General features: G+C 42.8%; 3 protein-coding genes and 1 pseudogene across 3 annotated transcripts; 2 read left to right on the forward strand and 2 right to left on the reverse strand.

Annotated features, from left to right (window-relative positions):
• Nucleotides 1–14,800: 14,800 nt before the first annotated feature.
• RNF17 (ring finger protein 17) lies at nucleotides 14,801–101,367 on the forward strand. Its single transcript, XM_066621242.1, has 34 exons — nucleotides 14,801–15,304; nucleotides 21,009–21,089; nucleotides 23,920–24,020; nucleotides 27,796–27,967; nucleotides 32,100–32,176; nucleotides 35,523–35,597; nucleotides 36,710–36,978; nucleotides 40,678–40,746; nucleotides 41,603–41,758; nucleotides 43,210–43,399; nucleotides 49,021–49,207; nucleotides 50,038–50,222; nucleotides 53,880–54,018; nucleotides 57,960–58,119; nucleotides 60,306–60,421; nucleotides 60,906–61,026; nucleotides 62,310–62,430; nucleotides 62,521–62,742; nucleotides 63,179–63,329; nucleotides 64,011–64,129; nucleotides 64,281–64,371; nucleotides 66,743–66,849; nucleotides 70,775–71,082; nucleotides 76,488–76,651; nucleotides 79,241–79,360; nucleotides 80,521–80,601; nucleotides 84,144–84,272; nucleotides 85,619–85,675; nucleotides 88,936–89,052; nucleotides 90,236–90,395; nucleotides 91,805–91,940; nucleotides 98,540–98,729; nucleotides 100,209–100,309; nucleotides 101,288–101,367. The coding sequence occupies exons 1-33, from the start codon at nucleotides 14,801–14,803 to the stop codon at nucleotides 100,299–100,301; spliced, it is 4,968 nt and encodes a 1,655-aa protein (XP_066477339.1). The 3' UTR covers nucleotides 100,302–100,309; nucleotides 101,288–101,367.
• On the reverse strand, nucleotides 88,614–88,733 carry LOC136646593 (5S ribosomal RNA; annotated as a pseudogene).
• A 4,772-nt stretch (nucleotides 101,368–106,139) lies between the features above and the next one.
• CENPJ (centromere protein J) lies at nucleotides 106,140–133,315 on the reverse strand. The gene is made up of 16 exons (XM_066621125.1): nucleotides 133,283–133,315; nucleotides 129,749–130,256; nucleotides 127,460–127,583; nucleotides 125,199–125,310; nucleotides 124,910–125,015; nucleotides 122,381–123,974; nucleotides 117,986–118,115; nucleotides 115,677–115,842; nucleotides 114,394–114,636; nucleotides 111,380–111,479; nucleotides 108,707–108,807; nucleotides 107,864–107,968; nucleotides 107,255–107,395; nucleotides 107,093–107,177; nucleotides 106,841–106,961; nucleotides 106,140–106,332 (listed from the first exon to the last, which is right to left on the reverse strand). The coding sequence occupies exons 2-16, from the start codon at nucleotides 130,169–130,171 to the stop codon at nucleotides 106,140–106,142; spliced, it is 3,744 nt and encodes a 1,247-aa protein (XP_066477222.1). The 5' UTR covers nucleotides 130,172–130,256; nucleotides 133,283–133,315.
• Nucleotides 133,316–134,832: 1,517 nt separating this feature from the next.
• Nucleotides 134,833–207,627, forward strand: PARP4 (poly(ADP-ribose) polymerase family member 4). Its single transcript, XM_066620892.1, has 44 exons — nucleotides 134,833–134,880; nucleotides 137,301–137,433; nucleotides 139,769–139,973; nucleotides 140,553–140,652; nucleotides 142,740–142,818; nucleotides 144,321–144,428; nucleotides 146,094–146,243; nucleotides 147,207–147,344; nucleotides 148,141–148,314; nucleotides 148,880–149,040; nucleotides 154,985–155,122; nucleotides 156,044–156,142; nucleotides 157,622–157,808; nucleotides 159,189–159,342; nucleotides 161,844–161,968; nucleotides 163,379–163,510; nucleotides 164,454–164,540; nucleotides 165,260–165,424; nucleotides 165,654–165,700; nucleotides 167,112–167,193; nucleotides 167,696–167,833; nucleotides 170,916–171,108; nucleotides 172,487–172,557; nucleotides 173,334–173,521; nucleotides 174,014–174,113; nucleotides 174,800–174,970; nucleotides 176,509–176,589; nucleotides 179,414–179,494; nucleotides 181,262–181,357; nucleotides 181,842–181,955; nucleotides 184,924–185,058; nucleotides 186,978–187,355; nucleotides 189,013–189,153; nucleotides 189,589–189,699; nucleotides 190,187–190,297; nucleotides 190,680–190,805; nucleotides 191,489–191,617; nucleotides 192,689–192,832; nucleotides 193,538–193,666; nucleotides 194,959–195,069; nucleotides 195,771–195,866; nucleotides 196,850–196,952; nucleotides 203,946–204,072; nucleotides 205,954–207,627. The coding sequence occupies exons 2-44, from the start codon at nucleotides 137,302–137,304 to the stop codon at nucleotides 206,150–206,152; spliced, it is 5,736 nt and encodes a 1,911-aa protein (XP_066476989.1). The 5' UTR covers nucleotides 134,833–134,880; nucleotide 137,301; the 3' UTR covers nucleotides 206,153–207,627.
• The last annotated feature ends 8,634 nt before the right edge of the window (nucleotides 207,628–216,261 follow it).

Consider the following 216,261-nt stretch of genomic DNA (forward strand, 5'->3'; position numbering starts at 1 on the left):
CTGCAAGAAGAGAAAGAGCAGACAAAAGGAGCAGGGAAATAACAAGTAAGAGCAGTCATAGCTACCAATTCTGTGTACTGAGGTATTTAAAAATGAATACATATTCTTAGAGTTTCAAACTAGCAATTCTAGGAGATAGACTATAATGCCTGGTGTGAGAAGTGCAGTGAGTTTTCAGGCTTAAGAGTATCACTAAAACCTCCATTCTTTGACCTCCACAAAAGCTTCAGAGAATCAGTACAGGTGTCCCCTTGTATCCACAGATCCGGTATCCACAGATTCTGTTCGTCCCTGTGCCCCCTGTGTGCCCATTTGTGCTGTCAGAGGTTTGCTGCAGAGCTGCTGCCACATCAGTGGGCCATGAGATAAAATGGCAGATTCTAAGATTCGCAAACCCATCCTGCGCATAGGATTGGACATAAGAAGAGTATAGGAAATTGACAAGATCCATTCAGAAAAATATTATTGAAAGCATCAGTATCAATCTCTATTCATTCCTGAGGTGCTAAAGGTGAGATCATCCTCATTACACAAAGGTCACAGGCTATATTAACATTTTCAATACAACACATTTCATATTGATCAAGATTCCGTCTTAGTTGTTATATCTTGTTATTAAACAAGATTTAATAAAGACAAGTTAGTCTCACTACAGTTTTCTTTACTGGAAAATCATGAATTGAGAATGAGAGAAGCAACACAACTTGTAACATACAAATTCCCTTAATGGACAGGACAAAGGCCCTTTAGTTCTGCATTCCTGCCCCCCCCCCTCACATGGTGGCCCAGTGAGATAGTCCTGAGTCATGGAGACACTCCATGGTCTTCCCAGCGAGATACTCCTGGGAACCTCACAAGCATAAATGCTGAGCACTATACAAATCTTTTCTAAATTCAGTCAAAATCAGTGGTGTAGCTAAGGGGGTGCAGGGGTAGCAATTGCACCAGGCAACAAGCTTTAGAGGGCAACAAGCTGAGCCTGATGCTAGTAGCCAAAATTGTGAAAACCTTGGTATGTTCAAATAATACCATCATGATATATATCATGCAATAAAAAAACTGCGCTGGAATATCTGTATTCTATCAAAAGTCATGGCAAATTAACCAGAAAACTTTTTATTTATTTACTTCCAAAAGTGGCATCATTTTTGGGGCATCATTTTGCACTCAGAGCCAGGCTACACTTTCATTAGCCACACCACTGGTGAAATCCCTTCATTTTGTTTATCTGTAAATATTTTCTTGGTGAAATGTCCAGCTATACTTGAGTGATATTCAGGTATACACAGTAAGGAAGAAACACATGGTGGCATACTTGGTCACAAGGTTGGATTAATTTCAGTGCCAGGTGAAAATCTCTTTATTTCCCAGAATTTCAAGTATACAGTTGGACCTTGGTGTCCATGGGGGATCTGTTCTCAGATCACCTGCAGATATCAAAACTCACAGATACACAAATTTACAAGTTGAGTCCATAGGACCTCCAAACATGACCAGAGATGTTCTCCGGTCAACGTCCAGAGGTGTTCTGAGGCCTAAAGAGGCCTCTATGAGCCTAAGAAAGGTCTCCAGAAGTTTTTGTTTTCATCAAAACTTTTTTTGATTTTTGTACAAACCAGAACTGCCTTTCTAGCACCTCTGGAGGCCTTTCTGAGACTCACAGAGGCCACATGCAGCCTCTGCTGGCCTCGGAAATGCTCCCGGACATGACCGGAGAACATCTCCAGGTGCTACTGGTTGCTCAGGTTTGGCCTCTACCATGCATTCGGAACCCACAGTTAGTTAAAACTGTGGGTCTATACTATGTTTTATTGGCTCTTGCACAAGGCTGCAGAATCTGCTTTTAATGTGATTTTTTTAATTGCCTTCTTTTTCGTTTTTATGTGGTTTTATTTATTGTCATTGTTTATTTTGACATGGTCAGCCCCCCTAAGTTTTGCTTGAAGGATGGGGTGAAGATTCTATAAATAAATGAAATAAACAAAACATTGAATCAGATCGGACAGGATGCCTCAGAATGCAGCAGAGATCACTTGTAAGTTTGCGTGATTTTCAAAAGGTGATTTTTAAACCATTCAAATTAATAAATTATCATTACAATTGTTATAATATTGTGTTTTATTGAATCATTGTACCTTTTGGGGGAAGATATGTACTCAATCTATTAAACGCTAAAGCACAACTCTCTGAAATACTGATTTTAAAAATATGCTTCATAATATCCACAGAAAGTGTGTCCATCACTGGAATCACTTAGAGTGTCCCTGTGACTTTACCCAGAAACAAAACATGGGTGCTGTTTTTCAAGCACATTAGAAAAACGTTGTTAAGTGATGAATGAAGGGTAAGAGCTTGACAGGTCCTTTTACAGTTGACAGATCTTTGCAGTCAAGGATGTTGACATTCAGATCTTGATAATAAGCACGACATTTTCAGAGTGATGCTGGCATCTTGAAATGTCAGAACAGAGTACCAGTCACAACACATCACAGCAAAACAGCTGGTAGACATGGGGAGGCAGGGGGAGGGGCTGATCTGCTGCTCCACTCTACATCTGCCCTTTGCCTGTGTGACCACCTTGTGCTTCATGGAACTTGAGTGAAATTGAACTAGCAGAACAAACAACTAGAGAAATGGGTTCAGGGTGATTAAAGTGAATTCCTTTAGGTCAGGGATGCCCAAACTACAGTCCATGGGCCACATCCAGTCAACTAACACATTAACAGCCCAATCCTATCCAATTTTCCTGTGCCAGTGCTGCTGTGCCTATGGGGTATGCACTGCTTCCTGTGTTGGGGGTGCAGTCACAGAGGCCTCCTTAAGGTTTGGGAACATTTGTTCCCTTACCCTGGGGTTGCACTGTGGTTGCACTGGTGTTGGAAAGTTGGACAGGATTGGGCTGTTAGACTGGCCTGCTAAGCCCAGTGGCATTATATGTGCCCCTCCTCTCCCCACACACATACCCACCACTACATATCTTCCTTCTGCAGGACAAAATGACTTCTAGACTGGGTCACTCTTGCTGATAGAGAAAGAGGGATAGCAAGCAGTCTCCCAGTGGCAAATATTGCAAATGTTTTTCTCTTATTGTGAAAATTCTTAGAGTTTTGTATAAAATGCACATATCATCTTCTGATGATAAGAACTAGACTGAAAGATGTAGCCCTGGCACATGAAAACTTGGGGACCATTATTAGAGGTGAAACTCTTTCAAGTAATGATAATTGTAGATTACAATCAATTTGTCAGAAAATCAAAATGCCTTCAACTGAACTGTCCTATAACATTTTTTGACAGTGTGCCTGGGGCAAGGTTCAGATTTTAAGCGAATCGGGACTGTTTTCCCTGGTGCTTGGTACTTTTATTCATAAACATCTCAAATGGACTTGTAAAGAGACAATATTAATGTGACAAAGTTATATCAAAGTAAGGTGTCAAAGTAATAAGAAAAGACTAATGTGTGAATGGCATGGAGTTCCACTGGCCTCAGCCCATTTCTGCCCAGCGTTGCATATATGCATCACAGGGATCAAATGTATACATCCGTGGCTGGGCAGAAATGGGTTAAATACAGTAATATTTGAGAGTGAATTTACAGAAGACCAACTAGATGAGAAAACTGATTTTTTTTTTACTTTTTCTCACTAATTAGCACTCATTCCATCTATCACAAGCCTAGTTTCTGTTATATTGAAAATCTCTCACTTCTTAGAATGAAACTGTTTCCCAAGGTCGAGTATCTGAGCATCAGGGAAAACAAAAATATAAAAAAATTGTGTTGTTGGATTGGGCTGCAGGTCACAGAACCCAGCATTCTCTCCACAGTGACCAACCAGATGTCTCTGAAAACTTACATGCAGATGGTATTAAAAATATTTACATATCGCTTTTAGCCAAAAAAAAGTTCACAAAGCCGTCTACAGACAAAATCAAACACGATGAGGTATATGGTTGCTGAAGATGGAGACTCTATGTAGCTACAGTGTCTTACAGCCATCGCTGTTACATCTGACTTATGACTATCTCAGGAGTCAGTTTTCCTTTTGGAGCAAATTTTGTAAATAACCCCAGATGTCCCTTGATTAAAAGTTTGGGGTTCAAAATGCATTGCGATTGAGATTGGTGATGCTGGGTCAATAAACTGATATCTGGTCCAAGCAGAATTTTTGTTTTCATTTTTCTCTCTGTATATTTAGCCTATAGTAAGGAGTGCATGGGAAGTGATGGATAATTTTCAAATGCTGGCAAGTGCTAAACACAAACTCCCCCATCCCCCACCTTGATTCCAATCCTGATCCTCTTGAGCTACTATTTCTATTTGAAAAACCACACATAGAAAAACTAGTGATATAATTAACATCATGTTTAGTTTGGCCCTAAATATGTATAGATTTGGTTTGGCTAAGACGTCAGTTTAGTATTCCCCTAAATTATACATCTTGGGAGCAAGCCAACAGAAATCATTCCCCACGATGTTGAATTATGAAACTGAAAATCAGTTAACTTTCCACTAGTAGGTACTAACAGCTAAATCCTGTGTATATTTACTCAAAAGTAAGTCCCAATGTATTCAATTGTGCCCTAAGTCTTTTTAAAGGTCTAAAGACCGAATGGTCATCAAATAAGGCTGATTGCTACCAATGCATTGATTGTGAATACCTTTGATTCTTTTACTGTTTGTTTATTTTAATGCACTGAATTGTCTACTGATTTAGGGTCCAATCCTATGTAACTTCTGGAATTGCAGAAAATAAATTGCAACTATCCTGAAATAGACTGCTTTGCACATTTTCTCATAGAAGAAATCTAACAGTGCAATCCTGTACGTGTTTACCATTCACTGGGGCTTAATCCCAGGTGATGATGATCTCTTTGCAGCACTTTAGGACTTCAGCAGGGATGCTGTCTGTGGTAGCTGTTTTACCGATGCGTTTGTTTAGCTCGGTATCGAGAGAAAGAGTGTCGGAGATCGTTGAGCCAAGGTACACAAAGTCATGGACAACCTCCAGTTCATGCGCAGAGATTGTAATGCAGGGAGGTGAGTCCACATCCTGAACCATGACCTGTGTTTTCTTCAGGCTGATTGTCAGTCCAAAATCTTGGCAGGCCTTGCTAAAACGATCCATGAGCTGCTGAAGATCTTTGGCAGAGTGGGTAGTGATAGCTGCATCGTCGGCAAAGAGGAAGTCACGCAGACATTTCAGCTGGACTTTGGACTTTGCTCTCAGTCTGGAGAGGTTGAAGAGCTTTCCGTCTGATCTGGTCCGGAGATAGATGCCTTCTGTTGTAGTTCCAAAGGCCTGCTTCAGCAGGACAGCGAAGAAGATCCCAAACAAGGTTGGTGCAAGAACACAGCCCTGCTTCACGCCGCTTCGGATGTCAATGGGGTCTGATGTGGAGCCATCGAAGACAACAGTGCCCTTCATGTCCTTGTGGAAGGATCTGATGATGCTGAGGAGCCTGGGTGGACATCCAATCTTGGGGAGAATCTTGAAGAGGCCATCCCTGCTGACCAGGTCGAAAGCCTTCGTGAGATCTATGAAGGCTATAAAGAGTGGCTGTCGTTGTTCCCTGCATTTCTCCTGCAGTTGTCTAAGGGAGAATACCATATCAGTGGTGGACCTGTTGGCTCGGAATCCACACTGTGATTCTGGATAAACGCTCTCTGCAAGTACCTGGAGCCTCTTTAGTGCAACTCAGGCAAACAACTTTCCTACAACGCTAAGGAGAGAGATGCCATGGTAGTTGTTGCAGTCACCCCTGTCACCTTTGTTCTTGTACAGCGTGATGATGTTTGCATTCCTCATGTCTTGAGGTACTCCACCTTCTCTCCAGCAGAGACAAAGGACCTTGGCTCAACGATCTCCGACACTCTTTCTCTCGATACCGAGCTAAACAAACGCATCGGTAAAGCAGCTACCACGTTTTCCAGACTCACAAAGAGAGTCTGGTCCAACAAGAAGCTGACAGAACATACCAAGATCCAGGTCTACAGAGCTTGCATCCTGAGTACACTTCTGTACTGCAGCGAGTCATGGACTCTTCACTCACAACAGGAGAGGAAACTGAATGCTTTCCACATGTGCTGCCTCCGACGTATTCTCGGCATCAGCTGGCAGGACAAAGTTCCAAACAACACAGTCCTGGAACGTGCTGGAATCCCTAGCATGTATGCACTACTGAAACAGAGACGCCTGCGTTGGCTCGGTCATGTCGTGAGAATGGATGATGGCCGGATCCCAAAGGATCTCCTCTATGGAGAACTCATGCAAGGAAAGCGCCCTACAGGTAGACCACAGCTGCGATACAAGGACATCTGCAAGAGGGATCTGAAGGCCTTAGGAGTGCACCTCAACAAGTGGGAAACCCTGGCCTCTGAGCGGCCCGCTTGGAGGCAGGCTGTGCAACATGGCCTTTCCCAGTTTGAAGAGACACTTGGCCAACAGTCTGAGGCAAAGAGGCAAAGAAGGAAGGCCCATAGCCAGGGAGACAGTCCAGGGACAGACTGCACTTGCTCCCAGTGTTGAAGGGATTGTCACTCCCGAATCGGCCTTTTCAGCCACACTAGACGCTGTTCCAGAACCACCTTTCAGAGCGCGATACCATAGTCTTTCGAGACTGAAGGTTGCCAACTAGGTAATCCCAGGTAAATGTGTACAAGAGCTGAACCCAACCTAAGATCGTGACCCATTGTTGCAATATGGAAATCATGAAAATCTGAAATAAAACCCTTGAATCAGAAACTGATATTCCTTGCCTAGTTTGAGTTACTGAAGAGCCACATTACCAACACTTTTCTCATATTACTGAAACAATCTACACACTATTGGAGGCTGCCTGAACTCTACATTTCAATCTGGTTTACATTGAGCAAATTCTAATTTCAAGGGAGAAAAACTGATAGCTCTTATGAGAGGCACAAGTATTGACCTCCAAAAGTTGTAGATGTTTAGGAAACTTTTCACCTTCCAATGCAGAATATAAGATGCTCCATTTGGAATTAATTTATTTCTGCTGATTCTATTAGTTAATGTTTTCTATGTACTGTTAACAAGGGTTTCAACTGACGATCCATTTATTATTCTTTCTTTTCCTCAGTGCTGTGTTGGTTTTTTTGGACCACAAATTAAACAATTACATATGAATTGTGTAAGATGACAGGAGATAACATGGAAAATAATATAGGGGATGTTTTGATACAACAGACAAATCCGATTTGTATGTTACATAAAAAATATGTCTTTTCCCCCGTTTCAAGACAGCTTAAAAATAATATACAATTGTTTATTTTTCCACAATGCTTTCTTAGGATAAGATTCAATCTTTGGAGTTTGTAACATTTCCTTTTAAACATTAAAATTATGGACCTCATTGTCTAAATCAGGTGTAGACTGACATAAATTACTTCTTTTGGGTACCATGAACTCTTTATCACGGTTTGATGAGGCCTGGGGAATAGCTTTAATAATAACTATTGTTCTGTTTCAGTCCACATAAACAGCTGACTCTTTAAGTATGGACAGAATCAGGGCCTCTGAGAGGAATTTTATCAGGGGGTACAAAGTTTCTTTGGGCCCTTTTGCAAAGGGGGAGGGGTAAAACAGACCAGGGGAGGGTGATGAATGGGTGAGCAAAATGGGAGCAGGGAGGGGCAAAAAGGGTGAGGGGAGGGTGGAGACAGCCAGAAAAGTCTTTGGAGCCCAGGTCTACCCATCCATGTGGCATTGGCAGCTAGATACAGTAATACAGAAAACCAAACACACTCCTAAATCACTCTAAAATCTTTAAATATAGAAAATCATGCAGAAAATTAGTATCATATTTAGGCTCATACTAGAATAGAAAGTGTCCTTGCGTACCAAAACTTGCTTCTGCATCAGTGGTAGTCTTGCAGCTGTGTCCCTGAGCTCCTATACCTCATGGTAAGCACATCCATAAGCTAAAGAGCTACTGTAGCAGGCCAGTTTCCTCCCAGATTTGACACTGTGTTAAGGAGTGTCATGTATGCATTCTTCTGCCCAGTGCATATATGGCTTGCCAGTAGCTGCAGCTGCATGCTCATGGTAGTGTTCCCAGCATCCCATGCGGGCAATAAGTCTGAGTAGATAGGAAAATGTAAGATCCCTGGAAATTTCTGGGCCCTCTTCTTTGGCTCCTGGGCCTCCTTTTTGACCCTGGGCCCAGGTACAAATTACCCCCTTTACTCCCCTCTCCTAGACCCTGGACAGAATAACTGGATTACATGGCATTGATGTGCCACTTAAATATCTGAGGGAAAAAAACCACTGATATTCTGTGACAGCTTTTTGCTTGCCCTGAGTGAGTGACTACTGATGACTGGTTCATCAAGGACATCACATTACTTATGGTGGACATCACAAGATAAATGACCTGGCTGTTCCTTGAATGAGAACCAGGTCTCCCTCTGGGGGCTGTACACTTAGCTGCTGTGACTGCTGTGGTCAATGTAGCCTGTTTTCTTGGCACTGCAACAATGGAAGTGATAGTGGCCACACATACAGTCCCCATATGGAATTGAACGCTTGGGAAGGGGACACTTAATTTGAAAAATGGCTCAAGGGGACTTTCCTCAGTGCCACAGCACCAATCCAAATAGGGATTGCTTGCTTGATTTGTTCCCTCCTCCCCAAAAGCATGATCTCCAGCATCATGTCTACATGTTCAGTCCCGAGACCTCATTTGATCCAGCATTTGGGGATTCGATTTAAATTAATAAGGGATGGTTTTCACTAATTAAAATTTGCATTTGTTTTTACTTGTATGTAAACTTGTTTTTACAGTATGTAAAAACTGAGGACTATATAACCCCTTAAGGATACTGCTGAATACTAATTGTAGCTATCTGATTAATCAGAAAACTCTTTGTCAGAAATGATACTTCAGTGGAAGATTTTAAAAGTTGGTTATAAAAGAGATCTTAATAGTAAGCTAGGTGAAATTATGTGTGAGAGAAGTAGACTTTCTAAGAAGTGAGAACTCAAGGCCAGAAAACAGGAATTACAGAATCTGAGTGCAATTAATGCACTTATTGTCACCAGTCATTTCACAGGCCAGTATTCAGCAACCTCTGTATGGAGCCTGGACTATTCAGCAACCTCTCTATGGAGAGGAGATCTTTCCCAGATGATCCCCCCCCACCTGGTTTCTCCAGTCTGGATAGAAGCAGAGAATATCCACCCCCCTGCCCCCCACTTTGACCACTGCTCTGGTAAGTCAGTGAAGAACAGAAAGGAGTGTGATGAGGGCTAACTACTAGATGCTACTCCTCTTGTTCAGCCTCTGGCTTCCTGAGCAGGAATGTATACCAGGGAATCTGAAACTAGACTGAATCTCAAGAAAGTACAATGAAGGAACAACTATTGCCCACTGGTCTCTTTCTATCTCACCCCTCCTCCACTTACTTTTTGTTACTTGGCTGATGCTCAGGGTCTTCATCCCATAAGGTCTTACTACTTTAATTTCACCTAGTGAGGAAATATCAACACAGAACTTTAAATTCTCTTGATAGAATAACATGGTCTGTGAATTTCTTTGCACTGAGAGGTGCTATGGAGAAACCACTCTTTCTTACTGCTTAATATGTGAAGTGTTTCACAAGAGGATAAGCACATCCTAACTTGATTTTAAAACATTATGGTCAGTAGTTTAGCAGAGGATATTACCAGCAGCAGCCTTGGCCAAGAGTTGTTAAATCCCTTTGTTTACCATAGCAATGGAATTGTGTAATATTGCTATCCTTCCTGAAGTATGTCTGCCAGTGATCTAAAATGAATGTAATGTAATATCATAAATGTTTTCATCATGTGTGATTACTCATTTTCATGCCATTCAGAAATCCTTGGCAGATTGCCATCTTGATGATAACGCTTTTCCCCCACAACATATTCATAGACAAGAGACTGAGGCCTTAAAAGGATCAGAAATCGAACTGTTTATGAAAACCGCTACTTGAACTATCTGGAGGAGGGGACTCATTTGCAATCTAGAAGCAAAAACCAATTTGGCTGGCTGAGCTTGTCTGTTATGTTTGCAGCAGGCTTTTGTTCTGTTAAATGCAGCTATATAATTGCTAAAAAAAAATCAAACAAAACTTAACAATGTAAGCCAAAGCCTCATTGACAGAGCTGATTTGTAGTGCCACAAGACCCGGCATTAATAGGCATCATTCTGACAGTCTTGTAGCAAAATTTCTGTAGATAATAAATTAACATACTATATCACAAGTGTACAGTACTACAAATTAACACGGAATCTAAACTACTGAACATAAGTAAAAATATGTTTGTTGTTTTTCTTTTGCACAGCCTGCCAGATGTGGGTAGCTGGATTTGGCCTGTTGAATATCTGGTCCTTCCCAAGGACCTAGGGTATTCACACATATTTTCGTAATATGTGTGCTGTTCCAAGTATTGCTGCCTCCTATAGCTGGTGTTTACTGAATGTCATTTGCACCTAAGATGTTCAGATGTTTTTCCAAAGTCTTTTAGTATTGTGCTTAGACTGCTGACAAGAATTGGTACAATTTTAGTCTTTCTGCAATAGACGTTCAACTTAAATATGAAAATTTTTATATTTCATGATCTTTTCCTTTTCCTTCTCTTCAGTTTTAGCATTTCCAGGTATCACCACATCCGGTATCCAGACCTGCTTCTTTTCAACAATTGTCAGATCTTGGGTGTTGTGGGCAAGGTGTTTTTTTGAATATGAAAATCCCACAACATTTTCACTCGTACATTTTCAATAACTTTTTTGGCTTTGAGGTTCCACCAATTTTTGGACACTGGAATATAATATTTTTTGCAGAGTTTCCAATGCTGTATTGCTACAACTTTATTATGTCTTTCCAAACTATCTGATCTTCTTACAGTTACATATCACATGATCCACTGTTTCCTCTGCTTCTTTGCACAATTGACACTTGCTGTCATCATCATCATCATCATGAGTATTTATAATTTAAAAGTATAGAGTGATAAACTTAACCCATGAAATGAAGATTGTCAACTCAGAGATTCCAACCCATATTTTTTAAAAGAGCATGTTTCGAAGTTTCAATTACATGGTAGTATCTCTTTAATCTCTTTGATTGCTTCATTCAGTAATAGTTCTTGTCAAATTGCTTCATACCTTGTTAGTACAAAAATATAGAGACATCCTGTTCCTTTTCGTAAAATACTCAGAACAGCTTCCATTATAAAGAATTAATGTTATAAAGAAATAAATTCTGCTTCCAGGGATCAGCCTGTATTGGGCTACAGGGATGTGGTTCTGTTCTGTGGTTCCTAAGTAGGGTGCCACTGTCAAAATTACATGCAAAAGAAATTACATCAGAGCCAGAAAGAATGTGTTGTGACACTGAGGACAGACAGTTCACTGTCAGGAGCTAATGGAAAATAAGGACTCTAGTCTTTCCTGACATTTATAAAATGTTTCTTAGTGATCTGCACAATCCTTCTGAAACTGAAATCCTATGCATACTTAGGGCCCAATCCTATCCAACCATACTTACAAGGGAAGCACACTTACAAGGGAACAAGTCCCAGTGAACTAAATGGGAGTAAACATGTTTATAATTGTTCCACCATGGCCTTTCATTGGGTTTTAATTATCACACTATAATTTTTAGTTTTTCATTGTCTTAAGCTTTATTTAGTGACTATACACAGTATTATGATTATACAGAATTTTGCCTCTAAGACAATTGTTTGGGTGACTTGCTGGTCTTTGATTCACACTACCTTTGGCTAGACACCAGAAAACCTAGACAATGTTGGCAGTAAACCATAGCAGTAGGGATTAACTATGCACTCTCCAATATTCATGTACTTTAAGAAAACAAAGGCTATAATTTTGCATGGCTAATCCCAAACTGTAATATATAACCAAAATTCAGATTACAGAGATCTATTGTATTTACCGTGTATGTACCATGATGTAGCTACTTGTGTTGTGTTGTTCAGAAGGCTATTGCTGTTTGACCTAGCAAAATTTTCAGAATAAATCAGGAAAAAGAACATAATAGAAACTCAATTGCTCTGATGAGACCATTTTTCTTTCTTAACATCTAATTATATTTGTGCTAATGAGAACAATAGAAGCATCCCAAATCTAGAGAACAAGATATGAGGTGTTAGCATTTCCAAGCTTAATCTAACATCATGCACGTCTATGCAATCTGATTGAAATACAAGAAGAGAATCTGATATGGTATGTTTACTAATATGCCCTCAGAGATTTAAATCCTCTTTCCACGAATCCTCCCGATCTGCCCTCCCGCCAGATACAGCACACCTGTTTTTGATGCAGCTGTACTGGCAGGGGAGAGAAAGGATGATAGGATTGAGCTCTTAAATTGTTTAGGGTTTTAACAAATTCTGCAGATGATAAAATGAGACAATAAATGTTCACATTTTTGCATCCAGAGGAGGCATTCCAAAAACAATGTCCAAGCACTACAAAATGAATCATATCTAACACTGCCCTGACAACATAGTCTGTAGTACTGTATAGGCAAAACCAACATAATTGTGACATTCATATTGGTAAACCTTAATATGTTTTGGCTACTTCACAGCAAATCTGACTAGCGCTAAACCATGCTGCCATCTTGTGTCTAAAGTGTGCAATAGCCTTCATATTCTAGTATCCTAGGTAGGCTTACCAGATGCAGTTTTTTAAACCAGGAGTGTCAAACTTGTTTCCTACAGAGGGCCAAAGTTAGCATGGTGCCTGCTGAGGACCGGCTGTGACATCATTAAGAAGAAAGTGACATCATTAAGCAAATGATGGCTAGAAATAAGCATTTTGTTCCCACATGGAAAATCATTAGCTGCACATGACAGAAGAGAATATGTGCAAAATAACAAAGGGCTCAATCCTATGCAGTGTGCGCTGGCTCACTGCCAGTGCACACTGTTGCAAACGTGCTGTAAGGCCCTCAGTGCAGGTGGAGCACTGGTGCTCGCTCAGCGCTGGCCAACACTTGGCTAGTGCTGGTGGAGCACAGTGGTTACGCAGGAGCACAGTGGTTACGCAGACCACTGGGCAGTGGAGAGGTATGGGGCATTTGGTGGGCCACTGTGAGATACAAGAAGCTGGACTAGATGGGCTTTTGTCCTGATCCAGCAGAACTCTTCTTATGTTCTAAGTTGGGGGAGGCAGGGAGGAGATGTTCTGGGGCAGGAGGAGGGAGGGCCAGGGGACGGCGGGGAGGAGGTGTGCCAGGGGAGGGAGCAGGGTGTGAGGGAGGTGGCATGCTCCACCGGATTCTGAGTCTCCCTGTTGGGCTGGCCGCCTGCCCTACATGGAGGCTCTTAATTCTACACTGATGTTCAGGTTGCGGTAGAATTGAGTAGACCTATTGCAGGGTTACTCTCATTACTTGAGGAAAGGAGAGGAAAGTCCCAAAGTGGCAGCGTCTGCCTGGGGTTTGCTGGATGCAGTGGCAGCCATTTTCTGCACCACTGCAGCCATGCACCCTGGGCAGCACAGGATTAGGCTGTAAGGGTCCAATCCTATTCAATTTTCCAGTGCCGGTGCAGCTGTGCCAAAGGGGCATGCACTGAATCCTGTGGTAGGGAAACAGTCACAGAGTCCTCCTTAAAGCAGGGTGTCAAACTCATTTCCTATGGATGGCCACATCACATTCATGATGCATGCTGAGGGCCAGAAGTGATGTCATTAGGCAAGAATTGATGTAATTGAACAGGTCAAAACCAAACATAAACACTTTTCTCAGGAACTCATTAGCTGCAAATAACAAAAGAGAAACTATAGGAATCTTGATCATATTTCAAGATATGGGAGGGCCCAATTTTCATGTGGGCTGCCCTTTCAGCAGTAACACCTCAGCACTGCTCAGCAGCTGAAACCCTGAAAGCTTCTGCAGGTCACATCTGACCCCGGGCCTTATGTTTGACACCCCTGCCTTAAAGTATCCGTATATTTGTTACCTCAGAGCTGCATTGCAGTAGCACTAATGCTGGAAAGTTGGATAGGATTGTGCTCACAGCCCAAACCACAATCACAATCCCAACCACACTTAACCTGGGAGTAAGCCATATTGACTAATGGTGCTTACTTCTGAGTAGACATAAGAACATAAGACATGCATGTCTTATGTTCTTATGTCTACTCAGAAGTAAGCACCATTAGTCAATATGGCTTACTCCCAGGTTAAGTGTGGTTGGGATTGCAGCCTCAGAGCCCATGCCTAGGTATGTCAGAAGTAAACGCAATTATAGTCAATGGGGCTTACGCCCAGGAAAGTGTGGATAGGATGGCAGCCTCAGAGTCCAAGGCTAGGTATGTCTACTCAGAAGTAAGCCCCATTATAGTCAGTGGGGCTTACTCCCAGAAAAGTGTGGATGTGCACAGAGCTGCAGCCTCAGAGCCCAAGCCTATGCATGTCTACTCTAGAGGAAGTCCCACTGCGCCCATAATCTCTTCCTCCCCTGTAACAAGAGCCTTCGCTATGTATAGTAAAGACTCCCCCTAGACCACACAAGGTGAAAGAGCACAGGTTGCAGCAGCTACGGCTGCAGGACAGAACAGCGCAGGTCGTGCGCTGATTGGTGGAGACGCACGTGCCGCAGGACTGGGCAGCGCAGCTCGCGCGCTCATTGGTGGAGGCGCACGTGCTGAGAGCGCGCGCGGGACGAGAAAAGCGAGCAAGAGTCGCTCGCGCGCCACCTAGTCGACACCCATCTAACGGTCAGACGACCTGGTGCGTGTGGTTGGGGAAGAGAGTGAAGCGAGAAGGAGGCGGCCGCACCTCATAATGGCGTCGGCCGCGGGTACTCTGCGCCACAGGCGAAGCCGTCCTCACTGGGGCAGCGGGTTTGAGGAAGGCCGTCGACACGGAGCGCCCGTTCGAAGGCCGCCCGCAGACGCCTCCTCGGGGGACAGCGGTGAGTGGAGGGGCGACCAGCGGGGGAGGAGGGAGCCGCATGTGTCTCGCCGCCTCCACGCGACGGCGCGGTCCTCGCTGTGCCCGCCCGCAGGAGGAAGCCCCGCTGAGCGCCGCGCAGGAAGCGTGCTGGGCACCGTGGGCTGGCCGTGGCTCCTTCGCGGGTTTCTCCCATGGAAGTGTCTGGGGCCCCCCACGCCGCCCAGTGCCAGGCGCTCAGAAGGAAGAGCCGTTCCGTCCACCTGCCGAGCTAGCGGCGCAGAGACGCCTGGCCCGAAGCTGCGCTCCTGGTACGCTTGCTCGGGAGTGGGACCCTCTCCTAGGTATCGCTACTCGGAAGTAAGGCCCATTATGCTCATTGGGGCTTACACCCAGGTAGGTGTGGATACGATTGTGGCATAAGAACCCAATCCTATGCATGCCTACTTGGAAGTCCCACAGAAGTCAGTGAGGCTTATTCCTAGGTAGGCATGGATAGGATTGCAGCCTATGTCTCTTTGAAGCGACCGCTGCGGCCTGAGCCACCCTGCTTAGGACCACAGGGATGCATAGCCTTCACTGCACAGTGAGCTCCTCCTGAATGTGCCTTCCCAGAATCCTGGTAGGGGACTCAGCTGTGACTGGCCCTTTGCTCCCATCCCATCTCCGGAGACATGCCTCCCATTACTCTTGTGGTGAAGTGCCCCTCCTGAGTGGGTTGGGGAACAGGGGCAGCTGTTGAGGGTGGCACTGCCTGGAGCTTGGTCAGGCATTTTGCATCCTGAAGCCTGCTTCCAAATCAGCGGATAATTGGTGTTAAGAGTTGAAATCCAGACACACCCTCCCCGTTGGACAAGTAATTTGGTTTTCTCATCCTTTGGACCTCTGGGCTTTCCTTTGTTTTGGGTCCTTTTCTGTCTCTGAGGTAACTCTTTTTCAGATGTTAAAACAACACAAATAGCAGCCTGATGCAGGCTGTTAGATTGTTATGCAGGATCTTACTAGCTATTTACAGCACTTGCTTAAATGTAGAACTTCAGGAGTTTGTTTAAATGTCTTGAATTACAGAACTTCCTTTTGGTGGCATGTGAGTGGGGCTTCATCTCCCAGTCTGCATGCGATCTTAAGCCATTTCTGTCCAACATTGTGTATACCAAATGTGTACCAAATGTGAGGGACCAAATGTGTACACCTGTGGGCATGGCAAAAGTGGGTTAAGCATATCACTATGCATATAATGGCTTATACTGTATTGCAAGTTTACAGTCCTGTCCTTTTCGTGATTACTCAGTTACACTGATTTCCAGTGATAATTATTCCTGAATTAAATGTGATTAGGATTGTTTTGGTATTCTTGAGAATCCTGTGTGAGCCAAAAGACACTTTGCAAAACCAAGCCCAGTGTGGTAAGGGAAAGTTTTTGAAAGATCCAAATGCCTTCCCCCCATACCTGTTCCATTAGAAAAGTCCTGCTGGATCACCCCAAAATCCCACTTAAATCCAGCAAAACTGTGAAATGTGGTGAAGCAAATTGCATTAGCAGCAGATTGCAAGGGAGCAGCAGATGTGATGGTATGTTTCACTATGAGTGTGCTTCTATTTCTCCCTCCCCCCACCTGACACAAGCTACAATTATCTGCTTGCCCAATTGAGAAGCTTGTGCTTCTCCTTGCCTTGTTCCTAGTGCAGGAACATTTGGCAACAAATGTCACAAACTATTATGTGCTGTGTGAAGAAGGAAATCCTTTTTTCTCAGAAATATCTCTGGGGTATTCAGAAACTTGACGCCTGCGTTGGCTCGGTCATGTTGTGAGAATGGATGATGGCCGGATCCCAAAGGATCTCCTCTATGGAGAACTTGTGCAAGGAAAGCGCCCTACAGGTAGACCACAGCTGCGATACAAGGACATCTGCAAGAGGGATCTGAAGGCCTTAGGAGTGGACCTCAACAAGTGGGAAACCCTGGCCTCTGAGCGACCCGCTTGGAGGCAGGCTGTGCAGCATGGCCTTTCCCAGTTTGAAGAGACACTTGGCCAACAGTCTGAGGCAAAGAGGCAAAGAAGGAAGGCCCATAGCCAGGGAGACAGACCAGGGACAGACTGCACTTGCTCCCAGTGTGGAAGGGATTGTCACTCCCGAATTGGCCCTTTCAGCCACACTAGACGCTGTTCCAGAACCACCTTTCAGAGCGCGATACCATAGTCTTTCGAGACTGAAGGTTGCCAACTAATCATTAACTGATGAATAATTGAAATTATTTCAAAATTCAGTAAATTCTTAATGTGTGCTGCTTTATTTTTACATAACAAATCAATGAGTTTGCTAACTGGTTTTTGCTTGTTGCTTTTTTTAGGTTTCCAAGTTTGGAATTTCGGGAACAGTAGTGAAAATGGCAACTGTGCTTCAAAAGTAATTGAATGTTTCTGTAGGGTCAAATGGGTTGTACAAAGCAATCAGGCTTGTAGCTGAATGTTCTGTGGTAGAGATGATTAATAGTTACATAGGTAGGGCATTGCTAGTGCAAAAAGCATAGTCTTTAAATAGAAGTAGTTTGATATATTTAGTTTTACATAAAATGATTAAAGAATATAAATAAGACATAATGTATTTTTAATAACACTTGAAAATAAGTGCCATAAGTCAGGCAGCACTCATTGGCCACAATATTGGGAAGTGGGAGTACGTTTTTTATGTAGCAGTAAGGTGAAATACCATGCTGTATGTTTTTCTTTCACCTCTGTCAATTAAAAGAGCTAGAACGGGTGTCATACAAGGCCTGGGGACCAGATGCAGCCCGCGGAAGCTTTTAATCCAGCCCTTGGGCTCTCATCTGCTAAGCTGTCTCTGCTGAAAGGGTGGGCTGCATAATAATTGGGCTGTCCCATATTTTGAAATATGATTAAGATTTGTGTATTTTCTCTTGTCATTTTTAGCTAATGTTCCTAAATGAGGAAAGGGTGCTTATTTCTGGTTATCACCTGTTTAATGACATCGCTACCAGCCCTCCTATGATACAAGTTTGACACCCCTGGGCTAGAACCTTTTTCTTTTGAGAGCTAAAAATTTCTGGATGTCTTATCCCTTTCCAGCTTTTGTGGAATTGGCTCTGCTGTGATGTGTTAAGCTGTAAAATTTGATTCTTTTATCTTGTGCAATGAACCTTAGTTGCTCATCTTTTAAATAATTTATTTGAAAGAAGACTGCAGTAGGGAAAGCACAAGAAGCCTGTTTTGGAAACATGAGGACACAGGATCACAGAAATAATCATTGAGTAATGATACCAATGGGGGTGGTCCTCAATCTGTTTAGCACAATGGGGGGAGAAGTGGTTAAGCCTATTCACCTTTTCATGCATTCTGAACCAAAATAGTATTTAATCAATAGTTGTTGTCATTCCAATGAATACTGTTGAGCTGTAGTACTAATCAAAATAAAATATTAACTAGTCTGATTTAAAAATATTGAATTAGCTCCACAATAAATTTCTCTCTTTAGTTGACTTTAGATTTTGAACAAAAAGTTCGTCTTAGGAGTTTGCAAAAATTTAAAGGGTAAGTTTTTTTTTCTTCTGAAAATTATGGCTGGAGGGATGGAATAATATGTGAGCCTGGGACATGTTAATTATTACTGCATAGTTCTTCGTGTACAAAGTGCACTATGAATTCTCATTTTATTGTGCTGCTTTTAAAGAGTTACTGTTTTTGTGGGAACCTGTTAATTTCAAGTTTGTACTGAACATAATCTGAAAGAAAGCACCTGTTATATTTAATCCTACCTGATTCTTTGTGCTACAAAATGGAGAATCTTCAGGCTGTTGCTGCATAATGGTTTATGAGTGGAAACATTATCTATTGATCTTTTGTAAAAACACAGGCAAGTCTATTGTGCTTTTATGCAAGACATAGTTTGTATCATAATTTGATATTCTATCTCTAGACATTTGATAGGAAATATTGAGTTTGGTAGAATAGAAAGTTTGAGATGACAGTGGATGATGTCAGGAGAGGCTTGAGAAAATTCATAAAAGATATTTGGGTTTTTTTCAAAAAGAATAATTTGATGATTTGATTATAGTTACTCATCCTGCAAAGGAAGGAGTAAGCAGCTTTGTTGTCCTGATTGGTCTCACGTTCGCCAACTAATTTTGGACACTTCTACAGAAGATATGGTATGTAAATTAGTTGCTTTGGCTTTGTGCTTGTTACAGAAACACTTGTGCTAAATAGTGGTGATAAAATATTTGGAACTTCTGTGATATGAATGTCGTAATTCTATGAATATTTGTTCAGAAATAAAGTTACTGTAAGTGCTTTTGAATTCAATTGGTCAAACAAGTAAATATTCCCAGGTTTGTTGTCCAAGTTGATGTTGCCTTTAAAAATGAACATAAAACAAGGATTCAGAACACATAGAGGAGTAATTAAAACTGAGGTCCCTGTAATTTTGAAAATTAGAGAGAAATTAAATGGGTTGAACAGCAATATCAGTCTTACCAATATTCCAATTCTTAAAAGTGCCCAACGAAAATTATCCCCCTGGCAGTTGTTGAAAATTATTGTACAGGGGTCCCCATATCCACAAATCATATCCACTTATCCACAAATCATGTTTGGCCCCTCTGCTTGCAGAGTGAGCTCATCTGTCCCCAGCTTCTGCTGAACTAAAGCAGGAAAAAAGCGACTTCCTATTTCATGGAGAAATCGGAAGTGACGTTTTTAATGCCTTATGAGGCATTTGGAGGCCCAGGGAAGTTTGTGGGGATAGTCATTTGCCTATGTCTGCGTTTTTGGGTATCCATGGCAGTTCCAGAATGCGGATAAGAGTGCACACCTTTTTTTAAAGCTATGAATGTGAGTTGCTTGTTGTCCAGATGCCTTTTATGTTGTAGATTATTTCAATGGGGTTTTTTTGGGGGGGGGGGGGTTCGTTTGTCTTATCCAAAAAAAAATGTAGATTTTATTCACGTGTTGTGAATGGATCATGGATAGTTTTTCTAAACTTTGATTGTAGGGAGATAGCAGTTTACTTTTTCCCCAATTTTCTTGAATGTTAATTCCAGAATTGGAGTGGCATAACCTACCAAGAGTTTAATAAAAATAAATATGTTAAAGCTTAATGGTTGAGAGATACCTGCAAGGAAATCAGGTGGCCTTGCTAGCTGAAAAATCCCAGAGTAGCAAGTGGTACAGGGTTTGGTGTTTAACCACTAAGCTAGCCTGAGTGCTGAGAAAATGCAGTTTACTCAATGTATAAAGGGCTTCCATGGTGGCTGGTAAACTACTGAATTAAAAAAAATTGTCTAAAAAGGTTTATATGTTGCTGAATAAACACTGACTCTTTGAAAATGATGGATACTTGTGACTTCACTACATAAAAATTAATCACGGGCAGCCCAATCCTGAGCTGCCTGGGGCGCATGGCTGCAGTGGCACCAAGAATGGCTCCTGCTGCATCCTGCGTGCCTCAACCTGCTGTGGGCGGTGCCTCGTAAGGGAAGCAGCCCCACATTGGGGCTCACTTTACTTTAAAGTACTCACTTTACCTTATGGTAAAGGTGTTCGTGTAGGGCGCCGAACCCCACACAAATGCCTTGGATCCAGTGGAGCGGAGCTCTATGGGACCTGCCTCCCTCCCTCCCCTGGCATGACTCCTGCCCGCCCTTTCTCTGCCTCCTGCCTCCGTGTCATGCCTCCACGCAGCCCTCTCTGCCCACCTCCCCCTTCCGTGGAATGCCTCCTCCCCACCCCTGCTTACTGTGCTGTGGCTTGGTGATCCACTGCCAAGCAGTGGACAATGGGCGCTGGCCTGGGCTTGTATAGGTGTTGGCCAGGCAGTAAGCTTTGCAGATGTGCCTTACGGCATGCTTGCGACAGTGCGCTCCGGTGGAAAACCGGAGTGCCGAGCTCAGGATTGGGCTCTTAGTCTTAAAAGGTATGGATGGTTTTGTTTTCTCTTGGACAGATCTTCCTGGTTTTGTTGGGCGTTAATTCAACAGTCCCATTACTTGCTGAAATTTAATATCCTATTTGAAATTGAAATAATATTGAAATTCTGAGCTTGAAAAAAGCAGTCTAAGTTTCCTAATCTTTGTTTCTCTTAGGACAACCAAACTCTACAAGAAATTGAAAACGCTTTAGAAGTAGCTAAAAGCAATCTTGAAAGTTTAAAGATGACTGAAGAGGTAGGCCAAAGAGATCCTGTGAATTGGTAGGAAATATTTTCAGTTTTTACATTGAAGAAAGTTCCCTGAAACCACCCCTTTGGATTCTGGATTTGTGGGTGGTCGTGCTGATGTGCTAGATACCTGTAAGCCAGGTGTCAGTTGTGCCAATCACTAAAGATGGCAACTTATTTTTGGCTGATCTAGCATTTAGTAGCAGCAGTATTGGGCTTAACTGCCATGCACTTAAGTTGTTGCCCTGGTCACCAGTGGCCAGAGGGCTGGGGGATGGGCTAGAAAGGATTGTCTGACTAATCCACTTTGCACCTGGAGCTGCCAACTTTACCCCCACTACCATATATTTCATAACCCTTCATCCTAATGATGGCACCATCTTCTTCCCTGAGCCCTCCCAATATCAGACACATCACTCCCCAGTGAAGCCCAGCCCCTAAGTCATCAGCCATTTTCACAACAATAATCACTGCTACCCAACCCCCCATCCACAATACTCACTAATAAGCCTTCTCAGTACACCAGCAACAGTAGTAAAATCATTCTGGCAGCAACCCTCAACCACTTCCTTAGGAGGGGGAAAGGAAATCAGAAAGTATAACCCAGTTCTGCATCAGTCCCAATTCTTATTTGTCAAGAGGCCCCTATCCCAACACCCACCCACTTGTATAGCCCTTGCCCCTTCTCACTGAGGTTCTAGACTTAGCAGAGAATAGGAGGAGCCCTGGCCTCAGGTACTCCTTAGTGTTGCCTGCTCTGGTAGTTAATGAGGGAGAATATCTCCACCCTCAATTGATTGAAACAAGGGAGTGGAACTTCCTCACTAGGTTGGATTCCTGTTTTTGAATTGCAAGATTGTCATGCTGAGAAAGAGCACTTATGAGATGATGTTCCCCTCACTGCCTTCTGCATGCTGTTTGGGCTGCAGGGCAAAGATTTGATTGGTTGCTCTGTTGTACTAATTAGGGATTTGGAATTCTAAAGTGTGATTGTTTACATCTCATTAACTCTCTTCTTGCTCTAACTAAAAGGCAGTGCCTTTTAGTTAGAGCAGGAAGAGAGTTGTGAGCAGGGAGAAGGCAGTGAAGACCAGCCAGAATTCCTGGCAACATGCCTGGGGCAGATATCCATATTTCTGACCTTGTATCTGGTTTGTAGGATTCTCTTAACTCCAGTGTTGCCACAATGAAAAGTCCTTCATTTTTGCAACACTATGAGTTTGAATAGTTGATATTGATTTTCTGCTATTAGTTTTTATTTCTTAATGCAGATGTAATGAAATTTGCAAGAGACCTTTAAAATTAAGCAATTTATTTAAAAATATCTTGTTAGGTATTAAGGGCACTATAATTGGTATAGGATTTATTTTTTTAAAAGAGAACTGATGAGACTATAGTATTAGTGAGTGTAGATCCTAGATTTAAAAGGGAGGATATAAGGAACCTGTGTTTCCGTTATGTAAAGTAATATGTATGTTGATGGCATTATATAAACAATCAATGTCTATTCTGGCATGGTCAATGTTGGTTATGTATGTGTCTTAAAGAATCTTCAGATTCTGTTGGAGCATTGTTCATTAAGTATTAATATATTAAGAGCTGATCAAATTTAATACCCAAACACAAGAATTTAGATCATTCTTTCATTCTTTCCCAAGCTGTGGGTTGAAACCCACTGGTGGATTGTGACCTGATTTTTGGTGGATAGTCAAAGGGTGAAAGAGATTTATTTATTTACTGTATTTCTGTCCCGCCTTTCTCCCTGAAGGAACCCAAGGTGGCTTACAACATACCTAGAAATACAGAAAATCACAATTAAATCACAAATTAAAACCATCACAATTAAGTTAACAGCATTTTAAAAACAGCAGTCAGACATTAATACAGTTTAAAAAAGTGCATCAGCAGCAATTGTATAAAACCCAAGCCTGTAAAAAAAACAAACATAAGATGTTAAAAGATGTTAGAAAGATGTTTAAAAGGCTGAGAACTCAGAAGGCCTGTCTAAAAAGAAATGACTTCAGGCCTCCCCGAAAAGTTTCCAGGGAGGGAGCAGTTTGTAAATCAAGGGGGAGAGAATTTCATAACATTGGTACCACTACTGGGATGGCCCTCATCCTTACTGCTGCCCTATGTACCTCCCTGGGTGGCAGCACTCATAAGAGGGTAGATAACTAATTGCCTCAGCCTGAGGTCATTCCAAAGTCAGATATTGTACCTCAGCAATTTTCAACTACTGTGCTGTGGCATTGTGCCACAAATGGCCCACAAGTGTGCCACAGGAGTTCGGGGAGGGTCATTTATTAATAGGGCAATTGGGGTATTTGAGCTCGCTACCAGCAGCATGGTATGCCTTGTCGCTGGTCAAAAAACGGACGGTATGCCTTGATAATTTTAGCACCTTGTCAGTGTGCTGTGAGATGGAAAAGTTGAAAATCACTGCTGTAGCTGCTAATTACCCTGCAGAGAGTTCAGCTCCTGCAGTTTTCAAGCATGTGTAAACATAGGGAGATAAATGTTTGAGAATCTTTTTTGGTTATTACTTATGAATAAATAAATATATTGTTTTTTCTTAAGTCTTCTTTTTAAAAAGTCTGATAAACCTAGATGGGTTCTGATAGTGTCATTTTAAAAAAGTGGGTTCTGGTGCTAAAACGTTTGGGAACCACTGATTTAGGTTATCTTTTTTCCTCCCTGTTACCAGGAAATGAAAATTTTTGTGCTGCTTTTATTACTGATTGTTGATGAACAAAACTTGTAACTCTACTTTCACTATGTAGAAAGTGTTTGCACAGCTTTAGATCTGATTTTAATTCATTTCTTAAAAAATGAAATAGATCCTTGGACACTTGGTCACTGAAATAAAGCAAGAAGAAGAAAATATTGCAGATGTTATTAATAAAAAGTTTGAGGATATTGCTGCTTCTCTGAATTCAAGGTAACCTGGTTTAAAAGTTGGGGTGGTGGTGACTTTAAGAGATGTCTCTGGAAATTACAGCCGAAATACACATTTTTGCATGGCTTTGCTTCTCTGAGTGCAAATAATTCATTGTAACACTAGTGAAATGCCTGCCTTTATGATGGTCCCACTCTCTCCTCCTGTGTCTGAGATCCAATAGAGATAGTATTGAATCTTTTGTGTGCACAGATGCATTGGATTCACCATAATTGTTGGTCAAGGCTTTACCATCATGTCAGTAGAAAGATTTTTGTTCTTCTCATATGAGTGAAATTGTAGTTGCTGTTAAAGCCAGTATATTACAAAACATGTATCTTCTAGTTTTTTCTTTCCTTCCCTTGTGATTTTTGTAAATGACTTTTTAATTCTGCCAGTCAATCGTTAGGTTAGATTAGCTGTAGTGGGTGAAATTAGCCACTGTCTTACATTTAAGCATCTTGATAAAGGCGTTGGAGTCAAACTGCATATCTAATTAAACATTTACTATACCTCTGTATACTTGTTTTTTCTTTGCAAAATAGTCCATGTTTGGGGATATGTGACCCAGACTGGAATTGGAGCAGACAAGAAAGGTTAACGGCTTCTTTGCCCTATCTACACACCTATCCACTTCAGTTTCTGAAGCATTCTTTGAGTAATGTGTAGTTTTACTATTAGCCTACATATCCTTCCTTTTTTCTCTGGTCTTCAGTAAAGTTTGTACTCATTTGCTTTGCCAAAGTATGTACCATGAAGAGCAAATAGTGCAGGAGTACTCCTGTAATGGGTGGTTGGTAACTGCAGTAGAAGACATTGAATAGTCCAGGGGTGTAAAACATAAAGCCTGCAGACCTGATTAGACCTGTGGAAGCTGCTTATCCTGACCAGCCTAGTAATTGGAATCTCTCAGTTATTGGGTTGTTACCTTCTTTGAGTTGATGAGTTGCAAATGTTCAGTGGTTCTTATGGGGTCTTACCTCTTTCTGCTCTTCTCTAATGCTGGAAAGCCAGGCAATGTGTACAGATCACTGATAGAAGTGTTGCAGGCATGTGTACTATGTAGATAGAAGTGTGCTTTGGTTCACATCTCCTAAAGCAAGGGAGTCAAATGTAAGGCCTGGGGCTGAATGTGGCCCACATAAGCTTTTTATCTGGCCCTCAGGCTCTTGGCTGCTGAGCAGTGCTGAGGTGTTCATGCTGAAAGGGCGGCCTGCAGGATAATTGGACTCTGCTGCAACTTGAAATATATCAAGATTTGCACATTTTCTTTTCCGTAGCTAATGTGTTTTTAAGTGAGAAAAAAGTGTTTATTTCTGGTTATGGCCTGTTTAATGACATCACTTCTTGCCTAATGTCATCACTTCTGGCCCTCAGCAGGCATCATAAATGCTATTTGGACCACTGAATGAAATGAGTTTGACACTCCTTTCCTAAAGTATATTGTGGGAAAAGATACGAAGAAGCCTGTATCTTGTACAGAGTTGCAAAGAAGGGCTACCAAAATGATCAGGGGCTTTTTAGCTTGGGAGGAAAAAGGAGCAGGGAGTATGTGTAGGTTTATGAAATTAGACATGGTTTGGACTGGAGGCAGAAAGAGGACCTCAAAGTCACAATATAGTAATATCTTTATTAGTATGACCCAGAAAGACACAACATCTTAAGGAAGTTTAAAAAGGATAAGGTCTCACTCCCAGCTCAAATCTTTGGCATGCCCAGCTGGAATTCTGGTAACAGACCCTGATTTAGAGTCTAAGGCTGCAGTACTATAAACACTTTAATAGGAGTTTGCCTTTGAACACAATGGGAATTTTGAATAGGCTTGTGCTGCAAATCTGTGTTTTCAGAGGGTCTGTAACCATTTTAGCAGAATACTTAGCATTCAATAGATGGAGGATTTATTTTGCCAGTTTGGAATAGTGGAGCCAAATGGTTTTGAAATACTGAAGTGTATGAATGATGCTATATAAACATGCTACTTGACTGCTGTAGTTGTGATGCATGAGCAGTGCGCCACTTATTGCCTAGAGATCAGATTGGCCGTTATCTATTTTAAGATGACAGTGGTTAGTGCTCAGGTCATTAACTGTTCCACACAGTAAGGAAAATGTTAAAGGGAACACGGCTCTGCTGAAGTAATGTTACTGAAAGAGCAGCTGCATGATACTTGGTTCTCCCATACCTTGAAAACATGATCAAGATGTTTTTCTCGTCCATCATTTGCAGCTAATGAGTTCCTATTTGAGAACAAAGTGCACAAATCACAGTATTTGTGATTATCACCTGCTTAATGGCATAACTTCTGGCCCTCAGCAGGTACCATGAATGCTAACTTTGGACTGCTGTATGAAACAAGTTTGACATTCCTGGTATAGACACTGTTTCAGTTGCTTGTTTTGAGGACAGTTAGGTATTGTCATATGATGAACTTATTCTGTGATTCTCTCCCTCCCAAGTGGGCAAAGAGGCACCTATTAAAGCAATGACCTCTTATATTTAGCAGGGGGAGAGCATCTGTCCCTTCTCATCCTGTGAGGTGTCACTTCTAGCAGCTGTTGTTGGTGTCTCTTTATCTTTTTTAGATTGTGAGCCTTTTGGGGACAGTGAACCATTTCTTGATTTTGCCACGTAAACTGCTTTGAACTACTTTTGTTGAAAAAGTAGTATATGCATATACAGTATAGGTTGAGACTAATTATTCTGGTGGGTTCATTCCAAGTACTCACATGGATGGCAAAAAACACACAATAGCAAATCAATTTAAAAAACAAAGTTTCTTTACTCCAGTGATTTAAAAACAGCCTTGCTGACCTTTGTGATGTAAAATAAGAGTCATTAAGAAGAAAATTCATCAATCAGTCATCCTCTAAGAGTCTTCAGGAGTTACAAAGGCGCTTCACTCAGCCCCTCCCTTCACCAATGCAAATTGATCACCTTTCTTTCACATGCTCAGGGGGAAGGGAGGGGTCTGCTGGAGAGAGAAGGATTGATGGATTGTCTACCAGCTGCTCCCTCTCTCTCTCATTAAGGAGGCTATTGTTAAAGGACTGTTCAGACAGTTCAGTGAGGTGGCCCACCTTACCCCAGCACTGTCTGTTCTAGTGGCTGTCTGCTGGTATTCATTTGCATTTTTTAGATTGTGAGCCCTTTTGGGACAGGGAGCCATTTAGTTATTTGATTTTTCTCTGTAAACTGCTTTGTGAACGTTTAGTTGAAAAGTGGTATATAAATACTGTTAATAATAATAATAAACTGATTTTAAAGGGATGCATTTTTCCTTTCTCTAGGGATCAGCACATTCCTTCTCATTTGCAGGGGCCATTTGTGTTGAGTCAAATCCGTGTATTAAAAATCCATTTATAAATAGGCTGGACCTGTATATACTGTACATACGTACTCTTACGAGATAGATGAGCCTCGTCAGCCTGGAAAGGCAGCTCATCTAAGAGAAGGAAAACTCTGATCCCAAACCTCCACTGCCTTGTGGCTACATCCAGTTGTGGAAAAGGCTTCAGGAGTCAACTCTTACCAATAATAGAATGTACTTGCTTGTTTTTATTTATTCAAGGTATTTATGCCCTGCTTGCCCCCCCAGCTGCAGTGGGGTACACAAAGATTAATTATCTTATGGTACCCAATATTTTCAAGAATATTGCTTATTTACAAAATGGAAATGTTTTGGTTTTTTTGTGTAATGTGCTTTTAGTGGTCAAACTTCTATTTTGTAGAATATCACCAGGTTCTTTTGAGGTCTGTCTTTTGTTTTGTTTCCATTTAGGAAAAGGAAACTACAGGCAGAGCTGGAAACAAACACCTGGAACTATATAACTGATGTACGTAAAGTTCAGGTGTGCGTTACACAGAAGAGAAGGAACTTGGATGCAGCCATAAAGATGGCAAGAGAGTTGAAGGCAAAGCACTCTTTAAAGACTTGCTATAATTTAAGCCAGGTAATTTGAATTTTAAATAATTTTGTTCCTTGGTTTTTGTTCTGAGGTGTTCCACTTCTTGGTAATTATCGTTTGTGGAAGAGACTTATCTTCTAGAAGTGAATCACTGCAGATGATGATGATTTATATACTACTCTTTAACAACTGTTACCTTCAGCACCAATAAATAGGTTTCCTGAGGTAGTGCAAAAATCAGTTAAAAATGGAGGCAAAAACACAGAATTAAGATAATCTGTTTTTATTACATTAAACAAATCATTAAGTAAAATAAAAAATTGAGGTCCATTTTGCAGCATTCTCCTACCTGCATTCTTTTTATTGGAATAAAGCTGAAATTGAAAGCCAATGGAAGCTTTTTGCCATTCAGACCTGTGCATGGGGTGGGGGTGATTAGAATCAGAACCATGACGGGGTGAACTATCAAAGCCCCCTGCATTCCCTGATATATTGTTGGCCAGTTTTGTTCCTCATGCTGCTTCCTAAAATAAAATAACTGGAAGGCTTACTGGCATTTTTGTAGTCATGTGACACATCTAGATTTTCCCTTAGGCTACAATTATGCTAATGCAATGACCTCCTAAGACTGTTCGACATGAAAGTGAAAGAGAAATAGCACAAGGCCAGACAATATTACCCTGGCACTTCCTCTGTCCATAAAAACATAACCTGTTGTCCATGGAGAGGCAGTCTGGATATCTGAGCAGCGCCTGTCTGATGTCCAAGGAGCCAATCACTGCCCCTCCAGTTCCAATGCCAGCAACCAGCGACTCACCAGCAGGGTAAACTACAGCTGGTGCAGGGCTAATGAGCAGCTGCTCCTGGGGTAATAACCTACCAGGCCCTAGGATTGAGCAATACAGTAACAGTCATCCTGCCAAATGTGGAGAGCTCCCCCTGGCATCATGTATGCACATACCAAAAGGTTGCCACAGCACCCTAGTCCCTATAGGAGCTACTATGGCACAAGGAACAAAAGAACTGAGAAGCTGAGAAATCATAAGAACGACAGCACGCATGTCCTTTTGCCATTAGTACAAACATGCATCCAAGTAATACCTTTTTGATCACAGCAGAGCAAGAATAGAAATATAGCTCTTTTGAAAGAGGGGAGCCAGGTGAACAAATACTAGCTCCATGCTCTGTGCATAACTGATTCAGAGTCTCTAATTTCAGATGAAGTGGTTTCACTTGTGCTTCAGCACTGGAAGCAATATTCATTGCTTATCAGAAGTCATAAGAACATCCCTGCTGGATCAGGCCATAGGCCCATCTAGTCCAGCTTCCTGTATCTCACAGTGGCCCACCAGATGACTCAGGGAGCACACAAGACAACAAGAGACCTGCATCCTGGTGCCCTCCCTTGCATTCGGCATTCTGACATAGCCCATCTCTAAAATCAGGTTTCACATACCCATTATGGCTTGTAACCCATAATGAATTTTTTCTCCAGAAACTTCTACAATTCCCTTTTAAAGGCATCTAGGCCAGATGCCATCACCACATGCTGTGGCAAGGAGTTTGGCAGACCAACTACACGCTGATTAAAGAAATTTTCTTTTGTCTGTCCTAACTCTCCCAACACTCAATTTTAGTGAATGTCCCCTGGTTCTGGTGTTGTGTGAGAGGGAAAAGAGCATCTCTCTATCCACTCTATCCATTCCCTGCATAATTTTGTATGTCTCAATCATGTTCCCCCTCAGGCGCCTCTTTTCTAGACTGAAGAGGACCAAACGCTGTAGCCTTTTTCATAAGGATGGTGCCCCAACCCAGTAATCATCTTAGTTGCTCTTTTGCACCTTTTCCGTTTCCACTATGTACTTTTTGAAATGTGGTGACCAGAACTGGACACAGTACTCAGGTGTGGCCTTACCATCGATTTGTACAATGGCATTATAATATTAGCCGTTTTGTTCTCAATACCTTTCCTAATGATCCCAAGCATAGAATTGGCCTTCTTTACTGTCTCTGCACATTGGGGTGACACTTCCATCAAACTGTTCACCACCACCCCAAGATCCCTCTCCTGATCTGTCACAGACAGCTCAGAACCCATTAGCCTATATGTGAAGTGTTGATTCTTTGCCCCAAGGTGCATGACTTTACACTTACTGACATTGAAATGCATCTGCCATTTTGCTACCCATTCTGCCACCTTGGAGAGATCCTTCTGGAGCTCCTCACAATTTCTTCTGGTCTTCACCACTTGGAAAAGCTTGGTGTTGTCTGCAGACTTAGCCACCTTGCTGCTCAACCCTATCTCCAGGTCATTTATGAAGAGGTTGGAAAGCACCGGTCCCAGGACAGATCCTTGGGGCACACCGCTTTTCACCTCTCTCCATTGTGAGAATTGCCCATTGACACCCACTCTCTGTTTTCTGGTCTTCAACCAGGTCTCAATCCATGAGAGGACCTGCCCTCTAGTTCCTTGACTGTGGAGTTTTCTCAGTAGCCTTTGGTGAGGGTCTGTGTTGAATGCCTTCTGAAAGTCCAGATATATAATGTCCATGGGTTATCGCGCATCCACATGCCTGTTGATCTTCTCAAAGAATTCTAAAAGGCTTGTGAGACAAGACTTACCCTTACAGAAGCCATGCTGAGTCTCCCTCAGCAAGGCCTGTTCATCTATGTGTTTTGAGATTCTATCTTTGATGAGGCATTCCACCATCTTGCCCAGAATTGGCTGACCGGACTATAGTTTCCCGGGTCCCCTCTCCTTCCCTTTTAAAGATCAGCGTGACATTTGCTATTCTCCCATCCTCTGGCACCTTGGCTGACTTTTGGGATAAGTTGCATATTTTAGTCAAGAGATCAGCAACTTCATTCTTAGTTCTTTAATAACTCTTGGGTGGATGCCATCAGAGCCTGGTGACTTACCGTGTTTCCCCGATAATAAGACACTGTCTTATTATTTTTTTTGGACAGAAAAACACCAGAAGGCTTATTTTCAGGGGAGGGCTTAATTTAATGAACATTGACAGCAATTTTAATAAACAGGTAAATGTGAACAAATCATGCCCCCTGAGTTCTTCTTTTATCCTCCGTCATGCCCCCTGAGTGCTTCTTTTATCCTCCATCATGCCCCCTGAGTGCTTCTTTTATCCTCCATCATGCCCCCTGAGTGCTTATTTTATCCTCCATCATGCCCCCTGAGTGCTTCTTTTATCCTCCATCATGCCTCCTGAGTTCTTCTTTTATCCTCCATCATGCCCCCTCACTCCTGCTTACATACCGGGTTTTTATGTTGTCCTGCCTCAGCTCTCCTCCGCGGCACTGCTCTCAATGGCGCCAGCAAGCAAATCACTGGGGAAGAACAGGATGACGCGCTCACTGCTGCAGCTCTGATTGGATGCAGCTCGGAGCGCGGCGTGCGTTTCACCCGGGGGGGGGGGGACGGTGCATACAGAGGGTACCGTAATGTAGCGTGTAGCGCAGGGGATCACCTTCACTACAGTAGCAATCTCAATAGGGCTTATTTTCGGGGAGGGCTTATTTTAGAGGAATCTTACACAGTAAGGGGAGGGCTTATTTTCGGGATAGGTCTTATTATCGGGGAAACACGGTATTGATCTTTAATTTATCAATTAGGCCTGAAACATCTTCTCTTTTAACCTCTATCTGACATAATTCTTTGGTCAGGAGGGGCCGTTAGGGCAGCGGTATCTGCCTGAGGTCTTCTGCTGTGAAGACAGATGCAAAGAATTCATTTAATTTCTCTGCCATCTCTAAATCTCATCTCCCCTTTCCCTCCCTGACCATCCAGAGGGCCAACCACTTCTCTGGCGGGTTTCCTGCTTCTAACATATTCGTAGAAGCTTTTCTTATTCCCCTGAATGTTGCTGGCCATGTGTTCCTCATAGTCTCTCTTGACCTACCGTATCACCTTCTTACGTTTTTTTGCCACACTTTATGTTCCTTTTTATTCTCCTCATTAAGGCAAGATTTTCGTTTATGGAAGGAAGCTTCCTTGCCCTTTATGGCCTCTCTGACTTGGCTTGTTAGCCATGCGGGCACCCTCCTGGACTTAGCTGAGTCCTTCTTCCTTTGCAGTATACACTTCTGCTGGGCTTCTATTACTGTTTAAATCACTATACAATATTGTACCACAAATTAAATTAGGACTTTATTATTCTAGGTTCTCAGCAATTTAAGAATTACAATTGAGGATGAAGTCTTAAAAGTAGATAATCTGAAAAAAAGAACACTTCCAAGGTAAGTTCTCAGAGCACTAACTATACCAGAATGACTAATACTGGCCTAATAATGGCTAAAGTAATAAAATTACTGTTCTTAAAACTTGCTGATTTTTTTTAAGCTTGTGATATCCATAAAGGAAATATACCACTTGCTAATTGGGTAAGAGGCATTTTTTGAGTGGGTACTCTTATTTAGCGGGGGGGGGGGGGGAGGAGAGAGTAACTGGCCCTCCTCACCCTAGCAGTGTCTTTCCTAGCGGCTGTCTGCTGGTGTTCTTTTTGCATCTTTTTAGATTGTGAGACCTTTTGGGACAGGGAGCCATTAGTTGTTTGTCTCTGTAATGACTTTGTGAACTTTTCGTTGAAAAGCAGTATATAAATATTGTTAATAATAATAAAATTATTATGAAAGAACTGTTTCAAGAAATTGTTTTCAGGCAGCTTAGAATTTTGTGTACTGGCTGTTAGGGGAGAATGGGGTAATAACTTACACCATATGATCAAAGATGATTAGTTTGGTTGCCAGAATAAAGTTTAAATTAAACCTATTGCGTACTGCATTCTGGTTGGACAGTGTAGGAATGTTGCAAAATTCATATTTTTTATTTTGTTTGTAGATGGCTTGGTTGGATACAGTCTAATTTGGGAAAAGCTATAATTGCATAGACTAGTAATCTCTGGTTTTTAAATGATAGCAGAGATTCTCTATGATAATATGTAGATTTCATATCAGACCATGCACAAGCAGCACTGATTTTACTTAGAGAAGCAGTAGTTAGCTTTAGACTTGAGTGTCGCTCTCTTTCCCTCTTCTCCTTGTTCTGTGTTCGTGCGATAGAGAGAACCACAGTTTGCCTACAAATCAACAGTATTATCTTTTCAGAGGTGTGTTCTGAGAACTAGAATCATATCTTTAAAGGATAAAACACTGAGGGGGCATTCCAGACTGGAATTTGAGCTGGCGCAGGCCCCCTCACTGGCTTCTGAGTGTTGCAAATGTGCCTTACTCGGGAGTTGGCTGGGCTGGTGCAGGTTAGGATTGGGCTGTTAATGTATTGAAAATCTAGAAATTCATTGCAGTGGCGTGAATTGGCGTGGTGTGAATGGACCTAGCCCATCTGTCACCTGGGGCAAACTAACATTTTGGTGCCCCCATGATTTAATTAATTAAATTTATTATTATTACTGTATTATAGAAGATGGCGATGTAAAAATGGTAGATGAAATAATTTTAGCTTACAAAAACTTGTGCCACATTACTTTGTTAGGGCACAGTCCTAAGCAAGTCTACTCAGAAGTAAGTTCTATTGTGTTCAATTGGTCCTACTCCCAGGAAAGTGAGGTTAGGGTTGCAGTCTTAGGGCCCAGTCCTATCCAACTTTCCAGCACCAGTGCAGCTGCAGTGCAGTCCCAAAGTAAAGGAACAAGTGTTCCCATACCTTGAGGAGGCCTCTGCCTCCACACCACAGGATGAAGTGCATACCCCACTGGCATAGCTGCACCAGTACTGGAAAATTGGATAGGATTGGGCCCTAAGTTGTCACAGGGTCATAAGAACATAAGAACAGCCCCACTGGACCAGGCCATAGGCCCGTCTAGTCCAGCTTCCTGTATCTCACAGCAGCCCACCAAATGCCCTAGGGAGCACACCAGATAACTGGGCATCCTGGTGCCCTCCCTTGCATCTGGCATTCTGACAGCCCATTTCTAAAATCAGGAGGTTGCACATACACATCATGGCTTGTAACCCGTAATGGATTTTTCTTCCAGAAACTTGTCCAATCCCCCTTTAAGGGCGTCCAGGTCGTGAATATTTTACAATCTTGGCACACCTCCCACACATACAGTTCTGTCTTAAGTAGCATTATGAACTCTGAAAATATCTGATCAAAAGCATTCTCTCAGAGACAACTGCATCCTAATGTGTTCTGTCTCTTTAAAATGCAGTGTAAGAAGTTGCCCATAAATCATAAACTTGAGCACTTTTATTTGGAAACACTGAAATAAATTAAATTTACTTACAAGGTAAAGTTGTTTGGGTCGATAGAGTTAGGTATACCATTTATCATTTTAATATGAAATCCGTAATGCTCGGAATGGTGCATTTCCACAGAATATTTTTCAGGGACTAATATCAGTGCATCTAATCCTGCAAGCCTGTCATAAAACACAAGCTTCTTTTCTGGGGCATAGTTCCCTATGTTTCTAGTTTTGCATTTGACATAAACAGAGATCTCTCCTAAGCAAATATGCCCAGAAAATGACTGTGCCCTCGTATGATATTTAAATCAGACACTTCTCAAAAAGTCACCTTTCCCTGGGGTGGGCTCCTTTCCAGACAGGCCCTCCTTCCAGAGGATGCACACTTCTAGTGGAAAGAAAAAGTTCTTAATGGAAGGAGCTGACTTTCAGGCTGCAATCCTCTATGTCAGTGGTTCTCGAACTTTTCTGGCCCGCGGCTCCCCTGATCCTTGTGGCCATTGGCCACGGCTCCCCATTACAACACAACACCTCACAAAATGGGGGTGAAAGTGTTATAATTATACACTAGAAATAAAAAAAAACAGCTGCAGCACTTTGAGGCTGCAATGCTAACCACACCTACCTGAAAGTAAGCCCCATTGAACAAAATAGGACTTACTTCTGAGTAGACCTAAAAAGAAAGGGGGCATGTGTGGACTTGCTACTCCCTTCCTTGATTATTCAGAGATAATTGTGTTAACTGAGCTATTATCCAAAGAAGCAACGTTATCCATGCACTTTCTCTTTCTGACTCTAATTAAGAGAAGATGTCATCAGTGTTCCATTTTAAGGGACGTGGTTTCTAAAAATGAACAGACTGGACCATTTTTAGGAATGATGCCCACTCTGTAGTATAGTCTTCCTAGAAAGGCTTGTCACTACTATCAGAAAATAAACCGATTCCCTTTTAATGTGTTTAAAGATGTCCCTTGTTTTAATGTAATTATGAATATTTTGAGAACTCATTGTACCTGTGATGTTTGCTTTTACACATTTCTAAATCCATTACGGGTTACAAGCCATGATGTATATGTGCAACCTCCTGATTTTAGAAATGGGCTATGTCAGAATGCCAGATGCAAGGGAGGGCACCAGAATGAGGTCTCTTGTTATCTGGTGTGCTCCCTGGGGCATTTGGTGGGCCGCTATGAGATACAGGAAGCTGGACTAGATGGGCCTATGGCCTGATCCAGTGGGGCTGTTCTTATGTTAAATTTCATGTATTTGTGACTTAAGTTAAATGTCATTGTATGGTACCTTGAACCTTTTATGCGAAGTTGTCTTAGGAATATATTGTATTTGTAGCAATTCATAAAATTGCTTGACCTTTATCTGCACAGGTTTTACATGGAATGTGAGGAAATTACCTCAGTGCATGAAAATATAGGAAAATTCTCCTTAGACTTACCTAATGTGTAAGTAATCTCTTTGGTTGTTGTGTTATTCTTCTGTATTAGAAAAGTGGTGACTGACATGTTTCTTCCCATTTTACTCTTTCATCAGTTTGATCATGTTATGTTTAAATGATGCAGTTATGCATTTTGTTCAGGCTATGCTTCAACTGTGACTAAGCAAAATGAGGGGAGTACAGAAATAAGCAGTAAACTATTTCACAATCCAGGACAATTGTGAGACTTTATTTGTAATTAGGACTTGTAATGTCAGAGGTACGATAATTGAAAGTAATGTGTATACTTTTAAAAACCTTTATCACTGTCATCCATTTGATTTAAAAAATGCTAAATTACGAAGCATAACACAAATATCATTAAACACTGAGAGTTGCTTGAATGGTTTCAGTTAAGGGAAAAGTTCTGTTAAGATAAGGAAAATTTGAACTTTTGATTAGGTGCTTCAATCCCAATCATCAATTTAGGAATTAATCATACTTTCTATTGGCAACACTTTTTGGTGTTATTTTACTGCTTACAGTTACGCAATTTCGACAGAGTGCAACACTCTGCTGAGACCTAACCATATAATTTATAACATTAAATATCTTAAATTCAGAGTAGCTACAGATAGCATGTTTTGTATGTGCAATTGTTTGTATGCAGACGTCTTTTGCCTGGTGGTGTTATGGAGTTTATTAAGCTTAAAGGAGGCATAGACTTGCATCCTCCCTCTTCTTTCATATGCAAGGAAGAGACTGAAAACTACTTTAGAATGAACTGCCGTTCTGTGTTCAGTACAAACTCAGAGGAACTATGGTTGTTAAACCACAGTTTGGTATTGGTTTATTCTGATTATAGTTAATTCCCAAACCATAGTTCCTAGTTCATATGTATTTCCGAACTGTCATCTATGTTAGCCTGCACTGTTAGTGCTCCCTTAGGCTCATTCAGGTTGTGCGACACCATTACGCATCTGAATGAGTCCCTCGCGTATTACCTTATGTTATGTCCATTAATTGAAAGCATGTCACTTTAAAGCCCATGAACACTTTATTAATCATACAGCTTGTTTAAATTTCCTTGTGAAAGTGATAGTTACTCTTTGATGTTTTCAGAACAAATTCTCAATTTAGGAGCCACTTTGGAGATTGCCCTCTACAGACTAGCAGTGTGGAAGATAAATTCAAACCTGCTTCACCTAGAATGTGCAGAAAACATAAACAGTTCGTTGGAGGCATTGATTCAGTAGTTCTTGGGCAAGAATCTGAGTGTCTCCAAGGAAACGATACCCAATGCCAAGAAATGAATCTATTGTTCACTCAGAAATGTAATGCTGGTGTACTTTGGGCAGATTCTACTCCAGATGTCATCATTGAAGAAATAATTGAAGATAACCAAGAAAGTAAGTGGCACTTCTGGGTAGTGTGGCTAACATACTTTCTGTTTTTAAGTGTTTCTTTTTTCTTATGTATGTTAGTAAGCAGTAACTTTCCATGCTTGTGGTCTGTTTTGCTGTATAATCCATATACCTTTATTGCTTAGTAAGAGGAATACATTGCAATATATTCTAGGGCTTGAGGATTCAGTTTTCCAGAAATTGGTATCTGCGGGGGGTTCCAGGAACAGATACCCTGCAGATACAGAGGCCCACTGTTTATGCAGCCTTGGATACTGAAAGCCATAGTATATGCAGCTGTTACTGGGCAATGGGTAGGGTATAAATAATAAATGCAGGAGGGATGTTTTGTACCCCATTGCTTTGTGCCATTCTCTTGGTCTAAATTTCTTCCCTTCCTAAGTTGCTTTTTTATTCTGTGAGCAAAGAAATGGCCATGTAGCAAGTAGCAACTGTGGTGCATGTGGTGCATGTGATATAGAACGGGTGGGCAAATCCTGGCCTGGGGACCATTTGCAGCCCTATGGGACCCCAATCTGGCACTCGGGGAGTTCCCAGTCTCCAATGAGCCTCTGGCCCATGGACACTGGTTGCAACCACCAGATGTGAGCTGTGTGCCAAGTTAGAGCAAGGCCTTTTATAGTCTCCATGTGTTTTTGGCTTTTTCCTGGGCATTATTTTAACCCCCATTGCCTCTGAACAACAAGTCTCCATGTGTGTCTGGCTTGGTCTGTAGGTTTTCACTGCAACAAACAGTTCATGGTTCTCATGTGGATCTACAGCCTGTATTATAGTTCCCCTGTGTATTATAAATAAGCCTAGTAAAATTCATTAATTCATGTACGTTCTGTCTCTGATTATTATCATTATTATCAGTATTCATTTATGTAAATTTATTCAAATTTGAAAAATTTTTCTCCTGGCCCTGACACAGTGTCAGAGAGATGAAGTGGGTGGCTCTCCTGCCGAAAGTTTGCCCACCCCGATATAGATGAAGAAAATGACACAAAGGAAAGTATTAAATACCTTCTGTGCCACTTCTGCAATTTGTACCTCTCCCACCCCCATCTATACTTGAGTTTTTAAAATCAGGAAATCAGTCACAGCTCTTATCTTAATGAGTTGTTCGGTTCTTAGTACCTTGCGGCCACTGTTTCAGATAATGATTTACCTTGGCCAGCAGCTTGAGCTTCCAGCACAAAAGTTTCCATGTATTTAAATTTAATATCGTACCATTTAAAACATGGAGTCAATGTGAAACTGTTCACTAGACATCCTGAATTAAGTGTTTTTGATTTTTGAACTCAAAATCATAAGGAAAAGCTCCTCTGTTCAGAGTTTAATTAATTATGCAGTTTGTCTCATGTAGGGGCTTGCTTTGCTGCTGAATGCCTGTGTTGTGTGTGAATGGAGTTTTTTCTACTCCTGCTAGTGATGGCTTGTCCCTGGGTAATTGACTTGCCAAGAGAACCCTTGCCAAATGAGCAGAGTCCTTCCCCTTGATCTAGATCAGGGGTGTCCAAAGTTTTTGTCAGGAGGGCCACATCATCTCTCTGACACTGTTGGGGGCTGGGGAAAAAAGAATTAATTTACATTTAAAATTTGAATAAATTTACATACGTTTACATAAATGTATATATTAAAGATGAACTTATATGAATGAATGAAGGTCTTGTAATAGCTCAAGGCCTATAAAAGGCCTTGCGCAAAGCAAGGCTGGCCTTACCTTTGCTGCCGCTACTGCATCACAGATGTGAAATAGCAAGCAGTGGAGGGAGCCCTTGTCCCACAGCTCATGCAAGAGGTCAAGCAGTTACCCTCATGCTGAGAGCAGTTGCGTCGGGCCATTGTGTGCTCCAGCAAATCTCTAGACGGCCAGAGGCTCATTGGAGACTGGGGGCTCCCTGAGGGCCGCATTGGGAGTCCTTGAGGGCCGCAAGTGGCCCCAGGGCCGGAGTTTGGGCACCCCTGATCAAGATGGATAGTGGGTGCCCAGGTAAGATGCCTGCTCCCTTGGGCTCTGCCAGCCCCGGTCGTGTCCCCAGTGCTTTTCTGCAAGAGAGAAGGGACAGGGGTTTAACAGTACCCAGTTCTGGTTCCTGCTCTTCCTCTTCAGGGCACTCTTCTTGAATGATGACTTGGAAGACTTCTTCCAAGTCATGGTAGAGCCTAAGCTGTGCATCTTGCACTGTTCCATGCCCCAGTCTGTCTCAACTCCAGGAATGGCTGTTGAGACAGATGGGGGTTATAAAGCTCCTTGGATCATGCAGGTATGTTTGGCTCCACCTCCCTCTCTGCTCAGATTCTGGGCCTGCTATCCCAAGTGCCCTGACAACTCAGAGACTCTAGAGCAGGGGTGCTCACACTTTTTTGGCTGGAGAGCTACTTTGAAACCCAGCAAGGCCCAGAGATCTACCAGAGTTTTTTTACAATGTTCGCGCCATAACATATAACATTTATGTGTACAATGTATGTTGGTGTACCTTGCATAACCGCATGAGCCAATATTGCACAACACAACATAATTAACTATAAACATTTTTTGTAATTACTTGAATTTACTTTGATGACTTGCACTGAAGTGAATCAGCCAAGGATGCATAGTCCGGACAGTAGCTGCTGACAGCCAGCCTCAAGCACACTTCCAAATGTTCATCAGTCATGGTGGAACTTGGACTTAATGATCTTCATGTAGGAAAAGGCTGATTCACATAAATAAGTGGAGCCCTTCCTGCCTCAGGTGCTCTTCTATCCCTGAGGGCCCTGTTGCCTTCAAGTGGCTGCAGCTGTGCAGCACACTCTGCTGGATGCCCAGGCCTTACCCTTAAAGGGGCCACTGCTGACATCACATCTACCTCCTCACCAGATCTTCCTCGATTCCAATACAAGGGGGGGGGGAGCAGATCTCTATACAGACCAGTGCAAAAACAGGGGAAAGGTGTGGGGGAGGGAAGATCTCTGTATAGACATCACAGCAAGACCAGTGCAAAACCCCTTGCACACAGAACCAACAGATGGAAGTGGGGGGGGGGCAGATCTCCATACATACCAGTGCAAAAACAGGGGAAAGGTAAGTCAGCCCCAGTAGAGTCAATGGGGCTCACTCCCAGGGATACGTGGACGGGAGAAAAGCCTGCCAGAGGCTCCTCTCCCAGGGAGGAGCCTGCTAGGTGCTCACTCCGTAGGCTCCCTGGACTCGCTCCCTGGGCTCACAAGCCTGCCAGGGGCTCACTCCTAGGAATGCGTGGACGGGAGAGAAGCCTGCGATCGACTCATTTCACCTGGAGATTGACTGGTAGCTCGCGATCGACATAATGAGCACCCCTGCTCTAGAGATAGAGTTTTTCAGGGCATCTTAAAGGTAGCTTAAAGGTACCTCTTTGGTACTAGACCTGGAGAAAGCAAGAACCAGGGATTGCATCTAGGATGCAAAGGGGTCTTGGAAGGTCACTGCCAGATATCCTGTTGGTCTGTGATAGAGCTGTGCTTTCCTGTTTGCTAACTCTATTTACTAAGCATAAGTTTTTTAACTGTTTAATTTAATGCATGTGGCCTCTATTTTGTTGTCGTTGCTGTTGGGGTGTGTGTGTATGAGGTTCTTTCAAAGTCAGTAGTTAAGCCAGTTGACTTGATTGTATGAGAATGACTTTGTGCAAGTTTGGAGTTGATTAAATAGAACCTTTTGTTTGAAAGTGTGTTCTACAGAATATTCTGAAGAGACTTGTCAGAAAAAAGGCGTTAAAAAAAGACTGGCGCCATTTGGACCAAAAGCAGGTGTGTAATTCAGAGCTGGTAGACATTCTTGGGGTTAAACTGTGAATGCCGGAAGTTTGAGGAACAGTGTTTTATTTTCAGTATGTTGACCGTAATATTGTGAAAGGTTTTTGTCTTAGCTTCCAGAGGTACTGTTTGCTCACAGAGCATATTTTAATTTTAATAAAATATTCTTTTTTAGATCTTCAAGGTGGCTCACAATTACCATTAAAAAAAAACTAGGAGCATAGAATGGAAGGAAACATTCTGAAGCACTCAGTAGAGCTGTTGGATCAAGCTAAGCACTCTCTTGAAGAGCCATGTTTAGCCCCTTGTTAGCAGTAAGGTAGATGACTAGGTCTCTTTGGAGGAGAACATTCCACAGTCTAGGTTCTATGCTTGGAAAAAAGCTCCTCCTCAGTGCTACTGAAGGTAACAAACAGGCAGATATCTAACTAAGGCCCAAATCCTAACCAACTTTCCTGCACTGACACAGCTGTGCCAGTGGGACATGTGCTGCATCTAGCAATTGGGTGGCAGTCATGGAGGCCTCCTCAAGGTAAGGAAATGTTTGTTCCCTTACGGTAGAGCTGCATTGCCCTTATGCGGTGCTGGAAAGTTTGTTAAGATTGCACCCTAATAATACTTAGTGGTGTAGCTTTTTCTAATCAGAATTTTGACATAATTTTGTTAACTTCTGTTGAAATCATTGTTCAGAAGGAGCAGGACATTTTATGTGTGTATGGTGCTTCCTTTTTGTGATAATTTAAATATGGTCATAATTTGTGGTGTTTAAAAAATAGTATTTTAATATTGTATATAAAGCTTTCCTAAATTTGTTTTCACTTTTTTATATGATGTGTTCTAACCCCCACAGACTCTCTGCAATTAGTTTTTGTCAGCTGTGTAATAAATCCTTCCCACTTCTATGTCCAGACACTTTTACAAAAGAAAACAGCAGTTTATTTGGAAAAAACTCTCAGGCAATTCTGTAGAAGCAAGAATTCATCACCTGGAGATGTTTTGGAACTAGGTATCAGGAGTCTTCAAAATTTCTGAATAGTGTTGTCTTGATTTTGAAGTTTAGTTTTATTTTAATAGTAATGTATTAAACTACAGTATTAGGGCTCATAGTTTAATTTCTATAGTAAAAAACGGTTGATCACTTTTTTGCATAAATTACATCATGTGCCAGACCTTTACTGATTCTTGCTGAAATTAACAGTTGGCTCTCAGTATCCATTGGACACCTGCTCCTGGACTCCCTGTGGGTACTGAAACCCATAAATAATGGAATCCTTGGGTAGGGTCCATCAGAGGACCTCAGGATGCAACCAGAAGCTCCTTCAGGTCGTGTCCAGCAGCTTTCTGAGACCTGGAGAAACCTCAACAGTTGGGCTGGATCTGGCATCAGCAGAAAGCCTTTCCTGTTGTGAGTCGAGCTTTCCATTTCATGCTGCCCCATCTTATCTTGCCAGTCAGTCTTCTCACAAAGTTGTGCTGGGCAGCTGCTTCTGCTGCCAGTTACCCCAGCTGGCTTTGTGCCTGAACTTTCAGGCAGAAGTGGCTGCCTGGAGTGACTTTGTGAGAAGATCAGCTGGCAAGATAAGATGGGGTAGTGTGGAACAGTAAACTCTGCTCACAGCAGGAAAGGCTTTTTCTTTACTTGGTGGTCTGCAGTTTGGGTACTGCTGCTGTAAACATTGTCTCTTTTTCTCAAGCATTCCGGCTGCCTGCAGCTTTTAACTATGTATGTTTCTGTGTAAGCTTTGTATGCTTATTGCAACTTGTAAAAGGGACAACATTTTCACAGTGCTAAGGATGTAAACAATGTTTAATGGGTAAGGGAGGGGTGGATTCGTGGTTAGTTGAATCAGTGGATACTGGAGATGCCTGTACTGTGATTTTAGTTCTTAAAGAGATAGTACATATTGGATTTAAGGGAACTTTAACTGCAATTTTGGCTTTACCTGCCAACATCAGAATGTGACACTTGCATATAATGCAGGCTGGCTGTGCATATTCAGATTGTTGTTCACTCGTTGCTTGCTTGAAATAAAGCATGATTTTTTTAATGGTTCTAATTCAGATAAACTAACAGTAGTAGCATAAATACAAATTGTGGTTCTGCTTGACATTTGGACCCACCCATGATTTCAGTGACATTTAATCATGACTAATTTTCTTAGGAGGCAGCACTTGGACAGCTGATTTTGCTAGCTGCATCCTTTTATAATCCAGTGCTTTGGAAGTCTTGTATCTTCTTAGAGTCACTGTGATACATAGTTGCTGCTTAGAGCCTAATTTCCTCTTCCTCAATTTCAGAAAGAAGCCCTGCTGCAACTGTCAATTGCCCTGCTGAAGAGGTGATAGGAAGGGCACTCTAATCATACTCACAGAGAGGATGATAACCTACTGAGTCACCATCTTCGATTTATTCTGGTGATTCCATATCTGAAAATAACATTGCTTTATTTTTTGCAGGTACAATAGTTTTTGTTAGAAGCAAAGAACATGGAATATGGTGTCGTGCACAAATAATTGAACTGATTCCAGTGCAGAATGTAAATGAGGGGAAGCCCTGTGGTCCAACAAAATACAGAATTTGTGATATTGCAAAGATGCAAGTTTTCCTTATAGACTTTGGGCATTCTGAAGTCTTGGTTGTTTCAGGGTATGAGTCATTTTATTGCTCATGTTTTGTTGTGTTTAAAGTTAATAGTTTTTTGCACAAGAAATAATGTAACCAATTATATTGCTTATATTAACTCAGTTTTTGCATTAAGCTCAGTATTATCCACACTATCAGTGGGTCTCCAGAATATCATTCAGGGTCTTTCCTAGTGCTGGCTAGAGATGGAGGTACCATGGATGGAATCAGGAACAGGATGTATTATACCACCAAACTATAGCATGTTCCTCCGGAAGTAGTCTCTACTCATGCAATCAATCCTTCCTTGCAGAATGGATTTGTGTGGTCTGGGTCAAACCCGTCCTGGTTCATGTTATCTACTAAAATATTTGTATCTTACCTTTCCATCTACCATAGAAGGTCTTCTAACTGAGATCTTCAAAATGAGTAACAAAGTCAAAATAAATAAAGCTTAAAATAATTTCAGTAAGAATGGTTGGTAGCACTGACATAGCTGCTCCCTTGGGACCCAGGGCCATGATGCTCAACATTAACCACCCCAAAGTGCCTGATGCAGAAGTAATTGTGGTTATGACATCTCTATGAATAACTTGCAGGTCACACATTTGGAGTGATGGTGTGCTGCTCTGAGCAGTGGACTTCTTTTTGTGGGGGATATAGTGGTCAGTCACTCATGGTGGCTCTCAACCGCTTCAAGTGCCTGCAGGCTGGGTGAGTGCAGGAGAACATACCATGACACCCTTTAAGGCATGGTAACCAGGGCCCTGTACCTTCTGCCTCCTGAGCAATAGCACTGGTTGGCAGTGTATAATTCAATGTATCTCAAACAGCAGGAACTTTAAACAAAGTGTGCTTAGTCCAGGGGCTCTCTGGTTAGCAACTACTGAAATGAGAGCAGTGATAGGGCAGGTGGGCATGCTTGGAAAAGCATTCCACGAGTCTCTCAATTCAGTGCTATTGGGGTCTTATTGTGTAGGGTCTTGTGATCCACCAGTCTAAGTTCTGGTGCAAACAGGTGGAGGTCCCATGCATGCACACACCAATGGCTCATTCAAGCTGTGCTGGAGGAAGTAAGATGGTAATGAGGGCAGTTCAGGGAAGGAGCAGGGCAGATTCAAGGGGTGGATTTCAGCAGCAGCTGTGCATGCCAGGATCTCATTTTCCCAGCTTGATAATGCCCCCTGAGGGTCCTTGGATTTACTCCAGCTAAATAGCTGGTGTAGGTTCAGAGAGACCCATTAGCGGCTTATGGGAAGGTAAGTTGAAACATGTTTTTCTCTCCTGACCCATCTGATTCTCCCCCCAGCATAGGATGCAGTGAGCTCTGTTGGTCCCACTGCAACATGTATGCTGGTGGGGGATAGATAAAGTTGGGGCATCAGTTATTGAAAAGGCCCTATCTGTAGTGACTGCCTGTCATACTCCAGATGATGGAGCAGAGAACCTTGCTATCTTGATGTTGAACTGAGCGCTTGAATGATTTTGTACAAGTAGTGCTTAAGATAGCCTGGTCCCAGACCTTTACATCTTTAAAGATCAAAATCAGAACCTGAAACTGGACTTGGAAGCAAACTGGTAACTAATGAGTATGGATCAGAGTAATGTGCTCCATACAAATGAGTCCTCTTTAACATGCTAGTAGCTTTTCTAGGACAGGTAGAATGTTCTGAACAGTTGTATGTTCTTGTATGTTCTGAACAGTTTTCAGAGATAGCTCTGCATGAGAGTGCTTTGTGGCAATTTAACCTGGATGCTTGTAAGACATGAATGACAGTGGTCAGGTCCACCTTTCCCAGGAGAGAGTGTACCTGGCATATCAGCCCACTGGGCAAAACTGTTCTTGATTATCATTGTTACTTGGGCATCTAGGAATACTACCAGATTAGGGAGCAGTCCCAAATTACAAATGTAGGCTTTTTGTAACTAAAAAAAAAAAACCCTATCTGGCTTGACCTGGTTTGTGTGCCATGTCTTAAAAGTATATATTTTTAAAAAAAATCATTGTAAACAGATTTACTGGAAAAGTAGTAAGATTTAAAAGTAAGACATGATGGGCAATATCAATTATAAACAAAATTGGGACAGAAGAACTGGTTTGGGAAGTCCTTCCCAAATGAGGAGAATAAAAAGGAACACAAACTCTGGGGGGGGGGGATGTAAGAAGGTGGTACAGGAGACCAAGAAGGACTTTGAGGAATTCATGGCCAGGAACATAAAGGGGAATAACAAAAGCTTCTTCAAATGTTAGAAGCAGGAAACCTGCCAGAGAGGTGGTTCGCCACCTAGACGGTGAGGGAGGAAAAGGAGAGATAGCAGAGAAATGAGTTTTTTGCATCTGTCTTCAAGGCAGAAGACCTTGGGTAGATACTGCTATACAAATGGTCTCTCCTGGCTAAGGAATGAATTTGGAGGTTAAAATAGTAGATGCTTTAGACCTAAGTTTTAGATTAATAAATCACCAGGCCCCGATGGCATCCACCCAAGAGTTAAGGAACTGAAGAATGAAGTTGCTGATCTTTTAACTATAATTTGTAACTTGTCCCTTAAAACAGCCATGGTGCTAGAGCAGGGGTGCCCAACCCTGGCTCTGGGGTTGCATGCGGCCCTCGAGGCCTCTCAATACGGCCCTCAGGGAGCCCCCAGTCTCCAATGAGCCTCTGGCCCTCCAGAGATTTGTTGGAGCCTGCACTGGTCTGACACAACTGCTCTCAGTGTGGGGGCGACTGCTTGACCTCTCGCGTGAGCTGGGGGATGAGGGCTTCCTCCGCTGCTTGCTGTTTCACCTCTGTGATGCTTTGTGCAAGGCCTTTCATAGGCCTTGAGCTATTGCAAGACCTTCATTCATTCATATAAATTCCACCTCCAATATATTCATTTATGTAAACGTATTCAAATTTTAAATGTAAATTCTTTTTTCCCTGGCCCCCAACACAGTGTCAGAGAGATGATGTGGCCCTCCTGCCATAAACTTTGGACACCCCTGTGCTAGAGGGTTGGAAGGTGGCTAATGTCTTGTCAATATTTAAAAAAAAAGAGAGGGGAACCAGGAAACTATAGGCTAGTCAGCCTAAAGCCTGTCCTGGGTAAGATGGCAGAAAGTCTCATTAAAGTAAAATCTTAAAACATAGAACAAGCCTTGCTGAGAGAGAATCAGCACGGCTTCTGTAAGGGTATGTCTTGCCTCACAAACCTTTTAGAAATCTTTGAAAAGGGGAATGGGGATGTGGGAAAAACCATGGATATTATATATCTGGACTTTCAGAAGGCATTTGTCATGGTCCCTCACCAAAGGCTGCTGGGAAAATTTCATAGTTGGGGAATTAGAGGGCAGGTCCTCATGGATTAAGAATTGGTTGAAGTCTAGGAAACATAGTGAGTGTCAATGGGCAATTTTTCACAATGGAGAGAGGTGAAAAGTGGTGTGCCCCCAGGGATCTGTCCTGAGACCAGTGCTTTTCAACTTGTTCATAAATGGCCTGGAGATAGGGCTAAGCAGTGAGGTGGCCAAGTTTGTGGATGACACTAAACTTTTCAGAGTGGTGAAGAGCAGAAGAGATTGTGCTCTAGAAGGATCTCTCCAAACCGGGAGAATGGGCAGCAATATGGCAGATGTGTTTCAGTGTAAGTGTAAAGTAATGCACACTGGGGCAAAAAATCAAAACATCATATATAGGCTAATGGAGTCTGAGCTGTCTATGACTGCTCAGAAGATTGATCATGGGGTATTGGTGGACAGCTCAATGAAAGTATTGACTCATTGTGCAGTGGCAAGCAAAGGGCAGTTCCATACTAGGGATCATTAAAACAGAGAATAAAACAGCAAATATTTATAATGCCGTTGTACAAATTGATGATATGGCAACACCTAGAACAGGGGTGTCAAACTCATTTCATATGGAGGGCCATATAGCATTCATGATGCCTGCTGAGGGCCAGAAGTGATGTCATTAGGCAAGAAGTGATGTCTTTAAACAGGTCTTAACCAAAAATAAAATTTTTTCTCACTTAGGAGCTCATTAGCTGCAAATAACAAGAGAAAATATATTAATCTTGATCATATTTCAAGATATGGGAGAGCCCAATTTTCATGTGGGCTGCCCTTTCAGCAGTAACACCTCAGCACTACCCAGCAGCTGAAAGCCTGAGGGCTGCATGAAAAGCTTCTGTGGGCGGCATCCAGCCACTGGGCCTTATGTTTGTACACCCCTGACCTAGAGTAGTGTTCAGTTCTGGTCCCTACAGCTTGAAAAAAGGGCATAGTGGAACTAGAAAAGGTGCAGAAGAGAGCAACCAAAATGATGATTGGTCTGGGGTTCCTCCCTTATGAGGAAAGTGTTTGGGCCTTTTCAGTCAAGAAAAGAGGTACCTGAGGGGGAACATGATTGAGACGCACAAAATTATGCAGGGAGTGGATAGGAGTTTTTTCTCTCATGCAACTCCAGAACCAGGGGACTTCCACTAAAATTGAGTGTTGGGCGAGTTAGAACAGACACAAGAAAATATTTCTTTACCTAGCGTGTAATTTGTCTTTGGAACTCATTGCCACAGGATGTAATAATGGCATTCAGCCTAGATGCCTTTAAAAGGGGATTGGACAGATTTCTGGAGGAATACTCACCACAGGTTATAAGCCATGATGGGTATGTACAGTTTGAGATTAGCTGGTTGCTCATAAGGACTGGGTAGGAAATTTTTTCTGTCATCTGAATTGGCCATGGATGGCAGTTTTTTTTGTCTGCCCCAGACTGGCAAGGGAGGGAAGGTGTATTCAGTAGGTTTCATGCATTAAAAATTGGTTTCAAATTAAAATTGTTAAAGTAGCACAAGTTAAATCCAATTGCAATCTGGTGTCTTCGCTGAGGGGTGTGAGCTTAAATAGAATGCTGGATGCAGGGAGGTGGCAGTGAGATGCCAGTTTGTTGTGGGTCTTATGTGTTCTTCCTGAGACATCTGGTGGGCTGCTGTGAGATACAGGAAGCTGGACTAGATTGGCCCTGGGCCTGATCCAGCAGGCTTCTTATGTTCTTATATTTGTCTTCATATTCCAAGAGATCATTTCAAAATGACCATATGTGGTTTTTGAGTTTCTATTGAAATGTATATTGATTAAAGGGTAGTGGGTAAAAGTAATTCCGTCTTACAAGGCCCTTTGAGAGTCTCAGTTGCTGAGTACTTTTTCTAGCAGTGCTGTCCAGCAGACTATAGCATACAAAGAGTCAATAGAAGTCAGTGTTGACTTCTAGTGAAGAGAGATTGATATGTGCAGCCACAAAAAAGGCAATCAGATCTGTATGAAGTAATTACTGGTAAACCATTAGAATAATTCCAACAAGAGATGCTCCTTACTCCTCATAGAATGTGTGTGTGTGATTACAATAGCCCGTGTTTAGGAATGTCAAGAAGTGGTATTCTACCCTAGAATGGGTAGTGTTTGAAGTGATGTGTACACTGTCTGCTTTAGGCAGAGGGGGTTGGAACCAATGTCTTTGAACCTGTTTCATGGTGAGATCTGTGAACAGTTTGTTTTATACAAGTCAACAATACAAAATTCTAGGCAAGTTAAAAGAACTGTACTTTTTTATTTCCCAAAAATGCCTCTTGAGCATATGTAACTCCTTGTCTCTTTTTTTTGCTGCCATCAGGGTTGCTGATGATGTGAAAGCAAATCCAGAGCCTATCAGTCTAGAATACGTAGTGACAAAAGACTTGTGCTTGGTTGTAAAAAAACCTGATTTACATATAGAGGCACAACTTAGAGGTATAAATAAATTAGCACTACAATGCTCCCTAAAGGATATTGTTCCCAAACATTCAGTAAGTAAGAATTTAGTGACTGGGTTTCTTTGATTTAATTTTAAGAAAAGGCAATGTAGAATTTGTGCTTTTCCCTAGCAGAGGAAGGGCATTCCTAACATCTAGACTATAGCTTGCCCTGTTGGTATTTGGAAGCTTAGAAACATAGTTTGGGGTTTAAACTATGCTTTGATATGTCAGAATTGAAGCCATTTTCTTTTTAATTTGCTTTAAAATGTTTTTTGGATAACTTTATCTCCAGTTGTTGGCCAGCTGTGTTTTGGTCTTGGTAGTCTCAGTGATAATGCAAATATTGCATGAGCATCATGCTATGATTTGAAATTGTCTTTTCCTTTGTGTGGCAGGCTCTTTTCTGCAGTTGATCTTTTTATGGGAATTCTGTATTTATATTTTGAATGGTATCAATATTTTTAGATGACTGACAATTTACAAGTCCCTTAAAATTCCTTATTTCTAAATTAATGACTCACAATCTCGAATGTCAAGAGATTTTCTGCCCTCGTTTATGTAGCCTTGAACTGTTGTGATTAATATTAACACTGATAAATCTTGGGGCTTATTGGGTGAATTTTCCTAAAGACGTGTCTACCTTGGATGCTCCAATGATGGTGTTTTTATTGGTTAGCTTGATAGTCGCTCATATATAGCATGAACGTATACTTTCAAGAAAACAATGTGGTTTTTGTAACTGTTGCTCAAGACAGATCCATAATCAGTTACTTTCCCACCTCTTTTTTAGTCTGTTGATATGTCTTGTTAAATGTTTTAGATACTCCTAAGCTTCATAAATTTATCTGATAAAATTCTAAACTGAAGTACAATTTTTTTGTTTTTCTGCTTACCAGAGTTGGAATGGAGCAGCCAGAACAGAATTTTTGAGAATGATAAATAACAAAGCTGTCCTAATGAAAGTGTTCAGAGAGGAGAATGGTGTGCTTATTGTAGATCTGATGAAACCTCCAGCAAACAAAATAAGTAGTGACATGCCAGTATCTCTCCGAGATGCTTTAGTTTTCTTGGATTTAGCAAGGTATGTCTTAAAACCAGGGTCTCAGAGAGGAATTTTATCAGGGGGTATAAAGCTTTGTTTGAGCCTCTTCCTAAATGGGGAGGGGATGAAACAGTGGGGAAGGGAGGTTACAAGGGTGGGTCAGAACACAGGTGGGGAGGGGGCAAAACAGGGCAGGGAGAGGGTGGTGGCAGCCAGAAAAGTCTCTAGAGCCCAGGGTTTCCCAGTGCAAAGCCCAGGTCTACCTTCCCGTACAACAGTGGTTGTTACACATTTAGCACCAGGACCCACTTTTTAGGATGAGAATCTATCAGGACTCACCGGAAGTGATGTACTGACCAGAAATGGTATCAAACAGGAAAATTTTTAACAATCTAGGCTGCAATCCTACCCACACTTACCCAGGAGTAAGTCCCATTGACTGTCATTGTTAAAAGAATATACATAGTGGCTTGTTAAAAGTACAGGTCTGTAACATTTCCCCAGATGCAGTCACATACCATGGTAGCATCAAGTCTAATATATTAAAAATCAAATACTGAAATGAATGGGGACCCACCTGAAATTGACTCACAACCCACTTAGAGGGTCCCAACCTAGTTTGACAAACACTGCCGTACAGTTGGTAGCTAGAAACAGTAATATGGAAAATCAAATGCCCCCTAAAATCTTTTAAATATAGAAAATCTTTGCAGAAAATTAGCATCACCATATTTAGGCTCACATTACAACAGAAAGTGTCCGGTTTGCACCAAAACTTCCTTAAGAACATAACATAAGAACAGTCCTACTGGATCAGGCCATAGGCCCATCTAGTCCAGCTTCCTGTATCTCACAGCAGCCCACCAAACGCCCCAAGGAGCACACCAGATAACAAGAGACCTCATTCTGGTGCCCTCTCTTGCATCTGGCATTCTGACATAGCCCATTTCTAAAATCAGGAGGCTGCACATACACATCATGGCTTGTAATCCGTAATGGACTTCTCCTCCAGAAACTTGTCCAATCCCCTTTTAAAGGCGTCCAGGCCAGACACTATCACCACATCCTGTGGCAGGGAGTACCACAGACCAACCACAAGCTGAGTAAAGAAATATTTTCTTATGTGTTCTAACCCTCCCAACACTCAATTTTAGTGGATGTGCCCTGGCTCTGGTGTTATGTGAGAGTGTAAAGAGCATCTCTCTATCCACTCTGTCCATCCCCTACATATTTTTGTATGTCTCAATCATGTCCCCCCTCAGGCGCCTCTTTTCTAAGCTGAAGAGGCCCAAATGCCATAGCCTTTCCTCATAAGCGTTTCCTTCTGCAGCAGCTGTAGCCCCAGCTGTGTCCCTGGGCTCCTGTACACTCCTTCATGGTTAGTGAATCCACAAGCCAAAGACCTACTGTAGCAGGCCAGTTTCCTCTCAGATTTGACACTGCTGATACTAAGCACAGTGTCAAATCTGAGAGGAAACTGGCATTCCTTGGCCCAGAGCATATGGCATTTGGTAGCAGCAGCAGCCATGTACCCAGCATCCCATGGGGACAGCAAGTCCAGGTGAGATAGGAAAATATAAGATCCCAGGAAATTTCTGGACACTCTTCTTTGGCTCCTGGCCCCCCTCCGGATCCTGGGCCTGGGTAAAAATTGCCCCCTTTACCCCCCTCTCCTAGGCCCTGCTTAAAACTTGCAGGATTTAAGATGCCTTCAAGACTGTTACTCTAAATACACTTAGAACTACATATTATAAAAATTGAGAAATGATAATGTCAAGTGAATATGATTAAGGTGAGGACAGGACGTTGCTTCAGTGTTTTTATAGGTGCTGTCTTTTTGTGTTGCTGGCAAGCGTGACTAGCTATGACCTTACAACTAAAATTCAGGTGTTCATCCTCCGAATGGACTTAAAATCACTGTTTTTCACATTCAGCTTTTATCCCTTGCCTCTTAGTAAATGTCATTGTGCAAAATCAAAATGAATAGATTTGTTTAAAAGTGTAATAAAAATTTCCAAATTGTAAGGCACTATAATAGGTTGCAGTCTAAAATAGTTCTAGTTTTTCATGGATTAGAGAACTGAAAGTGATGATATAGCAGTGTTATGTTTTTATACCAAATTAATACTTCAAAGCATTTTTGTCAAGTGTAATCACTGTGATATAGGTGGTATATATGTATTTTATTACTCTGGCTATGTCTGCCACAAGAATAAAATAGGCCTAAAACATATCACTCACATGCACTCCCGAAGTGCACAGTTACGAAATCAACTACTTGAATTAAACTTACAGAAGCCGTTTAGGATTTGCATGCTACTTGTATGAACAACTACAATGAACCTAATGCTGCTAAGCACAAATGAATTAAAACATTGTCAAATTAAAACATTTGAGAAGATAGCAACTTGAACCAACAGAATGGAACTTAGCATTGAATTGTTATGGAAACAAACTGGTTTTAAAGTGCAGGAGAAACACACCAACATAGTAAGGAACCATTAAACATTTGTTTACTCATGAGCAAACATGACCTTGTAGCTCAGTTTTACTTATAATTAGAGTTCATACTTAGAGTTCAATACATTTATCAACTTGGAGTAGGGAACTTCCTTCTCAAGTGTTTTTGGAATCTGCCTGCATTCATCGGATCAGGACAGTTCTGGTGGCATTGCATTCTGCTTGACCTGCTCTTTCCAATGGACCAAGGCATGCTTGCCTACTTAAACGTAAATGTGCACTATGGCTCAGTTTCACTTTCTGTAGGGCTCCATGCATTTTGCTTGGCAGCTTCTGTGCATGCTCAGAAGACACTACAGCCAGTTAAAGCAACAGAACGCAGAAGGAGTTAGGGGCTTAGAAACAGTCAGAAGCACTCGGGATGATCCGCAGCCACTTCAGGTACACGTCAGGCTTCCCTGCGCCTCCCAGGGCCTTATAAGGCATTAAAAATGTCACTTCTGGTTTCTCTGTGAAACTGGAAGCCATGTGTTTTTAGCTACCAAGCTCAGTCTGAGTTTGCCTCCGGGAGGAGCACAAGTGGGGCAGCCAGGCCAACCCAATCCGCAGATACAGGATCTACAGATACAGGCCCCCCCCCAAGTAAAACCCTATTAAGTTTGAGCAGAAAGTGGATTGGATACTTACAAACCTTCCTTTATCAGAGCCTATACCCATTCCATACCTCTGCCCCATCCTTCCATTTATCACTGAATCCCTGTCTGTATAGCCAAAATCCATACTGCCTGGGAGAGGTAGGTAAGAATCTTTTTTCTACTTTTCCTTCCCAGAGGCTACTTGGCCCTCCAATGGGCACTTTCTGACTAATGCCAGCTGAGCCTTGGTGTTGGTTCAGGAAAAGGGGATAGGATCTAAGCACATGTGGCTGCTGCCAAGTTCTGCTCCATTCTGCCCATGATTCTATCCCAAATGGCCCTCGCTGCCAACCTATCGTTCTGGTGGGGCTGGGTGAGCCATTGGCATGCACTAGGGGCCTCTGGCCATTTGTGCTTGTGGTTACTGAAATGCTGTCAGAGCATTACTGTGGTTTCTGAAATGCTGTCAGAGCAGATTTCATTGGAATGTGAACTGTCACTAAACCCACTGAAGGATTGGGCCATAAGATTAACAAATACTAATGCAAGTCTACTATTTTTCACTATTTGTTTGAGCATTTTGTTCTGGATTCCTTACTAGCTTTTGCACTGAGCTTCCTTGTCAGTCTGAAAGCACTGTGCCACTGCAGTACTGTCCGCCTGTGATGCCTCAAGAAAATACAGAAGTCTCTGTTGTTGTTAGTTACATTAATAGTCCTGGTGACTTTTACCTTCAGCTGGTAAGTACTCATTCAGCATATTTAATGTTAATGTTAGCATTCTTGTTAAATATTTTCTGAAATGCTTCTGTTATTTTGAATTTAAAAGTAATCTTTGTAAACTACACTGATAAGGGTCTTTTTGTCCTTTGTTTTGTGTATAGGAAGATAAAAATATTCTGTTATTGGCCTCCCAGTTTTTCTTCCACTTTCCATTGTTTGCTTTCACCATAGTATAGAATTACCATTAAGAGGACATACATGCACCTGTCCTGTGTATACTCTTCTCCAATTCAAAATCTTCCTGTTTTTTTCCTTTCATTGCTAATATTGTACAGTGGTGCCTTGCATAACGAAATTAATCTGTTCCGCGAGTCCTTTCGTTATGCGAGTTTTTCGTTTTGCGAATCGCGTTTTCCCATAGGAATGCATTGAAATTTAATTAATGCGTTCCTATGGGCAAGAAAAGTCAGAACAAAGTCAAATTTGGTTTACAAAGTGTTTATTAAGTGCTCTTTAAAGGCATACATACTGTACAGAGGATTTCAAAAACGGGGGATGCTGAGTGGGGAGTCTGAAGGCTGTAATCCTGTGCACACTTTCCTGGGAGCAAGCACAATGGGATTTACTTACATAAACTGACATGAAGATCCTGCCCTTACTAGGGTGGATGGGATCATAAAGTGACATGAAGATCCGCCCCTTACTAGGGTGAACGGGATCATAAACAGACATGAAGATCCCCCCCTTAAGACAAACCAAAACAAACCAAAACAAATTCGTTATGCGAAGCATAAGTCATAAAAATTCGTTGTGCGAGTTACCAAACTTCGCACACAGCTTTCGTTCTGCGAGTTTTTCGCTGCACGGGGCATTCGTTATGTGAGGCACCACTGTATTACCATTTGGCCCCAGGTCTCTACTAATCATAGTGGTGGGACAAATGAGGAAGAAAAGTGTTTAAATCGGAATTAGAAACTTTATTTGAAAGTGGGTTTCATCTCACTAATGAGGCTTTGTATTCAGCTTGAGGCAGATGCAATATGTGTTAGAACAGGGTAAAAGGTTATCTGCCAGAGTTGCTCTTCTATCCAGGCAGCTTGCAAACCAAGGCACACACACACAAAAAAAAATACTTAGGCCAAAAGTTAAGATTGAAAGGAAGTTTACTTACAGTCTGATGTAAGCTCATACAGACACTTAACCACATCAAGGTTCTCAACACTGAAAAACTAGGAGCGCTAAGTAGCTGCTCCTGGATGCATGCAGGTATAATAAAAGCAGTAACTAAAACCAGAGACTAGGAAACACATCTGTAGTACCACAAAAGTCATCAAAAAGGAAGCTTGCTCTTTACAATGACGTTAAAGGGGCCAGACAGATGGGAAGCCTAGGCCTCTGAGCGTCGTGCTTGGAGGCAGGCTGTGCAACATGGCCTCTCCCAGTTTGAAGAGGCACTTGCCCAACAGACTGAGGCAAAGAGGCAAAGAAGGAAGGCCCACAGCCAGGGAGACGCACCGGGGCAGACTACATTTGCTCCTAGAGTGGAAGGGATTGTCACTCCCTAATTGGCCTCTTCAGCCACACTAGACGCTGTTCCAGAACCACTTTTCAGAGCACGATACCATAGTCTCATGAGACTGAAGGATGCCAATGATAAATGGGCCAGATACAATGTTATTTCAAAAAACTAGATGCTCCCTCTACTTGTGATTGTTAAGGTTAAGGTTTTTTGTATAAATTGAGAGGATTGGTGTAGGTTCCCAGTCTTGTCCCAATGTGAGCAGATTGCAAGAAAACACATCAAATGCAGCAGAGTACTTTCGGCAGTTGTATTGAGCAAGGGATATCACATTCAGAGTAGTCAGTTAACAGTCTAAGAGTCAGCACGGAGAGCAGTCAGTTCCAGTATAACAAATCCAAATCAGTTCCAATAATACACAGTCAAAGGTTCAGTCCATAAGTCAGTAATATCATATACATACAGTATCCAGCCTCCTCAGTCACTGGCAGCAGTATCACAGTTATCTCCAACTCCCCAACTGCTGCAGTGGAAGCACCATCAGACTAACCTTATATAGTCAGCTCAGCCAATCAGTACTGGCTTGGTCACACCCAGGGTATGTCTGTCCCAGGTGCTTGCTGATTCTGCTGAATCATCCCTCTACACCTGCTCCCTGAACCAACATGTAAGTTGTGGTTCTGCTTTACTCAGAACTCAAACTGACAGTGATTACTACTGCGTGTTGCTATTCCCCAACAGTATGAAGCATAGGTAGTGCCGAAAAAGAAAAAGGGTGGAAAGAATATGCAAGTCAGAGGGTTTGCACACAATGAGATGTGCTCTCAATCCTTTGTCCATCAATGAGATATTAGAAAATATTTGTTCAATGAACCTTTGAAGCCACAGTTTAAAATAATCAATCTGGTTAGTGCAGGTGCCCACATTCTCATTTGCCTTGGTGATTGTCACTCTGCTAGCTGTCAGATGTTATGGCACCCAGACTCTTCTAATCCTGGAACTGCAGTTGGTGGTGAGAATCATTCCCACAAATATATGGTTGACCCTTGCTCCTTCCCCTGCTCAAAGTCTGGATGAACTCTGGGTATTGCTTGATTGCTGTATTCCTGATATTCTTAAAGCAGTGGTTCCCAAACTGTGGGTTGGGACCTGATTTTTGGTGGGTTGACAAAGGGTGATAGAAAGATCGGATACCTAATTGCCTCAAGTTGAATAAAATCAGTTACTGATTGAATAAAATCAGATACTGTAGCTAATTACTGTGCAAAGAGCTCAACTCCTGCAGTTTGCAAAATAGCTGCTAACTGCCCTGGAAGGACCTGAGCTCCTGCAGTTTGCAAGCATGTGTAAATATAGAGAAAGTTTGAGGGTGCTTTTACTTATTACTTATAAATAAATATTTCTTTCTGGGTCTTCTTTATCTAAAGTCATGTAAACCTAGGTGGGTCCCAATAAAGTGTTGTTTAAAAGTGGGCCCTGATGCTAAAAATTTTGGGAACGACTGTCTTAGAATATCTTGACAGGGAAAGGTCAAGCTGATATTCTCTCTCCCTCCTCCTCCAAAGGTGGAATTGGGAGGGAGAAGGTGATTGTCACTGACTTTGTGTGCATACAAGAATTGAGCAAGGTCACTGGTGATCAGTCTTTAGATTGGCTGTAAAGAAGAACAAAAAATTCAGACTGCTGTGTTTGAAGAGCGACTCATTAGAGATACTCATTAGTTCCAATAACAGAAAATATGCAAATATTGATCATAAGTTTAATATGAGACAATCCAATTATTATGCATGCTGCCCTTTCAGCTGTGCCACTTCTGCCAGGGTGTTACTTGACAGCTCATCAACTGAGAGGTTCTCTAAAGCGATACTTCAGCAGAAGTGATGCTGCTGAAAGGGCAGCCCACATGATGATTGGGCTCTCCCAGAGCCTCAACAGCACCTTCCTTATCCCTCTTGGTCTGCCCCTTGCCTTCTGAAGCCTCCTTCTGTCTCTTCTTCCTAGAGCTTTTGCAAAAGCAGTTCTGCTAAAAGGGCAGTGCTGAGGGAGCCCACTTAACAGCATGGGCTGGATAAAGAACTTCTTGGGCTGCATGTTTTGCACCCCTGTGCTAAGTGGTCTGATAGTCATGCCGGGGTATTCATGCCTTCAGACAACATTCTTTTTGCTTTGAAAAACCATTTTGATTTTGTTGAAGTACTTCTGCAAAGCTTCCTTTTATGAAAAACTTTTTCTTAGCAGACCATATTCACCTGACTTGGTTTCAGTATTCCAGCCCTTCTGTTTCTCTTTGCTGCTTTCCCCATTTTCTTTGTCAATGAATATGAAGTAGTTCTTTAGTCCAAGGAGTGCATGTGTTTGTTCTGTTCTACTAGATCAGTAGCACTAAATTAATCTTAATAGTAACACATTCATAGGAATTAATAGTTTCCCTTTATGATAGCTAGAACAAGGTCCTGAATTTGCAGTTTTTCTGAAAAAAGTCAAAGAGGTATATTCGAATGAAGGTGGAGACAACTTGGAAATCGTCTATCCAATTCAGGGGCAACCTTGCATAGCAAGATTTGAAGATGATGGAGAGTGGTACAGAGCACAAGTTATTGGTAGGTTACTGGAAAAATAAGAATTTGGATGGTTACATATTAGCATTCTCTAGCTAGTTTCATTTTTACTCATCAGTCACTTTTTGTTGTCCCAACTATAAACCAGTGTTTGTGACAATAATTTCAGTTTGCACATTAATATAATGCTTGCCTATGGTAAATGAGACTGTTAAAGGAAGCTTACAATGGTTTTTTTCTTTCTAGGCTACATATAACTGACATAGGTTATGGCAGGTGGACTATTAAAACAATTCTGTGCTAGTAATTTCTGTGAACTTAATTGCATGGTTGCAATAATGAGTTCGTTCACATTGTCAGAACCAAAAATGTAGACATAATCCAAAGGCAGGTGATCTGACTTCCTGCTTCACAGCTAAAAGTTGTATTATGTTAATGTCTGAATTGTCAAGATATTCTTGGGCTTTCTGTCAAAACCACACTTTTGAGCAAGTTTCCAGTTCTGGTTTGTAGGGCATGTCCAAGCCAGAGTTTCAGTCCGAATGTAAAATTTAACTATGGTTTACCTGATATTGGATGTTGGAGGAAGAATTGGAGAAGTATGCAAGCCTGAGATGCAATTGTGTGATGCCATACCATGTTACAGAGTTAGTTGGAATGCAATAAAACCTGAAAGATACTTACTTTATATTTAGAACATGTTTTCTAGGTTCCTGTAAATCAGGAGTCTCAACTTTTCAGCACGAGGGCCGCATCATAATATCCCAGTGTCGAGGGCTGGAAAATAATGAACGCATTAGAGATGGAAGGGGGGGATGGACTTTGAAACAAAGTTGGGGGGGCAGAGGGAAAAATAAATTCACACTGGTAAAGGGGGGGAATGGATTTTGAAAAGGAAAATTAATTTTTGAAAAAGAATAAGGATAATGGTAGAAAATCAGTATTTTTGGAAAACATTTTTGAGGGGGGAATTATTTGGAGGGATCAGGGAAGGAATGTGTGGGAGGGATAAGATTTGGGTATCAATTGAGTAATAAGTAAAGTTGGGAGAAATCTGAAAAATTTGTGCTTTCAATATGTGTTGAATAGATGGGATTGATGATCAGCAGTCTGATTAGGGTATTGAATGCATCTGGAACTCTTTCTCTCAGGTTTCCAAAGTGTGTGTTATGGGGAGTTAAGACTCAGGCAGAAATTATTCTTGCTTGCCTCCCCCCCCCCCCCACATACACACACAAGCTCTCTCTTCAAGCAGGGAATCCCTGCTTGAAGGTGTAGAACCTTCTGCGGCAATCTTCAGAGGAGCCTCTTTGGTGGAACCCTCTCTCTGCACCAGGCTCTGCTTTCCTGGTCTGTCAGCAGGTTGCTGCAGGCCAGAATGATCATGCTTCCCCACCAAGTGCCATGGGCCAGATCAAGTCCTCTTGTGGGCTGGGTAAGGCCCCTGGCCCAGGGTTTGGAGAACCTTGTTGTAAATCTATTTCCATGTATATTTCGCTTGCATTGTCTTGTCCTCCTTGACTATATTTTTTACCCATTCCCATATTTTCTACTTTCCTCTCAGTATAGCTTAAATATAAAAATATGTCTGGTTCCATCTTAAGTAATTTACCAGCTCACACAAGTGAATGTCCTTTTGAGTGGAAGCTTTAACCTAACTTTGTTTGGAACTAAATGCAATTGAAATAAGTTGTACTAAGACAAAGCATAACTGAGATCAGACTGTAAGCCTGAAGATGCTGGTGACTAGATGTAATATGACCTTTTTAAAAAAGATTCACAAGTTCATGATTTTGGAACACTCAGACATTCGGAGTATTTCTCTTGATAAATTTTGAATTCCTACTCAAATGCACTTTACAATAAATGCATAAAGATTGATTCTTGGAAATAGTGAAAACTTTTCTTATAAATCATAATGAAACTAGATGTCCTCAAGTGCTCTGCATCTTGTAGAGACATCTTGTGTTTTTCACTTTGATATTTTGTTTCACATTGTTCTTTTCTGGAGGTGACTCAAATTTTTGTATATTTTATATGTATTTGTAAGATGGATAAGTGCTGCTTGAAAATTGAAAGAAATAGACATCAGAATCTTGACCTGTATTGTTTGGTTTTATTATGAAACAATTGCTGTGCTTATAGTACATTTCAGGTATAGACAAATGTTGACCATAATTCTGTAATGTTTATATTTTTATTTTTCCTAACTATAATGTTTTCTGAAGGCTTGCTTGACCATCAAGAAGTTGAGGTTAAATATGTGGACTTTGGCAATATTTCCAAAATAAATGTGAAAGACATGCGTAAAATAAAAGATGACTTCTTAGCTTCGCCAGCAAAGGTAAGTTAGATCTACTATCAATAGAAATACTTGACATTGTATAGTTCTAGATTTTTCTGACAAAACAGCTTTTTCACAGATTGCTGTTTAGCTCTGATGCCTGTGGGACTTTTCTATTTTATGCATGTTTTAGTCTTTACTAAAATACGTTTCTGTATGCACTGCATACTTAGATTTATGATACAACATTATGACACAGTTATCAGTAGTTTTCTCTAAGATGCCTTCTCTGTTAATGCCAGAATGGATTGTGCCAATGCTGTATTCTAGTCTTGGAGCAAACTGCTTTAAGCAGGGAGTACACAAATGTGGGGTTCAGTGATGAGGACTGGAAGCATTTAATGTTATACAAAGTGAAGCTTAGGCGTGAATCAGATCCTTGTTTACTTTGGAGACCACTGGAAGCCCCAATAAGCAGCTCTGTGGTTTCTTAAAGGTGGCATATAAGCTAATGAACAAACACCAATTCAGATTTCTAATTTAGGCCATCAGGTGTAAATTGGCCTATATTGAACCATGTAAAGGATCAGAGGAATGGAGTAGTGAATCGAAAGACAGATTTGAAGAACTGACCCGAGACAAATGTATGTTCTGCTTTGTTGCTGGTAAGTTGTTGCCTGTTTGTAGATTGGTCCTCAAAGATCTGAAGCTAAAGAAGAATTCTCTGCTCAAAAACTAACAGCCTGATCCTGTGATACCTTAGCATTGGGGGTCACAAATATGCTGTAAAGCATGTTTATTATACATGTAAGGCATGTTTATTATACACTGCCCTTATTGGAACATCAGGACCTTAGGCTGGATAACAAGATGGTGTAATGCAGAGAAATATGCTTTTGCTTGAAGAAGAGACTGAAGAAAGATAATAAAGATTATGGTTTTATTTACAAAAGTACAAAGGTAAAAATAATGCACGTGGAGAGATGATATGGGTATGTTTCTTGGTCCTCCTAATAATTAAATACAGTGTACCTAATTTTTGTGGTGGTTGCATGTGAAGTGTATTTGGTGCATCTGAAGAAATCAGAAAAAGGAAGGGGTTCGTAGAGTTTTTAGGGGACCATGTCCTTTTACCCCAGCCTCTAGCCACTAAAGACAAAGAATGGGAAGGGGTGTGTGTGGGGGGGGGGGAATAGAAAAGAGTTTGGAGCACAGAATAGCAACCTGTGTAGCAGTGATTTTCCAGAAAATCTTGCGGGCAGAGGATACAAGCCTGTTGGAGGGAGGAGAGTGGAAGACCTCTCTTAAAAGGACTGGGAGATAGTGCCTATGTGCTGAGCTGGAAGGTAGCTTGATTGCTGGCTAATGACTGGGTGCTTACTGCTTTCATAAGTGTCCTTGAAGTCTGAATAGGGATCAGGCTGTAGGTGTCAGTTATCAGCAAAAGTCAATAGGGGTGGATGATTGGCTTCCTAGAAAGGGGAATCCTTTCTGTAGTACCTACAAAATGTAGGTGCTATAAATCAATACAGACATTTCAACACCAAAATACAAGGAGTTCCTGGAAAGCAGTTCAAGTTTGCATACATAATGTAGGAGATGCTTAAACTGTGATTAAGACACAAGTGGGTCCCTTTCAGGGAGAAGGGCGGGATACAAATAAAGTTTATTATTATTATTAAGTAAGGATTTCTCCCAGAATGTGTGCTGGGGGGGCGGGGCTTGTAAACCAACAGTAAGCTTGTGGCTTGACCAGAGTCCTGGAAATGTGGCCTGTATGCTGGGAGAACAGTTTAGCTTGCATTATATTCGAGTCCATAATAGAGTATAACCAGGTATAGAAAGAGAAAGTCAAAGCTGAAAGACAAAGGGTGTTCAGTTCAGTTACTGAACTGAACTGACAAAGGGTGGATTAACAACTTCAGTATAAAACTGCATTTCTTTGTAGAGAAATCACAAGACAATATACTGACTGTTGAGCTCTATGAAAGTGGGCATGCATTACCAGATCAGTCTTGGAGTGTTAACAGTCTCTTGGTTAAAGAAGACCTAGCATCTTATGTTATAAGGCAAGTATGCTGTTCTGTTAACTCATCACAGAAACTGTACTTTAGAGTGACAGTGGATACAATAAATTTTAACTGTTATATGTTATGCAGCAACCCCAAATCTACTGATATTCCTCACTGTGAAGTATGGGATCCTACACTGGAAGAAACATTCAGAACTGAGGGAGATGTTTTAAAACCTGGGAATGTAGACCTGTCTCAAATCGATTTGAAATTAGAGTGTAACAAAGAACTGCAAGTGAGAATTAGTCATGTTGTATCCCCAAGCAAGATTTTTGTACAGTTGCTTTCATCAGAAAAATATCTGCAAAGGTGAGGGGGAAACATTAGGACTAAGTTATTAATACGAACCTGACCTAGAATATGAACTTAATCAATTACTTTGTCATGTTTCAGGCAGTCTCGAGAGGAAACTATTCATTTCAGAGTACATGCAGCAAGAAGTTAGGAAAACTTTCTGTTCCTATTCAGATATAATGGGCTGCATAAATGGCCTGACAGTCTTTACCTGTTGTGGGTGTTACAGGAAAAATGTATCTTTTAAATAGTTAGCCACATTAGAATGTGGCTGAAATCTCTAAAATAGAAGAGTGCATTATTTTGAGGAATTGAAGTAGGTCATTTTCACAATAACAGGATAAATATTGACAGAACTACACAGATCTTTTGTCTCTGGAGAAGCAAATTTTTTTTAGAGCATTACTGAAGGTGCAAATTTAATGGTGTATTTGGTTTTTGGAAATATTAGTATACAGGAAAAGATGACTGCTACTTGTTATGAGTCTGAAAATGAAACAATCCAATGGAAAATAGATATGAATTGTGCTGCTTATGTGCAAGATCTGAATGAGTGGCGGAGAGGCCAGATTCACAGGATTGTTTCGGAAAACAACATGGAGGTAAATATCTTTCAAAAACCAATTTTTGTTATATTACACTTCATGACATTCAGTGTAACTACACACACTCAGCATTGATATAAAACAAAGGAAGCAGAACAACTTACAGTTTATCTATGTAGAAATTTCAGTGATGTCTACACAGATCTGAACCTTACTGCAGTCCTTAACTGTTTTATATGTAGTTGGTCAGTTTGTGTTTGTCTCACACGCATATGTAAAATAGAGTACCATCTATCTGAAAGGTTGCAATGACCAAAATACCTGCTCTGTAACTTGTGAGTGGTTGGTGTTTGTGGTGCATTGAACTTTGTTGTGGAGTTAGAACTCTGAGAAGTGTACTGTTGACAAACACTTGACAAACACTTCTGGTTGTGTCACAGAGCCATTGTGTGAAGTCATCTTCTTTAGTGATGAGCAGGAAAGTGGATTTGTTCTTAAATCCAAGTCTTGACCTTGTGCTCTAAATTTGTAAGGCTCACTGCTTTACCATTTCTGCCCAATGTTGCGTATACACAACAGGGATCAAATGTGTATGCCTGTGGACTGGGCAGAAATGGGTTAATGTTCATTATAGTCTTACTGAATGTGTGTATTGGAGAACACAGTGCTTAGAAAAAGTATATATCCAGTAAAGGCTTTAGAAAAACATGGTCTATATTTTTCTTGTGAACTTTGCAGGTATTCCTCCTTGATTATGGTGAAATCAAAACTATGAATACTGTGTCTCTAAGAAAACTTGACGAGGATTTGAACACAGTCAGGCCTCTTGCAGTGGAATGCTCCCTAGCAGACATAAGGTAACCTGTCAACTTCAATACAGTTCAGAAACAGTATCACCTCCAGGGTCTACGTTTCTCAACTGAATAGGGATATAAATTCAGTGTTAATTTTTTTTTTAAAAAAGCCTGTCACCTGAGTTGTAACTGTTTCACCCAACTTCATTTGTAGACCTGCTGGTGGAACTGATGAGTGGACAGCAACAGCATGTGATCGCCTTGTACAGTACTTAACTGGAACTATAGTAAACATAATTGTGCAGGTTTGTTGGTGTTGGTATTTCAGGAAGAGTGATTTCTCTGTATAGTAACACAAAGTTCTTAATTGTATACTGCTGCACATAGCAATCTGTTCAGCTATTGTTTAGCCCTCAAAGTTCTACCCCAGTTGTTGTTAGGCACAGACTGGGCATGCCTTCCTTTCACTGCAGAGAGAGAAATAACAAAATAGGCCCTTTTATTCACATGTAGGAATTCTCTCCTTGATGCAGGGAGAGCACAAGCTGAAAACTTCCTAGTTTCACCTCTGGTAGAAGCCTAGGAACCAAGTCCTGATGGAACGGGCCTTCAGTTTAGGTAGTTTTATTTTGTAGATTACTACAGTATCTGTCCTGAGGAAAACTGGTGTCAGTTTCTACACATGCACTGGCTGTGTAGAAAAATCAAAGTTCTCTGTTATGTCTTCCATCTTTCCTTGGCATAAAGTCTGCAATGAATAAAAAAATCTAGATTAGTGAAAACTTGCCAATATTGGTTTTCTCCACTGGCAAACAATCTTAGGCAAATGCTGGTTTGCTAGTAAGCATTTGGCATAAAATCCTGTTGGTGTGCATCCTAGGTACCAATACCTAAGAAGAGTCCTGATAGAGCAGACCAGATGTTCTTGTCCAGTGTCCTGCTTCTTGCAGTGGCCACTCAGATGCCCCTGGGAAACCCACAAGCAGAGTCTGAAGGCATCAACCCACTTCTGCTTTTTCCTTACATGTCAGCCAATGATCATAATTGCTTTGTGGCAATGAATTCCATGAATTAAACAGTCATCTTGTAGGGAAGTCCTGAATATGTCCAAATATCTGAGAGAGTATTAATACTGAAATCGGTACAGGTTGATTACCCCTTATCTGGAACATTTGGGACTAAAAGTATTTCAGATTTTTCTGGATTCTGGAATAAAACTGCTGACTTGCTCCCCATACTGCATTGCTTCCCTATACTGAAGGGGGAAAAGGTGAGATTTCTTTGAAGGGAAGAATGTCCCCTTTCCTACTACCTCTTTGGTTAGCTTTGCGGACAGCCTTAACCACTGGGCACTTCTCTTGCTTCTAGCCTCCCTAAAGCAGCTATTAATGCTTGTGGGGGGGCCAGCAAATTGCAATTTTTCATTCTCTTGCAGAGGCGACAGACTTTGCTCTGTGCTTGTTGGATTCTCATTGTGCATTTCCCCACACAGGCAGCTGTTGTGCCGCTGGTAATGATGGCCCACTTGCTCCCCTGCTCTCAGTCCCCTAGGTCCTTGCTTCCTTACCTTTGCACTCTGCTAGGAGTGCCTGACTGACAGGGTTTTGCAAGTCACAATAACTCTTGCTGCTGGACCTCCTTCTTTCAGATTTCCTTGCTGGGTGAGTCAGGCATGGGGAAAAATTACAGCTGCCCAAATGTCCAGATTTTGGGTGTCCAGATAAGGGATAAGTAAGCTATAGCTGATGTCTAGTAGTGGGTAATATTGAGAAGTATTGTTTAGCTCACTGCAAAATACATTGTGATTTCCCCATATACTCATTTGAGAGTGCAAATTATTATTCCTAAGGATAGATGGATTGATTGATGATGAATAAACTTTGTAATACAGGTTCCATTATAGGGAATTTAAGAGTTCTGTCTCCATACTTACTCAGGATAGATTACCTTTTGCCAAGTGGTGAAGGGGACACATTTTTAAGATAAAGCATCCTCTATAAATTTTCTGCTTTATCATTTGAGCACTTAACACTAAAAAAACACCAGTTTTTCCCTACTTATTTTCCCAACTTGCTAATCCAGTACTTATCTCATCTAGTCTTAGCAAACAGTGAAACCTGCTTTCAAATCCATATTTAACCATTTGTGTTTAAGTACAATTATGCACAATCTGTTACCAATAGATACAGAAAAAAAGAGCCATGAACCTACGACTAATACAGCTGTCTGCAGGGGATATGTTCCCACTTCCCCCCATGGATACCGGAAACCATGGACCAAAGGGAATCCTATATCCGCGTATGCTTTATCTTCGTTACTGTTGTGCCAAGCAAGAATATCTCTTGCTTTTTCAGATGCTATAAGCATGGAAGCTTATAGAAAGGCAGACAGGCAGCCTGAATGCTAGAGGGACATGGGACAGAATATTAACAGGAAGCTTTGGTGTGATGGTAGCTAAGGTAATGTGTGCAGATGAGCAGATATGGGGGCGATTCCTGTATTTTGATTTTGTCATGCTTCTGAACTGAATGTTGAGGGACACTACAGGCAACTTTCGATAAAGTTGATGGTATGACTAGTTGCTACATAAAAAAGAACTTGGTTTTGCTTTATAGTCATAATGCAGAGAACAGCGTTAGCAAAATTGTCTAACAACAAATCTCATTTTTCTCTCAGGAAAGTAATTCTTCACCCTTACCTGTAAAAATATTTAGTAAAGATGGAGGAGTGAATACCGATATTTCAGAACAGATTATTGAAGAAGGTTTGGCATTTAGGAGAAGGTACACATTTTTCAAATTAATATAGTCGGTTACTGTTAATCTCTGGAATGTTTTATGATAGAAATGCTTAGAGCAGAATGAGAACAAGTTAAACAAAATTATGCATAAATATGAGAATCAGTGGTATGGCAGGTTGTCAACCACTGGGTTGAGGAGGGGATTGTCAGTGGTGACACCAGCCCTGTGGAGTACCCTTCTGTTTTGAGTCTCATGAGACTCCGCCACGCTCTGCTCTTCCAGTGCATTGTGGCAAAATAAGTGTGGCTTTTTAGTTGTGCATTCAGAAGGACCTGAGATTACTCTGGTGTTACTGTAGAGTTTTGAGGTAATTGATTCTGAGGTTTCTGTTCTTTGTTCCCTGATGGAGGAGGGGCATTCCAAACAGATAGGTTAGCCCCTTGTGCCATCATGAGGCAGAGCCAGCTGGAAATTCGAAAATCCTCACGAGCTGGGCTTCCAGTTCCCAGACTGGGGATTGCCTATCATCTGGCCTGTGATACATAGCTGTTATTATTGCAGTGTGCACAAAGAGCTTTGGATACTTGAAATGCATCTAATATAAGAAGAGCCCTGCTGAATCAGGCCAAAGGCCCATCTAGTTCAGCTTTCTGTATCTCACAGTGGTCCACCAAATGCCTTAAGACAAGGGAACAAGACACAACCTGCATCCTGGTGGCCCTTGCATGTGGCAATCTGAGGTAACCTGCCTCTGTAACCAGGAGCTTGCACATACCTATCATGACTTGTAACCCATGATGAACTTTTCCTCCAGAAATTTGTCCAATCCCCTCTTAATGGCATCTAGGCAAGATGCCATCACTACTTCCTGTGGCAAGGAGTTCCACAGACTAATTATACTCTGGGTAGAGAAATGTTTTCTTTTGTTTGTCCTAACTCTCCCAACACTCAATTTTAGTGGCTGTCATCTGGTTCTGGTGTTATGTGAGAGGGAAAAGAGCATCTCTCTATCACCTACATAATTTTGTATGTCTCAATCATATCCCCCCTCAGGTGCCTCTTTTCTAGACTGAATAGCCTCAAATGCTGTAGCCTTTTCTCATAAGGGAGTTGCCCCAGCCTAGTTGGTTGCTCTTTTCTGCACCTTTTCCACATTCATTATATCCTTTTTGAGATGTGGTGACCAGAACTGGACACAATATTCCAGTGTGGTGATACCATCGATTTGTACAGTGGCATTGTAATAGCTGTCATTCTCAATTCCTTTTCTAATGATCCCAAGCATACAGTTTCTTCACCACCACTGCACATTGGGTTGACACTTTCATTGAGCAGTCCACCAGTCCCCAAGATCTCCAAGTTGAGCATTGAGCAGTCCACCAGTCCCCAAGATCTCTCCTGATCTGTCACAGACAGCTCAGAATCCATTATCCTATATGTAAAGTTTTGATTCCTTGCCCCAATGTGCATGACTTGCATTGAAATGCATCTGCCATTTTGCTGCCCATTCTCCCAGTTTCTTGACCCAGGAGAAAGCCTATGCCATTGTGGATGGACTGCAGAAGGAGGAGGAAAGCCCCTGAAGTAATTCACAGCAAGCTCCAGCTGGCTTACTAACTTTCAGCTAATATATTTCTACCCCTACATCAAAATGAACTGAGAGGCTGCATCTGCTTTCAGAGACTTTTGTGGTTTGGGTCCAGGTTATCTGAGGGACTGCCTTCTTATACATTCCGGCGTGCACTCTCAGGTCATCTGAGGTGGCTGTCCTTCAAGTGCCACCTTTATCCCAACTTGGAGGAATGGAGGCGGGGGGAGCCTTCGCTTTAGTGGTGCCACAACTATGGAATTCCCTACTGGGGGAACTAAGAACTTCTCCCTCCTTCATGGTATTTCGGCGAGAGCTCAAAACATTTTTATTCTGTCTTGCATTGGTGGGATGTATCATTTGTCTGCCCCTGAGCCTCTGTAGTAGTCCTTCAGTTATAAATAGTTGCCTTCCTCCAGTTGGTTGTGTTTGTTGATTATGATTTTATTTATTTTTATATAGTGTTAATTTTAATCTGAATTGTAAGCTGCTTTGAGCATTTGCTATGGCGCATAGGAAAGGCGGGATATAAATCTTTTAAATAAATAAATCTGCTGATGCCATGGCTGCTGAGCAGTTTGTGGACATTCTGAAGGCTATCATGGAGAAGGGAGGCTGCTCTGCAAAGCAGATCTTCAGTATGGAAGAAACAGCTCTGATTTGGAAAATGCCAGCACGAACATATGTTTCTTAGGAAAAGAAAATGGCACCAAGCTTAAAGACCTCTAAGATTTGCTACACTCTGCTGTTTGGTGGCAGTGCTACAAGGGATTGCAAGTTGAAGTCAGTTCTTGTCTATCACTCTGCAAACCCTGGCTCTCAAAGGCTATACTAAAATATTTTACTCGTTCATTTCTACGTAAAACCGCAAGAGGTGTGTTGCCGGTCATATTTTCTGAAACTATCTTGTGTCAGAGCTGAAAGATGTGTTGCATTGATATGGCAAAGGTAAGAATCTTTCCTTTGAGATCTTACTGGACAATACCCTCAGCCATCCCAGCTCCATTCAAGATGTTTGCAAAAACGTTCCTTGCCTTCCTTCCACCTCCTTCATCTAGCCAGTGGATGAGGGTGTGATTAGCACATTTAAAGTTTAGTACCTCAAAAAAACTTTTGATTCTATGACAAAGGCTACTGATGATGGGAGAATTTGTGTGAAAGAGTTCTGGAAGTCATTCTGGTTTACCTCTAGGATGGAGGAATGACCAAAGCCCTGGATGAGATTGCACCTGAGCTTCTCTGCTCAGCCGCAGAGTAAGACCAGCTCTTGGTTTTCCAGGGAGCTGCAGGCAATGAAGCAGCAGGGCAAACATCTAGAGTGACAGTGATGAAAGACATATGCTGAGTCTGACCGTGCCTGTTCTAAAGGTTACTCTAGAGCAGGGGTGCTCACACGTTTTTGGCTCGAGAGCTACTTTGAAACCCAGCAAGGCCCGGAGATCTACCAGAGGTTTTTTTACAATGTTCGCGTCATCATAACATATAACATTTATGTGTACAATGTATGTTGGTGTACCTTGAGCCCCACTAAGTATAGCAGGACTTACTCTGAGTAGACATGCCTAGGATTAGGCTGTGAGGCTGCAGTCCTAGCCACACTTACCTGGGAGTAAGCCCCATTGAGTACAATGGGCCTTACTCCCGGCATTTCCTCCCAGAGGCACCTGAAGGGGGGGGTCAGCACTCTGCGATCTACTCATTTTGCCTCGCAATCTACCGGTAGATTGTGATCCACCTATTGAACACCCCTGCTCTAGAGGCTATTCTGTGTTAGTGGTGGCAGCCAAGAGAGCATACTTCCACCATTGCATCTGTGGGGAATCATCTGGCTGAGCTCTTCTTATGGTCTGTAGCCTAGTCTATCTACCCCCTCCACTGGTGGGGAGGAACACATGGAGGCTTGCTGTGATGAGTTTGCAAAGCACTTTTATAAACATTTGATTTCCCAGGAATATAACCCCCAGATAAATTGAGAGCTGCCTGTAATTTAGCATGCTTCAGAAGTCTTTTAAATCCAGATATAGTCTGTAGTTTACAAAAATCACTAAAACCTTTAACTCTTGCATTGAAAATCCTCTTGTAATTGTTTACTTCCAGTATCTATTTTGCTAATTTGTCAAATTGTAGTTGGGCTAAAGAATGCTAATTCATACAGCTTTACATACATTTATTCTGTGAGCTTTTTGGTATTCTATGGGGCTTTTTTACAGGCCTTATTAAAACTTACTCTGAGAAATGGAGCAAAGAACTCTGGGAGTTTTGTGGGATATTTTGGTCAGTTATAGTCAAAACATTAGGCCAGAAGAGCCTTCAGGTTACAGAAAGTTTGACATATTTATTTTCTATATCTAGCATATTTTTTGTTGCATCTTCTCTTAGACCATGGAAAACTGATTTAAATACACAAACTCCTCCTGAGAATCCATATGGAATGAACTTCCAGCAAGAGAACGTAGATATAAGCAACTCATCTGTAGAAATAGAAGGTATACCAGGGTCTCCTGTGCCAGAGGAGAAACCTGATATTTGTATTACTGAACGTGAAGAACAAGCATTGAACTTTGTGGCTCATCAGAGAATGGCTGAATCCTACAAACCACCAGTTGTCCCTGGCACCGACCACTTCAGTGCTACAGTCAGCTGTGTTGCAGATAATGGAACTATTTATGTGATACCAAAGTCACAAGGTAAAACAGAAAATGCAGCAGTATAATAATGTACAATTATAATGCTAAAACATACTTCATTGGAGGACATGCCATCTTTTGGATGTAATAAAAGTCAGGGTGCCCTTGATTTACAGTATGTATCAAAGAACATTTCTGAGGAGCAATTCAGGTGACATTCAATGGCACCTGCATAGGATTGAGGTCTTGTAGCCTAATCCTTAGCTGCCCGGGTCGCCCAGCTTAGGCGACTGAGAACGACTGCCGCTGGATCCTGCGCGCCTTGGGAGAGGGGGACTTTCATCCCCTTCTCCTGGGTAAAGGAAGCAGCCCCGCAGTGGTCAGTGGTAAGGTAAAGCCGTTCGTGTAGGATGCCGAGCCCTGTATAAAGGGACTGGACCCACCTCCCTGCCTCCTTGCTCCCTGCCCTGGCATGCCCCCCCGCCCTCTCTTCTCTCCCTGCTGGCCTACCCGGAACACCTCCTCCCTGCCCCTGCTTACTGTGCTGCAGCTCAGCGGTCCATGAGACCACCCAGCGGTGAAGGCTGGGTGCCCACCCCACGCTAGCCAGGTGCTAGCCCAGCGCTGGCCAGCACTGGGCTAGCACAGGTAGTACCCCAGTGGTAAGTGTTGCAGATGTGCCTTATGGCACATTTACAACAGTGCGTGGTGGCACGAAGCCCCAGTGTCGAGCTCAGGATTGGGCTTTTACTTGGTTCTGGAGGCACCTATTCGTTATCTTTAAGAAACAGTTGCTTAAATATTTGTATTTATATAAAGCTCTATGAATACTTAATTCCATTTCTGTTTTTCACATCATAATCAGAATTTACACATAGTCACTATGATTACCTTGAATTTAATTTTGGCAGTTAAACTCGGGGTGCAGAGTAGAAGCCACAGTATTTTGCCTCTGTTTTCACTTCTGTTCTCCCTGCATCAGACTAGCCTTTGTATTGTGCCAGAAATGCTACTTTGTACTGCACTATCCTCTGACAGAGTATGGTGTGTGGCAGTACAATTTTGTTTTTAAAATAGCCCCTTGAAAAATTGAACCAACCTCTTATTTTCTACACCCACAAGTGTCCAGGTTTCCTTGTTATTCTCTATCCAGTTAGTCTCTTCAATGCTTCTACATCTCCCCTGAGCCCTAATGGTCTCATTTACCTGTATATCTGCAGTCAAGAGAATTTTAGTAAAAAGCAAGCTTATGAGGCTCTGATGTACTGTAGATACTCGCCTATAAGGTGAAATATTTGTGCCTCCAAATCCCCCATGAATCACCCCCTCACCCTGTCTCCGCAGTCACCCAGGCAGATGGAGAGAGCGAGGGGGCTATCTGCACCTGGGTGGAGGGGAGAACTTTATAGGAGGAGGCAGCGGTGCCTCCTCCGGGCAGGGGTGGAGTTCCCAGTAGCCAAACCTGCTCACCTGCACCCAGCTGGTCCCCCCATCACTCTGGGAGCCATAGGAGGCAGGGTGTGCTGGGGCAGCCTGCCAGTTGGCACTTACCCATGCCTTCTCAGAGCCTCCCGCACACACTCTCCACCATAGTCCTACCACCTGTGAGGACTACGAGCACAGGTCACTCCCCACAGGCTTCCTTCCTCCGTTAGTCTGGCAGCAGGAGTTGCCAGGAGGCAACTGCCGCTGCTAGACTAATGGAGGGAGGAAGCGCATGGGGAGTGCCCTGTGCTACCCTCTCCCCAGCGTGCAGCTGTGGCAGACTGAGAAGGAGGTATGCTGCCCCCATGCTGGGGGGAGCAAATGGCAGGGAGTGGGCAGCTCAGGACCCTCCCTGTGCTCTCCCTGCCCTCCATTGGTCTGGTGCCAGCAGCCAGGACATCCCCACTCTGCTCTCTGCCCCCACAGGCAGCAGGACTGCGATGGGGAGTGTGGTGGGCTACGATAAGGTGCAGGGGAGCGCCGGCCTGCAGGCTACCCCCCCCCCCACTACCCTGCCTCCTCAAGGGCTCCTCTGTTCCTGGTGCAATAGGGGGACTTGCTGGGTGCAGGCAGGAGGTGCTGCTGTCAGTCGTCCTGCAAGATTGTACTGGCTAAATCAGGTTGCAGCTATGTGCAGTGGCACTTGGTCACAGCCATTTGCTATTGCTTGTCTCTGCTGTACATTGAATTGCGCACTCCCAGTTATGTGTTATAAGATGTTCTATGTAGTGTGTGTTCTATGTAGAGCCTCTGGATTAAGGCACCATGCACTTTAAAGGAGGATTGGATTAATGATTATACTGGTATTCTGTTTCCAGTGCACTTAGAGCCCAATCCTAGGCTTGTCTACTCAGAAGTAAATCCAAATAAAGTCAGTGGTGCTTACTCTCAGGAAAGTGTGGATGGGATTGTGGCCTTACTCAGATAGTGTTTACAAAAAGGTTGTGAAGAATAGATTTTTATTCACTAGGTTTTAAAATTGTATCTTATGATCCATGAGAGAAATGAATTAGAGACTGTTTTTAATACTGTTTTTGCTGTGCTATGTACACATACTATGTATGTATACTGTGTTCTTAGTACTTACTATTTTCTTTAATAAATTAGACTGTACAGTTCTTAGGTAACAATTACTGATACGTTATTTTTCAGAATCTGGCCTTGGGTAAAATCAGACAAAATTAGTCGGACACCCCTCTAAGTTTAACTGCTGACTTATAAGAGGGTCATAGAAAATTCCATGATTTTTGACTCAAAACCTTCCCTCGGCTTATAAGCGAGTGTCTGCAGTGAATAAGATTTGTGGGGCAGGGCAATAATTGGCCCATCCGCCTATTGAGGTCCCAACATGGTTCACACCTTGGGGCTTACTCTTTCCCTAAGAAGGAATCTCCCATTGGTGTCCAAGGAAAATGTCAACTGTCAGGGGTGCAGGGAGTCTAGGTCAGGACTATGGGGGGAGGGGGTGGAGAAGCTTAATTATCACCTTTCCTATACCACAATTCCAGTCCAAATTGATGCTTCCCATGTCTTGCTGTTTATGCTCACATGCAAGTGCAGATGTGGTAGACACAGACAAAGCTGGTCTTTTTCTTTATTCCACCACTTTTTATTTCTTTAAATAAACATGTTATTTCCATTCTGTCTTTCAACGGCCCAACTCTAGGCTGATTTTTAAAAAATCTTTCCATTATGAATGCCTGAAGTGTACTAAATTTATAGTCTGAAAAAATATGTTCATTGGTCTTGTGTCCTGGGAAAAATCAAGCTGTAAGTGGGGGGGGGGGATGTGTGTGTGCAAGAAATGGACAATGCATGTGGCAAGGGTTTGAGGAAAAACATTTCTGTGGAATGGCGCTGAAAGGATTGGTACGGAAAAAACTAGGACAGAATTTCTGGGGAAGGAAGTCTGATTATTTAAAATGTCGGCAAGGAAAATTTGTTCAGGGCTTTCTTTCTGAAAAAGACTCAAGTCTGTATGGGAGGTTTATCATGTATCCTGTAATCTCTGTTTTGTCCTGTAGTCTGTTTTGCATTTCATTGTGGGGAGGGAATAAGTTGATATTGCTCAGTGGTAAAGGTACAGTGCAGATGCCAAGGTAAGTTGAGAAGCTGCTTTGAATGCCCTCTTGGGAGATAAAGCAGAATATATATTTGTAAATAAATATTTTCTGGCTACTAGTAATAAATGGCTGATTGCAAAGCCATAATTAAAGGACATAAAGCACATATTGTCATTTTTTTCTTTATGAATATAACTACTTGCTTGTTCTTTATTTGTTACAATAGAAGGAAAATAACACTTGCATTCTTCAATTCATTGTCTTGATAACTTTTGCTAGACAATGTTCCTTCAGAGGACAAGGACTCAAAGATCTAGATGCATCTCTGGATGCTGCTTAACACGAACTGTTTAAGCTAAAATGTGCATATATAGCTTAGAAAGAAACATTCTTCAGGGTTGCTCAATCTTGGCACCTGGAAATCCCCTCCTTCCTAGGCAGGCAGGGTCAGATGTATGCATCTTCCCGAGGGGAGGGACTCCTGTGGTTTCCCAGATTGACCCCACCTTGCAGACAGGAACTAGGTCTGCTCTTTGCTCCTCAAAGAGCGAGTCATCTTCAACCAACAAAATGGAGTTTAGCACTGTCCCTTAAACCAGTAACTGCCCCCTTTGGCACCCCAAGCTCCCAAGCAGCAGCCAATAAGAAGCGGATATAGTTAGCAATCCCCAGTAGTAGCCGAATTGTTGGGCTGGCTGTCTTACGCATGAGAGGCACAAGTGCCATGTTGAATTAAATCCTCCCACACACAGTAATGCATGGCAGGAAAGAATGCCCTGGGAGGACAGCAACCAGCTGAGACTGGGTGTCCAGTGACAGCAGCACTTAGCAGAGACACAGTGATGAGATCCCGGCTGCCATCCTGTCTGGCACATTGTGAGAAGGAAGGAGCACCAGTGCAGGCAGGCAGTGTGATGAGGCCTTGTTCCACCCCCTATCAAGGAGGAGACAAGTAAACAGACACTTTTGCAAGTGATCTCTTATATTTACCGGAAGAATAACTGTTGTTGTTCACCCCAGCACAGTGTCTTTTTCAGTGGCTGTTGGCTAGTGTTCTTCTACATCTTTTTTAGATTGTGAGCCCCTTTGGAAAATGGAGCCATTTAGTTATTTGATTTTGTCTGTAAACTGCTTTGTGAACTTTTTTTGTTGAAAAGTGGTACATAAATATTCTTTATCATCAGAGCTAATACTAGTTGTGCAGGTGTCATCAAGTTGGCCACTGGTTTTTTGTACGTTACTGATTTGTTGGGTGACCTGTGCCCCTCCCCCACTTTTGGGGGGGTAAAGATGAAAAAAGCAATCAGCTACTCAGAGTGGTGCACAAGCACATCATAACCCAGAAGTAATTGGTGTTGACATCGTCACATCACTGCAATAGCATCTTGATTTTTTCATATGGGGATGTAAAAATATTTGTGTTTCTGGGTGCCAGATGCTTTAGCTACGCCATTAAGGATACATATGGAGACAGCCAAGCATTCATTGCTGATGTAGAAGTCTCCATGCAGGGTGATATGGGAAGGGACCCAAGCCTTTCCTCAGTTTGGCAACCATAGGGAGTCACCAGGGAGACTTGAATCATCTGGCCCAGCCTGCTCAGGAGGGTGGGGCTTCCCAGATTCCAAGTTGGAACCATCTGGGAACCTCTGAGAAGGGGTTCACAGGTAAGCCCCTTTTATTCAGAGAGGTAGAATATTATGTTTGTCATAACACAATTTCAGTGTATCACTTTAAAGTTTGGTAATGGTGACCTCCCAAACTGCTTTACGATAGAGGAAATCATAATTTTTAAAATATAAATAGTCATACTTTATGTTTCTCTAAATTATTTGGTAAACCACTGTCTGAATACATAAAAATTCAATTGAAATGATTTTCTGTATTTCACTCTCCTTGTCTTTACTCTTCTTCTAGAACCAATACTAAACAAATTGATGAATGATATGCAGAATAACTTCAAATGTCTCGGTCTTCTGAAACCATACTGTTGGAAAAAGGGAGAGGCGTGTGTTGTAAGAGCAGCAGACACAATGTGGTATCGAGGTCAAGTTATAGAAATTGGTGGTGGCATTATCAAGGTAAACCTGATCACAGAAAAACAGACTTTTAATCCTTAATCTGTCAAAAAACTCAGAATTACTTAACTTGTCTTTGGGGTGTTTTACTACCCCAATACAATTTTCCCATAGAAATTAAGGTGATGTTTATCCCCAAAACCCAAACTGGTTGGTTTGGTTAAAAGCTTGACCCTGAGATTTATGTATGGAAGATAAGTTTAGGGTAAAGTTTCACCATTATTAACAAAGGTGAGAGCAAATGTAAGCACGTACAAGTGAGAACAAATTAAGTATGTACCCATGAATGTGATAGTGTTCCTCTGCAACATTTTTTATTTTCATTTTTAAAAGTCTTAAGTATAATTAGGCTGTTTTTCCTAGGAGTAAGCCCCATTGAACAAATTGGGAATTACCATATATACTCACCTATAAGTTGGAAAATTTATACCTAAAAATAGAGCCTGAAGCCCTGGGTCAACTTATACCTGGGTCAATACAGTGAATGAGGCAGAATCCTCTGGGAGCTTCTGGGAAGCTTATGGAAGCTTATCAGCTGTCTGGTCTCCAGACCTGGGGGGGGGGTGGAATTGGGCTGAGAAGCAGGGGTGGAGAAAAAGGAGAATTTTTACCAGTAATTACGGTATTCAGAGGCAGCCATATTAGCCTCTTCTCCAGACAGGAAGAGAAGTGAAGGTGCTTCTGGGAATTGTAGTCTACGAGAGGACTGCTGCTATGGAATTGCAGCAGATACTCCTTAGAAAGCCTCCTCACAATTCCCACAAGCCCTTTTGTCTCCCTTCCAGTTTGGAGAAGGGAAAATGCCTCCTTTTTTCTTTCTTCTACTGTCTCAGAAAGTTCCTGGCAAGTCATTTGCAAAGAATTTCACACACCCCCAAGTTTAGGGGGTCAGGTTTTTAAAATGCCAGGATGTGATCCTCATTTCTCTCTGAAACAATGTCCCAGACTGTAGTTCAGTGCACCATTTCTTAAGAATAACACCCATGGAAAGCAGTGGATCTGCTTCTTAGTAAATAGGGTTGCAACTGCGCGCAGCTGCGCTTGCTCACGCTCAGTCCTTGTTGCTTGTCTCCCTGCTGTGAACTGAATTGCACAAACCAATTACATGTTTTATGTTGCATGTTATATGCTGAGCTTCCGGCTTAACATACCAGGCACCTTAAAGAAGAATTTGACTAATGCGTCTACTTGTATGCCTCTACTTGTATGTAACTATCAGCACTTACTCTGATAGTGTTTACACAAATGTTGTAAATTTCATACCAGAATTTCAAAAGTTAATGAACAAAAATGCATCCTATGAAGCAGGTGTCTGTTAAGAACTCTTGAAGTTAAAAAAATGCAGGTTGTTTGCCTTTGGTTAATCATTTCCTGGCAGGACAGTTCTTTTGCAGTGGTTAAGGGGATCCTGGACTACATTGCATCTCCCACCAGCTCCAGAAGACAATGGTTCCCCAGCCTTTCACCCAATTCACCAGCTTGGCACCTTGAGGCCGCTGAGTTTAATATTGGGCTGCTGAGTTTTATGGCTCTTGTGCACTGTCTGCTCCTCCTGGGGATGGCTTTTGTGGTTACCTTGCCAGTCTGGCAGTGCACACTTCTAATCCTCCCTTTCCAAGACTCTTCCTTGGGAGTTCAAAGAGCCCTCCCCCCTGCTGTTAGTGGCTTGGCTCAGTTGAGCTTTGTAGCTCTTCATTCTGTCCCTTCTCACCAACGTTCTCTAACTCTTAGTAAGTAGAGGAAAATCAAAAACTTATGGAAACAATATTTTGACAGAGGTCTTTCAAAAAGACTTGTTTTGTGGCAAGACAGGACCATAATTGGGGTGTAGTGGCATCCTGAGAAGTCATTCCCTTTTTGGACATGTCTTTTGAAAAGCATAGGAGGTGCAACCTGTTGCAGTCTCCGCTGCAGAAAATGAAGTTATTGGATAAGTCCAACATTCCCTTCTGTGGTTAATTGAGTATGGGCACAGTCCTAACCCACTTTTCAGCACTGACATAAGGGCAATGCAGCTACTAGGTAACAAACATTTTCTTACTTTGAGGAGACCTCTGTGAGTGCCCCCCCAACTGTAGGAGGCAGCACATGTCCCATTGGCACAGCTCTGCCATTGCTGGCAAGTGGATTAGGAATTGGGCCTATGTTATGCACTCCTTGAATGTGTTATGAGATGACCTAGGAATTCTATAGAGTGTATATAAAGGGGTTGGGGGACATACAGAGTTATTCATGAACATACATAAATGTCCTAATATACTAATCTACTAATATCAGCAATCTCTGAGAACACTTGATTTCTTAAAATTGATTTACTTCAGTCTTCTTTTTTGACAAAGACAGATTTTTTCCCTTCAAAAAGCTGTTTTCTTAGGGTAGCTTTGGGACATGGCCATAGAACAAAGGAAATGGTAGGTGGGTGCTGCCTTGCCGCAGACTGACATGCTTTTTAGTGGGTAAATAACACAATAGCAAATTACAGAAAGAAAAACAGCAATTTTAAACCCAGTTTCTTTCAGACTTAAGTTTGGAATATTTTTTTATTGCCAGTTGTGTGGGGATTGTTTGTGTGCTTTTTGCTTGTTTTAACAGGTGCAGTACATTGACTATGGATATATTGAGAAGATACCTCAGTGTCATCTTTATCCAACTGTGTTGTATGCAGACATACCTCCATTTTCCATACCGTGTCAGCTCTATAAAACTGTGCCTGTGAGTAGACACTACATTTTGAAAAGAAGTAGTCACTTATAAAGTGCAAATAAATAATTACTGGTGTTACACTTGCTCTTGGTGACTGTTCATGCAAATGTTTAGAACTTTTTAGAGCTCAACCTTTTGGGAAAATAGTTCAGGAGAAGAACAGGGTTGCACCAAGGCACCTTGCACAAAAATTTTTTTAAATTGGGAAGGTGTTTACCCATGTTGCACAACACAGCTGTATCATGTGTGGATACAGTAGTACTTGCTGGAAAATGTGCTGTGTGCATTCTGTTGGCATGCAGTATAATCCAAAGTTAGACTTTGTCATGACTAATTCTGTTGGCAAATACATACCTGAAACTGCAGAATCTGCTTGTGATTATGATGGGGAGAATGGGGGTCCTACTTGCCGGGTCCTCCAAGCTTGCATTGTATTTCATGCCTAGGATGCAATATGGAAATAAAAATCTACGAGTGCAGGTCCAGTGCATCTGGTCCCCCAACAAAATTGTTGATTAAAGATTGTGTATAACTTTTGTTATCTTTCTTCTCTTTAGCACTTAGGGAAGTCAGGGAAGCTGGGTATTTTTCTGAGTGAAAACTTGTCAAAGTCAGGAATGAAGATGTTGACCTTTCAGGACTGGAATCAGTAAATTGATAGGCAGTGTCCAGGCCAAGATGGCTTGGTGTCTGAGAGGTGGAAAAAGCAAATATTATTTGCTTTTCTTATGTTCTATTATTATTATTATTATTATTATTATTATTATTATTATTATTATTATTATTAACAGTATTTATATATCGCTTTTCAACTAAAAGTTCACAAAGTGGTTTACAGAGAAAAATCAAATAACTAAATGGCTCCCTGTCCCAAAAGGGCTCACAATCTAAAAAGATGCAAAAGAATACCATAAGACAGCCACCAGAACAGACACTGCTGGGGTGAGATGGGCCAGTTACTCTCCCCCTGCTAAAAAAAAGAGCACCCACTTGAAAAAGTGCCTCTTACCCAATTAGCAGGGGATATTCCCTCTCTGACTTAAAAATAACTTAATTTGTAACATTTTAATGGTGTGTAAATGGCCTCTTCAGGCCTTCTCTGAGGGAAGAGGTTCTTATACTTTTTTCCACAATTTGATGGTTATGTATTTTGCCTCTTTCATGTACAGGTGGGAAGTATTTGGCAGCAAGATGCAGTTGAACTCTTTCAAGAACTGCTTACCAAAAGACCTGTTGAAATCCACATTATGGTAAGCATAAGGAAACCACATAGGTGCGCTGACTGCAAGAGGACTACTTTGTACATGTTTGCACATGCATAGGATTGAACATTAAGAGCAACTGAAAGTTGTGTCCAGACTCTTTCCAGCAGCTTGCTTGCCAGTGCATTTTGTCAGATGAGAGGTATGGATGTTGATCATTTGATGGACAAATTTAAAGTAGTTCCCTTGTTACAACAGGTTAGGACACCCAGTAAAATGTTCTGCCCTCAGAACAATGGATTCAGATGCAGATTCTGGACTGTTTTCCAGACTTTCTGGCTGCTGTGGGTAGTGGTTGTGTTGATCCCCTGGCTGATCTCTGGGATGGAGAAATGTTCCAGGTGTTTGACTCAATTGCTCCTAAACATCCTTTTCCTCAGTGGACTATCCTTAGTCCAAGCCTCTTGGTTCTTTGGGGTGCTACAGCAGTAAAGCAGTTGAAAGACAGTCAGACCCATAGTAGAGGAAGACTCATGACATGTGTGGTCTAAAATAAGCTAGAGCTTACTTCAAGAGCCTATTTTATAGTGTATTTCATAGTGGCATGATGGTGACAGACTTTCCAGACCTCTTCATCACAGAAGACTTGTTTAATCTCATTGGTGGCCACGGTCAGCAGAGGCCTGACCTGGTTTATATCGCAGGACCAGCCTTGCAATTAACAGAACACCTGCAGGGAGGGGGCAGTTCCCAAGTCACAGGGAGGAAGTTCCATAGTGGGGCTGGGAGGCTTTCACTCTACTATTGACTAGTAGGGTCTTGCAGAACTCCAGCTTGTCCCCCCATGCTATTTTTAACATGCATATCAAATAAGTGGGCAAAGTGTAGTCTCATTGTATGCTGATGATACTCAGCTCTACTTTGTAGTTTCATCTGGTGGTAGGGAAGTTGTGGAGATTCTGAATTTGCTGCCGTGAAGGATAGGAAATAAGTTGAGACTTAATTGGGGCAGCACAGAAGGGCTGTTTATAGGAAAACTGATTGTGGAATGGGTTTATAAGCTGTTCTCAATGCTCTTAACCTTGAAGGATCAGATTTGCAGCCTAGGAGGAGTGCTCTTGGATGAGCAGGTAATTACTGTGATCAGAAGCACGTTTGCCCAGCTTCACCTCATGCGCCAGCTGCAGTCTTTCTTGTGTAAAGCAGATCTAGCTATAGTACTCAATGCCTTGCTTGCATCTTGTTTTGACTACTGTAATGTGCTCTGTTTGAACTTGCCCTTGAATACTTTCCAGAAACTTCAAGTCGGACATGGCAACTTGAGTGCTTTCAGGCATTCATCAGTTTGAGCATATCATACCTCCAAGCTGTGCTGGTTTCTAGTATGTTTCAATTCACAATATGTTTAGAGCATAGTCCTGTACCTAGCACTATGTAGTCCTATATGACTTGAGATTTGGATACCCAAAGAACTGCTGTTCTCCATGTGAGCCTAACTTATACTGCATTCATCGAAGGCTCTGCTTCACATTACAATTCCTGTTGTGAAGTGTAGGTAGTGGGAATGTGGAATGGAGTGTCTCCAGTAGTGGTGCTTTGACAACACCTATGGATTTTGTTTTATTTCATTTTTCTTCGTATATTCTGCTGCAGAATGCATCCTAGGCATTCTGCTGCATTTTGCTCATGCAGTTTGGTGGTATCTGTTTGTATCCCAGCCCTGTTGGCATATAAAGGAGCCATAGGTGAGAGCTCAACTTCCTCTCCCATGCTATATCATTCAAGCAGTTTTTTCCTCAACCCAGTTCATTCTGCTATGAAAGGACTATGAGAAAAATGCTGAGGCAAAATAGCATGATGAGATGGAAAGGGAGTGTTCAGCTCTCCTTTTCTGCACATCCCCTCTCATGTTGAAATAAAGACATGCATCTGTCTTTTGTATGTAAATGAGACAGATAGGTAAACTTGACTGTTAACCAACATATCTAATTTTATCCACTGAGACCAGTATGTAAATGTTGATAAGAACTAGTCTAGTTCAGAATATAAAGGGAGTACCACAAGCTTGTAGTCATAATGGTAGAATTGTCCAGTTTGGCTAACAAATAAAAATTTTCTGGTGTCATGGTCAGTGTTCCCTCTCATTCTTTGCATTGCTGCTCAAACCCCTTCTGTGTCTCCCCATTAGTGCCTCTGCAGTGAAGTTGTCACTGACATCAACTTCCTGGAAGCTGAGCTCAAAGCTATGTGGTCCTTGGTTTAGAGCCACACAGCTTAACAGGAACAATCGTCAAGGCCTAGAAAGTCTTGCCATACCTCATACTCCAGTTTCTTACTGCTTAGTGATCGAATGTGTCCATTCAGTGCTACATTAGCTCCTGATTTACGACAGCATTGGCACTTGTGTGCAAGCGTAGTAAAACTTTGTGGTGCTTCTGTGCATGTGCGATACAGGCCCATTTGCACTTGTGTATAAGTCTATCTCAGGGGTGCCCAAACCCCAGCCTTGGGGCCACTTGAGGCCCACCAGGACTCCCAATGCGGCCCTCAGGGAGCCCCCAGTCTCCAGTGAGCCTATGGCCCTCCAGAAACTTGCTGGAGCCTGCACTGGCCCGATGCAACTGCTCTCAGTTTGAGGGCGACTGTTTGACCTCTCGCGTGAGCTGTGGGATGAGGGCTCCCTCCACTGCTTGCTGTTTCACGTCTGTGATGCAGCAGAGGAAAGGTTTGCCTTGCTTTGTGCAAGGCCTTTTATAGGCCTTGAAGCTATTGCAAGACCTTCATTCATTTATATAAGTTCCATCAATGTATTCCTTTATGTAGATTTATTCAAATTTGAAATATAAATTATTTCTCCCCCCCCCCAGCCCTGACACATTGTCAGAGAGATGATGTGGCCCTCTTGCCAAAAACTTTGGACATCCCTGGTCTATCTCATGAATAGGTTGAGGGCATGTTTTAAGCTGAAATCATAGAATTTTCTGTGATCTGTGGATAAGTCGATAAAACTGAGGGGTGTGTGATGTTCTTTGTAAACTACTACTCATATCTATTGCTGGTAGGTTAAATGGTCTTTTTTTTTTTTTTACCCATCCTTGTTTCTTGCTTCTCAGTCTGGTCTCCCCCCTCAGCAACACTGAGGCCTCACCATACAGCTATTCTTAGAAGCTTTTTTGACTGTATTGACTCATGTATAATTTGACCCATGTTTTCAGGGTCAATTTTAAGGCATAAATTTTTGACTTGGGCATGAGTATATATGATATGGTCTAACTTGTGTACAGAACAAAACCAGGATGCACATAGGGAACTTATTATATTCATCCCCTGCAACTCAACTCAACAGAGCTTGACCTCTGTCCTGCCCCCGTTTACAGAGTTTATACTGTACCACATAATTTCTGGGCTTTTATTTAATGCACATGACAAAGGGCCACATGCCTCCTTTCTGTCTGTCAAGTTCTTGATGTGCCTGCCTGCTTTATCCTTTAGGGCTGTGTGTTTGTGGTCTGTACAGATATTAAAATTCTGTAGTAGCTAAATGTAAATAACTGAAATGATACAGTAATAGTCTTGCCTATCTTTCACAGGAACAATTAGATGATCCATCGGGGAAAGTGTCTGTTAAACTTTATTTCTCTGGAATATCACTTTCTTCCTTCATGGCCTGGCATAAGCATTGCATAAGTGAAGAGGATGATGGGAATATACCAACATTGGTAACTCTTTTTTGATTTTCATCAACTTGAGCAATGAGATATTGCTGTGGCCATTTTCTTGTGTAACAGTTCTACCCATCATGTTTTCTTTGTGTGGTTAATGTCTTTTGTAACAGTTGGTAAATCAAAAGGTAGAATACCTTATTGAACCCAAAATCATATATTCAAGAAAAAGGAGCAAACTCAACAGTGCTGTTGTATCCATATGCGATGAAATTTGCATGTGTGGGGGTAGCAGCCCTTACCAGCATGTTGCCCCAGCTGTTTTGCATTTGAAAGGAAGGTACTTTGTGAGATACAGGAAGCTAGGCAAGTAAGGCTCTTATGTTCTAAAATATCATGATGAGTAGGTGCTGTGGAGAGCCATTTTGAAGAAACAGAAATAATGTGCATATCAGGATCAAACTAGGTGAGAGGTTTACTTTGTGGATTGCATTTGTTTAATCTTTTTTTCTAAGTAGCAGCTAGATTTTTTTTGTGGGAGGAGTGGCACAGATCTGGACTTGTGACATCATGATGGGTTATGGAGGAGGCTGTAGCCCTTTGCCCCTGCATCCACTTGCAGCTATTGGCTTCAAATGGAAGCTTCCATTGGTACCCCATGTTGTGGTCTTAATCTGAAAGGGACTCAATTCAGTTGCTATTTAGAGAAGAAAATATGAAATGTAGTTGCGTAATAAGCACTTAATTTGAGCCTTAGGAAGCAGTTAAGATGACGCACAAAATGCACCAGTTGTAGTACGTTTTGGGTTTGTGATAAGCAGTTGGTGCATCCTTATGCTGTGGAACAAAAGTCCAATTGAAAGTGATGTTGGAAGGATAAACTTAGTTGGAGTCAAGCCAGAACTTGAACACTTGTTAATTAAGTGGTGCTCTGTTCAGCTGGAAGAGTTATTGTTCTTGTGTGGGTGAGTATACCTCCCTCCATATCTTTGGGACAAAGAGAGCTTCCAACAGCATCATGCAAAAGGAACTTGCTTTGCCTGGGATGCAACTTCAATTTCGAGTAGTCTGAGATTTGAAAAACGTTGCATGAAAGGCAGACCATACCACATCAAAAAAAGTAAGCCATTGCCTCCACCATATGGATTAGAAAAGGAATGAAATCTCCAGTTATTCTGAAGTAGTTATTTTTGTACCTCAGACAAATTCTAACTCCTTAGCATAAATTTAGAGATGTTCTCAGACTGCTACAGTGCACATCACAAGGTGCATTACATCAAAAGGTGCATTATTGAAGTGAACTGATCTGTCTTGGATATAGCTTGAATATGGGCTAATATACTTTTAGAAACTTAAATTATCAGTAAGATCTGCTTTAAATGAGTTTTCCTTTTATGTTTTAGGACCTAGTAAACTACAGTGATGATCGTTTGGAGGAAAATTGTGAAATAACTTATGAGGTAAAATTAATATTCAGAAGTCTGCTCTTTAAACTATATGCTAGTCAACATTGTCAGTTCTATTGATCCCTGGTGGTGGTGTGGAGTGAACTAGGCTGCAAACTGTGGTGGAGGAAGCATAGAGAGTTCTTCATAGCCATTGTGCATTCCCACCAATAGAATTCTCAGAGAAAAGTAATCAATCACAAGGTCAGAGAGGAACAGAAACTAAGGCTGCAATCCTAACCACACTTTCCTGAGAGTAAGCCCCATTCAACAAAATAGGACTTGCTTCTGAGTAGATGTGGTTAGGATTGTGCCCTAAGGATTTGTACTGTAGATAGCTTTCTAAAGCTGTTCGTGCTGTGGCTAGAAAATAACTTAGTGAGAAGGTATTAGGCAGGGAACCCAGACCCCTCCCCCCTGGTCAATTAAGTAGGATGGATGTCAGGTTTTGTGGGTTTTTTATACTAGAGTAGGGGGTTTCTAAACTTTTTGGCCGAAGGCCCGCATCAAATCGCTGGTACAGTGTCGAGGGCCAGAAAAAAAATTAGTAAAATTTAACTAAATACATTAGAGATGGAACTTAGATGAATGAATGGGCTCAAATGCCCAGGATTTCTCCAAGCACTGACGCAGCCCAAAATAAAGCACACACTTAAATGGACTGTCATTCCCCCACCCCGTATGCACAACTCCAGTTGTGTTTGGTCAACTAGGCCAGAGGCTCCCAAGGAATCAGAGGCTGGCCACGGACTGGATAGAGGCAGGCTGTGGGCTGCATCTGGCCCCTGGGCTGGGACTTGAAGACCCCTGTACTAGAGTGTTGCTGCTTCCCCAGTTATGTTGGGGAAAGAGCTGAATTTGCAAGGGCCTCTGTTCTGGAGCAAGTGGGGAGGTGCAACCTGCTTGAGGATATTCTCTTTCACTGTAGAAAATGAACTTGTATTGGAGACTCCTTTCAGGTAATGTGGTTGTTTTTTAAGGGGGTGTTGTATAGTGATGGTGGAGTTATATAAATGTTGGTAATTACGTGGAATCCAAAGATTATTTTGGGTAGAATCCAGACATGGAGTAATGCATCTTGTTGGCAGTGAAACCACATTTCCCCAGCATTTAGAACTGTTTCCCTACTAGGCAGTAGCATATCAACTCTAGTTCCAATAATGTGTTACCAGTAGTACTTTTTAAAACGTGCAAAATGCACACATAGGAAAAAAAACAGTATAATGTGGGAGTAAAATTGAGACATGGGTTAAGGTGCACAAAATGTGTACTAAAATGCTTGAAAACAAAAAAGGGAGTTACTGGGCCAAGCTAAATTAGCTTGTGCATGTTTAATCAAGCTGTTGGGGGGGGGGGTCTTCTGCAGTTAACTTTCACAACACTGAAGAGAAAGCAGTGAAATCGAAGAGAGACAGGAAGAGAAAAGGGAGAATACCTTAGAACAGTGCTTCTCAAACTTTTAGCCCATTTTTTTAGAATGACCCACTTTTTTTAGAATGAGAATCTGTCAGGAACCCACCAGAAGTGATGTCATGACCAGAAGTGACATCATCAAGCAGGAAAACTTAACAATCCTTGGTTGCAATCCTACCCATACTTACCCAGGAGTAAGTCCCATGTACTATCATTGTTGAAAGCATATACATAGTGACATGTTAAAAGTCCAAGTACAAATCTGTAACATTTCCCCAAATGCAGTCACATGCCAGAGACAAAGGAGTGACTGGATGTTGAAGGTCTAATGTATTAAATAGTCTAATATATTAAAAAATAATATATTGAAATGTTGAAAAATATTGAAATGAGTGGGGAACCAACTGTAATTGGCTAGCAGCCCACAGTTTGAGAAACACTGCCTTAGCAGGAGAGTAAAGAGGGGAATCGAAGGAGAGGTTTTGGAGTGCCAGGAAAAAGTGAAAACAAAAGGAGAGAAAATTAATGGACAGAGTTGAACAGGTCTCTGCAGAAGGTTGCAGTTGGGACAGCTTTGTGTAATCTGAACTGAGATTAGCCTAGAAATGGGTGATGAAGGCACTTTACCCACTTGCAGTCAGGGGAGATAGTCTTTCCCACTGAGCAAGTGCTCTTGGCCAGTGCTCCTAGTCTCCAAAGGAGATCACCACTGGTAAATGAGATTCTCCTTATTCTGGGACTTGCTGGATTGGTCAGGGAAGTGTTTTGGGAAAGAAGACCTGAGGCGGATTTCAGGCATCCCCCCAAAACGTTAAGAAACTAGGAAAAGTTTTTGTACACTCACAACCACACAGCATTCATGGGAAGAAGATACAGACACAGTAAGCATGCAGTCAGTTTGACTTCACAGAAGACAAAGAAAATGAAAATAGTGGTGAGTTGGTGGGTCCTTGGCAGGGCTGTGCTATGCATCAAGGTTACTGTGCACCAAGGTTACTTATCCTGTTTCTCAGAGGCTTGAGTATGTTGAGTTGCAGAGGCTATGGTGGCAAGTTGTTGACCACGCAGATCTTCCTGTTCAAAGAGGGGTTTCAAAGTTGGAAAGAGGGCTTTAAAGCAGGCCCTTGGCATACAAGAAGGGAATAACCTGAAAGGCAACTGAGCTACTTTTTCTGGAAAGGAAGATGCTAGGGTGCTTGGAGAGGAAGAGAAGTGCCCATGAGGATAGCTGACTGGCCTGCCCTGGCTCAACAGTTAACTTTCTAACTGTGGCATTCAGAAAGGCAGAAGGAGAAAAGGCCAGGAAGGAAAGTGGGTGTTGATGTGCTGGCTGGCATGTTTGGTTCTTGGATGGAGACTGGAATGAGGATGAGTTGACACAGAAGCAGCTGGTGATTACTCCACAGACTAGCAGCAAGGCAGAATAACAGGCAAAGAATAAAGAACACACAAGACTCTAGTGCTCAGTTTTCATAGGTTTTTGCCCCACCAAATCCTATGTCATGGTTGGCAACCTTCAGTCTCGAAAGACTATGGTATAAGCCTACAGCACCTGGTATTTCCGGGCGGTCTCCCATCCAAGTACTAACCAGGCCTGACCCTGCTTAGCTTCCGAGATCAGATGCGATTGGGCATGTACAGGGTAACAGTTACTGCATGGGATTCCTAAATCAAGGGATTCTCTCTTGCCAGTTGAAGACCCCTGCTGGGTTCTGCTTTTGTTTTTCAACCCAGGTGAGGGTATGGTAAATAATTGGAAGGCAGTTTCTAGACCAGAACTCAGTCATGGGGTTGGTTGAAAGCCATGGGAGGTTTGAAACCTTTCCTTTGTTTTACAAACATTGTTTCCTAATTTGTTCTAGGAATTGATGCTATCTGAGGCAGACACGCCCCTTTTGCCACCATATATTTTGCCAACACTGCCTGTTCTTGGAGCACTCTTTCCAGTTAAAGTAACACACATTGTGTTGCCTAATAAGGTAATCTTTGTTGTTGCATGCATTTAATATAATTATCTTAGGTCAGACAACCCACCTTGTCCATAAAGACTTGATCAAGTCAAATGCAACGTGACCCAGAACACCCAACTTGCTGCTTTGGCTTGCCTTGTTTTTGTTTGGTTAAATAGGTGGAGGAGGGCAGTTATGGTGGGAAGTAGAGGGGTAGGAAAGTGTTATAACTTTGTAAGATGAATATTCAAGGCTCTTAGTAGAAAATAAATTTCAAGTATCACATTTTTCTTATCGGTATAACTTTTGGAATATATTCCAAGGAGTGCAAGCAACGTTTCTTTTCAATCATTTTTCAAAGTGGCTTTTAAGGCTGTATTAAAAATAACAGCCATTGGGTTGGGCTCAATAGGCTCATAAAGCTGCACTGTAATATACCCCACATAGTGGATGTGGCTGATAATGGCTCTGAAAGCATGTGGTCTTACTTTTAGAGCCAAAGTATATAGCTCTGTAAAGTATATGTACTATTAAGCCTGTCATTGACCTGTGCCTGCTTGATTTTTGCCTGCTTTCTCTTTCCTGTCTGGTTCTTTTAATTACTCTAGTTTTTGTTTTTCTTAGTTGTAAACCACTTGGTTAGTTTTGTTTTTTGCAAAGCAATGTAAAATATATTAAAATACTACATGAAACAGGTATTTGTTGCCTGAATAGGCACATTGCAGCAGGATTGATGTGTGAGGAAAGAGGGGATTTAACCAGATCATGACCACCACTAGGATCCCCCATGGCTCTTTGCCCTGGGAGGGAAGCCCCCTTTGAAGTCCAACACCCCCAATGGCTGGTATTTAGGAAATAAAAGCAAGCATACAAGAAGCAATGACATGTTTACCATAATTTGTCATGTGGTCCTAAAAGGGTACGGTATGTTCATTGGCTTTAGATGATCTCTCATAATCTAATGAATACACAGTTATTCTCACATTATCTAATGAACACATGTGTGTGCGGGGGGGGGGTTAATGAGTATTTAAGTGGTTTACTGACTCTTGTGGCCATTCTGTTTCTGATTTTCTTTAATACTGTTCATTGTATTTATAGTTATTTTGTTAACCACTTTAAGCTGTTGAGATGGAAATGGGACAAAGCTGCCCTTTCTGCTAACACATCTCCAAACTGCTAGAATTTTGATAAGGACACTTTTTTGTCCCAGGTGTACATTGCCTTTGATCAGTCAGACAATCCCAGTCAGGATGATGATATAGGAGTCAGTGGAATGAGGTGGAATTCAGACTCTGAAGCTCTAGATGAAGCCTTGAATGAATGTAATGAGAACATACAGTCTTACTGTCCTTTAACAGATTTTCGAACAGGTAGGCTAATATGTTCAGAGGGTGTATCCTGATGTTTATTTTGTCCTGTGGAAGTGAGTCTTCCACCTGCCGAAGGACTCTGGAGTAAGGAGGCCTCCTCCAGATGACGACCTCCTGAAGAAGGAAGGAAAGTTAGGAAACCCAGAATGCCTAAATGCAAATTATATAGCTAAAAGCAAAAAATCTCAAACTATTAAAAAACAGAACTTATCTCACACTCTTGCTTGCATTGGCGACCAGTAGGAAACACACAACCTACTGAAAACTGTTTATCAGTATTTGCTATAAAAGCATTGAAAAAACTAAGTTTCCTCCACAGATTGAATTATGTAGTGGTTAATCTTGGTAACTGTGGGTGAAGCAGTTCTATTCTGAAAGCATGTAATACGTACTCCACCAAATTTGTATAGTGTTGTATTTTAGATTGTTTTTAATCTGATTCATAGTGCTTAATATATTCAAACATGTTAAATCACATCTTCATTAAAATGCAACACATGGGCGGGGGACAATGCTTCTGAAAACAGATGTATGATGAATAGCTGCACAGTGTTAATCACTTACCTTCAACATCCAGTCACTCCTTTGTCTCCTCTGTCTCTTTCAGTCTGCTGCCTAATAGTAGGAAAGGAAGAATTCACATTGGTTTGTTCTTTATAACAAAGTGAAAATTTGTGTGTTCCTCTCCAAGATGCCTGGTGCACAAGGAATGTTGAACTGTTGCCCCAAAAATAAGACACTGCCTTATATTTTTTTGTTCAAAAAAACACACTAGGTCTTATTTTCGGGTTAGGCCTTATTTTTTTAATGTACAACAATCCAGTCATTCATGTACAAAAATATACCTTACAAAAATATCCCCTCAGCACCCACAAGGATGCCTACCTTACTCAGAAGTCAGTCCCTTTATAGTTAATGGGACCTACTCCCTGGAAAGTGTGGAGAGCCTCAGCGCCTGGTAGGCAGGGTTGCCTCGCTTGCTGCTTCCTGCCTCAGCTCCCTCTGCCCAAGGCAGCACAGCAGGTGCTTTCTAGGTGGTGGGCACGGAGTGCAGTGTTCCCAGTCAAGTTATCCACCCGCCCCCCCACCCGAGGACTCTGTCCACCCCGCTTAAATATTACCTTGCCTGTTAGGCAGAGACACCTTTTGAAGTGGCAGTTGTCTGATATTTAGCAGGAAAAGAACAACAGTTTCTATTTATCCTGGCATATCATGTCTTTCAGTGGTTGTTCTAAGTCTTTGATTTGGATTGTGAACTGCTTGGGATATAGAATGATTTTTTTCATTTATTTTGCTGTGTAACTTGTAACTTTTTGCTGAAAAGTGCTTTAAGTATTTAAGAGTCAGCAACATAGCAAAAGTTCATAGAGTTTAGGTGCTGAATTAAATGTCCTTTCTTTTCCTTGTAGGTATGCCGTGCCTTGCCCAATATATTGATGGCTTGTGGTATCGGGGAAAACTCCTGTCTATTTTGGAATTCAATCCTCTGACCATTTTGGTGGAGTTCGTAGATTATGGAGGATCAGAAAAGTTGACCACTGACAGGTAAGCCGCTAAGTTGCTTGACCTTTGTTTTGCAAACTGCCATTCCTGTAACTAATATGAACGTTAGTATGATACCATAGATACTCACCTATAAGGCAAGAAATTTGTGCCAAAAAAACAAAAGGAAATTGTCCCCTTGTCTTATCTGGTTGCAGTCACCCAGGCAGATAGAGAGGGCGAGGGGTCTCTCTGCACTTGGCCCAGGTCAGGGAGGAGACTCTGCAGCAAGGTAGGAAGTGGTACCTCCTCCGGGCTTTGTGTGGAGTTCCTGGCAGCTGTGCCTTCTGCCTACGCCTGACTGGTCCCCCCCATAGCACTGGGAGCTGGAGAAACCCCGTAGGAGGTGGGGCAGGAGTGGCCTGCTGACCCAGTGCCCTCTTCGGCCTCTCGGAAGCCACCGTGCACACTCTCACCAGTCCTGCTACCCACGGGGGGGGGAGCAGAGCAAAGCAGGGGTGTCCTGGCTGCTGCCACTACTGCTGCTGAACCTACAGAGGGCAGGGAATGCATGGGGAGCGCCCTGTGCTGCCCACTCTCTGCCAGGGGCTCTCTGGCATGCGGGCAGTGCATCCCCTGCCTGCCACAGCTGTGAGTGGGCAGTGCAGGATGCGTCCGGCATGCTCTCTGTTTTCCAGTGGTGGCAGCCTCCAGGCTGCACTGCTCCACTCCCTCCCTCTGTGGGCAGCAGGATTGCAGCAGGAAGTGTACGTGGTGGCCTCCAAAAGGGTGCAGGGGAGTACTGGACTGAGCACACCACTGAGTCTTGGGCTTCTTCAGCTCCTGGTGCGATGGGGGGACTGGCTAGGCACAGGGGGAAGGGAGGCTCATCTGTCAGGAATCCCCCCCAGGTCTGGAGGAGGTGCTGCTGTCCGTCTTGCTGCAGCGGGTTTACTTCTGAGTAAATAGGGTTGAAGCTATGTGCAGCTGCATATGCTCACAGTAATTCCTTGTTTGTTTTTCTGCTGTGAATTGAATTGCACACTCCTAGTTATGTGATCTGTACGTTATATGTAGAGCCTCTGGCTTAACACATCAGGCCCCTTAAGGAAGGATTTGATTAATTATTCTACTAGTATTCTGTTTACAGTGCACTTAGAGCCTAATCCTGAGGTATTCAATCTGTGCGTCCCGCCTCCCTAGTGAGGCTTGGCTAGCCTCCAGGGGCATCTCCAGGAGAGATGCTGCATGTTCTGCCTCCTGACTTGCTGTTTTTCTGCAGCTGTGAATGAGGTGGGTGGGGCAGTGTGAGGTTGGGAGGGCATGTGAAACATGGTGGGGGGAGGTGGGAGAGAAGGCTGGCTGGGCAGGCAGAGGTGTCGCATCTCATGTGCAACCTTGCCCCAAGGACTACATTTCTCAGTGTGCCCCTTGCCCTGGGCATCCTGGGATTGGTCAAGGCTGCTTGGGAAGGAAGGAGCCAGCCTGCTTCTGGGGGAGGGGGGTGTCCAAATGCCCCAGCTTGCATCCCTCCATCTTGCCTGGGGGGAACAGGGGTGGCATCTGCATGTTGGGTGTATGTGTGTGAGCAGCCCCCATCTACTTTGGGGTTGAGTTGTAATCTTGCTGTGGCTGCAATCCTTTCCACATTTTCCTGGGAGTAAGCCCCATTGACTCAAATGGGGCTTACTTCTGAGTAGACCTACATAGGCTTGAGGTCTGTCAGCTTAACCAAGGATCCTCACCTTTCTCTTTTTCCTCCCCCTTCAAAAAAAAAAAAGCCACTCTTGATGGCTTTGTCTCCAAAAATCGATTAAAAATAATCCCCATTCCCTTTTTTCCTCCTGCCTCCTTTTGGGAAGGGGGGTGTCTCTGTTGGCTGCTATTGTAAGAAAAAGGCACAATCCTAGCTAGGTCTACTCAGAAGTAAGTCCCATTGTGTTCAATGGGACTTACTCCCAAGAAAGTGGGGTTAGGATTCCAGCCAAAAAGTCTCTAGGTCTCAGTTTGCAATTAGCAGATACACACAAAACAAAGTCTTCCCCTCCTGCAAATTCATCACTTCCCCCTCCCTTTCCCAAACCCTCCAGGTGTGCTGCTAACAAACTCAGGGCACAATCCTAACCAGGTCTACTCAGAAGTAAGTCCTATTTTGTTCAATGGGGCTTAATCTCAGGTAAGTGTGGTTAGGATTGCAGCCTCAGAGTGCTGGCAGCCTTGTTTCTAGTGTATAATTATAACACCTTCATCCCCATTTTGGGGGTAACTGAGGTGAGGTATTGTAATGGGGAGCTGTGGCCAAAAGGCTACAAGGATCAGGGGAGGCGTGAGCAGGAAAAGTTCGAGAACCACTGGCCTAATCCTACAGTTGTCTACTCAGAAGTAAGTACTATTAAACTCAGTGGTGCTTACTCCCAGGAAAATGTGGATGGGATTGTGGCCTTACTCTAATAGTGTTTATAGAAAGGTTGTGAATAATACCGTTTTAAAAGTGAATGAAAAAAATGTATCATGATCTACAGTGGTTGTCAAACTTTTAGCACCAGGATCCACTTTTGAGAATGAGAATCTGTAAGGACCCACCAGAAGTGATGTCATGACAGGAAGTGACATCATTGAGCAGGACATTGTTTAGCAATCCTTGCCTGCAATTCTATGCACACTTGCCCAAGAGTAAGTCCCATTGACTATCATTATTAAAAGCATATACATAGTACATACATTGATGGTTCATTCTCATTGGCAATCTTTCCAATGTAGCCCACACTCGCTCCATGTTTTTTGGTCTAGTGCGACTGTTGTCCAGTGCAGCAGGCCCTGTTGTTTAAATGACCTGGAAAAGATATCTGACCAGCAAGTAGCCGGTCGGCCCCGGGTTCTTTTGACATGGTATGGGATCCAGTGCGTGGTTCTGGTGCTCCATCGGTCGTCTGCTTGGCGGATGACATGTCCTGCCCATCTGTGCTTTGCAGAAGCCATGTACTTGAGCGGGCCACGGATCTTGGATTCTTGCTGGAGGTCTTGACTTCTGAAACCATGTTGCCATTGCTTTCAGCAGTTCATCCCAAGGAGGCATCTTTCAAGTGCCTGGTGGGTGGTTTGCATGGCAGCAGCCACACGCTTGCAGAAGACCATCATCAACAAGGCCTGCTGCATTGCTGTTAGAGTCCATTGCTGAGTACCAGAAGAAACTCCTCTCAACTGCTGCTCAGCGAGGTAGTCTGAAATGCAGTCAAAGAGACCTTACTGACCGACTTGTTACCACCTGCCTTAAGGTTCGCACCAGAAGGCCGAGAACCGCAAGAGCAGACATAGAACACATTGCAGCGAACTTCTACACAGAGCTATACCGATCCACTGTGCCTGTCCCAAGGTGTCCAACAGATGAGAAGCCATGGCCCATCCTCACCTGTGAAGTCGAGAATGCCAATCAGTCGCTGAAGAAGGGAACAGCACCGGGACCTGACGGAATCTCTGTGGACCTCCTCAGAGCAGGAGGTGAAAGCATCTACAAACTGCTGGCCTTTCACTTTAACTCCTACCTTGAGATTGGGAATATCCCTGACCAATGGAAAAATCCAATGGTCCTGATCCACAAGAAGGGTGACAAAGACATCGGTAACTACCGACCAATCACTTTGCTATCAATTCCCTAGATCATCCTGAACTGACTGGAGTCGACATCGGACACATACCAGCCAGTGGAACAAGCTGGCTTCTGAAAGGGCTTCTGCTGCATGGATCATATCCACACCATTATCCAGCTGATCGAGCGATGCCGAGAATACACGATGCTGCTTATACTGACGTTCGTGGACTACAGAAAGGCCTTCAACTCAGTAGATGTCAATGCTGTCCTCAGCTCACTTCTGCACGCCGAAGTGGACACATTGTACATCAACAGCCTAGAACAATGCAATACTAGGACATCAACAACCATCCAATTGTTTGACCACAAGCTGCGCATCCCTATTGAAAAAGGAGTCTGACATGGTGACACCATCTCCCTGAAGCTCTTCACCTCAGCCTTTCAGCATGCCATGAGCCAACTTGATTGGGACCATAAGGGTCTGTTGATCAATGGAAAGAAGCTCTCAAACCTGCGATTCGCAGGTGACATTGTGCTTATCAGCAACAATACAGTGGAGATGAACAAGATGCTGAATGAGCTGAATAAAGTAGGCAAAGCTATCATCTTGGAGATGAATATGAAGAAAACTCAGAGGATGACCAACCAATGGTGAGACAATGACAACATGCAATTCTGTGGTGCCACCCTGGATAAAGTTGACAGCTACATCTACTTGGGATGTGAAGTGAACATGGCCAAAGATCTAAGGATTGAGATCAGGAGACAAAGGAAAACTGTGTGGGCTGCCATGGGATCAACCCGAGAAGTCACCAATCAGATCCAGGATCCGCAGCTGAGAGACCACCTGTTTGACTCCATAGTACTTCCGGGTTTTTGCTATGCCACAGAAACATGGGCCAATATACAGTACATAGCAGTCAAAGTACAGATCTGTACCATTTCCCCAAATGCAGTCCCATACCATTGTAGCATCAAGTCTAATACTAAAAATATTGAAATGAATGGGGCCCACCTGGTATTGGCTTGCAACCCATCTAGTAGGTCTCGACCCACAGTTTTGAGAAGCACTGATCTGAGAGAGATCATAGTTTTTAATAAATTAGAGACTGTTAATATTTTTTTGTATTTTATATATACTACTTTTAATACTATGTTTTTACAATGCTATCTCAATATTTTTGTTTTTCATAATTAACTACTGCAGACACTCGCCTATAAGTCGATCTCACAGACAAGTCAAGGGTAGGTTTTGAGGCAAGAATCTTAGAGTTTTCTATGACCCTCAAATAAGTCGGGGTCATAAACTTGGGGGTGTGTGTGTCTGATTATAGTTTTGTCTGATTTTAGCCTAAGCCAGATCCTGAAAAATAACCTACCAGTAATTGTTACCTAAGAACTGACAGTCTCTAATTTATTAAAAATATAGTAAAAGATCATAAGATTCATTTTTATTCATAAACTTTTAAATTGTGGTCTTCACCATTTTTTTTTGTAAACACTATCAAAGAGTAACTGCACTGTAAACAACATACTAACAGTGGTTCCTAACCTGGGGTTCATGTACCCCCAGGGGCACTCAACAGGACCTTTGGGGGTACTTGAAAGAGAATGGAATAATGGCGGTGCTCCAGAATGCCTTGCAGGGCCAGCAAGGCAGGAATGGAGGTAGCTAGTTGACTGTGAAAGCCCCACCAATAGGTAATTTTTGGTGATCAATTCATGTATGAACCAGTGATTGAAGACCATTGAAGATTTACTCAGAAGCAGACCCATTGCTTTCCCTGGGTGTTATTTCTAAGTAATAGTGCTCTGAATTGTAGTTTGTGAGACATTTGATGGGAGTGTTTCCACTTTCAAGGAAGGTGCATCCTGCGGCTGCAACGAGCCCATGCTCACCTGGTCTGAGGGCTGTTTCCTCCTCTTGATTTACAGCAGGATCAAGGTTGTCAGGGGGCTTCCTCTTCAGTTTCCCTGGCTGCATGGCTTGTAAATAAGGGACAGAGAAAGAGGGACAGTGGGGAAGGGAGAAGAGAAGGGAGAGAAAACAGTACAACAGAGTGAAGGCTGGTGGAGGGAAGAGAGGGGCTGGGGCTGAAGGGCAGAGAGAAGCAGGCAGTGCAGGAGTGGGGGCGGGAGGGAGGGAGGCTGTGTGTGGGGCTCCCCTCCTCCCTCTTGCTCGGAAGAAGCAGATGCAGAGCTGTAGACTCTGCATGAAGAAGCAGCTCTCCCGTTTCTCTTCCCATTTTCAAGCTACAATCTTTTCCTGGGAGTAAGCCCCATTGACAATAATGGAACTTACTTCTGAGTAGACATGCACAGGCTTAGGCTCAAAGGCTGCCATCCTATGTGCTCTTTCCTGGGAGAAAGCCCCACTGACCACATGCATGGGACGCGCTCCAGCCTCCTGCTCCCCTTTCCTGTCCTTGCGAAGATGAGCAGGTATGGAGGAGGAGGTCAGAACCAAGGAGACCGGGCTCGGGGAGCCTGAGAGGGCAGGACTGCAATGCCCAGGAGCAGCAACGAGAAGGGAGGCAGGTGAGTGGAACAGCTCCATCAGGCTCCCTGCTCCAGGTGGGAAGGGGGGAGCAGCAGGCGAGCTGAGCAGCTCTGTCAGGCTCCCTCCGCACAATGAGGGAGCAGGTAGCGTGTCAGCACCACAGCTGCTCTGCAGTGTGCCTGAAACAGCCCTGACCCCAGTGGCCCCACAGATAAGGCAAAGGGTAGATTCAGGAGCCATCTGTTGGGTCAAATTTATCGCCCTATAGGCGAGTATCTATGGTATATTTTTAATTATAGACTGTTAAGTTCTTGGGTAACAATTACTTAGGTTATTTTTCAGGATTTGGCCTCAGGTGAAATCAGACAAAATTAGTCAGACTCGGACACACCCCTAAGTTTAACCCCTGACTTATCCTAAGTTCATAGAAAACTTCATAATTTTGAGTTCAAAACCTTATCTGTGAGATCGCCTTGTGGTTGGATGCCTCTGGTGATCTTGGTTGCAGTTGGTGAATAACTTGTGAATTACTTGCAGAGCTATTTATCTTAATCTGTTTTAATTTTGTCTCAGATTACGTCAGATTCCTTCCCATCTTATGCAATATCCTGTTCAAGCATTCAAAGTTCTGCTGGCTGGATTTAAACCTGCTCTATGTGATTCACGAGCTGATAGAATTCCTTATTGTCCTGAATGGAGCCTAGATGCATTGTGGGCCATGATGGAATGCCTCCAAGGAAAACGTCTTTCTGCTTCTTCACTGGTAACTTCTTCTCATTTTACATCTTACTTTTATATTTGTTCCATTTCCCACACATAAAAATCTTAACTAGCATTAGATAAGCAGTAATTAAAGAAAGGTCCGAACTATATACTGTGTTGAATGCTTAAGGTAACCATGTGTATGTTTAAGTAACATGATGGGGGGACTCTTAGCATTTGTCCCTGCTAAGGTTTCAGTTGCACCACCCTCCAGTGTTTTCATTGCAGTAGTGTGGATAGTGGTGGAAACATGTGCATTGAAAATGCATGTTATGAACAGTCGGGTCATTAAATGTGCCAACAGGGCAAAATGTGACCTCCAAGGAGCCTGGTGACCACAATATAGTCATGACTATCTACTCACATCATTTTAGTTGATGCTTAATGATGGGCTAGGAAACAGAACATCAGTGCCGGATGTTCATTATAGCCCCTAACTAGCAATTTCCATTTTCAAAATAGAGAATGGGCAAAATAATATCTACTGTAGATACTTGCTTATAAGTTGATCTCACAGATAAGTCAAGGGCAGGTTTTGAGCCAAAAATCATGAAACTTTCTATGACCCTCAGATAAGTTGGGGGGTGGTGGTTAAGCTTGGGAGTGTCTGACTATATATTTGTCTGGTTTTACCTGAGGCCAGATCCTGAAAAATAACCTACCAATAATTGTTACCCAAGAACTGTACAGTTTCTAACTTTTTAAAAATATAGTAAAATATGATACATTTTTATTCATTTTTAAAATTCTGGCCATCAGTCTTTTTGTAAACACTATCAGAGTTAGCGCACTTAACACTATCATTATCAAGAGTAAGTGCACTGTAAACAACATACTGTAGAACCATTAATTGAAATCTTCTTTAAGATGCCCGGTATATGAAGCCAGAGGCTCAACCTATAACATATAACTGGGAGTGTGCAATCCAATTCACAGTGGAGAGAAGCAACAAGGAATGAACATGAGCAAGTGCAGCTACATATAGTTGCAACCTTATTTACTTGGCTGTAGACCCATTGCTTTCCATGGGTCTTATTCTTAAGTAATGGTGCACTGAATTGTAGCCTAGCACTTTGTTTCAGGTGGAAATGAGGATTACATCCTTGTGTTTAAAAAACCAGACCTCTGCCAAACATTTGCAAAATGGAATGAGGCTCCAGAGAGGTTTGCTAAAGAGAACTAGGCTTGCTTAATTGGAAGCCTTGAGCCTTGGCTTCCTTTCTTTTTCTCAAGAGAATAAAAAGTTAACTTTTAAGGCAGGTGGTTTAAAAAAACAAAACCGCATGTGGTGTTGTCAATCCAGGCATATGTCATGCCTTTATAATAAGGTGACTTTCCTGATAAGCAGAGAAGATTTGGAAGACCAAGCAGATTGGGTGTATCTAACTGGTGCTACACATAATAATTGGAAAACCCTGCCTCTATTCTGAATTGGGTTGTGTGTTTTGTCTTTTGACATTGCTGTTAAACTTGATTTCAGATGCACTCACCAGAACATACTGTGTTTTTATATGGAGATGGACACCTGGTTCACATGGAGCTGGTAGAAATGGGATTTGCAGAGTTGAATTAGTCACACAAGTAAGTGCTTCAGAATAGAAGCATCGGACATTTTGTGCCATCAGTAGTTAAAATAGACTATTCTTACTGTGAAGTTTGCAGATCCTGAAGTAGCTTTGCCTGAGCAAGCAACACTTAATTCAGTTGAGTTGAGAGAATTCCAACATTGGTGAACCTTTCCAGAAAGCAGTGAGCAAACCCTTGTGGTTACAGTGAAAACTAGACATAACATGATTTATATATCTGTATTAGTAACTTGCAGTTATTAACTAGGATGCAAAATTTAATAGAGAATATTAAGCCTTGTAATAAGTCTCTTGTTCAAGTCTGAGTCATTGTGCAACTACATGACCAGGAGCCATCTGGGAGGGAGATAGATATGAATGATCCAACAAAGGACCCAAAGGATCTCTTGCTGTTCTTGTTGGTCTCTTGACTTACCCTGCTGTCTTCTAGGTAGTACCTTCTTTGAAGCCATAGCCTCTAGCTCAGGAGCCTTTTCTCCAGTGAGTAATTGCTGAGCTTGATTGCTCAATGGTAATGCAGAGGCATTCTGCATGTGCACAGCCATTCTTTCTGTTGCTGCTGCACATCTTTTGAGTAGAACCTTGGCATTATTTCTGGCATTCTGCCTTAATTTGTGGTTCAAATTAAATCACTGATTTCAGGGAAGCTATTGGAGAGGATTGGGGTAAGTGGGGGGGTGAACAGAATAGGGAAATTAAAAAGTGCAGGGAGGGGACAGTACTGGAAAAGGCGGCATTGAGTTGCCAGTAAACTTGAGTTGAGAATTAAGGCCAGGTGTTAACACAGAAAAGTGACAGGGAGAGGAGCTGGGCCTGGTATAATAACTGAAGATTGATGGGGTAGGACCAGTGGCCTAGGGGTGCTGCTGATTGCATCACTTGGCTCTTGCTATGGGAGCACATATCTTTTGGTTCTATTGCTATGAATCGAGGGGAAAGGAACTAATTTTTAATCATCTTGTTCTGGTTGCAGACCTAATGATGAAAAAAAAGCTTTGCTTGGATAGAGAAGAAGCTTTGTCATATTTGAATTTGCTGGAAGTTCTTGCGATTTTTCTGAAGATAATAAGTAAACCTCAGTAAAATGTTTAATAAAATTTTTTGTTCCACTGTTCTTTAAATACTGAAAGATGTTAAATAAAACAGCAATTCTTGCTTGTGTTAATTCATGTTGCACCCTATAGAGTTGTCCAAGTGTATCCAGAAAGTAATTTACAATGATGGGGGGGGCAGCGAGACGGACTTTGTCACTTTACTGATCTGTAATGTGCTGACTTAGGAAGGTTAGAGCACTTCCTTTCCTGTAGCCTTGAGGCCTAATTTCATTCATCAGGGAAACTAGTTAAATAGACAGTCTTTGAAATTGACTTGCATATCCACAGAGAGCAACACCCTCCCACATCTAGCAAAAGGAAATTCACATGTAGTGGCAAACAGCCTTTTTGCATTTCACACTGAAACAGATAGATCTGGATCAGAGAGGCTATCCAATGCCCGTATTTCATACATAGGCTGAGTTCATTGCTGTTAGCCTTTAGTATCTGACTCAAAAGGAAGTACTTCCAATTTTCTGTGTTGACACTACACTATGAAGATGCTACCAGTGAAAATTCTTGTATGAACTCCTGTGTAGTTTCTTATGTGTAGGGTTCACTTGATTTCTAATGGTTAAGTTCTAGTGAACTACATAAATGGGCTGCAGTCTACAACACAATAGAAGCGCCAAGATCTGCTATTCACTTAGTCATACAGGTTACCAAGGTAGGGTTTAGATCAGGAGCCTCCAAACTGGCCTATGGTGCATCAGGTTACTAAACTTGGTGGTGGTGTCAAAGCCTTACTGTTCCATTCATGTCCAATCTGCAGAAATGTGTGCTGGGCAGCAGTTTCTGCTAGCGCCCCCCCCCCCCAGTCTCAGGGGAAGTGGCTTCCTGGCCCAGGTTTCTGCAAAGATTGGGCTTAGAGATAAGAGGCTGCTTCATGGAAGGATAACGCTTTGTCACTGCCACCCAGTGCCCAAGATTATTATGCTGCTCACTGCTTCCGGCCTGTGAATCAGGGTTTAAAGAACATAAGAACAGCCCCACTGGATCAGGCCATAGGCCCATCTAGTCCAGCTTTCTGTAAATCACAGCAGCCCACCAAATGCCCCAAGGAGCACACCAGGTAACAACAGACCTGCATCTTTTCTAGGCTGAAGAGGCCCAAATGCTGTAGCCTTTCCTCATAAGGAAGGTGCCCCAGCCCCATAATCATCTTAGTAGCTCTCTTTTGCACCTTTTCAATTTCCACTATGTCTTTTTTGAGATACAGCAACCAGAACTGGACACAATACTCCAGGTGTGGCCTTACCATCGATTTGTACAATGGCATTATATTAGCCGTTTTGTTCTCAATACCTTTCCTAACGATCCCAAGCATAGAATTGGCCTTCTTCACTGCTGCCGCACATTGGGTCGACACTTTCATCGACTTGCCCACCACCACCCCAAGATCTCTCTCCTGATCTGTCACAGACAGCTCAGAACCCATCAGCCTATATCTAAAGTTTTGATTTTTTGCCCCAGTGTGCATGACTTTACACTTACTGACATTGAAGTGCGTCTGTCATTTTGTTGCCCATTCTGCCAGTCTGGAGAGATCCTTCTGGAGTTCCTCACAATCACGTCTGGTCTTCACCACTCGGAAAAGTTTGGTGTTGTCTGCAAACTTTGCAACCTCATTGCTCAACCCTGTCTCCAGGTCATTTATGAAGAGGTTGAAAAGCACCGGTCCCAGGACAGATCCTTGGGGCACACCGCTTTTCACTTCTCTCCATTGTGAAAATTGCCCATTGACACCCACTTTGTTTCCTGGCCTGTAACCAGTTCATGAGAGGACCTGTCCTCTAATTCCCTGACTGTGGAGTTTTTTCAGTAGCCTTTGGTGAGGGACCGTGTCAAACGCCTTCTGAAAGTCCAGATATGTAATGTCCACGGGTTCTCCCACATCCACATGCCTGTTGACCTTTTCAAAGAATTCTATAAGGTTCGTGAGGCAAGACTTACCCTTACAGAAGCCATGCTGACTCTCCCTCAGCAAGGCCTGTTCATCTATGTGTTGGAGACCCATGACCTAAATCAATAGCTGCAAAACTATAGAGTGCGGGCCAGATCTGGTATGCTGGTAAAGCCCTCTGGGCATGTCACTTTCTGTTCTGCACTGTAGCCTCCTATCTTTCCTGCCAGTCAAACCCAGGCTCGATAGTCACTTCAGCAGGCTCTGCACCCAGATTTCTGGGCAGAGGTTTCCAGAAGATCAACTGGAAAAAAAGTAGTGTATCTGGACAGATAGACTGCTGCATGCTGGAAAAGCAATGGTTTGGTGACTGCTGATCTACATTTTGCCCATACCTCAATTATGTTTTGAGTGGACTATCAACCTTTTCCCCATAGAAATTAAATGCTGTGAATAAAATAAAAACCAGCAGGGCATCTTGACAACCCTACTAGTAAGGAGCAGGGCTGCAACCCTAAGTATTGTAAGAAAAAGGCTCTGCCTCTGGTTGCCATATTTGCATTTGAGCTTTGAAGTATTTTTCACATTTTTATACCACACTTACTCTAATGAGGTCAAGGTTCCTCCCCTCCTTTGTCATTGCAAGAACCCTCTGAGGTTGATGAGGCAAAGAGTTGGTAATTGGCCCAAGGTCACCCAGTAAGCTTCATGAATGAACAGGAATTAGAACTTGGATCTTCTGACTCCGTCAAACTCCCAAGCTAGTGTACCATCCTAGATCTTCAGTGCATGGGTTGTATGAAAAGTGGACTAGTAGAAATTGGAACTATCATGCTAATACATAATGTGACTATATGTCAAGTTTAGGGGAGATTTTTACATGCTCGCTTGCAACTTCACTCATCTCTTTATAGTATTCAGCTTAAGGTATTTCATATTCCTCCCATATATATCCTGTTTGTTCCAAAATACCTGTTGCTGTTTCCCTAAACAGCATTAGAACATTCACAATGTTAATATTTAAAGTAGCATGCTGCCTTTTTAACATACTTTCAGCAGGAATATAGCACTGTCTTCCCAAAAATCTACTGGTTTTCACACAAGCTGTACACTATCTTACCCAACAGTAGTAATCCAGTAGGTTCTGGGGAATGTTAAGCTATGGGTGGTACTGCTCTGTAGCTCTTGATAGAATTGCTCTAGATTTAGAGTATTAAGTATTGCTTATCTAAGTACAAAAGCAGCACAAGACAGTAGGCTCTATGAAGGAAGCTACAGCTTAAGGAAACACTAATAGGTTCTGCTTTGGCTACTGAGATTATCCAATCATGCTTGTCTAACTGCATTCTCTCCCTAAATATGCCATGTCAGACAGGCATGCCCTGATATCTGTGCGGGTTATGTTCCAGGCCCCCCCCCCATTCAAACTTATCAGCAGAAAGGGGCAAAATTCTTCTTTAAAGTAGATTGCTACAAGTTTAGCAGCTCCCAGCAAACTTTAGGTTGTCTCATCTCTTCTAAACAACCAGCCACAGGAAGTGGACCTTAACTGCTCCCTCAACTTCCAGCAAGTTTCCCCTTAAAAGGACCTTCCTTCAAGGAAGTTTTAGGCTGGGGTAAGAGCTTAAACTACCTAATGGGTGTGGGTGTGTGCAGAACCCCTGCTCTCCCCCCCCCCAGCCTATTGGGTCCTTTAGGAACTTAACCCAGCCTAAAACTTCCTTGAAGAAGGCTGTCTCAGCATCCTGGCCCTTTAAGGGAAAAAAGCTAGCTGGAGGTTAAGAGAGCAAACTAGTTTAAACAAGAATTTCACCCCTGGTGGGGTCCCCCTCCCTCTGTGGATAAATGAAACCATAGATAGAGGATCCACAGTTACCAGGGCATACCTCGACTCACATTCAAAATGAGCTTTAGAAAATTGTATGATGGTTCAATGCAGTCAGTCCACATGTTATACAAGGTCAGCATAAAGCCAAAACCGCATAATAGGAATTCCCTTAATGCATTTGTCTAAGAGGGCCATTTTCAACTGGTGTGCCACAGGAATTTGGGGGAAGGTCGTTTATTAGTAGGGCCAATAGGGGATAGGAGCCCCCACTGGCTGCATGGTGTGCCTTGTTAATTGTGACAAACCTGATGGTGTGCCTTGACAATTTGAGTGCCTTGTCAGTGTGCTGTGAGATCAAAAAGGTTGAAAATCGCTCATCTAAGACCTAAAAGCTCAGAACAAGAGACATGCAGAGACTGAGGGAACAGCAGCTTCATACTGCTGTTTCAGGTTTGCTCTGCTAATGAATGGGAAGTGGCATTGTAGGCAGAATTACCTGCACTACTTAGACTATTTTTCCCTGTTGGGGAAGGGGGTACCCTTTTATAGCCTTGAGTTCAGGCAGGTCAGTCACACATAAGATGCAGGCTAGTTGTATAATGTGCAATTGTCTCTGGTTTACAAGTATAGAAGGTTCAGTTAGTGCCATCATCCATCCTCTTATTAAACAGTCAAGTAACTATGGCAAGCAATATGACTACTAAACAGAGGGATTATTTCCTGATACAGCAACAGGGCACTAAGCAGTTAGGGGTCCAGAGCCACTGCTGTATGACTTCAGAAATATATGGTTATAGTACACAGCTTTTACCCACTGGACTTGTGTGTATACATTCTAATCTTAGCCTCAGCTGTGTACTGAATTCAAGACATCTTTGACAAAACAATGTAATTTTTACTTTATATATAAATGCAACGTTTAGACACTTTGTATAAATCAGAAGTGTTTAATGAATGATATAAAGACATAAATAACAGTTAAGACAAATATGAAAATAGTTTAAGGGAGAGTATCTATTATAACACTACCATCTTTATCTTTAACTCTTATTCGACCAGAGGCATATTTTGTTTCTTGGCGTCCATTGGCATATACAGTCTTGATGCTACCATCAGGATACTCGCGTCTCTTAAAATGGGCCGTATGCAGTTCTTGCTGACCATTGTTGAACTCGATAATCTTACTTCTATCCCTTAAAATACAGAGAATCCCTTAAAATACAGTGAATTCCAAAGCACATCTTACTTTAGAGCTACATTCTACTTAGTGCAAGAATCTGGAAATGGAAGAGCAGAAGGTGACTCATCACCATTTTGGTCCAACTAGCGTACATACTACAGGACAGTTTACCACAGTTTGCATATAGGGTCTTATGTCTATAGCCCATAGTTGCCCATTCTTAAGAGTATGGGTATGTATATTGTATTACAGAGAATACCACCAAGTCTGATGGCCTTAGAAAATGTGCAGTTGCTTTACCCAATTGACCTACCCTCACCAAGGATGTGATCTCTAAGCTTTGCCTTTAACACCTGGGCAGACTGGGGAAAAAAAATCAAATGGAAGGACAGCACAGATAAAGCTTAGCATGAAGGGGCTGTATCTGGCAGCACCCAAGTCTTAATTCCTCAGATATATTAAGAAAGTAGTAAAATTCAGAAGGGGATGTAACCAGATATAAACCAAACTCAAAGCCTTACTGTTGAATACGAACAATGGTGCCATCAGGATGAATAGTTTCTTCTCGCCCATCTGGAAACACATTCATAATGGTTTGATCAGGAAATGCAACCTCTTTCCTTCCATCTGGAAAATGTTTTTCTGCAACAACGATCATGTGGTATGTCAGAATATTTATATACCTTTTTGTATAACTGATTCTATACTACAAATGTGTTAACATGACTCTGTAAAATGCCAGGTACATAAGCAAGGTAGAACTCTCAGTTTACCTATCTGTCCATTTGAGAAATGCAGGACCTCTAAACTGTTGGGGTAGGTGGTATGGGTAGTCTTGGCATCTGCATAGTAGTATATCTACAGAGAAAAATTCATATTTGCATAAGCATATACAACTACACATAAAAAGTGCATTCCACATGCAGGATACATACCACTCTCTGATCTTCCAGAACTTGTTTTATGTCCCCATTAAAGAAAGTTACAGTTGTGGTTTTCCCATCACAACTCACTTCTTTCCGTGTGCCATTAGGGAAGATAATAAGCTGGCTACCACCTTTTAAGATCTTTTCAACCTTAAAAAATGAAAAATGCAAGCAGAAGCAGAATTCTTAATATAGCAGTAATGGGTGCCCAACACTTTCCACCAACATAATCTAACACAAAAGCTGGAAATCACTTTCCACCAATATAATCTAAGTCCAACATAAAAGCTTAGTGAAACATGAAAAGCTATCCTTAATCACGTGTGTATAGGTTAAGCCAAAGGCAAATCTAGACCGAGAAGGTTTATCACACAGATTTGTATTCTTTGTTCTAAAATTATGAAGACGAGGCAATACAGTATAGACTTTTAGCACAGGTCCATAAAGGCCTCTAAGCACAAGAGAGGCACAATACTTTATAGGGGAATAGGTACAGTACTGGCTATCAGCAGTTCCAAGTGATTCCCCCAAGGTGAGGAAAGGCACAAATTTCCATTGTACAACACTGGTCCAGCGTATTGCTTTCTGGAATAAATTTAGAGAAAAGCCTGCTCTTACCCTTCCATCTGGATGAGTGATTTCTCTCTCTGTTTCTTCTTCACTGTCTATAGCGTCAGGGGCCATGGAAGTTGATGGTTCAGCAGGTCCATTACCAGGCAAATTCTGAACGAGGAAGAACAATCCCTCTTCATATCTTATAAAGCAAAACAATATTCCTTTGTATAATAAGTCACTATAATACAGGGAGAACTTTCGGACAAGCCTCATTCAAGCAAATAAAACTGGGGCAAGAGCATATACTCTGCTGCAGTTTGCAAAAATGCTACTTTTCACATGCCTACTACAAAACCAATATATTGCAGAAAGTTCTGGAACATTTTTAAGGTGTACTGTCAGTCTGTGCAGACCACTGGACAGGCCTTAGTGTGGTCCTATGCAACCCAAGTGCACTTGAATATATTCAGTACTCCTATGTGGTTAAGACATTACAAGGAAAGATTGAGAGTGATCAGAAAACTGTATTTCAGAAAACTTTGTCCACGTTACTGATTATTTCATGGAGGAACTCCAGGATTCCCCAGAACACTTTTGGAAATGCTTTCCTGCATCACCAGCTGGTGTGCCCATTTCCCAGAACTTGATTTGCTGCTAGACTTTTGCTCACTGAAGATTTACAGAAAATAAAAAGTATTATTAAATAGGAGGGAGTAGTTCAGTGCTTTGTACTAATACAAATGTTACCTCTGTGTCAAAAATGTGGTTCCTTTAGGGTGGCACAGGTCCCTTGTGCCAGCCAATGAGCATTGTGAAAGTGCTGTAGTTTTGCTTATCAACTACATATCTTAAGAGTGTGTGTTATCAAAAGACAAAAGCCAGGAAAAAGTATCCTACTTTACTTACTGCCATAAACCTCTTAGAAGAATCTTCAAGTGTCATTGCCATATTGTCCAAGTAATTCTCATCACGTGCAGATGCTAAAATAGGTCTTGCAAAATGTTTTCCTATTTCAAGTAAGAATTAAAAAGATAGGACATATAAAATGTACAAACACAGGCCCAAGATCATATATCCTGCTTTCTTTTTGTACCATAGTATCTGAATTATAAAAACTGACTTTACGTATTTGTGGGTTCAAATTACAGTTATGTGTATGAACTGTATGAAACAGTTAACTGTATAAAACAGACAACTAAAAGATATATACATACCCCAGTATTAGTTACTAGAAATAAGTTACTTTCAAACAGGACAACTACAACTTTCTAGAGCTATGAAATGAGGGAGGAAATCATGGTATGCAGTGGGAGAAAGGAGTGTGAGAACCCAAGGTCCTCAAAGTCCTGTTCACATAGTATCAAATTATGGTTTTGATTTTTTTTTAACCACTGTTTGTCAGATCCAAAATGCCACCATTTTTTGACTGACATAGCCAGATTCCATTTTACTATGTCATTTAATGAAGTATTACTCAAACTGTGGGGTCGGGACCCACTAGGTGGGTTGTGAGCCAATTTCAGGTGGGTCCCCATTCATTTCAATGTTTTTTAAATTTATTAGACTTGATGCTACCATGGTATCTGACTGCATTTGGGGAAATGTTACACATCTGTACTTTGAACAGGCTACAGTGTCTATGCTTTTAACAATGATAGTCAATTGGACTTACTCCTGAGTAAGTGCGGGTCGGATTGCAGCCTAGGATTGTTAAAAATTTTCCTGCTTGATGATGTCACTTCTGGTCATGACATCACTTCTGGTGGGTCCTGACAGATTCTTATTCTAAAAAGTGGGTCCTGGTGCTAAAAGTTTGAGAACCACTGATTTAATGCCAAGCAATTTAGGATGCTTTGCTATGATTATTATATTGTATTTAGTGAGTCAAAAGATTTGTCTTCTCATATCCCCCCTTCCTTTAGAATGTGACTAATTAGATCGTTAAAGGGAGTGAAAGTCTGGTCAACTGGGTGAATAAAGAACAAATGCTGAGAAACAGCAACTAAAGGAAGATAAAGCAGGGCTTTTGAACCAAAGGGCCTCTGAAGACACAGGAGAGAACAGTCTCAATCATTCAACTAAAGGCTATGTGAAGGGAGTAGCAAGGTAGTAGCATGGACAGAGTTCAGAGGACCCCCTCCTCCACAAGAAATGGAATCTCCATCCAAAGAGACAGAGGAGCAATCCCAGAAGGCAAACTCCTTCAGGGGGAATCACCCCAAGGTATTAAAAGAAAGGACACTGTGAAACCCAACAGCTCCCTCTCATTCTCCTTGTCTCAGTTGTGTCATCATCAGAGCTGAAACTATAACTATCTAGCCCAATGGTTCTCAAACCAGTGGTTCTCAGACCAGTGGGTCATGACCCAAACATCTGTGATTCGTGAAACTGACTGGGCAGATATGCTATGGATAGAAGAAACTACCCATTGCTAGACCAATGGTCCCTCTAGCTTCAACAAAGGTCAAGTCAATTGAATGCGTGTAAGAGGCTATGTGCATTAAGTGTTAAACAAACTGCTACTTGGTGGGGAGCACTATTGCCCTATCACCATTATAGCCACACTCCTTGGCATTTATAAATCAGGTAGTAGCCTCTAGGGCTCTGAAAAGTTTGAGAACCAGTCCTCTAGCCAGCTTGGTAAGAATGGCTGCATGATTGTGCAGTGAATCTATGGGTGTTGGGGACTTCACTTGCTTTTGAAGCAAATCCATAAAAATTGCTTTTTATCCACTATAACTGGTTTTAGTAAAGACCTTGGCCTGATGCCCTTTACAGTTAGTTAATTTCCTTGTTCATATCTATATTAAATAACGCTTGTCTAAACACTACCTTGGAGTGGCTCCATCCAGATAAAAGAACCTATTTGTCTAGTGAGGGCAGACTGAATTGGGACAGAAATTTTGCTTCTAGCATATATTCATTTAAGCTGACCTTGTTGGAAGCTAGAGGGTCCATTGGACTAACTACCAATGGGTAGTTCCTTATATCTGTAACATTATAATGCAACTTAATCAGCAATTTCTGATCAAGTTTAGGGGCTCTAGATCTATTTAGTTAAAAGTAAACGCACATATCACTAATTACAGTCTCTTGTTTTTTTCAGCTCCCAAGATCTCAGGAAGTGATGCTTATATTGGCAAGCACATTCATGGAGAAATTCCTAATAAGGAACAAGAATCTCAGGAGCTCCAAGCTGAAATCTTAGCTCTTAAAACCTTGAGGATAGGATTGTGATATTCAGCTCTACTTTACTAAAATTCATAAACGAGAATTAGATTCCAACATCATATATACACAGGTGCAGATCAAGGATTTTGCTACAATGCGAGAATATGCAGACTATAAGCTCCACTGCATACAATGGCTATTCACTTACATTAGCCACATACACATGGATAGACTTCAACAGATCTTAAGAGCATCTTTTCAACTTTATCATGTTAATACAATGATTGAAACCATAGGCAAGGACTAGTCTTACACCCACATGAAAAGTTGCAATTCAAAGGAGATGTAACAAGATCCAATAACGTGTTGGTTATTAGAAATGGTACCATTTCCCTAAAGTATATATACCTTCATTTGGACAGTCGCTTTTGCCATTGGTCCTGCTGCTCTTCTCTTCTTGAGGAACTGAATATAGTGTCTGACTTTTTTGCAGCACAGCTGGCAGTTGCTGAAACGTTACAGAAGCAGCCCATTTAGAATTTGTACATGTGCTATGGTAGTATCCAAGAGTGTGCACTATTTGCCCTGAAAGTAAAGGGCACTGACAACTAATCAGATCTTTAGAGGTGTCTACTGGCTGACAACAAAGCTTGCATTCAACATGCAGAATTTCTTCCTTTGACTTCTTAATTATCATCAAGAATGTAAGACACAGACACACAACCACTCTTCTAGGACTGCGAAGGGAGGCACTGCATCCTTGAATTATTGCAGGGTTAGTTTGTTTGGGTGTATAAACCACCACCGAATGTTGTTGGCATCCTTCAGTCTCGGAAGACTATGGTATCGCACTCTGAATGGTGGTTCTGGAACAGAGTGTCCTCTCCAGTGCGCAAAGCCTGGGTAAAGTAGATATGGAGGATAGACTGTTTCCCATGCAACAATTCCCCCCTCTCCACATCGCTGAAATGGTCCAATGGAAAGGCAGAAGCCAATACAGTTGGTTCCAGCAGTGTCGCAGGAGTTGCCAGAACATGGCTGCCTCAGGGACTCCGGCTCCGGATTTTGCCTCAAGGTTGACTCCTGAAGCCTTTTCCATAATTGAATGTAGCCACAAGGCAGTGGAGGTTTGGGATCAAAGTTTTCCTTCTCTCAGATGAGCTGCCTTCCCAGGCTAACAAGTCCCATCTACCCAGTGGCTGTTTAGTTGCCTCTTATGACAGGTACAGCCAAACTGAGGGCCTATTCTTATCTCCAGCCCCCAGGGGAAAGCCACCACCAGGGGAAGGAGAAAAAAAAAAAAGATGTAGGAAATTCTGAAGAAGAGCCTGAACTACCTTATCCAGGGATGAGGAACTTGTATTGGTCATGGATCTATTCTGCAATTTAAAACAGGCCACTGAACAGCATTAAACACTCGAATATTCAACACTCTCACACACCAATCTCACACTCGGGCAGTGTCCTACTAGCCCAGCTTTATACATTATTTCAAACTCAAGGCACCCAGCCACACCCATTACCCCACACCATCACACTCTTGGAGCAACTTAATAATTAACAGTAATTACAACATCCAAAATAAGAATTATCAACAAAAGAAACAAAACACACCAGAACAAGAAAGCCCTTCTAAAGAGCTCAATCTTTGCCAATTTCCTGAATGCCAGGACTGAAGAGGTCATGTGAGCTTTTTTTAACAGGAAGTTCTATAAGAACATTTCCACTGCAGAAAAGATCCTAGACCTGGAGGGCTTTCACTACGACTGTGCCTTTCACTATCTCTGACTGTGGGAGAACCTTTCAGGCCGTCATAGGGAACTTAGTTAAAAGTATGCAAGTGAAATCACAAGAAGAAAAATTGTGATTAAGCAATGGAAGGAATGAGGCAGTCTTCCCCAAAAGAAACAGGATACACTCTCGTCTCACTTACATAACCCAACTCACGTTGGCAGGCTTGTGGATTCTGGACCAGAACTATAGCAGCGTAGAACAGAATGTTTCTTTGCTATTAAAATGTATCCCTTACCTCTCAAAGATTCCAGAGGGGACAAAACAAATACAGGTGGTGCCTTGGTATCTGCAGTGGATCTGTTCCCAGACCCCCTCTAATACCCAAAAAAGTGGATAAAAATCTGCAGTGTGGCACCCTTTATGGCTTCTGAAGACCTCGAGCCTCTTCTGAGGCCACTGGAGGCTGCAGAGGCCTCTTGGAGGCCTTAGCAGGTCACTTCCTGTTTTTGTGCAGAACCAGAAGGGACATTTTAAGGCCTTATAAACCTTTTGGAGGGCTGGGGAAGTGACCTTCTGAGGCCTGCGGAGGCCGTGTGTGGGCTTTACAGGAGTCAGAAAAGACTCCAGAGGTTACCAGAACACAGCTCTGGAGGCTTCAGGTTGGGTCTAATCTGGCTCAACATAGGTCCAGGGGACGGACCTGTGTTGAGCCAGATCAAGGGACATCTATCTGAGGGGCACGGTGTAGTTCAGAAGAGGCTCCAGAAGCCTTCAGAAGCCTTAAAGGGTGCCAAACTGTGGATGTTTATCGACCTTTTGGGGGTATCCACTGGGGTACGGTATAGTTCAATGGCAGAGCACATGTTTTGCATGCAGGAAGTCCCAGATTCAGTCCCTAGCATTTCCAGGTAAGACTGGGAAAGCCTCTGACTGAAACCCTGGTGAGTCACTTCCAATCAGCATAAAGCAGCACTGAGCTAGAGACAGGGCACCACAATGAAAAAGACCCCACTCCTTGTTGCTATTTTCCACCTCACAAAAGATACGTAGGCTCAAGGAAGGGCTTTGAAGGACAAAACACATGTCCACTTCTAACTTAATTTATAAAAACTCTCCAATAAGTTAATCTACACCCAATATTTTGCTTGAAATGTCAAAGTTCAGTTCTTAGTGAAAAGTGACTCTTCCTCCTATGGATATATGAGGCATATATGAAGAGACTGGTAAGCAACTCTGAACACAATCCCTGCATCCTGGTGCCCTCCCTTGCATCTGGCATTCTGACATAGCCCATTTCTAAAATCAGGAGGTTGCACACACTCATTATGGGTTGTAACCCGTAATGGATTTTTCCTCCAGAAACTTGTCCAATTCCCTTTTAAGGCATCTAGCCCAGATGCCATCACCACATGCTGTGGCAAGGTGTTCCACAGACCAACCACATGCTGAAAGAGAGAATTGTATGGTAATATACAATCACAATAACTTTAGCAATGGATGTAACTTGTCAACTTTGGCACTGAAAGACCTGCCCTCCTTGCTTAGCCCTCCCATTTTGACCACAGCAGACCTAAGACTGCCTGTGTGGAACTAAAGAATGTTTTCATTTCAAGTTCTCAGTGAACTTTAACAAGCTGGAATATTTTTTTCAAGTCATAATCACTCACAGGGAAAAAAGAAAAACTTACTGAAGACTCTGTTCTCTGAGAATAAATACCACAACCATCAATCTTCCTCTTGTTTGAAGATGCTTCTTTTCTCTTCCATGCTTCCAAACGAAATCTCTCCATAATTTTAATTTCTTCCCGCAGTTGTGTGTTCTCTTTGGTTAAAGTCTCTATTTGATCTCTAAGACGAGCGTGAGTTGTGAACCATTTTGCTTCTCTTCTCTTTAAGTCTTCTTGCAAGGTTGCCAACTGCTGTTTCAATGCCTTAAGAAAATATTGTATACATCAGTCATTTTCTGATAGACTCTCACAAACTGCAGAAAAATAAAAATGTCTTTCCACAGCAGGAATAAATTTGGCATCCCAATTAAGATCATCTCTGTACTGTGTTGATACACAAGTATTACCTTTTTACCACAAAGTGCGAGCACTTTGTAAGAATGCCCACTTTCCACAGCAAAGAAGTCACAGCACAGAAAGCAAGCATGGTCAGACACTGCAGCACAAGGAAGCCAGTTTCCATTCTCTAGTTGTAGCCCAGTGACTCAGGGAAGGCAGGGAAATACTCAGAAGTCTGCTTGTCCCTCTCTACAACAAAGCTATGGTACTGACAGCCGAACTGATCACGAAAAGACAGGCCAACTTTCAGATGAAGAATGCAGACCTGTAACAACATTTACACCTTTTCTTCATGTTACCAATGTGAATATTTAACCATTTTGGGTTTAGAGAAGAACAAATCTATTCTCTGCCTTAGATGCACTAGATCAGTGTTTCTCAAACTGTGGTTGAGACCTGATTTCTGGTGGGTCCCACAGAGCCTCCAATGAAAACTCAGGTGATAGAAAGATCAGATAACTATGATTGCCTCAAGTCCTGAGGTTATTCAAAAATTAGATAGCTGCTAACTGCCCTGCAAAGAGCTGAGCTCCTGCAGTATGCAAGCTTGTGTATATATAGGAAGATAAATACTTGAGCATCTTTTCTGATGTGTTTCCCCCCCCCCCCCAAGTCCATCAGTGACAGGTGAAGGCTGGGTCACATAACTGAAGCCTTGAGGCTATTCATTAGGACTGCCTCATTATGAGATCAAGTCTTTTGCAGATAAACTATTATTTTACATCAATAAAAATATTTCTTTCTAGATCACCTTTTTAAAGTCTTGTAAAGGTAGGTAGGTTCCGATAAAGGGTCATTTTAAAAGAGAACCACTGCTGCACTAAATGTATTTTGGGAGGGGAAGGGTTGTTCTTGTGATGATTTCTCAATAAAGGTAACCACAGAGACATCTTTGGTTATCATACCTGAATCTCATCGCGTTCCCTTTTATCAGGAATAGCTCTAGCTGCCAGTGTATACTTCTCAAAAACTTTACGTTCTTTTTGCAGTTTTCTTGTTTCTTCCTTTTTAAATTCTTCTATTCGAGTCAGTTCTTTTGTTTTCTGCTGTTCAAAGTCAGCAATTTCTTTCCTAAAATTTGACATAACATTATCCTACCTCAGGACAGCTTTCAGTTCAAGAAGTTCAGTTCCCACCCACCCTCCCACCCCCACAAATCAGACATATTTTGCTCTTAATTCAAGGCTACTACTGTCAGCCATCCACCCACCATTTTCAAAAGAAAACCTACTGTTTGTAAAAAAAAAAAAAATCAATCTGCTAGATGCTGTTGCTGTGAAGCTTCTGCTTTTCTTCAAAGGGTCATGGGGCATCCTTTGAATTGCTATATAATAAAGTCTCTGTAAAATTACAATAAATCACAAGTAGGCCAGGAATATCTTCAGAAATTTTCCCTATTAGATGTAAGTTGCAGTATTTGCTCATTCTAATCCTTAACAGTGAAAGGTTAACCACTCCAGAAAGTCTCCTAGGAATGAAATACTGTATTCACAGGACAACTTTGAAATTAATACCTTTGTTTCCCATCTCCCTGTGGTTTAAATTTTTACATATGAGAATAAGAGCCAAATCCTATCCAATTTTCTAATGCTGGTGCAGCAGTGCCAACAAGGCACATGCTTCATTCTGCAGTAGGGGAGCAGTCGTGGAGGCCTCCTTTAAGTAAGGGAACATTTGTTCCCTTTTCTCAAGGCTCCATTGCAGCTGCGCTGACACTGGAAAGTTGCATAGGATTGTGTCCTGAGTCAGTAGACAAAAGGGAGGATTTGGGGAACACTATGTGAAACAATCCACATGCAGCATGCTAGATATTTTGAAATATCAGTATGAATCGGGTTGTTATAATTATGGCTAATAAAGTCAGATGAACACCAAAATATATGTTATGTCCATAGCAGCAAAGACTGACTTCAGGAATTGCAGCCGGAAGGCAAACACATACACTGGATCCATTTTCAGGTATGATTACCCGGACATTACAAATGCATCACCAATAGAATCTCTTTGTTGTTTAGAAGCTATGATTAAATCAGAAGTTCTCAAACTAGTGGTTCATGACCCACCAGGGAACCAGAAGGTCATTTCTCCTTAAGAGAAATGGCCAAGAAACCAGCAGCAAAGTAATCACCATGATTGTGCTGCTGCCAAGTAGGAAAGGAGTTTTGTTTTTTTTAAACTTAAACTGGGGATCACTATGGCTCTCTGGAGGGTCAGGTGAGTCTGCAATCCCCTCTTGCAGCTCCAAAGTACTGTAAAAAGAAAAGAAAAAAAACCACTTCTGGCTTTGTCACGGAACCAGAAGTGTTTTTTTTCCCCCAGTGTTTTTTTTTTACTGCTCTTTAAACAGTACTTTGGAGGTGCTGGGAGGGCTCACAGGCTCCCCTGACCCTCCAGAGAGCATAGCAACTCCCAGGTAAGTAAAAAGAACCCTTTCCTACCCAGTAGCTGCATGATCATGGTGATCCTGTTGCTGCCCCGTCCCCCACAAACACCAGTTCTCAAACTCTCCTCAGAGAGTTTGAGAACCATTGGATTAAATTACAGTGCAACCCTATCAATGTTATCGAGTTCAGTGGGACTTACTCCCTGATAAGCACATGTAGGATTGCACCCTTAGGGCCCAATCCTATCCAAATTTCCAGCATTGATGCAGCCATGTCAGCGGAGTGTGCACTGCATCTTGCAATGAGAGAGCAGTCACAGAGGCCTCCTCAAGGTAAGGAATGTTTGTTCCTTTACCTGGAGGCTGTACCGCTGCCACATTGGCGCTGGAAAGTTGAATAGATTGGGCTCTTTTTTGATGCATTTCCCCAGCATCAACTGGCAACTTGAGTGTAGATTTGCATTGCCCCTAGACATCTGGGTATGAACATTTAAAAAAATGTTTGATATCACAACACATACATTTCTTGGGACAAACTTATACATGTATTTATTCGGCAGTTAATTAAAATCCCTTTCCTTCCAACAGTCATTGTTGGCCCACCATTCCAAATGCAAGCCTTCCCCTTAGGTACTGTGGACCTACCAGTCATCAGACAATCCACCCACTCCCACTTTTGCACTTTCAAGTAAGTAATAGAAACGAAGAGTTTATATGGTCCTTGGCAGGGTTGCCATATATGGTGGATACATTATAAATTGGGAGGACTCTCCTAAATGACATCAGCATTAAGATAGAAAAGACAGACAGAAAGACATTAAAGAAAGTCACCTGAGGTTTTCCAAAGCAATTTCTCGTTCCTCTCGAAGTTTTGTGAGGGATGCATTTTCTACCTTGAATCTTTCAATTTCCAGTTCTAACTCAACAAGTTTTTCTCTCAAGAGCTGGGATCGAGCACTGTCTAACAGGAAGAAGCAGTGTTTGATACATAAATACAAATAATCTGTACCATACTGACATGCAGCAACATTCTACCAGTTATTTTATTAATTTATACCCCACATTTCCAGTTAAAAACTCTACCAATTGACAATGTTTGAGATATATTTTATAGCTATGACTCCACTGACTTCAGATATACTTTTTATTTGGCTACTGCCATTCCAACATGCACAAAGAACACCGTAAAACCAGGAAGAGATTCAAGTAAGTGATGTTCAGCCATGAGTGGTTTGATGCGAGTAAGTCATTAAATGCTTGCAAAATATATTCAAAGCATAGCCATCACAGAAATGTAATAAATAGGACTCTGTGAAATGCAAAATAGCTTCAATAAACTGTATAATTTAGCACTTCAGAAGCTGAAATTTCTTCAGAATCTAGAATCACAGCATATAAGTACTTAAACAATTTCTAGGCCATCTTTTAGTCTTATCTAAGAGAACACCAAGACAGCTTACAAAACAATACTATTGAAAGATATTCCAAAACAAACAATTTTTCCATCAAAAAACCAAGCAAAACAGCATAAAGCAACAAACACAGTAGTTCCACTAAAACTCAGGAGAAAGCAAAGACAAAATTATTTCAGTCTGTTTAAAAGTAGAGGCAGCATAGGAGTAAGCTGGGCCTCTTGAGGAAGGGAATCCTACAGCCGGAAGGTCACCAGTTTAAAGACGCAATCTGTTGCACCAGACAAACTTCTGATAGCAACAGGACCTAGAGCAGAACTCCCAATGATAAACAAATAGTGCAGGCAGGTTCACATTGGGAGAAGACAGTCTTTCAGATACCCTGACCCCAAGTTACAATTAAGCCATTTCTGCCCAATGTTGCATATACACAACAGTGATTAAATGTGTTCACTGTGGGCTAGGCAGAAATGGGTTAAAACAGTTGAATCTTACTCTGAATCAGCTCTTCAATAATTCCAATATATAGCTAGAAATCATGAGAATTACTTGCTTCCTTGCTTTTGGATAAGCCCAGTGGTTTCCAAACTGTGAGCTCTGGCTTCCTGGGAAGCTGTGGAAACCAGACGAGGGAGCTGCGGAATCCTCACAAAAAACCTGCCGCTCTATACACTGTATAGGATTGTAGCCGAAATGGGGAGCCATGGCCAATGGCTCAGTAGGGTCAAGGGAACCATCAGTAGAAAGAGTTTGGGAACCATAGAATCAGTGGTATGTTTTCTGCAAGGCTCGGTTCTACAGGTATGAAGGACAGAAACCTGCATTTAAAATATATATTTGTTACAATACGTACAATACACTCATGTCTACTCAGTGGTGTCAAACTCATAAGAACATAAGAACAGCCCCACTGGATCAGACCATAGGCCCATCTAGTCCAGCTTCCTGTATCTCACAGCGGCCCACCAAATGCCCCAGGGAGCACACCAGATAACAAGAGACCTCATCCTGGTGCCCTCCCTTGCATCTGGCATTCTGACATAACCCATTTCTAAAATCAGGAGGTTGCGCATACACATCATGGCTTGTACCCCATAATGGATTTTTCCTCCAGAAACTTGTCCAATCCCCTTTTAAAGGTGTCCAGGCTAGACGCCATCACCACATCCTGTGGCAAGGAGTTCCACAGACCGACCACACGCTGAGTAAAGAAATATTTTCTTTTGTCTGTCCTAACCCACCCAACACTCAATTTTAGTGGATGTCCCCTGGTTCTGGTATTATGTGAGAGTGTAAAGAGCATCTCCCTATCCACTCTGTCCATCCCCTGCATAATTTTGTATGTCTCAATCATGTCCCCCCTCTCTTTTCTAGGCTGAAGAGGCCCAAACGCCGTAGCCTTTCCTCATAAGGAAGGTGCCCCAGCCCCGTAATCAGCTTAGTCGCTCTCTTTTGCACCTTTTCCATTTCCACTATGTCTTTTTTGAGATGCGGCGACCAGAACTGGACACAATACTCCAGGTGTGGCCTTACCATCGATTTGTACAACGGCATAATAATACTAGCCGTTTTGTTCTCAATACCCTTCCTAATGGTCCCAAGCATAGAATTGGCCTTCTTCACTGCCGCCGCACATTGGGTCGACACTTTCATCGGCCTGTCCACCACCACCCCAAGATCTCTCTCCTGATCTGTCACAGACAGCTCAGAACCCATCAGCCTATATCTAAAGTTTTGATTTTTTGCCCCAATGTGCATGACTTTACACTTACTGACATTGAAGTGCATCTGCCATTTTGCTGCCCATTCTGCCAGTCTGGAGAGATCCTTCTGGAGCTCCTCACAATCACTTCTGGTCTTTACCACTCAGAAAAGTTTGGTGTCGTCTGCAAACTTAGCCACTTCACTGCTCAACCCTGTCTCCAGGTCATTTATGAAGAGGTTGAAAAGCACCGGTCCCAGGACAGATCCTTGGGGCACACCGCTTTTCACCTCTCTCCATTGTGAAAATTGCCCATTGACACCCACTCTCTGCTTCCTGGCCTCCAACCAGTTCTCAATCCACGAGAGGACCTGTCCTCTAATTCCCTGACTGTGGAGTTTTTTCAGTAGCCTTTGGTGAGGGACCGTGTCAAACGCCTTCTGAAAGTCCAGATATATAATGTCCACAGGTTCTCCCGCATCCACATGCCTGTTGACCTTTTCAAAGAATTCTATAAGGTTCGTGAGGGAAGACTTACCCTTACAGAAGCCATGCTGACTCTCCCTCAGCAAGGCCTGTTCGTCTATGTGTTTTGAGATCCTATCTTTGATGAGGCATTCCACCATCTTACCCGGTATGGATGTTAGGCTTACCGGCCTATAGTTTCCCGGGTCCCCCCTCTTTCCCTTTTTAAAAATAGGCGTGACATTTGCTATCCTCCAATCTTCTGGCACCGTGGCCGTTTTGAGGGACAAGTTGCATACCTTAGTCAAGAGATCTGCAACTTCATTCTTCAATTCCTTAATAACCCTTGGGTGTATGCCATCAGGGCCTGGTGACTTATTGATCTTTAATTTATCAATGAGGTCTGAAACATCTTCTCTTTTAACCTCTATCTGACTTAACTCCTCGGTTAGGAGGGGCCGTTCGGGCAGCGGTATCTGCCCGAGGTCTTCTGCCGTGAAGACAGATGCAAAGAACTCATTTAATTTCTCTGCCATCTCTAAGTCTCCTTTTATCTCCCCTTTCCCTCCCTCACCATCCAGAGGGCCAACCGCTTCTCTGGCGGGTGAAACCACAGACAACATCAACCTCCACCCCAAGGCAGACTTCAACCAGTGATCTCTGCGACCTGGCTCACTTGATCCTTCCCACAACTCCTGGTGAATACAAATCCATGTGTGGCTCTGACAAAGTATACTACTAAAACATCCTGTTTTGAATCTAAAGATGAGGTGACAACTGACAGCCCAATCCTATCCACACTTTCCTGGGAGTAAACCCCATTGACTCTAATGGGACTTACTTCTGAGTAGACATGCATAGGATTGGGTTGTAACTATTTCTGTTCTTTCCATTAGCCTTGCTTCCATCAGTTTTTCCCCTTCCCCAATGAAATTTAGATCATAAGCTCCTCAGGTCTGGTAATGTCATTCAGTAGAAAATACTATGTAAACTGATGGTGCTCCCTCTTATCTAACGGTTTACAAAAGTCACTTTTAGGCCCGAATTGTGACATTTCTATGTAGTTGAGCACATACACAAGGTTAGTTTGAGAAGCATGCCGCCTGATAGGATTGGCCCTCCTAGAAAAATATTTATTCCTGTGTCTGGCAGTTAACCATAACAGATAATATATATTAATTATACCATATTATATATGATATCATTCTTTAATTTTCTCTTAATTTTCAGATCTCCTTTTTAAAGCATAAGCTACTTTGTACTATAGATGGGATAAAAATCTGCTAGTTAAGTAAATAATAATAATAGCATCCATTCAGCATATGGCAAGACAGTGTTGATGATGGGCAGGATAGAAAAGACGCCAAACATTTTCTTGCATGAACATTGTCTCCCATGCATGTCAAAGGGGAAAGAAGAGGATTTTCAGTAATTCCTCCTTCCACCTCCAGCCCCCTACATACCAAAAAATATACTAGTAAGAGATGGAGACCTCAGGAATAAGATGGTATGGTAGATGGGGGGAGCTGAAGAGGGAAACGGCCAAAAATTGCACACACACCCCTGCATGAGCAGGCGAAAGCACATGCACAAGAGAGAGTGCGGCTGCAACCCAGTTATGCTCAATGCATTCTCTGTTTTCCTTACCTCCTGGTTCTTCCTGGCCCATGATGGGTTTTGCATCATGCCTTGGTTGCATGTCTACCTTCTTGGGCTTCAGAGAAGGAAAAAGCTTCAGCATCAGTTCAGTTGTGGGAGGAGGAGTCATCTCACTCTCTGTTACACTTTGCTTGGGCATAATGTCCCCTTTTTTCACTACGGCAATCTTCCTTTTTATTACTTTATCTGGGAGAAATGCCTCACTCCTAGCAGAACAGTCAGTGGAGAGAGGCACTTTGCTGATCATGTCACTTTTGGGTTCTTGGATACTATTACTCCCATTCTTTTCAAAGTCAGACCATGATCTTTCATCGTCAAACTCAACTGTATTCCTATTTGCACAGAACATGCTCTGGGTCTCCACAGCTTCATTTGTAATTACCTCATTAGAGTGGTCACCAATCAAATCTTTTTCCAATAAATCAAGTCTATTTTCGACAATTACAGGTTTCACTAATCCTCTGCCCTCCGATAATTTAGAACTGTCACCACCATTACTCAAAGGAAGCATTTTAGCTTCCTCACTTGCAGGTTTTATGGTAATCTCAAATTCTTCCTCAGACTCACTAGTCATATCACTGCTTCCATCAGATTCAGATTCTTCCCATTCAGTATTTTTAAAACCTTGAAATTCAACATTAGAAAAAGCCTGACACATTTCACTGTTATGTTGATGATCCTTCAGTGTTGCAGGTGCCTGGGAATTTGTTTGCCTGCCCCCCTCATTGTTGGTTTGTGGGGAAAAGAACATTTCCCCATTCCTATTATTCATAGCTGTAACATCTAACCCGTTCATCTGCTGCTGCCCTGATTTAATTGGAGTAGAAGACATCCTATGACCTTTTGAAATCTGGTGGCCTTGATCCAATATCTTTATTATAACTGAAGAATTGCTAGCAAAAGATATTTCATCAGCAGCCTGCTCTAGAAACAAAAATTCATCCAGTTCAATTTGTTCTTGTTGTATATCAGTATCCCAGTTTTCCAACTTCTTCTGGAAAGAAAGCTCAAAAGAGAGTTCAGGATCTTTTTCAAAACAATTTGTAAGGCACTTGGAATGAGAAACAGCCTTAGTCAACTGTCCTGGTTGCTTATGTTTTTCTCCCAGTAACTTCCTGTCAGTTTCATTCAATCTTGCAAGCTCCAATATGCTTTCTTTATTTTCGTCTCTTTCACCATTTGTTTCTGGCCTTATTGAATCTTTCAGTTGTCCAAGTTTATTTTCATTGGGGTTTGATCTTGTAGATGGAAGGATACTTTTTCCAGTACAATTCCTAAGCACTGCTGTTTTCCGAGCAGGAAGAGCAAAACCTTTCTTTGATTTAGCAAGTTGATTACCACTTTTAGACACAAAGTTGTCAGACGATTGTTCTTTACTTTTAGCAACAATTTTTCGATGAAGCTGTGGCTTGTCTGCTTTAACTGTGTTTTTGATTTCTGAAGTATTAGGATGAAGAGGTACTTTGCTTTCTTTTTGTTTAGCTACTTTAGATTTGGCATTGGTAAATCTAGTTAAGCCTTCACCTCGTTTCAAAAAAGGTCGTTTTGTAACTGGTTTCTGGGAGGTAGATCTTCCAATATCCTATAGTAAAATAAAATTAAGCTATTGAATGTCTGATATTCATATGCTTTATGAAGATCTTGGAATTGCTTACCACCAAAGTGCTTAAGGAATTCCAGACTTGTTAAGAAGCTTTATGTAGTAAAACTCCAATAAACTGGCATCCAATGATGTGGCACTCCTGATAATCCAGCTTCAAAACAGATTTCAAATTACCACCAGAGCAACAGGTCCCATTTTGCTTAACTATGTCATTTTTTTTTTAGAACTGTGGTTATTATGAGGGAAAGCACAATAAAGATCATAACTGCAAATTTAAAAATACCACATAAAACCTTTAAAAAAGTCCAGGTGGCCAGGGCTGATAATCAATCTGCTTTGCTCTGGCCACCTGAGCAAAATTGACACTGCCCTGGCCCAGCACAGGCCTCTGCCTCCTTCATGTCCCTCTTGACCTGTCTCTGTTGGAAGAGACAAAAGTAACCACTCACATTCACCACTAAGGGCTGCCCCAACCCTGAAATTGCACAGCAGGCTCCTTCCCAATCTCTCAGTGCTGCCAGTTTATAGCCGCTCCTGAGAGTCCTGCAAGTCCAATAATCTGGAACCACCTATATGTTGGAAGTGAAGAGAGGTGCAACAATGCTGCACAAGCATCCTGGATCTGAAGAGGACAATATAGTGAGCTATATTGTGAGCTAGTGAAATGTGACAATATAAAGCTAGTCACAATGTAGTGAGCTAGTGAGATGGGAAGTGAGAGCTCCCCCTCTGATCCTTCCAGTAAAACACTCTTTGGCATGCAGATTACTACTGTCAGGCTATCCATTTCTCCTCCTCCCCCCCCCCAGAATTCCTTTTCCAGCAAGCGTGCAGGACCTCTCTCTCTTCTCCCCCCTCCTCTCCAGAATTCTCAAAAACTCATAAATTAAGAAGGCATGTATCTAATAGTTAACCTTTAGATTTCCTTTCTGACTCAGCCGCTGTTCTTCTAGCCGTATCTGTTCTTCCAGGAATTCTTCAAATGTCTGTTTCCTCTCTTGAATACTAGCAGGAATAGGCCTGTACCAAAAGATTCAAGTTTCATTGTCAAACCTTATTGTGAAATATATTAAAATAAATTGAATGCCTTCTTTCTTCCTGCATTCTCTCTATGAACTTTCAACTTTGTTAATTTATCATTCACTACAATTTACCTTAGTTGCTTATACACGAGACCCTTCTGCAAGCAAATAACTGACTCACCTTTCTTCTGCATTAAGAGCTTCAAAGCACTTTTCTTCAGCCAGATTTTCAGACGCATTTTCATTTTCTGTGCCTTCACAACCAGTGTCACCATCTGAACTTCCCATCAGATCTGTGAAATAAACAGAAAGTTAACATTTTCCTGTGGTAGAATGAAGCCCCAAGAAACAGTAAAGACCTTTCAGCATAGCTGCCTGCCTGGTCAGGATCTATTTAGTTTTTATCTAGGATACGCATTTCCTCTTATAAATCTGGCATACCTTGCAGAATCCCTTGTTGACCAAAAATCAGAATTCCTCTACATTTAAGTTAGGAAGCCCCTGCTTCTAACTGCACCTCAGTCATGAATTCACATGGTAGCCTATACACACCTAGGAGTAAGTCCCATCAACTCAATGAGGCTTACTTCTGAGTAGCCACACATAGGACTGTGCTGTTAAATAAATTGCTTATTACAAATGTTTGGTATTTTTCCCTTCAGTGTGAAAACTTTCAGAGCACTATACAGTGAAAATACAATAAACCAGCAGAGCACTCAAAAAAATCTCTGCAAAAGCAGAGAAAAAACAGAAAGTCACTATGCTCTTAGCTTTAGTTTCCTTGTATCACCCATACAGAAAAAATAATTTGGCCCACATCATATGGTTGTTGGAATATTTCTAAGTCAATATATGCCCAGTGCTTTAAATGCCTCAAACACACTATTTAAAAGTGCTGTGATCACCACTGGGTTCAATAGAGTCCCATTTGCCTCCCATCATGTCCACCAGGGATTCAACAGATATACTAAAGAGCTCACTTTCCTCCTTACATCCTATTGCCCTGCCTATATACCAATTCAGTACATATGGTGATCCAGGTGATCCTTGTAGTTATATTATCTCAGAAATCTTCATAGAAGTGTGAGCCAGTGTGGCATAACAGTGAGAATGTTGGACTTGACCAAGACAACCAGGGTTCAAAACTCAACTCAACAGTGAAGCTTACTGGGTGACCTTGAGCCTAACCTACCTACCTGACAGGAGGGTGCTTGTGCACGTTGTTCAATTTGCTTCCCACATCCCCCCCCCCCCCCGGAGATTCCAACCAGATTCCCAGAGCAAGAGAGAAGTAGGTGGCACTTTTTTCTCTTTAGACAAGAAAATGGCACCTCTAACACAATCCTATCCATGCCTACTCAAAGTAAAACTGGTGCTTCTGTTTGGCTTCTCCTTCCATCCACCTTGATCTCTTTGTCATGCCATGAACTTGAGTGTGTGTCTGTCTGGGCACACATGCTTTGCTCTCCATATAAACACATAAGAATGTTTGGAAATGAAACCTCTTGTCTGCTTATCTGAGTGAGGGTGTGAAGAGCAGGTGCTTGGGTGAGTATACCTACATGCCTGCTTTAACAATCCTATGCAAAACCTGCTGTCACTGAAAAGGGAAGGTTTGGTGTACTCAGAATGGCAAATACTCCTTTCAGCTGGCAAAGGCTGCAGGGTATATAAGCAGACACAAGAAGTCTGCCAGAGGATGCTTGGCAGCACAGAGGGACTAGTGTGACTTTTGCCATGAAGAAAGCCCTGGATTGCATGCTACGTATGGTTGCAAATCCCACACGATGCTATGTATGGTTGCAAATCCCACATGAATGACTCAAGGATGTATTTTCCCACAGAATAGCTGCATGTTTGGTCCGGGCCTTAGTACGGTACAACTATCAGGGTGTCATGACAAGCTCCTGTACTTCAACATTTACCACTACAGTATAGATCACAACTATTTACTTCACTCATGGCACTATAAGCTTCTCAAAATAAGTATGCCACGCTGTTTCCTGGTAGTCAAGCTCAGGACCATGCTCACAATTTTTTAGGCCTGCACAAGTTGTGACCCACTGAACACAGCTCAGTGCCTTAAACAATGGCTTATGAGGGATTTCATAAGCCTCCATTTCTGCATGCCTGGTTCTGCAAAAAGCAGGGGAATTGTCAAGTCCCCGGCAACCCACAATGCATTGTCAGAGCTAATTACATGTAAGCAACATCAAAATACATTTGTGTTTTAAAGTCCTAGGAGTAACTTGCAAGAACAATCGCATCTTGGGAAGCAACTCTTGCCTATAGAATCTGCATTTAATGCAAATATTTTTGAAAATACTTGATCTACATGGATTTTAGTCCTCTCAACAAACATAAAGTATTTAATAACATCATTTTCTATTTTTACTACAATGATTTTTTAAAAAAAAGCTTTTAATCTTTATCTCCACTCACCAGTATGCCCTTGCTGATCAGAAGCCTTGGACAGTATTTTCTGTTGCTGTTCCACTAACCTTTGAATTTCCTCCACTTGTTGCCTTTTCCGTTGTTCTTGCTTGTGCTGTTGTAATCCTTTGAGCTTTGTATGCATAAAATCCAAATATACTTTTAGAATTTATACATCTGAGCAATGAGCATAGCACACCATTTGTAGCAAACAGTTTTACAGAAAATTACAGAACACACTTAGTTTCACAGCTGAACTGTGCAACAGCAATATTAGAGTACAGTATGGCTCAGATTAGGCAAAACATCAGTGACAAGACACTGGTCTAGTTAGCAAGCAAATTTGCAGAATGATAACCAATGTTCATTCCACTTGCATATTTAATTTCAAGTCTAAACACAGCAACAAAGGCTGCAATCCTAAACACACTTACTTGAGACTAATCATCACTGAATACAGTTGAATTTACTTCCGAGTAAACATGCTTAGCATTGCACTGAAAGCTTAGGACTTTGCTAGTCTCAAGTAGAACCAAGGCTGCAATCCTGTCAGCTTCTCCGGGGGCTACATTGGCTGCCCATTCGTTTCCGGGCCCAATTCAAGGTGCTGGTTTTGACCTTTAAAGCCCTATACTGCTCTGGGCCGGGTTATCTTAGAGATCGCCTACTCCCGTACAATCCGGCTCGTCCTCTCAGGTCATCAGAGAAGGCCTTTTTACAAGTGCCGCCGCCTAAGGAGGTACGTGGGGCGGCGGCAAGAAATAGGGCCTTCTCAGTAGTGGCACCAACGTTGTGGAACTCCCTTCCCCTTGACTTGAGAATGGCTCCCTCTCTTGGAGTCCTTTCGGCGAGGCCTGAAGACCTTGTTGTTTAACCAAGCCTTCTGACGTTCTGGCCTTTTTAACATCTTTTATATATCTTTTAGTTGCTTTTTTACAGGCCCGATTCCTCTAAGAACTGCTGTTTTATGCTCTTTTATTCTGACTCTTCTGACTACTGTTTTTATGGGTTCTGCTAATGTGTTTTTTAATATGTTTTTATCTGTGAAATTATGTTTTAATTTGTTTTATATGTTGTTAGCCGCCCTGGGTCCCTTTTTGGGAGAAGGGCGGGATAAAAATAAAGTTTTATTATTATTATTATTATTATTATTATTATTATTATTATTATTATTAATCCTATACTCACTTACCTAGGAGTAAGCTCCACTGAACATAGTGGGGCTTACTTTTGGGTAAACATATACAATTGTGTTCCAAGTTGCTTGACAGAGAGCAAAGTATGAACTCATAGAATGCTAAGCTAGCATGATAATTTGGTAGCTCAGCTGCAGCTACCGTAGTTCCACTGGATGAGTCTTCAAGAAAACTTTGAAGAACATAAAAATTGCATTGGCATTCGTTTCATTTTGACATACTTTCTCAAAACTACTAATAAAGCAAAATGACTGAAAAGAGTCTTTCAGTCTAAACATAGTGACACACAACTTGAGATACTGGTCATTATGCACATTCCCATCTTCCTTGTAAAGCATATGTGCACCCAAACAAGACACAATGTAGTATGAATGAGCTCTAAACAGGATGCCCCACATATAGAAGTACAGATACATGTCCAGGCTCAGTTTTCCCAATGCAGCACAAGAATTGTGTGTGCAAGAACAGCTTCCATATGCAGCCACCTTCTGACAAATTGGGGTAATTATTTGAATAAAACAATTTAAAAATAGCAGAAGAGTGGGTATATCTGAAAAATCAGATAAGAGTTTGTCATAACAAAATCCATAATTTGATATTCAATAATGTCTATACAGATAACAGAAGCTTCATAATGCAGTGTTTCAACCTGCTACAACTGCAAGTATACTTTGGCAATACCCCCATTTGTCACAGCAGATCAACACATACCAATTTATGAACACAACACATACAGTGAGCACTGTGAATTATACTCATCTTTCCTTGTCATGAGATTACGTGTATGCAGTTTGTTCTGGTGTTTTGAAGGCAAGAGAATCTTTACAACAGTTAATGTAGTCTGAGTCCCATTAACAGGACTGCACAACTTCTGACCCACCAAACCAAGCGAAGCTCACTAGTTACATAACATGACAAAAGTTCAAACACAATAAAAAAACACCCAATTTTTACAACTAAGGTCAAACATCATCATTTCTCAAACCCCTGGTTTGCCACTATATATAGTTGGTGGCCAGCATTCTGTTTGTTGAGCCACAGATTATGCCAACCTCCAGGGTTTCTCCCTTAGAAGAAATAATAATACTGGTGAAGTATTTACCTGCTCAAGCTTGTGTAGAAGTTGATCACCATAATATTCTTCATCCAGACCACCCAACTGATCATGTTTAAAATCAGTTTGTGGGGCTTCCCAGCAGGCTGGGGCATCTTCAACCATGAGCATTTGCTCCGTCTTAGCCAGTGAAATTGGAAAAAGTGTTTTAGCAGTGTCCAACTTTTCCTCACAAGGACTGCAAGATTCTAAAGCTTGTTCTCTGTATAGAGAGTCTTCACTCAGAGATGTATTGTTTGAACTGTTCAGTACATTGACTGCAAGCCTTTTTGAGGCATTGTCAGTATTAATTGGTCTAGTAGTTTTCAAACTAGGGAAAGCAGAATTTAGTATAACTCCAGCACGGGAAACATCAGACATCCACCGTGCTATCAAGTTTTCTTCCCAATTCAGATCTGCAGAGGTGGCCATCTGCAAAATCTGACCGCAATCTAATCTCTTAGGTAAACTGTACTGTTGGCAATGCTCCAATAATCTGGTGTGTGACTTTCAGAACCTGCAGAATAAAAAGGTATTACATTAAAAGAAAGAGTTCTCTCTTAAATCTAGCTGAAGGGTACACTGTACACATCATTCACCATTCTTTGTACACTTAAAAGACACTTCAACTCTCTTAAAGTTCACAACCGTTTTGTGAAATGTTTTTGTTGAAAAGTGGTATATAAATACTGTTAATAATAATAAAGTTGATGCTGCTACAACTGACCTAGAGCCCAATCCTGAGCTAGGCGCGCCGGCACACACGGTCACAAACATGCCGTAAGGCACATTTGTGAGTCTTACTGCCGGGCGAGTGCCCTTGCTAGCCCAGCACTGGCCTGAGCTGGGTTAGTGCCAGGCGGGTGCCCGACCACCACCGCTCAGCAGTCGCACGAACCGCCGAGCTGTGGCACAGTAAGCCCGGGCAGGAAGGAGGCATTCTGGGTAGGGGGGAGACAGGCAGAGGGCAGAGAGAGGGCCGGGAGAAGGTAAGACAGAGAGGCAGGAGGTGGGGAGAGGGCAGGCGGGAGGCGTGCCGGGGGGGAGGGAGGGAGGCAGGTCCGGTTGAGTTCTGCTCCACTGGAACCTGTGCATTCATATGGGGCTTGGCGCCCTACACGAACGCCTTTACCCTACCGCCGACCTTTGCGGGGCTACTTCCCTTACCCGGGAGAAGGGCACAAAAGTCCCCTTCTCCCGAGATGCCACCTGTGGTAGCCCGTGGCACACAGGATCCGGCGGCAGCAGTTTTCAGTGCTGCCAAAGCTGCGTGCCATGGGAGCTCAGGATTGGGCTGCCAGTCCTTTAACCATTGTACCAAAATTAGTTAGTGCTAAAGGTGTACCAACACTAATGGTAATAGCATTTAAGGTTAACTGGATTTCCTGATTTATTTTACTATGTAAACCACTTTGTGAACTAATCCTGTTGAAAAGAGGTATATAAATATTCTTAACAATAATATTAATAATAATTTTCTGCCTAAGAAGAAATACATATCAGCTTCCAGTAGGAAGAGATCACACCCATTACATTTGTACCAACCCTTAAAATTTTCTAGAAATCAAACAGATCCTATGGCATAAGAATGAAAGTTATCAAACACAGGACCACCAGAGTGGCCTTCCTTCCAGAAGGAGGTTCCCAAGCCTGGAACCGCTGCTGAGAAGGGCCTCGCTTTCAATCTCCATCAACATGTAATTTGACAGAGGGCACTAAGACCTGCTCCTGCCAGGCTTACTCCATTTTAGAACAGTGTTCTTCAACCTTGGGGTAAGGACCCCAATGGGGTCGCAAAGCCGCAGTTGTGGGATTGTGGTAACTTACAGAAATGAAAAAGGTCAAAAACCAGTAGATTAGAGCAGGGGTGCCCAAACCCCGGCCCTGGGGCCACTTGCGGCCCTTAAGGACTCCCAATGCGGCCCTCAGGGAGCCTCCAGTCTTCAATGAGCCTCTGGCCCTCCAAAGACTTGCTGGAGCCCTCACTGGCCCAACGCAACTGCTCTCAGCATAAGGGCGACTGTTTGACTTCGCACATGAGCTGTGGGATGAGGGCTCCCTCCACTGCTTGCTGTTTCACATCTGTGATGCAGTAGCGGCAGCAAAGGAAAGGCCAGCCTTGCTTTGTGCAAGGCCTTTTATAGGACTTCAGCTATTGCAAGACCTTCATTCATTCATATAAGTTCATCTTCAATATATTCATTTATGTAAACTTATGTAAATTTATTCAAATTTTAAATGTAAATTAATTCTTTTTTTTCCGACACAGTGTCAGAGAGATGAAGTGGCCCTCCTGCCAAAAACTTTGGACACCCCTGGGCTAGAGCACCACCAAGTAAAGGGGGAGGCTCAGGTGCCAGGAGATTGTGTCCCAGTCCTGCTCAGGTTCTTAGCAATTGTGCTAATAGCTTTCACTATTAGTTTTCTTGGTAACTTTTTCTGCTCCCTCTAATACAGTGATTCTCAACTAGTGGTACAGGTACCACCAGTGGTACTTGAGGAGGTGTCTGGTGGTACTCACAGGACCCCTGGGCACCTGCTGCCCGGCAGCAAGACCAGGAACATGACACAACAAACAGCAGTAGGAGGCTTGGATACTAAATTTTTTGTGCTCAGAAAAGCCCTCCCATTCACTCTGAGCCTCTTACTGGTGTTTGTCACATCATATCTGGCCTACTAACCTCAATCATACTTCAAATAGATGGATCATGTGAAGTAGTACACTGGGGCACAAACGTTTAGAAACACTGCTCTAATAAGAATATTTGGTTACAATTAACAGCACTGGGAGGGCATCACAGGTGCGGTGAGTGGATGGTGACAGGGTAGGGGTGGACAGTTAGGGTCTGGGTGGGGGGGGGTGGATTGACAGTAGGTTGCCAGTCTCATAATTTGGGTGGATGCATGAAAAAGGTTGAAGACCACTGCTTTAGGAAGAGGAGAAAGTGAGAGAAAATGTCTCTTTCTCCTCTTGCTACATGTACCTAAAATATTACTCACAGGTTATATGTTGACAGTTGGAACAAAAGATGAGGTGTGCGTCTGAGGAAAGTTAACACCACAGACCACTGCATCCCATCAGTTTCCACCCACAAATGGGTGTGTGGTGGAGGGGAGACAGGTGAGGCAGAGCCTCCCCATAGGAATCCTTCAAAAAGCGCTGTTGCCATGTGAGGTGTGCAAGCACACACAACCCATGCATACAGTGGCGGTACTTTTCAAAGGACTCTGGTGGGGAGGCTCTGCCTCACCTGCCTACCCAGTGCATGGCTGTGAGAGCTTGCACAGCTCCCATGGCTGTGGTGTTTCAAAGGACTCTGGTGGGGAGGCTCTGCCTCACCTGCCTCCCCAGCACATGGCTGTGAGGCTTGCACACCTCAGAGGGAGGTGGTGCTTTTCAAAGGATTCCAGTGGGGAGGCTGTGCCTCACCTGCCTCCCCACCCACCCAAGCAGCCTCCCTGAACCTCCCCACAGGGGGTTCAAGGCACAAGCAAGGCCTCCACCTCTCAACATCCCCAATCCCCCCTCCCCCTTCCACTCACCCACTTCGCTTCCAAGTTCTTCGGGAATCCACAGCCGCCCCTGTCACTTTACAAACCTGCCGCCATCCTCCAAGATCCCAGCGCCACAGGCTGAACAATACTCGCCGCGACGCATGCTGGGATTTGTAGTTCCAGGAGCGCCTCTCTCCCAGAAGGTGACCAATCTTGGACTACAATTACCAGAAAGCACTTGGGTGAAAGAAGAGGTCGGTGACGTCAGCGCCCTTGGTCAATATTGGTTTGGTCGTTGCAAAGCTGTGGCAGTTAAAGGGCGGGGCTGAGTCTCTCTGGAGCCCGAGAGGGACGGACTCAGCTGAGGGGACAGGCCTGTGGAAGCCTACTCAGAAGTCACTCCCATTGTATTCATTGGGGCTTACTCCCAGGAAAGTGTGGATAGAATTGCAGCCTGAGTCAAGCTGCAGTGTGAACCCATGTCTTGTTCCTGATGTATCTCTCTCTAGTCTTGTATTGATTGAACACACACTTCCAGAGTTTGATTGAGACACACAAAATCATTTAGGGGGTGAATAGAGGGACATTCTTTTCCCTCTCACACAACACCAGAACCAGGGGACATCCACTGAAATTGAGAGTTGGGACAGACAAAAGGAAATATTTCTTTACCCAGCGTGTGATTAGTCTGTGGAACTCCCTGCCACAGGATGTGGAGATGGCATCTGGCCCGGATGTCTTTAAAAGAGAATTTAAAAGTGTGTCCCTCTCAGTCAACACCAGAACCAGGGGACATTTACTAAAACTGAATGTTAGGAGAGTTAGGGCAGACAAAAGAAACTATTTCTTTACTCAGCGTGTGATTAGACTGTGGGACTCCTTGCCACAGGATGTGGTGATGGCACCCGGCCTAGATGCCTTTAAAAGGGGACTGGTCAAATTTCTGGAGGAAAACACCACCACAGCTTACAAGCCATGATGGGGATGTGCAACCTCTTGGTTCTAAAAATAGGTTACCTCAGAATGCCAGGTGCGAGAGAGGGCACCAGGGTACAGGTCTCTTGTTGTCCTGTATGCTCCTTGGGTATCTAGTGGGCCACTGTGAGATGCAGGAAGCTGGACTAGATGGGCCTTTGGCCTGATCCAATGGGGCTGCTCCTAGTCTGTGGAACTCCTTGCCACTGGATATGGTGTCGGCATCTGGCCTAGATGCCTTTAAAAGGGGATAGGACAGATTTCTGGAGGAAAAGTCCATCACAGGTTACGATCCATGATGGGTGTGTGCAGCCTCCTGATTTTGCAAGGAGGCTCCCTCAGAATGCTAGGTGCAAGGGAGGGCACCAGGATGCAGGTGCCTTGTGTGCTCCTGGAGGCATCTGGTGGGTCACTGTGAGATCCAGGAAGCTAGCCCAGAAGGAATCCTTTCTTGAGGCACAGAAGAGGCGCCCACACCCTTATCAGGACAGATGACAGCTTGGTTTGCACCCTTTGCTGTTTTCCACACACACCTGCTGCAGCTCTGATTTGTTGACAACACAGCGGCCCCTCCTGGAGTGCTGCGCAACCTCCGTTGTGCATGTGCCTCGCCTTGGCTAGAGAACCAGGAAGTCCCCTCCGGGCTGGAATTTCCTTACAAGCAGCAGCGGGTAAGGGGCTCCTTTACTTAATGTCTCGTCCTCCTTTTATTTGCAAATACTGCACCCCAGATAGGTTACGGTTGTTTTCAATGCAGTTGTGCGCTGCCAACTTTTCCCTTTGGCTGGGCTCTTGTGCTTTTAACACCACTGCGTGGAAGAAGCACTTTCAGGTTTCCCCATTGCGGTTGGTGGGGAAGGGAAGGCAATTCTCTTAAATGCATGCCAATTCCACGGATGTCAAACGGGCAGAGCTCATGTGGGACCACAGCTGACACAGATCCGATGCTAGCATGCACAATGACAGAGATCCAGGGCGTAGGTGCTTATGATTTTCACATGAAAGCCTCCCCCCCCTTCCTCTGGTGCTGGAGAAGTGAGTGGGGTTATCCTCTGGCTCTGCCATTAGCAAAGACTTAAGGGACCCTGGGAAGTTGTAAACCCTGTCTTCCAAGATGAACACCATGGCAAGGGAAAGTTCTGCCTGACCCCCGTTAATGGCAATAGAATGGAGAAGTTGCAAGTAGCTTGTTTCCCCCCTTTCATAAGCAAGCCCTCCCTTCCCCAATGCTGGATCCATGATTTTTATGACACAGATCACAAACCCAGTTGTGGTATGTCATTTGATAGTGGAATTGGAATTGGGAATTCCTTGTGGAATTCATATGAATTTAAGTGGATCCAGACCCTTGTTAAATTATTATTATTATTATTAACTTTATTTTTATCCCGCCTTTCTCCCTGGAGGGACTCAAGGCAGTTTACAAACAAGGTTAAAACAAATTAAAAGACATAATTTAAAAACAGATAAAAACACAACATAAAACATAAATGTACAGGTGTGCTGTGATCTTGTTACTACAGCTTGTTAGTTTACGTCTTTATGTTCCTACGCCTGTAAGATTAACATTTCTGCCCAACATTGCATATACGCCACATGGATCAAATGTGTACACCTGTGGGCTTGGGTAGAAATGGTTAAAAAAGTATTTAATGCAGGTAGAGTTTGCTGAAAATCAGCAGTTGACAATTTCACATTGTTTATAATAGGAAGTATATACGTATGTCTTATGTCCTTGTAGGTTGATATTGTATGTTATTTTGTTTTATAATTACTTCCTTTATTTCTAGTCTTTCAGTAAATGTATTTATTGACTAATTCCAGGCCCACTGCAGTATCCAAAATCTTTAAAAAAGTTTTGCACTGATTTTATTGGTTTTGATGCATTTTGTATTTGAACCTAGTTCACTACCTTGGGGTCTCTAGACAAAAGGCAGCTTAGAAATGTTTAAAAAAAGCTTAGGATGAATAGTAGAGCCTCATCTCTTTAAACACACATGCAAAACCAGTTTTAGACTATAATCCTAAACTGCCTTATTACAGAGCAAGCCCTACTTGGTACATAAAAACATAAGAACAGTCTTGCTGGATCAGGCCAAAGGCAGATTTGTTGCAGCCCTCCAGAGATTTGTTACAGCCCACACTGGCCCGAGGCAACTGCTCTCAGTGTGAAGACAACCTGAAAAGGTTTGACCTTTTCCCTTGAGCTGTGGGATGAGGGCTTCCTCCACTGCTTGCTGGTTCATGTCTGTGAGGCAGTAGTGGCAGCAAAGGAAAGGCCAGCCTTGCTTTGTGCAAGGCCTTTTATAGGCCTTGAGCTATTGCAAGACCTTCATTCATTCATATAAGTTAATCTTTAATATATTCATTTATGTCAACTTAGGTAAATTTATTCAAATTTTAAATGTAAATTAATTCTTTCTTTCCCTGCCCCCCCCCCACACTGTGTCAGAGAGATGATGTGGCCCTCCTTCCAAAAACTTTGGACACCCCTGCTCTAGCCCTAGCTTCCTAGTTAGTGGTTGTAGGAAAGATAAAGCTGGATCAGATATACCCTTGATCTGATCCAGCAATACTTTTCTGATCTTGATAATGTTTGAAAGATGTCCAGCTAATATATCCTGAGGTGAGAAAAATGGGCCGGGGGGGGGGGGGGGGAAGATAATGCATTTGGTATATTTCCTGGGTACTGTTCTAACCTTGGTATTCTTCACCTGAGTGCAAGCTGAGGAATACTTATTCTAAAATTCTCCAGATATACAGGAGCAAATCCCCACTATTTTTTAAGGCCTGAATTGTGAGAGTGCGCTTTGGAGAGATGGTCTTTGTTTGAGCCTTTCAAGATGTAGGTTAGCAGCAGAGTGGAAGTTGTTTGTCCTAATGGCATGCCTGTGATAAAGATGTCATGGATCAAAAATGTTTCAGAAATAGAATGGGAACTGTGAAAGAAATAATGAGGAAATGTCAAGCCAACTATGAGAATGGTAGTGAATATAATATTGGGAGGTATTTGACAACTTAAGGTAACTTAAACTCTCTTGTGTATATAAAGAACTTGGAACCATTCTGAGTAAGAAATTTGCTTTTGCAGGATGACGGTATCAGTTTTTGCTACCTGTGTGTTCTTCCTGCGAGTGAAGAGGTTAACCATTTTAGAGAAGAACAGGCTGAAGAACTGCATTAAACAAAATGGTGGACAAATTGCATTTGTGTTGAACCATGAGGTAAGTTTCATGCTGATTTCTGAACAGGGAAAAGGCAGTCTTGTGTGTATACTGTGAGTGTGTATACTGAGTATGAGTCCCTCATACTTGAGATGCTGCTCCCTTCCCTTGTGTACTGTAGTCCTGGACTTTTGATTCTTGTTTGTGGCAAACCATAGTTCACTTGTGTGATTTGCTTGCAGGCAGTGTGGTGTGGTGATTAGATTGTTGTAGTAGGACTGGGGATACCCAGATTCAAATCTCTTCTCAACCATGAAGTTCACTGGGTGATCTTTGGCCAATTTCTTGCAGCCTAACCTACCACACAGGGTTGTTGTGAAGATAAAAGGAGGGAGAGATGTCATGTACGTCACTCTGAGTTTTTTGAAGGAAAGTCATGTGAGAAATCAGCTTTCTTTAGTGCTGTGATCAACCAACATGGTTAACCATGGTTTGGTGCAAACAGAACTTAGTTGTCTGCAATTGTAGTGCTCAAGGGAATAACATGGTATGTGAGCACAAGATTTTTCAAGGTCATTCTCGTAAACATCTGTCTCGTAGTAACTTGATTTTTGGGGTCTGCTGCTGCAATGTTATTTGATTTTTCTCTGTAAACCACTTTGTGAACTTTTAGTTGAAAAGAGGTATATAAATACTGTTGTTGTTGTTGTTTTATTATAATCATCATCATCATCATCATCATTCTTTATTTACAGTCACAGACCCAACATTCATAAAAACATTTAAAACATTCATAAAAACATCTTAAACAAAACTTTTATAAAAAAGAAGCAAGAATCTTCTTACGTGTTCTTTGTGCTGAAAAAAGAAACTTGGCTACTGATTCTGTTATGGACTTATTCTTATCAGCTAAGATATATTTTGAATACCACGTAAAAGTCCTACCTGGAAAATTGCACATAATAGGGTTAATATATCTTATACGCTCATCATTTATATGCTCATTTATATGCCCTGTAAAAATTACATACAAAAAGAACATGTTCCAAGGTCTCTTATTTCCATATTATTACAGGGGCATAATCTATTTTCATATAACACAATATTATAGCGTCTTTCCAAGACTGCAGGTGGAAGACAATTAAATCTAACTCTTGTAAAAATTTGCTGCTATTTTGGTATAGTTAAAGTGTCTAGATATCTAGCACTTTGATTAAAGTCAAAATTGAAACCAAAGTGCAGTGCCGAGCAAGTCTTGTGGGCGCTTGACATAGCATGCTGAAAATCAATCTCTTTAATCCGTTCTTCTTCATCTTCATCATCTTCTTCTTCATAATAATAATAATGATGATGATGATGTTAGGGGTCTGCTGAAATTGCTAAATAGGATTTTTCTTCTGGAGAAATGGGGGTTCTGCTTCAATCTCTTATGTATCATGTATTGATACAGGAAAGCATGCAATTTTAAACCAATTACTGTATTTGCACAGCTTTTGATGGATGTATGCATCAGCTGCATACAAATTATGCTTTATACAATATTAGCGTCCCTATAAGAACATATTCTTAACAGTTTGGTCCTATTCACATGTGCTCGGAACGAAGTTTCATCTTGGTCAATGAGTCACTCACAGATAAGTGAATATTGGGAAGAACTTATTAAGAGCAGTTTGATAACTGAATCGATTGCCAAGGTAAGTGATGGGTTCCCCTGCACAGAAGGTCTCAGAGCACAGGTTTGACAGATATCTTTAGGAGATGCTCTAGAGAGGGTTTTCCTGCTTCTAGCAGGGAGTTAGGCTAGATTGCCTAGAAGTCCCTTTCCAACTCTGTGATCTGAAGTACGTTTAGAGCTACACTCTAAATTCTGTAAAGGACAGACTAGAATTAAAAAATGACAGAGAATAAACTTACCTGATCATTCCCTAGATTTATGAAGCATGTGTGGGGTGTCTTGCCTAATTGGGAGTGCATGAGATAGAGGATCATAAAAACCAACAGCCTGCCCAATTCCAAAAATGGTTATTGGCCAATGTTTGTATATGGAATGTCTCTGACAGAAGAGAATAGCATGCAGACATTAGCTCTTATCTATCCAGTTTGGTTGACTGAGGAGAATCCAGTGACCCAAAGTGGGGGCAGGATTGGGTTCAGAGGAAACGAGTCCTATAGCATGCATCCTTTGAGCTCAGTGCCCCCCCCCATCCATTTGGCAGTGATTGGGAAAAATGGGGAACTGGAACTCTGACTCAAAGTTTCCACAATTTTCCTCCAAGAATCTCAGCTTGTTCATATTATTGATGAAAAGCAAAACAATATCCAGTGCAGCGATTTAAAAAGCATTTCCATATGATCATTTGTTCATTTTATACATCTAGTCTTACTTTAATTTTAGTGCACTCATGTTGTCAGTGATGATGCTGGTGCACTCAGCTCCATTCATCTGAAAGTCATCAAGAAGTATCAGCTGTCCATTGTAGGTCCTGATTTCATATGGAACTCAGTTGAAGAAGGGAGACTTCTACAGGCTGACAAACTTCCTCAAACCTTGGACAATATAACTGGAAAGGAAAATTCTGGCGGACTAGTGACTGAAAAAGGTATTTAAATTTACACTTAAGCTAAAAATACTAATGAGCAAAGTGATAGCTGGGCACAAACAAGAATGAGGCAGATGCTGACAGCTGATCAGTATGTCCCTGCCGTGGTAAGAAATGCAGTTTTTAATAATAATTAAATAATAATAATAATAATAATAATAATAATTTTATATCAATTAAAGGGACCACATTTTTAAAATGTGCAGTGAGGCCCTCCACCGTGGGTTCAGAACCATCGATGAGTCAAATCTGCAGGTTCTGAACCCATGAATCTAATGAGTCAGATTTGCAGATTCTGAAAGAGGGTCCACCTGTAATGCTAACTTAAGTAAATATATGTCAATTTCCCAAATGTATTTCCATTGCAAAACAAGATTTCTGGTTACAGAATTTATATGTTAACAAAATTGGAACTGTAACTAATTATTTAAGCTCTTAGTTTCATGAACACAAAGGTTGGTTTTCAAATTCTGAATATATTTCTTGATTTTGAAATAAAGTAGTAGAATTCATATATGAAATGTAGATAGCATATAAGGGAGCTGGCAGGTTTAAAGAAAATTACAATTGTTGTGATAGATGCGAAGACAATTGCGATTTGTGAAGACTACAGTTGGAAGGAAAAGGACTCCCCTGAGAAGAATAAGTCTGATGATGACAGTAACATAGATGAATTAAGGTAATTCTTTTAAATTATCCAGCATTCAAGAGCCAGTTCTTCACCAAGCACATTGGTTGATGTTCGAATTGGTACATTATTAAATTTTGGTTTCCTACAATCTTTAAGGCAGAATTCACCAATGCAGAGTGTGCCATCATTCTTTCCCAACCTCATTTATTTTATGGTGATTGTGAGGATGAAAAGAGAAAATTCCATGTAGGATGAAAAGAGAAAATTCCATTTAGAGGTGTGCCCTCCATCCATGGGGGATCTATTCCAGGGGACACCCCCCCAAGGATACGGAAACTGTGGATATGGGGATCCCTGTATTAATAGCAGCCCCTCCCCCAGTGCCCCCTGTGTGCCCATTAACTTTCTTTAAAGGCTTATCAGAAAGTGTTTCTTGCTTTAAACAGGTCACTATAAGCATTCAAGCTTATAGTGTGAAGAGAGCAGGCTGCCAGCAGCCTGAATACCTGACAAAACTAGACAATGCTAAACAGGAAGTGGAAGTTAACTATTTAAAGCAGGGGTGCCCATACTTTTTGGCAGGAGGGCCACATCATCTCTCTGTCACTGTGTCTGGGGTCAGGGGAAAAAAGAATTTACATTTTTTTGTGTGTGCAAAGTTTATTTGTTTATTACAGATACAGGTAAGGAAAATGGGTTAAACTTAGGGCTGGGACTACATAGGTTACACGAGGGTATTGGCCATAGATTACAACATGTCTTAATAAAAAAAAAATCAACAACGACTGAAAAGAAAAATAGTCGTAAAAGAAAAATAGTCATAAAGAAAAATAGTCGCAACATTTCAAATTTGAATAAATTTACATAATGAATATATTAGAGGTGGAACTTATATGAATGAAGGTCTTCAAGGGCTATAAAAGGCCTTGCACATAGCAAGGCTGGACTTTCCTTTGCTGCCACTAACATTTACGGGTAAGCCTTTAAAGAATGTTAATGGGTGTGGGGGAATGCTCTCTGTATCTGTGAACAATTGAAACAGCAGATACTGGATCAGTGGATACAGGGGATTGCCTGTATGTCACAATGAGCTCCACTGGTGATCAAATACTTGGAAGGAAGTCCTGTTCAGGTCAGTGGTCCTCCAAGTCCATTGGATCAGGGTGCCAAACCACCAATATTTTGCTCTGAAGTTTTAATACCAGTGTTGATTTTGCTGTTGTTCCTCCAAGCATTTGCTAATTGTTAGGTCTTCTCAGTGATAACAAAACTAATCACGATTCAAGTCTTGGACTGTGGTCCTAAACCACTTCTTTAAAAGCAGGGTCTTTAAAGACAAGGTTAGCTGCATTCCCATTTCTAATGTGAGCTCTCTCCTGGGACATGGACATGCCTTTCTCATTCTGTGTAATGCAACTTGCACATAGATGGTTCTGCATCAATTATATGACAAATGTGTTTAGGAACATGACTTCCACATACTGCCATCCACCAACTTAAGTGTATTTTATTTTAGAAATCACAGTAGTCTTAGAGAGTCTGCTTCCGTACAGGCAACCATGAAATTACAGAAAGGTAGTTTGATTGTGTAAGGCAGTTAATGACTTATGCCATTGCAACTGAAGCATGATTGTGTGTTTAAAGTGCTAGGCAAAGTGTGCTGTCCACTTTGTCTCTTCCTCTATTATTAGAAGCAGCAGCAAATAGGCTTGTAACTCCTACCAGCCAACAGGAAAGGATTTCAATTATAATTGGTTTGTAAAGTATATGTTTTTTTCAGAATCCAAAGGCCTATGTATTAATGTCTTTCATGTCTTTTTTTTCTACTTGCCGAATATTTTGGAGACACAAATTTAATTCCTCAAAAATATATATTGCTTCCTCTCCTAAATAGGTAAATATTTCAGGTTGTACCTACCTGCATCTAGTTCTTCTTGCAGTTGTCCTAATGAAATTAATGGAATCTAATTACAAGTCAAATGCAACCTTTCCTCTTTCTAAACTAGTGGAAGATTTACCATTGACTGGGAAAGAGCTCAGTGTTTTTATATTTTCGGTTTGCTGATTTGTATTCAGGGGGTTCAACTGCATTCAGTAGCAATGATAAGAAATCTGAATTTTTTAATTTGTTTCAGATGGTTTTCAAAGAATGATAAAAATATTCCTTACTTTCCTGAGGATTTTGAGGTTGCAAAATATGATGTCCTTGAGAAGGTATGAACTTTTGTACTGTGTTCATATGAAATTCTAGAGTTGTACCTTTAACCACATTAGACCTACTTTAGCTTTATTTACCATTGTCATTATTCTAGAAAGCTGTTGACATTATCACCAGAATTAGCAAATTGAAGTGGTAAAGCTTATTCTGGACTTTACCACTTCAGGCTATAGGTCATCGATCTTCAACCAGTGTGCTGCATGTTGGAGTGCTACAAATGGTCTATAGGTGTGCTGTGGGAGTTTGGGGGAGGGTTATCTATTAAGAGGACCCTGGGGGGGGTGAGCTCCCCACTGGCAGTGCGGTATGCCTTATCAGTTGTCAAAAAACCGATGCTCTGCCTTGCCAATTTTAGCGTCCTGTCAGTGTGTTGCGAGATGAAAAAGATTGAAAATTGCTGCTATAGGTGGGGGTTGTGTGTTTTAATGCGTGTCAGAGTGAGGGGGGGAAACCCCAGGTGTATATGCATATGGAAATTTTTGAAGGTAGGAACATTTAAACCTGTAATCCTCCATTTAAACTTTGAAGTGGTGCCATCAGTGATTCTGCTGAATCTGTATACTGTAGTGGTGTCAGGGGCAGTGCTGAGGTCCACTAGATCCTGGGGCATCAGCAAGGTTTTAGCCCCTGTGTACTTGTCCTTTGCATACATGTACACTGATGCTCCCCCCTAACTTGTTATCTCCTTTCTTTCCCCAACTTGAATCTTTTTCTCCTCACATAGATAGATGAGTTTCGCAGCAGTGGCAGGGAGGCATTTTGTATCCTTTCCACCACTGACCACCCAGCCACAGTGGAAGGAAGAGGTGCCCATCTATGCTTTTCATCCTCTCCCCCTTCCCAGAGCCCAACAGAGATTCTCCCAAGAATCATAGAGAATACTTATTGGCCTTGAGAGGAAAAAGACCAATTTGCTTTTTCTTCCTGCCAGCCCCCAAAAGCCAATGGGGATACTTCCAGTGACAAATGTCCTGCTGCTGCATGGAACATCCTAGTTGCATTGGTCTTGAGACAGGGGGAGGGAGGAAGAAATGGCTGCCTGGGCTGTCCTTCCTCCTTCCCAAAGTTTGATAAAGATTTGTCCAGGGGCCCAAGAAGATTTCTTGAAGAATTCCATTGGCTGCTGCAGGCATCAATGGCAGACTCAAAGTTCACTTAGGAAAACCTAGAACCACACAGTATCTTAAGAAAATAGAGAGTTGCCACACAAGTCTAGATTTTCCAGAGTAATCTTTGAGGTGGTTCATGACTCTCACGGGAGCCAATGCTGGTGTGTAGTTGGTTGGCTGGGGCCTTGTGGGGGTCATGGTCCCCTTGGGTGGACATATCCTCTGAAGCTAGCCCTGTTGGTGCTGACACAGACTTGAACTTTTCCATGGTGGGTGATTCAAAGCAATGTCAGAAATAAAACACTGAACTGGAAGGACTCTGAGTCCATCCGGTATAGATGTTTTATTTTTCAGTGAGTAGAATTAACTAAGCTGTGTTTTTTTTCCAGGCTACAACACATGGTGAATATGCTGTTGTTGAACTGCAGTGTTCTCAGCAGCTCTGTGACTACCCCTTCCGCATATGTGTGCACTACAGTACCTTGGATGGAGACCAGGTAAACTGGGATTGCTGTCATGATCGCAGGGATTTGTTTCTCTGGTGCCTTGAGAGTTTCCAGCACTTAGAAATGGTTCTTGTCCTGTTCAGCCCAAGCATTCCTGACACTAGCGGTTTAAGCATGGCATATTGCATTGGTTGGTGGTCACTATGAAGCAGATAAGTGCCAAATGATAACTATCAATCAGTGCCAATATAGTGCTAGTTATGGAGTTCATTTGTAAATTTTATATACAAGAATGAGATTGGAAGCCCATTGTGGGATTTTTTTGTCACAACCAGTGCCTTGCGCTACTGCTGCTACATCAGTGTACTGTTGTGCCTGCAAGCAAGGCATAGTCAGTCAGTTCTGGCTATCTTCCAGGACAGCCTCCCATTACCCACAAACCATCTCTATGTAAGCTAAGGACATGGTTGGACCAGTGACTGCTGTACTTGTGGTGCTGCTGAAAGGCTTTTTAGATCTTTGCTTCTGTTTTTCCTGGTTCCATTCCACCATGTCCCAACATGACCTCAAGATGCTTGTTATGCCACTTTTAGATATAGCATCACTTTTACACAGAACCAGCACTGGGAGGATATCTCTGTACATCTGTGGCTCCAGGAGTTGGGGGAAGGTGGCAAGTACCCACCAAAAGCGACTCTTCCCATTGTTCCACCACTGTGATAACCTGAAAAGTCTTTTTTAAATAGAAAAGTGCTTTTCTTATTTTTATTTAATATTGTATAGTTCAAGCAGTTCCCTATGGGCTTTATTTTGGATGCAAGCATTTATATAAAACATGCTGGTACATTTCTTCAGGAATTGAACATGTGAGACAAAGATCACTCCCAAAAGTGCACTTTTCCTCTTCTGTGCCATCCCAACATATCTTTTTTTGGTGTGATCCAGAACTTTTTTCCATATCTTTTTTCCCCCCATCTCTGTGTTCTGACTCCATAGCACTGATGCTTTGTGATCACAGTTAAACGTGATCCCAGGCCCTCAAACAGCAGATCACTGGACTGTACTTTCAAGGCATTGGACACCTTCTTTCTAAACATGTGTTAAGCTCAGTTGCTAAAAACCACTTCAACACAATAGTTTGAAACCGGTTTATTAACAGTATTTATTATTATTAACAGTATTTATATACCGCTTTTCAACTCAAAGTTCACAAAGCGGTTTACAGAGAAAAATCAAATAACTAAATGGCTCCCTGTCCCAAAAGGGCTCACAATCTAAAAAGATGCAAATGAATACCAGCAGACAGCCACTAGAACAGACAGTGCTGGGGTGAGGTGGGCCAGTTAACCAAGTTTCCAGAGCAAGATGGAAATTATATTTTGTGAGTGTGCTAGATGGTGGGGTTAGAAATCCCTAGAACTACAGGTTCCACAGCCCAATCCTGTCCACACTTTCCTGACTCTAATTGACTCTAATGGGACTTACTTCTGAGTAGACATGCATAGGATTGGGCTGCCAGTCTTCTGTGCTGTGGAGCTGGGGCAGCAAAATAGTCTTGGAGTAGTTTTATGTATTTTGTAAGACCATGGATAGTTTCACCACAGCATGAGATAAACTAGAAATTTCATACCATCTTGATGTGGGGTGGGGTGGGGGATGAAATCTGTAACATATTTCCTGTATGTGTGTTTGCATTTTAATGTACTTTATTCTCAGGACAAAAAACAATTTGTACCTGCAAAGAGTTCTGAGAAAGTTAGAAGAAGTTATGTACGTTGCATTGAACATTTGCAGAACTCCAATTTTCAGTTAAGAAATTACTTCCCACGTGAAGCAGAATATTTAGCTTCAGTAAAATTGCAGGAGGTAAGTATAGTTTTTGATTCTTACATTTAATAGCATATACGGGTAGTTTTAGGATCTTGAAAAGTGAGTCTCTTTAAACCTGAACTTCTCATGTAAAGTGAAACCAAAGAAGTTGGGCATTCTGGTGGAACTGTTCTTTTTCAACTTGTCAGATTTAATGTAGGAGAGTAGAGCACTTATGGCCAAATCCCATCCTTGCAGTCCTCTGGCATGCTGCAAGTTCAGCCAGTGCAGTAACCTCCTCCCTGTTCCGTAGAGTGCTGCTGCCAGTACATAGCTGGGAAGACTGCCTTGTAGACCAGCTGCCAGCTGAGTTTTGTCACCAGATGGGCAGGGATTGGGGCAGGGTGGGGGCAGGTCATGGTGTCACTGGCATCCACCATATCCTGAATACCTGTTCCAGGCGTCACACGCCCCCAGAAGGCTCCTCAAAGCTTCGCCAGCAAAATAGCTGACATAGCTTTGAGGAGTCCCATGAAAACCATGTGATGGTCAAGGAGATAAGTAAAGTTTTGGGTTTTTTAAATTTTTTAATTTGCTTACCTATCCCAGCTAGCCTGGTCTCCTGCTGGCACACAAGATGTTTTGGCCTTCATATTTTTTGGTCCTTGCTATCAGGTGTCTCTGATAAACTTTATTTAATTGACTGTATCTTCTCTGTCAACTCTGTGTAGAAACTGCCATTTAATGTTGGCTAATTTTTATGACAGCTGGTGTAGCTGAGCTGAGGATCAAGTTTTCAAGACTTTCCTGCTTGGACTGTCACCTCAGTCATTGTCACTGGGTGCCCCTAGGCAAAACATTCATTCTCGGCCGTAGCTGCAATATGGGGATAATAACACATACTCATCTTCAAAAGTTGTGAGGACAACATCACAACAATACATGTACAACACTTCACATACTCAGAAAGTACTATATAAATATTAGCTGCTATTGTTAATTTTCAGTGGTGTTTTGCAGATGCTTGTAGCTGAAGCTATCAATTCCAGCACTTTGTCTGAAGAAGTGAGTGTGTTTGTGGAACTCATCTGGGCTGAGGCACTTGGACATCTGGATCATCTATTAGCTAAACCTGTAACCAGCATCAGTCTCAATGATGTAAGGCAATTCTGCTTGAAAATATTGGCTCCTAGGGGCCTTTTACAGCACAATCCTAGGCATGTTTATTCAGCAGCAAGTCTGGCTAAGTTCATTGGGGCTCACTCCCAAGTAAATATGTGTAAAATGACAGCCAAGCCCCCCTATATACTATCAGAAATACTATACAAAGTGTTTGTTTCCAGATTACAGCATTTCTTTGATTAATTTATCATTAAACTTGTTGATACTTTGGCAAGGTCAGTATCTCAGGATAATTAGCAAGGCAGGAGAGGCTGTAGGGACTAGTTAGTTTTATTTTTTTTTTGGTCACCTTGTCCTGCGACCTTGGAGTCACTGCTCCACACCAATCCCTCATCCCCAGCAGCTGTTGCTGATCTTTTAAAAGCAGCAACATTTTAATGATCTCAAGGCAAAGATGGCTGCCTATGGAACAAACAAGAAACTGCAGCACAATCCTGTGCACATCTACTCAGAAATAAGTCCCAGTGGTTCATTCATTCATTCATTCATTCATTCATTCATTAACAGTATTTATATACCGCTTTTCAACTGAACGTTCACAAAGCGGTTTACAGAGAAAAATCAAATAACTAAATGGCTCCCTGTCCCAAAAGGGCTCACAATCTAAAAAGATGCCAAGGAATACCAGCAGACAGCCACTGTGGGGCTCATTCCCAAGAAGATGTGTATAGGATTGCATCCTCCACCACTTTTTGACCTTCTTATGCCTTGCTGTGTTTACTGCTTTTTTTATTTTAAAAACAAACATTTTAATACTGTATTTTCTTAAAAGGTGACCAAAGCTGAAGGTGTTCTCCTTCAGGCAAAGAATGCCTTGAATGAAAGTCAACCGCCAGAAAAACTGACTGCAATGATGTCGGAGTTCTATAAAATCATACCACACCGAAATGGGATGGATAGTGACGTTAACATGGCACTATTGTCCAAAAAGCAAAATCTCTGCCAGGTACAATAATTTCAAGTTTGTGATCAACTTTGATGTCTGTCTGCGGTAGTCCTGTTTACAGCCAAGTCACAAATGGGTTTCACGGCAACAAACTGAAAATATGATTGTCTCACTTATAAACAATAGAAAATTTTGATACTCTAGAATGTCTATAAGCTTTGCTTATGTTTAAAGATTTTCCAGGTGAAACATTTATGTCTTAGTAACATGGCACTCTGGGCCTCTATTGGAAATATGTAGATGCTGTCAGTGCTGGAAAGTTCCATTTGTCAGAAGGCCACACATCAGATAGAACTAGTTCTGACATTATGTTTTGTAATTTTATCCCAAGGATCTGTGATGATAATGTGAGATGAGCTCACATGAAATTATTGGGTTTTCTTTTGGAGCTTTTTTTAACCTCACAGATACAACTTAGATCATGAGCTCCTTGAGGTAAGGAGCTGTCATTTTTTGTCACACTGTAAAATTCTATGCATACTGATGGTGCTAATAAAGAATCAAAATACAAGTGAACAAATTGTGTTCTAGAAATGTAGCATCTCTGGTTTCTATATTTTTATAGCTAATCAGGGACATGCTGAATATTCGTGAAACAAATATGTCTGTTCCAAACCCATCATCCCTCTCCAAGTTTCGGGCTTTGAGATGCAAAATAGAGGCTCTTGATGCAAAGAGTGAAGAGTTCCGCAGTATTAAAAAGCAGATGGTCACAAAAAACGTTGGGTAAGTTTTAAAAGTTTTATGTGATTCTGGTGTTGTATAGTGTATAGTTATTTCTTCAGTGTGTATGCAGGAAGAAAGTTTAAATTTTTTTTAAAAGCACAAAGTTAAAAATATTTAGTTATATGATTTATTTTCAAATACAGGCACCTCTGGATTTAGGTGGTGATTGTGTTCTTGGAATCAGTGTGCATATTAAAAAGGATATATTAAAACTATTTTTTTCCTCATAGGAACCAATGTAAATAGCATAGGTAAGGGGAAAGTTATTGAGCACGTATGCTGATATTGACCACTTCTGCTTGCCCTAGATGATTCAGGCAACGCAATACACAGCAGAGTGTGCAGTGCACACTCCCCACCTAACACCCCTCCATTAAGTTCATTGCAAGTGGCGTGCTGAGGTGTGGGCAGACAAACCAGAAGGCATGGGAGAAAACAACGGGGCAGAACTATAGGGAAGGAAAGCATGGAAGGTGTGCTTGGGTGAACTAGATCAGTGTTTTTCAAACTGTGGGTCAGGACCCACTAGGTGGATCATGAGCCAATTTCAGGTGGGTCCCCATTCATTTCAATATTTTATTTTTTAATAGATTGGTCTGTGACAATATTTGGGGAAATGTTACAGATCTGTCCTTTGAACAGGCTACTATGTATACACTTTTAACAATGTTAGTCAGTGGGACTTACCCAGAAGTAAGTGTCGGTAGGATTGCAGTCTAGGATTGTTAAAAATTTACCTGCTTGATGATGTCACTTCCAGTCATGACGTCACTTTCAGTGGGTCCTGACAGATTCTCATTCTAAAAAGTGGGTCCCAACGCTTAAAGTTTAAGAACCACTGAACTAGATAGTTGTGAGAAGGAGAAGTGGCTTTTGCAGCTTGATTGGTGAATGGGAATTTCCAGGATGGCTTGAGGAGGGGGGCTACTGAGAATGGGAGTGACTGCTGATATCATTGACTGAGAAAACAATGATAAAAACAAAGATACTAGTAAGGAAACAAAGCAGCAGCCCTGTGAATACATTTTCTTTCTTTTTTTTATCATATGGCTTTAGAGGAGATGCTCCTTCTTATAGGAAGCTGCCAGCATCTAACAGGGTTGCATGTTAGCCAATAATTAGCAGGTAATTGACTGCATTATTTCAAAAATTGCCAGTGTAAATTAGACTTGCGGTATTAATTTGCAAATTGTGCTATTTCAAAAACATGTAAATCAAGAAATGGCTATAACCACATAAGAAAGGTCTTTGTGGACAAAGGCCTAAATAAGCCACTTGTGAGATTATGGAACTCTTCAACATCTTTCTACTGGAATAAAAAGTGTTCTACTTTTTATTCCTAAGGCATATGTTTGTTTCATTATTGTTTTCAATTGAATTTTTATAGCTTTGTTTAGTTTAAACTCGGAAGGTGCATCTCTGAAATTAAAAAGTAGTCTCGTCTCAAACATGATGATAGCTCTGTGTGATCAGGATATGGCTGTTTCCCCTTCTTTCTTCAACTGAATGAAAATCTGTTACCAAGCTGGGCATGGAAGTAAATGCAACCAGAAGTGCCTCTTTCTTTTTTCTTAAACCAACAATAACTGCACAGAGGGGTTGATGGTAATAGCAGTCCTAATGAAGACTGAAATGGAAGGAAAGGCTCACTCTTCCCCCCCATACACTATTTTCATGACAGAAATAATCACCTGAAATTGCTGCTTTTGGGAGCGAATCATCATATCGGGTTTGGGTTTGGGGTGCAATGGCAGGAAACACAGGGAGGAGAATGAAGAACCTGTGGGTCCGACTCCACCGTAGAATCTCTGTGGGTTAAATTACCAGGCTTGTGCAGCGATGTAATACTGGGGGTGTGCTATCGTCCTCCAGACCAGAAATCTGATGGGGACCTTGAAATGAGGAAACAGATCAGGGAGGTGACAAGGAAGGACAGGGTTGTAATCATGGGGGACTTCAATTATCCTCATATTGACTGGGTCAATTTGTGTTCTGGTCACGATAAGGAAACCGGATTTCTTGACGTGCTAAATGACTGTGGCTTAGATCAGCTAGTCAAGGAGCCCACCAGAGGACAGGTGACTCTGGATTTAATTTTGTGCGGTACGCAGGACCTGGTTAGAGATGTAAACGTTACTGAGCCATTGGGGAACAGTGATCATGCTGCGATCCGTTTTGACGTGCACGTTGGGGGAAGAATACCAGGCAAATCTCTAACAAAAACCCTTGACTTCCGACGGGCGGACTTCCCTCAAATGAGGAGGCTGGTTAGAAGGAGGTTGAAAGGGAGGGTAAAAAGAGTCCAGTCTCTCCAGAGTGCATGGAGGCTGCTTAAAACAACAGTAATAGAGGCCCAGCAGAGGTGTATACCGCAAAGAAAGAAGGGTTCCACTAAATCCAGGAGAGTGCCCGCATGGCTAACCAGCCAAGTTAGAGAGGCTGTGAAGGGCAAGGAAGCTTCCTTCCGTAAATGGAAGTCTTGCCCTAATGAAGAGAATAAAAAGGAACATAAACTGTGGCAAAAGAAATGTAAGAAGGTGATAGGGGAGGCCAAGCGAGACTATGAGGAACGCATGGCCAGCAACATTAAGGGGAATAATAAAAGCTTCTTCAAATATGTTAGAAGCAGGAAACCCGCCAGAGAAGCAGTTGGCCCTCTGGATGGTGAGGGAGGGAAAGGGGAGATAAAAGGAGACTTAGAGATGGCAGAGAAATTAAATGAGTTCTTTGCATCTGTCTTCACGGCAGAAGACCTCGGGCAGATACCGCTGCCCGAACGGCCCCTCCTAACCGAGGAGTTAAGTCAGATAGAGGTTAAAAGAGAAGATGTTTCAGACCTCATTGATAAATTAAAGATCAATAAGTCACCGGGCCCTGATGGCATCCACCCAAGGGTTATTAAGGAATTGAAGAATGAAGTTGCAGATCTCTTGACTAAGGTATGCAACTTGTCCCTCAAAACAGCCACAGTACCAGAAGATTGGAGGATAGCAAATGTCACGCCTATTTTTAAAAAGGGAAAGAGGGGGGACCCGGGAAACTATAGGCCGGTCAGCCTAACATCCATACCGGGTAAGATGGTGGAATGCCTCATCAAAGATAGGATCTCAAAACACATAGACGAACAGGCCTTGCTGAGGGAGAGTCAGCATGGCTTCTGTAAGGGTAAGTCTTGCCTCACGAACCTTATAGAATTCTTTGAAAAGGTCAACAGGCATGTGGATGCGGGAGAACCCGTGGACATTATATATCTGGACTTTCAGAAGGCATTTGACACGGTCCCTCACCAAAGGCTACTGAAAAAACTCCACAGTCAGGGAATTAGAGGACAGGTCCTCTCGTGGATTGAGAACTGGTTGGAGGCCAGGAAGCAGAGAGTGGGTGTCAATGGGCAATTTTCACAATGGAGAGAGGTGAAAAGCGGTGTGCCCCAAGGATCTGTCCTGGGACCGGTGCTTTTCAACCTCTTCATAAATGACCTGGAGACAGGGTTGAGCAGTGAAGTGGCTAAGTTTGCAGACGACACCAAACTTTTTCGAGTGGTAAAGACCAGAAGTGATTGTGAGGAGCTCCAGAAGGATCTCTCCAGACTGGCGGAATGGGCAGCAAAATGGCAGATGCGCTTCAATGTCAGTAAGTGTAAAGTCATGCACATTGGGGCAAAAAATCAAAACTTTAGATATAGGCTGATGGGTTCTGAGCTGTCTGTGACAGATCAGGAGAGAGATCTTGGGGTGGTGGTGGACAGGTCGATGAAAGTGTCGACCCAATGTGCGGCAGCAGTGAAGAAGGCCAATTCTATGCTTGGGATCATTAGGAAGGGTATTGAGAACAAAACGGCTAGTATTATAATGCCGTTGTACAAATCGATGGTAAGGCCACACCTGGAGTATTGTGTCCAGTTCTGGTCGCCGCATCTCAAAAAAGACATAGTGGAAATGGAAAAGGTGCAAAAGAGAGCGACTAAGCTGATTACGGGGCTGGGGCACCTTCCTTATGAGGAAAGGCTACGGCGTTTGGGCCTCTTCAGCCTAGAAAAGAGACGCTTGAGGGGGGACATGATTGAGACATACAAAATTATGCAGGGGATGGACAGAGTGGATAGGGAGATGCTCTTTACACTCTCACATAATACCAGAACCAGGGGACATCCACTAAAATTGAGTGTTGGGCGGGTTAGGACAGACAAAAGAAAATATTTCTTTACTCAGCGCGTGGTCAGTCTGTGGAACTCCTTGCCACAGGATGTGGTGCTGGCGTCTAGCCTAGATGCCTTTAAAAGGGGATTGGACGAGTTTCTGGAGGAAAAATCCATTATGGGGTACAAGCCATGATGTGTATGCGCAACCTCCTGATTTTAGGAATGGGTTAAGTCAGAATGCCAGATGTAGGGGAGAGCACCAGGACGAGGTCTCTTGTTATCTGGTGTACTCCCTGGGGCATTTGGTGGGCCGCTGTGAGATACAGGAAGCTGGACTAGATGGGCCTATGGCCTGATCCAGTGGGGCTGTTCTTATGTTCTTATGTTCTTATGTGTGGATGGGAGAGAAGAATTTCTTGGAGGGGGCAGCTACAGCATATTTTATGTTGGGCAGGCAGCTTCAGACATAGGGAAAGGATTAATTTCTTTTTTTTTTCTGTAACGTGCTTTATATGGAGCTATGAGGGCCCAGCAGGAGAAAAGAACCCACAGAATATAATGGGTAGTCTTTTTATTTCAAAACTGCAGAGCAGGGTAGTCTTTTTATTTCGAGGACCTAGAAAAATAACCTAAGACAGTTTCTCTCCCCCCCCCAAGTTTTTATATATCTAATATATATTACCAGGGCTTTTTTTGTAATAGAACGCACTGGAACGGCGTTCCGGCACTTTTTTTCCCCCACTAGCTCCACCCCCTTTTTTTTTTTTGCACTGCTGGCTAGGGCGGGATTTGAACCTCCGACCCTATGCTCCACAGCCCAGCCCAGCACTCTCTCCATTGGGCTATAGGAACTCCTGTAGTCAAAAGTGCTTTTTGCACTGCTGGCGAAGGCAGGATTCAAACCTCTGACCTTGTGTTCCACAGCCCAGCTCCATTGGGCTATAGGAACTCTTGTAGTCAAAGTGCTCAGAACTAATATATAAGGTCTTGAACCCAGCTGGTGGCCATCAGCACCTTAAGTATTAGTTCCAAACACTTTGAGTCTAAGAGCTCCTATGGCTCAATTGCTAAAGTGCTGGTCTGTAGAGCCAGATGTTGGGGGTTCAAATCCCCATAAGGAATAATTTTTTTCTTCTTTTTTAGGTGGGGAGGTAAATAAATAAATAAAAGAATGAGTTCCTGCACCTTTTTTTTTTTTTTACAAAAAAAGCACTGCATTTTACTACAGTAGTGCCTCAGCATCAGCTGGGGTTCCATTCCTGGAATCCCCATGGAAATCCACAAATAATCACCTGAACCCTGCTGAATACAACTGGAGGGTGTTCTGTGTTCTGAGGCCTGGTTCTGAAAAACTGGAAGTGAAGTTTTAAGGCCCTCTGGAGGCCTTAGAAGGCATTTGAGACCCAGAGAAGCCACATGCAGCCTCCCTGAGCTTCAGAACAACCTCTGGATGCAACCAGAACTTTGCTTCAGTTGCATTTAGATGCAACAGGTCAGGCGTCAACATGGGTCGGGGGATTCTCATTGAGTCAAATTGCGGATGAAAAATCAGCGGATGAAGAAGTCCAACCTGTATAATATTTTATTTATTTATTTCCCAGGCCTCGCTGTATCCTTTAATTGCCCCCCTGCCCCCATCATAGCTTCTTACTACTTGTGACACCACCTCCCATAAGTTCTACATAAAGCAATACATGCTATTATTTTTGTGGTTCTACAACTGGATTAACAGTGATCTGAACTAAATTTAATGCTCCACAATGATTCAAATGACCTTTGATATTCATCTTAAATGTTTTGCAGTGCATGTCCGGTTAAAGTTTTGCAGATTTATAAAGTCGGCAGAGTAACGGAAACAGCAGGTTTTGAGAGTGATCTTGGCAATGTTCAATCTTTATTCCATGCTTCATCTGCTTGCAATTTTCTTGGAATCCTTTCTCGGTAAGGACTTGTATTGTCCCAAAAATGTTTTGTTGGTGCTTTTTGTGTATGTATGCACAGGCATGCGTACACCATGACAACTGTGAAACAGATGGCAGCTATGATGGCCTGTTAGCCAATGACTCATTCTTCTTTGGATGACAATGCATCTGGAGATCTAGGATGTCCAACTATTCTAATGAACCATTAAAAAATGGAAATATGTTGCACTCTTTGGGATTCCTGGCAGATAGAGGAGAGGTAACTTCAGATTGACCATTGCTTCTCTTTCTCTCATGCATGGCCACTGCACTTAGGCAAGATAGAAAGCTGTAGACCCTCTCTTGTCTGTCCTGCAATCCTGTGCCTTCCCATGTTGTCGCTATGGGCGGAGTTGGGGAAGTTCACTGTTTCCCACTGCAGGTGAGAAAGCTCAGGGAGTGCCTTCTAGTTTTCACCTTATCTGTTGATTGTGAAGAATAAGTTGGAGGGCTAGAGTCAAATTGTGGAACTCCCTCCCTTAGGGCACCGTTTCTTAATGACACCATAGCATACCATTAAAACATTTCTGTTTGCAAACCTTAGCCTATTCCGAATACTTAGAGCTGAATTCTGTACATGTCTACTCAGAAGTAAGTCCCATTATAGGCAATGGGGCTTACTCCCAGGAAAGTGTGGTTAGGATTGTAAGCTCAGTCTCTCAATTGTTCTTTGGATTTTGATGGTTGAGGTCTTTGTTTTTGTTGTTGATTTATGATATGTTCATGTGTTGCAGAGGTCATCAGAATGCTTTAGAAGCCCCTTCTTTGACCTGAAAGGTGGGATATAAGCATGCATGTGTGTGCACACCCACACTTCTCAATTCTTGCCTGACATATTATGTATATTCACTGTGTGTCTGTGTATCATAATCTGCTAACCATGTCGGTCTCTCTTTTGTAGGGGACTTCTCCTGCCAAAGATTGTGGTTGAGGAATACGGCTTGCAAAGAAGTGATTACGGATACTTTGGCAGTGGTATTTACTTCAGCAATTCCATAAGGTCTGAAGTACTTAATGATAGTAACAGGGAATGGTTTCAGTTATGGAAGGATACTGATATATGTCATTTTTTTCCTTTTTGTGGGGGGTGGGACAGGCCTGGGAGGGGGGGCAGAATCAGCAGAGGCCTCTGCCGAATCCTATCCGGCCTCCTGGCCTCGGAAGCCTGACACTGGGCTTCTTGAGACTACGCCAACTAAATAGCCTGCACAGCTCCAAGAAACCCCACTGAACTAGCTTAGGCTTGGGATAAGAGGATGAATGTCCAGCCTATTTAAATTCAGCATAGGATGCAGTGACTTCAGTTTGGCCCCAGTGCTCCTGTGCTGTGTAGGATTGGGTCCCTCACATGTTTATAGGAGGTTACATAGAATGAGAACCATCACATATGCCACTGTGCCCACTGGAGGAATGACAGGATAAAAATTTAATTAAACATTTATAGAAAAATGACAAGTACAGTATTATTAATAATTTATTATTATATTATGTATTATATGTATTATGTATTATAATTATATTAATAATTATGTATGTCACATGTGCATAAGTCTGTTGCATTGCATCACACCGAAGTACTTGCACGCAAGTGCCACATGGTATGTGGTGCAAAAGTGATCCATGTGTAGAAAATCATCCTGAGATGTGTATTTAATTAAGTTGACTGAAACTGAAGAAAGTCAGGTAAGGTGCATAATTGTTGAAAGAACAGAATATGTTGGAATAGCTCTGTTAAGTGACAGAATTAGACCTGGTACATGTGAAATGTTCTGAGATCCTTCTGTAGTTTGAGGGGGAAAAAATCCTAATCATTCAAAACATGCCTGTTGAGGATTTACTACTGCTGTTCAGAAGTAAGCTTCATTGAGTTCAGTGGGATTTCCTCTCATGTAAGTGTGCAAAGGATTGCAGGCTGAGATTACTAATTTTTACTTCAAAAGGAAATGTGGGTAAGGGGACCTGAACCTTCCCCCAATTTTCTTCCATCACCCCAAATGCATTGCTCCCCCTGTTGACTTATTGTTAGTGTTGGAGCCAGGCTAGGAGAGAAGTGCCTTGGCCAACATAGAAGTTCATACAAAGGTGGGTAGACAGTTCCACCTCCTTCATCCAAGCTGTCCTTTTGATAAAAAGGTTGAACATCCATCAACACCAGTTTTATACATGAACAACAACATGGTTGTCCTGTCATTTTGAGTCCCATGTGATGTTGGAGATGAAATCCAATTCTGGGATTCATGCCAGAGCAGAACTTCATCTTCAGTAATTAAAGCCAACTGGGATGGAAGAGTCCTAGCTGCAACCTCTAGGAACCAATTGCTTATGCCTTCCAGGGTGAAGTCTGTGACTTGAAATAGAGCCTGAAGGATCTGAGTACAAGAGTAGCAGGACTCTTTCTACAATGGAGGTGTTTAATAATGAGTTATGAGAAATTATGTGTAGATACATGTATAACATTTTTTCCTTCTTTTAATAACAGGACAAGCATTAAGTATTCTCACCCAAGTAAAACAGATGGAACTCGATTGTTCGTGATTTGTGATGTAGCCCTTGGAACTTGCTGGAAACTCTGTAGACCTGATGGTTCACTAACTGCAGCCCCATATGGTTATGATAGTGTGCACGGAACACCTGAGGAAATGAATGGGTGTTCTTCATTTTTTGAGGTACCTGCACCTTAAACTGGACTTTTAAATGATGGTGTGGCCACAATATTTGTTATTTTATTATAGAAAATCTTTCTATTCTTTAAAAAAGCATGTGTAGGATGCAGGATGTGCATACTGTCTCCACAGTATCACTCCTCACTTACCTGCATGCTGGGAGATGTGTTTGTTCAGTAGATTGTATGAAGAGGTGAATGAATGCATGGCAGGAGCACCCTCTCAGAATCCTTCAGTGCTGCAGTCCTATGCATGCTTAGTTGAGAACATTTGCGATCCTGGCCCACACACCACCTGTGGCTAGGACTGCAGAATGCCGCACCACCACCACCACTTACTAGAGTCTCATGCACGAAAATTGAAAGTAATGCTTAATGGCCCTTTGGAGGCTTCACCCAACCTGACCCTCAGAAGAGATCTGGAGGACAAGTAGCAGCTAGGGTCACCCCCATGGTCATCAAAAGTGTGGTGCCTGGGACATTTGCCCCACTGCCCCCCTCCAGGAACACCACTGGTTGAGAGTAATGTTCCATTGAAAGCAGCATCCAGGGGGAATTCCAGTCATCTCAAACTGGACATTCTGTGTGAAGGGGTCATTCTTCAGTAGGAAAGATTTCACAGCATTCACAGTGCATCATGAATCAAGATGTATCACAAAATTGCTAAATTGGACATCATTCACAAGTCTGACTCAGTTAACCTAATTCTGAATTCACAGCACAAGCTGCCACATCTCTAGTCTTAGGCACACTCACTTGTGAGCCAGTCCCACTGAACTTAGTGGTACCTACTTCCCAGTGAGTGCTTCTCAGAGTATCTTATCTAAGTATCTATGGTGTACTGGCAGTGTCTTTTTTCCAATGTGCTTGGTATCCTCTCTATATATATACACATACAGAATGTCTCAAGAAAATGTACACACTCTTTATAGTGTCAAATTTGTTATGCTGTAATTCACACATATATTGCATATAGTATACACAGAAGCAGTTGCTTGACCCAGTTAATTAGACCAAGTGCTCAAAATGTTTCCCATTAGTGTCTATACACCGCTGACATTGTTAACTAAGGGATCTGCATTCATGCACCTCTTCAAATTTTGTATGATTTCATACACCTCTTCAATTTTTTTTCCCTTAGATCAGTGTTTCCCAACCTGGGGGTCACAACCTGTCTACTGATCCTTTTTAAGGGGTCAGCATCCTTGGGAACCACTGCCTTGGATGTCTGAGTGTTGCAGGTTTTTTACAAGGAAGTATGCATGAATTAGAGCTCGTTAAGATGTGTGTATTTGATTTTTTGCCATCATCCACTCTCTGCTGTTGCTGGTTGTTTTTGTAAGGATCCTAAAGTTTTGCTTCCTCTTTTCTTTGTTTTCGAAAGGATGATGAATTTGTGGTATACAGAACTAGTCAGGTGAAAATCAAATATGTGGTTAAATTTTGTCTTGCTGATGACAAAGTAGAGGAGTTCCATCCAGTGATTCAAACTGAGTTAGAAGATCAAGCATTTCCAGAGCACCAGTCACAGCTGGAAGGTAAAAATGTTTCTTACATTGTGAAACTCGTGTCTGTGGGTATTCTGCAGTTGGAATGTAGAATACAATCACTCATTAAAAAAAAATTTAAAAGGAAGGAAATAATCATTTATAAGTAAAAATGTATAGAGAAGAGGCAAGATTTCATAGGTGGGATTTGGGGCCGTCATCATAATTTTGTCGTTTGAAAGGAATAGTGACTATAATAATAAATAATAATAATAATAATAAAACTTTATTTTTATCCCGCCCTTCTCCCAAAAAGGGACCCAGGGCAGCTAACAACATATAAAACAAAACATAATTTCACAGATAAAAACATATTAAAAACACATTAGCAGAACCCATAAAAACAGTAGTCAGAATAGTCAGAATAAAAGAGCATAAAACAGCAGTTCTTAGAGGAATTGGGCCTGTAAAAAAGCAACTAAAAGATATATAAAAGATGTTAAAAAGGCCATAACGTCAGAAGGCTTGGTTAAACAACAAGGTCTTCAGGCCTCGCCGAAAGGACTCAAGAGAGGGAGCCATTCTCAAGTCAAGGGGAAGGGAGTTCCACAACGTTGGTGCCACTACTGAGAAGGCCCTATTTCTTGCCGCCGCCCCACGTACCTCCTTAGGTGGCGGCACTTGTGAAAAGGCCTTCTCTGATGACCTGAGAGGACGAGCCGGATTGTACGGGAGTAGGCGATCTCTAAGATACCCTGGCCCAGAGCAGTATAGGGCTTTAAAGGTCAAAACCAGCACCTTGAATTGGGCCTGGAAATGAATGGGCAGCCAATGTAGCCCCCGGAGAAGCGGGCTGACAGAGTCAAACCGCCTAGCTCCAGTGACCACACGGGCCGCCGCATTCTGCACTAATTGCAGTTTCCGAACCGTCTTCGGGGGCAGCCCCACATAAAGCGCGTGGTCTTCCTGGTCTATCCTGAGACAAAAGACTATCCTGGTCTTTTGTCTCTTTCATGGCCTTACCTAGTATATCTCTAGAGCTCTGTTTCAACTCAGAAGCTGTGTGCGCTTACTGAGGAGCCTAGCACATAACTAACACATCTCATGCTCTTCTTTCCAAGGGCCAGCTTGCCCTTCTTGACAGGAACTGCATCTGCTTAACAAGGCCACGAGCCCCCTATTAAAAGCAGGAAAATCTTCAATACTCACATTTTAGAGGCTGCAGGATAATGGAGTTCTATAAGCATATATGATGGGACTGTCTAGGGGTAGAACTCTTTGGGAATGAAATTTTCACTGAATTCTCACAGATTGTTAATAAAGCAATCAAACCCGATGTAGCCCAGCACTCGTGATGGTTTTTGACAACTGACATAACCCACTATTACTTTAAAAATCCCATAACTTGCAGCAACAAAACTGGTAATTGCCAAAGCATGGAAGTCAGCAGTACATTTAGCTCTTCAACAATGGCATCCTGGAGTGTGGCAGCTGGCACTAATGGAAAAGTTAACCTGGCAGTGGGGAGCAGAACAATATAAACAACACCAGGCCAAGCTATTTTTGCAGAAAAATGATAGTTTTATTGTGTCTATAAACAATAATGGCACAGTTAACCCACTAATTTCACACAAGTCATTTTGGATAGTTCAATGGTTCCCAAACTGTGTGCTATGGCACTGAAGGGCATAATAGAAAACTCAGAGGGATGATGTGGGATCCCTGGCAACAGCTTCTTACCAGCCCCCTCAGGTACCACCATCTTGAATCATGCAAGATTGTGTGCAGTTCAAGATGATGGCGCTCAGGATAGCTGGGTGATGGTGCTGCTGTGACAGGCTCAGTATCTACAGGGTGTTGTAACCCTGGAACATTTGGGAACCACTGGGCTAGGTCTTTAAATGATGAAGAAAAGCTGACTTCTTATCTTTCTAAGCAATTAGCAACTACAATGCAGCATTGTAATGTATAATTAAGAATAATTATATTATACAATCAAACTTCATAATGTGTAATTATAAATAATTATAATTGTACAATTAGGAATTATTCTTCCTATAATAAAGATTCTTTTTTGTTTTTGTTTATGTAATTTTTGATGAAAGGTGTTGTAAAAAAGAATATACGTTTTTAAAAAACTGGCAGCCCAATCCTAGCCACACTTTCCTGGGAGCAAGCCCCATTGACTGCATGGGATTTACTTCTGAGTAGACATGCATAGGCTTGGGCTCAGAGTCAGTATATCACTGAATGCCAGTTGCTGGCAGTAGAGTTGGGACGGCTGCTGCCTTCCTGCCCTGCTTGTGAGGTTTCCATAATCTGGTTACTGTGAAAAACAAGGTGCTGGATTTGGGGGCTGCGCCAAATGAATTATTTTCTTGCTATTGTCTTGCTGTATTTGGTTGTTCCCTTTCTCTCTGTCACTGAAACTTGCCGTCTACAGTATGTCCATTTCTCCAGCTGTACTTTGTTTCTTCATTGCCTTATCTTGCTCCCGTATAGTAGAATGTGCTTGTTTTCAGTTATCCTTTCCTTAAATGTTTCTTGTTTAGATTATGAAATACCAAGCAGAAAACTGTTGAATGATATAACTCCTGGTCTTCTGGACAGATCTGGAAATCCAATTCCTCTTAGAGATGTTCATATCAAAGGAAGAGTTATAGATTTTGTAGCAGAGGTAATGCAAGCAGCGTGTGAATTGTTGAAGATTTTATTGAGTTCTTCTTTGTTTAGATCGGGGTGTCAAACTTAAGGCCCAGGGGCCGGATGTGGCCCCAGAAGCTTTTTATCTGGCCCTTGGACTCTCAGCTCCTGAGCAATGCTGAGGTGACACTGCTGAAAGGGTGGCCAGCATGATAATTGGGCTCTCCCATATCTTGAAATATGATCAAGATTTCTGTATCTTCTCTCCTGTCATTTGCAGCCAATGAGTTCCTCCACAAGAACAGAGTGTTTATTTCTGGTTTTGACCTGTGTAATGACATCACTTCCTGTGTAATGACATCACCTCCAGCCCTCAGCAGGCATCATGAATACTATTCGGCCCTCTGTATGAAATGAATTTGATACCCTTGGTTTAGATTGTCACGCCCCCGTCTGCTAGCGGGGCGCCCCAGCTGGCAGGGTACTCAAACACCTGTGGGTTCAAGGTGGGATTGCCTTTGTGGTTCCCCTCCTGGGGTTGGTCCAGCAGAGTAGGGCCTTAGACTGCCACTGGGGGAGGGGGTTCACATCACCCTGTTCCTCCTCAGTGTTGGGGTAGAGTTTCCAGCTTTCAGGTGGTGGCTCCCTTCTGCCAGCACACCTCTCTCGCTTGTCATCACAGGCCCTCTCCCTTTTGAGGAAGCCTGGCTGCCCCACCCGCCTCTACCCCTTCCTCCCTGGCAGGCTCAAGATGGGGCAGGGCTTTCAGCCCATCCTCCCATTCCTTTGCAACTCTAGAGGGTCTGTGCTTGCAGCCAGTCTCTTCCTGGGGCCCCAGCCCTGTCTGGGAGTTTGCCCAGTCACCCCCTGGGCTAACCTGCTGCACCCCCTCCCCCCTTGGGCCCGTCTGGAGTGGTAAGTCAGGGATTGGGGACGAGTGGCTGAGCCCAACCCCAACAAGAAGTAGATGAAAGGTTGCATTATAAATGGCATTTTTTTAATCCTCAGGAATTTGAGCACGTGTTATTCTTGCACTCTAAACTGTTTTGAAAAAATGAAAATGGAAGTTTCTGGAGCAACAGACACTGCACAAATGTGAGGGGGGGGGTCAGACACATGTGTTTAGTCTTCCATATATTATTTGGTCTTGTTCTGTAATATCCACATGCATTGCTAAGCTTGCTACAGTACCGTGTCAGAACTGTTTCTCAGAAAGTGATCTTTGACTATATTTATGGCCCAATCCTATCCAGACCTTGTGGTGATGGAACTTGTGCTCCATCAGCACAAGACCTGGGCCACTGGTGTGGCAGCTGTAGCAACAGTGTGCAGACTGTTCCCACCAAGTTTGGGAGGGCAGATGCTTCTGTAGAAAACATATTGGAAACCGTGACTTAGAGTTTACTTGATAAGAGTCCTAAAGAAATGCATTTATTTATTTCAGGTAGTGGTGTTTCAGACATATGAAAATCAAACTAGTACTCCCATTGAAGCCAAATATGTCTTTCCTTTGGATGATACTGCTGCTGTCTGTGGATTTGAGGCTTTCATTAAAGGGAAACATATAATAGGAGAGGTAAGATGATGTAGAGGTGGAAGGGGAAGATTGTCATGAACTGAGTAACAGACCTTCATGGAACCTTCTCCAAGTAAAAGACCTGCTTTCCTCAGCAAGCAGGTGCCACTTGCATCAGTTGCATGACATTTAATCCACCCTCCTTTGTTAGTTTCTCAAGCACAAAGAGAATATAAGGGAGAATTCAGGAACTGGGGTCCAGGGTTTGGCTTGGTTCCCTCTTAAGCCACCCAAATGCCTTAAGCTGCCAACTGACTGTACTCATTGCTGATGCTGCCAAGTATTAGATTAAGGAGAGGGAGACTCCTAGGGGTGTGTATTTTCTCTACTGATATGAACACTCTTTGAGCATACCCTCAAAGAGCAGAAGAATGTTCTTTGAAGACATAGCTTGTTCTGCCTTCTTCGAGTAAGGAATTAAGTGTTGTGTCCTCACTCCCACTAGAGTAACTTAGGGTGCAATCCTAACCCATTTTCCAGCTCCAAGGGAACAAACATTCCCTTACTTTGAGGAGGCCTCTGTGAGTGCCACCTAACTGCAAGATGCAGCGTATGTTCCATTGGCACCACTATGCCAGTGCTGGAAAGTGGGTTAGGATTTGGGCCCTAATCTGCTCCTTTGGCCTTCAGCCTTTTCAGCCCAATGTTGCACATACACAACAGGAACCAAATGTGTATGCCTGTGGGCTGGGCAAAAATGGCTTAAAGAGCTTCTCCTTTTGAGATAAAAAAAAAAACCAAGGAAAAATAATCATTTAGTAAACTGGTTGTCTGTCCTGTCCTGCCAAATGGCAAGGAGAGTTTTCCCACAACCCTGCTTTCCCAGATTTCTGAACAGATGTAAAATTGCAGGAAAATCACTTTTTTGTTGCATTTTATACATTTCATTGTGTTTTATAATTTTATTTTATGATACTAATTTTGAAACAATTCCTAATTTCAGGTAAAAGAGAAGGAAACGGCACACCATGAATACAGAGAAGCTGTCAGCCGAGGCGATGGAGCATACTTGATGGATCAGGATGGACCTGTAGGGGCAACATGATATATTTATCATATATACTATGGGATGCAGCAGATACTGGTCTCCATTCTTTTTTAAAAAAATAAAACAATCTGAATGGAAAGCTATAGCTATAATCTGCCAGTAAAGGTGTCCTTGATGTACTATTAATCAAATGTACTTAAATTAATATGTAATTAAAATATATTATTAATTAAAAGATTTCTATCCAGCACCCTTCCTTCCCATAACAGGATTTCCAAAATGGCGCCCAACAAGAGAAAATAAAATAATGAGCAAAAACAGTAGCCAAGACACCAGTGGGAACAGCAAAATAGTTTCACAGGTCAAAGATAACACATAAGATAAGCATTTTTAGTTGGTGCCAAAATGCAAGGTTCCAGCCTAACCGCCTAGGAGAGGCAGTACCACAACTTGGGTACTTGAGCGTATTTGCTACTGTTGGGGCACATAGGACTGCCCTCTCAGATGACCAACAATTTAACGTAGGGAAAAAGATCCTTCCATTTATTTCAGTAACTGGAGGCACCTGACCCAGCATAGGTGTCAAACAGGATATTGCAGTGAGCTATTAGTAGTAGTTTTCAGCGTTCTTGTGATTATATAGATTTTCATGGTTATCTTGATTTGAATTAATAATGCAAGTAGGCAGAATTTTTGTATACTAGCTTCTGATAAAATGAAGCAGTTATTGCTTATAAAACTGTGCTTTTACGGTTCTATAGGATATTTTCACAGTTTCTGTTGGAAACCTGCCACCTTCTGTCAAGGTCCTAATCAAAATCACCTACATTACGGAGCTCAGCTATGAGAAAGGAAGCCTTTCTTTCCACCTGCCTGCTGCTGTGGCACCTTGGCAACAAGACAAAGCGTTAAATGAAAACACACAGGTTGGTATATTTAAATCGGAAATGGCATTTTCCTTGTGTTATGTAATGTCAGCAACACAAGAATCTCTAACTCTTAAAGACAAATATGGATCGGTAAAAGAAAGGAGATGGAGAAATATTCCATATTTGGTTCTGTTGTTAATTTGTTAAGAGAAATTCTGTTGTCTACACCTGTGTATTTTATTGTAACCATAAATAGCTTTTGTTTTGTTTTTTAATTTTTAACTAGGATATAGTAAGAAAAGTTTCCATTAAGCAAGTGGGAACACAACCAGGGTAAGCAGCTTTATTGAATATTTAACAGAAATGGTGTGCTTTAAAGGTAAGGTAATTTACCTTAAAATTACAGAATTAAACATTTCTTTCACACGCACATCACCGCATGCATGGAATCCTTAGTTTTTATTTCTTAGATCCATGAAATGTTTCAAACAAATTTCTCTACAACTTTACAAGTTTGACCCAAACCAGTGTGCTAGTGTTTAAGAGTCTGAGGGCCCAGTCCTGTCCAACTTTCCAGTACTCATGCAGCCTCAATGCAGCCCCAAACGTTCCCTTACCACCCCAGGAAGTAGTGCAATTGCACGGCTGCATCAGCACTGTTGGAGATGTTTGGGTCCCAAATTGATGACTGGATGGGAGTGAGAATAAATTCAAAATCTTAAATATGTTGTGCATATGAGTCTTCAAATGCAGCTTGTTTTGATATTTAAACTGAATTGAAATCATGAGAGTTGCTGAACAACATCAAAAGTTAATCTCATCCAACATCCTATTCTCCATAATGGCCAGTCTAATGCTTCCAGGATTACCCATAAGCAGGACACGAACACAATAATTTGTCTGCTATTTCTCAGCAACTGCTATTCAGAAGAATATTGTTTCTGTACCAAGGTTTCTTTTAGTTGTAGCCAATAGCCATTAATAGATCTACCCATGTTCACTGGATTCTCATGGCTTCTAATATGCTTTTTCATGACATTCCTGTGTGGAGTTATCCATGGCTGTCAAGTCTTATTAACTGAGTAAAACATCAAACGATGGTGTTCAGTCTTCTCGGGCCGGTACAGAGGGTTACTGTATAAGGAGGTGTCTTAACACTTCCCAATAAATATGAATAGCATAAAACATATGCCCACATATATTTCTCTGGGTTCAGTGGGACGTTTTACCCTAGTAAGTGTGTTTCTGTTTGGATCCTTAATATCTTTCTGTGCAGCTGAAACTAGAACAAAAAACATAATGCATTAAAAAAAATATAACCACTTCCTGTCATCTATTTTTATTTTATTTACTTATATCCTGCATTTCTCCTCAAAGGGACCCAAGGTGGCTTACAACAATCATTAAAACACACATTAAAAACATAATTTAAAACAAGGTAAAAACATATTAACAGACATCTTAAAAAAGCAGTCAGATAAAAAGTTTAAAAGAGCAACCAGCAACAATTTATAAAAAGGGCCCATGGCCAGTTGAAGGAAATTAAAAATAGTTTCCTAGAGGCCCTTTTCTAGTTTTTGAAGAAAAAATGCAGATTAAGTTCTCTGTATACACAGTAATACCTTTATGTTGACATCTAGTGAAACAGTGGAAATGGACTGTAATGTTACTTATGAAATATATTGCTTTCCTTGCCAGTCAGGACCTATTATACAAAATAGAACTCCACTTTATCTGTTGGCAGGGATTTCTCTTTGGAAATGTCTGTTGAAATGCCCTTTGAAATTATTCATATTACCAGCTGGACACATCAGCTTAAAATAAAGGTAAGTTTATTTTCCTGGTATCTATTTCTGGGAACAGGAGGGTGTTCGCAAACAGCAGCAGTTGAGAAGGTGGGCAGACTTGCATTTCCTGTTTTAAAAGGAATGTTCATGGTTGTGCATTTGGCAAGCTGGTCATGCATACATTGATTTTCTTCTGTTTCACTGGTTTAATGTGGCTATACTAAACACTATACTAAAAACCTGTATAAAAATCAATTTGATAAAGCTCATAGAATATTGCACAATTGAGTCACAATGCACAGTAGAGGAGGTCTTCCTCCTGCCCATACTCTTACATGGATCCAGTGTGCAACATTAGGGACTCTGCATTCTTGCCAGAGTAAAAAGATTAGATTCAGCTGCCAGATCAATGCCAAGTTGCTCCTGTGTCTGGTCTTATTTTGCTATGCTCGCTCAACTAATCTCAGCTCAAAAGGATGCAAATACATTATTGGATGCAAATAATGTAAGTTTTTCCTCTCTCTCTTCTCTTTCAATTCAGAAAACAGACTGTAAAGCTGTGATCCATACTGTGGAGGACAGTTCCTTAGACACGAGTGGCTTTGCGATGGAAATACTGATTGGTGACGTGCATTTGCCCAGAATGTGGGTGGAAAAGCATCCAAACAAAGAGAGTGAGGTAATCCTACCACAAATAAGTACCCAATCCTAAAGGCCACTGAGCTCCAGCACTAGATATCGTAAACTTGCTATAAAGCACATTTATGGCACCCTTAAAGTAAGAAGCGCCAGAGTCAGGCCAGTTCCAGTTCGTGCTAGGCCCAGTGCTGGAAGGACGCCACCTGAAGGAAGATAAAGACCGCTGGGCGGCAGTGCAGTTGTTGGGGGGGGGGAGGCGTTCCAGGGCAGGGGAGGCACTGGCCCAGGAGGGGGATGGTACCAGCTGTGGCCTCCTCTGCCAGATCTTATCTGCCATGTGAGGCTGAAAAGCCCGTCATGGAGGTTGTCTGCACCGGCAAAATAGCTGGCATAGACTTAAGAAGCCTCATTGTGGGCCTGCACCACAGGGGGAAGGGAATGAATGTCCCTTTCTCCCAAGGAGACCACTGGTGGCTTCCCAGCACCCACAGGATACTGTGGTCACCATTTTGGCATCACTGTTCCTCCAGGCGCCACGACCATTAAGATTGAACTGTAAGCTAGCAATTGTTTGCTCAGGCACCCAAGCTATTGTTTGCTCAGAATATACTGTGACAAATAATTTCTGCAATTCTAGGAAACGAGAAGAATGTTGAAACACCCTGTAATTTTTACCTGCCAAAAACTATTGTACTATTTGGAAGATTTCAGACTCTTTATATTCTGTAGTATCTTTCAGACTTGAGTTCAGGATACGGTTGGAGTCAGAGAGTGGGGTTTTGGCAGCTCTGGCCTACTCTGTCCTTGTTCCTTCCACAGCCCACACATGTCTGTGGGCAAGCTACTCATATCCCAAAATCCTTTAGTAGGAGCAAAAAAGTTTGGGAGTGAATAACATCTAAAACTCATCAAGTGAGATAATAGTCCTGTGATTATCTCAGCATTCAGTAGGACATAAGGTGCAACAAAGTCAAGGTCAACCAAGGGAGCAACAGCTGTATGCAGAACAAGAAATAAAAATGTATTTTAGTCCAGATTAAACTTGGATAACTTGCATTGATTTCCCTAGGAGAGTTAAGCATGTGCTTTAATCTCTCAATTGAAATGGGGGGGGGAGCTTTACTTTGTCTTCATTTCAGCAGCATTCTGTGAAAGTAACACAAGTAACTCAGGCTGCAATCCTAATCACACTTTCCTGAGAGTAAGCCCCATTGAACAAAATAGGACTTACTTCTGAGTAGACCTGGTTAGGATTGTGCCCTCAGTCTGGGATATCATGCAACACCTTACAGGGTTATATTATGAGGGGCATATTAGACTGACCTGATCTATTTCCAGTTTCTAGGAAACATATTTCTATATCCATCTGAAGGATATGAACCTTCTGTTAGGCTTGTGCTCCTTCTTTCAAGTACTTCTCTGTGCTGTAATGTACTTTGGTTTGTCTGTCACCAGTGCCAGCCTCTGGTTTTTAGGAAATGTTGGACAATATACCCTCGGTGGGTCCTCTTAAACCTGAGGGCTGGGCAAGAATTAGGCTAATGTCCGTCCCTTCGGTCATGTCTGCCTCCTCATCACAAGGAGGAAGCTCCACCTCCAGGGAGTCCACAAACCCCAACAACATAACAGTTCAGATATGGGAACTGTGCTTGAAGTTTTTGTCTGTTTGCCCAAATGTCCTGGCAGGTGCAGAAAAAAGGAGAGCATTTTCCTCCCCTCCCCAAGTTGTCTTTGACCTTGTCCTACTAGGGGTCCTGGGTAAATGAACTATGCGGAAACCCACCTTCAATTGCATTGCCTGAGGTGGGGCCTCCCAGGGTACCTCAGGCTCCAAGATGTCTGTTGGCTCACTAGGGTCTCCCATTCCTGCCCTGGGATATGAGTCCAGATTGTTGGGGCTCCATGCCCTGCCATTTCCATAGGCAAGAGTGCCCTGAGAGTCTTGGGCACTCTCTTTGACTCTCTACCAAGGGCTAGGCCCAATGGCTTTTCTTCCTCTCTGCAGGGGAGCCAAGGTAGCTCCTACTGTTCTTATCTTCCTCCCTCCCACAGTTCTCTTCAGCCAGCCTGCTCCTCTAGCCACTGTCTCTCCCTCTCTGTCTAGTGCAGGCCTCTTTTTAAAAGCTGGACCCAACCCGCCCTCTGTTAGTCAGGTGCTGGTGGTTTACCTGCCCAACTGGAGTGGCTGGTAACCAATAACATTAGTGACCACCAACACCCAGTTCCTTCCATGGGTGCAGATTCGTATCTTTCTTTCTGTGTACCTAGCCAGGCCACAGATCCACTTTCACCCTTACAGGGCTGCTCGGGCTACTGCCCGGCTGATCAGCGATGTTGCGCCAGTCACCAGCCATCAGAGCTGCACTTCACTGCTGCAGTAATGTCAGATCAAGGCTCACACCTTAGTGCATAACCTCCTCCAATGATGCCCCCTGAGCATTCTCAACCTGTTCTGAATACATGTCAAAACACAAGAACAGTTTCCCCTCCCCCCCATATGTGGCAGTGGAATGGCAGTGCCATAACAGGCATAACAATAGGACCAAAGTCCTTTGTCAGTCTTTGGTCTTTGACCAAAGTGTTGCCTGATCTCAGTCTGTCCTGACCTCAGTGTTACTGGCCATGACTGTCCCTGCTGCTTTCTCATTGTGGCCATCTACCTGGTATCTCCAGCATTGCAGTAATCTAGGATTTTACTTCTTCACCCAAACTTGTTGCTTCTAGACTTGTTGATGACTACAAGCCTGGGTAGCTTTCCTAGATAAAAGATCTATCAATGGTTACTAGTCATGATGACGATGCACCATCTCCAGGTTCAGTGGCAGTATGCTTCTGAATACCAGTTGCAGAGGAGCAATGAATGGAGAGAAATATGTCTTTCTCTCCTGCTTGTGGGGTTCACAGAGGCAAGTTGCTGATGGGTTTCGACACAGCCCATCTATTGGTCATCTATTGGCCACACAGCCTGTATTGGCCCATCTATCGGCTTATGGTAACTGATGGTTACTGTGGGAAATAGGATGTTGGGCTAGATGGATCTTTGACCTGATCTGTCTGTGCTTTTCTTATGTTCTTGTTGCTTGCTTTGCTGTTGTCCTCCATCTTTCTTTTTTCTTTTTTAGGCATGTATGCTTGTATTTCAACCTGAATTTGAAGCAGCATTGGACCCCCTCAGCACCTCTGGAGAAACCATTATTTGCCTAGATTGCTCCAATTCTATGGCAGGCTCTGAAATGCAGCACGCCAAGCAGATTGCATTACACGCTCTGGGCTTAGCTAATTTTACAAGACTGAGAGTTATCAAATTTGGCACAAGTAAGATGCCTTTTATATATAAAAAATATAAAAACATAAACAACTGTATTGTATGTAAAAACATAGTAATTTGATAGTGGGGAGACTGCAAGGGATTAACTGGAATGAGCAGCTGTATTGTTGTGACATTCTGATAATTTGAAAAAGTAGACATAAGTTATCAGGGCTTTCCACTGAGTAAAGATTTCTAGTTTCTGAATGATCTGAATTTAAATGAATGAATTACACTGTAAATAGTTCATTACTGAAACCTTAAGATGTGTACGTTTTTGAAAAATTTGTAAGTAGTACAGGCTGAGTCTTGTTATTCGCAAGGGTTCCATTCCCTGAACTCACCTGGATGGCAAAAATCGTATTAAAGCAAATCCATTTTTTTAAAAATGTCTCTTTGCCAGGCGATTTAGAAACAGCCTTGCTGACTTTTGTGATGAAAAGCAAAGGCAGACAATCTATCAATCAGTCTCTCTCCAGGCACTTAGAAAGGCTTCACTCAGAGCTAGGGACGCTTCCTTTCACCCAGAGCTCAGTGCTGGGAAAGAAAGCAAAGTGATTATCTTTCCCATGCTCAGGGAGAAGGGAGTGAAGCTTGCCTTGGAGTGAAGCTGTTCTAAGCACCTGAAGAGAGAATGATTGATGGATTGTCAGCTGGCCACCCTCTCTTTTGTTAAAGAGAGGCTTTTGTTAAATGACTTTCCCTTGAAATTAAAGGGCCCTTCTCATCACTTTGACATAAAACGGAGGATAAAAAAATCCGTGGATAATTAGGTTATACCTGTATGGGATAAGTTGCAATTTTAATAATAAAATCTACCTCATTTTTGGAGAGAGAGCCTGTAGGACTGTAATGTTTAGACCATCAAATGGATTAATTGATGTATAAATCTTTAACACAATTTTTAAAGTTATTCTTATTAATTGGACACCATTTTAGAAGAGGTATAGCCCCCCACTTTGAATTAGCAATTGCTGTTTTCCTTCCCTTGGCCAAGAGAATATGGATAAAGTGTTGTTAGATACAGGTGTTAGAGTCTCAAATCTCTATCTCTTTTGCTGGTTATCTCCTTGAGGAGTCAGCTCAGCAAAGAATGTTAGTGCTCCCCACTACCAAGACATCTGAACAAGTGATTAGGTTGCAGTTCAGTAGATTGCATAGAAAATAAGCTCAATTGAACTTGGTGGGGCTTAATTTAGATTTATGCAAATTAAATAGATTGATTAATTGACCAAATCTCATGTTTAATAAAGTAAAATTATTTGTATGAAAGCCCTAATGAAAACATTTAGTTAAATTTTACTACTGCAATTATTATAATGCTGCCATTCTTTGTAAAGATCTAAAATGTTGTGTTTTAAGTAAATTCTCTTTTTCATTGTCTAGATTTCATAGAATTTCCTTTCAGTCCGGAAGGCTACCCTGTGGAGTTCAAGCTTGTGAAGCAGTTTATTATGGTAAACAAAAAAAAGTGTGTGTTTGTACCTGTGAGTTTTTTCTAGTACATCCAAAGCCTTAAGCATCCCCCATTACATGGCAGGATTTGCAGTCTTTAAAAACAAAACAGTTTACCATCTAAGCTTCATTATTAGCTTCCAGGTTTACAGCACTATTGTATACAGATATACTCAGAAGTATGTAAGTAACATATACGAGAAGTATGTTCTATAGGGCTTACTCTCAGGAAAATGTGTAGAGGTTTGCAGCTAGGCAGTCCAATCCTGAGCTGCCTGATGCCCACAGGAGCAGCAGCACTGAAATGGTTGCCACTTCATCCTATGGCCGAAGGGAGCAGCTGCCAGCTCCTCGGGGGAAGGGGACATTTGTCCCTTCTCCAGGTAAGGGAGGAAGCTCTGCATTGGGTCTACTTGACTCTGTGCTGGCTAAATAGCCTGTGCAGAGTAATACAGCCTCATGTTGGGCCAGGAGGCCCAGAAGAGGGCTCTGGATCCGGCAGAGGAGATCATTTTTATTCCTCATATTTGATCTGAGTACATTTTCATCCTGCCCTTCCTCCAAGGAGCTCAGTGTGGTGTCATGATTCTTTCCTTCTGCTTCCCCATGTTATCCTCATAACAACCCTTTGAAGTAGGTTTGGCTGAGAGATGGTAACTCACCTAAGCTCACTTAATGAGTTTTGTAATTGATTGGGGATTTGAACTGGGATCCCGTATCCTAGTCAATGCAGTAACCACTACATCATTACCTTTATGTTCCTCCCCTCCCCCCTTAGTCTGCTACAGCTACAATGGGAAACTCTGATTTATGGAAAATTTTGCGTTACCTGAATTTGCTGTATCCTTCTAAATGCAAGCGGAACATTCTTCTTATCTCTGATGGGCATATTCAGAATGCAGGTCTGACTCTGCAGATGGTGAAGGAAAATACACATCACACCAGAATATTCACATGTGGAGTTGGGTAAGTGCACCTTGAGGCCCAGTCCTAGCCTTTTCCTCCCCCACTGATGCAGCCATGCCACCAGAACATGCATTGCATCCTGTGGAGGGGCCAGTCCTGGAGGTCACCTCTGCACATACTATTAGCTCCATCTATATAGTTGCGTCCATCTGGCTTAGTCCATTCTGAGTCCATTGTCCATTCTGAGCCGATGGCAGCAATGTTCTGTTTCTTTCCCAACCCTGCTTCTTATTCTTTTAACTGGATATGCTTGAAGTTGAATTTGTGAACTTATTTATTCAGATCTACTGAGCCTGAGTCTTCCCAAAAGTTCTTGCTCCCTTTGCCCACCTTCTGCTAAAAATATTAAGAGCAGCCTTTGTAATTCAACTGAAGTATGTTCAGGTATATTAAGAAAAATAGTAATATTGCTTTCTCAGTTTGATTTTCTGCTGCAGTGTTTAAAAGCTCTTAAAATTTGCCATTTACTTAAAGCATCACATATTATATTAGTCCCGCAGCAAACCGTCACATGCTGAGATCTTTGTCCCAGTATGGAGCTGGAGCCTTTGAATATTTTGATGCAAAATCAAAGTATAACTGGGAGACAAAGGTAAGTACCTTTAATATTATTTCCAAATGCCACAGTGATGCTCACTGTATTAGCGCATCAACTTGCATTACACTTATGCCAGGATAGCTAGCTCTGACCAGTTGGAGAAGTAGAAAGCTATCTATTCAATAGAACAGGCTCAGATTAGTTAATGGCAAGTGTATATCACTTTAGATCTTAGGTCTGAGTAGCAAAGTATCTTGAAAGGCAAGCAATGTGAGAAAGCCAGGACTTTGGAAAGAAAAGTGTTTTTATGAAGGAGAGTGAATAGAGCAGCAAGCAGAGAGTTTTGAAGGCTGTTACAGCTAAGGGAAGGAGGAGCACTTTCCAACTAGTGGTTTGTAAACAAAGTGTAAGCACAAAAAGGGAAGTAGGGGAAGAGAAAAGGACAGTTTATTCCTCTCCTAAGGATTATTTATTTAAAATTGAAGCCCCAACTTCAAGGCTTTGTAGTGTAACAATTTGTAAGGAAAGGGGGCCATTGTAAACATTGAAATATCCTACCAAAAAGTTTCATACAAAAATGAGAATCATATACAGTAATTCTGGTGTGTCTTTTTTGTTTTTATGTATATTCGTTGTTCATATATATATATATATATATATATATATATATATATATATATATATATATATATATATATGACAAACAAGTCTTAATTATCTGTTTTCATCTCTGCATTCAGATAAAAAGTCAGACAACTAGAATGTATTCCCCAGCATGCAGTGCTGTTTCTATTAAATGGCAACAGTTTGATACCAACGCACCTGAGCTAACGTATGCCCCTGCTCAGATTCAGTCCCTGTTTAATCATGAACGTCTTCTAATCTATGGATTTATCTCACATTGCACGCAGGTGAGAATTGAGAAACAAAGCAAAATGGTCATAATCTTTTTTCAATGACAAACCCTCATAGACATGAAGTGGTAGGTGTAAACCAGAAGTTGCTTCCTGTTGCTTCCAAGAGGTTTTCTGAAGCCTGTGGAGGCCTTGTGGAGTGTGTCCCAGGCCTAGTATGACCTGGGAGCAGTCTCCAATTGCAGCTGGAGAGCTCCAATTTGGAGCCAACTGGACAAAAGCGTGAATGGGAGGGCCCAACCTTAGAACACACAGCACATCAGCTTGTGACCCACAGTTTGGGAAATGCCAGCTGAACCACTTTGGCGCCCTATCTCTCACTGAATACAATGCAAGCCCCCTTGCTTGCCTGTTCCAGTGCAGGATAGGATTGCGCTGTCTGTGTGTGTGTATTGTTTTTCTTTTGAAAGACAGTGTATAAATATTTGTAGCAGGATAAAGCCAATGACTAATTCTTGTTTTTTTCTGAATTTTAAAATCAACGAGCTTATAATGTCAGCCAGATAAAACTACATTTCAGAGAAGAGCAATGGCTCAATGGTAGTGACATGGTTTGCATACAGAAGGTCTTGGGTTCATGTCCTAATAATGGTACTGACTTCTCAGTAAAGATGTATAGGATTGCATTTTTAGTTCAGCACTTTGATTTGGGGGTTCTGGGGTTGCAATATGATTTTTTAAAAACGTATTTTGCAGCCACTACCTATATTACTCAACATTTGAAACAGAAGCAGTTCATTTTTTTTGTGAACACAAAGATACTGAATAAACATGCTAGGCCAGTGGTTCTCAAACTGGTGGTTCACAACCCACCAGATTGTGTAAAGCTCTCCCCAGTCCCTGGGGGGGGGGGGGGCAGGGGACATTGCTAACAGTGGTGAGACAGAGGTGCTTTTACTTCCTACAGGCTGCTGCAGGAGTTGCAGGGAGCCACGTGTGGCCTCCTGTAGGGCCCCCTGAGTTTTAGAACATTGAAAAGAAGAGATCACAAAGCGCTTCCTGTTTCCTATTACAACTAGAAAGTGCTTTGTGATCTCTTCTTTTCAGCGTTCTAAACCTCGGGGAACCCTGCGGAGGACTGCACGGTGCTCCCAACAACTCCTGCAGCAGGCTATAGTAAGTAAAAGCAACCCCCCTGTCACTCCCTTTAGTGATGTGAACCTGGGGATTGTGTCATTGCCCTCGTCCCCTCCCCTGCAATAAAACTCCTGTGAAGTTTGAGATCCACTGCACTAGGCTATGGATAGATATGCCCTCATACTTAGGCATTAGTTATTTGATTTTTTTCTGTAAACCACTTTGTTAACTTTTTGTTGAAAAGCAGTATATAAATACTGTTAATAATAATAATAATAATACTTGCACTAAAAGTAATGTAATAAATTATATCATCAGTGGCTATGAGAAAATGTATTAATAGATATATTTGTACATTTCAGGTGTTGTCTTGTTTGATGTATTGATATGGAAATAAATTTCAATGTTACCATGACATAAAAGAAAAAAAGTTTAAAAGTTTCTTTTTTTCCTTGCAGGCTACTTTAAATGCATTAATAGATAACCAAGAATTGCAGACAATGGTGTCTACTACTGAGCTGCAGAAGACAACAGGAACAGTGAGTTGGGCTGGGGCTAATGAATAAAAACCTATTGTAGGGGTTCCCTTTCAGCACCACAACCCACTTCATCCTCTGTGGTGGGTCGCAATGCAGTTCATGGTGCTCTCCACTCTGGCAACCCACTTTACAGGCCGCTGCAGGTCTCAGAATAGTCCTTAGAAGGAGGCCCTGCTCTAGCAGGGAGAGCAGTAGGGAGATGATCTAGCTAATTCACTCTCATGGTACTGAAGCAGGTGGGGGAAGAGTGGTAGATGTAGATTCCAATGGGATATAAGTGTGAATTAATCAAAGGGGGTCTGGCTTCCAGGTGCCCCATTGCTAGAGACCCCAATTTAATAATAGGCAACAGCTGGGGGAAGTGTGATAAATGGGGTGCATAGGGATTCTACTCCTATGCCACCTTCCCACTCATGATAATTTGTCCCCGAGGCATCAGTCTCACTTTGCCTTATTGTGTAACTGGCCTGAATAAAAGTCAGTAGAAATAGACATTGCGATACAGTTGCCTATTATTAAATCGTGGTATCTAGCAATGGGGCACCTGGAAGCACGACCCCTTTTGATTAATTCACATTTATATCCCATTGGAATGCTACATCAAAAGATCGGTAGGACAATAAAAACAATCAATTAGGTAACTATTCTGCAGTAATAATCCTAGTCGAAAAGCCTGGCATAACCGTCAGCTCCTGTCTTCTAAATACGTGGAGAGTAGAGCTTCCTTCAACTCTCATAGTAGTACATTCCACACTTGGTGGACCACTATAAAAGACCCTTTGCTGTGTGCACAAAGAGCAATGCCTCCTCAGAAGATCTTAATGTTTAATATGGCAGCAAATAGTTTAATATGACAGCAGATGGTTCCTTAAGATTTCAAGGAACCAAGATACCAAGCTGTGTAGGGCGATGTTTCTCAAACTATGGGTCGGGACCCACTAGATGGGTCGCAAGCCAATTTCAGGTGGGTCCCCATTCATTTCAATATTTTTAATATATTAGACTTTATGCTATCAGGCATGTGACTGCATTGGGGAAATGTTACAGATCTGTACTTTTAACAGGCTACTCTGTACATGCTTTTAACAATGATAGTAAATGGGGCTTACTTCTGGGAAAGTGTGGGTAGGATTGCAGTCTAGGATTGCTAAAATTTTTCCTGCTTGATGATGTCGCTTCTGATCATGATATCACTTCCGGTGGATCCTGACAGATTCTCATTCTGAAAAGTGGGTCCCAGTGCTAAAAGTGTGAGAACCACTGGTGTAGGGGCTTTAAACGACCATCTCGAATTGAACCCATAAATTAATAGACAACCACTGTACCTGTTGCAGGATGTGCATTCCCCACCTGGCCCCCATTAGCGACATGGCCCCTATATTTTGCATCATCAGATCATCAAACCAGGTAACAGTTACCTGTTACCAGCAAATAGGTAATTGAAACTAGGTCTGAAACTAGATCCTTCCTGAAGAAGGATCACAATGGGTGAATCAGCCAAAGTTGATGAAAGGGGTTCCTGATAACCTTGCCACCTGGACATACAGGGTCAGTATAAATCCAGGAGCACCCCTAAACTGCATCCTTGTAGAGGAAGTGCAGCCTCATCAGGCACTGGTTATAAACCTTCATCTAAATTGGTTGATTTCCCAGCGAACTGTATCTTCATCTTGTCTGGATTAAGTTTCATTCTTTTTGCTCTCATCCAACCTGGAACTGCCTCAAATCAGTTCATTGTTTCTTTCGCCTCTCTGAGCTAGCTGCTGGGAATAAGAAGTCAAACTGGGTGTTGTCAGTGTACTGATTTTGCCTCAGCCCAAACCTCCATATGATGTCTCCCAGTGGTTTTATGTAGATGCTAAACGGTATTAGGGATAGTTGAGAGCCCTGAGGCATTCTGTATACCAGTGGCCATGGGACAAAGCTAAAATGTCCTAGTAGTAAGAGAGACCAGAGTCACTGCAAAACAGAACTCCCCCCCATCCAACCTCCATAAACCAATCCATAAGGATGCCACAATTGATAGTATCAAAAGCTACTGAAAGGTCCAGAAGAATCAAGAGAGTTACACTCACCCCTCCCACTACCTCCTGGCACAGATCATGTAACAGGGTGACCAAGATGGTTGATGTCCCATAGCCAGGTTTGAATGCAAAATGGAAAGGATTTAAACAATCCAAGGAATTCAGTTTGCTCACACTGACACCACCAACTGTTTCAGGGCCAAACATGCTGTCTGTCTGTCTGTCTGTCTGTCTGTCTGTCTGTCTGTGTGTGTGTGTGTGTGTGTGTGTGTGTGTGTGATAGCAGTCCAGATTGGGACCATGGCATGGGAAAGTGGGGATTTCATATACAATCTTGCTAGTTCCTGGCCTCTAGAGAGGACTTGCATCTCTGTAGTAAAACCATTATGCCCTCATTCCCCAATTCAGGGTTCCTGACATCTCCAGTATGATGTGGTGGAGGTTCAGCATATGCAAGGGATGCAGAAGGCAGTGCACCTGTGCATTAAGAGATGCATAACTTTCCTCTTCTGTTGGATCCATGCTGTTGCCATTTGTTGGCCTAGCGGTAGAAATGTTTCTAGCTTATCTGGATCTTAGAGAATGTCAAAAGGGTGTAGGTGTGGCAAGGCTGCCTTCCCCCACTTAGCCCTTTAAAATGATGCACACTCTGTTAGTACATACTAAATACCACTTCCTGAAATCAGAGGCCTTGTGTTAACTACTTTAGAAGACATAAAATCTACTAATAGAACTGAATGGGGGGTGGGGAAATATGTTTAAATATTAGTGATCATGTTGGCTTTCTTTCCTTGATATAGATGCTACATAAACTTGCAGCAAGAGCCTTCATTAGGGATTATGAGCAAGGGATTCTTGATGAGAATGAAACAGAACATGAGGTAAGCTACCATGAAAAATTCAAAAAAGTTGTTAGCATTTAACAGCTGTGTGTGCCAGCAATTTTAGTGTGAAAGCTGTCACACCGTTAAAGGAATCCTTGTTGATTAACAATAAATGTATAAATAATACATAAATGTATAAGTAACGCATAAAGAAAATAATAAATGTTAATTTAAAATTAAATTTGCGTGTGGATAAAATGACCATTCTGAAGGAAAAAAGCATTCCCAGTTCTTGCTTTTTTAAAACAATGCATGCATGTGTTGGAGCAAGGATTCGCTTAAAAGAGGCATCCTTTCTTGTGGAAGAGAGAAGGAAAAATGTCTCTTCTTAGAAGGTTCCTGCAGCTGTGAGCTGCAGCTTTTAAAAGTTCTTCTGTTCAAAATAATCTTTTTTAGAAAATCTGCTTCCAATGCTAATTTGTTGGAGTGCTGATAAAACTAGTGACTCTTTATGTAGAAAGCATTTCCAGTTCACTCTGTCAAGAAGGATAATTAGGGAATATTTGATTTGCTTCCTTGATTTAGATTAGAGGTTTAGGACCATCATAGATACTTGTACTAAGTCAGACCACTGGTCTATCTAGGTTAGTGTTGTCTACACTGACTGGCTGTGGCTCTGCAGGATTCAGAAAGGGATCTTTCCCAGCTCTACCTCAAGGTAGTGGACATTGAAACTGGGATTTTCTGTATGCAGAGTAGATGCTTTACCACTGAACTATGGCCCCATCCTTGACCATGATTCTCATACTTTATTTAATCTGTACAGATTATTCTGGACTATGGTCAACCAGTGTTCTATGTACATTTTGGTTGAACCAAGCAGAAGCATAGCTGGAAAAAGTGCCGCCTCAGGGCGCACCTTCCAGGGTTGCCCCCTTTACCTAACACCTCCAAACGTGACCAGAGCATGTTCTGAGGCCTGAGGAGGCTGTGTGCAGACTCCCTGGGCTTCTGGAAGGCCTTAGTACATCACTTCCGGTTTTTCCCAGAAAACCAGAAGTAACATTCTAAAACCTTCCTGAGGCCGCAGAGCACCCTCTGGATGGAGGGGGATGGTTATGAGTGAGGGGGGACAGGACCCCGTTGGCCGCAGCAGGGGCAGCTTGCCCAGGGGTCCTGTGACTCCCCCTCAGCTATGCAACGGGAACCAAGATTTAGAGTACCAAACAATATACTGGCAGTCTCTCTAACAGATATTTTGTGCACCCCACCAGTTACAATAGTATTTGGAGTCACTGAGCTAGCTTTTAGTTTTTTGAACTTTTACTTCCACTGAGACACTCCTAAAATTGTATCCTTACTCTGTTATTCTGTCCCCCTTCTGATCCCTCAGTCTTAGCATTTGACTTTCATTTTCAGTTAGACTTTGGGGGAAAATTCCCTAATTTCTTTTTAATGAGGGTTATTGAAGGTGGAGGAGGGTGTCCATGTTCATTTTGTCAAATTGAATACTCTGATGATTTTGTATAAGCTTTTCTCCTGAGGAATCAGGATGTAGCCATGTTGCCTTGCCTTACAAATACGGCACAAAGAAATATCTTCCTTCTTTCCTCCTCTTTGTCCATTTCTTTTATACTTTCGTGGATTTTTTTTATTTATTTCTCAAGCCTTAGTGTGGTCTCTTGCCCAAAAAGCTTTTTAGCCCACACGTTAGCTTCAGTATGTTGCAGCATTGTGTTCCCAGACCATTCACTGTATCTTTGGCATATTTCAATTTCTGTGTGCTGTTTTGAAACTTGCTTTACTTATGTCTAAACTATTTAGATGAAGAAACAGATGTTGAAGTCCCTGATTGTTAAGCTCAGTCTGGAGAATTCCATTGTGACCCAATTTACAAGTTTTGTGGCAATTGAGAGAAGGGTATGTGTGGCCATTACAATATTCTCTGTACATGCTAGCTATCCCTTTGGAAAAAAAATCTATAAAATTGCAGGTTAAAAGATTATTGTTGCTTTTATTGATTTAATATTGAGTGCCTTTATTAACATTTATACTGATAGCGCTCTAGGCACTACACAGAACAGATGAGTAACATGGCATGCTGTTACCACTGTGGGCAACTCATGACCCAAGTCTTGACAGGGAAAATGCAGCACAACAGCGCTTGCCGCGGACAAATGGAAGCCCTGTGACAGACCTGTGCTGTGGAGGATGTGCTGCTGAGTCAGCTTCACATTTCTGATCTTTTGCAGGGGTGGTGTGGCAGTGTTTCTTGGGGCAGCATCCTTTCAAATAAATTCCAGTCCTTGGGGTTTGCATATTACTGATTAATTTGTTACCTTGCTATTGCATATTATATGAACTACCTTACTCATACTGTTTTTCTGTTGTACTTTTCATTCAGGATGTAAATGAAGACCAGAGTGCTGACACTCTGAATGTTTTGGAGCTTGTAGCCAAGGAAGATGTAGACATTCTACCCTACATGCAGTATCCCCCAACAACACCAGCAGAACATGTATGTACTCACTTATGGTTTTGGTTCCTCCCCCCCACAGTATGATGTGATTATGATGTATGGCAGTGACTTTCTTGAGCCCCACAGAGACAACAACAACAACAACAGGTATTTATATACTGCCTTTCTTGGTCTTTATTCAAGACTTTATTCAAGGCGGTTTACATAGGCAGGCTTTATTTAAATCCCTTATTAAATAGGGATTTTTACAATTTGAAAGAAGGTTCTTTCTTTCAAGAACCACTACATTCAGGTGTTTTCATTCCGATCTGGCTTCACATTCTGGCCTCCATCCTCCCACGCTCAGAGCAGATGGAATAGCTCGGCTTCAGCTTGTTAGCTGCTTCATGGTCGCACGGTGCCGGTGGCCTCGAACTGGCGACCTTGTGGATGTTATCTTCAGGCAGACGGAGGCTCTACCCTCTAGAACAGACCGCTTGCGAATGGTTTGCTTTCCTTCTAACAGTCATTCTGAGAGCCCTGCAGAGGCCTTAGGCGGATGCAGGTGGTCTCTGTGGGATCAGAAGAGCCTGTGGAGGTGAAAGGAGTACAGCTTCCCTCACCTCTGCTTAATAGTCTCACAAGGGGTTTGCCCAGAGCCTCAGTTCCTGTCATTTGGAACTAGGACTTCTCTTTACAGGGAGTTTCTTTTGAATTTGGTGCTAGACGCTCAACAAGTGAGAGTGAAGGGGGTGGGCCAGTAGACCTCTAGACCAGATAGGGTGGTTGCTGGCCCCAAAGCCCCAGAGGTCTTGCTCAGGCCCTAAGGGGTGGGGACTGTCTGGTGTCTGCCAGTGGAGCTTACTCCCCACTTTTTCTGCCATTAGGGAGACAGGGAAGTCCATCCCCTTTCCCCAAGGGGGCTCTAGTTATCTCTGTCCTCCACAGCTGCTGTATTGCCTCCCCATTTCCCTTCTCATTTTTTACTTTCTCTTTTCCTTTCCTGGGGTCTCTCTTCTCTCCTTCTCCTTCCCTGTCACCTTCATTTTCATCCCTCCCCTCTTTGAGGTCTCCTCGAAGCTCTTCTCTTTGAAGTCTTCCCTTCCTTGTCTCCCAACCTGTTTTCTCTCATCTCTTTACTTCTTGTCTCTCCTGCTTCTCCATTTTCCATCTGCCTCCATTTAAGTCTCCCCACCTTCCCCCTGCCCACTTGGATCAACATCTGATGTGTTTGTTTTAGGTTTGATGGAGGATAATTATGTCATTGCCCTGCCAACAGATGGACTGCATTCCACTCTGAGAGCACCTCTCAGCCAGCATGTTGGGTGGGATGATGCTGGAGCCCACAGAGGGATAAGAGTTTGTGTGAGGAGGAATACAGAAGAAATTTCAGTGATCAGGACAGAATACCAGTGCTTTCCCAGTAAAATAGGTGCACAGAACAAACAAAAATTATCAAAACACAGATAGATATAGAATCCTTTATTGGCATATAAAACAAACAAATCTACACTATATACATTTGGTCAGTCAGATAACAAATCAACTTCTCGATTGTGCAGCTCAATGAGCTGATATAGGAAAGTTGCCACAGAAGAATCAGTTAGGAGGTAGTGTATTCTTGCCACATCTATAAGTCCTCCTCTTATCGTCAGTATAGGATCCACATATCTTTGACAGATCTCGGTGTAGAATGGACAATAAAGAATGGAATGGACAATGGTCTCAACACAACCCAGCCCACAAGGGCATCGCCTTTCAGAATGAGCTATCTTATGGAATCTCCCAAAAAAGGACTGCTGATGGGAACACATTAAATCTAGCAAGGGAGAAAGCTCTCCTTTTTTGATAAGTGTACAATGAATAAAGATATGAGGCTACTTGACATATAATATAGGAATCTCCAGACTTAATGGGGAACATGCTATGTTTGCCATCCTATAAAGATTCTGCCTTTCAATGTCAAGAAATCTGCATTTGCTGCACTGATATGCCTCTTGATATGGAAGTGAGCCTAAACATTCAAAAGACAGCCCGATTGAGTTAATTTTCTTTTCCAAAATGGTTATGGCAAGGGGCCGATTAGATTCAAGGAACATCATATAGAGCAAGCTTCGAGGATCATAGTTGTAATATATGCACAGCCAATATTTGATGGCCTTCAGCCAGGCCCTGGTTTCTAACAATGATTGGCCCGTTTCTAGACATAAGGTTGCATAAGCTACACAGTTTGGAAGACCCAGGATTTTTTGCAGAAATTTACCTTGGACAGGCTCCAGGGCTTTGTTTAACACCCCAGTCCAAAGGGGAATTCCATAAAATAATTGGGGAATCACCTTGGCATTAAAGGTCTTCAAGGCTGCTGGTATGTAACAGTTCCCTCTTGCATAGAAAAAGCGAGCAATAGACTGAGAGGTAACGTTAGCTACATTAATTGCCATTTTTCTGTGAATAGCCCAGGAGATATTATAATGTAAATTTAGACCAAGGTATTTAAACTGCGTAACTTTTCTAATTTGTGTCCATTTAGTTGCCAATTATACAACTTCCAAGTTCTGGAGAATACAAGTATTTTAGACTTGTCAAAGTTAAGCTGCAACTGGTTTTCTGTCAAGTACTCCAAACACTTTTTCAAAAGGTGTTTTAAGCCCAAACGGGTCCGAGACATTATTACGGCATCATCCACATATAGGAGGATCGGTACCTGAGTAGATCCTAATCTGGGACAGAGCCCATCCACCTCAGTCAGAGGGAGCCAGATCATTAATAAATAGAGTAAATAAGGTGGGGGCCAAAACACACCCTTGTTTGACTCCCTTGTTTGACACAATTTTCTTTGTAAGATGCTCCGCAGAGGTACACTTCATTTGGCATGTGGGGTTTTGATGGAGTCTCCTTATAAACACAGAGAAAAGTACAGCAGCCCTGCATGTTTAGAAATACAAAACGTATAACATGGCATTACTGAGCTGAAAAACAGCATTTGTGAACCCAGTCTGAGCCTAAACAAATAGTTCTTATTCCACAGATGGTCAATAGCATCAGGCCTACTACTGATGAGCAGCCTGATCCTGCTCTATACTCACTGCCGGCTCGGCGTGTAAAGTGTGTTTTAAGGCGTGCCAGCAATGAGAGTGCAAGGCCAGCGTTGAGGCAAATACCAGTAAGTAATCCATGATAGCGTTGTTGTATCACCGGCCAGTGGTAAGCTATTTTGGACAGGGGGAGGAAGGGAAGGGGTGGAACAGGGAGGAGGGAGAGTGGACCATGGGATGGACTGGGCCTGGGATGGGGGTGGCAGAGTCTACCACTGAATCCAATGCTCCCTCCCCAGCTGGGAAGCCCAACACGGGTCTCTTTGGTTCTGCGCCTTCTCAAAGGGATGGCACAGATCCGAGTAGACCCATTGGGGCTGCCATACGTTGATACAAATAAGGGAACGTTTGTTTCCTTACCCCAAGAAGACCTGTGGCTGCTTTCCTGGCCTGATAGTGGTAGCACAGTGGTAGCAATTTTGGTGCCATTGTAGTCCTGGGCACCAGGGAAGCATAGGATTGGGCCCTTAGTTGGCACCAAGCCTAAAGTAGGTTCATTTGGCACTAAAGGCATTGTTGGCACCTACCGTTGGCTTCTCCCTTGACCCTGCTTTTGCTCCTGCACGGTGAGGTCAATGAGGTCCTGGCCCTGCTTTTGATTCTGCACAGTGAGGTCTGATCCTAACATCCAAGTCTCTGGGCTGGAAAATGCCTTTGCTCCAAATGTTAGAGAGCAGCTATGAGAAGGAGGCCAGGTCTATCCTCTGCTTCAAATTGCAAGCAGCCCTGGCCTCCATTGGGGGGGGGAGGGCAGGGTGGTGGGAGCCAGGTGTCAGGTATACTAGGAATGCCACTGGGTGCCTATCTTAATGAGGAGAAAGAAACATCTGAGGGGCTATACTTCTTTCTGCAGGAAGCACAGGTTGCTACCACACTAGGGCCCTTTAGTTCTGCTGAGGCATTGATTTCCCCCCCCCCCACAGTCATCTGGAAATGGTGAGCTGAAACCCCACTTAATATGAAGCTCTCGTCCCCAGCAATGTATATTTGTGTGGTCCTTGTATCATTTTTATGCAAAAGTTAGTCCCATTTGGTAACGGTCCCTGTAACTTTCTCTGATTTGCCACTTTTAACACGCCTTCGACTGCATGGCGGCAGCATCGTGGCACTGAGACACGCCAAAACCCAATTCCAGGGAATATAAATGGGTGAAACTCCATCACTTTGACAGAATAAAGCATGCTGGCTGTCAATTTAGCATAAAATTGCTATATAGTATGTATTACAAACAGAGTAAAACATTAGAACATAAGTTTTTGTTGTTACACAGGGAGGATATTAAACGTTGCTGGATCAGGTTTGTATATAATGTTGCACAATCCTTTAAGGAAGGTGCTCCTATTTCTTGCAAACTTCAGTTTGGGACAACCCTTGGGTTTAAGAAACAGAAATCCTTGAGGAACTTTGTAAGAGCTGAAGAACTGGACTTCTCTGGTCCATACATATGTGCCATTACTAGATGGCATGGGCAAACCCCTGCTTTACTATCTCAACTTCCCAGCTTAGAATATGGGGATAAAAGCTACAGGGTTTTTGTCAGGATTACATGTGATTGTATTGAAAACTGGCTTGGTCGCCCCATTGCAGGGGAAAAGTCAGGGTAAAAATGGTAAAATCAAGACAATATTTCAAGTCTTGATACAAACCACCTTGAGGGGTCTGTTTTGAAGAAAGAAAGGCAGGGCAAGAATTGTTAAGCAAAGAAATGAATGTAAATATGATTGCACATTAAAATTGGTCTACACCTACAGAAGGTACTAAACTGACAAGTTTGTTAGGGGTATTTCAAAACATTTTCTACAGTTGTGGTTGTAGAAAAACAGAATGTGTGAACCCAGTCTGAGTCTTTTTATATTTTTTAATTATTATTATTTCTCCACAAATGTCTGATGTGTTAGAGAGCTGCTTTATTTGGCAACAAAAGCATCTTTGGTACCCAGCCTAAAGCTGCTGTTCTTTTGGTGCTTCTGCTTCTGTTCAAAATCAGGTCAAAGCTGCAATCCTGCAACCTGACTGTTTGGAGGAAGGTAATGAGCAGACATTGATCTCCCAGGACCAGTCACCTCTTTGTCTTTCATCGCTTTTCTTCGAAGAAGACAGGTTTCTCAAGTTACCAACCTCCACATCATTGATGCGCCCAAAATATAAGCCATCGTCACCAGCATATAGTTTGCCTCCCTGCATCCTCGAAGTGCATGAGAAAACTCAACCATTTCAGAGCCCACCATTCATAGATTTTAGTGGCTCCGGTGAAATACTTGTTCCTCAGTGTGTATCAGAAGTGGAATTTCCAAGCTCAGCAGCTACACAGAAATTGTGTGATGTGCTGATGGATGATATGGAGACATCACAGGAAGCTCCAGAGGTTTGTCATGATGTGCAGCCTCCCTGCTATGGACACACTCTTGTTCCTAGATCTCCTGAGAAGTACTCACTGATGGTCAATTCTGATATTTTCCATTTCTAAATAAGGTTTACTCAGATGCCTTTGTTTCCTTTGAGTACTGTGCTTGAACAGATGGAATCATGGTTCTCATTAGGGTTATGGAAAGGTCACGAAGGCTGCTATCCTGTCCACAATTTCTGGGGAGTAAGGCTGCAATCCTTTACACACTTTCCTAGGAGTAAACCCCACTGAACACAATGGGACACGTGCCCTAAGTCTCCTTGTGCCCTAAGTCCCAAAGAACACAATAGGACTTACTTCTGAGTAGACATGGCATAGGATTGTGCTGTTAAAATGACAGAGTGAAGTTCTTAATGAAGACTGGGGCTGACTTTGTGAATTGCAGGAATCAGAACAGTGGCTGATGGCAAGATGCGTGTCTTGCCGTCTTTTGTGCTCCCTGTAGCATTTGGTGGGCCACTGTGAGATACAGGAAGCTGGACTAGATGAGCCTTTGGCCTGATCCAGCAGGTCTCTTCTTATATTCTTAAGATCCTTCCTTACCCCCAACCCTCAAGAAGACACATTTGCTCTTTAAGTATTGGCCAAGTGATCACTGCTTTTCCAGCCTGTACAACTGTCTTTAGTGGTGTTCTTTCTTACTTTGTTGTAAGAATGGTTGTAAAGACAATATAAAGATAATACATGTGAAGTGTGTTGTTTTCCTGGCTGGGCTTCGGTGTTGTAAAGGCTTGCAGTTCCCTCTTCCAGTCAGAAGTCCTTGTGGTTGAAGGTGCCAGTGTTAGATTTTAGGGCTCTGCTTAGTTCTGCTTCCATGGCATCCTAAGAGCATATATGAGAGAGAGAGAGAGATTTCTGTACAATGCACAAAGAAGGTTTCTCATATTTCTTGCAAACGAGGGGTTGCAACACTCCTTGGGGTCATAAAGCAGGTATTCTGGAGAACTTTGCAAGAGCTGATGTAAGTGCCATGTCCCTACTATGGACTTGCTTTTCTTACAGATCTCCTGAAAAGTATTCATTGATGTGGGCTAAGAGACTGACATTACAATCCTATACACACTTTCCCAGGAGTAAGTCCCACTGTATGCACTGTGTATGCACTGTATGCAGTGGGACTTACTTCTGAGTGGACATGCATAGGATTGTGTTGTGAGTTGAGAATCTTGATTTCTCTGTTTCAGACATCAGCTTTGCCATGAATTTTCATTAGGTGGCCTTCAGCATGCTACAGCCTTACATTTCCTGTATATTTATATTGTACATTTGCAAGAGCTAGTGTAGCGTAGTAGCTAAAAGACCAAGATATAAACCTGGACTTCCCCGTTTCAGATCTCTTCTTTGCCAAAAATTAAGAATAAATATTTCTAAATAAATATATTACTAAATAAATATTGTTAAATTAAATCGCACGTATGAAGTAACCTATACAGATAACCCTACAGAAATGCCAGGTATTTATTCTTAATTCCATTGGCCACAGTCATAACCATACATATGTAAACACAGATGTCCACGCAGAGTATTTCCATACACCATTTTCATAGTTGTGTGTATCAAAAAGCAGCATGTGTGAACCCATTCTGAGTCTATAAAAATAACTCTTATTCCACAGGCATCTGAGATCCTGAAGCATAAAGCTGGTTTAGTTGGCAGTAAGCCTACAGCAGGTTTATTTGGCGCCAAAAGCATCGTTGACACCACACCTGCAGCTGGTTTCTCCTTTGGGCCTGCTTTTGCTCCTGCACACAGAAAGGTCAGTACTTCGATTAGAAGGGCTCCTTCTTTGTCTTCCGGAGCTGAGAAATAGCTTTACACAAGACCTTAGAGAGCAACCACTAGTTGGAGTACACTGTATGTTTAAGTCTGTACGTTCAACTCAGGCACCGAGTCACATTTCCACTGTTACACCAAGCTAGAAGACTGTCTGCCAACCAACAGCCCTGGTGTTGAATTTCCCAAGGGGGTTGAAGGATGGAGAGTGTCTTGATGGACCCTCCTTCTCTTCTCTCCCTCTGCCATCCACACTTCCCCATACAATCACACTTGCAATCACAAAAATTCAAAATAATGTAAAACGCAGATATGTCTATGCAGGATGTTTCCAAAATGCTTTTCCACAATTGTGTGTTTCAAGGAACAGCATGCATGATCCGATTCTGCATCTAAACAAATAATTCTTATTCCACAGACATCTGAGAGCAGCAAGCTTAAAGCAGTTTTTCCTGAAGCCAAAAAAAGTGACACCACAACTGCAACCGATTTCTCTTTTGGCCTTCCTTATGCTCATGCACTCAAAGAGGTCAGTGCTCCGATTCTAAGATCTATGTCTTTGTCTTCCTGGGTAGGCGGTTAGGCAGGTTGGTTGTGATTGAATCAAAGAAAAAGATTTAGTGGGGCTTAAAATGAAGCAAGGGAAGAAATAATAGAGTTTCAGATTCTGTTCTTGAGATCAACAGGCAAAGTTCAAAATAAGGTAAAGCGCTGAGCTACATTTCCACTGTTACACCCAGCTGGAAGACTGTCTGCCAACCAACAGCCCTGCTGTTGAATTCTCCAAGGGGATTGAAGGATGGAGAGTGTCTTGACTGACCCTCCTTCTCTTTTTTCCCTCTGCCATCCACACTTCCCCATACAATCACACTTGCAATCACAAAAATTCAAAATAAAGAACAACGCAGATATTTCTGTGCAGGATATTTCCAAACCGCTTTTCCACAATTGTGTGTATCAAGGAACAGCAGGCATGATCCGATTCTGCATCTAAACAAATAATTCTTATTCCACAGACATCTGAAAGCATCAAGCTTAAAGGAGATTATCCTGAAGCCAAAAGAATTGACACCACAACTGCAACCGGTTTCTCTTTTGGCCTTCCTTATGCTCATGCACTCAAAGCGGTCAGTGCTCTGATCCTAACATCTATGTCTTTGTCTTCCTGGGTAGGAAGTTAGGCAGGTTGGTTGTGATCGAATCAAAGAATAAGATTTAGTGGGGCTTAAAATGAAGCAAGGGAAGAAATAATAGAGTTTCAGATTCTGTTCTTGAGATCAACAGGCAAAGTTCAAAATAAGGTAAAGCCAGAGCCTAACTAAGACTTCCCTGACTTAAAGCATTCACTTCTTTTCCCCAAGTGTGTGTGTGCATTCACTTTTCCCCAAGTGTGTGTGTATGTTTAGATGTACAGTACAGGTGTGCACCACTTATGACAGGGATACATTCTCTGAACTCTGTTGTTATGCAGTTAGGTTGTTAAGTGAACATTATTCTGTGTTATTCTAGAATATTACACAGACATCTGAGAGCATCAAACCTACAGGAGGTTTATTTGGCGCCAAAAGCTTCGTTGACACCACGCCTGCAGCTGGTTTGTCCTTTGGTACTGCTTTTGCTCCTGCACGCAGTGAGGTCAGTGCTCTGATCCGAAGGGCTCCTTCTTTGTCTTCCTGGGCTGGGAAATAGCTTTACCCAAGACCTTAGAGAGCAGCTACTACTTGGAGTACGCCGTGCATTCAAGTCTGTGGCTACACTTCACGTGTCTTGCAGGTCTTGATGCTGCCTGCAGAAAAGCCAGAATTGCTTGGGCAGAAAGCTGATGGTTTGTTGCACAGAGGAAGGTGGAATCCCCAGCAGTGAGTTGCTGAGACCAAGGAAGTGATCGGGCGTGATAATCTTTATACTTGGCAGTAGCAGCAGATGGGCCCTTCATATTGCTTTCCTGGCCAGGCTTCTGTGCTGTGATTGCCTGCAATCTCCACTTCCAACCAGAAGCCCAGGTGGCTGTAGGAGCCAGTGCTTGATCTGTAGAGCTTTATCTGGTTCAGCCTTCATGGCACCCTAAGAGCGCTTTATTTATTTAATTAAAAAAAAAAAACAATACCACACTTTCACCCTGTTTTCATCTTGGGCACAGTGCCCACCCCCACCCCCCCGGTGACTGAAGTCACCCGGATTGCAACAGAACAGGAAGATATGGAATCCTGTGACATGCAATTTAATTGGGTGTTTGCTTTGACATTCATCTGATCCTCGTTACATCACAGGTTCCTGATCCTGACTCTAACACAAGTTTCTGCTACTCTTCCTTCTAGGTTCCGCTTCCTGTTTTATGCTCCCCTATGTTGCCGCCTCCATCTCAATGTCTAGGAGCTCCTGCTTGTCCGCCTCCTCCAGCTGGAGTTCCAGGAGCTCCTTCTGGTGGCCACCCACAGGTGGTGCAGGTAGGTGGCAGGGGTCACAGATCCCCAGGAGAGGGCTAGCTTTGATAGGTCTGCCTTCCCATTGCAGTAGATGACTACTGAGCCTAGGGATCACTCGGGCTGCCCCAGGAGTGGCTGTGCCACCCAGGATCCATCTGCCTCCAGGCCACCCTCAGCAGGACCAAGGGTTAGTCCTCCCTGGTCACTGCTTGGATCCCTGGTGCCCAGGCTTCTGTGCTGTGATTGCCTGCAATTTCCACTTCCAACCAGAAGCCCAGGTGGCTGTAGGAGCCAGTGCTTGATCTGTAGAGCTTCATCTGGTTCAGCCTTCACGGCACCCTAAGAGCACTAGATTTATTTATTTACTTACTTACCCACCCTTACACATGCACAATTTATTTGTATACAGTACAGAAAGAAAATTTCTTACATTTCTTGCAAACTGTGTCTGGACCAAGTTGGGTCTGGGCTACCCCTTGGGGTCATAAAACAGATATTCTGGAGGACATTTGCAAGAACTCATGTAGCATAGTGGCTGAAAGACTAAGTTATAAATCTGGACTTCCCCATTCTATATCTCTTCTCCTAATTCTCATTAGGAGGTCTTCAAGCAGCCAAAGCTCTCCAGTTGCAATATGGGCAATAATCAAATTTACTTTAAAGGGTTATGGGGCAATCTCCTGGGTAACCCCAAGAAGGATTGTATTCCCCTGGGAAATCCAGTTCTTCTCCCCACCCTGAGATCACCTTGGTTAGATGTGTGGACTTTATTCAAGTAGGCACCAGAAACTCGAGTACCAGGTCACGTTTTTAACTGCTTCACCCAGCTGGGGGACTATCTGCCAGCCAACAGCTGTTGAATTCCCTGAGGAGGGTGAAGGATGGAACGCATCTTGACTGACCTTCTTACTTCTCTCCATCTGTTATGCAAACATGCCCATATAATCAAACATGCAATCACAGAAGTTCAAAGTAAAGCAAAACATGTCTGTGCAGGGTATGTGCAAACAGCTTTAACACAGTTCTACATAATCAAAAAAGCAGCATGGGTGAACCAATTCTGAGTCTACGCAAATAATTCTTATTCCACAGACATTTGAGAGCATCAAGCGTCCTACTGGTTTATTTGACAGCAGGCCTACAGGAGGTTTATTTGGCGCCAAAAGCATGCCTTTTGACACCACGCCTGCAGCTGGTTTGTCCTTTGGTGCTGCTTTTGCTCCTGCACACAGTGAGGTCAGTGCTCAGATCTGAAGGGCTCCTTCTTTGTCTTCCTGGGCTGGGAAATAGCTTTACCCAATACCTTAGAGAGCAGCTACTAGTTGGAATATGCCGTACATTCAAGTCTATGGCTACACTTCAGGTCTTGATGCTGCCTGCAGACAAGCCAGAATTGCTTGGGCGGAAAGCTGATGGTTTGTTGCACAGAGGAAGGTGGAATCCCCAGCAATGAGTTGCTGAGACCAAGGAAGTGATCGGGCGTGATAATCTTTATACTTGGCAGTAGCAGCAGATGGGCCCTTCATATTGCTTTCCTGGCCAGGCTTCTGTACTGTGGATTGCCTGCAATTTCCACTTCCAGCCAGAAGCCCAGGTGGCTGTAGGAGCCAGTGCTTGATCTGTAGCGCTTCGTCTGGTTCAGCCTTCATGGCACCCTAAGAGCGCTTTATTTATTTATTTAATTAAAAAAAAAAAACAATACCACACTTTCACCCTGTTTTCATCTTGGGCACAGTGCCCGCCCCCCCCCCCCCGGTAGGCGGGTGGGGTGGGTGACTGAAGTCACCCCGATTGCAACAGAACAGGAAGACATGGAGTCCTGTGAGCTGCATTACACATGCAGTTTAATTGGGTGTTTGCTTTGACATTCATCTGATCCTCGTTACATCACAGGTTCCTGATCCTGACTCTAACACGACTTTCTGCTACTCTTCCTTCTAGGTTCCGCTTCCTGTTTTATGCTCCCCTATGTTGCCGCCTCCATCTCAATGTCTAGGAGCTCCTGCCCGTCCGCCTCCTCCAGCTGGAGTTCCAGGAGCTCCTTCTGGTGGCCACCCACTGGTGATGCAGGTAGGTGGCAGGCGTCACAGATCCCCAGGAGAGGGCTAGCTTTGATAGGTCTGCCTTCCCATTGCAGTAGATGACTACTGAGCCCAGGGACCACTCGGGCTGCCCCAGGAGTGGCTGTGCCACCCAGGATCCATCTTCCTCCAGGCCACCCTCAGCAGGACCAAGGGTTAGTCCTCCCTGGTCACTGCCTGGATCCCTGGTGCCCCTGGGTCCAGGTCCAGTCACCTGGTTTGGGAGCTTGTTCCGGACCCTTTGGGGCCAGTTAAGGGCAGAGGAAGGTCAGGTGATTGCCTCTAATAGTCCACCCAGACGGGCTGCAGCCGCTGTCCAGGGTGTGACCACTTGCCTCAGCAGCTCAACTTCATTTAAACCCAGCTGCCGGGGTAAGCAGCCTTGCCCCTTCCAGTCATGTTGCCTGCATGATGTCTCGTGAGTCCTTGGGTGAGCAAATGAACAGGGCGGGTGCTGCAACAAGTGGCCACCTGTGCAAGCTGGCCGCTTTGCCCTCCTGCATTGCACTGTCCTGTGGGTGGTCCTTCAGTGGTGCGTCACGGTGGCTGCAGTCATGTTGCCGCACAGGGCCACCCATCCCAGTGACACAGCCACAGAAACTACGTTTCTAATATTTCTTGCAATCTTTGGTCTGCAGCATCCCTTGGGGTCAGAAGACAGATATTTTGGAAGACATTTGCTAGAGCTATAAACCTGGACTTCCCAGTTTCAGGTCTCTTCTTTGCCTAATGAGAATATAGGTTCTCATTAGGAGGCCTTCAGGCAATCTCAGCTCACCATTTGCAGTATGGGGATAATCAAATTTACATTGAAGGGTTGTGATGCAATCTTCTGGGTAACCCTGAGAAGGACCCTATTTCTGTCTGGGAAATCTGGTCCTTCTCCCCACCCTAAGATCACACTGAAACCACCTACACAGGCATATCTTGGTTAGATGTGTGGACTACATTCAATTGGCCACCAGAAACTCAGGCGCTGAGCTACATTTCCACTGTTACACCCAGCTGGAAGACTGTCTGCCAACCAACAGCCCTGCTGTTGAATTCCCCAAGGGGATTGAAGGATGGAGAGTGTCTTGACTGACCCTCCTTCTCTTTTTTCCCTCTGCCATCCACACTTCCCCATACAATCACACTTGCGATCACAAAAATTCAAAATAAAGTACAACGCAGATATTTCTGTGCAGGATATTTCCAAACCGATTTTCCATAATTGTGTGTATCAAGGAACAGCAGGCATGATCCGATTCTGCATCTAAACAAATAATTCTTATTCCACAGACATCTGAAAGCATCAAGCTTAAAGCAGATTATCCTGAAGCCAAAAGAATTGACACCACAACTGCAACCGGTTTCTCTTTTGGCCTTCCTTATGCTCCTTTGCTCAAAGCGGTCAGTGCTCTGATCCTAACATCTATGTCTTTGTCTTCCTGGGTAGGAAGTTAGGCAGGTTGGTTGTGATTGAATCAAAGAAAAAGATTTAGTGGGGCTTAAAATGAAGCAAGGGAAGAAATAACAGAGTTTCAGATTCTGTTCTTGAGATCAACAGGCAAAGTTCAAAATAAGGTAAAGCCAGAGCCTAACTAAGACTTCCCTGACTTAAAGCATTCACCTCTTTTCCCCAAGTGTGTGTGTATGTTTAGATGTACAGTACAGGTGTGCACCACTTAATGACAGGGATACATTCTCCATCCCTCTTATGCAATTAGGTTGTTATGCTAACATTCAGGTCAATCTAGTGCCTTTGTTGTGTAAACGAACACTCCCTGCCAGACAGTCACTGACTGCACAGACCCTTGGAGAATGATTGCCTCTTCTTTGCATTAAGATCCTCTTTGTTATATAAACAGATGCTCTGCAGCAGGCGATGGGAGACCTGACTGCCTCATTAAGAGCCTCTTTATTGTGCTTTGACCACTGTCATATATGCAGACTGTTGTTAAGCGAGCGGTACATGCCTGTACTTCTGCTGGGTGTGGGGCTTTTAGCAATGTGGGCCCAATTATAAGTGCACTGCTCACATCCTTTGGGGATGAGCTCAAAGGAATTGTTGTGTATATATTTGTGTATTTTTTCTCTCCCTATATGCAAAGCGTTTTTTGAAGAAAAAGAAAAAGCATGAAAGTATTACGAAGCAAAAACCAGTAATCACTGTGTCCTTGCCGCAACTCTTCCAGCTCCAGCATCAGGTATTCTGTCTTGTTTCTGTCTAGATCATAAGAAACAACCAAGATGGTGCACCATTGTCAGAAGGACTAATCCTCTGGTGCTGCAAAGATGTTTGAGCAAACTGCCTCTTTTAAATTTAACTTTTTATTTTTTTTATAAAAAAGTACCCAGTGAACTTTGTGCCAGCAATGGGTTTTCATGAGTGAACTACGGAGGGATAAAGATAATTGCATTATAAAACAATCTCTTTCAAAATGTGACAGATCTAATCCTGATTATACGTTTTGAACTTATTGAGAATTCCATAAGTTTCAGATGTAAGAATGTATCCAACGCTCACCATGAACTAGATTGAAGGTTCCCAGTTTATTTTTGTTTCTAGTAATATATGTTCTTATATTATTTTGCGTATTTTATTATAATATTGTTCTTTAAGTTTGCTCTTTAAATTTTGCTTCTAACAATTAAAAAAAATGTCAACTGCTTTTCTAAAGAACTTTACAAAATCAGGTGGATGAGATGAGAGACTGTACTGGGTAATAATTAATATGTTTGAATTTCAGTTTGAGGAAAGGTTCAAATCCTCACTTAGCAATTTTGCTTTCTGGCTAACTTTGAGCCAGTTTCTTCCTCTCTTGCTCTCTCCCTCTCCCTCCCTCAAAGGATTGTTGTGAGAATGACATGGGGGCGGCGGGACCATATGCACCACACCAAACTCCTCAGCAGGATAAAAATATAATAAATCTGAAAATTTTCAGTGGGAAAATTCCTTTCTCGTGTGTTTGTAGCCCGTCCTGGTTGATGAAGTTGTCCTGCTGCATAGTTTAGGGTTATTCTAGACTTGTTTTGTTTCCCTTTTAAAAAGATTTTTAAATGTCATGTATATTTCAAAATTACTTAACCAACTGAATCTTGAAATTTCCAGTTAAACACTTGCATGACATTGATGTTTCCTGGTTTAGATTTAGGAAATTATTTTAATTTTATTGTATTTGTCTCACAGGATGGTTTTTGGCAGCTTACCGCTGAACTTGGGACTCTTTTGGAACTTGATGTGGATCATTTGGTTAATGTTTCGCTTGCCAAAAAGGGAATTCGGTCACTTGGTAATCTTTTTTCCCTTCATTTACATAACGTACTTTAGAACATAGTGTTTCATACACAGGCATGCGCCACTTAAAGATGAGGATATGTTCTCCGATCCCTGTTATGCGATTAGGTTGTTAAGTGAACATTCAGCCCAATCTAGTGCCTTTATTGTGTAAACAGACATTCCTTGCCAGAAACTTAGCTGGCTGTACAGGCTATTGGAGATAGATTGCCTCTTCTCTGCATTAAGGGCATCTTTGTTGTTGAAACAGACACTCTGCTGCAGGCTATGGGAGTCCTGACTGCCTCATTAAGAGCCTCTTTGTTGTGCTTTGACCACCATCATATATGTGGTCCGTTGTTAAGAGGAAGGTTGTTCAGTGGTGGATGCCTGTATATGAAACTGCCTCATATTGAATAAGAAAATTATTCTGTCTAGCTCACTATGGTTAAGACAGACTGGCAGTAACTCTTCAAGGTTTCAAATAGGAGTCTTTTTCTTCCCTACCTGGAGATGCTCCCAGGGATTGAACCTGGGACCTTCTGTATGCAAAGCATTTAACTTCCACTTTAATTATTGATTCAAACAGACATCAGAAGCAGCTGGGTATTCAGAAGTACAGACATACCCTTTGACAGGGTACACTTGACATAAATCTATATGGGAAGGGGGGCACAAGCGCCCTCTGATAACAAAAAATGGTGGATATTCAACATTCAAATAAATTCCAGACTACTGGTTGGCAACCTTCAGTCTCGAAATACTATTGTATAAACCTACAGCACCCGGTATTCCTAGGTGGTCTCCCATCCAAGTACTAACCAGGCCTGACCCTGCTTAGCTTCCAAGACTACTGTGCTGACTGCTACCTTACAGGGTCAGACCTCTAATTGAGCCCTGGTGAGTTCACAGGTCTGTGGCAGCACATTAGACCATGGGTCTCCAAACCCTGGCCCAGGGGAAATTTGAGCCTATTGATTAATCTGAGTTCCATTTCTAATGTAATCATTTAAATTTTTAAATTTAAAAAAAAATTTCTGGCCCTCAACACTGCCAGATATTTGATGCGGCACTTTGGGGGCAAAGTGTGGAGTCCCTTGCATTAGACGAAGAGGTGTAGTCGGCTGCCCACTTGTCACAGTGTTGGCATCCTGAAAGAGTTCAGCCTTGGCTTCTGACCCTTCCTCTTTCCCATCATCTCTGCCTTTTGAAATGGCAGGAAATGAGAAGAATAGCAGCAATGGTGATGCTGATGAAAACATAAACAGAGAAGAGCTCCAAGGGAGTAGTGAGGAAGCAGGGGCTAGCAGAAAAGATCTGGGAGTGAATAAGCAAGATCTCAGGGCATTTGGTGGGGATGGGTAAGATTGGACTTGGTAGGGGCAATCCTGGAGGGGTGGATGGAGCTGGCAAGTTCCACTCTAGTTGAATCATGATGTTTTCATTCTATTAATTTATCTGGAATTTGTTCTTTCCCTTTGACAGGCACTACCAAAATTTTAGATCACCTTTTTATTTCCAGCATTGAACATTGTAACATTCTAATTGGCCTTTCTGCTTCTGCTCTTAAGCCTCTACACTCTTTTGTAAGGGCTGCTCCTAATTTGATATTCTCTTTTCATCAATTCGACTGTTGAATTCATGAAATTCGAATTTCATCAATTCGACAATACCTCTTTGTTTCTTCTTTCCACTGGCTTCCCCCCATTTTCTCTCTTCATTCTAAGCTTCCTGTTCTTATTTGCATATGTCTCTGGGGTATTGATCCTCCTTTTGTTCTATGCCCACCCAGCCCTCCACTCAACAGATCAATTATCAGATCTGCCTGTTCTGCAGGATTCAGAAGGGATAAAATAGGGCTCTGCATACCAATATTTTATTTAATGTCCCTTTGCATGTAACCTCAATTCCAGTTTTCCCACAAAGTTCACTCTATACCACATTTGTATTCAAACAAGTATGCGCTGCTGGGTAACCAACTTGCAGTGGAGCTGGAGGCAGAGACTGAAGAACAGGCAGTTATGTGTTGCCTACATTCATTCATACTTGTGTTCACTATGGCTAGGCAAATGGTAATACATGGCTTTATGGCAAGGGTACACTCGACCACCGGGTAGATGGGACTCGTCAGCCTAGGAAGGCAGCTCATCTAAGAGAAGGAAACTCTGACCTCAAACCTCCACTGCCTTGTGGCTACATCCAGTTGTGGAAAAGGCTTCAGGAGTCAACCTCGAGGCAAAATCAGGAGCCGGAGTCCCTTAGGCAGTTCATGGCTGAACACAGTCACGTTCTGGCAACTCCTGCGACGCCGCTGGAACCAACCGTATTGGCTTCTGCCTTTCCATTGGACCATTCCAGCGACGTGGAGAGGGGGGATTTGCTGCATGGGTAACAGCCTATCCTCCATACCTTCTTTACCCAGGCTTCGCGCACTGGAGAGGACACTCCAACTTCGCCATACGGCGTCAGCACAACACGGGAAGCAGCAGTTTACCGGTTATAAGTCTTTGCTCAATTGGCGTAGAGCATGACGCCAGGGACTGCTTCCGACGGTGGGAGAGATCATTGCATCTCATTGGGCAGCTACTGCCCGCCTTAAGCTGGGCAGTCCCCAGCCAGTAAGGTGTTGCCTCGCCACGGTCCGTTAACCTCATGGGTGCGTGGGGTTTAGGGTGAAAACCGACAAGCGGATCGACAACTCTGCACCATGCAACAGAAAACAGAAAACTACTGCCCTAAAGCTGTGCACCTGGAACGTTAGGACAATGACACCTGGCTTCTCTGATGACCTGCAAGAAATAGACGACGCACGCAAAACAGCTGTCATCGACATGGAGCTGAGCAGACTGCAAATGGACATCGTCGCCCTTCAAGAGACTAGGCTGCCAGATTCCGGATCTGTCAAGGAGAGAAATTTCTCATTTTTCTGGCAGGGAAAACCACCAAACGAAACCAGGGAACATGGCGTTGGCTTTGCGGTCAGAAATACCCTGCTGAAATCCATCATCCCACCTACTGTGGGAAGTGAAAGAATTTTGTCCCTGCAGCTCCAGTCATCAGCAGGACCTGTCACTCTCATCAGTGCTTATGCACCGACTCTGTCGTCTCCAGCAGAAGCCAAAGACAAATTCTATGATGACCTGGCCACCACTGTCAAGAAAATCCCTGTAAAAGAGCCATTGTTCATCCTCGGCGATTTCAATGCTAGAGTTGGTGCTGATAACAGTTCATGGCCCACTTGCTTAGGTCAGTTTGGCACTGGGAGGATGAACGAAAATGGCCAACGCCTGCTAGAGTTTTGCTGTCATCACGGTCTCTGTGTCAGCAACACGTTCTTCAACACAAAGCCCCAACATAGAGTCTCTTGGAGACATCCAAGATCAAAGCACTGGCACCAGCTCGACCTGATCCTCACCAGACACTCCAGCCTTCCCAGCATCAAGATCACACGCAGTTATCATGGTGCTGCCTGCGACACTGACCACTCCCTGGTGTGCAGCAGAGTGAAACTGCAAACAAAGCGACTGTATCACACGAAAAAGGAAGGAAGACCTCGCATTGATACCAGCAAGACCCGGGATCAGAGAAAAGTGGAGGAATTTGCACAAGCGCTTGAGGAATCTCTTCCAGGCCTGGCCGACGCAAACGCATCCAACAGATGGGAACATTTCAAGAATACCGTTTACAACACCGCCTTGTCCATATTCGGCAAGAAGACCAACAAGGCGGCAGACTGGTTTGAAGCCCACTCTGAGGAGTTGACACCAGTCATTGAGGAAAAGAGGAGAGCTCAAGCAGCATACAAGGCCTGTCCCAGTGAGCGCAACCTGCAGGTCCTCCGAACTGCTTGCAGCAAAGTCCAACAGACTGCCAGGAGATGTGCTAACGACTACTGGCTCCAGCTCTGTTCCGAGATACAGATAGCAGCTGACACGGGCAACATCAAGGGGATGTATGATGGTATCAAGCAGGCCCTAGGTCCAACACAGAGGAAAATTGCCCCTCTGAAGTCTGCCACAGGCGAGGTCATCCAGGATCGGGCGCAGCAGATGGAACGCTGGGTGCAGCACTACTCTGAGCTATATTCCAGAGAAAATGTAGTCACCAAAGAAGCACTGAACAACATTGAGTGCCTGCCTGTGCTGGAAGAGCTTGACAGTGAACCAACCCTAGAAGAACTTCACGTGGCCCTGGGCTCCCTTGCCTTTGGCAAGGCACCTGGAAAAGACAGCATCCCTGCTGAAGTCCTAAAATGCTGCAAAGAGATCATCGTCACTGAGCTGCATGAAATCCTCTGTCTCTGCTGGAGAGAAGGTGGAGTACCTCAAGACATGAGGGATGCAAACATCATCACGCTGTGCAAGAACAAAGGTGACAGGGGTGACTGCAACAACTACCGCAGCATCTCTCTCCTTAGCGTTGTAGGAAAGCTGTTTGCCCAAGTTGTACTAAAGAGGCTCCAGGTACTTGCAGAGAGTGTCTATCCAGAATTGCAGTGTGGATTCCGAGCCAACAGGTCCACCACTGATATGATATTCTCCCTTAGACAACTGCAGGAGAAATGCAGGGAACAACGACAGAGCCACTCTTTATAGCCTTCATAGATCTCACAAAGGCTTTCGACCTGGTCAGCAGAGACGGCCTCTTCAAGATTCTCCCCAAGATTGGATGTCCACCCAGGCTCCTCAGCATCATCAGATCTTTCCACAAGGACATGAAGGGCACTGTTGTCTTCGATGGCTCCACATCAGACCCTTTTGACATCCGAAGCGGAGTGAAGCAGGGCTGTGTTCTTGCACCAACCTTGTTTGGGATTTTCTTCACTGTCCTGCTGAAGCAGGCCTTTGGAACTGCAACAGAAGGCATCTGTCTCCGGACCAGATCAGACGGAAAGCTCTTCAACCTCTCCAGACTGAGAGCAAAATCCAAAGTCCAGCTGAAATGTCTGCGTGACTTCCTCTTTGCCGACGATGCAGCTGTCACTACCCACTCTGCCAAAGATCTCCAGCAGCTCATGGATCGTTTTAGCAAAGCCTGCCAAGATTTTGGACTGACAATCAGCCTGAAGAAAACACAGGTCATGGTTCAGGATGTGGACTCACCTCCCTGCATTACAATCTCTGAGCATGAACTGGAGGTTGTCCATGACTTTGTGTACCTTGGCTCAACGATCTCCGACACTCTTTCTCTCGATACCGAGCTAAACAAGCGCATCGGTAAAGCAGCTACCACGTTTTCCAGACTCACAAAGAGAGTCTGGTCCAACAAGAAGCTGACGGAACATACCAAGATCCAGGTCTACAGAGCTTGCGTCCTGAGTACACTTCTGTACTGCAGCGAGTCATGGACTCTTCGCTCACAACAGGAGAGGAAACTGAGCGCTTTCCACATGCGCTGCCTCCGACGCATCCTCGGCATCACCTGGCAGGACAAAGTTCCAAACAACACAGTCCTGGAACGTGCTGGAATCCCTAGCATGTATTCACTGCTGAAACAGAGACGCCTGCGTTGGCTTGGTCATGTCATGAGAATGGATGATAGCCGGATCCCAAAGGATCTCCTCTATGGTGAACTCGTGCAAGGAAAGTGCCCTACAGGTAGACCACAGCTGCGATACAAGGACATCTGCAAGAGGGATCTGAAGGCCTTAGGGATGGACCTCAACAAGTGGGAAACCCTGGCCTCTGAGCGGCCCGCTTGGAGGCAGGCTGTGCAGCATGGCCTTTCCCAGTTTGAAGAGACACTTTGCCAACAGTCTGAGGCAAAGAGGCAAAGAAGGAAGGCCCATAGCCAGGGAGACAGACCAGGGACAGACTGCACTTGCTCCCGGTGTGAAAGGGATTGTCACTCCCGGATTGGCCTTTTCAGCCACACTAGACGCTGTGCCAGAACCACCTTTCAGAGTGCGATACCATAGTCTTTCGAGACTGAAGGTTGCCAATACAAATAATACATTCATGCACTAACAACTCAATCCTATGGGGGCCATGCAATGTCAGAACTAGTGTTCCGGCAGTGCATGATCCTTTATGGCTGTCACTAAATGTGATACTATTATATACTATGCCGTCTTGCATAGCTGGGCTGCTGTAGCAAGCAGCCACAGCTGCCTGCCAGCAACCCACCATCAAACCTTGATGCTGGCATGTCAGAGCGAGGGTTGGGTGGGAGGCAGGCAGGGGGTGGGCAGGGAGGGCAACAAACAGGGCAGAGTGTGGGGCAGAGAGGGAGGTGGACCAAGGCTGGGAAGGAAGCGACGATGACAGCAGCACCTCTGATATCCTATTTCCCTTCCCAGCCTTGATCTACCTTTCTGACTCCCCTCAAACTTGCACGGGCTAAATCCCTGGTGCAGGTCTGAGTAGACCCAGTGGAGCAGCAAGGGCTTACCTCCAGGCAAGGGAGCAAATCTTCCTTTATTTTCTTAAGAGGAAACCTATTAGACTGCCCCCTGAGGATGCAGTGCACGCTCTGGTGGCGCAGCAGTAGCAGCGGGGGGCATATAATAATACTTATATGCCACTTTTCAAATGAGTAGTTACAGTCTGTTTTCTGACTCAGCAGTGTACATGCAAAGCAAGGCAAAGCACAGAAGCGTACAAAAGTCAATTATAAAGTCCAAAAATGAAGATTCAGAATGGACAGTCATTTAAAATGGATTCTTCTGTCTCCTCTGTTTCTGTTCTGCATCCTTTTTTCTGTGCAGCTTCCTTTCACTAGAATGTATTTCCACCTGACCAGAAAGTCTCCTCTTCTTCTTTTACATTCTGGCATCTCCTTGAAACGTATTTGCTTCCCCTGGCTTATCCCAACCAGCCCTCTGCCTCTTTCCCTTGCCTCCTAACGTGCCTCAACATCTTAAGGAAAGTCTGCAGGCAGCATCTGTGTTGTTTTTTATACTTCTGTACAGTGCTTAAAATGTTTGTTCACTTTAAGAAGAAGCAGGGTGAACTCTATAACATGTAAACATGATGGTTTCAGTAGCTTTTAAATATGTGTTTCTCTTTAGGTCCCAAGGGAAAAGAGCAGCTATTGCAACTGATAGCTACGCTTCTGGTGCTGCAAGTTATACGTTTCAGACTGGGAGGGCTTGCCTTTAAGTCTCTAGTGAAACTGAATGATTCTTTCCGAACATGGTATGTTATGGAATTAGAATTAAAATTTCAAATGTTTTCTCTAAAAGCATAACATTTAATCAGTTACTCATAAGGATCCGTAGTCCTACCACTTCATATGCTTGAAAAAGGTGACAGTTGTAGAGATAAATGTGGACAGTAACTACCATGCACTCCCAAATGTTTGCATATTAAAGAGAACATCTACTTTCAGTGTTGATGGGTGAATTCAAGCAAAACAGGAAGTAGTTGGAGGGTATGGGGGCTTTTTAAGCTGAACAAAAAAAATGCAAACTGATTTGTAGGTTTAGAGTTGGACTGATGCTTTAGGTATGGGAGCTGACCAAGTTCAACTTGGAGCTGAGGTTTTGAGAGGGTCTGAAGGCCTGAGTACATATTACATGCAGCTGTGTACAACAAAACCATAAGGTTGGCCTGTCTGTCATAATGAAAAGCAACTTTGGGTGGTGCATCCTGAAAGAGTTCAGCCTTGGCTCCTGCCCCTTCCTCTTCCCATCATCTCTGCCTTTTGAAAAATTGAAACAATTTTATTTGCCCAACATAGAGGATTTATTTGTCCTCTGAGTAAAGAGGACAGTCTTTGCTGGGTGCCTAAAAAGATAACAGGAAGACATGGGGTGAATTAAAAGGGGAGGAAATTTCCATAGCACACAGTTATAGAAGGATGACTCCTTCTGGTGGCCCCTAGTCGGGCTGGGACTCACCAGTTGCCACCTGCCTGATCTCAAGTGAAGACATTGCAGAGTCCACTGCCCCTTGAGAACTGTTGTTGGGCAAGTGCATCTGGCAGAGTGGCGGAGTAGAGGGTCTCTGAACCTCTGGGCTGGGCTGTTGCCTTGTATGGAGATGTGGCTGCTAGTGGCAAATCTTACTGGGGTGGTTGTGATTTCCCTTGGGATGGGGCATCAGTTGTTGGCGACCAGGGTGTCCATTGGTCGTGAGTTCCTCAGGTTCCCTTGGATTGTCAGAGGTCTGGCAGGGGACTCCCAAAGGTGCCCTTTGTAAGCCCGGCTCTGGGAGTCTCCCCTCTTCCCTGGGGCCAGCTATCCCCCAGGGGGCTCACCCGCTGGAGTCTAGGGGCTGGTTGCCCCAACTAGGGGCCTTTACAACCCCCTCCAGGCCAGGTAAACGTTTAGGACCAGGGTTGCTTATGCTTCCCCTTGCTGCCCTCCCAAAGCTGGAGCCACCTCTTCCTATGCCTGCTGGACTCCTTAGGAGCCTAGCAGCTGGCCCAGCTGGCCCCACCCCTTCCGACCATGTGATTGGCATGAGATCAAGGGATGCTCCTTGCATGGGGGCTGGATCCAGGCTGTATTCACTCAGCTCCCCTGCTCCTGAGGAGACCCATGGTGCCCAGGCTGGGCCCGGGTGACAAACACCCAGAGAATGATGGCCTCAGTTCTGAGCAGACACATCACTCCATTGGAGAGACTGTGGGTCCTTCAAAAGCCATTTCGTTTTCTTTTATATCCCTGTTGCATATAATACATTTATAGGGAGATCTACTATTTGGGTTCCAATATTGTTGACAATAATATTCCTTTTTCCTAACCTTGTCTTGTGGTACTATGAGTTTTTTTTATTTGACATTTTCAACAATGTGCAAAAGTAAAATACATAAATTAACATAGAGTTCACATCAGTTTGTTATATTTAGCCCATAGATATTTAATGGTATCCACAATCTACTAGGAAGTATTGCACAAGTTCTATTGAAACATCGGGGGAGGCTTGTAATGTTCTACTTAGGTGCCCCATTCATTTTAATGAGGTTTTATGCAAGGGAAGTGCTCGGTAACTCTTTGATCATTTTGCTCTTCTCAGATGTGTGTGGTCATCCTTCCCTCATTCTTATACTTTCTTACGGTTCATACCACCCAGGTCATATGAGTCCATAAAGAAGGCAGTTGAATGTGCAAGAAAAATCGACCGACAGTTTCCAGGTATTTGCCAGCGTCTTGAGCTTGGGAAAGATTGGGACTCTGCTACTAAGAAACTGTTGTGTATTGAGACCACTGAAGATTTTCCTCCTCCACCTACTCCTTCACATCTTCTTAGTATTAAACACAACAGGTATTGATGAGGAAGACAATAGCACCATCTATTTCTTTATAATCATTTGCTTGTTTTAACTGGTGAAAATTTTGTTTGATATGTGTAAATTAATCATGTAGCTTTAATATTCCAAATTTTAACTAAGTACAGAAATATGTAATCAATATAACCTAAAAATAGTTTAAATAACAGGATCTTGTTTTTTTCTTCTGTAACAACTCCTTACCCTTTGCCAACATAATCTATTTTAACCTCATTCCGTTAAACTTAAAGAATTAATAAAGAAAAACACAACTTATGGTCCAGTTCTGTGCTGGCCTCTGCCAGCAGGATGGGTGCACACACTGTCATAAATATGCCGTATGGCATGTTGTGGCAGTGCACTGGACCCTGGCGTTGGTGGAAAGGCCTGTGGCAGTCTGCCGACACTAGTCAGAGGCCAGCACCAATCTGAGCAGGTAGGTGCCCTGCTGGCCAGCAAAGTGGTGGAGATGCTACAGAGCAGGGGAGGGGGAAGGCAGGGCAGAAATGTCAGGGAAGACCTCCACTTTATCCTATTCCCCCTCCTTTTCTCCTGCCATGGTGCAGCTCAGATTTGCTCTAGCAATATCGCTGGCATAGATCCAAGTGGCCCCATAGCGGCTGCTGGGGCTTTACCTCGGAATGAATGTCCCCTTACCCTGAGGGAGACCTCCAGTAGCCTCTAGTCGCATGCCGGAGGCAACAGAGGCTGCACTGGCCCCACAGGATTGCAGTGCAGAACTTTAGTAAGAATGGGGCAGTTAGTCCTCTCTTATCTTTTTAGTTCTAACTCAAAACGGTTACCTCATAGTTGTCCATGAGGTGGAATCATTCCACAAGGTGGAGGCCTTTTTTGGGTGTGGAGGAATGTGGCGAATCAATATTGTCTTGCAGAGACAGCAGATTAGGCAACATTTTTTTAAACACTGATTTCATCCATCTGCATACCACTGCTTAAGTCAAATGTATTGTCCCTAATACAGCTAGGTCATAACCCTTCCATAGTGTAACTGGGCAGATGTGGTGCAGCCTGACCCACCGTTCCTTTGATGGATGTGCATTTCATTTCATGTGCATTTCATCCATTTACTTAGCTGTTGTTTACTGTACATTAACATCTGAAAAACAATTAAACAAATAGCCCAAAATCATTTTTAACCTCCAAAAAGCTACTTTCTTAAAATACTCTTCTACAGCTTCTTCACATTGTATGAGAACAGCCTTGAATTGGGGGGTTATGGAATTGGGTATGTCCTAAAGTCCTGTTTGTATGTAATCTGGCCATCAGAGTTTCTGTTTAAGATCTTACTACTTTTTGGCCTAAAAGAGAATTCAGTTTCATCAGATTATCATAAGCTTGGTGTGTAACTTTTTGCTTTGATCGTGTATTTTTGGAGGAGAAATCTGTCTGACTCAAAAGCTTGCTTTTAACATTTGAAACATTCATTGGTTCAATAAAAGATATTGCTTGTCTTATTTGCTCCATGGGTTGATGTAGTCTTAGACCAATATGGATTATTTTCCATGAAATAACTTTGATAGATCCCAGGTATAATGTTATCCCAGGTATAACGAAACATGACTGTAATTGGTATACTTCCTTACAACAGCAGTAGAGTTTTCAACATAACATCACAAGAATTTCCTTGTTGAATTATGACAGAGGCCTGTCTAACCCAGCATTTCAAATAGGGCCAGTCAGGTGTCCTTGAGAAGCTCACAAGCAGGGCAGTGGTAGTGATAGCCTACCACATATGCTAATTGGAGATACACAGCTGTTTCTAAACAGCAGGTGGGGCAGCCAATACTTTACTGTCAGGGAAAGAAACTGAAGGTGCAGGCTGACCAAGGGGAGTAACAACTAATGATTAGAATTCACACATCCCTTTCTGCCCTCTGCTTTCCCTTTTTACTGGGTCAGCAGCTGAAGAGGATGGGCAAACTGGTAGCTGTATCTTCTGCCACTATTCCAAAATAAGAAGACACAGCAGAAGAAAGCCATCTGGGAGAAACCGTCCCTCCCAGAATAACAGACAGGGCCACCTTAGGGAAATTTGGCAGATTGGGCCTTGCAACTGAGGGCCCCATGCTGAGCAGAGTGCCTGCAGCCACAGCTGCCACCCCTCTCTGTAGTTGACACTCCAGCATGGAATCTTCCATGCTGAGTTGTCACAAGGAGAGTGTGGTGAGTAGAGTGTTGCTGCTGGATGGCCCTTCTGCCTGTTCCTTGGACCAACTGACCCAAACCCCTCCAGCAGTTGGCCGTGCTTCATGTTACTGCCACCTTCTTCTGAGTATCGTGCTTCGCACAGGGTGCCATCAACCCCAGCCTCATCAGTGCTGCTCATCCCCATGGGTAGGGCGGTGGCCGGGGGCAGGGGCCCTGCAAAAATGTTTTGCATTGGGCTCCTAAGACCAGTCGTAAACACAGAAGCCCAGGGGTTCTAATTTAAAATCTCTATCCACTTTATCCTTCCCATGCATAATTTTGTATGTAATTTTGATTGTATGTACACAGTCATGTACCCCCAAAGGTGTCTCTTCTAGGCTGAAGAGGCCCAAACACCGTAGCCTTTCCTCATAAGGAAGATGCCCCAGCCCAGCAATCATCTTAGTTGCCCTCTTTTGCACCTTTTCCATTTTCACTATATCCTTTTTGAGATGCGGCGAGCAGAACTGGACATAATACTCCAGGTGTGGCCTTACCATCGATTTGTACAACGGCATTATAATATTAGCTGTTTTGTTCTCAATACCTTTTCTAATGATCCCAAGCATAGAATTGGCCTTCTTTACTGCCTCCGCACATTAGGTCGACACTTTCATCGACCTGTCCACCACCACCCCAAGATCTCTCTCCTGATCTGTCACAGACAGCTCAGAACCCATTAGCCTATATGTGAAGTTTTGATTTTTTGCCCCAATGTACATGACTTTACACTTACTGACATTGAAACACATCTGCCATTTTCCTGCCCATTCTGCCAGTTTGCAGAGATTCTTCTGGAGCTCCTCACAATCGCTTCTGGTCTTCAAAACTCAGAAAGGTTTGGTGTCGTCTGCAAACTTAGCCACCTCACTGCTCAACCCTGTCTCCAGGTCATTTATGAAGAGGTTGAAGAGCACCGGTCCCAGGACAGATCCTTGGGGCACACCGCTTTTCACCTCCATTGTGAGAATTGCCCATTGACACCCACTCTCTGTTTTCTGGTCTTCAACCAGGTCTCAATCCATGAGAGGACCTGCCCTCTAATTCCCTGACTGTGGAGTTTTTTCAGTAGCCTTTGGTGAGGGTCCGTGTCAAACGCCTTCTGAAAGTCCAGATATATAATGTCCACGGGTTCTCCCGCATCCACCTGCCTGTTGACCTTTTCAAAGAATTCTAAAAGGTTTGTGAGGCAAGACTTACCCTTACAGAAGCCATGCTGATTCTCCCTCAGCAAGGCCTGTTCATCTATGTGTTTTGAGATTCTATCTTTGATGAGGCATTCCACCATCTTACCCGGTGTAAATGTTAGGCTGGCCGGCCTATAGTTTCCTGGGTCCCCCCTCTTTCCCTTTTTAAAGATAGGTGTGACATTTACTATCCTCCAATCCTCTGGCACTGTGGCCGTTTTGAGGGACAAGTTGCATATTTTAGTCAAGAGATCAGCAACTTCATTCTTCAATTCCTTAATAACCCTTGGGTGGATGCCATCAGGGCCCAGTGACTTATTGATCTTTAATTTATCAATGAGGTCTGAAACATCTCTTTTAACTTCTATCTGACTTAATTCCTTGGTCAGGAGGGGCCGTTCGGGCAGCAATATCTGCCCAAGGTTTTCTGCCGTGAAGACAGATGCAAAGAACTCATTCAATTTCTCTGCCATTCTAAGTCTCCTTTTATCTCCCTTTTCCCTCCCTCACCATCCAGAGGGCCAACCGCTTCTCTGGTGGGTTTCCTGCTTCTAACATATTTGAAGAAGCTTTTATTATTCCCCTTAATGCTGCTGGCCATGTGTTCCTCATCGTCTCTCTTGGCCTCCAGTATCACCTTCTTACATTTCTTTTGCCACAGTTTATGTTCCTTTTTATTCTCATTAGGGCAAGACTTCCATTTACAGAAGGAAGCTTCCTTGCCCTTTACGGCCTCTCTAACTTGGCTGGTTAGCCATGAGGGCACCCTCCTGGATTTAGTGGAACCTTCTTTCTTTGCGGTATACACTTCCGCTGGGCCTCTATTACTGTTGATTTGAGCAACCTCCATGCTCTCTGTAGAGACTGGACTCGTTTTACCTCCTTCTAACCAGCCTCCTCATATGAGGGAAGTTCGCTCATTGGAAATTGAGGGTTTTTGTGAGAGATTTGCCTGGTATTCTTCCCCCAACGTGCATGTCGAAACGGATCACAGCATGATCACTGTTCCCCAATGGCTCAGTAACATTGACATCTCTAACCAGGTCCTGAGCACCACACAATATTAAATCCAGAGTCACCTGTCCTCTGGTGGGCTCCATGACTAGCTGCTCTAAGGCACAGTCATCTAGCACGTCAAGGAATCCGGTCTCCTTTTCATGACCAGAACACAAATTGACCCAATCAATATGAGGATAATTGAAGTCCCCCATGATTCCAACCCTGTCCCTCCTTGTCACCTCCCTGATCTGTTTCCTCATTTCAAGGTCCTCTTCTTCGTCCCAACATCAGGCGTGCAGCTCCTCGGCTGCCCGGGTGGGAAGTCTCGGGACTGGATGACGTCATCCTGGAGAGGAGGGAAACAATCCCCTAGGGGGGATCCCTTCTCCAGGGGATGGGCCCGTATCCGAGCGCACTCGGGATACTCCTCGGCGGGAGGGGGGTCGGGGGCTTCTTGTAGTGGGGGATTCGATTATTAGAAACATAGAGAGGGGGGTTTGCGACGGATGTGAGGACCGCATGGTGACTTGCCTGCCTGGTGCGAAGGTTGCGGACATCACTTCTCGTCTAGACAGGCTAGTAGACAGTGCTGGGGGAGAGGTAGCGGCTGTGGTGCATGTCGGCACCAACGATGTGGGCAAGTGTAGCTGGGAGGTCCTGGAGGCCAAATTTAGGCTTTTAGGCAGGAAGCTGAAAGCCAGGACCTCAAAGGTAGCGTTCTCTGAAGTGCTACCTGTTCCACGCGCAGGGCCAGCTAGGCAGGCGGAGATCAGGGGTCTCAATGCGTGGATGAGACGGTGGTGTAGGGAGGAGGGGTTTAGATTTGTTAGGCACTGGGGAACGTTTTGGGACAAGCGGGGCCTGTACAAGAGGGACGGGCTCCATTTGAACCAGAATGGAACCAGACTGCTGGCGCATAACATTAAAAAGGTGGCAGAGCAGCTTTTAAACTGATCCCTGGGGGAAGGCCGACAGGAGCCGAGGGGCATCCGGTTCGGGACTCCTCATCCCTATGGGATGAGGATGGGGAGGTTAGAGAACAACAAGACAAAGGCAGGGTAGGAGAAGAAATTGGGAAAGGTAGGGAGATGGGATGTGATAGACGGTTTGGCACAATGAGAGGATGCGGGGACAAAGGAGCGAATAAGCAGCCCATCCTGGGGCATTCCGTGTATAAATGCTTTTATGCGAATGCCCGAAGTCTACGAGCAAAGGTGGGAGAACTGGAATGTCTGGTGACAAGGGAAAATATTGACATAGTGGGCATAACGGAAACCTGGTGGAATGCGGAGAATCAGTGGGATACCGCAATCCCGGGCTATAAACTCTACAGGAGGGACAGGCAGGGGCGTGTTGGAGGTGGGGTGGCCCTTTATGTTAAGGAAGGGATAGAATCCAGCAAAGTAGAGATTGAAGGTGGGTCCGACTCCACCGTAGAATCTCTGTGGGTTAAATTACCAGGCTTGTGCAGCGATGTAATACTGGGGGTGTGCTATCGTCCTCCAGACCAGAAATCTGATGGGGACCTTGAAATGAGGAAACAGATCAGGGAGGTGACAAGGAAGGACAGGGTTGTAATCATGGGGGACTTCAATTATCCTCATATTGACTGGGTCAATTTGTGTTCTGGTCACGATAAGGAAACCGGATTTCTTGACGTGCTAAATGACTGTGGCTTAGATCAGCTAGTCACGGAGCCCACTAGAGGACAGGTGACTCTGGATTTAATTTTGTGCGGTACGCAGGACCTGGTTAGAGATGTAAATGTTACTGAGCCATTGGGGAACAGTGATCATGCTGCGATCCGTTTTGATGTGCACGTTGGGGGAAGAATACCAGGCAAATCTCTAACAAAAACCCTTGACTTCCGACGGGCGGACTTCCCTCAAATGAGGAGGCTGGTTAGAAGGAGGTTGAAAGAGAGGGTAAAAAGAGTCCAGTCTCTCCAGAGTGCATGGAGGCTGCTTAAAACAACAGTAATAGAGGCCCAGCAGAGGTGTATACCGCAAAGAAAGAAGGGTTCTACTAAATCCAGGAGGGTGCCCGCATGGCTAACCAGCCAAGTTAGAGAGGCTGTGAAGGGCAAGGAAGCTTCCTTCCGTAAATGGAAGTCTTGCCCTAATGAAGAGAATAAAAAGGAACATAAACTGTGGCAAAAGAAATGTAAGAAGGTGATAGGGGAGGCCAAGCGAGACTATGAGGAACGCATGGCCAGCAACATTAAGGGGAATAATAAAAGCTTCTTCAAATATGTTAGAAGCAGGAAACCCGCCAGAGAAGCGGTTGGCCCTCTGGATGGTGAGGGAGGGAAAGGGGAGATAAAAGGAGACTTAGAGATGGCAGAGAAATTAAATGAGTTCTTTGCATCTGTCTTCACGGCAGAAGACCTCGGGCAGATACCGCTGCCCGAACGGCCCCTCCTGACCGAGGAGTTAAGTCAGATAGAGGTTAAAAGAGAAGATGTTTCAGACCTCATTGATAAATTAAAGATCAATAAGTCACCGGGCCCTGATGGCATACACCCAAGGGTTATTAAGGAATTGAAGAATGAAGTTGCAGATCTCTTGACTAAGGTATGCAACTTGTCCCTCAAAACGGCCACGGTGCCAGAAGATTGGAGGATAGCAAATGTCACGCCTATTTTTAAAAAGGGAAAGAGGGGGGACCCGGGAAACTATAGGCCGGTCAGCCTAACATCTATACCGGGTAAGATGGTGGAATGCCTCATCAAAGATAGGATCTCAAAACACATAGATGAACAGGCCTTGCTGAGGGAGAGTCAGCATGGCTTCTGTAAGGGTAAGTCTTGCCTCACCAACCTTATAGAATTCTTTGAAAAGGTCAACAGGCATGTGGATGCGGGAGAACCCGTGGACATTATATATCTGGACTTTCAGAAGGCGTTTGACACGGTCCCTCACCAAAGGCTACTGAAAAAACTCCACAGTCAGGGAATTAGAGGACAGGTCCTCTCGTGGATTGAGAACTGGTTGGAGGCCAGGAAGCAGAGAGTGGGTGTCAATGGGCAATTTTCACAATGGAGAGAGGTGAAAAGCGGTGTGCCCCAAGGATCTGTCCTGGGACCGGTGCTTTTCAACCTCTTCATAAATGACCTGGAGACAGGGTTGAGCAGTGAAGTGGCTAAGTTTGCAGACGACACCAAACTTTTCCGAGTGGTAAAGACCAGAAGTGATTGTGAGGAGCTCCAGAAGGATCTCTCCAGACTGGCAGAATGGGCAGCAAAATGGCAGATGCGCTTCAATGTCAGTAAGTGTAAAGTCATGCACATTGGGGCAAAAAATCAAAACTTTAGATATAGGCTGATGGGTTCTGAGCTGTCTGTGACAGATCAGGAGAGAGATCTTGGGGTGGTGGTGGACAGGTCGATGAAAGTGTCGACCCAATGTGCGGCGGCAGTGAAGAAGGCCAATTCTATGCTTGGGATCATTAGGAAGGGTATTGAGAACAAAACGGTTAGTATTATAATGCCGTTGTACAAATCGATGGTAAGGCCACACCTGGAGTATTGTGTCCAGTTCTGGTCGCCGCATCTCAAAAAAGACATAGTGGAAATGGAAAAGGTGCAAAAGAGAGCGACTAAGATGATTACGGGGCTGGGGCACCTTCCTTATGAGGAAAGGCTACGGCGTTTGGACCTCTTCAGCCTAGAAAAGAGACGCTTGAGGGGGGACATGATTGAGACATACAAAATTATGCAGGGGATGGACAGAGTGGATAGGGAGATGCTCTTTACACTCTCACATAATACCAGAACCAGGGGACATCCACTAAAATTGAGTGTTGGGCGGGTTAGGACAGACAAAAGAAAATATTTCTTTACTCAGCGCGTGGTCGGTCTGTGGAATTCCTTGCCACAGGATGTGGTGCTGGCGTCTAGCCTAGACGCCTTTAAAAGGGGATTGGATGAGTTTCTGGAGGAAAAATCCATTATGGGGTACAAGCCATGATGTGTATGCGCAACCTCCTGATTTTAGGAATGGGTTAAGTCAGAATGCCAGATGTAGGGGAGAGCACCAGGATGAGGTCTCTTGTTATCTGGTGTGCTCCCTGGGGCATTTGGTGGGCCGCTGTGAGATACGGGAAGCTGGACTAGATGGGCCTATGGCCTGATCCAGTGGGGCTGTTCTTATGTTCTTATGTTCTTATGGTTTCTGGTCTGGAGGACGATAGTACGCCCCTAGTATTACATCACTCCCCAGGCCTGGTAATTTAACCCATAGAGATTCTATGAAGTTGGACCCACCTTCAATTTCTACTTTGCTGGATTCTATCCCTTCCTTAACATAAATAGCCACCCTACCTCCAACCCGCCCCCCCCCCCGTCCCTCCTGTAGAGTTTATAGCCTGGGATTGCGGTATCCCACTGATTCTCCGCATTCCACCAGGTTTCCGTTATGCCCACTATGTCAATGTTTTCCCTTGTCACCAGACATTCTAGTTCTCCCATCTTTGCTCAGAGACTTTTCATTTGCATAAAAGCATTTGTACATGGAATGCCCCAGAATGGGCTGCTTATTAGCTCCTTTATCCCTGAATCCTCTCATTGTGCCTATCACATCCCATCACGCTACCATTCCCAATTTCTTCTCCTACTCTGCCTTTACCTCATTGTTCTCTAACCTCCCCATACTCGTCCCATAGGGATGAGGAGTCTCAAACTGGATGCCCCTCGGCTTCTGTTGGCTTTCCCCCAGGGATCAGTTTAAAAGCTGCTCTGCCACCTTTTTGTACAGGCCGCGCTTGTCCCAAAATGTTCCCCAGTGCCTAACGAATCTAAATCCCTCCTCCCTACACCACCGTCTCATCCACACATTGAGACCGCTGATCTCCGCCTGCCTCACTGGTCCTGCGCATGGAACAGGTAGCACTTCAGAGAACGCTACCTTTGAGGTCCTGGTAGTAGGTACTGCCATTTGCAATGTAAGACTTGGCTAGTCCAGACAAAAAGAAGGACCAAATCCACATCCAACACATGACTGTCTGGAAATGGCATTTTCAAAGGACAAAGGTTACTGCAGGGAGAATGTCCCAGTAACTTGTAGGCTGCTGAACCAACACAGAAGCTCCTAGGGCAAACCTATGACGTGTGTAAAAGGCAGCACACCACAATGCTTTGGGTGACACGCCAGCATTCACCAACACCTGACAACTGAGTTTGTTTTACTTGTATTTCATTTTTTGTAGTTATCTGACATTTCTTTAAATAACACCACCACACATGATTGTATTGTGTGCTTTTTTTTAAATAAGTGAACTTGTAAAGAACTGATTATTTTTTGTTCGGAGGTGGGACATGGCACCAGAGTCAAGTAAGGCTTTTTCCATATCTTTGATACATTAAGCCCAAAAGGTTTGCCATCCGTGTCCTGGGAGATTAGAAATATCAAAAATAAAGAAAAATGGATGGAAAGACCTGGGAATTCCTCATACCCACAGTATTCCAAATCAGACTGCAGTTGTCTAGTATTGCTGTATTATTTTCAGTCTCTTCCCTAATTATTTCTAAGATTGCTTTTTTCCCCTCCATGGCACTGACTTGACCCTAAAATTTTGGGGGATGGTCATGGCCAATTTAGATCCTCTTACGTATACATGAACATATATTTTTGATACGCAAGTTAATTCTGCACTTCCTTAGGCTGACTCTTGTTTGCCTTTTGCTTGATCAATCACCCAACTAGATCTAACAGTTCTCGC

The sequence above is a fragment of the Tiliqua scincoides genome, chromosome 3 (assembly GCF_035046505.1).
Source record: "Tiliqua scincoides isolate rTilSci1 chromosome 3, rTilSci1.hap2, whole genome shotgun sequence".
Lineage (NCBI taxonomy): Eukaryota > Metazoa > Chordata > Lepidosauria > Squamata > Scincidae > Tiliqua > Tiliqua scincoides.

Bases quoted from the DNA above. Each gene is read 5' to 3' on its own strand.
- RNF17 (XM_066621242.1), top strand. From the start codon at position 14,801: ATGGCGTCGGCCGCGGGTACTCTGCGCCACAGGCGAAGCCGTCCTCAC. The intron at 32,177-35,522 runs GTAAGTTCTCAG...TTATCTGCACAG, and splicing joins AAAAAAAGAACACTTCCAAG to GTTTTACATGGAATGTGAGG. The intron at 64,130-64,280 runs GTAACCTGTCAA...CTTCATTTGTAG, and splicing joins TGCTCCCTAGCAGACATAAG to ACCTGCTGGTGGAACTGATG.
- CENPJ (XM_066621125.1), bottom strand. From the start codon at position 130,171: ATGGCCACCTCTGCAGATCTGAATTGGGAAGAAAACTTGATAGCACGG. The intron at 127,584-129,748 runs GTAAATACTTCA...ATGCATACAAAG, and splicing joins TTCTACACAAGCTTGAGCAG to CTCAAAGGATTACAACAGCA. The intron at 107,178-107,254 runs GTATGTATCCTG...TTTTCTCTGTAG, and splicing joins TTCTGGAAGATCAGAGAGTG to ATATACTACTATGCAGATGC.
- PARP4 (XM_066620892.1), top strand. From the start codon at position 137,302: ATGACGGTATCAGTTTTTGCTACCTGTGTGTTCTTCCTGCGAGTGAAG. The intron at 164,541-165,259 runs GTAGGGGCAACA...ACGGTTCTATAG, and splicing joins TGATGGATCAGGATGGACCT to GATATTTTCACAGTTTCTGT. The intron at 196,953-203,945 runs GTAATCTTTTTT...GTTTCTCTTTAG, and splicing joins AAAGGGAATTCGGTCACTTG to GTCCCAAGGGAAAAGAGCAG.